The sequence below is a fragment of the Orcinus orca genome, chromosome 5 (genome assembly GCF_937001465.1).
Source record: "Orcinus orca chromosome 5, mOrcOrc1.1, whole genome shotgun sequence".
In the NCBI taxonomy this organism is placed as follows: Eukaryota; Metazoa; Chordata; class Mammalia; order Artiodactyla; family Delphinidae; genus Orcinus; species Orcinus orca.
Genome location: NC_064563.1, coordinates 94,092,307 through 94,380,664, shown reverse-complemented (window position 1 = coordinate 94,380,664; position 288,358 = coordinate 94,092,307). Strand labels below are relative to the sequence as shown.

Sequence of the window (288,358 nt, the reverse complement as noted above, 5' to 3'; positions counted from 1 at the left end):
GCATTCTAGGCAGTACTCTAAAATGTGAATAAGAATCGCCTGGAGATTTTGTTAAAATGTGGATTCTGATTCAGTAATAAGCTCCTGGGTGACGCTGATGCTGCTGGTCCATGGACCACACTCTGAGTAGCAAAGGAGAGGAGATTGCAGGTGTGAAGGTATGAAGTCTTGGAAGAGTTTTACCAGGAACTTGGTATAATCAGAGCACAAAATGCGAAGGGTTGTATGGTGGGAGATAATTTAAAGAAGGAGGCAGGGTCAGAACAGGGAGGACCATGGCCACTCTATTTTGACTTCCTTTTGTAGACAATAATGTGCCCTGAAAGGATTTTAAGCAGAAATGTGTAATGTTACATCTCTGCCACCATGTGGGACGGCCCTTCTGGATGTAGGAAGTCCAGTGAGAAGGCTTTTGCAATTAAGTCTCGTGAGAACATAGAAATAATAAGGACCTGACCTGAGGAAGCCACAGCAGAAGTGGAAGGAAGAACACAAGCTTGATGATTTGGAGTTAGATTTACTAGGACTTGATGATTGACTGAATGTGGGTGGTAAAGGACAGGAAGGATAAAGAATGACTTGCAAGCTTCTAGCATGAGCTCTAGTTGTATGATGATGCTATTATTGACCAGCACTGGGAGCAGAGGAGGGCATACAAGCTTGGGGGCAATGTTTAAGGAAATTGATTTTCAGATAAATGAATTCCCAGCGCCTATATCCTATCAAAAACTAGAAAGATGTCCGGTTGGGCTTTGATGTGAGGACTTTTATTGAGCATATTGTGGAGAAAAAGAACCCTGTACACGGTGGGAATGTAAATTTGGGCAACCACTGTGGAAATTAAGGTTTGGAGTTTCCCCAAAAAATTAAAAATAGGGCTTCCCTGGTGGCCCAGTGGTTGAGAGTCTGCCTGCTGATGCAGGGGACATGGGTTCGTGCCCCGGTCCGGGAAGATTCCACATGCCGCGGAGCGGCTGGGCCCGTGAGCCATGGCCACTGAGCCTGCGCGTCCGGAGCCTGTGCTCCGCAACGGGAGAGGCCAGGACAGTGAGAGGCCCGCGTACCGCAAATAAATAAATAAATAAATATATTAAAAATAAAATATTATATGATCCAGCAATCCCACTTCTGGGTATATTCTCAAAGGAATTAAGATCAGGGTCTCAGAGAGATCCTGCACTCCCACGTTCATTGCAGCATTATTCACAATAGCCAAGGGATGGGTACAACTTAAATGTCCATCAACAGATGAAAAGATAAAGAAAATGTGGTATATACACACAATGGAATATTTTTCAGCCTTTAAAAAGAAGAGAATCCTGCCATTTGTGACAATGTGGATGAACCAGGAGGACATTATGCTAAGTGAAATAAGCCAGACCCAGAAGGACAAATAATGCATGATTCCATTTATATGAGGAATCTAAAAAAGTCAAACTGGTAGAGCAGAGAGTAAAATGGTGGTTGCTGGTGCTGAGGGAAGACAGAAATGGGGAGGTGTCGTCTAAGGGTACAAAGTTTCAGTTATACAAGATAAACAAGTCCTAGAGATCCACTGTACAACAAAATGCTTACAGTTTACAATGCTGTATTATATACTTAAAAATTTGCTAACATGGTAGCTGTTACATGTTATTACAAAAAATTAAAAATAATAAGCGAGAGGGCAGGAGGAAACTTTTAGAGGTGATGAATATATCTATGGCATAGATTGTGGTGATGGTTTCATGGATATATACGTATCTCCAACTCATAAAGTGGTATACACAAACTACCTACAGCTTTTTGTATATCAATCAAACCTCAATCAAGGACTTCCCTGGTGGTGCAGTGGTTAAGAATCTGCCTGCTAATGCAGGGGACGGACACAGTTGGAACCCTGGTCCGGGAAGATCCCACATGCTGCGGAGCGACTAAGCCCGTATGCCACAACTACTGAGCCCGCGTGCCACAACTACTGAAGCCCGCACGCCTAGAGCCTGTGCTCTGCAACAAGAGAAGCCCCTGCTCGCCGCAACTAGAGAAAGCCAGTGCGCGGCAGAGAAGACCAGCGCAGCCAAAAATAAATAAATTATATAAAAAGATTATTATAATAATAATTAAAAAAAAACCCTCAATCAAGTGGCTTTTAAAGAAGTGTATTGTATTTCACTCTAATGGGCATCAAACATACGGGTGTTCTTTTGCCATACTCTAGTGGATTTCTGAAGGAGTGGGGGAGGAACATGTACAATTCCTACAAGCTCCATGGTTGTCCAGGACGGGTGTTAGGATGAGAAGAAAAGGGGCAGTACTAACACACTTATTTTATTATGAAAGTGGATGAAGTATAATCATCTGGTAGGTGTCAGAGAGCAGAAGACACAGGTGGAATGAATTCCTGCTTCCCAGGGTCGATCTCTGTCTCTGTCTTCGTCTCTCTCTCTCTCTCTCTCTCTCTCTCTGTCTCAACACACACACATGCACACACACACACACACACACACACACACACACACATATGCACACACCAAAGTTCTGTCTTTGTGCTGTCGCCAGTTTACAGACATTGGCATGGCAGGGAATTTGAGGTGGTCCTGTATGGTCATGGGCCTGGTATCCCCCTTCTTGTGTTTAATTGTATCAAACTCCACAAACGCCATGAGCAACTAGTCTTCTTTGAGTGCTCAGGACCAGTCCTTGCCTGTAATCTTAAATTGCCTTATCTCATTTGATTTTCACAATGACTCTAAGAATAAATTTTGTAAACGACAAAACAAGCTCATAGAGGTCAGGTAATTTGCCTAAGGTCACGCAGAGAGAAGAAATTACAAATCTAGCTTTGATCCCATTTCCTTTCTTACTCAAGCTGTGATTCATTTCCTCTAACCTCTCCCAGTTACACTGAAATAATCGCTGTTCCTCTAACACCCCATGTTGCTTTACACCTCTGCACACACTGCGTACTTCTGCTTGGAATCCTCCTCTCTGATATTCAGCTGTCAAAGTCCTACCTAGGGACCCTCATGTCTGCGGAGATTCTTCTGAGCCTCCTGCCTTGATGCCCTGTACACATTCCCCTCTTGCACGCATCACGCTTCACTGTAATGATGTGTTTACACATCCCTCCCTGTCTCCAGGCTGTGAGCTTCTGGAGGCAGGGCCAGTCTTAGTGTTCTTGCCTCACTGTGTCCGGCAGATATTACTGTCCAGTAAGGGCTTTTGAACTAAACTGGTGTGTACAGTCCCTAGTGGGTTCTCAGTAAATGTCACTGGACATAATAGTGCCTGGGAAGAACAAACCAGTTTCTAGAGAATGTAAACACTAGTAATGGGGAAAAAAAAGTGGCTTGGAAAATCATAATCTTTGAACGCATTATTTATGTATGAAACTTTTAACGATTGTCTTTCTCTCCTGTAATCCTTCACCATTAATATTAGGCTTACTTATTAAGTTTAGCTTATTGGGAGTCAATATTTAATTTAAAAATGTAATTCTTATTAGGGTTTTAATAAATAACATGTAATAACTGCCAATGATATTTTAGCATATAAAACACTTAATTTTTAACATAATTAATTTTTAAAGAAAATGTAATAGAAAAATTACTCTGCATGCAACTCTACACCTTGACCAAGTTTTGGGTCTAATCTTATCTTTGATTCTCTTTGTGTTTCTCATTCCACAGCTTTCTCTCCTTTTTTCTTCCTATTATTTCTTCAGTAAGGTTTACGTGAAAGAAGATGGACTTTCTTCAGGGCTACTGTAACGTGGGGAAAACAACACGGACTAAAGAAAGACAACAAAATATAGTTACTTTTAATATATAGGAAGATATAAAAATGTCTACAAATAAACATTTTTGGGTTTAAACTTTAAAATTCCATTTTTCTATAGGCTGTGGTTAATTTTATTATAAATTAACAAGTATTTAAAACATCTGCAGTGCTGCCTGTCCTGGCTTTTGTGATTCAGAAGAGGTTCTGGGGTTTTGGCTCACACACACACACACACACATTAATATATCTCTAAAAGCATTTGATTAACAGATACACACAACTATATATAAAATAGATAACCAACAAGGACCTACTTTATAGCACAGGGAACTATATTCAATATCTTCTAATAACCTATAATGGAAAACAATCTGAAAAAGAATATATATATGTGTGTGTGTGTGTGTGTGTGTGTGTCTGTATGTGTGTATATATATATACACACAAACACACACACACACATATATATATATATATATATATATAACTGAATCACTTTGCTGTACACCTGAAACCTTGTAAATCAACTATACTTCAATAAAATAAATAAGTAAATAAAACAAAAACCAAACCAAACCAAACCCAGATGCAAACTAATATCCTTAGCAAGACAGCTCAATTAGTAAATTGTAAACTTTCACTGTCAACTCTAAAAAAATAGAAAAATATTCCCTAAAAGCATCTGTTAGAATCTTCAGGGAACAGTCACTCAGATAACCTCAAGTAGTGTTAGTTTATCATACAACCATGTTTCTCAAACTGAGGTCACCACACCTCCGAGGATTACATGAGTTACTGGCCAGGAGTTTACGGAAAGCAACTGAAAAAAATTGTGGCACATCTCCTTAAGTTGTTAATTTAAATTAATGGATTAAACATTATTTTTATATAAAAACCAGTACAGATCTCTTGAGGAGAATGCAAATTTCTCATGAAATTTTAAAGATAAAAATAACGAGAGACTGCAAAGAAATGTTGAACTTGTGATAAGCTGCTTGGGCTGTGTCCCAGACTGCTAGTAGTACACAGGATTTTCTTTTCTTTAGTTAAGTGGAAAGGTCAGAGAAGTATTGTATAGGATTTACATAGAAACAAGGACAATAGCAAGAACTGCACAACAAAATGTTGGAAATTGGAATGTTGTTCAAAGAACAGAGCAAGCTAAAAAAAAAAAAAATTCCAGGATGGCTCTAGAAAATGAATTATCTTGACATCACCTCAGCAGGTGAATGCTTCATCCTCTGCCCTTAAGATAACTCCATCTAGGGTCTATACGACTGCTTTGACAGTTCTTACTGCCACCAGCCAACCATGCTCTCCATTCCTTTATATATCTTTTGCTTTCTTCTTTCTTATTGCATTTGCCTTCTAATAATTTTAGTATATCCAGTAGTCTTTCATATCCTTTCCAGCCGACTCTCTTTCTGGGTATCTTTTCTTCTGCTCCATCTTTCAAATGCTCAAACCAATTTGCGTATTAACGTGTAAAAGTCTCCAAAGAGGGAAAGTAATTCCTTCATTTAATCACCATTATCCCTATTTTGACATAGATTTTGTGCCAAGCTGCCTCATAAGAGCACCAGCCAGCCTACATGTTGTTTGCCCTTGAGTTCAGTTCCCACTTCTGGGGAGGTTGGCTGTTGTTGTGTCAGAGGAGTACCACAGCTTAAGGATTAAAATCACATCAGTTGAAGGATTCACCTGGGTCAGGTTTCCTCTGCAGGAGACTGTGGAAGTGTGTCATGGACACTCTCACTCTTGCCTTCTCCAAAACAGCCCCTCTAAAAGATGTCAGAAATGGATTCCTTTAGAATGAGGCACAGCTGATATAACAAGATAAAGATCTAAAGCCCTTTCATTGACACCAGAAATCTGGATAAAATTATATAGAAATTTAAAGAAGAAAAACTTTGTTTGAAAGGACCACATAGGTAATGCAGGTATTCTTTCTTATTTATTTTTCTTTTTGTTACTTTTTTTTTTTTTTTTGTATCTCAGTTACAGAACATTGAGTTGACCATACTCAGTTCCCAGCCCACCATCACTATTGGTCCGAGCAAGACCTCCCTTTGTTGATTGAGTGATTAATTGGAATCCTCTCCACAATGTCTCTGACAGACATTTTAACCTACTTCTGGAACTCACTATCTCTAAAGGGAACAGATAATACCATATACAGAGCCCTCCATCTCTTAGATAATTCTTTCTTACATTATACCAAAAATAACTTTCCTATAAGTTTGCCCCAATGTTCCCAGGTTTTTCCTGTAGAACCATACAAAAAAAATCACTTCTTTCCTCATCTGATAGCCTTTCAACCCTACAAAGTCAGCTATCATGAAGAAGTAAATTTTCCCTTTTCTATGTGAAACATATTCTATTTCTTAATTGAGTCTTCATATGATGTGGGTTTAAGACAGTTTACTACCTAGTCACCTTCCCTTGGACAAACTCTAGTTTGACAATGACTTTTTGAAAAATAGGTATTTAAATATTTTGAAATTGATGTGCAAATATGCCAGTGCAAAATATGATGGGTGCAACCCTCCCCCCTTCCTTAATTTCAGTTTCTATTAATGTATCCTAAAATTTGTATTCATTTTTTAAAAATAATACCATATTTTTGACTCTCATTGAACTTTAAATCTTTTTCAAGTGAACTGCTGTCAATCCAGAGCTTTTCTACCTTGTATTTAAGTAGTTGATTCTTTGAACTCAGATGCAGAACTTAACATTTAACCCTATTAAATTGTATATCGTTAATTGCATTCCACCTTTCTCCTTTGTCAAGGTCTTTTTCAAGTTTGATTCTTTAAAATGGTTTATCCGTTTTTCCTCCCACTTTCAGTCATCTATTAATTTGATAGACAAAATTTATGTTGGAATTCACCTAACTTACTGATTAATATGTTTAGGGTTTTAGGAAAGAGGGCAGAGAACTTTAGAGTGGCTCTCAAATGTTAATGTACAAAAGAATTATCTGGGACATTTGTTAAACATGCAGATGACCAAGTCTCATTTATGGAAATTTTGATTCAGTAAGTGTGGGATGGGACTTCACATGTGCATTTCTAACAAGCACTACATGTGATTCTGATGCTTTGGGTCCTAGGCTACACTTTAGAAACATATTTAGAAATTTCTTTAAGCCTGAGTTAACAGTAATGTGTTCATTCATTCTAATAGGGTGGTTGTCTACCACAGTGCTGAACACATGGTTAATACTGAATGAATGAGGGAAGGGATGAAGGAATGAAGAATGGGAAGGAAAGCTTAGCTGTTAACCCAGTTTATATTTTTCCATGTTAATCATGATACCAATATGATTGACTTTTTCAAATACTTTGTTGCAATTAAATTGTATCTTTGATATTCCCCACTGGGAAAGGTGTATTTTGCATGACTTATTCTTCATAACATATGTAGTCTCCTAATGGTCATGTCCTTTCTAAGTGCTCACACATCATGCATTTAATTCCTCTAAAATTTCATTGAGAATTAAAGGGTGTTTTATATTAAAACCCAGAGATCTCCCTCTACTAATTCCTGCTTGACTTATGAGAAATTAGGGTGTGTTTTTAGTGTTTGACTTATTCGTTCCCCTTCAGGCCATGTTGTTCATCTTTTGTTTTAACATCTTTGCAGATATTGGGTTGGCCAAAAAGTTAGGTGTTACAGAAAAACCCGAACGAACTTTTTGGCCAACTCAACAAATAAGAACCCAAGTGCCAGACACTTCAGCACGGAGCGATTTCTTACTTTTCCCCTGAATTTATAGTTTTGAAAACTATCAAAGTCCACAGAAAGACTCAAAGACTAATACAATGTTCTTTACCTAGATCAACAGTTGCTAGCATTTTGCCACATTGGTTTTTTTGTATCTAGTTATAGCTAGATTTCTTTCCCCTGAACCAAATGGTCACCATGTTTCTTTAGTCTCTTTTAGTCTAGAACAATTCCTCTACCCTGTTTTCTGCATTTTTGGGGTAGACATCTGAATTATCTAAGTATGCTTCTTGTTTGTGTTTGTTTGTTTAGTATTTTAAGTGTTGGCTTTCAAATCACATAGTTTTATGTATTCAAAAAATAAAATTAAAGAGTTTTTTTTTTTAAAGCTAACTTTAAAATTTGTTCCTAAAGGGGGATTGGAGTTGCATATCACAGAATTCAACACAAATTTTAAGGAATCAGATCCTGAGTACAGGAGAGAGGGACAGAAAGCTGGGTGGAAGCATCTTAGACCCTGTGAAATTTAAGAAAACTTCAGCAAAGCCATTGGGATTTCTCCAGACAAAATCAGCCATCAGATCAGGAAGAGACCTGCCTTAGCATCCTGATGGATTTCACATCCCAGCCCTGGGTCTGTGGGAGGAGACCTGAGAGGTGACACAAGGCTGCCACACCAGGGTCATGCCCTCTTCTTGGGGTGGTCCTCATTTGATTGATTGCAGGGATCTCAAGGCGAACTGCCCTCTCACCCCAACTCAGGACAGATCTGGAGGGTCCCCACCGAGGCTCTGTCAAGATTTCATCACAGTTCAATGTCTCACTCTGCTCAGTCCTGCTTCCTTCCTTTAGCTACACCAGCTGAGGATTTTAAGAGCATTCTCTAATAAACCCCATGCTCGCCCATCTCCAAGCACGGCTCCAAGCTCTTATTAGCTATGAATGTATGTAATCCTCAAACACTATGAGGTAGGTGCTATTAGCATCCCTATTTTATATGTGAGAACACTGAGGCACGGAGAGTGGCTAACTGATCACCCAAAGGTACAAAGGCATGACTCACACACAGGCACCTGACAGCCCTGCCACTCCCTGAGCTCTCCTCTGTGACAAGAGATGGCTGTTGGCACACACAGTATCCTAGTTCTATCATATTTTCGAGATGCTTCCTAAGCAAAGATGTAGAAAAACTTCCTGTAGATTTAGCAAGGGAGGGGATTTGTCCTGATCATGTAAGAAAGGCAGGTAAAGGCAGTCTAACCAGACTGCCTTCCAGAGGGCTTTAGCCCTAACTGTTGTTCTTCCAGAGGGCTTTAGCCCTAACTGGGAGTACACTTCACCCTCTGAGCTGACTCCCTGGAGCTCAGTTTTCCTCTGGTGACATGATACACCTGCCACTCCCACTCTTGCCAAAGGAAAGAATGTGCACAGCACAAAAAAAATGAAAAGAGAGATAAATAGGCTTCTCTTCCCAGAGACAAGAGGTAGTTAACCTGACCTATTTGGGTAAGCATTCAGAGCTTGTATAATGTAGCTTAACCAGCCTATTTAGCATTTATGCAATCTGCTCTGCTTTCAACAAGCTCTTTAAGATGTGACTTATTTAAAAATCTTCATAAATAATGCAAGGTCAAAATAGCCACTTCTATCTATAGGAAGACTCAAGGAATTATCAAGACTACTTTTGCAGTTCACAGTTGGGAAATCTTTCCACTCCAGTGATTTTTTTTAAGCCAAAAATAGGATGACCAACTGTCCTGCTTTTGCCTGGGCTGAGAGGGTTCCCAGGATGTGATATATTTTCTTTGCTGAAACATGTGAGTTGATCACACTACAATAGACACTTTATGACCCAACACCATTATGCTACAGGAAATGCCTGTTTCTCTATTGCAGATACTTTCTATTATCTCAAAAATATTATATTTTATTATTAAACTAGAAAATTTAGAAACCATGGAAGGAAATAAAAGAGAAACTAAAAACCACACAAGTCCATAATGCAGAGATCACTATTTAAACCTTTTGGCACGTTCCATGCATTTTTCTGTGTGTGTGTGTGTGTGTGTGTGTGTGTGTGTGTGTATATGTATATTTTACAAATCTAAATTGTGCAGTACAAATAATTCTGTGTCCTGATTTTCACTTAGCATGAGCATTCTACCATATCAGTAAATACTTTTTGAAAAGATCATTGCTAATTGTTGCATAATTTCCACTGAGGATGTGCTATACTTTATTTAACCATTCTCCTATTGTTCAGCATTTAGGCTAAATTTTTTTCTGTTAAAGGTAATGTTGCATTGAACATCTTTGGTTTTCTAATGATTTCTCTTGCAAAGGTTTCCAGGACCGAACTGGGTGAAAAGTTATGGGCTTAGTTAATGCTACTGAATCCTATCTCCAAAATGCTTCCAGAAAAGGTTGTACATCAGCAGTGTTTACACCTGCCCCACTCAACTCCTGCCAGCGCTGAGAATTTTTTCAACCTTCATCAATGTTACAGGTTAAAAAAAAGTTACTCTAAACAATCTACATTTCTTTGTTTGTTAATAAAGCTTAAACCTCTTTCATATCTTTCTCCTTTGAACTTTTCTGTAAATTGTTTGTTCATATAGTTTCTCAGATTTTGTATTTCATATCTTGCTTCTCAGTTTATATGAATTCCTTACAGTCTAACTATAATAACTCTTTTTATGTCATACTTGTTTCAAATACTTTTCCTGATTAAATGTTAGATAGACGTTTTTTAAATACCCTTAAAACTTCCCTGGTGGCACAGTGGTTAAGAATGCGCTTGCCAATGCAGGGGACAGGGGTTTGAGCCCTGGTCTGGGGAGATCCCACATGCCGCGGAGCAACTAAGCCTGTGGGTCACAGCTGCTGAAGCCCGCGCGCCTAGAGCCCGTGCTCCGCAACAAGAGAAGCCACCACAATGAGAAGCCCACGCACCGCAACGAAAAGTAGCCCCCCACCTCGTCGCAACTAGAGAAAGCCCAGGCGCAACAATGAAGACCCAGTGCAGCCAAAAATAAATAAATAAATTTATTTTTAAAAATACCCTTAAAACCTTAGATGTTAATGACAGTGTAGCAAATTCTGCACACATGCATGGGCACACATACAACACTTGGGAGAGGTCTACGCTTTCCTTTAAAAGTCTATTTTTTTTAACTCAGCTCATCAGACTTCAATTATTTTGTAATATTTGAAAAGAATATGTGTAATATATATGTAGTTTTGAAGAAAAATGGTAAAACAAAATCACATGAATTAACCACCCAACCTAAGAACTAAAACATACTAACTACTCAGTGTTCCTCCCTGTGATGGCTAATTTTGTGTGTCGACTTGACTGTGCCCTGGGGTGGCCCAGATTAAACATTATACCCGAGTATGTCTGTGAAGGTGTTTCTAGATGAGATAGCATTTGAATTGGTGGACTTAGTAGATTGCCCTCTTCTGTGTGGGTGGGAATTATCCAATCTGTTTAGGGCCTGAATGAAACAAAAAAGTGGAGGAAGGAAAAATGTGTCCCCTTTGCTTCCTGCCTGCCTGTGGAGCTGGGACATGGGTCTTCTCCTCCCCTTGGACCGGGATTTACCCCATCAGCTCCCCTGGTTCTCAGGCCTTTGGACTGGCACTACACCACTGACTTTCCTGGGTCTCCAGCTGGCAGATGGCAGATGGCAGATCACAGGACTTCCCAGCTTCCATCATATCATGAGCCAATTCCTTATAATAAATCTCTTCCTATACGTATCTGATTGGTTCTGTTTCTCTGGAGAACCCTGACTAATATGCTCCGCAATCTCAGATTCCTGTCTTTCCCAAGATGTAGCTACCACCTGCTTTTGCCTTTATCATCCCCTTGTTTTTTTTTGAAAAAACCGTTTGATCCTGTATATGTTTGTACCTCTAACCATATGTTTAGTTTTCATATTTTTGAGCTTTACAAAAATAGATTCATCTTTTAACTTATCTTCTCAGTCTCGTTTTTTCCCCCATTAAGTACTATATATAAGATTTATCCATCTTTTATGCGAGTATATGATTCATTCATCTTCACCCCTGGATAATATTTCATTTCATGAATTATATATATTATACATATACCTGTACATACAGGTATATATACACAGTAATCGAATGGCTGGGCTGAAGTGTATGTTCATATTCAATTTTATAAGCTATTGCTAAATTGTTTTCCTGTGTGGTTGTACTAATTACATTCCCAACTGCAGAGTATAAGATTCTTGTTTCTTGACTTTCTTGCCAATACTTTGATATTTTCAAGTATTGAAATCTGGTAGCCATTTTTTACTCAGGAGATTTGCACTCACTTTTTAGGCTTATTTGTCCAAGTTCTTAAAGTCTGAAAACTAGTTCTCAAAACAAATCCAACCTCTTTGGATTTGGGCTTCTAGTTTCTCCTTGAGGTCAGTCACCTTGGCATGGTGGCTTTACAGGAAAACCCTTAACAAGCGGTTCATAATGTGTCTCGCTGGATCTAATGTTCAACCCTTCGGAAAAGAGGCTCCATCAGTTCGGACAAGTGAACAGCAGATGGAGATAGGGATTGGGAAGACTGGCTCTCACTTTGTTCTGCCCCTGCAACTTTGCAGGGCGGGCATATAAGTCACGTCACCTCTCAGCATCCTATCTGCTCACTAGGCAAATTGGAGCTGACCTTCCTCCCTGCCCTGCAGTGAGGATGAAATCCTGTTGTGGAGCACTTTGAAATCTTTGGATGAAAAGCCCGACAGAAGCGCCAAGTGTGATTGTTACCCGTGCCAGCAACACTAGAAGACCGCATAAAAATAGGAAGCAAAGAAAATTTCATTTTACAAAAGCGTCAGGGAGAAAATTGGCTGGTCAGAATGTCAGTCCCTGTTTTTGGTTCACATAGACATTGGCTTTTATAAAATTAGAAAAAAAAAATAAATGTACACATGTTTGTCTTTGCCAGGCAGAAACCCTTTGATCGTCGCCATCCCTGTGACATCAGGTGAGTCACTGATGCAGAAGGGAGATTAATACATTAGGAGACTCGGTGAAATCACTTCTTCGTAGTTACCCCCCAAATCTCACCTTTCATTACAAGGCACTAAAGCCATAAAGTCTGAGGGGATGTTTTATATATATATATATATATATATATATACACATATATATATATACACATATATATATATCCTTCAGCTGAAATGGAGACCTGGCCTCTGCTCAGATGTTCTCAGACGCTCTCAGACCCCTATCCTGCCCTTCACATGAGAACATGAGAGATAACAGATTTAAATTCTCATAGGGGACCTTTGTAACAAACTTTGATATATTAGGAACCCCCAAATAAAGTGAATCATGCCAGTTAATGCGCAGGTTCATTCTAAAAATGACTTAGGCATAATTTTAGTAGCTTAGACCCATCTTTGGTATAATGCTGCAAGAGACTTGTGATGAGCTGTAATCACGTTACTTATGAATCGGATGGGCTGTGGAGACAGTTCCAAACCACAGAGGCAACAATTTCAGACCCTGATCTTGCCACCTATTATGACACTCAGAGAATTTAGAATAGGAGCTTTTGATTCTTCTGCCACTTCTTTATTACCCAAGGTTTTTATGTTGGAATTTTAAAAAGTCAACCCCCTAAAGGGTGGTTTGGTTGCTGCACCCCACTGAGAAGTTGAGAAGTAAAAGGTCAGAAGGTGTAGCCATGGGTGTAAAGGGGGATGTGAGTGACATGAGTCCACCCACAGCAACTGTTCCATGAAGTTATGAATCATTGTGTTCAGCTCCTAATTTCCACCCAGGAAGGCAAAACTACTGAGCCTATGGAAATGTTTTGTTCAGAATTTCTCAGAGAGAGGGTCCTCACAGTGTTTCGTGGAACAATTTCTATTCTAAATGGCATAATTAAATTATTTCCCTAGAATTGGCAAGGTGTGACTTTGGTAGAAACACTTTCCATTAGGAAATACCCCTTACAAAAAAAAATGTTCCCTGTAGCACCCAGTCACCTGGCAATCTCTATTTATTCTATTCAATAACACATTGAGAAGGGTCATTCGCACTGGATTTTCAATTGCTTATCTGAAGAAATTAGTTGAAAAGTGGAAATCCAACCTGCTCATAGTTTCTTTATCTGCCCACACCTAATAATTGGTTTGACTGATTTTTCTTTTTAAATTGACAGATTATTTTTGCCTCTGTGAATTACAATGTTACAAGGGTCTTCCTTTAAAATATTTTTTTTGGATGTTAGAACTGTTCATAGTCAGGGTAAAATTCCATTCCCATCTTCATCATTCTTGTTTGTATAATATGAATTTCTAACAATGGCGGACAGTGGATAATTCCACATCCTGGAAGTATCACGTTGATTAAGACAATGGAGCACCATAGGGAAATGATGGCATGTTAAGGGAAAAAGAATATGAAATTGTATCTGTACCATGATTTCAAATACACACGTTGTGTATATATGAGCATGGACTGAAAAAGGAATATGGACAGAGGAAAAAGGCAGTTGATTAAGATGGTGGGATTATGAAAGTTCCCCCCAGTTGTTTTTAGTTCTCCATTGGCACCCTTACAATATCGCATGTGTAGTAAGTACAGTTATAAAAGCATTCAGTTGGGTGCAGGAGAAGATACACCAGGAACCTAGTAAAGCGTAAGCTGCAGTTCCCCTCACTTACCTGGGCCCAGTGAGAACCTGAGTTGCTGGGCTCTGAAAAGTGTTCCAGGTGGAGAGAAGAGCCGCGTGACAATCAGAAGAATTTCTATGTCAGCATTTCTGGTAAACTGCCTGAAAAGATCTCAGAAGAAAGGGACTTGATTCTCCAGTGCTCCTGAAATTTGTCATTATCTATTTTCTCATTCAAAGTAAATTTTCACTTCCATGCCTAATTTTGTATTTGTAAATCTGCATCATTGTTTTTCCTTAAAGAGGGCTCTTGTAATTGTATAAGCTTCATGCTTCACAAACCCTTAAGGTGCCTTTGATTAGCTGGGTCCTCAGAACATTAACTGAGGACTGCCAAGTGTGAAGTCTGCCACCAGAGTCCATCCCTGACTTTTCCTAAGTACCGTTTAGAAAGTGCGGTTGTGTTTGGGCCACCACACTTCTGATTCCACTCTGTCTCCTCCTAAGCTGATTTCGATTCTTATTAATGGGAAAAGCAGCTTGGAAATACCAGCTCAGAATCTCAGGGTAGGAAGGGCCCTACCTGAGAGTCAACTGCAGCCACTGCTCTGCCGCTCCATTCTCCTCTTCAAGGCATATTCCAGCCTGAGCTTCAACCCCGTGCCAGAGGCAACGAACTACTAAGGCTTTTTTCTCGTCTTGTGTCAAACCTTGTGGCTGCTGGTATGGCTCTGTTCTCGTGGGTTCAGTAGAACAAGTCCAGCCTTTCAGATGACAATGGCAGAGAGCAGGGAAAAGGAAATAACTCAGTTCTTCCTCAACTTCCCTACTAGGCTCACTGGGAAGGGTTTTAATACAGTGTTGACTTAATCTTCACAGTAACTCTCTGAGTTAGGTATTATTATTATTACCTAGGGTTATTAGATTTAGTAAATAAGATAGAGAATGCCAGTTAAATACAAATTTCAGATAAAAGTAAGTAATTTTTAATGTAAGTTTGCCCTTTCCCCCAAAATGTGAAGTGAACTTGTCCTTGGAGAACAGCTACCAAAATGCCATACATTTTACTGGCAACCGAATTATTATGCCCCTTTTGTAGTGGAGGAAACTGAAGTTCAGAGTCTGGCAAGAAGCAGAGGTGGAATCCAAGCCCAGGTCTTTGGTTTTAAAGCTGCTTTTTTCCCCTTCATCATATGATACAATTATGCAAAATCTCCCTCTGACCCACTCCAAGCAGAACGTGGAATTAGTTCTAGAGAAGAACTACCAAAGCTATTAAAACAAATAAGCAAACGTGAAACAAAAAAAATAACAAACCAAAAATCAAACACATTTTCAGCTAAGAGAAGACAACCCCCAGGAATCTACTGCTCCATTTATTTAACATTGTGGGCAGAATTCCTGGTGAGAAACCAGCAAGAGCTGTAGCTTGAAGTGAACGCTGGCAGCGTGGAGTGAACAACACTGGGAGGTGTGAGGTGACCCTGAGAAACAGAAGAGAACTGTGGGCTGGAAGCTCCTTCCACACAAAGCTGTTTCCAAGGTCTCTGGAAAGCACCCTCCTTCTTTGTCATGGCAGCGATGGGAAAGGGGAGGTTGGGCCCCTGCTGCACGCCTTTCCACCTGGGTGTCACTGGAAACTGATGTCCTAATCATATTTCCCTGTCACCTCTCAGCACTGATTTACTTTCTCTTCCCATTCTCCATGCAGCAGAACTAATTGGCTGCCTAATTGCCAAAACTAATTGCTGTGACATTCATTGTTCATCTGCTCTCTTCTCTGGCTTGAGCTCAGGCAGGTGGCTTACGCAAAGGCAAGGATGGAATTATTTCTGGGTTGCTTTGGGGACAGGGTGCTTCAGAGCAATGTCCCAGCAATTGCTTCTGTCATGTAGGTGGACCAAGGAACCAGCTTCCTTGCTGCAGAGAGGACGATGTTTGTTGGCAGAGGTACACCTTCTTCTGGCTTGAGATGGTGTTACTCTGACAGGCTTTGAGTCCATTAAATCATACTTCTCAGGGAGTCCTTTTCTCCCATTTAGAGATTAGAATTAGATTTGTTGATTAATAAATTCAGAGAGATGAGCCTGCTTTTCTCTGGCCACACAGCTAGTTAGAGGCAGAGCTGAATCTGGTGCTGGGACTTCCCAATTCCCACAATGATCTCTACTGCACCTCAACTATTAAAGATGCACTCGGGGTTTCCCTGGTGGCGCAGTGGTTGAGAGTCCGCCTGCCGGTGCTGGGGACACGGGTTCGTGCCCCGGTCTGGGAGGGTCCCACATGCCGTGGAGCGGCTGGGCCAGTGGGCCAGGGCCGCTGGGCCTGCGTGTCCGGAGCCTGTGCTCCACAACAGGAGAGGCCACAACAGTGAGAGGCCCGCATAACACACACACACACACAAATAAATAAAAAAAATAAAATAAAGATGCACTCAATTTTTCTTTTACATTTGTTTATACATTTTTATTAAAACACTGTCAAATAGTTTCCTCATTGGTAGCTGTTAATATTTATAACTGTTTAATAATAATATTTATTTATAAATATTATTTATAAATAAATATAATATTTATTTATTATTTATAAATAATAATACTTATAACTGTTAATATTTATTGAGCTGTTATGAATATTAAGCCCTTTCCATGCATTATCTCATTTAATCCTCAAAAACAGCAACATGAGCAGGTGCTATCAGCATCCTTATCTAACAAATGGGGAAACTGAGGCAGAGGAAGGTTAATAACCTGCTTGGGTTTGATGCCAGAGCCCATCCTCTGGCCAACACAAGGTCATGTGCAGGATCCTGATGACAGCTTCTAGATTCCGATAGATGGAAGAACTTCTGAAGATGGATTGAAGGTTGGAGTTGGAGCAGTTTGAAATTAATCAACAAAATTATGCAAATTAGTATTAAAATTTATTGTTAAGCCAGGAGTCACGACATCCTCTTTCCTCCATATTGTTGAGATAAACACAAATGGACCACAATCCTGGTTTGGGATGAACTTGAGGAGATCAGGAGGAATTCCTGAGACTTATCGGACAGTGGAAAAGACAGCGTGTCGAGAATCAGAGGCCTGAGGTTGGGTTCAGTATCTGCCTCTAGCTAGCTGTGTGGTCCTGGGAAGACCTGGTTGCCTCAGTTTCTTCTTTTGTGAAATGAAGGGATTAGACTCCATGGTCTAGGAGACCAAGGCTGCTGCCATTCTACGCATCTCGGATAGCATGTCCAAGGTGGAAGCACACAATAGCAGAGGCCTGTAATAACTTTCAAGACAGCTCTCCAGTGGCTGGAAATAAAAGTCTTATTGTTTGGTTCTTGATCTTTTGCCCCCTCGGTGACAGGAAGAATAATAAAAGCAATAACACTATTGTGTGAAATAAGAGTTTTCTCATCCAGAAGTGAACTACAACACACACAATAGCAAACTATTTGGAAGCTGAGAAAATAATTATATAATTGATTGAACAGCGTAGGAAAAACGAATTAGGATAAGGGAAAAGGACTAAGAGTTTAAACAAGTTTTAGAATTTTGTTTGCTAAAAAGTGTGCATTGTCATGGCCGCTGAGCCTGCGCGTCCGGAGCTTGTGCTCCGCAACGGGAGAGGCCACAGCAGTGAGAGGCCCGCGTACAGCAAAAAAAAAAAAAAAAAGTGTGCATTGTAAGGTGACTAACATATAGAAAGAAAGAACTATTTCAGAGAATTTTTAAAAGGAAAGCCTAAGCACAATTAGAAAAACACGAGGAAGGAAAAAAGAGAAATTTAATTTTATCTGAGAAAACAAAAGTTGTGTTCATGAAAAACAAAGATTTTGAAACAAAGACTTCTGTCTTCAGTTGCCTTTTTTAGCATTCTTCTGGGTAATTTTATGAGGCTCTTGTGATCTTGCAACATCTAAATGCCTATTTGAGGGAAAGGTAGTAAGGCATGAATTTAAAAATTAATTTTCACGGTATAGATTTTATAGTAGAATGCTCCTTAGCAGGATGTACCATGGAAACCTGGTAGAAAGACCCCTGGAGAACAGGGCAGAATTCAAGTTCCCAATCTGCTTCTTCCTGCTGTGTGACCTTGGGCAAGTCCCATCCTCTCTCAGGGCTTCAGTGCCCTCCTGTCTGCATGAAGTCATTGGATTGAATGCCTCCAAGGCCCTATTCTGCATGTTTGCATTTCTCATCATAGAACATGGTTAAAGAACCATTTTGTAGTCCTTGGTCTATAGGCTACAGACATTAGGGTAAAACCCAGAAAGTCTATTTTTAAAATTCGGAGTGTTGGGTCTGGTGAAACATTCATATTTCGGACGAGGAAATTCTGCTGATAGAGTGATTCTAGAGCAGTCTGCCTTGTTTGCAGGCCAAAGAGGAAGTGAACACAGGCTCTTCTTTTTCCTTCTTTCCTCAGGGGAGTGCGCACACTTTTGTGGGGAGCCACAGCAGCAAACCATTCAAGAAAGCACTTGAGCAATTCAGTGTGGCCGTAACTACAGCTCCTCCCAGAGGACCTCGCTGAGCCGCTTGGGGTTAGGGACGCCGTGTGCCCTGCATGGCCATGGGGAGCCAAGTTAGAGCTTCAGCTGCAGCCTGGGAGTGACAGGCAAGGGGCTGCCTTGCGGTGGGGTGGGTGGTGGCACAGCCACCTATCAAATGGAAACACCTGCCACAGAGGGTTCTCTGAAGTCTCAGAAATAAATATCCAGGGCTCTGGCCTCCACCATTATTCTGGTTAGAATGCACCTATCGGATCACAGTGCCATGAAGGAAACCAAGAAAACCACTACTGTGAGCACTGGCCTGCAGAGATAATGAGCCATTGAAATAATTCTGAGATGGCAGCCAGAGGGGCTGGGATGGAGGAGAAGTCAGGGAGTGGGAATGGGGAGATAAGGGGGCCAGACACAGTAGCCTAGGGGCTGGTTTCACTTCAGTACGTGACCTAAGATCTGCGTGTGTGTGTGTGTGTGTGTGTGTGTGTCTTTGTGTGTGTGCATGCGTGGGGGGGGGGTGGGCTGTCACTGGAGGGGGAAGCATGGGGAAAGGGACTGAAAAGAGAGCTGTAAAACCATGACAGGATAATAAGCATCTGAAATATTTAATTACTACAAAGTGTTCTGCGGCTTTATCTACAGCCAAAGTTTCTGTACCGCAGGTTGTACCTTGCAGACGTTTGTGAGATCAATTTGGTCATGCAGGGTTTCTTAACCTGGGTCCACGGACACAGTCCCCTCTCCCCCCAGAGGCACAAGCATAAGACTGTATTTCAGTATAATTGATTTCCTTTGTAATCCTATGAGTTTTGTTTTATGCATTAAAAAACATTAGCCCAAGAAGGGATCCATGAGCCTCACCACACTGAGTAGAAATGGCACCAAAAAAAAAAGGTTAAAATCCCAAGATCAAGACCAGTATTTTAAAAAAGTTATTATGATAGACTAGATTAAAATGAAAAGGAACAATTTGAGCTCTGTATGTGATAAGGGTGAGTATCATTTTGTGAAACTTTTGTTTCAGATACATAAATAGGTGTGTGTACACATACACATATGTATATATATGTGTGCATGTGTGTGTTTATACGTATACATATTTATTTATAACAGTAGAGTATGGTCCAAAAAATTGGTAGCCACCAATCTATTGGCTTCTAGATATTAGGGTAAAAACTTAAAAATCCCATTTAAAAATTATGGCTGCAGAATGTGGTACAATATTCATATTTTGGATGCAGACATTTGACATTGGACATCCATCCGCTTGGTGGAGGGTCACCAGCTGGCCCTGACCACGGCTTGGAAGGCACGGCTACATCTCTTTCTGCCTTGTTGAGGCCTGAGTTAATCTGAAATGATGAAACCTCTCAGAGACACATGTTGATTCCTGTGGCTACCAGGCACCAAGAAGTGTTAGAAACAGAGGTATTATATTATTTCCTGAGAAGTGTGTCTTCCTGTTATTTCTGCCAGGAAGTTTGTTCTTTCCTGCCAAAACACCAAAGCCATCTGAAGACACAGAGAGAGCGGCTCCCACTGAGGGTGACAGCAAAAAAGGAAATGTGAAAGTGAAGACAGAGAAATAGGGGGCAGAGAGGTGAGCTGTGGCAAATGTTCAGGGAAAGGTGGGGTAGGGTCATCAAGGAGAGAAAGGCAAAGAGAAAAACAGCAAGTGTATAAGGCAAGGAGCGGGCCAGCTGACCCACAGCACAGTAAAAAGCTATCGCTCTAGTCTGTTAGCCCCCTGCAGGATTCACAGCATCAAGGATGGTGAAACTAAAAGAAGGAAAAGGCAGTTCAGCAGGAAAGATCAACAAAGACAAATCCTGGGACTAGACCAAACTGGGATTACACTTGAACCAAGCCAGAGATATAGCCTCCCCTGTTAGTGAGCTAATGCTAACTTACTAGTATTTTAAAAATGAAACTCATATTTACTTGGTTAGCGTAGAAAATGTAAGCTTCACCAGAGCAGGTGGACTTTGTCTACCTCATTTCCTAGATCAGCACTAGTGTCCTGGTAAAGGCACAATCAATATTTGTAAAGGAATGTTAATTGATCAGCCGGTAGTTGCTATTTAAGATTACTTGGAATAATAATAATAGTGATAACTAAAATGTATGCAGTGCTTAATAGTTTAGAAATCAATTTCATGGATATTATTTCATTCAATCCTCACACAGTCCCATCAGTTATCACCACTAGCAACCTCATTTTAAAGATAAGGACACTAGTTTAATGCCATTGAATGGTAAGTGTCTGGGATTTTAATCCATACTCTCCGATGTCAAAGCCAATACAGCACTTTGCCTCTTTTGGAATGTTGTACACTTGATGTAAAAGCCTTGTAACTGTAAGTAGCCATGCCCGTAGTAGGTATGTGTATAAGTTTGGGTCCTCCAGGAAGCTGACACTCTGATGGAGCGTGGCAGGAGGAAGAGGAAGTACCACGTGTGAAAGATAAAGAAGGAGGGAGCGGGATGGGGCAGGGATGCAGATCTTGCATCCCTCCTTGTGAGAGAAGAGGTGGAAGGAAGCAGACTCAAGCTGGGAGTGCCTCAGACCATGTTACAGATCTGATGAAGTCTTAACCAATATGAGAGGCATCCCTGAGCAAAGATTACCTGTAGTGGAGCCCCACGTTAGATAGAAATGGCCAGGCTCTGACCCCTCACCTTGCTCATCAATGTCTGGGTCTGCCCAGGAAGCATGTGTCCTTGGCTTGAAGGTTGAGGTGGATTCTGCAGGCACTGCAGCTGGATGTTATCAGCTAACTGCTCTTCTTATAGCTGAGTGACAAGTTCTTTCTCAAGGGGAGAGGCAAGCGGTGCACCCCCATGGTCAGTACAGCAAATATTGAATGTTAGTTAAGATATGACATTTTCTTTACAAATACAGTTTAGGTACGCTAGCTGGATATTGTTTTACGTAGAATACTTTGACTTTCTAGTTAGTAAACTATGGCCTGCGTAAGGACTAAACGTCTCAGTTTGAAAATACTAAATTCCTGCCTACAGGGTTAAGAGAAGAAAAGGGGTTACACTAGGTTGAGCAATTAAAATCTGATACACTGGGTCAGGTCAACTGTTACAAAAATAGGGTGCTGCCACTCCATTTTTCACATTCATGGGGCCTTGGCCTATTGATCACAACACTCCTCTTCGTGAGTTGTGTTGTCTGCCTCAAAATTATTCTCAGCATAGTGATCCAGACAGCCACTGACAATTTATCAATGTTGGCCTCTGAGATGAAACCAATTTATCAACCCAGCACTAGGTAATAGGGACAAATATGGGTCTTTGAGCAGGTGTGTGTGCACAAATGTGTGTGTGTGTGGGTGCTAGGGAGAGCAAAGAGTTGAGGGAGATGTAACGAAAATGAACACTTGAACCTGTTTATTAGTTAGGGACTTAAGTTTCAAATGCTTTTTAAAAAACATTTTTATTGAAGTATAATTAATTTACAATGTTGTGTTAGTTTAAAAACACGTTTAAAACTTTTTAAAAAGTCTGAACCCAGAATACTTTGTCCCCCCAGAAGTAATGTTATAAATAAGAATTATACACAAAAGTCAGCACCTAAATTCCTACTTTCCCATACATAAGTATTAATAGAGATGCTTTTGGATCCTAACAAAAAACTCAACAGTCATTGACCTTATCCAATAGGGGTTTTCTTTTTCTCCCATAGTAAGAAATGTGTACATAGGCAACAGCCAGCATGAGTTCAGGGTTTTCACAATGCATCCCTGTGTTTCTGTTGCTGCTTTCCTCATAGTTACAGAATGGTTGTTTTTGTTCCAGATGTTGGTTTCAATGCCAGAAGAATTTGGAAGTGGGGTTGCCCTGCAAAGAATGAGGAAAGAACGAGCTCTCTATGAAACCTCCCCTAGAAGACTTCCATTTACATCTCATGGGCCAGACAGGATCACTGACTGTCTCTAGCTTCAAGAAAAATGGGGAAAGCACATGTTTTGTTTTTCAGCCTCGATAGTGGGAGGTGGAAAGAGACAAGGGATTGGGAGCAGCTCATAAACAGCTAACCAGCTGTGAATGACACACCTAGAGGATAGTAACAATTGAATTCTACCGGTTAAAGTGACTCTCAGACATTCTTGAGCACAGGTGGAAAATACTGTGTACTATTCTACTCATTTCCACTTTCCAAATGAAGGCCATGTACAAGTACATTTGTTGGATGAGGGTGGATTCTACATATATGTGCGTTAGCAAAATAAATGCTTATTTTGCTCTTCAAAGAACCTATGGCTTAAAATCAAGTCATTAGGTAATTTTGAGCCCAAATATTATGGATACATCATTATTCACTGTAGGATTAACCCAACAACTCACTGCAAACTAAAACAAGAATTCTAAAATTAAAGTAACAATGAATTGTAATTAAAGGTAACAGTAACTTCAACAGAAGTTGAAGTCTCCCGCCCATCATGATAACAGCACTAAAAATGTAGAGCATATTTACTCAAAATTACAGAAGTTCCAAACTGTCTCCATGCCTTTAAGGAGGTCACATGCCAAAGATGACAATCCTTTGGTGCTATTCAATTTTCTTAGTAGAATGTAGAATTAAGTCCTTGGTAAACTCTAATAGTGTGTTATTTTAGATCACAATACCATATTTTAGTAATCCTTAGCAACATACTTTGTTGGTTATTAAAAAGAAACTCTCATTATATGTAAAAAAGAAAATCTAAGGCATTGTATGTCATGTATGTCATTTACTTCCAAGAACTGGAGGAAGGAAATTTTGGGGATTCGTTTTTGGTCCAGTTTTGGATAATACATTGAACGCTATTTTAAAGAATCATGATGCAGTAGAAGACAGAACTGGTTTGAAGTCAGCTCCAGGATTTGAATTTTCATTCCACCTCTGACTACTTGGGCAATTCTCTTAACCTCTCTAAAGCCCACTTTCCTCATCAGTAGACCAGCTACGAATACAGAAACTCTACCAACAATCAAGTTGCAAGTGAATCCATTTGTCGGAAAGTCCAAAGTGACTAAACTTGCAGTCCCAAGTGCATTTCCAGAAATAGGAGCATGAATCAGTTCTGTAAACTTTTAACTAAGGCTAGCAGTCTTATTCATACATGTGCTATGTTGTGAATGCCTAGATGAGACAATAGAGCTTGGCACACACAAAATATTGAATAAATATTTTTTGAATGATTGAATGATCTATTTTCGCCACATCATCCTTGTCTGTGTCTACTGGAAGTCTATGCAGGCAGATAACTGCTCTCCTTGGGAATCTACCAGGGTTCTGAGCTGTCCCTTAGCAGCTAGTCACCATCTTACCACCTCCCCACTGGGGTGGATGTAAGGCAGATTGGAAGAGAATTTCTCTTTGGCTAGAGACAACAGTTTCAGGAGTAGGGCCCCATCAGCTAATCCTTAAACTTCTCCAATGCCTAGAATTAACCCAAGGCTCCTACCCACCCCGTGTCTAGCCACGCACTCAAATAGTGTTCCACTGTGTCCCTCTTCCCTTCTCTTGACGATATTGTCCATTGCAACAAGCACAGCATCTTTATATGTTAAATGATTTGCTCTTTGTCCTTCAGAATCATTTCTACTCTTGAATAATACATTCTGTATTAACATGAAACATTCCTACTTTTCTCACCACTTTAAAAATTTAAAAATCTCTTCCGTTTCCATGGTGATTGTATATCTTGCAAAGACTTTTAACACTCAGTGCTCTTGGACTTACTGGACCTGATGTGGTTAATAATGTTCGGGAAAAGTGTCTTAAACACAAACACAGCAAGATGCACTGATGGTAAGTAATGCAGTTTTAGAGTCCAAAAGGCAGCAGCCCACATTCCAACATCAACTGCTGGTACCATGCAGTGTGTTCTCACAGGAGAGTTCTGTTTTTATCTGTGCACATCCATAGGTTGAAAGTCGGCAAGCAGAAGAGTGACTGTAACTAATCTACTTTCTTCACAGTTTTGTTGTTGGAATAAAGTGAAGTGAAACTGTGAAATGTTATTCAGAGCTTTGTTATCATTTCCATGAAACATGCCCCATTTCTGCACTTCCATGTTGGGACACCAGGGCCAGATCTTTGTCCCACAGCAAAAGTGGGAACTCCAAGCTCAATCCCTCTTTATTTCAAACATATGAGCATGTGTTCAGTCATCTTCAATTCTCTTTTTTATTTTCTTTTTCTTTCTCTTTCTTCTCTCTCTGTCTCTTTTACCTTCTTTTGTCTTTATGATATTTCAAGTTAAAGAACATTGTTGATGCTGTTACAGATCAATATATATGGACCAGTGGACCAATAAAGAAGTTAGTATATAAAGTGGCTAAAACCCAGTAAAAATATCTAGCTTCTACATGTCTATTTCAATCTGAGGGTGGTACGTTTTATTTACACACACACATACACACACATGCAGTCTCACTTAATTCTCCTAACAGCACAACTCTATAATAATGTTATGCCCAATTTTTGGATGAATAAACAAATTAGATAAGTTGCTTAATACACACACACACACACACACACACCCCACTATCAGGAGAGGTAAGGTTCCGGGTTTGCAGAGTTTTCATCCCCTACAGCAGGAAGGGGAATAGAGACAAAATTCCTATTTGCAGATAACTTGCAAACTCTCTTCATTTTCACAAGGAAAGAGTTCCTATTATTTACTTAATGGAAGAAGGCAAATCATTTGATAAATGTTTTGAATTGGACTAAAAAAGGACACAGATTGAGATTAGGGTGAAGGATTTTTATTACATCCCAGAGCACCAATATAAATTATGTTGCAGTTATGTTTAACTGAAAGTTTTTCTAAATAATAAAGAGGAGACTCACTGGCATTTCTGAAATGCTATAGGAATGAGGAAGTGGAGATGCCAGCTCATGTTCATGTAATGTAATCAAATAATGAACGACCAATTTTTATGTTAAGTTATAGAATCACACAGTTATAAACAATTTACATAGAAGGAGGGGTCATAGAGATAACCTATAGGAAAACAAGATGGATTTTTCCAGCCAAACTTGTCTTGGATCACAACTACCTTAGACATATTGTTAGATTTTATAAAGATATTTTTCCTCTCACACTTCACTTTCACTATCTAGAAGCCAAGCTGAGGCATTTTCCTTGATGAGGGGGATTTGTAAGGACTAGCTCAAGAGTGGAGTGGGCTTTAGGCAAAGCTAAATGCAGGGGAAATTATTGCTGTAGCTGCACCTATTTCAGTGTCTTGAGCCCAAGCCCTATCTCCTCCCAAGCACCTCGAATTCCTGCAGACACAAAATCCACCACAGAAGCGGCTCCCTGCTCTTTTTACCAGTGCCCTGGGCTTAATTTCTCTTCGCCACCGTCCAAAATTTAACAGTTCAAATATTTATTTCTTCAGGGCCTCAGTTTGTGAACATTAATTGGTACTAATACCCATAGTTCTTATGATGTCAAAGTAGTTTTCTTCCGAGTACATAGTTTGCATTTTAACAAAGGTAAAAACAAATGCCTTAGTTCAAAAGACTGGCATCATAGGGTTGTTAAAATTTAACTTCCTCCAGGAAGTATCCCCTGTCTCCCTCCATCTCCACAGGTTAAAATGTTATAGAAAGGCTCCTGAGCAAAGCGTACTTTTCCTGCCACGGCACTGAGCACCAATTACTGTGATCACTGTTTAACTGGCCCCCTTCTGGACCCACTGTGAGTTCTGTGTACGTTGCAGCCTCATATATATTCATATACATATACTGCTCTATGAGTTCCCACCACCTAGTTCTGTGATGAAATACTTGGAGGACCTCAATAAATACTTGTGGACTGAAAAATGAATGAAGTGCTGAGGATTTCAGAAGCTATAGAAGAGTAAGGGGAGAGGAGAGCAGCATTTTCGAGGCCAGATGGTTTTTGTTTATGCTTCCTACTTAGTTATTTTATGAGGCTAGAAGGCCCTGCTGACCAACCTCAGAAAACGGCACTTGAAGATAACAGACACAGATTTCAATATCACTTTATGTGCTTTTAGAAACCCACTCAGCATTGGATGTAAATGGTTAGTTAAGGGGTGCAGTCTTAATCTGTTACAGCCAGAGGTACCGTTCATATACAGAAATTATACAAAAAAGTCATGGCATCCACGTTTTACTCAATGAGGGAATTCATTGTTCAGGTTGAAACCAACATGAAAATTACTGCCTCCACCAACAGGAGCAGAGAATGAGAAGAAAAACGAAAGTAAAATCTCCCCAGTATGACCTAGAATACAGCAGACCCTCCTTATCTGCTGTTTTGCTTGCTGAAATTTCAATTATCCACAGTCAACCTTGGTCAGAAAAGATTAAATGGAAAATTACAGAAATAAACATTTCATAAGTTTTAAGTTGCACGCTGTTCTGAGTAGCATGATGAAATCTCGCTCTGTCCCTCCCGGGACGTAAATCATCCCTTTGTCCAGTGTATTCCGCCAGGTAGTCACCTAGGTTATCAGATAACTATTGCAGTATCACGTTGCTTATTGTCAAGTAACCCTTATTTTACTTAATAATGGCCCCAAAGTAGTGATGCTGGCAATTCAGATACGCCAAAGAGAAGCCGTAAAGTGCTATCCAAATTTAATGTAGAGGTGAAAGTTCTCAACTTAATAAGAAAAAAAAAAAAAATCATGTGCTGTGTTTGCTAAGACCTATGGTAAGAATGAATCTTCTCTTTGTAAAATTGGAAGAGGGAAAAAGAAATTCACATTCACCACATTAAGTGATAAGTGCTTAGTTAAGATGGAAAGGGTATTAAATCTGTAAAATAAGATATTTTGAGAGAGAGAGACCATATTCACCTAACTTTTAGTACAGTATATCATTATAATTATTCTATTTTATTATGAGTTGTTGTTAATCTCTTATTGTGCCTAATTTATAAATTAAACTTTATCATAGGTATGCATGTATAGGAAAAAAACGTAATATACATAGAGTTTGGTACTATCTGTGGTTTCAGGCATCCACTGGGAGGTCGTGAAACATATCCCCTGCGGAAAAGGGCAGGGGGCTCCTCTGGCCGGATAAAAAAGAGAAAAAAGCTTTGAGGGAAACAAAAATAAAAAGAGGAGTATTTCAATGATATCCCAAGTAAATAGTGGCTAGCATTCTGATTCAGTCTCTGGAGAGTATGAGACCTTCCTTAGCAATACAGTGATAAGAGCTCTTCTCAAAGTAAAGCAAACGTGGAGCAAGTGAATGAGAAAATATTGAGAACAGGGGCCAGCTAGACTGCAGCCTCTCAGAGCAGGCAGGGAAGGCTTGGCTGAAAAAGGAGGAAAGGAAAGTTTATCCTAGACCAGAGACTACTCTATTTGTCTTGCCCGTGGGAGTCTTCTTCAGTTCTCAGTGAGGAGGAATTGTGAGTTATATCAGAACTCCGCTGTATGGAACATACAGTTTTTTAGTACAGCTATGGCTAAGTCAACTGCATGTAGCTCTCAGTAATAAGGCATTTCAGTCATTTTCAATTCTTCTTTTTCTTTTTCCTTTCTCTCTCTCTCTCTGTCTCTTTCACTTCCCTTTGCAGTTACGATATTTCAAGCTAAAGAACCTCTCTGATGCTATGATAGATAAGTATATGTGGACCAGGTGGACCAATAAAGAAGTTAATATAAAAAGCAGCCAAAGCACAGTAAAAGCATCTAACTTCTACATGTTTAACATCTAACAAAACATGTGACATGTTCTGTTTATATACACACACACACAATCTCATTTAATTCCCCCAACAGCACTACTCTATAATAATTTTATGCCTATTTAAAAAAATTTTATTGAAGTATAGTTGATGTACAATATTATACGTTACAGGAGTACAGTATAGTGAGTCACAATTTTTAAAAGTTATATTGCATTTATAGTTGTAAGATACTGGCTGTATTCCTCATGTTGTACAATATATTCTTATAGCTTATTTTATACCTAATAGCTTGTACCTCTTAATCTCCTACTCCTATGTTGCCCCTCTCCTGTTCCCTCTCCCCACTGGTAACCACTAGTTTGTTCTCTGTATCTGTGAGTCGGCCTCTTTTTATTGTTATATTCACTAGTTGTATTTTTTAGAATCTATTCCATTTGGAATCTAAAAAATGCCTATGTTAAGATGAATAAACAAATCAGGTAAGTTAAGTAGCTAGGTCAATAACTAGAATGTGGAGCATGAATTCAAAGCCAGATTGTCTGGCTCCAAAGCCTTTATTCTTTTCCCTGCCTATCTTGGGAGATAACATGTACAAAGTAGGACCAAATGAGTGTTGCAATTACTGCTTAGCTTAGATAAAGATGTAATATCCTCCTTCATAGGGAATATATTTCCCTAGCCTTGAAGACGAAATTGCTTTAAAGCTACAAGATACAACTGAAGATTCAGAAGGTATCCATGCACAAGTTTTTAAACACAGAATCTTCATGGTTTCCTCCTTCCTTTAGCCTGGGTCAGTGGACAAAATGGCCATGTTCCTGGCGTAGAGATCTCATCCATTGTAGATGTTCCTGAATAGGTGCCTGAGCTCCAAGGCTAAGGGGAGTCCCTCCAGGGTCGTGCACACCTTCCACAGGGCACCCAGATGAGTGGCATGACCTGGCACCGGTTCAGGAGCTACCACTTCTACTTCTCCCTATTTGACTTACAGTATGACCTAGTACAGGATCAGAATGTTGATATATTTTAATTTGCTCATATGCCAAATTGCAGTGTTTATATTTGCAACTCTGAAAGTTGATGGGGAGAATAAATAGAATTGGAATTCATAAATATGAATGCCATGAAGTACTTTGAGCTTCACTAAAAGGGGAGATACACAAGACATTACACTGAGAAATTGTTTAGGAGCAGCAAATGGAGAGAAGCAACAATTTGTTTTTTAAAAAAACCCCACATCACAACCCTTTCATTATGTGCAGCACACAATTTAACAGGTGTGTGATTTATTCACAGACTCATGGACAAACCATTCCATCACAGCACTATTGTCTGTGAAGCAAAACACATTTACAACAAACTGTACCAGCTTCTTCAGAGACACTGAATTAGCTGATCTCCAGAAATCCTTTGCTGCCAGTTGAAAAGAGGGTTAATAATCATCAAAATGGTGAACATGAATAATTAAACTTGACCTCAATAAACTCTTTTCCATCCTGGGATTTCTGGGTCATCAATAACCAGTGCTTGATATGAAAGGAAAAAGTATTTTGGTGTATTATTTCCACTGGAGAAATAATGAAGAATAACAGTTTCTCTACATGCTTCCGGAATGGTCAATGACCCTGGTGGGAAATGTTCTATAGCCCTGCCCTTCCCACCTTCCTCAGTTCTTCTCTTGGAGGAAGATGGTCTTCTGATTGGTGAGACTAGGGAAAGTGCCCCACCTACTCGCCACATTTCCTTACTGGGCAAAGTTAAGTGTTGATAGGTCACTGTTCTTTTTCTCCTGGTTTCTTAGACCCAAGTGCTCCTAGGAGCTGCACGTGCCTATCTCAAGTCTCCAAGAGGTTAGCTTGTCACTGATGGGTCCAGCTAAGTGACTTGTTCTTGCTTCTCCACTTGCAGGTGGGTAATAAGTCATGGTCCAGTGGATCCCCAGGTATAGATACTGAGCAGAGAACTAGGAGGTCCGGGCTGAACTTCCGCGCAGGTTAACAAAGCGCCCTGTGTTTTCTGGCCCTATCAGAAAACTGATCCTCTGCTTGGACGTCACAGTGTTACCCTATCCGGCTTTACTGCTGGTAAAGCTGATGCTGTGCTCTGGTTCTCCAGTTGCTCCTTTTGCCAAGTTCTTAACTGCGTGGAATTGGAAGGTGAGGATTGGATGAGTGATTTTTACCCTGCCCCCCAAACTCCAATAGAACGGGAGCATCCCTGAAGAGAGGCAGGGCAGCAAGGAGATGGGAGGGGAGGATATCGTGGAGGAATGGGTGTGCCTGTGGGTGTGTGTGGAGAGATAGCTACTTTTCACTTTCTGCCTGCCTTTAATACATTACAGTGTCCTAATATAAAAAACTAAAAAGCTATGTTCAAAACTGATCCCGGGGACTAGAATGCTGCTGGCACAGTGAGGAACATGCAATCGATAAGTAAACAGACCATGTCAGCCTGAAGAACTTTCAGAACAACATTTCTACTCCGGAAAAAATAAATAAATAAATAAAAGTAGATTGAGTCTATTTAAATATTCCCCAAGATCTCTGTTAAATTTCAGGTAATAACGTTTCTTCCTTTGAACCTCATTGCATGTTTGCCTTTGACTGAAAATAGCCTGAGCTAGACACCATTTGATATTCACCCTGTGACTATTTTAGTATTGGGGCTGGACCAAAAGAAATTCATGCTCACTGAAATGATTTTCACTTACTGAAACGAATTCACTTTTTTCTTCCTTCAGCAATTCATCAATCTAATGGGAGAAACAGAAGCTATCATAATAATGAGAATAGACTTCTAGGAGCAGCAGCCAATATCAATACTTTAATAATGCAAATTCGATTGCTATATATTTGGCTTCAATTTTTAATTAAGTTTTTTGCCATTGCATGATCCTCTCTCTCTCCACACACACACACACACACACACACACACTTTATATATATATATATATATATATATATATATATATATATATATATATATATATATTATAGCACAGGTATCACATTTGACCAGATCCTATTGTCTCTGGACAACACTAATAATGACATGGATGATATCACTATTATCATCATCATTATCATCATCTTGATAAACATTTTTAGAACGTTTTGAACGTGGCTGTGAACTGCGTTTTGGATAAAGTAAATACCTCCTGTATGATATATCTAAAACAATAACAGTAATTGAAAATTATAGAGAATGTTTTTTAAAGTAACATATTAACATCATATATAAGTATCAGAATTTCATAATGTGTCATGGCTTAACTTATATAACACAGGACACTCTTAAACTAGAAGGGCTACCAAATTCTATTATTTCATTGTTTATGTATAGAACAATTTTAACTATTTTTAGGGGTAAGTGGTTCTGAGCAGCAGGCATCTATCTACCTAAGAATGGTATGAAATCCTGTGGCTTCTCCCATCTTGTCCCTCTATCTTCAGTAAGATGCTCTGGGCATCCCATAGTTAGCAGGCATTTCCCAGTCTCTCGCTCCTTCATTTCTGACCTGTTCCTGGGCTATTTCCAGCCTGTTCCTGACTCTGCTTTATTGTCCCCTACTCTCTATCTCCTTTTATTCCTTGAACCAGGCCTTTGATTTTGGGTTCCCTTCAAGGACTCTTGCCTCCCTTTCTATCTGCTTGAAAAGGGATAACCCACCCCAGCAGACTCCAGATACAGCTGCTGACCTAGTTTCTCTGGTGGGTGGATTTGGACAGCACAGATTCAGACTGTAATGCGGTTGTTCTTCATCCTTCTGTATCCAGTCATTAAACATTGGATTTCCACAAGGCTTAGCCCTGGGTGGAAGAAGGAAAGTCTACACTGGTTTATAAAATAGTTACTAGATTCTGAGAACCATGCTAAGAGTTTTAAATTCCTCATGCCATTTCATATTCCCAACAGTGTTATAAGGTAAGAAATATTATTGTCTCTGTTTTATAGATAGGAAAATTTGGTATTGTCTCTGTTTTATAGATAGGAAAATTTGGTTTAGAGTATTTGCGCCATTTCCTCATGGGTGCACAGTTAGGAGGAAACTGAGGTGGGCTGCAAATCCAGGCAGTTTTACTCCAGGACCCCTGCCCTCAATCACCACTCTGTATTGCATGGGTTACATAGAATCTCTAAGTGATCTCATCCACACTTACGAGTGCAATTACCATCAAAGCATGATGACTCCTGAACTTCAGGTCCCTCCTCCAGATCTCCATTCGGGTGTCTCAGGAACACTTCAAGCTAAGCATATCCAAAAGTTAACATAATTATTTTCCCCTCCAAACCCAGTCCTCTTAAGTGTTCCCTCCATCAGGGAAGGACAGAGTCCTCCATTTAGTGGTACGAGCTAGACACCTAGGCATAATTCCTGACTCATCCCTCTCCTCCCCTTTAATCCTGTATCAAATCCATTATTAAGTCCTGTCACTGATAACTCCGAAATGTGTCTCAAAGCAGTCTTCTTCTCCCCATCTCCACTGCCACCCGCTTTGCCCAAGCCACGGTTATCATTCATCTGACCTGGTTCCATAGACCCCTGAGTGGTGTTCTCACTTCCAACCTTGGCCCTCTTCATCTGTTCTTGACACTGCAGTATAAGAGGACTTTTTAAAATGCAAACTGACCATATCATCCCCTGCTTCACATGGTTCTCGTTGTTCTTAGATAAAGAACTGTCTGCTTAGCTGGACCAGCAAGGCCCTGCAAAGTCTGACCTCTGCCTGTAGCTCCAGCCTCATGCGAATCTCCTTCTCTCTGTTCTCTGTACTCAGGACCACTTGCTTGCTTTCATGTGGACATCTTCAACCCACTGCAGAGGAAAAATGCTGTTTCCTCTGTCTGAAATGCTCTTCTCACCAAGTCTGATTAACTTGCTCATTCTTCAGTTCTTAGACCACATGTCACTTCTGCAGGGACACCTTCTTGCCGCACCACCCCCGACCTTCCCAGACTAGGACAGGTACTCCTGTAATATATCTTTATAATACCCTGAACCTCACTGTCGTAACACTTAGCTCTGTTTGCAATAATGCTTTTTTTAATGTGATTATTTACTCAACCACTCTCTTCCCTGTGGGAATATAAACTCTCTAAGGGCAGAGACCAAGTCAGTTTTTGCTGAACATTGTATCCCCTGCAGGCATTGATAAATATTCATTGAACAAATCCAAGTTGACTTTTAAAACACAACAGAATTCATTTTAAATGCAACAGATTAAATGGCAAGAACTAAATCTCTGTTGAGTGATAGGGAATATATTAAATTTTAAGGTAGTTAAAATTTTTTGACTCAAAACTCTCTTCTGTTGTAAGCCTCTCACCACACTCTGAATTGTATAATCCTTTTAATTTTCTTACTGACATATGACAAAAGGGTATGATCTAATCTTTTCCATCCTTGGGTCTTGAAACTTGGCCTCACTGCAGTGTGTGGCAGCCACAGGGTGCTTTGGGATACTGGCTTGGCTGTCCCCTTTCCATCACACTCACTACACTTCCCTGCATCTTCAACAATTTGGGCTTCCCAGCTACCCTGCCTTCAACTCAGAGCCTGTTGCTGGCCCTTGGTTGGGGTGATTCTTAGGCTCTATTTTTTGCTCCACCCTTGGATTTTGTGTCCCTACAGCTTCAGCAGAAGTGGGGAGTGCAGGGCTGGGGATGGAAGGAAGAGAGGATGGCATTGGGAATACTGATGGTTGGGCTCATTCCAGAGGCATGGCAGGAGGGAAATTTGTGAAGGTCTGACCTAGAATCCAAACAGTCTAGAAGAAAGAACAGGGAGTGTTGAGAATTGCATGAAAAGATGAGATACTAATAGGATGCAATATTTTCAGTGTGCTTTGGGGAAATGATTAAGTGCCAGGTCTTCTAACTCTGAATCTCTGAGACTGGCCCAGAAATCTGCACTTTAATATGCAGCCCAGGTAATTTTGATGCATGTGGTCCCTGTACTGCACTTTGAAACAACAGTGGCATAGAGTCACCTTTTATTCAGAGCACTGTTAACACTTATTCTCAAAAAAAAAAAAAAAAAAAAAAAAGCCCATATTCTTAGCTCTACTGACTTGCTTGGAACAAGATACATATATTCCACAAATGGGCTGATCCTCTTGTCCCTTCTATTAAATATATTAATGGCTATTATTGTGTTTTTATGCTAAGAAGCATAGAGGAGAAGTTACCTGTTTTTCTTTGTGAATCCCAGGAACATCTGTTGCTTAACACCTGGCGTTCTCTGTGACAGGTGTATGCTCGAGATAGCAATGGTAAAAAATCAGATGATGTTGGCTCAGATCACGATTTGCAGCCTGTCGCTCCTGCCAAATGGGTCAGTTGAGACGGAAACCACAATTTGAGCAGATGTGTATTAATAAGTTAGGGAAGTGTGACAATTTAAAGGCAAGAGGACGAGAAGACGGGCTGTCTTGTGAAGTGGGAGAGGCAGTTTTCAACTGTCCAGGAAGATCATTTTCTTTCTTCCTCTTTGTAAGTTTTCATTCCCTCCTTACTCGTCCCCCAAAGCTTTAGGTACTTCCAAAGCCTATGAAGGAGATAGAAGTTGGAACGTTGTTTGAACAAAAGAAAGCAGTTGTGTCGAGTGGAGACCTCAGCTGGATACTGTTAGATTGTCTGGTTCAAACCTTCCACTACGTAGACAAGGAAATGGAGGCCTGGGGACATTATGCGATTGAGCCCAAGGATGGGCTACTTTATCTTTTATTCTGTCTGGAACCCAAAGCACAGCTAAAGTCCAGGTGTCAGATGTAGTTTATTATTCTTCCCACATTATCACAACATGGTAACTCAAAGAGTTCTAGGCAAGGGAAATGGTCAATGATGTTCTCTCCACTACAGTGGAGATTGTATGACTGCAAGCACCTTGCCTGTCTCGTTCTTCACTGTAACCTCAGCGTTTAAAACAGTGCCAAGCACATTGTGAGTAATTGGTACGTCTCAAGAAGCCCTGTTAGCTTCTACTTCTGTGTTTCTGGGAACCTTGAGCTGCCTAGAAGAAGTCTGGTTACTCTGATGGAGATACCAGATGGATAGACCATGTGCCAAACCAGAACCTGGGAGTGAGACTGTATTTGGAAATAGGGTCGCTGCAAATGGAATCAAGTTAAAATGAGGTCATATGGATTAGAGGGAACCTAAAGCCAGTGGCTGGTATGCTCATAAGAAGGCCATGTAAATACACAGATACACAAGGGGAAAAGGCCATGTGATGACAGAGGCAGAGATTTTAGTGATGCAGCTGCAAGTCAAGGAACCTCAAGGACTGACAGCAACTGCCAGAAGCTAGAAAGAGGTGAAGAGGGATTCTTCCCTAGAGCCTGCAGAAGGAGCGTGGTCCTGCTGACACCTTGATTTTGGACTTCTAGCCACCAGAACTGTGAGACAATACATATCTGGTTTTGTTTGTTTGTTTGTTTGTTTGTTTTGCATTACATGGGTCTCTCACTGCTGTGGCCTCTCCCGCCCACATATGTGGGAAGCCCACATATCTGTTGTTTTAAGCCACCAGTTTGTGGTACTTTTTTTTTTTTTTTTTTACAGCAGCCCTAGGAAACAAATATAAGAGAAGCAGCCTTGGAACTGCATGGAGAGGGAATGAAGACCAGCTATACAGCATTCTGGTTGGTTCTTCAGGTGACTCTAGGCCCAGCTGTCATCTGACCACAACCACACGAGAGACCCCAGGTGTGACAAGCAGAACTGTCAAGGGGCCTCGGACACATGAGGATCCACGGCATGGGGCGTCTTGGACATTCCAGCCCAGATGACTGCAGCCCCAGCTGTCATCACCTGCGATAGAAGAACCACGCACCAGAGACAGTCCACCCACTGAATTGTGAGAGAGAATAAAACAGTTGTTTTAACCACTACATTTTGGGATGGTTTTACTACACAGCGAGAGATAACCAAAATATTTGGATTCCTCAGAAGCAGCCTCTGAGATAAGGAAGTGATGTATTAGGAGGTACCCCCAGGAATACTAGAAGTGAATGGGGAAGTGGGAGAGCAAAGGGAAGACAACCAAGCCAGGATGTGGCATCAGACAAAGTCCCACGGAGGGTAAGTTTGACCTAATCTTGTCAGGAGCACTGGAGACAGTGAAAGTCCTAACTCAGCATTGACCCCATCAGGGTCAAAAACACTGGTGTAGCTAACCCCCTTCACCCTTCAGTCATTGGTTAAGAGCTGCCCCAGGGACAGATAAACTCTCAGTCACTTCTGGCTCTTTGGGAGGGGTGGGGAGGAGGTTAGGGGAGGTTAGCAGCCTGAGGGCAGCTCTTCAGCAAGGAGACACAGGTGCCAGGAGTGAAGATGCTCACAGAAGCAGGGGATGTAAATTAGAAAAGGGAGGGTAAGCCGTTCATCCCAGTTTGCCAGGGACTGGATTTAAAATGGAAAGCCCCACATCTTGGGAACCTGCTCAGTTCCAGGCAAGTCAAACAATTAGTTGGTCACCCTAGAAAGGGATCCCAGGGGACATGGGCAGAGCCTGAGAGCATCTGCTATAGCGGATGCATGAATATCTCTAAACTGGAGAGAGTGGGGCTCACAGGACTCGTCAGAGGCACCTCTGTAAGAGTCCAGGGATGTTGGACTTCAACCAGCAGTCAAGGACCCTCTTAATGATAAGAGCCTGTGACCTATGACAGGTATAAATGATTTCAAACTGTTTCAAACACTGCAGAAGGGCCGAGGATGGTCAGAGTGGGGAACTGTCTTTTAGTTTGGCAATTAGAGGCATGGGTGAAAGAAGAGGGGCAGACACACAATGGTACAACATGAAACTCAACAATGGGTAGACAGCGCAGCGTCCTCCATGGACGAGGGTGTAAAGGGAACAAGAAACCTGGGAGTTAGAGGAATGACGGGGGACAGGAAGAGATGAATTCAGTGCTAGGATGTTTTTAAAAATGTCTGTGTTGCATAATGATCATTTTTGGATGTTTTCTCAGGGAAAAGAGCTCATGGATGAAAATGAAGGTAAAAGGTAGTCAGGGGAGGGGTGAGACTGGTGGCTGATGGTTCCAGTAGGGGGAAGAAATGAAGTCCCAGTCACTTCAATTACAAGCCGAGAAGCTGATTTATGTAATGAACAGAATGGAAATAAGGATTTTATTAGCAGGAATGAGAACTCTTCAGTGAGAAAAAGCAAAGAGAATGGGGAGATTTCATTAAGGCTTATAGATTAATGAATGGTCTGAGGACAGTAAACATAAATATGTTCATTTAATCTCAGCATATTAGATGAAAGGTGTTTGTTTTTCAACCAAGAAAGAAATGCTTATAGGATAAACAAAAGGAATGCTATTTTATTTAATTCAACAAGGAAATGTATGGAAGAATCCCTGCTCACAGGGTGTAATATGTAGGCTAAATTGATAAAGAGGTTCAAGACAGGTTTGGATAAATTACTGAGCGCAAATCCATATCAGATTAATAAAGAAAGATGTTTAAGATTTTCTTGTTTATTTTTTCATATGTATTTGATTTGATTTGAATATTTAGTAAATGTAAAAGGCCATACAGTGAAAACTTGCTCTCTTAACCCCTGTTCTACATCTCCCCAGTCCCTGCCTCTCCCAACAAGTAATCACTATTATGGATTTTCTTTATCTTTTAAAATACTTTTTAAAGTGCATATACAGGCAGATAAGAATAAATTCCTTGAAGGCAAAGAGTTTAATCTGTTTTGTTTGCAGTCATATCCTCAGAGTCTAGAAGAGTTCCTGGGACATCAAAGATGTTCAATAAATATATATTAAATGATCAAATATATTTACCCCCATAATTGTTAAACGAATAGCAGCATCCTATACATACTTGCTTCTTTGCATATTGCTTTGTGTATTTGAAAATATGTCCTTGAGATCTTTCCTTATTTGTACATAAAGACCTTCATCCTTTATTTTTTTTATTTTATTTTTTTTTAGCGGTACACGGGCCTCTCACCGCTGTGGCCTCTCCCGTTGTGGAGCAAAGCCTCCGGACGCGCAGGCTCAGCGGCCATGGCTCACAGGCCCAGCTGCTTCGCGGCATGTGGGATCTTCCCGGACCGGGGCACGAACCCGCGTCCCCTGCATCGGCAGGCGGACTCTCAACCACTGCGCCAACCAGGGAAGCCCCCGTCCTTTTTTTTAGAGCTGAGTTATAGTCCATTGTATGGATGTGCCATAATTTATTCAACCAATCTCACTAATGACCACCTAGTTAGTTCCCAAGTTCTTGTTTTTACAAATGTCAGTGCAATGAATAATCTTGTGTGATTCTTGTATTTGTAGGATAAGTTTTCAGATGTGCAACACCAGTTTTTAAGAAGTCATGTCTTCCCTTAAATGTCTCAGATAATGGTGACAGAATTCTTGATCAAATGGACCACTGACCTGCCCTGCATGACATTTCTTATGTGTTTTTCAGTGGTCATTGCTAACGCCAGGTGTCTTTGGCCTGCTTAAAAAAAACCAGAGAGATTTGCAGGATGAGAAATAGTGGAGTATAGGAAGCAGTGAAATTGACACATGGATGTTTAAGATCAGGCTGAAACATCACTGCAGAATCGAATCTAAAATCCCAGCTCTTGTGTGGCCACTGCTTGGATGGCTAAGCTGGCTGTCTTCACTGTGAGAGATAGGTCTTAATTGCCGCTGTATCATAATACACATCTATGTTTTTACTTCTTTTCTAAGGACAATTGAGTACGCAGGGTTCTTTGCTGATCTCGCTTCACCATAGCCTCTTATTTTCATCATAGCCTTGGGGCTTTGATCTTATTATTTTGGTCAGACTGTGACACCAGGGACATCAGGCTGAAATGACAGCATCCCCCTTGGTTTATCTCAGTGTTGTTTCTTACAGGGGAGGGCAGAGCCGAATTGCACGTGGATGATGGTGCTAAAAGAGAACAGTCTCTGAATCCTTAACCCAGACACACGTGGCTATGCTTCTGTTCCCTGCCATGTTTCCGTCGGAAACATGAAAATAATAATACATGCCCTGCACCCATTGAAGGTGTGGTGGTGAATATTAATAAGCTTCAAAATGCAGTTTGAGCTCTTCAGCCCTGAGGTTCTTGATAAAAATTGGGGTATAGAGTTAGTGAGATAAAGAAGCACATTCCAACCATGACCATTTTTCATTGTAGAGTACCTTGACAACTGCTTTAAGCCTCGAACTCCAATACAATACCTAGGAACTTTCAGTACAGCGCATGCGTATTTTTAATATTCGGCTTTATCTTCTTATGTACTAACTGCCGGAGACTGTGGTCGTTTAGTCAATCAGCAGATATGTTTTAGATGTTCACTGGATTCTGTGGAGGCATCAGTCTCAGAAAGAGCCCTGGGCTCCTGCCCAGGAGATTGGCTTTTCTACGACTCCTCCCCAACCACCTGAAAGCCTGTGAGCAGCTGCTTCACCGGAGCCTCAGTTTCCTTTTCAGCAAATCAGGGTAATGACTCCTGCCCTGTGCGTCTCTGTGAGTGAATGGGAAAGCTCAGTGACAATGGATGGACAGGCTGTTTTGTAGGATACGGTCCATTAAAGATTACTATGACTATTAACGTCTATGCAGGGTACTTCCTCACATGGGAAAGAAAACTGAGATGTCAGGAAACAGGGGCCACACACCCCAGGCCAGGGCTTCCCAACCTCAACTGAACTACAGACCGGTAATATATCTAAGTTTTCTACTGTGATATATCAAAATCACATAGGCCTATATATGTATAAAATATGTACACAGGATATATGTAAAATATGCATATATGGATATAAAATATAGGGATACCAATACTTCAGTGATAGCAACAACAAAAAGATCTTCCTTTCAGTCAGATCACACTGAACTGGCCTATGACGCAAGTTGGTTTTCTGCCCCCTGAAGAGACAAGAAATGTCAAACGGGCCAATGCCAAACTCAGAGCCCTGCCAGCCCACGTTCCAGCCCCGAGAACAGGCTCGTGGCCTTTGGATGCCCTTAGGAGCCTGGTACAACTCCCTTCCAAGAGCTCTAGGGACTCAGTGAGAAGGGGGGGAAAAAAACCTGTTGATCCTTTTTTTTCCCTGAAAGTGGACAGCTAACTGAGGGCTTGGTGATGCTGGTGCCCATGGTGGCGATGAGAGTCTAGGAGAAAGTGAAAATTCACTCGTTTCCACTCAAATGCCTACTGGGCTCATCAGGTAATGTAGAAGAGTGAAGCAGCCGACATAAGAATCCTTATCATCCAGTGTCGTTATATTTCGTAATCAGAACTGCAACGGACTGAGGTTCAACAGAGGGTATCGATCCTCTTGATCTGAGGTCACAGATGGGATGCAGGCTTCATGTTGTGGCATCCTCCGATTTTTAGTTGAGGTCTAATGAATTCTATGTGACATTATTCTAAGTTTTGGATGTTGGCGTGTGTATACATGTACTTATACATACATGCACAGATCATTATGTGAGGCAAGCTGGGGTGGTCTCCTGGGGATCCCTGGACCCTCAGGGGTGGAGAGGAGATAGTGGTGCCAGGCACAAGGAGCAGACATGATTATAACTCAACAATATCGTGGTCTCTCCTTCTGGAACTCAGCCTAACCTCCAAGGTGCGGGAAGAGAGGCTGCTGGGCCATGACGGAAACGTTCATCAATTTCTTAGGGACTGGCAGCTGAGAAAGACTCCTTTACAACTGTTTTAGATTCCCTGAGTGATTTGTCAAGGATCAGGGGTTCCCCCGGCCGTAAGAGAGTTAACAGGCAGATAATGGAACTATGCTTTGACAGCTGTGTGGGTTTCTAAGCGAAAACACTGTGCATTGTATTACAGGAAATGAGGGTCTGGGAAGTGGTCTTGGTGACTCCTAGAATCATAAACGCTGGCTACTTCTAATAAGGGGAAAAGGTAAACAGGCCAATGATTAACTTCGTTGCACTTGTGAAATAGAAGAGCTGAAATGTAAGAGCTAAGCAACAGACCTCCTGTAAGGTAATTCCGGGGAACTGCTTTGCTCCGGAACTGGAAGGATAAGTACTTCCAAATGACTCATTGTCTTGTTTCTTTTGACTCCCTGGAATTTCCCAAATGCTAAGCGACAGGCAAGAAAGTGTCTGCTGGGGCACAGACTAGAACTATAAGTCTGGATAGGGTACTTCTATTCAGTTGATTATTTCAATTTTCTCACCCATTAAAGGGTATAGCAAAGAACACCTTTTCATACACCGTGAAAGCTGATTTGGAAACCAAAGGCTTGATTCTTTTCTTTCACTATTAAGCCTGTGTGTAGAAATCAACCACACCTAATATAATCACACCTGTTTCTATTTTGATGATGAGATCAAGGGATTTATAAGCTGAGGCGTATAACCCCAGGGAAGCGGGAGGGTAGGAAGTGGTGCAAATCAACACACGTTGAGCACCATGCAGTCAAGTCCACGGTCCCATTTAATACTCACAGCTTCCCCAGAGGGAGGTATCATTACCTTCATTTTCTAATGAAACGAGTTTTCCTTTTGAAAGTTTGTTCTAGTTGGAAATCAAAGTGAAAAATAAAAGTGATACACAGGAAACAAGGGAAGGAGGGAAAGAAGGGAAACATTAAAAGCTACATTCTCCTCACTTACCTTTAACTGATCTGATTAATCCTTCTTACTTTCCTTCCTCTGGACAGCCCTTAAGGGTAAGCACGTCCAATCCTTGGTCCTTTCCCAGTCTCTGTTTCTGAAAGATCTTACCTACTCCAGGCTTGAGGTACAGCCTCCTGAAAGACGACTCCCATCTCTAGCCCTGATTCTGTCCTAATTCCAGACCTGTGCAGCCTTGCTGGCTCCCAGCTACCTGAGGGCTCCCAACCCTACCTAAATGGGCAGGGCTGAACTGCTCACGGGCAATGGGCGTATGTGAGGCCAGAGTCACTCCAGCCCCTTCCAGAATCCCAGTGCGAGCAGGACCAAAGAGCATCTGCCTAAGCCAGGAGGTCAGAAATCTGACTGAAGGGGGCACCTTGGATCGGCAGTACCCTCTGGAAATAATGGGGCTACGGAGTGGTTTCCAAGGGCCTTGTGTTTTCTGGCGTCCTGGGCATTTTGGATCCCCTCCCAGGTGTGTTCACTGCATGGGGACACCCATCCAGTATCCCTACCAAATCCTATTTCCCTACCAGCCCCAGGGCCTGGGAAGACCAGCTCTTATACTCGTTCTCCACAATCTGGCTTTACCTACTTTAGTGTTTGGTATCATATCCACTCTGCTCTGACCCATGTCCCTGGATTGAAACCTCAGGATCGCCACTTCCTGATTCCAGACTGGACTAAATCGTGACATCCCTGAGCAGACTCAGTCTTTGCCATATGGGCCCCCTCCAAGGCACGGAAGCTTGGTCCATTTTCTCATTTTCCATTTTAGTTTCAATTCAGGTTCCTCCACCATCTCCCATACCAACTACTGACTGACAGTCCCAGCAGCTGCCTATTTGAGTGTATCCACATGCATGTTTTGAACATGCTTCAAACCCCATGAGACTCAGATAAAGTAGGGCCTCTCTCCTGACCCTGCCTCTGGTTCCTTCTCTCTGTTCAAATGGAAGAAGGGTCAGTGGCAGAAGGCCTAGAATGGTGTAGTTGTCATCCACAGCTACCAAGACTTCCTCACTTATTTTCCACTGATACCTCTCTGGAAAGTCATGACTGGTGTCTTGTCTCCCTCCCTCACTCAGCTCCCTCTGCCCTTTTTGTGTGGCTTTGCCACTAACTGGGTGACTTTGGTCAAAGCTTTTCTTCAAGCTGTTCTGAAAATTTAATACAGGCATACCTTGTTTTATTGCACTTCACGTTACTGTGCTTCACAGATATTGTGTTTTTTACACATTGAAGCTTTGTGGCAACCCTTTGTTGAACAAGTCTATCAGCACTAATCTTCTAACAGCATTTGCTCACTTCGTGTCTGTGTCATGTACTGGTAATTCTCACAACATTTTGAACTTTTTCATTATTATAATACTTGTTATGGTGATCTGGGGTCAGTGATCTTTAATGTGACAATTGTAATTGTTTCGGGGCACCACGAACCATGCCCATATAAGATGGCAGACGTAATGGATAGATGGTGCATGTGTCTGACTGCTCCACTGACTGGCTGTACCCCAGCACTCCCCTCCTCGGGCCTCTCTAATCCCTAAGACACAGTAATATTGAAATTAGGCCAATTAGTAGCCCCATAATGACCTCTAAGTGTTCAAATGAAAGGAAGAGTCGCACGTCTCTCACTTTAATTCAAAACCTAGAAATGATCAAGCTTAGTGAGGAAAACATGTCAAAAGCTGAGACAGGCTGAAAGCTTGGCCTCTTTTGCCAAACAGTTGGCCAAGTTGTGGATGCAAAGGAAAAGTTCTTGAAGGAAATTAAAGTGCTACTCCGGTGAACACACGAGTGATAAGAAAGAGAAACAGCCTTACTGCTGATATGGAGAAAGTTTTAGTGGTCTGGATAGAAGATCAAACCAGCCATAACATTCCCTTAAGGCAAAGCCTAATTCCAAGGAAGGCCCTGACTCTCTTCAATTCTGTGAAGGCTGAGAGAGGTGAGGAAGCTACAGAAGAAACGATTGAAGCCAGTGGAGGCTGGCTCATGAGTTTTAAGGAAAGAAGCTGCCTCCATAACATCAAAGTCCAAGGTGAAGCAGCAAGTGCTGGTGTAGAAGCTGCAGTAAGTTATCAGAAGATCCAGCTAAGATACTTCATGAAGGTAGCTGGCTACACTAAACAACAGATTTTTCAACATAGATGAAACAGTCTTATATTGGGAGAAGGTGCCAGCTAAAACTTTCATAGTGGCCCAGGAGTCAATGCCTGCCTTCAAAGTTTCAAATGACAGGCTGACTCTCCTGTTAGGGGCTAATGCAGCTGGTGACTTTAAGTTGAAGGCAATGCTCATTTACCTTTCCCAAAGCTCTAGGGCCCTTAAGAATTCTGCTAAATCTATTCTGCCTGTGCTCTCTAAATGGAACAACAAAGCCTAGATGACAACGCATCTTTTTACAACATAGCTTATGGAATACACACCCACAGTTGAGACTTACAGCTCAGAAGAAAAGTTTCCATTTAAAATATTACCACTTATTGACAATGCACCCAGTCACCCAAGATCTCTGATGGAGATGTCCAATTAGATACATGTTGTTTTCATGCCTGCTAACACAACAACCATTCTGCAGCCCACGGATCAAGGAGTCATTTTGACTTTTAAGTCTTAGTATTTAAGAAATACATTTCGTAAGACTATAGCTGCCTTAGATAGTGATTTCTCTTATGGAATCCGGGCAAAGAAAATGAAAACCTTGTGGAAAGCATTCAACATTCTAGATGTCATTAAGAACATTCGAGATTCATGGGAAGAGATCAAAACACTTACATTAACAGGAGTTTGGAAGAAGTTGATTCCAACCCTCATGGATGATTCTGAGGTGTTCAGGACTTCAGTGGAGGATGTAACTGCAGATGTGATGGAAATAGCAAGAGAACTAGAAATAGAAGTGGAGCCTGAAGATGTGGCTGAGTTGCTGCAATCTCAGGATGAAACTTGAACGGATGAGAAGTCGCTTCTTATAGATTAGCAGAGAAAGTGGTTTCTTGAGATGGAATCTACTCCTAGTGAAGATTGTTGAAATGACAACAAAGGATTTAGAATATGATATACACTTAGTTGATACAGCAGTGGCAGGGTTTGAGAGAATTGAGAAATCATGATTTCTCTACAGAGAAATCATTCGTGAAAGGAAGTGTCAATCGATGCAACAAACTTTACTGTCGTCTTATTTTAAGAAATTGGCCACAGCCACCCTATCGTTCAGCAACCACCATCCTCATCAGTCAGCAGCATCAATAGCGATGCAAGACCCTCCACCAGCAAAAAGATGACGACCCTTTGAGGGCTCAAATGATGGTTAGCATATTTCAGCAATAAAGTATTTTTAAATTAAGGTATTTACATTTTTTAGACATAATGTTATTACACACTTAATAGACTACAGTATAGTGTAAACATAACTTTTATATGCACTGGGAAATAAAAAATTTGTGTGACTTTATTGCGGTGGTCAGGAACTGAACAACAGTATCTCTACGGTATGCCTGTACGTATATTAAGTTCCTTTCAAAACAGTAGTTGCTCAATAAAGGATTATTATAATTTTAAAAATGTATTACACTATAACCAGCTTGACTTACCGTTGCCCTCCCACATCATATATCTTTACGTTTCTCAGATTGAAAGTATTATCGCATAAAGGGTTCAAGTCTACTACTGTGGGGCCTTGGGCATGTTACTTAGCTTCTCTGCAGCTCAGTTTCATATCTGTAAAATGGAAATAATACCTCCCTCACTCAGTTGCAAAATGAAATCTGGTAATATAGATAAGACGCTCAGCACAGTGCCTGGCATATAGAGTGACAATCACTATATTTGTGCCTTTGTTCACGTTAGTCTTCTTAGAATACTGCTTCTCCTCTTCTTCATTTTGCAAAATTCCAGAAGAAAGACCTGGTTGAAACTTCATTTCTTCCTCGTGGATTCATGTTTCCTCAATTGTGTTCCACTGCATTCAGGTCTATTATTACAGTTTATTGCATGATACATATTTGATTTACCACTTTCCCTGCTTGACTCCTTATCCTGGTATTGATTTTACCTTTCCTTTCTCCCAATGTTCCTCTAATACTTCCTCTCAACCACCTGATCCCTTACTGTAACACACCCCCATGACTTTGTGTCTTTCCTTCTGCCAGGAATGGCTTTTCCCCATTTTTCTTTGCTACTGGAATCTTACTCATCCATCAAGGACCAACTCTATGAATCCTTCTCTGTCTCCTCCAAGTTAGAATTACTTTTTTCAACTAGCTTCAGTAACGCTGTTTATTTCTCTGTTAGGAAACTTAGCATTATAACATTTTAATTATATGCACATATCTTTCCCATTAGACTGTGAGCTCTTGGAGGGAAGGATAATGTCTTATTCATATTTGTTTCCCTCAGTACCTAATATTGTGCTCAAAATATAGGAGTAATTCCATCAAATTTTTGTTGTATTTGTACTACTTAAATGTACTAAATAGCATCGCCTAAACCAATAGGTCAGACATATGACGGAAGGTGACACTTCTGGATCAGCAGTACCTTCTGTAAAGCTCATGGGCTGCTGAATGGTTTCCAAGAACCAGATGAATAAGTGGTTTAAAATGTATCACAATATCTATCTGAAATAAAATATCCAGTCATGAACATAAGTATAAGCTAACATTTAATGACTAACGAAGTCCAGGAAGCGTAAAAGAAACCAGGTCATATGCAAGGGCAATAGATCAGTGAAACTACGAAAAAAATCTAATAAACTCTGGCTGTGATTTTTAGTCCCTGTGTATTATGAAGAATTCTTACTGAAATTTATGCTTGTGGAAAATTGGCCAGTTTCAGTCTCAGCATGGTTGGGTCAGGGACATTTCCTGTTATCAATAGGAAGCTGCTATACAATTAAATGGATTAATGATGCAGTGAACTGAATTAGTTGTTTTCTTACAGCCAAGTAATTGAACTCGTTGTGCATTCTACATATTTTTAGTTGTACAAGCATGATCTTTGAATCTATCATGTAAGAAGATGCTTGGGCTGCTTTAGCCTACTGATTCGAGAAGCAGTAAAAGGAACTGGGTTTAGTTAGGAAGGCAGTAAAGTAACATCAATAAAATGGTGCAGGGGATGCACATTTGACACACTCAGGTTTATGGAGACAATGAGTTTTGAGAACAATTTGCAAATCTGGTCTAATTCAGTTAGTACTTTAATAATCTACCTTAAAATATGGTGGAACATTCTGTTGTCTATTCACTGCATTTGGTTCTAGTCTATGGAACATTTGAATACTTATTATCAGCGGTGTGCTGGTAAACCGGATCTCTGTTCTGTTTTCTTTTTGTTTTTTAAAGCCTTGCTTTTTAGTGTTTTCCTATTTCTATGGTGTAAGTACTCCCATTATGGGCTGGTTTTAAAGCTAACAAGTTTAACAAATGCTCTCAAAGTTTCTGAATCTCTGACAATCAGCTCTTAGGAGATGGTACACCATTGCAAGTTATTACAAACAGTGGAGGAGAGCCTGTTAAAGTTTTAAAATCATGCAGTCTTAGGACTAGAAGTATCCAAAATATTCTAGTCCTACTGCTAACTTTTCAGAAGAAGAAAATTGACACTAAGGAGAAGTAACATCCTAAAAGTCATGCAGGCCATTACCAGCAAACTTGGGATTGGAATCAAAGTGTCTGGACTCCCCATGCAGTATTCTATGCCAAAGCCTTTATAGAGGGAGTAGAGAAAAAAGTAGTCATTGGATATAAATGGAAATATTACTGTATAATCTTGCGTTGGGATGTGGATGGGACAGGATGGGTGACGGGGGCTGTGAACGAGAAGTTCCCTCAGAGCTGTTTCAAGCCGTGTTAAGAATCACTTAGGAAACCGTGAAGTTTTTAATCTTGGTTTGTTAAATGGGCAGGCCACTTAACCTTTGGGGGCTTAGGTTTTATGATTTTTTTAAGTGACAGTTTTTAATATTAGTATGTCTTAAACTCTAGTGTTTGTTACATAGTCTAGGGTACTTATTAAAAATCATTCCAGGCAGGGCACATTTTGAGATTGTTTACAGGCCATACTTTAAAAAACAATAATTTAGATCCTCTTTAAAGACCCTTTTAGATCTAAAATGGTTTACCTGTTTACTCGCAGCCAGGAAACATTTCTAGAGTGGTAGCTCCTTAAAGTAGTTCTTCCATTAGCTGCATCAAAGTCACATGAGGAGGGCTTCCCTGGTGGCGCAGTGGTTGAGAGTCTGCCTGCTTGATGCAGGGGATGCGGGTTCATGCCCCGGTCCGGGAAGATCCCACATACCGCAGAGCAGCTGGGCCCGTGAGCCATGGCCACTGAGCCTGCACGTCCGGAGCCTGTGCTCCACAACAGGAGAGGCCACAGCGGTGAGAGGCCCGCGTACCGCAAAAAAACAACAAAAAAAGTCACGTGAGGAGCTTTTTAAAATTTCTGACCACCCAAGGTCCCACCAGAGACCTGTGAAGTAAGAACTGAGGGAGAAGAGGGCTGAAAAATTGGGTATTTTTCTAGAAGTTGCCTGTTTGATTTTGATTCCCAATTAGAGTTAGGAACTTCAGTCGTTTCTAGCCTAGAGACTGCTGTGTAAGGTAAGAAAGCAGTAATTAGTTGTTAACTACTGACCCACACAGTAGGGGCTATGTACAAAGACTTTATCCAATAGCTTCTCAAGTAGGGGATGAGAAGAAGCAGGTGGGCTCTAGGGTACTGTCTGAGGGTCAACTGGAAAATGTCCTTGTAGTACTTAGCAATGCAAGGACAAAGTATGGAGGGGACCAAGGTGGGCCTAAAATAAAGCACTGATGGTAAGTCAGCAAATCACAGGTTTGAACTTTGCATGTCTGTATCAACAGCACCCAATTATGGAAATCCAATGCTTGAGACCTGCTATTTAGAACATATTAAGATGAGCATGGTTCTTGCCCTTCTCTTCCCTGTATTTTTAAAAAGACTTGTCAAACAACAGCAACAGCAACAACAACTAGTGAACCCCAAATTGTTTTTACCCTTTAGAAATGCCATTACACCTCTTCAAATATAAAGTTTTAGGAATTACGACCTGGCTGTTGGGCACACTCAGTTTTAAAAAGGTAATGCTTTGACAATGGTTGCTATTTGACCGCAAAGTAGAGGGGTGCTTTCTAACTACTATAATTGCATTGTTATAATGAAGACTAAAGAAAACACAAAAAGCCTTTTGGGCTGGCAGAGAAGAGTTTTAAGAAGAAAAGCACTTGGCCATTTAATCCCATGTTCTCTACAAAGTTTCCCAAATCCTCAGTCTACTGACATTCAGAGAGCATCCATCCCATGCTTGTTAACCATCCACGCAGCAGAGTTTTGAATCAGAATTACATGTTTTCTCATATTCCTACACAGGTCCACCAGTTCTAATAAAAGGTTGGAAAATAATCTCAGATTTGTATCCTGATTTTCACATACCCATTTAATTAAATCTGCATGCTTGAAGCATGTTCTGAGTGAAAAGTGTCTGTGATTACATATTTGCAAAAAGAAGGAATTACATTTGCTGCTTGCAGATTCACAATGTAGATGAGAAGTCCTGAAGAAAATGAAACTTGTTTAACGTTTCTCAAATTTACTGGTTACAGAGACTTTTGCTTTTGTTTAAACTCATGGGAAATGCTGACCTAGATAAATTAAGAGGGCAGTAGAGAAAAACTTCCTTAGAGGTGTCAAAAAATTGTTCCTACTTGGTCAATGAGTAAATGATTATATAAGCTTAAGACATGTTCACCAGGCCATATAATTTTATTGGAGAGATTATATGATTTACACAGTTGATTGTCTATTTGATTCAGAGGGGGACTAAATTCTGTATAAAGCATATCATTTCCAAGAAACATCATTTTTTTTAACCTTTGTATTTTGTAATAATTTCAGATTTATAGAAAAGTTGTAAAAAATGTACAATGGATTTCTATATATTCTTCTCTCAAATTTCCCAAAATGTTAACGGTTCACATTCTAAAAATCATTCTCCCTTTCTCTCTATATGTGTGTGAATATACAAACACACACATATGTATATGTACATTTTTTTCCCTGAACCATTTGAGAGCAAGTTGCTGACATGATGCTCCTTTACCTCCAAAGACTTGTGTGTATTGCTAAAAACAAGGATATCCCTTTATATAACCACAGTACAAATATCAAAAAATTAACATTGATTTAATACTATTATCCAGTCTACAGACCTTATTTGAATTTTACCTGTCTCAATAATGTCCTTTTCTGGGACTTTCCTGGTGGTGCAGTGGTTAAGAATCCGCTTGCCAATTCAGAGGACACATGTTTGAGCCCGGGTCCGGGAAGATTCCCACATGCCGTGGAGCAACTAAGCCTGTGTGCCACAACTACTGAGCCTGCGCTCTGGAGCCCGCGAGCCACAACTACTGAAGCCCGTGCGCCTACAGCCCATACTCCGCAACAAGAGAAGCCACCACAATGAGTAGCCCGCCCACTGCGATGAGAAGCCTGCGCACTACAACGAAGAGTAGCCTCTGCCCGCCGCAACTAGAGAAAGACAGCGCGTAGTAACAAAGACCCAATGCAGCCAAAAAAAAAAAAAAGTCCTTTTCTAACAAACAAAGTTTCGTTTTGTTTTTTCCTGGCCCAGGATCCAGTCTGGAATCACTTGTTGCATTTAATTATGTCTCTTTCACCTCCTTTAATTTAGAGCAGTTCCTCAGTCTTTGAACTCATGACACTATCATTTTTGAAGAACACAGGCCATTTTGAACAGTGTCCCTCCATTGGATTGTCTAATGTTTCCTCATGACTAGATTCAAGTCATACATTTTCAAGAACGTGGGCTTTTTTCAGGAGAGACACATGATGGCTATTTGTTCCACTACTAGTAAGGTTAACTTTTGATCACTTAAAGTGATATCTGCCAGGTTTCTCTACCATAAAGTTACAATTTTTCTTTTCATGTAATATCTTATAGGCTTCGAGATTATGTAAATATTCAGTTTTTCATTAAACTTTCGCTTACGAGTTTTAGCATCTGTCACCCTAAATAAAGAGGTAAATTGAGGCAAGCTCAAATTACCAGAAATATTGGTGCCATTTTTCCATTTGCTCATTTCATTCTCTGTGTCCCATTTTGGTAATTATTGCAATATTTCACTTTATTATTAATTATTATTATATTATTATATGATTGGTGATCTTTGTTGCTACTACTATGACTATGACTCACTAAACCTCAGATGATGGTTAGCATTTTTTAACAATAAAGTATTTTGTAATTAAAATATGTACATTGTTTTTTAAAGACAATGTTTTTGCACAGTTAATAGACTACAGTATATTGTAAACATAACTTTTACATGCATGGGAAACTGAAAAATTCATGTTACTTACTTAATTGTGATATTCACTTTATTGTGGTAGCCTGGAATTGAACCTGCAGTGTCTCTGAGATATTCCTGCATGGTAGTTGCCAGATGGTGATTTCTAAACGCAGTATTCCTTTTACTTTAACTGTCATTCTATTGTAAGGAAGACCCTTCTCTTCTGCTGTTGATTCATTTATCTCTATCTGTATGGACTTGTGGTTTCTTGTTTCATTCTGTGGGTTATAATTTATTACTATAATTATTTGTTTTGACACTCAATTATCTCAGATTGGCTGGTGGGATACCCCTCAATCTGTGTCCTTTAGTCATATCCCCATCATTCTCTGAGCACGTCCTTACTATCTGGCAGAGCAAGGTATTCCAGGCTTATCTTGTGCTTTCCCTGCCCCAGCCCAGGAATCAGTTGTTTTTCTAAGAAGTCTGGGTGTGTTTGTTGGGTTTTTTTCTTTAAGTAGAAAATTTAGAAACCAGGATGTGTTAGGTATTCTCATTGTTATTGGGTTGTCACTGCTTCTAGACCCTCTTAGAGGACAGAACTAGTAAATACATGTATATGTGTATATGCATATCTGTATCTATAAATATTTATATTTTCTATTCATCTATGTATGAAAAACCTATGAGTTCATACTGATGCTGCCAATTCCAGTCCTGGACCCATCATTTATAATTACTATCTTGAAACTGTGTCAAATCTCATAGACTTGAAGACATTAAATTCACCTGCTGTAGAATAGCAGCTACAAGATATTCTGGAACTGCATAATTCCAGTCATCTACCCATTCACTTACTAAGTCACACCCTATGTGCTAGGACTTGGCTAGGAATATGGAAATGAAAAAGACTTTCTCCTTGTCCTCAAGCAGCTCAATCTACTAGAGACAGTTGAGGAAAAAATAATTACAATATAGTACAATAAGTTCTGTATTAGAGTTATTCACAGTGCTCTATGGAAACAGAGAGGAGGGCCCCCCAACCCAACCCGAGTAAACTGGGTTATTTCAAAGGACGTAAAAATAGGTTGCTTACAGTAGTTATTGGAAGAGTTCTTAGATTACTGAATTTGCATGAAATGAAGAGTGCACTTTGCTTCCAAGCAAAAGTACATTTTGTGGAGAGCTCTGATTTATCTAGAAGGGTTCTCTGCATCGATTGAATTCATCACAAAACTACTCAGCCCTGACAATACCTATGCAAATAAGTTCCACGGGAATCACTGTTAGTTTGTGGGTCCAAAGGTTAGGTTTCACACTTTCTATTCTGCCCCTTCCTCTGACCATACAGGAAGGGAAAAATTTTGGACTTTTTCAAACTGCCTGTTATCCCAAATTAAATAAACTGACTTTGCCATTGTATCGATTGCCACCCTCTTGTGTAATAGTTTACACATACTGATTTTCTTTTATCTAAACTCAGTCTTGAACTAGAGAGAGTATGAAGGAAAGAAAAAGATTTGTGTGTGTGAGGGTATATATCTAGAAGGTAATGGCTAAAAAAAGAAATTGGGGTGGGGATAAAATATTAAGATAAAAATGAGAAAGGGATTTTATTATTTTTGTTGTATATATATGTATTCTTATCAAAATTTATCACAAGGTAAATTTATTTTCCCCTTCTTTTCAAAAAATAAATGTGGACTATCTTGTGGTTTGAGTGCATCTCACCAGTTTCCCCCAGTTCCAAGTTGGTCACTCTAATATTACTTATTTCACCAATTTAGAAATCCCAGACTAGAAAGTTGCTCAGTAATACGTGTAAGTAAAGATCACCAGCATCAGGAGGTTGATCTTGACATGACTTGCTGTCTCTCCTTCTGCTACAACATGATTCCTTAGTATAGCTGATACCATAGAAAAAAGTAGAACTGAGAAATGTATATACATTTTCATCACTATAGAAGCAAGGCCAAACACCCTGAAATGTTTATTTTTTATTAGGTGGCCTTAGATCATAGAAGATATAAAATCAGTTTAGTCATGAAATGCTTGTGATAAATAATAAACTTCAAATGTTAATAAAGATACTGAAGATTTTTCTGATGCTTTCTTTTTAAAAAATGTAATTTTAGGTAACCATAAAGCTGAGGCAAGGGTAGTTTGGGTTCTTGGAAAGAATCCCCAGCCATCACTGGGTGCTGCCTCTGGGTGCAGAAGTACTTGTGTGTGGATCCAGTGGAAGGGGCCAGGCTTATGTCAAAGGTCCATGTGGTGACAGCAGCGGCAGCACCTGCAGAAAGCACGGGTCCTACACATTTGGCATCATGTACCTCTTCCTCAAGTGCACGGAACCATAAGGACAGTGAGCCACCAGGTGGGGGCTTTAACATATGTAATGATTAGTGAAAGCTTCTTTGAAAGTGAGAATTTTTCATTACTTTATTAAATATTATATTCAATTCAAAGGCTTTGACCATCCATAATCATCATTGTATGTATACACACATACAATATGTGTGTATATATGTAAAAAATACCCGTTCAACATGCTTTTAAAGAAATAACTGTGTTTTGAAGTCTATGCAACATGAAATATGATTTGATATAAAAAAACTAATCAGAAGCCTGAAAAACGATATGTTTTAATAAGAGCCTATTGCAGATTCTGGAATGATTGTGGCATGCATGTCCCTGGTCATGTTGGACTTCTCCTTCAGTTTTGACTGGAGTAATGTGTGTTCCACAACACCGATTCTAATGTCCATCTGAATAGTTTCTTGCTTCAGCTTCGTTAAGCTCTGTTTAATCTTCACCAAAGGAGCTGCAGAATGAAAATAACATGGAATAAAAATGTTCATTTGGAGTATCAGTGTATTACAGAATGGTATGACATTTTCCTCACTTTGTCTTAAGCCAAAAGTGGGGTTAAAAACACAGCCAACAATTTACTGACATTCACACAGTTTTGCTGTGGCATTTTAAACACCTGAGATTTCTAGGCTGGGAAATGATGCAGCATTTGAGGTACTGAGGCTGAACTTCCTTTCTTTTCTAGAGGAAGAGTTGCTAAAGGTGTGTTTAAGAATGTCTTCTATATATATATATATATATATATATACACACACTTTTTTTTTTTTTTTTTTTTGCGGTACGCGGGCCTCTCACTGTTATGGCCTCTCCCGTTACGGAGCAACAGGCTCCGGACGCACAGGCTCAGCGTCCATGGCTCACGGCCCTAGCCGCTCTGTGGCATGAGGGATCTTCCCGGACCGGGGCACGAACCCATATCCCCTGCATCGGCAGGCGGACTCTCAACCACTGCGCTACCAGGGAAGCCCAAGAACGTCTTCAATATTTTTTAAGGGGCTAGTATATTTATCTAAAGGAAAAGGGGATACAATGGAAGAAAAAGAGAAGGAAGAACTACCTTTAAGACATAGCTAATGGCTCATTCAAACATTCTACAAACCCCCTATACATCACCTTCTGAAAGATCACTCAGTATATTCTGTTAGAACTCTAGAAAATCTTTCTAGAGCAACGAAGGGCCTTAGGCAATCACCACTGGGCCATGTCAAAGTAACTAGCTCACAACAGAGGATGATTACTGCAGGATTATTAATTCTTCTCTATTTGACCCTTGCCCAGTCTTTGACCTTTCCCCAGGGAAGAGGGGAAAAAAAGGTCATCACATCACCACCTTTGCGCTGTTTGGGCGTACACTTAGTGCTTTTTTTGTACATAAAATGGAATAATGAAGCTCATTTGATGAAAACAGAACAAAATATTATTTTTTTAAACTGGCATAACAAAGTGCATATTTAACTATCTCCTACTCTATTTCTGAATTAATACAGTTTGAATTTTTTTAAAAATCCTAAATGATAGTAAAAAAAATTATGACTCTTCTCAGTTCATTTATAAGGAAAACAGTATACTGATTATCAGACCTCATTTTTGCACCATGTACCTCCCCTTCAAACAAATTCATTTTAAAAAGCAGCCTTCCTATTTATTAATACCTCTTTAAAAAATAGATTTCTTAAAGATATATTCTTCTTTTGCTCATTTTCTTCTTAAAATGAGTGTGTACTTACCACCATCAGTCATACTGCTGCCTTTTTCTTCCATTTCTTGTTTTACCTTTTCTAGCTCTTCTGTAACCTTTCATTGAAAACAAAAGTTTTCATGAGCACTGTATTTTAATAAACTTTCAAAATTTTTGTATGATGTATTAAAAAATTAATTCAGATATAATACATACATAAAGGGATACAAAGATATTAGCAGTATTCTGGACATAATTTGAATAATAAAGTATGCAGACATGAAAAGCTTTTTATCTTCTGAGAGTGCTCCTATTGTTAAACTTCACCAAATTATTCTTTTATTGACTGTCTCAGGTTGTAACATGATAGAATAAAAACGATCAAGTTGTTTTTTTAGGCATCAAGCACTCAAGCTTTGCAGTTATCTCATAGCATCTACCATGCCAGTCTCTAATGACCAGTTATTAACTAAAACAGCACAAACATCCTAAAAAGATTTTAAATTTCTAGAAGTTTACTACGTATCTTTAATATTACAGTTTTATAAGAGAATATGCCACCTTTTCCTCTACAGGACACTAAAAATAACGTTTATACCATATGGGTATATATAAAAATATTCTAACTGCTTTACTTTATCTAATCCATGAACTCCAAGAGGCACACTGGGCTGTTATATTGGCTCTAATCTGTACTCTATATCATACTCAAAATTATACTCCTATAGCCTCTATAAATTCCAAACTAGCATAAATGTAGGTAGAAAATATCTTTTAAAAATTGAAAAATTTTGATATGATCTAGAATGAAACCATAATCGTAACTTAGTAGGCTTTATTTTTATCATGCTGGTGAGTAAAAACTTCCTTGGGAATAAAGTGCTCATCCAAGTAAAAGCAAATTAACTTCTTTCAGGCACCTGAAATGTTACAACTGGGGATAACTACATACTCCAAAAGAACTAAATGGTTCCCTGGACTCCCTTCAAGTGTTAATTTACCTAACATAAGTGAGCACTTTACTTCTGTATAATGTTTTATCTGCCTAGAAGCACCACGGGGTTAGAGTCTAAATATTTCTAAAGTTATATTTTTAGTATTTTAAAATAACTATTTACTCTTCAAATAATCTCCATAAAAGAAGCTTAATTCTATTATACAGAAAAGTTTGTGACAATTATACTTGATTGTATCCAAAGATAATCTTGGACTTTAGTCCCATATTGGCTACTGACCTTGTTGTAAGGTTTTTTTTCCTCTCAGCTCTTCAGTGAAAAATGGGAGTATATATTATTAATATACATATATAAATATACATGGGTAAGATCTAATATATAATATATATGTATTACTAATATAATTCATGTAGTATGTTATATGTTAGGTCTTACATCTCCTGCAAGATGATGAAAATAAATACACTATATGTAAATATTCCATAAGTTTTTAGAAGGGAAAGGGTTACAAGCCATTCCCAATTTGTGGACAGAGAAATACGCAGGATCACACACAAGTTACTAACAACAAGCACTAAAAACAAATCTTATATCTTAAAGACTAACATTAAAATTTATTATAAGACATTTAAGTCAATGCTTTACCTACTCTTCTATATATTAATTACAATTATGTTTTAAAAAAGATTAAGGAAGATTATAAATGTGCTAATATTATGAGCATGTGTTATGTTACATTTAGTAAAACAACTTCAGGCATTTTTGTGGAAACAAGTAGTATATAAATAGGTAATTGATTCACTGATAAGACAATTTAGGGATTTTCTCCTGAAGGAAAGGATTTAAGAGCCACAGGAGGCAATTACTAGAGGAAACAACCCACGGCAGTAGCAGATTAAACCATTCATGGCTCTGAACCATGGTACCCCGCTGACAGGTGAGAATCTGGCAGGAGCACACAGTATGTACCTCAGACAGGAGTCTGGTCCTTTCAGTTACTCCACCGTTTCCCTGCTGGTAACGCTCCCTTGCCTGAGGGAGAAAACATTTTGTTTAATGGCAAGTTCAAAACAGAAGCCCATGACTTAAATATGACCTCGTTGTGTTTATAATTTTTGCATATCATTTTATGACAACGCCCCTCCTTGTTTGTGAATACTATTGTGAAAAGTGACATTTTAACGGTAGCTATTTTATGTCCCTCATAGGCACCATGTATTTAACAAGAGCACTATACAACGATGAACTACCTTAACCTTCATATAATAATTGTGTAACTCACAGGGGCATGGTTCACAATAAAAACTGTCCTCAGCCACTCCTAAACAGTTTAGACAACGGCTCTTGGTCGATCTAATCTGCGTGCTATGCAGAGAAAACATGTTCTAAAAAATAAATCATAATACAGCATCAGAGTCAGTAAGTAATAAGGATTAACAAACAGTATGACAATATGGAATATGTCCTTGGGAACGAACTTAATCAATTATTTAATATCAATGTTTGAGAGATACAGGGTGGCTTTAATCAGAGACTTTTTATAGCATTTTAGAAGTAAAAACATTTGCAAATAGACGTGTATATGTGTGAATAACTAATTAAACAAATAATAAAACAGTGAAGGTTACTTTCTGCTTGGTCTTTGAGAACTTCTGAAAGTATGGAAGTATCTCAAGTTTATTTCCATTTTTTTCTCCTTCTAACCTTGTCTGCTGAAAGAAAAAAATATGCCTTCAACTGACATTCGCAGTTGTTGAGGAAGACATTAGTAGTCTTCCTCAACATCAGGGAAGAGGGGGCATAAATCCCAAAGGAAAGCCTTTAGATCCCTACTGTTGGAACAAAGCACTGCTGCTTTCAAAGGCTGAAGGTTTTATTTTATTTTGGTAGAATTTCTAAAACTTTGAAAAGATTAAAAAATTTGCTCATTTAATTAAACTGCTTGCCTTCGAACGTGTCTTGCTTTCATATTCCTTATTATGTGCTTGTAAGCCACAATGGCAAGGATGTCTTTTCTCCCTGACACATGTAAATGCATACTATTCCACTTCCTCCTACTCAGACAGTAAATTAACAGCAGACTTAGAAACAAAACCAGGTGTCCTGACACTCTGTTCCTGTTCTAAGCCATGTTTCTCAGTAATATGACTTCTTTTACTTAAATCAAATGAAGAAATACATTTAAAGACTTCTAGGAGATAATTTCTATCACATGTAAAATGGAGATGACAAGTTGTATTTGCTTCCTAAAGTGGGCAGAGAATCAATGTGCTGCTGTTTGTGAAAAGTATTTCATGATTCTCAAATGAAAGGTCCTGTGTCGGGACTTCCCTGGCGGTCCAGTGATTAAGATTCTGCCTTCCAGTGCAGGAGGCGCAGGTTCAATCCCTGGTCGGGGAAATCAGATCCCACATGCAGTGGGGTGAGGCCAAAAACTTAAAAAAAAAAAAAGTGCTGTGTCAAGTTTAGGGATTAGGGTCATTAATTGGAATGAACCCTGGATATCATTCCTCAGTTACCTCACTCAGCTGGGCTTGAGCTGCACGATATTCCTGAACCAAGTGCTCAAGCTGATTGTTGATGTACTTTTCCCGGCTGCCAATCTTCTCCAGAGTCCTGCTAATTTCACTATGAAGTTTGTCCAAAAGTCCCTAGAAATTTTAGTAGACAGAGAATTCACAAATATATTCTTCAAAAGTAGTTTTAAATGGGTTAAATCTCCCTCAATTCATCTCACAAATTCTCAACCACCAATGAAAAAGTAGTTTGAAATTTTCAGCAACAAAAAAGTCTGTAATGAAAATTATTTTAGTCACACTTTGCAGAATGTTAAAATAAAAAAGCACCTGGTAGTGTTAGTCAATTTATTTGTCCTTACGCAAATCTAAAATATATGTGAGTGGAATGTGCTTTATATAAAGTCCACAATCAAAGTAGGTAAGGGAATAACACAATTTTCTTATAGCACAATTCAAAGATGACTGGAATATTCCAGTTGGAAGTAGATCATTAAACTTATAGCTCTAGGCTGGGACCCATAACTTCTTACTCCAGCTTTGCTTCTTTGTGGTATTCTCCAAAAGTCCCTATTTCTGGCAGGGCAGCAAGCCTGGGAAGCTGTAGGTTCTAGGCGTTGCTGGGCTGATGCTGTTATCCCCTGAGATTCAGTGGGGAAAGAATGATGAAATGATTCTAATGTGCCTACCTATATATCTAGAGTATGTAATAATATACTAGGTATATATCATATTGCTTTTATACAGTTACCTTTCTTTAGTTGGTTTAAGTGTTAGGGCTGTTGAAACATAATATGGTACATTCAATCAGGAAACTCCTCAAGGGCAAGGATTGGGTCTTTTTTCCTTTCATGTTCTCTCTTAATAGGTATTACACAGATGAGTAAATGTACTCATGTACTCATCTGAAGTAATTCACATACCTTGGTCTCCTTTAGAGCAGATTCAATTCCACTTTTGTGCTGGTGCATTTGGTCAACATGGATTCTCCAATCCTATAGGCATAAGAGCATACAGGAACAAGTAGAACATACTACATTTCCACTACTTTTTTGAAGTTGTATCCTTTATTTTAATTACTTTGGTTGCTGCCCTATTTCAGGTAGGAGAGTCCTATATATAGCTTGCAATCAGATTGTAAAGAAATGTGTGTAGAGCACTTTACGATAAAAGGTTCTAAATAAATCTAAATTATTTTATGTATTCACAGAGTGATGTCTCACAATTTGAATGTAAATTATCCCTGCACTGCTGGTGGTTAATAGTTATGACTACCCATCAAAATGAAAAAAATTCTAATTGCTAGAAAAAAATACCTGTTTAAACAGTAACAATTATGTTTGCCAGAAGCAACTCTGGAATCAAGTAACATATATCAAATATTAGCTTGTCCCTTGAAATTAAAGTGGGACGCTTCTTTGGACTTTGGAATCTCTTTCTTAAGAAAGGAAGTCTGTAATGATAGTTAGAGTTCATATATTTGAGATGTATTGTACTACTGCTAGACCGATCTGAATTTGTGTGCATATATATATATATATATATATTTTTTTTTTTTTTTGCGGTACGCGGGCCTCTCACTGCTGTGGCCCCTCCCATTGCGGAGCACAGGCTTCGGACGCGCAGGCTCAGTGGCCATGGCTCACAGGCCCAGCCGCTCCGCAGCATGTGGGATCTTCCCTGACCAGGGCACGAACCCGTGTCCCCTGCAGCGGCAGGCGGACTCTCAACCACTGCGCCACCAGGGAAGCCCTGTGTGCATATTTGAACTCTCTAATCTAACATTTTAATTTCCTACAAAAGATCCTCAAAATGTTTTGGTTTACATTACTAAAGGTAACAATTTTAAGACTTGAGAAACACTCATCAGAAGAGAAAATATATTAAGGTGAGTTGGAGTAAGTGATGGAGCCAGGATATCCCTCAATCACACACATCTGCTTGCATGCCCTGACGCTCCACTTTGCTATCTACACTATTTAGTGAAGGAAAAACAATTTTGTGAATAATCCCATTCTACTGACTTCTTAACTTTGCAACGTGGGCCAGTGACCATAGGGTAAAAAAATCCTTGGGTACTTCACACATACCAATTATACAATTACATTACAGCTGCAAAGAACCTGAAAGAATATCTAGCCTGACCTTCATCATTGCAGAGATAGGCAAACAGAGGCCCAGCGACAGAAAGCGGCACACCCAAGGCCACAGAGGTGGTGGTACACCTGGATCAGAAGCCAAATGCACTAATTCCCATGCAGTACCTTTTGGCAGTTCAGAGTTAATAAAAGGAGGAATTGGCTGCTTGACACCAGTGAAAGTGCCAGAGCAGAGAACAAACAGCACTTTCTTTTGTCCTTAAGCATTTTTCTGTCTCATGAGCGGAAAGTATCTCAGAATACAGAGCGTGGAAAGGACCTTGAAGATCACCTACTCATCCGTCTAACAGTCATCTAGAGCAATGCCTTCATTTTGCAGTTGAGGGGACTGTTCACCACCTGTGACTACGGCTAGACAGATGCGGCCAGGAAACAGGCCCCTCCAGCTCAGCCAGTGAACACTGGAACAGGAAGGAGAAGCAACTGGCTGGCCTCCTGCGACGAGACCTAATATGGTTAAGCTTCAAAATGGAAACCTGCTTAAGCCCAAGCAAGCATCTTTATGAAAGATAATAAACCTAACAAGTATCATTATGTTAATCTTTTAAAGAAGTACTCATCCTGCCTGATTCCAAAAAGAATTTTAGAAGCTTAATAAACACCAAACTCAAGTATTCCTATCGGTCTCTGTCTCTGTCAATAGATATATATGTATATGTGTGTATATATACATATATAAATGTATAAACATACACACATATATATATATATCTCTATACATACATTATATAGTTTTAAAATTTATTGTAATTGATGTGTTTAAAATAGTTTGTGTTCTGCTTTTTCTACGCAGCATTATTTTCTATCCAGCAAATGTAAAAAATATTTTTTTCATGTTTTGATATTCAAAGTACTTTGAGAGAAGAAAACATGCCTGACTCATCTAAGAAGTATAACTATGATAATTTACGTTGATGGTAAGCTCCACGGAGGAGCTGGCATTTCAGTGGCACCTTGAAGCATGAGTAGCATTTCAACACACTGGAAAGGAGGAGGAGAGTAAGGGTATTTTAGGCTGAGGGAGTAACAAGAACAAAGAAAAACAGGAAAGTATATAGGGAACAGGCAGCCTAGGCTGGCTAGAATATAACACAAAAAGTTCTTGGGGTGGGGTGTGGAAGGTGAATCACAAGGAAACAAAGCTGGAGAGGTAGGTTGGATTAGATCAAGGGCTTTAATTAAGGAGTGTGGATTTTATCCTGTAGATAATGGAGAGCTATCAACGACTTTTGGTTTCAGTTTTAAAGACAAGTCTGTGTTTTGGGAAAGTACAGAGTGAAGGACTGATTAGAAAGGCAAGAGACTGAAGACAGATAGCAGACCAGTTAGGAGGTTGTGTCACGGTCCACCTGACAGATTAGCAGGGGTTAATTAGAACAGCGCTTGTAAGAATGGAAGGGAAAGGATGGATTCGAGGGACATTGCAGACACAGACTAGCAGCACTTGATTACTGACTAAGGGGAAGTGAGGGGTGGCTGAAGTGGAGGTGGGCCAGTAGAGAGAAGATGTTTGTAAGGTTTCTAGTCTGAGGAACTGAGAGGATAGTAATATCACAGTGTGACAAGAACAGAGTAGATTTCAGGGAGTCTGAATTATTGAGGAATTTGGTTTTGCACTTTTTAATTTGATAAGCCACTGGAACACTGTGTATTCTTATTGCCTTTCAAAGTGGAAAGCTAGTAATGATTTATAATTATCCATCAGGCAAATCTGAATGTTTGTTTCATTAAAATCTTCTAAGTGGACACACTTCCTGATGTACAGCTATTTTTATATAAGCTTTAAAAGTGTTCTTACCCTTTAACCCAGCAATTTCACCTCTAGAAATTATTTCCAAGGAAATAATTGGGGATACACACAAAGATCAATGTACAAGTTCTGTGTAAAACAGCAGAAGACTCTCTATCTAACAGTAGAGGACAATTTCAACTAATTTTGTAATGTTCATTTCATCCCTAAAAATAATGGGGTATGATACTGTTTTTATAAAGCTCAAAGTAAAACTCAAGGATACACACTATTTGGAGATACACACATATGTGAAAACACACACACACACACACACACACACACACGAAGAAGAAGAGGCAGCGGCAGCTAATGACAGTACACAAACCAGGGGACAGTTGTTACCTATAGGTGGGAAGGGGCAGCCGCAGAGCAGCACATAGGTAACTTCCAGGATGTTGTAATGGTCTAGTTTTCAAGTTGGGTAGTGGTTTCATAAGTGATCGCTTTATTACTGGATTTTATAATTCTATATGATTGCATATTAAATACATTAGTCTTGTATATTGAAATGTTAAATTCATGTTCCCAAAAATATTTCATAGTCAGAAAAAATGCATGTTAACAACATACAGTAATGTGGAAAAACACTGCCAAAGAGTATATTCATTAGCTGTCCAATTTAGTAAAAATTAATATTTGTGTATATCTGTATGTGTGTATTAACACAGGGATTTGAATACTGGTGTTTTTAATTTCTTCCTCATCCTAACAACATTTTCCAAATTTCCTATAAGAGAATTTTGTCACTTTTAATCATCCGGGGAAAAAATGTCAAAAACTTTCTGGGTGCCCAAGACGTTTCCTAAAGGGGTTTAATATAGTTATAACAGAGAATATAAATGACTGTACTTGTAACTGTTTAAAGACATGAATACACAGCTTTTAAAAAACTGCAACTGAGATGGTTAAAAACTTTACAAACGTTTGTGGTAAGAATGGAGAATATAGGTTTTAATGATATGTAAGGATTTAATCCTCCAAATAAGTAACAGTAAAAAGAACTGTTAATCAATAATAGCTATTCTTAAATAAGAGAGAATCCATTGGGTTACAATGCACTTTTAAACATCTTTCCTTACTTGAGACTCACAAAGGTTTGGAGCACTAAGTACATATTCTCATCCCTTCCTTTTCACCACTATCCTTCCCTGTAAGAGGGTTATGTGACTTGCTGGCTGGTTGTGGGAGGACTGCACTTCACTGCTCCAGTGATGCCGGCCTTGGCCATGTGCTTCTCTTTGGCGAGTAGAATGATGGTGGACATGGCCTATGCCAGGACTGTGCAGAAGCTGTAAGAGGCATCCACCAGCTCTCTTGCCCTTTCTTCCAGCCATGATAATAGGCATGCCCCACAGAGGGGTTTATGCTTTAGGTCTGAGAATATGAAACATGGAACATAGCTGGAATAGAGCCACAGCTGTGCCACGCTTTGGCAGATGTGTATCTTGAGTGAGAATAAATGTATGCTATTCTTATTGTAAACCACTGTGATTTGAGGGTGGTTTGTTATGCCAAAAAACTGACTATATACACATAATTTATAGGGACAAAAAAGAATCAGATAGGTTAAATGACCTTTCCAAAGTTTTATGTCTGGAAAGCGGAAAGCACTCCATACCAGTGCTTTTTCCACATATTATATGCTGCTTTTCTTTATGATAAAATGAACTACCAAAGAGTATCTAAGGTAAACCAAGAATTCTTTTTGTTATATATCAAGTGAGACCACATGGGCCACTGGAGGTTACTAGTCACCTATCCCAAAGTGCTCTACGTGTGTGTCTATTAAGCATCATTTCTGATCTCTGTTGAAGTTGAGTTTTTCACCTAATCTAGCACATTTCCTCTCTATGGAAATGAGAAGACTAATAACGATATAGAATATCATTTCTTTAGACTTTCTATTTTTAAAAATCCTTTCATACAAACTCTCATGTGTAATTCTCTCTGTCACCTGTGAGGTAGATGGCAAAGGTATTGTTGAACTATAACTCCCCTCCTGGCTCCAAATTCTTTAGCACCAAATTATATATCTCCCTTTTTCAGAAACTGGAGAATTGTGATGACATCTCTGCAGATGGTGATTCACAGTATACTGTAAAATCACAACGTATGAGATCTTTTCGCAGAAGTTAAGGTGACTGGAAGACTATATGGATCTCTGGGTTTTCCTTCAACAGAACAGCACCTGAACAGTTTCCTTTGCGGACACAGAGACATTTTGTTTCTTTGGCTGGATCTCCAGCTCAGTGCTTAAAGTACCTCTCTGAAACTGCAGGGGAAAGACAGACTGAAACATGAGCTAAGCATGGCAAATGGAACTTCTATCTGTGTATAAGTTACACTAATTTACAACTTGTGAAATGTCAAACTCTCAGGTTTTTTTTCACCCAAGTTTGAGCTTCTTTATGTGTGGAGAGGCAGAGTGCCAAAGGACTCTTGATACAGAAAAGCTGAGGAAGGCACCTTCATGTGTACTGGGATGGTTTTCTCCTGGGCTCACGAAAAGTGCATGCCAGAGCACAGCTGACTCTGGCAGCAGGGGCCCTGCCTCTCTCCCAAGGGCAGGCGCAGGGCCCCAAGGCTCTGACGTGCCTTGAATTGCTGTCCATCACAAAATGCAACTTCTGCCATATACCCCACTTTTCTCCTCTATTCTTACTGTTCCTCCCTCAATTCTGTTATGAATAATTAGTGATGAAATCTTAATTCATTGTTCTGCTTTTGCAGTTTTATTTTAATGAATATAAAAATATTTACAAGGGCTTTTATGGGCTCCCTCCATTAAAGGTGCCTAACCCATTTTTTTCTTAATCATCTTAGGCCTTTTTTCTTAATCATCTTAGGCCTTAATTTTCTTAGGCCTTTGTTTCAGCTCTGAATTCACTTTCTCTAGGGATTTTCAAGATCACCCTGGGGAGGAAATCCTATGTACTTCACATCCATTTTGATATCTTTTTAAGTCTAATAACAACAACTTCCATGTTAACATTCAAGGAAGGCTTCATAAGTGTCAGGCACTATGCTCAGCACTGTTCGTACATCATCACATACGATTCTCTTAAAAACTTTATGAGGGTATTGAGATGCAGCTACTTTAAAGTAGGCTTCCCAAGCCCACACAGTGGTAGAGCCTAAACCTGCAAAGACCACTATATCATATTATGTCATTCCCCTGATGAAATGCAGTAAAGCCATAACTAAAAATTTTAATGGGGCAATGGTTAAAGGAGACTTTAGTTTTATCTTTAATATTTGAATTTTTATAAGAATGTATTTACATATCAACTGTATAGTGAAAAAATATATTTAAAACATTTTAGGATAAACATATATATATAATTAAAAACTTTCTCACAAAGAAATAGCCACACCTACATGGCTTTATCAGTGAATTTTCTCAAACATTTAAGAAAGAAATAACAGCAACCTTGTATGAATTCTACCAGAGCACAGGAAAAAAAGGGAGAGCAATTGCCAACTTGTTTTACAAGAACTGCATAGTGTTACACTAAAACCTGACAAAGTCACCTAAAAAACAAGAAAATTAAAGATTAATATCTTTTGTAAACAGATATAAAAATCCTCAACAAAATACCAGGAAATAGAATCCAATAATATACAAAAAGGTAATATAACATGATTAAGTTGCATTTATTCCAAAATGCAAGGTTAGTTTAATACTCAAAAATCAACCATTATATACAGTATTGTAAGCCATATTCATACTGCTTTACATTAGATCTCCAGAATGTATTCATCTTGCATAATGGAAACTTTGTATCCTTTAATCATCTCTCTCCATTTCCCCTTATCCTCAACCCCTGGCAACCACCATTCTACTACATGCTTCTATGAATTTGACTATTTCAGATTCCTCTTATAACAGAGATCATACAATGTTTGTCTTTCTGCGTCTGGTTTATTTCACTTAGCATAATGTCTTCTAGCTTCATCCATGTTGTCACAAAAGTCAGGATTTCCTTTATTTTTAAAGCTGAATATTATTTCATGTCTGTATAATATTGCATTGTATGGATATACAATGTTTACTTTATTCATTCATCAATTGATGGACATTGGTGTTATTTCTGCCTTTTGGCTATTATGAGTAATACTGTTATAAACCCACGTATCCGTGGTCAACTGATTTTCAACGAGGGGGCCAAGACCATTCAATGGGAAAAGAACAGTCTTTCCAACAAATAGTCATGAGGCAACTGGATATCCATATTCAGAACAATGAATTTGGACCTGTACTTCACACAAAATGTAAAAATTAACGCAAAATGAATCAAAGACCTAAATATAAGAGCTGAAACTAGAAAACTCTTGGGAGGAAAAATGGGTGTAAGTCTTCATGAGTTTGGATTAGACAAGGCCTTTTAATTATGACATCAAAAGCACAAGCAACAAAAGAAAACACAGATAAGTTGAACTTCACTGGAATTAAAAACTTTGGCTCAAAGGGAACCATCAAAAAAGTGAAAAGGGAACCCACAGAAGGGGAAGCAATGTTTACAAATCATATAATTGATAATGGGATAGTACCCATTATATATAAACAATTCTTATAACGCAAGACGAAAGACAAATAACCCAATTTAAAAAATGAGTAAAAGTGAGTAAAATGAGTAAACAGACATTTTTTCCAAGGAAGATACACAAATAGTTAACAAGTACTTGAAAAGATACTCAGCATCATTAGTCATCAGGGAAGAGTTTTAAAACCACAATGAAATACCACTTTATATCCACTAGGAAGGTGATTTTTTTAAAAAAAGGAAAAGGAAATTAACAAGTTTTAACAAAGATGTGGAGAAATTGGAATCCTAAATTCTTTGCTGGTAGGAATGTAAAATGGTACAGCCCCTGTGGAAAACACTTGGTATTTCCTCAAAAAGTTGATAAAGTTACCATACAATCTAGCATTTCCACTTGTTGGAATTGCTGCCAAGTACACGAAGACAACTCAAGACATATGTTCATACAAAAACCAGCACCATAAACTTTCACAGCCAGTGACAAATTGTGTCTGCTTTAAGCCTACCTCCTTCTCCTTCCTCAGCTTTTTTCATGCTTCAATTTTCTTTCTCATTTGGGAGTAAAAGTTCTTTTTGTGGAAACACTTTGCTTTTTTATTGAATATATTTAATATATTTTGTTCTAACAAAAATTCATTTATTTGTGTTTTGGTTTTGCCTTGCTATATTGTAAATGATAACATTTATGGCCTGACATACAAACAATACATGTTATTGCATAAAAGTCAACTGCTTGTTAACAAATATATTGATTGTTTAGCAATAAAATGGAGAGAGTAAAAAAAAAAAAATCAACCATTATAATCCACCATAACAAGAGAGAAAAAAAGAGGAGATAAGTCAAATGGTCATCTCAATAGATGAAGGAAAAAAAAAAACAATCACTTGAAAAAATTTGACATCCATTCATAACAATAACTCAGCAAACTGGGAACCAAAGGAAAGTTCCTTAATCTACCTTATGATATTTGTGAAAGTCATAAAGCTAACATCATCCTGAATGGTAAAACTGAAATACTGAAAGCTTTCCCCCTGCTAATGTCACTTATAACCAACACAGACTAGGTATTTCAAGCAAGATAAAGGAAATAAAAGGGATAAGCTTGTAAAGAAAGAAATGAGATTGATGTTATTTGCAGATGATATAATTGTATACACAGAAAATGCAAAAGAATCTACAGGCTTACGGTTAGAATAAGTGAATTTAGCAAGTTTGCTGAAGATGTATACAAATATACACACACAGAGAAATGTATTTTTATATAACAGCAACAAATAAACAGAAAAGAAAATCTAAAAGATACCACTGAAACAAATAGCCCGATGTAATAGAACAGAATGTCCAGATACAGACGCTCACAAGCATGTTCTCTTTTTATGACAAAGCAGAGCACTGGTAAAAGGATAACCTTTTCAATAAACTGGGTCAACTGCATATACATATGAAAACCAAATAAATCTTGAGTTCTACCTCACACCCTCATACTGTACACAAGAATAAATGCTAGATGGACTGCAGATCTCACTGCAAAAGGTGAAACAATACAGCATCAAAAGGAAAACAGGAGAATATGTTCATAACACCGGGCGAAGCAAAGATTCTTAAACATAGACTTAAATAAAGAGTAAACGAAGATTCTTTAAACTAAGATTAAAACATAAATATTAGCCATACTCCACTCCCTGCAAAAGAGATCATTTTGAGTATATTAAAATTAAGCCGCCTTTATTATAATACACCAATAAGAGTGAAAAGGAAGCTAAAGAGTAGATATTTGCAATACATATATCTGACAAGGGACTCATATCCAGAGTATATAAAGAACTTCTATAAATCAAAAGAAAAAGCAGATAAGCCAATAGCAAAAGACAAAAGAGAATATCCAATTGCCAGATAAACATATGGAAAGGGGCACAATTTCATCAGTCATCAGGAAAATTCATATTAAAATGACAGTGAGACATCACAACAGACCCACCAGGATGACTAAAATAAAAACGACTGAACCAATACTAAATGTTGATGAAGACGGGGAGCAACTGGAACTTTCAGATACTGCTAGGAGTATAAATTTGTATAACCACTTTCAAATATGCAGACACTATGACCTAGCAATTTCACTCTCAGCAGAAACTGCAGGAGAAAGGTGTACTTACGTTTCCCAAAAGACACTTCAAGACTTTTCAAATCAGCATTATTTAAGTCACAAACTATAAACAACTCACATAAGCCAGATGTGGGCTCCCCTGGAAGGGCACAACCTTGAGTTAGGCAGCTCTGCACTGAAGGAGCAGACAGCTGGAGGTTGTCTGCTGACCGCACTCTCTGCGGCTGGGCGGCAAGTCCTTGTTTGGAAGGGGATCTGGACAATTCATCTCTGTTTTAACCACAGGGAGACAGACTTAGTTATTAAAATGATAACTGTAGCTGCAGTGGTAGAGAGGTAGGGCCAAGGGTGAGCTGCAGTCCCAAAGTGATCAGTCTCAAGATTTCACTGTGGAATACTGATGTTCCTGTGACACGTTTAATACTCCATCCACAGTGAATGATAAAATTCTCTGGAAATCTGATGGCAAGAAATCAGGCTAAATGAAAGAGGCAGAGAAGACAGCTTGATAGAAGGAGTTGCATATGTCTAAGTTCACTGTAGCAAATATTTTTGGGACAGGTCAATAATTTATCATTCTCTTTGCAAGGATATGAGCAGCATATTTCCCTCCTCTACCCAGAACACTCCTTTCTCTAATGACAGAACATTATTTGTATTCCCTCCTTTTGCCACTTTGCACAAGCAGTTTTGCCATCTCTTCTTCCTGTTCTAATTGTTAGATTAATTTGCAGCTTCATCACTGCTCACATTTATGTGTGTATTTGTGTGTGTGTATGTGTGAGAGAGAAAGTCCATTAAATTAAGTAACTTTTTCGTGAGATTACTTTCTTAATGAAAAATGCCCATCAGGTTGCAGGATAGTTGCAGAGTGTGGCTTTCCTAAATTTTTATATGTGACATTTTTCTTTAATTGTCAGCAGCTTAAAGTCTTCTGTGGTATACACCTTTGTGGTGAGAGCATGATTTTTCTTCATAAGTGTTCAAAGAACTAGACATACAACCTAGGAAGAGTTCAGTATGTACATGTGCTGTATGCTGTATGTGTGTGTTTGTTGCAGGGGGTGTGGCAATCAAGCTGGAAACATATGTTTCCTCGGGAAAGTTCTTGCTTTCTAGATATTGCTCTTGTAGAGAAAAATAATACGTGTGCATAGAGGGTAAGCAAAGGCTATTATAACAATCACTGGGATTCTCACACCTGCCTGTAATTGAACTGAAACTGGAGATCCATAATCTCTCCATAAAATACCTTGTTAGTAAAATGATTACATTTCTAATGTGTGCTCAGAAATTATCTTTACTACCATCTGCTACTAAGCATTTTCACATGTTGACTCAGACTTATTATTCATGCTTATTCTATCCACACCCCTTTTCTATGGGCCACACAAATCTTCCGAGCGAGGTTTTCCAGACTTTAGAAGGCATTGCAAGCCTTGAGAAGAGATTTGGCAAGGCAGAGATTGGGGGCCTTCTGAGAATGCAGGAACACCCTTAGGCTGACTCAGAATGTCACTGTTTCACAGGATGCTGAGGAACCATGGTGGAGAGCTGGAAGAGATGACCTCGCCGGTCCCTCTCAACTTTGAGAATCTACTAATCAAAACTTTGATCTCATACTGATACTCAAAAAACAAAAACTGAAAAAATGGAGTCATCTCCATATCTGAAGAACTAAGAAACATTAAGTCACTACCTTGGCCTAAAGAAACAATCACATATAATGGGAAAAAGACTATGGGGGTAACAATTTGTCCAAATATTAAGAAATTTGTAATAAAACACTCTGATAGTGAGAACCGCTCTAATACTGTTGATTGGAAAAATGAGTCAAGGCAATTAAAAAGTGCACTTTATAGGGAGGTCCATACAATACATGGTTTCTGCTTCAATTCATATTTTATATTAAGTAAAAGGAAACATGAAATTATACTTTGTAATAATGATGTATTTAGGCTAGAAATTTCAATTATAATCAATGTATATTAACTCAATGCTCTCAATCACAAATGTCTATTTGAGGTATATCTACTGTGAGGCATTAGTAACTTTCCTCCTTAGCATTTACATAACATGCAGTCTTTATTGGTTATTTCCTTAAAAATCTACCACTGTTGATGCTCTTTAGTTAGAGATGATGGTAATCTCTAAAGCAAAAACACTTGTTCTCCTATTTCAACTTGTGATAAATGAAACCTTTACGGATCCAGCTGAAACATTTATCATGCTCAGGGTAAATAGGAAGGAAGGCATCATCAACTAACTTTAAACACAGAATACCCTGAATGTTCAACAAGACTGGGACAGAAGCAGCTGAAAATCATTTCCAGTTGCTTAAGGATGGCTGGATTTTTCTACACCCCTATGCAGTATTTTCAAATGTATAATTTAAGCATAGTATTCTTTCCCACAACCCTGTCCATGACCTACATGCTACAAAGGAAAAAAAAAAATGTTGACTTTGAGAATACAACTTAAAGTCCACCAAATAACACCATATTTTAAAAATAACACAAAAATCCAAAACGGTATTCTGTTTTGTGTAAGTCTCCCTTAAAGAAAGCTTGCCTGTAAAAGTCCATCAGTGAATACTTCCCCTCATTCTCTGAGACGACGTGGCAGTTGAGTAATCACACCGGCTGCTCTAAAAATGTATGTGTCTAGTTAATTTAGGCAGTTTATTTTGATAGCATTCACCTCTTTCTGATTACAGCAGGTGTTTCAAGGATAAATTTGCTGAAAATTGTATTTTGTTTAAACAACAGCAGCATGTACATTTATGGCCTTACTATATTAAAAAGCATTTACTGTCTGGCAGCAATGGATACAATTACAAACATTTGTGACAGTAACTGGAGCTATTACTCCTGCATGGAGTCTCATGAAGACCAACTTATTGCCACCTGTATTTACATGTGTTACTGGTAATTGCAAAAGCTGATTTTTAAAAATTTGGTTCCTTATTTTTTAGAAATTGTGTGACTATGTTTCAACAAAAGGTCTGTCTACCAGAACATCTGTAAGAATTATAAACGTGGTTTCTCCGTTATTTAAATAACAGGCAGAATTCCATTTTATGAGGAACATATATGTAAAAGGTATTCCTGTATCCTAGCCCACAGAATATATTATACTTTTTTGCTCATGACTGCAAGAAACCTATCAATATAGCCTATCCGGCAACCAGAGTACAAGTCTTGAGAAATGCTCTTTACTCCAAAACTATAATAATTTATAAATCCCTACAGGTCAGAAATATTTAGAAAGCTAAATTTTATTACTCTGCATCCAAACACAGTGATGGCAGAAGGTCAAAGCAAGTTGACCTTCCACTGCTTCGGAATGAAAGAAAATACCCTCCATTGCTTCCAGATATAGATGTGTCTACAAGAGTGAAAAGAGGAAGCCTACCATTGTCCATTTCTGCATGATTTGGCTTCCAATTTCAAGAGACTTAGATCTAATATGGCAATTCTGTGGTCCTCCCAGGTTCATTTAAATGGAATTCCACCTGCTGATTAATGAAGGCCTCTCTATTCCCTCTTAGGTTTTAGCTCTCACAGTGACTAGAGAGCCCAAGGGCTCAAGACTATTGTCATGATTCCATCCTTAGCAAAAAGACTCCCAAAAGGTTGCCTGCTGTGAATTACCCAAGGCAACACCTGTACGGTTTATTTACATTAAAACGAAATCCAATTGCTTAGAGTTGAAATTTTAAGTTTAAGGTTCTTTTTACAACTGCAACCTTCAGAAAGTTGGACACTGAAGAACAGGTAAGGATGTAAAAAAGCAGTTCAGTGAAGCAAAGGCTTGAAATAATTAGACACACATGCTGTAGTACTTCCTAAGCCTTAAATAAAAAATAATCTCTTTATCTAAATTCCTTGTAATGAACCTGAAGATTTACATAATTACTAAAGACATTTTGGTGGAATGAAGGGGGTACCTAGCCAACTATCTTTTAAAACAACAAAGCAGGAAACATTTAATTATAATTTGGAAAAAAGTCTATTTAAGTCATTAATCAAAATTCTAATTACAATATCCACAGGGCATTAAAGCATGATAGAACATTTGTTCATTGCATTATATACCTAATATTAAATCATTACAATATACAATCTTTTAGGAATAAATACTGCGTAATTGAAAAAAAAGGGCCTATGTAAGGTTTCGTTGAAAACTGATTTCACGCTTGCTGCTCTTCTTTAATTCTGGGGAACAGAAATAAATATTATTAATGATTACTTAGTTTCTTTGTAAAAACCCCTGACTTGAAAAAAATCATTCTCCTGATAAAGATTAATAAGAGTGACCATTTTAAGAAGACACTTTCCCTCGGTTCAATGAATGAAGTTGAGAAACTGACAAATGGACAACAGATAAATGGACAACAGATAACAGCTAGATCATTACCCAAAATATTTAGAATCCTGACCCACAATCTGTGGCACCTAGTGCAGGAAGCCAAATATAACCTCTGTAGCAACTGACCTCTGTAGCAAGGACTTTGTAACTGTCAGCTTCCCCAATTTTTGCTCAAACCGCACTCTCCCGCCCCGCCCCACATTTCCAATGTAGGACCAATTAGACAAAGCCAAATATCCTCCCCTAACCAATCACATGAGAGGCCCTGCTTCTAGTGAGCCCACCTCCAAATTTCTAGTCACATATGAACATACTTGAAGCCTTCCCTTTTTTCCACTACACGTCTTTCAAATTCTCCTGCGTGCCTTAAGTTCTCTGCCGTCGCAAGTAGTGATGGCTGACTCCCTTGCTATGGCAAGCTCTGAATAGCCTCTGCCTGTTCTCATTTAGGCGGCTTCTGTTTATTTCCACAAAGCCAAATAAAAGCTTGCTGTTTTTAATAGTAAAACAGAAACTAAAAAAGATAGAATAATTTTCCTCAAGATACGGCATTAAGTATTTATTTAGCAATCAAAATTAATCAAAAATACAGAGAGTGAAATCTATATGAATATGCATTCACATTTTCTATTCCCCTAGAAATAGAGGACATGCAGAATTCTTTCGCAGCTCAGCTTCAACCATTTTATTATTCAACTCAGCAACTGTCAACTGACTCACTTAAAAGTTTAAAAAATTACTATTATGGAATTTAAAATATTTCAATCAAGTAGGAAATATTACCCTTCAATAATTATCATAAAGTACCCTGAGGAAGAGCCCCTCACATGGTTAAAAACAGGTTAAAGCAGCTACAACCTACAGGCTGGTCTGACTGTACATTCTTGCAGCAATGAGTAAGTATACAAGATTTCTAAATTTCATTTTCTATTTAATCTTCATTTCTGCTTCTTGCTCTCCATGTTTTCTCTTTCAGCTGGATTTCCAAATTCAACAACCACTTGTTCTCTAAAATGACCCACTGGCCGATCCATTTCTTGCTAGTGGTCTGTGCTCTCAGATCTTCTGGTCCTTAGGCTTGCCCATATCCTAAGCATCAGTTCCTGCAGGACAATGCCCTGTCATTTCTCCACCCAGATCCTAGAGCTCCTGGTTTGACCCCAACCTGCTGAGCTTGGCCAAGCCATCTCCCTACCAAGCACTCAGCTGGAGACTGACAGTAACCTTCTAGCACCACAGACAGCCATCTAAAGGTATGGTTTGTAATTTTTAAGGATATGTGGAAATGCTCATGATGAAATGATATGTTAAAAAAAGAGGTAAAATCTCAGCACCATACATAAAAGCACACAGAAATAGTGGTCAACATATATTAAGTGATTCTTCTGGCACCATTCTAAGTGCTTTAGATATGTTAATTCATTTAATACTTTTTTTTTTTTTTTTTTTTCAGTACGCGGGTCTCCCACTGTTGTGGCCTCTCCCATTGCGGAGCACAGGCTCCGGACACGCAGGCTCAGTGGCCATGGCTCACAGGTCTAGCCGCTCCACAGCATGTGGGATCTTCCCAGACTGGGGCACAAACCCGTGTCCCCTGCATCGGCAGGCGGACTCTCAACCACTGCGCCACCAGGGAAGACCCCTTTTTTTTTTTCATTTAATACTTTTAATAACTTTGTTGAGGTAAGCTTTATAATGAATTCCATTTTACAGATGAGGAAACTGAGGCACAGAGTGGTTGCATAACCTACCCACAGGTTCCAACCGCTAATAAGTGTTAGACTCAAGATGAGTACTCAAGTGTCCTGAGTTTAGAATTTGTGCTTTTCACCAGTATGCTATATTGTCACTAATTGAATAGGTAAGAGCCTGGGTTGGAGGTTCAAATATCATATCTGTCACTAACTAGGCAGAGGCAAATAACTTTTCTGTGTTTCAGTTTCCTCATCTGTAGTAAAAGGTACCTGCATATCATAGGGCAGTGGAAAGGATTAAATGAGTCAATGTACGTAGTGCTAAGAATAGCACTTGGCACAATGCAAACACTTAGTAAATATCATTTATTATTATTATTTTCATCATATCATATATACCTTTACTAAGGAAAAAATTAGAAAGATTTACCAAAGTGATACTTATATGAATCCAATTACACCCTAGGTAAAAATATAAGGCTGATTGTTATCAATATTCCCTTAAGTGATGGAAGCATTAGGGCAGGAATTTTGTAAATTCTTCCTGAATACCGATACAGATACAAACCTAAGAGAGCTATCATAGAATACAATAATATTACAAAACAATATTGTAACATAACAATAATTAACATTTATTAGGCAGTAACTATGTGTCAGACACTGTTCTTGTTTCTTTACAACTCCTCCATGAGGTAAGGAATATAATTAGTCCCATTTTACAGATGAGGAAAGGAGGAACAGAGAGCTATAGTAGCTTGCCCTAGATCACACAGCTAGTAAGTGGTAGAAATATGAATTTTGGGTGTCAAGGGAAGGTGTGTGAGATAGGCTCCATCCTCTCTGGGTCTTTATAGCTACCAAAGTTCTACTAAGTTTCTGAAACTCTGGGTCAATAAATCAGGATTTGATGGTGGGACTAAATGTGTAATCCCTAGCTTCTAATTCACAGTACACTACCTGCCTCCTCTCCCCTTGAAATATTACTTCTGTATTATTTTTATAATTAACAACAAAATTGTGTTTTAAAAAGACTCAGAGATTAGGATAATTCTTGACCAGTTACAGATTTAAGTCTAGTGAGTATAATCACAGATGTTTGCTCTTAGTTTTAAATTCCACCAGCGTAGTTATATAACACTTGTGGGCACTACTATGGGGTCTAATAAAGAACAATAAAAAAAAAGATTAAAAAAATCAGAAAAGGAAAGAGTTAGAGAAATAAAGAGTAAAAAAAAAAGAAAGGAAACAACAAAAAGTCCAGGATGTATTATACTCGTAGACGATTTTATTAGGTGGCACCGACGTCCACTCTAGTTTAGGTGTCCTCAGACTGCCCTTCTAAGGAATTGATGCCTGAGCCTTACTTGGTCAGAACTGAGGCCTTAACTAGGGTTGGCTAATGATCTGGTTAATGACCCAGGATTTGGCTGAATTTATCAACTCTCTTGGCAAAACTTCTGACTGTCTTCAGATACATTATTCCAAATTGAGGCAGATCTGAGATGGGTATATAGCTACTCTAGAAGTAATCACCAGGAGCATTCTCTATACCCAGCTCTAAAAAGGGAACTGCTAATACAGTCCATTCAAGCCAGCATATGACAAAAATCCTTTATCTTCAGTTGTGGAATGTATTATTTGTAGTTTTGGCAACATACTTATTTTCCCAGTTGTAATTTGTTTAAGCTAATATTAAAATTTATTTGCATTCTTTGAGAACTGGTAATAGTAACAAGTAGTGCCAGAAACAAGAATAAGCTAGCCTAGCAATAAAAACCTGATTACATTATGAAGAGTATACAAAAGAAAATACTGGTGTATGACAGGATGTCATCAAGCATACAGACTATAATATGCAAAAAGAACGGAAAAGAAGATTTACTTTTTTAATATAATACACTGCTGGGAAGCATACAAGGACTAAAATGAACCTGTGAGGAAAAAAAAGCAAAACATTTGATCTGGTGCCAAATAAATATGGGACTTTTTTTACTTCTAACACAAGGTAATTTTAAAGAAATTTATCATTGTTTTAAATAGTGCTGACCCTATATTACTTATCTCCTACATCTCTATGCTACTTAAAAATTAATGTAACAGTGATCAGTAAAACACATTGATCTGAAAGTAATTAATTCCTTTTCTTCCCCCTCAAACATGAAGTTGAAATCTTGAAAGGTCCTAAATGGCCTGCAGTGAGTAAGAGGTTATTGTTTTGTCAAAAAGTAAAGGAGAGGGTTTGGTTTTGGTAGAGTTAGGAGTTGAGGAAGAATGGGATCAACCATGATTCTGGTGTCAACACTTCCTGATTAAGGAGGATAATGAGTCCGTGAGAAACCACATGTATAACCAGATTACTTTATTTCTGAGACATGAAAAACATTTCTCTATTCATTAGCCCCTTATTTTCTCAAATCAATGTATAATTTTATTTTTCTTAAGTAAGCTGAATAAAGAATTGACCCTAAAGCTGTAATTCCCATTTGCTACAGCTGAAATACTTAGGAGAAAGAAGGGTTTACGAAACACTGGACACAAGGACCAAATTATCTAGAGAAGAATTCTGAAAAAGCAATCAAATAGGACTCTATGTCAGTATTTTTACCACAAAAATCTAAACTCAAAATGACATTCACATATTCGAAAAAATACCCCCCCCCAAAACTTTATCTGACATTTTCGAATGTTGCCTGTAACACGGACTGTATAATTAATGACACAGTATATCCTCATAAGGTCAAGGCTGGTAATGAATGGCATGAGACTAAGAGTCCAACTCCGAATTAGTTAATTCTTCCCCAAATCAGGAGAACATTGATTCTTTAAGAATCCAGGATTTTGACTACTGCAGTATTGGTTTATAAAACTGTATAGGTTAGCAGTTACATTTATATTCTCTCTTTCTTTATTCAGTTACTTCTACTATGTGGAGATCAATGACAGTTCTTAAAAAAAAACACACACTCGTGTGATCCTATTAGATTTTAAGTGAGATGTTTGATTTCAAGAGTTTACTTATCTTGAAAGTAAACAAATTAAACTTGCTTCCTCACGGGACTAAGATGTACTTGAGAGTTCCCAACTACACAATTATTTTAACATGTTGTTCTAACTACAGTCACAATAATAGTGATGTTTAATTGTATGAAGAAAATTTGTTCTGACAAAACTAAAGAATCAGAAGTTACATTTTCACAAAAAAATTCCATTTTTGAAAATTATGACTTCCAGCAGAGATCAAATCAGGAAAGAAATTCTTATTAATATGTATTTACATATGAGAGATACATAAACAGAGAATTTACCCCCAATGTATTCAAATAATAGCTGTCCTCCATAATGATTGGGTAAATATATTGTAAACAGGCTGTAGGATTTGCCCACTTACTCCAGATAAAGCTTGTTCCACAGCTGTTCACAGTCCAGGAAGACCTCTGTTGTCCTTATCTTATTTTAGGACTGCCCTAGGAGTCTAGGCTACTTCTTAGCTTCTCTAGGATACAGTTCTACATGCCCAAATCCAGGCAATTGAAGTATGAATTAGCTTCCAAGGCACTGAAAACAGCAATCTTTGTATAGCTGCTACTTTGGGGAGCAGACATACAACCACATTTGTAGAGTGACAAGTTTCCCTAGAACCTTGTTCCATAATTCTGGGGCTTGTCTCTAGCCTCCAAGGATAAAAATCCTTGAATTTTTTTTACCTAGATGTCTCTCTAGCCCCTTTTATAGAGATTATTATAATACTAATAAGAGTAGTATTGTCTAGTCACCTATTAGCTTGTTCTGAAGTTCTTACTCATAAATTGTAGGAAAAAAGTAAGCAGAAACTTGATTAAATGGGCCAGTTCATCTGGCCTAATCCCCAAATCTTTATTGCATATGATTTCTTGATTATGTTCTTAATATTAAACTTTTAATCAGTGTACTGAGTAGATTATGTAAGGTAGCTTCCAGGATGTCTTCTGTTTTGTCAACCAGCAGAGTTCTAAACCATTTTTTAACTCTACTCAGTTAGTATACAGTCACAGAATTCCAATTTCATTCACTATTCACCTAAACAAAATATGATTGCCAAGAAAATATATCAAAATGTATTGAGAAAATACGCCTTAATCCTAGGGAAATGTGATGTGTTCCAAATCATTTTAAAGATACACTCCTTGCTTTGTGGGCCATATTACATTATTTATTCATTCAACAACAATTTATTAAATCTCTATTAAAATAAAACATTGGAAACTGAATCCCTTCTTAAATCCCTTTTGTAACTGGGAGTACCCTTGACCCTGAAATGGCCTTATAAAAATCTATCTGAACAAAATGTGTTCTCTCTTCTATACCTTATTGTCAGTCCTGATCGTGACTTTCAGTTGTGGTAGTACACGTTCCACTTCTAGATTCCATTCCGCAGCATCTGTTGTGGATTCCAAAATATCTTCTTGTTTGGCAGACTCGTTCATATCCTAAGAAAGGAAAGATATCACAGGATTGAGAGTTTATAAAAAGAAATGGTAAAATTTTGAGGCATTTTAGCAGCACTGCACAATTTATATCAAGCATGGTAGTATTAAAATTACAGCGGCAGAAGAAATTTTTTTCTGTCCTCTTATCCATGTTGAAAGAAAATGATGCACCAACCTGGTAGAATAGAAAAGTTAGTATTTATAAAAGAAGCAAATATGTGATTTAACTATTTTTACAAAGAATAATTTTTTTGAGATATCAGAGTGAACTCAATGGGAATACTGTCAAATGAACAAGCCATTTAGGTATGTTAATTGGTAATGGTAGAAAAGATGCAAACACTCACATGTTTGGTAACAAAACATTGCCTTAGTTTGAATTCACTGTACTGAAATACAAACCCAAAATCTGAAAGACAAAAAAGATAAGATCCCAGAAGTAAAGGGCACATTGTTTACAAATTTTGTATTTATAAGATGATATTTTGGTTAGGTCAAACCATAATATAGCTTAAAAATGTGATTTAATGCAGACCTATTTGAACTCAAATAGGGTAGAGGTCGACTTTCTTGCATTTGTTTTCTGCTGTTGAGTAATAAGCTCAATTCAGTCCTGTTTTTGAATCAGAAAAGGAAAATTTTTTTTTTCCATTTTCTCAGCCCTCCACATATCGGCATTAAGTATGTATGGATCTGAAAACATAAAGAACGTAAAAATTAATGATTTAAAGATAAAGTTTAATGCATTAATTTTGGTAGTATTTTTCCTTTTATGCTCCCTTGAAAAATTATTTAAAAAGTAAGAAAAATATAAAATTATTAATATAGAAAAAAAGAAACCTGAGAGATACAAACAGCCAAATACAATGTATAAACCTTACATGGATTCTAACTTAAACAATCTGTAAAAAGATGTTTTTGAGACAATTAGGGAAATTTGAATACGAAGAGTATTAGATGATATTAAGGAATTATTATTAATTTTATAGATATGACAATGGCATGATGGATACGTTAAAAAAAGGCTTTATAAATCAGAGATAAATGTTGAAATATTGACAGGTGAATTTACATAATGTCTGAAATTTACTTTAAAATACTATGGGGTGAAGAGAAAAGGAGGGAGGGGCTTTAGAGGAAACACAATCAACCAAAGGTTAACTGTTAAACAAGGTACTGTTGCATAAGGGTTCATTATCTCATTCTAATTCTGTATATGTTTGCAATTTCCCATAATACAACATTTAAAAATAAAAGACTATATAAACAACCTCATGGTGAAATTACATTCTCATTGTGAATTTATGTCACTAAAAGATGTTTCTTGTCCAGTATAACACTAAGCACAAGAATAACCTTATATTGGGATTTAATTTTGGGGGGAGCTTGAGGTCTTCAGGGGCTTTGAACTGACTCCCGACTGAGTCTCTAGGTCACTGCTGATGTGAAAAAACCTCTCTCTCTCTCCTACCTCCCAGCTCATATTAGCAAGTTCTAAACAGACTCAGCCTTAAAAGGAGCACATATTGCTTTCTGTTCAGAAATTCAGGGGGCTATACAGTTCTAACCACGCAATTAGAGAATGGGTAACTAATATATGCTTTTACATTTCACAATATGTGGTCTGAATTTATTCAGTTAGTATAAAAAATACAAGCATTAATTTAAGAAAAGTAAAATGTGGAAACTCCAAATGAAAAATGTCCAAGATTCTATTTTAAGCATTAAAGTGCTCATTTAAATATAGAAACATTGTATTATTTTGAGCACCTAATATAATGCTATAGACCTATATAAACTGAATCCAAGGTAGCACAATAGCATCATAGCTGGGGACGGGTGGCAGTATTCACAAAGCAGACATGTGTGAAGTTATATAAGAATGTATGTGATGGCATGAGAAGAGATACTGGGTCTCCCAGTGGAAACCTAAAGCCACAGGGAAAATTCTCAGTCATGAAACTCCACACTGACATTCATTAATGTTCATATACTTGCACACTCACTGGCACATCCCACTATCCATCCCTGGCTCTAGGAGGCCCAATTCTGACTGGCTCATTTTCTATAAAAAACCGGGTAGACTTATGAGGATGACAGTGGGGGTGGGAGGATGTACACACTACCAGTGGGATGTGAGCACTGACATTTGGAGCGTGTGTGTGATATATACACAGGCTTGCTCCTTCCAGGGTTATGAGCCCCACATCCCAATCGCACAGAGCCAGACTGAGTCGAAAAGGGGCACGTCCTTTTAAGCAGCAGTTCTGTATGATTCCTAATAGAACGCAGGTGTTCTGGTCACTGATTTAAAAATAAGTTTGACTTACAGAACCACTGTTTGGGTGAATTGAAACTAGTGCTACTGATTAAATCCTTGAGCCACTCTTCCCCAACCCCATCATCCCCTCCATCCCATCCCCCCTTCTTCCCTTCCTTACAGGAGGGTGGAGTCCAAAATCACCAAACAAAGCCAGAGAGGGTACCCATCCACATTCCCACCTTCTTCAGGCCTGAACATCGGATTGTTCAAGCTGTGCATAACATACTTAAAATTTTGACTCAAGGAAGGGCACATTTTTCTAATTTTCACGAAGGCAAATGGTTAGTATTGGCTCTGTTTGAATCGGACAGTAGAGTACATGGAGATCAAACACCACATCAAGACAGCCCTGTGCATAAGCTATAATACTGTTTGGTTTTATATTGGGCACTTCAGTAAGTTACATTTACCCTTCTTAGCTTATTATTTGGTTCCTTCAGGCAATAATTTGCTAATTCCTGCTCCCAATGTCCTGAAATGATTTAATGTAGCAGCTCAAAAATTTTCACTCATTCCTAGGCTATAGTTAATATACTGGGGGAAATGGCCTAGTTACTAAATGAAGAAAGGGCAAAAAAAGAGAACATTAGGCTTGGTAGAACAGCATTAACTTATTCAAACTATACAGTCCCTTTCTACTTCCATCTTTGCACATCTATTTCATAACCTTGTTCCTCACTCAGAATTTCCTAATGCCTAATAAGTGGATACATTAACTGAGCAAGCCCTACATATGAAGTATAAATCATTTTAACCACACCTTGGTTATAATACTTTGAGAAAACCTTTCCTTTCTGATTGTTTCTCTAATAACAAATGGTATTTTATGTGGAGCTATTAGTTAAAGAGAAATAAACTGCTGTTTCCATTTAATCAAAATTTTACATCATCATGACAAAGTTCCTCTCTGAAACAACATTAACGAAGATAAAGCATGGCTCCTGGGAAACTGCATTTTCCAGTTAATGCTGCTGAAGAAACAATTAGAAGCTCAATAAGACACAGGTTATCCCGAAGTCTCATTTATAATTAATTAATTTACCAATAAGCCATTTGTTAAGCTCCTACAACATTCAAGGTAAGAATCCAGGCACTGTGCTTGGTATGGAGAGATAGAAGGATTTAATCCCTGCCTGCAAAGAGTTTACAGCCTATTAGGAAGAGTCTGTGGCTAGTTAGTGGGGGTAATAATTGGTCCTAAGAAAAAGAAACTGATGAGAACTGACCCTAAGACTGCCAAAGGGAGAGCTGAAGATAACAGTCCAAGGCATCCCCTAACGTAACCTTGAGGCATACTACCCAGGGTCAGTTCAAGGATCGAACATGGAAGGTTGGCGCTCCGTACTGCTCCCTCCCCGGGAGCCCCTGCCTCCCTACCTCCCTCCCGGAATGACTAAGGGCAGAGGGGCCCCACCCCCCAACCCCGCCGCCCAGAATGGAGCCCGCGTTTATGCGGAGCTCTAACTCCTGGCTCAGGATCTCTTCCCTCCACTGCTGCTGAGCCGCCCCAGAGCCCAATGGGAGGGTGGAGCGACTCCCAACCCCGCTCCCGCCCACGGCTGCAGCGCCGCCAGCTCTGGAGGGGCCCCTCCGGCCGAAGCCGTGACCTTCCTGGGGACCGCGGGCCAGGAAATCAAATTATCAGTGCCCGAAGGAGACTGACCAGAGGCCCAAGAACACAGGAAATACCAAAAGTCATCACACAAACATCAGCCCCACAGAACCCCTAAAGCCCAGATCCTGAAGAAGCAAAAGGGGAGACAAACTGCCTCAAAAGGGATGTTAGTCATGTATACTCCCTGTAAGAGTACATCAAAGGGCTTGTTTCCACTGAGGATGACAAGAGATGCTACAAAGGCACTTTCAGTTTTCAATATAATGGAAATAAAAACTATTATACTGGCATTGTAATTTATTTTCCCCATACCATCATTGAGGTTGGGTGCCTCTTCATATGTAAAATGATCATTTTTATTTCTTTTTCAGTGAAATTTAATTTCATAGGCTCCAAATATTTTTATTTGGTCACTTCTATTTCTTCTTTTGATTGAGAGGCAATTCAAATATACTTTATATTTGTGGTGTCTTCTCCCACAGCATCCTTCCAAGCTAATTACTGTCCACACGGTCACTAAAAAATTTGTCAAGGAACTTGCTTTCACAGGTCATCCACCACTCAAGACACTTGATGTGAGGGCCATCTGCCTTGCACAGCCTTATATCAAGAGCTCTGTATGGAGCTCTCTGCACTCTACTTTTGGACCAGATAAAGGACAGGATGACGATATCATTATTTCCTCACAACCAGGTCAATGCTCAAACATCATTGCCAAGCTGACAGACAACAGGCCTGGGATCTTCTCCTATGATTTTCCCCAGCTTGCCACCAAGACATTTGATCTGAACCATGTCACCATCACCTTAGTCCTGAGAAGTTTGTTTCTAAAATGAACCTGAGGGACTTCCCTGGTGGTGCAGTGGTTAAGAATCCGCCTGCCAATGCAGGGGACAGGGGTTGGAGCCCTGGTCCGGGAAGATCCCACATGCCCTAGAGCAACTAAGCCCGTGTGGCACAACTACTGAGCCTGCGCTCTATAGCCTGCGAGCCACAACTACTGAGCCCGCGTGCCACAACTACTGAAGCCCACACGCCTAGAGCCCGTGCTCCGCAACAAGAGAAGACACCGCAATGAGAAGCCCGCGTACCACAACGAAGAGCAGCCCCTCCTTGCTGCAACTAGAGAAAGCCCTCGCGCAGCAAAGAAGACCCAACGCAGCCAAAAATAAATAAAATTAATTTTTTTAAAAAATAAAATGAACCTGAAATACAACCCCTCCCCAAAATGCAATGTTACTTGCCTGCTCAGAATCCTGTTCCAGAAAGTAGTCTCCCCTTTTCCCAGGTAATATTAATGGGATAGTTAAGCATCTGAAGAAATACTGTGTTCTCTGTGTGTGTATTTATACACACACACACACACACACACACACACACACACACACACACATAAATATACGTAGTTGGTTGTGGTTGGTCTTATGAAGATAGGGGTGTAATAAGAGAAGGCCCTGCATTTCAGTAAGGGAGATCATGTGAGGATATATAAAGCCCTTCGCATTGGATAGCGTGCATAGTGCTGCAAAGCTGTTCTGGTCAACTAGGCTAAGTATGACTACAAAACCTGATACATTTTCAAAGTGCAAAACCTCTTACTTAACTCTGGGGGCTACAGGTAGGCCACGGCTACCAGTAGGGGGAGTAATGTATTAACAGAGAGAGACGGACCTATTAAGTATTAATACAGAAAACTGTTACAGGTGATATACAGTGGAAGCACTGGTCATGTTTTTGGTATACCTGTTGAGTTGCCATCTTAAAACAAAGAACTTAAAACTATCTCTTTGGGGAGAAACTATTCCTAATGGGTACTGCACACACATTACTGGAAAACCCGGTAAGAGAACAGGGACTAATCAGGTTACTGGCCAGAGAAATGTTGACTATGACTTCCTGATGTCAGCAAGAGTTAACTCCACTCATTTCAACTCTGCTAGGTCCATAACAACAAAAGCCTGGTACTACAGGATCTTTTTGATCCCAAGGGTCCAAGCCAGATTGGGCAGTTGGCTCTGGTTAAGACATCCCCCCATTGGGAATAAAGAAGAAAGCTGGGAATAGCGTAAGGCAGTATTTCTAAAACTTGACTAATTATGGCCACCCTACATCCCTTGATCACTGACTGAGACCTCGTCTGGTAAAGGGAACATATATGCCTGCATGGGCAGACCCAAGAGTGAAGCTCAAGGCTCAGGCAAGGAAATGAGAAGACATTTCCTTGGGAATGGAGTCCCCATGTCAGACATTACAGAGAGATCACAAGTTCAGATGGGAGCCTGCTGGGAGGACCTAGATCGTAAGGGCCTGGACAGAAGCTGGATTCACAGACTTCCAGGTGAAAACGGGAGATGAAGGGAGAGTTAGAAGATCCCAACACCGAACTAGTAATGAAACGAGAATAAGTGGAGGTGCTTACGTCTACAATTACCAAGCCAAAATCCCTACCTCTTAGGAAGATCAGACACCACTGTCAGACTGGATTCTGGATACTGGTAAATGCTGACATTTACTGGCTGTAATTTTTTTTTTTTTTTTTTTGTGGTACGCGGGCCTCTCACTGTTGCGGCCTCTCACATCGCGGAGCACAGGCCCCGGACGCACAGGCCCAGAAGCCATGGCTCACGGGCCCAGCTGCTCCGCGACATGTGGGATCCTCCCGGACCGGGGCATGAACCCGCGTCCCCTGCACTGGCAGGCGGACTCCCAACCACTGCGCCACCAGGGAAGCCCTACTGGCTGTAATTTTTAAAAAATATTTGTTTATTTGGCTGCAGCGGGTCTTAGTTGCGGCATGCAGGATCTTCGTTGCTGTGTGCGGGCTCTTAGTTGCGGCATGCGGGATCTAGTTCCCTGACCGGGGATCAAACCCAGGCCCCTTGCATTGGGAGTATGGAGTCTTAACCACTGGACCACCAGGGAAGTCCCTTACATCTTTCTGATGTCTCGTATTGTATGTACTATTCCATAATACAATGATGCCCTCAGGGCGGAGAAATCTGGATACGACTGATCCCACACTAAATGATCCCAGATAACTAAAGTTGCTCACATTCTGCCTGTATACTGTTCCTGTAGCTTCCTGTTATCAAGATGCCAGTGATCACCTGCGGCTGTCTCCCTGCTTGCCTGTAGTACCCCTTCCTCCTCCTAGGCTGCTGTGGGTTTAGAAACCTAATAACCAAGCTTGTTAGAACGTAGGCAAAGTCAGAATACAGGGGAAAAAAGTGGGCACTCAGGGACAGGGGGCAGTGAGGTTAGGTCTCTTCATAGAATATTTTTAAATGGAAGTGTTTATACTTATTTTGGTTCCTCAGAGGCCTTTTTTGCATTTTTCCTCATCTGCTGTTTTTTCAAGATATGATAGGTGGCCAAAAGGCTAACATAGTATATACGGTCTTACTATGAATTAAACAGGGTTTCTCCTAAGGATATCTAGTGTCCCTGTTTCCTTACAATCTATCAATAAAGCTAGATAGAGGGATAAGTTATTTCAATCAAGAGTGTTCATCAAAATCCAACGATTTTAACAAACTATACTTAAGGCAGAGTTAAAACCTTTCATGTCCCTATAAGCCAATTCTTCTTCATGATTAAAGAAGCACAAATTGTGATTTTGGTTCATTATTTTCTTTCCAAATTAGGTTTTACATAATTTAACACTATATTACTATGAAGAAAAAAAATGTTTAATACCATAAAAAAAGTATCTTCAGATTTGTTCTGAATAACCGAATTAAACCCCGGCTAATCTATCAAAAGAAATAGATAGATGGTAGCCTCTATCTTTAAATATATGAAGTTCATAAAAGGTTTTCTTAAGTTCAATTTTAAGACTATCAAAAGAAATTTTATTCTAAGTTATAATGTGAACCAAGACGAATAAATTATGCTCCAACAAATCAAAAAAGGTAAAAAGAAAGCTCCCCAAATTAACACAAAATAAATTTAATTTTCCAATAGGAAATATGAAATTATTTTTCAATGACAATTTAACCTCCTATATTATTTCTATTTAATACATCAAACTACCTTTGCTACTACTTTAACTACTTTAGCTACATTGGTACACTAAGTGCTAAGATAAAACCATCTCTGACTTTTTATTTTCTCAAAATAAAACCAAAAGAAAGTATCCCTGGAAGTGTGTCTGGAGGAACTAATGTAGACATTATACTTGGTGTTGCAGAGTATGCAAAATAAGTCTAACTTTTTATGGCATGAATTTCTAAAAGGCTTCTTTCCTTCGAGATGGCAACCACATAGATATACCAGTGCTCAAATACCATACTTGGTCAATATCAAGAGAAGGGGTCCCCAACCCCCGGGCCGCACACCTGTATTTGTGGCCTGTTAGGAACCAGGCAGCACAGCAGGAGGTGAGCAGCTGGTGAGTGAGTGAAGCTTCATCTGTATTTACAGCCACTCCTCATTGCTCGCATTACCACCTGAGCTCCGCCTCCTGTCAGATCATCGGCAGCACTAGATTCTCATAGGACCGTGAACCCTACCGTGAACTGCGCATGTGAGGGATCTAGGTTGCACACTCCTTATGAGAATCTAATGCCTGATGATCTGAGGTGGAGCTGAGGCTGTGATGCTAGCGCTGGGGAGCGGCTGCAAATACAGATTATCATTAGCAGAGAGGTTTGACTGCACAGGGACTATAATAAATCAATTGCTTGCAAACTCATATCAAAATCCTACCAGTGAGTGGCAATTGACTTTGTCCGTGCTAGAAGAGGATCAACTGCTTGAGATCGCAAATGACGGTGGCCTTAAAAGTTTGTTTGAGACAACTTCAAATCTCCATACATTCTGGATTAAAGTCAAGGCGGAGTATCCTGAGATTGCCACAAAAGCACTGAAAAGCCTGCTTCCGTTTCCAACACCCTATCTTTGTGAAGCAGGGTTTTCTGCAGTGACAGCAACCAAAACGAGATCACGGAGTAAACTGGACATAAGCAACACACCTCGGGTGTCACTGTCTCCCATCACCCCCAGATGGGACCATCCAGTTGCAGGAAAACAAGCTCAGGGCTCCCACTGATTCTGCATTATGGTGAGTTGTATAATTATTTCATTACATATTACAATGTGATAATAAGAGAAATAAAGTGCACAATAAATGTAACGCACTTGAATCATCCCGAAGCCATCCCACCCCCGCTCCCGGTCTGTGGAAAAATTGTCTTCCATGAAACCGGTCCCTAGTGCCAAAAAGGCTGGGGACTGCTGTTGTAGAGGGTGAAATAAGTCTAACTTTTTAATGGAACAAATTTCTATAAGGTTTCTTTTGAGATTGTAACCACATGGATATATCAGTGCTCAAATACATCTGAAGAACTCGATTCATATACTTACTGAGAGGAACATGAAAGTCCACTTAACTGTCAAGAGTAAATATTCCCAGGACTCAGGGAAAAGGGAACTAAGCTGTCTTGAGAATCACCACAGCATGATGTAAATGTTAAGTGGATGAAATCAGGAATGCCATCTCTGGTCAAACCCCCCCTTCATCACTTACTAGCTGTCATTAAACCTCAGGGTTCCCATCTGTAAAATAGGAATAATAATAGTAACCTCTCCTCATTGGAAGGGTTGATATGGTGATTAAATTAAATGATGTATTTGAAAGGCTTTCACAATACTTGGTACGTAGTAAGCCCTCAATATATGTTAGCAGCTATAATTATCATTATTACATGCCACGCTTGGTACTAGATACCTTTACATATGGGTTAAGTGCCCAGTAATAACACCATGAATCAAAGGAGACTTATTCCTATTTTTTTCGAATGAGAAAAATGAGGTAGAGAGCAGTTAGGTAATTTTCCCAATGTCACATCATTAGTAAGTGGCAGGGCCCAGGCAATGTTACCCTAGAGCACAAGCTCTGAAACACCTTACTGTACGCCTATCAATCCTTTGTCATATAGGTAACAACTATATCCGCCCAGTTTATTACTTGTTTTTTAACTTTATGGTGTTCCCCACCCCTCCATATATAAGGTTTTAATTTTTATGCGTTCAGATTTATTAGTATTTTTCCTTTATGGTTTTTAGTTTCCTTGCCATGCTTTATCATGCCTATTTCAGCCCATGAATATTACACTTGCCACTCATATTCTTGTGCCTCATCATTTTTTAATTTGTTGATCCATGTGAGGTTTATTTGGGTGTAAGATATGAGGGAGGAGTCCATCTTTTTTCTCCAAATGAATAGCCTGTTATCCTATCACCATTTAATTGAATAGTTTTCCTGATTGATTTGCATTGCTTCATATACTAATATAACTGTATATGTGGATTATTTTATGAACTCTGCACTACTTCATTAATCTATTTTTGTGTCAGTATAATTTTTTTCAGACTTACACAAAAAATTACACAAGTAGCACAAAGAATTCCCATATACCTTTCATCCAGATTCATTAAATGTTAGCATCTTACATGACCTCAGGGCAATTATGCATAAAGGGATATAATGTTTATATCCGGGAGCTGAGATTTGAAGAAATTTTTTCTTTGTACTCTTTTGTGCTTTCATTAAAAAAAAAAAACCAATGAATATACTTCCCTTTTAAAAACAATAAAGTTTTTTTCAATAAAAACAAGTAAAAATATATGTTTGATTAACTTCCAAAAACTAGCTGGTACAGGTGGTAAATGCTTCAGGAGTTGGAATAAGAGAGAGAAGTGCGTTTTAATGGCGATGGTGAGATTTAAGTTTAACTTTACAAGGAAGTTTGGGATGTGAAAAGGCAAGCCAAGGGTTTATATAGCCAGGAAGGCATCATAAGCCAAAATATGAAATATTGAATGAACACAGCTTGTGAAGATCACACGAGAAGAGAGACGAGGGGCTTAAAAAGGTGAATACTGGGGAGCAAAAAATATTGAATATATTGTGAAAGACCTTAGAGGACAGGCTGAGGAATGTGAATTTTGTCCTTTAAGCCAGAGGGGAGGCAAAGTAAAGTTACAAACAAGGTAAAATAACTTAGCCCACCAAACTTTATTTAGTACCTACTGTATACCAGGTACTGTGCTACTCCAGGGACAGTGAATAAAATGATAAAAAATCCTCATAAAAGAACATGCTAGTTGTGTTTTATGAAGATTTGTGGGTTGTACATTTGTGGATCATAGGATTAAATGGGGCTGGGTTAGAAGGGAAGGTATCACTAAGAAGGCAGAATTTGAGCTGAACCTTGAACATTGAAGAGTCAGGTAGAGAGATGATGGGAAGGCATTTTGGGTAAGAGACAAAGGAAGAGAGGATAGGATGAGAGCAGATATACTCCTGAGGTGTTTCAAAACCTACGAGAGGTCCTCTTTAACTTAACCTGGAAAAGTTATTCCAGTGAAAGAAAATAAAGTTGGCTATGTGGACAGTTGTCAAATTGCTAAGGGTTTTGAAAGCCAGACCAAAAATGTATTGCTTTATAATCTGTATAAACTGTCCTGAAGGCAACGAAAAGCCATCAAAAGTTACTGAATTCAGAATGATCTGACTAAAGTCACGTTTTGGTAAGTAAGACTGAGGAGCGAGATGAAAACTATTTTGGAAAAGGGAGGTGGGGAGATGAAGATGAGAGAGATTTCAAAGGCAGCATCCAGAGGTCTTAGTAACTAACTAGATGTCCTGGATGAAAATGAATCAGTCAGATATTCAAAGCACTAACACTGTTGGGGGGATGGGTGGGGGTGGGTGTATTTAAAGATTGTACGTTTGCAGAGGAGGACTGAAAAAAAGCACACATTCTGGGTATGCATCTAATATACTGAATTACATAATAAATATAGGCTGTTAGTGTTGATTTAGGAAATACAACCTACCCGTTTATAAAAGGACGGCTTTCAAATGATTCCTGGAAAAAAAATCATTGTATTACTTTTCATTAAATTCCCCTTAGTCATTTCCGCAGGGGAGACCCTACGTGACAGCAGATTGAGTCCAGTGGGACTTCAATAATAATTCACGTGACAGATTATGAAAATAAAGCCATGCTATCACCAGAGCTTCCTAATTTACAACAAAATGCAACCTTCTTGATAACTTATATGCTATGTAAGCTTTTTATTCAAAAATACTCATGGTGATCTAGAAATTTATTTGTATTGAGAGACTGGGGCTTTTTCTATTCTCCTACAGCACCTAAGAATGTTTGTAACTAATTCCAGTCTCTAGGAGAGGTAAAAAATTATACAAAATAAGAAATGCATCAAATGTATACTCTAGGCCAGCACCATGCTAGGTGTGGTGCACAAGTTCTATTAATCTTAAAATAACCCTTGGTTGAATTGTGTCCCCATCTTACAGATAAGAAAGCTGAGTTACAGAGAGGATAAATCAGTATGGCCACATGGCTAGTGACATGTGGTCAGGATTTTATCTAAGGCTGCTTTTCCACTGTAGCATTGACCTTGAAGGTATGGACTCAGAGCTAGAAGGGACCTTGAAAAGTCCTTGCTTCCTACTTCTTTCTAGGCTCACAATAACACCACGAATGAAAATAAGGATCTTTCCTATTTCAAGTGTGCGTTCAAAAGCTACACTAAAGATCAAGTAAAAGTCTCTTTTACACCCAGCAAGGACTGCTGTTTGAGCCTCCTCTGAGCAGTGAGGAGTACAGCATTTTTCTCTAACCTACATTTCCTATTCACCTCCAGATGTAAAACTGATGGGGTGGTACGGGCTAGCTACCAGAGAAATAAAAGCATTTACTCAGCAATGTGTTCCATCACACTCGAACATGTGGCATTTTAATTGTTTCTTCTGTGAAACACCAACGATAGACTTCCCACAGTCAGAGCCCAGATAGGAGAACTCACACCCAAATGTTTCAGGAAAAGAGAAGAAAAAACATTTTCCTCGAGCAGGAATCAGAACCAGGGGCCTCCTATGGGGCACGTTGTGTTGTAGAATGGTATTTTTTTCCTGTATTAAGAAAGGACATTTTGTTGAAGAGTAAAGTGTAAATCATATGTAAAATGAGGGAAATGTAAAGTATTTAAGATATTAATCGAAGTAGATCCATCTTCTCCCCCTTTTGATCACAATATTGCAGCCTTGCCACAATGACATCCTAAACTAAAACTGAAATGATGATTTTTATTCTACGCCCAGATTTTTACTTCCTTACAGCTTCTGCTTTTTAAGCTAAAAATTCTCTCATTCTTGGTACAATGAATTTTTTGCTAAGTAATTAGAAACCAATTGTGTTTAAACCTTTTGAGATAGTTGGTTTTATGCTGTATAACTCAGGATTTGGTTTCTGAAACCTCAAATTTAGCATCTCAAGTAAGAATGGTGTCTATGGCATGTTTGAAAAAAATGTTTTGAAATGAAGTGATGGGCATTTAAAAATAGAATTCAGAGAGCACACAGCTTCCCTCCCATCTTTTTTTTTTCCACTGGGGGAGAAGAATGACACATCTGCATCATGCTGCCAGAACACTACTGCTGTGATTCTACTGAGCTTCAGAATGGAGGGGAGCTACAGAGACCACTCATAATTACAGCACAGTTACCATGAACATACAGGTACTTTCCAATCAGCATACTCAAGTTTGAAACAGAAATGACCCAGAACACCTGCCGAACACCTTGCCACCAGAGCCTTCCTTCCCTGCTCCCACCCCTCACATCTCAGAACATTCTACCGCACCCCTAACCCTCACAGGCTCTGCCCAACTGTCAGAGCTTTAATTCCACACCAGTGTCCCTCCCACCACGGCCACTCTCAGGGACGCTTCCGCTCAATTTCAGATTTCAAGACCATTCAGAAATCAGAGGGACAGAAAGAGTGTAGAACTTTGTGGGCTAGCTTCAAAGACTAATATCCATCCATATTTTTTTCTTTCTAAGAAAAAATTCAAAATTTCAATAACTAACCTGCAAATCAAACTCTGGAAAATTAAGCAATCCTTCACTAATTGCAGAAGTTATTATCTTGCAAAGTACAGGCATACCTCAGAGATATTGCAGGTTTGGTTCCAGACCACCTCAATAAAGTAAATACCACAATAAAGAAGCAAGTCACGCAATTTTTTTGGTTTCCCAGTGCATATAAAAGATGTATTTACAATACACTGTAGTCTATTAAGTGTGCAATAGCATTATGTCTAAAAACATAAGGTATGTGCTAATTTAAAATATTTTATCATTAAAAATGTTAACCATCATCTGAGCCCTTAGCAAGCTGCAGCAGTAACATTAAAGATCACTGATCACAAATTGCTGTAACAAATATAACGACAATGACAAACATTTTGAAACATTTGAAAACAATTTGAAACATTTTGAGAATTATCAAAATGTGACACAGAGACACAGTGAGCAAATACTGTTGGAAAAATGGCACCAGTAGACTTGCTTGATGCAGGGTTGCCACAAACCTTCAATTTGTAAAAAATGCAGTATCTGCAAAGCACAATAAAGTGAAGCGCCACAAGATGAGGTATGCCTGTATTATTGGTCAAACCACAATGGGGTAACAGAATTGGAGGAAGAAATCACAGCAAAAATGGCTTTAAAATACTTTTAAACCTCAAAGTAAATAACTATTCTGAAAAACACCTGCTTCCCAACAAACCAGTGCCAAACAATCACTATAAGCGTTCGTGATTGATAGGAAGCGCCATTTTCTTAGAACACCGGTTTCAGTGCTCATGAAATACTGCTGCTGCGTTACAGTCTGATTAGGCAGACATCTTAAAGTTTAGTCAATGGGCACACAGCATCTCTTCACAAATTCTTCAAATTAGCGGTTACAGGCTTCAATTATGCAGTGGGAGTCAGGAAGCTAGACCTCTAGGGTCTCCCTTCAAGGAAGGACTTGCGCTCAGTTGCGGGCAAGGTGGCCAGCAGCCGGCTTCCAGCTGTCAGCTCCCTCAGGCTCTGTCCCACCTGCAGAGCCACCTTACCTGGGGCCGCGTCCTTCCCAGGGCAGACCGCCTCCAGCGACCGGCCCAGCAGGCAACACTTCTCACCCCGGCCTTTCACCATGAACATCTTGCATCCCAAACTCTGTCTCAGTGTCCACTTCCAGAGAACACAATCTGCAACATATGTCTCTTTCATTTACCTTTTCTTGTGCTCCATTTACCACAAATCTCAGGAAAATGCTCATGTACACCCAGCTTCTTGAGTCACCATGATACTTAAGGGCACACTTTTCAGGGCCTAGACTTTGCTTTATTTAATGAAAGAAAGGAATATAAGTAGATTTCTCCCTGTATTATCCTACACAGTACATAGAAGAGGACCCAATTATTGCTGAGTTCTTTTCTCTATGAAGATTAAACTATACTTTCTCATAAAGCTATAAATATAAAATAGCATTCATTCACGTGTGTATTCATTCAACATTATTCAGTACTGAGCACTTTCTACACACCAGGCACAGGTACAAAAGCAGTTAAAAAAGCTTCTGCTCTAGATGAGTTTGCATCCTACTGGTTGAGATAGACAATAAACAAATCAGATGAATACAATGCCAAAGTCTGTGAAGAACAATAAAATGGGGAGGATTAGAGAATGACTGGAGAAACATCTATTGTTTCAAAACCACAGGTAGAGGGGGACTGTTGTAAGCTGCACATTGCTAGGCTGGCAGTCACGTATACATTCAGTACATCAATTTCCTAGATAGTATCCATCATTCTTGCTCTAGTGCAGAATTCATCACATCAACTTTAGTAAAATAATATTTCTTCTGCATTGTGAGCCCACATGCTGCATGAAACACAAAATCTTAAATCTGTGTTACTAACCTATAGTGCAATTCTGTCTTGGGGAAAGAGCAGCCTGAGCCATCGCAAGCTGTAGTCAGATACAGCTGTCTCAGGCAGATGGCTTTAGTGGGCAACATCATAAACTTGCCAGATTTTTTTAAATATGAAAGGGTTTTCTGCCTCATTAGTACTTCATGGCTGACCATCCACAAACACCTGGTGTTCAGACTTCTTCCTCTTGTGAAAATGAAACTATACATAGTCTTAGTTCAAAAAGGTATATGTTATATAATCATTGTCCAAAGGATCTAATACCTAGATAATTATAAAGTCATACGTAGGGGGAAAACCCATCCTTACACAGCTTAATTGAAGTGAAAAATTGAAATCAGGACCAATAGGGACTTAGAGTAATGGTAAAGGCAAGTTAAATCACTTTGCTCCTTCCTAATACTCAAACTACTTAGCCCAGAGGGAATTACAGGTGGCCTTTACCGGCCTCTATTTATATCATCAACATAAGAATGAAGAGTACAAATATCAGCTTCTTTCTAAGAATAACGGTGTATGCATCTCTACTTATGCTTTTTTCTTCATACTTTAGAACTCTGTCATCACATCTTCAACACATACAGGAACACCAAGCACCACAGTGTCCTTGCTTAAGATAGGAATCTACCCTGTTGAACTCTTGTTTTAAGGTAAAGGAGAAAAAGAAATAGAATTGGGAGTCTGGAGAAACTGAGTTCAAATTAAGCCACTGTAATTTATTAGCTTTTTAAAAGATCAAACTGTCCCAAGGTGATAAATTTCAGTTTTTGTATCTGTAAAAGGAAAATAACATCTTCTCAAATGCCTTACAAGGTCACTAAAAAACGTGTTTTAAAGTACTTTGAAAACTACAAAGTGATGTGCAAATGTATTGTTACAACTGGAGTTTATCTGTTTGGATTTAAATGTTAACACATTATTCTGAAATAATTTTCAATTGAGCAACAAAAAATACATTCTTTCATTTAAGAAGCATTTATTCAGAATCTTCTGTGTTATACTATGGAGAATATAAAAAATGATAGTTATCCGTGTTAGCAAGAAGCTTGTACAAGTCAGATTTGAGAGAAGGAATGTGGGGGGAAGGTGTGGTTTTGGTTTTTGCCAACACCTTTTAAGTACTTTCTATGTGCCAGACATCATTATAAATGCTTTAGATGTAGTAACTCTTTTAATCTTTAAAAACTCTACATAAAAGCTAATATTTTTATCCTCATTTTACATTTGAGGAAGATAAGGCACAAGAAGGTTGGAAACCTGCCAAAGGTCAGACAGCTAGTTAAGTACTGGAAGTCTCAAAGTCAACTCACACACTCAGTCAAATTAGCCACAGCGTTATGTTATATTACATCTCAAGTTGGGCAGAAAACGCACACATATCATTAATAATACTGACTAATGCTGACTAACAATACTAAGGTAGTGAATGATAAGTGAAGAGATTAGCATGGGGTGAGGTGGCCAAGGAAGTCTTCATGACAGGAACCCAAAACTAGATCCAAACTTGTTGGTAGAATTGAGATAAGAATAATTAAATAAAGAACAAATAAGACTGTGTTTCATACGTACTTTTTTGAGCATGCAATAGGTATCACTTTATTGAAATATAACATACATATAGGAAAACAGAAAAATCCCAAATGTACTTTTGAAATATCTCATTGAGTGGGTTCTCTTTTATAGACTGGATTTATTTCCTAATTAAAACAGAGCAAAAACTGACTTGAAGCAACATATGACTACCTATCCATATACCAGTCTTAATATAAACCATTTTATTTCAAAGAATTACCATTTGAGTATTTCCTATAATCAAGACCATTCAATACTGCCCATTATAATGGAAAATAACTTGAATTATATATACATAACATATATATATATGTTTTTCCATAATAAAAAAATAACATATATATATGTTTTTCCATAATAAAAAAATAACATATATATATGTTTTTCCATAATAAAAAAATAACATAAGGCAAATCAATTATTTCCAGTTTACATGAGAAGCCCTGAGTTGATATTCCATGGTATGGACAGAAGGCTTTCCCACTTGCCCCTCTGATTTGTATATTTGCTATAATTATAATATTGTATATATAGAAAAACAGCTTTGAGAGCTACTTTTCAAATGACACACAAAGCAATGGCCAAGAATGATTTCTACTTGTTTCAATTTCTAGCAGAATATGTGTACTGACTGCTTGTTGGTCCTGTGTGTATCCCATGTAACTTACCAAGCGATAGGTCTGGGCCTTCAAAAGGCTGAGATCAATAAAGTTTTCTTCATTGTCTGTCTCCACTTCCTTAGAAAAATAAAAGAGTTTAAAAGTTAATAATTATAAAAGTTGTAATTAAAAAAGGTATTTTCAGATTTCACATACTTAATATGCTAAGCTCTATAGAAAGACTAATGCAGGAAAGGGTATTTAAAAGCCTAGTAGTGTGCATAAAGTAGGGCATAATGTTATCTGTTTTTTGATGATGCCATTTAAAAATAGGACCTCTTTTAGAGTCACTGAAGAAAAGAAAAAAAGAGAGAAAGATGCCACTGCTGTGAAACTGGGGATAAATAAACATAAAAACATAACAAGAAACAGTCCCAAGTGGCATATCTGAAATAAAGAGACACTGGAAGGAGTTAATGGAAATTTTGAGTAACATGACTAAAATGGACAAAAATAAGAGGCTGACAGATATAGAATACTCTCACCTACTCCAGGGACCAATCACATTAACGTATATTTTTGACATCTCATCTTTTATATGCTCAAGTTTAAAGATATTAAATATTAAATGTATATGAGGATGTAAAATATATACATGTAAGATACTAAACTTGTATCTTAGATATTAACTATCTAAAAGAAAAGTTCAGGTAGATTCCAAGCTGGTCCTGATTCCTAGCCCAACTGATATGGGGAATGGGGTCAGAAGAGACCCTTTGAGAATCAATTCCCTCTCCAATATACAGTAAATACAGAGTCTGAGCAGGCTCTCTAAGCATATACAACAAAACTTTAGTTCCCCTTTCTCTTCAAATGTCTTTGTGGTGACAAGTGACATAGTGGGTGAAACAAATTTAACAAGAATATCCAAAGCTTAAAGACATGGTAATAAAGCAAATGGAACTTGGCCCTGAAGTCTTGTACAGAAAAACAAAAAAAATAAGTGGGTGTTGTTTGGTGGACACTTACACATGTAGAGTTGTACGAAAGTTGCAGTGGCAGATTTCAAAGATAACCCTTATCTTTAAGCATTTAGAAGTATCAAGCTTCTTTTCTGACCACAACACTATGAGATTAGAAACCAATTACAGGAAAAAAACTGTATAAAACACAAACATATGGAGGCTAAAAAATATGTTACCAAATAATCAATGGATCACTGAAGAAATCAATGAGGAAATCAAAAAATACCTAGAGACAAATGACAATGAAAACACGACAATCCAAAACTTATGGGATGCAGCCAAAGCAATTCTAAGAGGAAAGTTTACAGCAATACAATTCTACCTTAAGAAATAAGAAAAATCTCAAATAACCTCTCATTACATCTAAAGCAACTAGAGAAAGAAGACAAAACAAAACCCAAAGTTAGTAGAAGGAAAGAAATCATAAAGATCAGAGCAGAAATAAATGAAATAGAGACAAAGAAAACAATAGCAAAGATCAATGAAACTAAAAGCTGGTTCTTTGAGAAGGTAAACAAAATTGGTAAACCTTTAGCCAGACTCATCAAGGAAAAGAGGGAGAGGATTCAAATCAACAAAATTAGAAATGAAAAAGGAGAAGTAACAACAGAGATACAAAGGATCATAAGAGACGACTACAAGCAACTATACGCCAATAAAATGGACAGCCCAGAAGAAACGGACAAATTCTTAGAAAGCTAAAACCTTCCAAGACTGAACCAGGAAAAAATATGAACAGACCAATCACAAGTACTGAAATTGAAACTGTGATTAAAAATCTTCCAACAAACAAAAGTCCAGAACCAGATGGCTTCACAGGCGAATTCTATCAAACATTTAGAGAAAAGTTAACACCTACCTTTCTGATACTCTTCCAAAAAATTACAGAGGGAAGAACACTCTAAAGCTCATTTGACCACCATCACCCTAATACCAAAACCAGACAAAGATACCACAAAAAGAGAAAACTACAGGCCAATATCACTGATGAACATAGACACAAAAATCCCCAACAAAACACTAGCAAACCAAATCCAATAACACATTAAAAGGATCATACACCCTGATCAAGTGGTGTTTATTCCAGGGATGCAAGGATTCTTCAATATATGCAAATCAATCAACATGATACATCACATTAAGAAACTGAAGAATAAAAACCATATGATCATCTCAATAGATGCAGAAAAAGCTTTTGACAAAGTTCAACCCCATTTATGATAAAAACTCTCCACAAAGTGTGCTTAAAGGGAACCTACCTCAACATAATAAAAGCCATATACAACAAACCCACAGCGAACATCATACTCAATGGTGAAAAAAGCTGAAAGCATTTCCTCTAAGATCAGGAACAAGGCAAGGATGCCCACTCTCGCCACTATTATTCAACGTAGTTTTGAAAGTCCTAGCCATGGCAATCAGAGAAGAAATAAAAGGAATCCAAATTGAAAAAGAAGAAGTAAAACTGTCACTGTTTGCAGATGACATGATACTATATATAGAAAATCCTAAAGATGCTACCATAAAACTATTAGAGCTCATCGATGAATTGGGTAAAGCTGCAGGATACAAAATTAATACACAGAAATCTCTTGCATTCCTATACACTAACGGTGAAAGATCAGAAAGAGAGATTAAGGAAACAATCCCATTTACCATTGCATCAAAAAGAATACAATACCTAGGAATAAACCTACCTAAGGAGGCAAAAGACCTGTACTCATAAAACTATAAAACACTGATGAAAGAAATCAAAGATGATACATATGGAGAGATATACCATGTTCTTGGATTGGAAGAATCAGTATTGTGAAAATGACTATACTACCCAAAGCAATCTACAGATTCAACGCAGTCCCTTTCAAATTATCAAGGGCATTTTTCACAGAACTAGAACAAAAAAATTTTTACACTTTGTATGGAAACACAAAAGACCCCGAAGAGCAAAAGCAATCTTAGAAAGAAAAATAGAGCTGGAGGAATCAGGCTCCGTGACTTCAGACAATACTACAAAGCTACAGTAATCAAGACAGTATGGTACTGGCACAAAAAACAGGAATATAGATCAACGGAACAGGATAGAAAGTCTAGAGATAAACCCACACACCTATGGCCACCTAATCTATGACAAAGGAGGCAAGAATATACAGTGGAGAAAAGACAGTCTCTTCAATAAATGGTGCTGGGAAAACTGGACAGCTACATGTAAAAAATGAAATTAGAACACTTCTTAACACCATACACAAAAATAAACTCAAAATGGATTAGAGACCTAAATGTAAGGCTGGATACTGTAAAACTCTAAGAGGAAAATATAGGCAGAACACTCTATGACATAAATCACAGCAAGATCTTTTTTGACCTACCTCCTAGAGTAAGAAAATAAAAACAAAAATAAACAAATGGGACCTAATGAAACGTCAAAGCTTTTGCACAGCAAAGGAAACCATAAACAAAACGAAAAGACAACCCTCAGAATAGGAGAAAATATTTGCAAATGAAGCAACTGACAAGGGATTAATCTCCAAAATATACAAACAGCTCATGTAGCTCAATATCAAAAAAACAAACAACCCAATCAAAAAATGGGCAGAAGACCTAAATAGACGTTTCTCCAAAGAAGACATACAGATGGCAAAAAACACATGAAAAGATGCTCAACATCACTAATTATTAGAGAAGTGCAAATCAAAACTACAGTGAGGTATTACCTCACACCAGTCAGAATGGACATCATCAAAAAATCTACAAACAATAAATTCTGGAGAGAGTGTGGAGAGAAGGGAACCCTCCTATACTGTTGGCTGGAATGTAAATTGGTACAGTTACTATGGAGAACAGTATGGTGGTTCCTTAAAAAGCTAAAACTAGAGCTTCCGTATGACCCAGAATCCCACTCCTAGGCATATATCTGGAGAAAACCTTAATTCGAAAGGGTGCACACACCCCAATGTTCCTTGCAGCATTATTTACAATAGCCAAGACATGGAAGCAACCTAAATGTCAGTCATCAGAGGAATGGATAAAGAAGATGTGGTACATATATACAATGGAACATTACTCAGCCATAAAAAGGAACAAAATTGGGTCATTTGTAGAGGCATGGATGGACCTAGAGAGTGGCAGACAGAGTGAAGTGAGTCAGAAAGAGAAAAACAAATATCATATAATATCGCTTATATGTGGAATCTAGAAAAATGGTAGAGATGAACTTATTTACAAGGCAGAAATAGAGTCACAGACGTAGAGAACAAACGTATGGTTACCAAGGGGGTTAGGAGGGGTGGGATGAATTGGGAGACTGGGACTGACATATATACACTGTTATATATAAAATGGATAACTAATGAGAACCTACTGTATAGCACAGGGAACTCTACTCAGTGCTCTGTGGTGACCTAAATGGGAAGGAAATCTAAAGAAGAGTGGATATATGTATATGTATGACTGATTCACTTTGCTGTACAGCAAGAAACTAACACAACATTGTAAGGCAATTATACTCCAGTAAAAATTAATAAAAGAAATTTAAAAAAAGAAGTATGTAAGACAGTGGTTCTCAAAATGTGGTTCTTAGACAGGCAGCATCAGCATCAGCATAACCTGGGAGCTTGTGAAAATGTAAGGCTCCATCCCAGAGCTACTCAGAAAGTAGAATCTCTGGGAGTAGGGCCACTAAAATAAGATAGGGGAACTCTGCTAATCTTTGGGGAACTGGAAAGATTTTAGTAAAACTTGAAACAATATAAATGCAGATTCCATACACTCAACTAACGTTCATATTTTTGGGGATGGGGCAGTGGGGCATAGAGGTGTAGACAAAACTGATCTGTTTACATGTTAAATCTTAAGCATACATGCAGAGCCACACCTTTGAGAAACAGCTCAGTCTATCCTGTGTTTGCACTAGTGATGGTCTACTTAACCAGAGCAAATGATTGAAATGCCAGTGACTTAGTGCCCATGGGAGAAGAGACAAGTTTATAATGTTTTTATAATAACCTAATCAGTACTATTAATATAGGTGATCAATAAATACTTGTTGAATTGTGGTGGACTGAACACTCATAGGCAAAAAGCTTTAAGAGTAGGTACTAGAAAAAGGATTTAAGTTACTAAATATTATTAAGAAAGCATTCGAAAGGAATTTGAATATAAACAGACTCAAAAATAGTTTTAAAATAAATTAAGAGGATTTTAATCTCAGTAATTTAGAAGGCACTCAACAATTTCCTGTCATTTCTTTGCCTAATATGTATCCTCTTAATTCTTTTATTGCCAATTACTAAGGATATGATTATATACTGTGAGAACATTCTGTGAGAATATTCTTTGAAAATATTCTGTGTCATGATCTCAATCCTCCCTCCCTTCCTCTCTGCCTCTCTCTCTCCCTCCTCCCCTCTCTCTCCTCACTTTCTTTCTTTCCAATGTGTCCTATCTTTATTTGGCCAGTCTAAAACTGAAGGTTTTGAGTTCGTTGTTGATTATAGACTAACTTTACTCTGTCAGAAATGATCTTTACCATCCTTGAGCTATCCCACAAACTGGCAACAAAATGAAGTACTATCCCACCAGCCAAAGGCTTTTTGGCACTGATCCAGCTCTCCTTAGCAAGAGGAATGGGAGAGGTAAGAGAGGGTTCCTTAGGATAATATAATGACAATAAGGAAGAAAGGAAAGAAAAAAATTCAACAGACATGACAGCCTCAGAGGCAACCCCCTGAGGAAGGCCTTCAGCTTGATCTTATGACAGCAGAAGGTCTCTACTTCACAGTTGGCAAGAAATGTGTGAAGAGGCTGCTTTCTAGTTTGTTTCTCTAATTTACACAAACAATAATGCTGCTTTGAACTTTAAATGGTTCTCAGAAAAAAAAAAAAAGCTATAATTTCTAAAAGTTACAAGCAATATGCTGACAGGTGATTTTTGGTCAAATATTTAATGAACACTTACTAAGGCACCAGGCACTGCATAATAAACTGGAGATACAAAAAATGTGCAAAATTGGTTTCTGCCCTCACAGAGTTTTCCTTCTGATTAGTAGGTTTTCTTCCTTTTTTCCCCCGATGAGCAGTTTTGAGTTATAGGTCTTTGAAGCTAAATTTTTTTTTTTTTTTTTTTTTCCCGGTATGCGGGCCTCTCACTGTTGTGGCCTCTCCCGTTGCGGAGCACAGGGTCCGGACGCGCAGGCTCAGCAGCCATGGCTCACGGGCCCAGCCGCTCCGCGGCATGTGGGATCTTCCCGGACCGGGGCACGAACCCGTGTACCCTGCATCAGCAGGTGGACTCTCAACCACTGCACCACCAGGGAAGCCCTGAAGCTAAATATTGATGCACTAGGACCAGGTATCTGTAGATAAGCTATTAACTAATAACTAATAAACAGTAACTGAGAAGACAAGATGAGGAAGATACCCGAGTAAAATAAGTGAGATGAACAACTGGGACTATGTGAGGACTTAAAATTTTCTGAGCCTGAATGGAAAGATCTATTACACAAAGTATAAAGTCTAAACTTAAAACGCCCAAAATGATCTGGACCTGGTCTATCTTCCCAGTTAATCTTAAGCCACCCTCCCGCTCACTTAGGAGATACGGCCACTGTGGTTTTCTCTCAGTTCCTTGGTCATGCTAAGCTCCTTCCTGCCTCAGAGTTTTTGTACATCCAGCACCATCAGGTTCTTGCCCAGTGCCTGCTACATAACAGATGCTCAATGAACACATGAATGACTACATTTTTACCTTAACTTTAAAAATGTATCACATTAAGAAAGATACCTTTTAAATTGATTTGTTTTATAGTGGTCTTTTTCCTTCTATAAATAGCAGTCATCTTTTTAATACATATGGTTTAAAATATTTCTACTGCTAATAAAATACATGTTAAAAACTTTGAAGATATAAAGATGTATAGAAGAGAAAATAATCATCCATAATCCCTCTACCCATATATAACTAATGTTAATATATTAATATTTTTTCTGCATATTTTATATAGTTGAGTTTATGCATATAGTATAAGTTGTCATCCTCATGTCACTAACATTTCTTTTTTTTTTTTTTTTTTTTGCGGTACGCGGGCCTCTCACTATTGTGGCCTCTTCCGTTGCGGAGCACAGGCTCTGGATGCGCAGGCTCAGTGGCCATGGCTCACGGGCCTAGCCGCTCCACGGCATGTGGGATCTTCCCGGACCAGGGCACGAACCCGTGTCCCCTGCATCGGCAGGTGGACTCTCAACCACTGCGCCACCAGGGAAGCCCTTCTTTGTAAACAATTTTTAATGGGTATATGATATTCTACTATCTGATATAGTCTAATTTATTTAATGGTTATTTTCATCATTCACTATAAAATAATGCAGTGATTAATATCTTTGCAGCATATAGTACCTTAATAAATTACTTTAAGCTGAAATATAGAATATACTTTCTGTGGATTCAAAAAAATCACCTGAAAAGTTTAATTGGTTTATGACAGTAAAATATACTACAAAGTTTTTTTCCCTGCCATTTTAATTTCAAATCATATGTACACTTCCTAAAACACCAGGGTCAATCCATATCTGGTTCTGAGGAAAAGTTCTTTTTCTCCACCATTTTCCTAGTCTAGTCTGTTGTAGAGACGTGAACATTTAATTTCACACTATGGATAGAATGTTAAGTATGCGGATAGGCCCAGATGCTGCCAAACAATTTAAATAATGTTGGTATGTATAAGTATTTTTTAAGTTCCTGCAGGGTGGTCTTCATCCTAATTTTAGAAGCATAAAGGAGTTCCTGAGAAATGAATGGTGTTCTTATGAAGCGGAATGTATTAATCCTAAATTCTATTGCTCTCTTCTAAATTCTTTATTATTTATGGCCTATTTAAGATCATGAATGGTTGTTAATAAAATGTTAACCCATATAACTAGTTGTCTACTACTTCCTGTCTACATTTGAAGAACCTCTGCTAAAATTCAGACCTCAATCATTACAGAACATGAGTATTAACTTAACTAAAGGTCTAAACAACTGATACTGATTAAGGGAAATGAATCCAATGGTGAAAATGAACAAAAAGTTCCGCAACACACATACCACAAATTCTTCATCCACTTTATTTAATGTTAATTCTGCATCATCTTCTGCAACAGTTTCTTCTTCTAATTCTTCCACTGGGTATGTTGGTCTAAAATAATAAAGCTTAACATGAGATGAGAGTAAAAAACAAAACATTTCAGCAGAGCAAAAAGGCATAATGTGAATATTAAGGATCCCCCCGCTACACCAGTTCTGGTCCTTTTTCACCTGCCCCCTTTTCCAGAATCACTGTTAAATGTTTCACGTATCCTTCCTGAAACCTTCTATGTAAAGAAGCAAAAATGTTTACCTCCAAATTTGAAGAATCAAGTACATAAATGGGATGATACCACGCATACTGTTAGCCAACCTACTTTCTTTACTTACTAATATACCACACTTAAGTATATATACAGGTGACTCCTGAACAACATGGGTTTGAATTGCATGGGTCTATTTACACAGAGATTTTTTTCAATAGTAAATACTACACTGCTACACGTTTTGTGGTAGATTGAATCTGCAGATGCAGAACTGCGGATTTGGAGGGATGACTTATAAGGAAGGCCTACTACAAGTTATATATGGATTTTCCACAGCCTTAAGCTCTGCATCGTTCAAAGGTCAAGTGTACAACTTCTCCTCACCGCCCCCAACATACCTGCACTGTATTCCACTGAACCATAAGTCATATGACTAGCAATCTCTGGCTGAAAATTGACGTTGTTTCTAGTTTCTTTACTAGACAATACTGAAAAGATCATCCTTATACATTTATCGTTTATGTATATCATTTAAAATAAATTTGTACAAGTATAAGGGCTGGGTCGACAACTTTGTACATTTTATTGTTTTGCTCGATATTGCTAAAACCAGCTTCCAAAACGTTACCCTAATTTACACTCGCACAACAGGGACTCTGTTTCCATACATTCGCCAATATGGTAAACATCTGCCAATATGGTAAACAAACTTTAATCCTTTCCAATCATCTAAGTGAAAAAACCTCACTCTTGTTTTAACTGCATTTCTTTCACATGAGAGCGGTTGAATACCTCTTCATATTTCAATTGGTTATGTGTGTTTTTCAGTGAAATGCATATTTATGCCCCCTGCCCTTGTGTGTATATTAAGAAAATTAATGCTTTGCTTAACTGTGTTAAGAATATTTTTCCTATTTATTTCTTATACTCTTAGCTATTCAGGACTGTTACAATTCTTATTACATAGACTTAGCAACATTTTCTTGCATGGGTCCTAGCTTTAACATCATATACATAAGGCTTTTCCATCACATGACACATCCCACATCCCTTTGGTCTTTCAGCACTCCTATAGTTTCATTTTTCACATTTACGTCTTTGATCAATCTGAAATTTATTTAAAAAAATTTTAATGTATCTATTTATTCATTTATTTTTGGCTGCATTGGGTCTTCGTTGTTGCGCGCAGGCTTTCTCTAGTTGTGGTGAGCAGGGGTACTCTTTGTTGCAGTGCTCAGACTTCTCATTGCAGTGGTTTCTCTTGTTGCAGAGCACAGGCTCTAGGCGTGTGGGCTTCAGTAGTTGTGGCTTGTGGGCTGTAGAGCGCAGGCTCAGTAGTTGTGGCACACGGGCTTAGTTGTTCCGTGGCATGAGGGATCTTCCTGGACCAGGGCTCAAACCTGTGTCCCCTGCACTGGCAGGTAGATTCTTAACCACTGCGCCACCAGGGAAGTCCTGAAATTTATTTTGATAGAGGTAATAAGAAGGACTCCAGCTTTGTTCTTATTTCCAAAATCTAAACAGTGGTCCTAACACTAAGTATTGAGCACTCTTTTCTCCATCAAGATTAATGACACACATTTCCCATACTGAAAATACTCAAAAGTATTTGGGGACTTCCCTGGTGGTCCAGCGCTAAAGAATCTGCCTTCCAATGCAGGGGATGGGGGTTCTATCCCTGGTCAGGGAACTAAGATCCCAAATGCCACAGGGCAACTAAGCCTGCGTGCCACAACTGCTGAGCTCGCGTGCCTTAACTAGAGCCCGTGGGCTGGAAACTACAGAGCTCACGCACTCTGGACCCTGTGTGCCACAACTACAGAGCCCACACGCCCTGGAACCTGTGCGCCACAACTAGTGAAGAGAAAAAACCCGCACACCACAACTAAAGAGAAGCCTGCATGCCACAAAGAAAGATCCTGCATGCCTCAATGAAGATCCCGTGTGCTGCAACTAAGACCCAATGAAGCAAAAATAAATAAAATTAAAAAAATAAATAAATCTTTAAAAAAAAAGTATTTGCATTTATTTCTGGAAAGTTATTTTAAAAATCCATACCTCAGGTTAACAAAATACAAAAATCGACATTTAATATTAAGGAAGTAAAGTACTACAAACCAAATCAATCTTCTTAAAGAATAATTTCCTTTTTTTTTTTACTAGTTTGTTTTAGCATATTTAGATATATAAAATAAGAATCTATAAACACGTAACTTCTACATCACTTACATATCACATAGTTGATATATTCTCTAATCCCTATTTTCAATGTTTCCCCCTACTTTCCCCCCATGTATATACGGTCCCTATAAATTATACAAATCACAATCCGTGGCCAAGAATAAGATAGGCTAAGAAACAAAGGAAGTACCAAATTATCTATTTAATTTGGTACTTTGTTTCTTAGCCTATCTTATTCTTGGTCACGCATAATTTATAGGAACCGTATATACATGGGGGGAAAGATACCAATTGGTTATCTTAGTGGTTAAGATACCAATAATTTCTGGTGAATTTAGAATTCATTAGGCAATAGATTTAATAATTTTTAAAAAATGCCAAATGCAGGATATCTCATAACATTTCATGGAATCTAATAAAGAAGTAATGTAGATTATGTACTCATTCTTCACACTGCACTAAGTGGTACTGTTTGGGTTGGAGCGTATGAAATTACCACTTTTTTTTAGTTCAAAAATAGATGAATATCGGTAATTTCATATGGTTCAACCTGATGATAACCTAAGCCAAGTACGTTTTTAAAAGTATTCATTAATAGAGAGTAGATAACTTTCCTGAGAGAATGTAACTGAATATACATTAAAATATACAAACAATATATACACCTTTCCAAGAAGGTAGTTCTAATCCAAATTCACTGCTTGCTCATGTTTTTAACCTGAATAATGCCTTCCACAGTCTCTAACCTATCAATAATCCCAATCTCCAAAGGACCAAATTTATATATTTTCTAATTATAACCTATACAAATTGATAGTTTCTTAATATTTTATTCCCTTATCCATGTGGTCAACATTTATTGAGCATCTATGATATATCAAATGCTATGTTAACTGCCATAGAGTACATACAAAGATTTCATAATTTCTAGCAAGAAAGCCAGACCTGTAAACAAATGACTTTAATACCATGGTATAGATACAACAATAGAAATATAAACAAATCACAGGTCAGAGAAAGAAGCAATGAACAATGTCTAACAGAGTGTCAGGTGGCTTCTTCAGTATTATTCTTGCCCAGTCACTATAAACAAAGGAGAAAATCCCACTTAAAATACTATATTAATTTCCATTTTTTTCCTTAAATCTGTAGCTATCATTTACCCCCATGTATATACTATCTTTGGTTGTATAAATAAATATATGCAAAGAAACTTTTAAAAAATGTCCTAAATTGACCAGGATATACAGTTACAGTTAAATCCTTAATAATTATATATCTGAACTGGGAAGGGGCACAATATCAAAACTGGTTTTGAAGATACCAGATATTCCAATTTTGTCTATACTAAGTTTTCTAATTAAGTGTGGCATTTTCAGTTTAGAACAGTCAAGAAGAAATACTTCCTATCAGTTCAACTAAACAGCTCTGAACCCTTAGAACAAAAAGCTCCGCACATAAAATTACTGTTGCCAGGTGGGGTAATTTTTACCTTTTCCAAGTGAAACCAATATATTTTAATGCTTCTTCGGCTAAACAGTCGAGAACATAGCATACATGTGCTCCATAACCCGATTTTAATTTTGAAGGAGCAAAATCTGCAGTTCTCCCCTGAAATACAAAAGATAAACAGGGTATAACTTGTTATTTATATTGCAAATGTCAAAATATTTTAAGCAAAGTACTGCTGAATAAATGTATCACTTCTCTATTCTTCAAATATGATTTAAAATAACTAATTACATTGCTTCTTAGAAATCCATCTCTTTAGTCTTTTTTTTTTAATCCATTGGTACAGAAATACTAAAGGAAAATGAATATGTTTTACTATCAAAAGTATCAAATTAAAAGGCAATAACCTCATGACAGCAGAAAAAATCATCGATCTTGTTAGGGTGAAAATTCAGTAAAACCACTAGGTTGGTATCATATCATTAAACAACCATGCGAAGGATGAAGTGATTCACTTGTCAAAAATCAATAACATGTGTGCCAAAAATTCTTACTGCTTGTCCCCAGGAAAAGTCAGAAAAGTACAACTGTTATCATGGTCTATTAAATCAAAGTTCCCTTTCAAAATACAGTGTTCCAGCTTCCTAGTTTTTAGTCATTTTTTAGAAGGAGAACTAAGTATCCATAAATTTATCTCAGAGACAATATCAAGATTAAGAAAAATATTATTACTTTGGGCTATAATGTGTGCACACTAAACATGTTTAGAAGTGGCATTAATGTTATAATATCAACCATTCTGAGACGATTTTACCTGAAAAATAAATCTAGATATAATTATATATATACATATATACACATATATATGCATGTGTATATAGTTATTCAAAGAGAATTCTTCTAAAAGGCTAGCATTTATGTGGCTGTATTACCAATATTAAAAATGTCCTAACTTGAGAACATGCAGAAAGAAGAGAGTTGTTTACACTTACGAATGATCGAAGTTCAGATAATATGTTAGAGATTGTTGCATTAGGGTCATCATATTCTTGAGGCTGCTCAAAGGGGTGTCCTGCTTTATTAATCAACCAAGCAGCAAGAGTGAAAAACATGTAGAACTGTTCCCCAGGATTGGTAGGCAGTGCAAAATAGTGTCTGTTTCAAAAGAAGGGGAGAGGGTAGAATATGAAATATTTCAAACAAGTCCATAGTAGCTAAAGGAGCTAAATCCAAAATTGCCAAAGGATTTTTTTTTCCAAATGGCTTTAACAACAAAACACATTGATAATTCACTCTTTGAAGTTTCTAGTAAACCACAACACTCACATTAAAGTTTTTAATCAACAGGATAAGGGCAATTACTACTGGTCACAAAATATTAGATCAAAGACTTTACATCCAGAAAGTGCAGGTCATGTTAAAAAACCGAGCATGTAGAACTTTGGCCAAAATCATTTATGTGTCAGGAATAATTAATAAGAGAGTACTTCCAGAAAATGGTCATTTGGAATTAAGAGATGCTCAGAGTTTAAAAAAAGACCTTAATGATTATTCACTATGCATTTTTACATTTTTTACAATGTCACTGTTATCTTTGCTTACTGATTCTAACCTATCCTCTGGGTTAAACAGTTGTTCTCATCTTGGCTGCATATTGAATCACTTGAGGATCTTGTCAAACTATTGCTACCTTACTAAACATTGCTTCTTCCCTCGCAGATTAAATCAGAACTTCTGGGAGTGAAGCTCCAGTATGGGCATGTTTCAAAAGCTTCCTAGGTGGTTCTAAGGTGCAGCCAGGAGTAAGAACCACTGTGTTTTATCACATCCCCAGTCTAACAAACATTTGTTAACTTTAGGTTAAATCCCCAGACTACTAAAAATAGCCCTATGAGGGTCAACATGATTTGTACCTAAACATATCAGGAATAAAACCTGCTAGCAACAGTATTCGTCAGTTTGATCAAAGATCTTATTTTGCTTTTATGTGTAGCCATCACTATTGTGTTTACATTTGGATTTATAGATATTATAACTATTTTTCATAAGAATCAGCAGTCTACTCCTTCCTGTTTCCAAAACTTTTTCCTGCAGGGTAAGTGTAAATGTTCTCAAAGATAACAGAAAGCTGGAAAGAAAAAAAGGCCATGAAGTCCTTCCAGGTAGGTATCAATATATGTTCACCCACTACTAACAACCCATCTTTTCCGTATCAGCTGCTAACAACTCCAAGACAGAGGAATGGATACTGTTAAATACTGTAGACCTAGGACAGTGGCTCTCAAACTTTAGCAGGCATCAGAATCACCTGGAAGGCTTGTTAAAACAGACTTCTGGGCCCCGGCCCCACCCCTAGGATTTCTGATACACTAGACCAGGGAAAGGGCCTGTGGGACTGCACTTCTAATAAGTTCCCAGGTGATACTGATTCTGCTGGTCTGTTGACTGCACTTTGAGAACCATTAAACTAGGATATTTCCATGCAAATCCATGACTCAAAGTACCCTGCTAACCTGCTGAGGAAATAGTATACAGATTATATCTATAGAACCTTAAGGCCTTTCTTTTAGTTTGAAAAATATACTTGGAGAAAAAAACCACATTTTTATTAACATAGAAGATGTTGGTTGTTTATATTATCCTATTCATTTAAGTAAAAACTTCCAATCCTACAATTTCTATCATGAATCAAGCAACAATGATTCTTCCTCTAACTTTTCTCCTATTATGGACTGGCTTAGCAATATGGGCAGTTTACATGAAGCCTACATATCTTCTAATGTGAGTTACTGGAAGAGAGCAAGAAATGAGATTCAAACTGTCAAGGGAAATTATTTGAGACTAGCTGTAGCCTTTAAGAGAAAGTACTACAAATTCTTGATCTAAAATAAACACAAAAAATTAAGTAACTACTAATGTGAAGGAAAGCTATAAAACTTATTTATGAGGCTATCACTAAGCTACACTGACTGGAAGAGAAAGTGCTGGCTGTCCACTACCCTCAGTAACTAATGCCAGTGGCTTCAGGATGATGGACTTATTCCCCACCAGAACAGGGCAGGCCTTTGGGTTCTATGAGAGAGAGACAATTCCAATAATTGTCATTTCATTTGTCTTTTTCACTTCTCAGTTTCCGAGAATACTGTTACTGCAAAGGCGGAAGTCTTTTAAACCACAGCAATTAGTGAACAAGTTTACTAACTGCATACAAAGTGCTCAGCAAGGTCCAGGTACCCACAGTTACAAGTTGTAGGGACAGGCTCTCAAAGAGAAAAACAAAAACTAGAGATAGATCTAAATTGATAATGGCATTCATCTTTCGGGATGAGATTATGAGTGAATGCAGTACTATTTTTACACATTTTCTTGTGTTTTCTGAGTTTTCTATGAGGTTGTTTTATTACGTTTATAATCCGAAAAAAAAAAATTGTGTTTTATGGAGCTGCGTGTGTGCTCTAGGCAAGCTGTCTTCCAATCCTATCTGTAGTTCCAAAACTTTACTCTTCCTACAAAAATACGAAGCCTAAGCTCCGTGAGTAGTCCGGCCCTCCGTCGCCAAGTTTGGGGTGAAGTGCCCTTTCCTGCGAAGGAAGACAGAGGCAAGTGTTCGCTAACCCGCGCTTGACGTTCCCCCGAAGGCCGGAGGAAGGCATCTCCCCAGAGCCCAGCCCGTATCCAGGCGCTCGGGGGACGAGGGCACCCACCTGGACGGGGGCTTCAGGTTGTTTTTCCGGAGGAGATCCTCCTCATAGCGGAGCAACTTCAGCTTCTCCACCAGGTCCTCCATCACCACGAACATGTGGTAGGCCGCGCCGGGGCCCCGTTCCACGACCGCCTCCCCTGCCCCTTCGCCACGGGACCGAGAAACCCCATCCTCCAAACCCGACGGCGTGACCACTGCCGCTGCCATCGCGGAACACACAGAAAGAGTCCAGCGTCAGCCCCGGCCCACAGACCTCCGCGGCCTGCGCTGGCTCAGCCAAGACCTCCGCGGCCGGTTACCAGGCGACCGCCGGGCAACCCATCACCAGGGAAACTAGACTCCGCCTCCTTCCCACCTTGTCTCTTCTAAATTCCCTCCAACCAGGGAGGGCTCCATGGATGACGTCACGTGTGGCCCCGCCCCTTCCCCGCCTCTAGGGAGACGGTGGCTGTGAGACAGCCCCGCCCCGTGGGGGCGTGGCGTTCTCCTACTCACGTTAGGCCACGCTTCCTCCCGCTGAAATTTAAACACAGAGGAGGGTCTGCGGGCGTTTCCGCTGTGCTCTCTTGGTGGTCCTTAGCAGTCTTTAGGGGGCTTGGGCCGTTGGTTGCCAAGGGCCCCTGAGTCGGAGTGTGAGTCAGCTGGTAGCAGTTAAAAAGAGTAAAGGAAGACGTGCTGCAGTATTGAAGGCTACGCTAACCTGCTGGTATCTTTTTTACTTTTCTTTTCAAAACTGAAAGTTTTTCACAGTTGTAAAGATAGTCGATATCATAGGTTTCCCCTTACCTCAGGAGCTTTCCAACGAGAGTTTTCATTAATCTTTCTCTCATTCGGGAATGCTGTGTTTAACAATATATTGTAAGATTTGAAGTATTATAATTCTCCGCTGTTACTCCAGGGCTGGGAAAAGTTGTTGGTTGGGAGGGGGTGGGGAAGAAGAAAGGCTGAGGATAAGCAGAAAGGAGGCATGAGGAACGATTTGTTCTACCTCAGAAATAAGAACTCTAAGCTCACATCCTGCTGCTTAATCTGTTGCAAGCCCATTACACGTAGTGTAAAGTTTGGGGGTTCCTTGTTCAAAATCAACAAAATAAAGGAGATAATCTTGAAAGGAATTTCCCTGCGCTATAACTCTTAAGTGTGGCTAAAGACAGAGTGTTAACTACTGTACTGCGCAGCTGTTGACCTGGAAAATACAAGAAAGGGCATAATTGACCACAGCTTTACAGTTGTCAAAAAGAGTTTGTGTATCAAGCAGATTTCCTACCAGCTACATAAAAAATGAGGTAAGTGGTGGATGCTGGAGGTTTCCTGGGAGAAGAAAATGTATGGCAAGAGGTTGAATGTATGTTTGTATTTATGTGATTTTTGATCTCTGATCTCCTGTATCTGCTACTAGAGAACATAGAAGAGGCCCATTTTTTGACAGAACTGAAGTTTAAAATTTATTTGTAGTATCTTTTTGTTAGAAAAATGGGCAGAAGAACACTTCTCATTTTAATATCAGTCTAGACCTAACTTGCTTTTGATACCAATAAAGGATCAAAGTGAAAAACCAGAAAGGCAAATACCTTTTTCTATTTACCAAAGAAAAGGAATATGTAAAATGACTGATTTATGTAGAAAATAACCCAAAGGGGAAGACCACTGAAAATTTTTTTAGATAAATGACATCATTTGCCTACTACAGGTCATTAACAGCTGCTTTTAATAAAAACGAGTGGAAAATTTGGATTTGATTCTGCACCACTGCCGAACTGTTGTTTTTCTTTGCCTCCGTAGAACAGTGTTTCTCCCCCATACATACCAACAACAACCACCATACCTGTGGGTAAAGGGTACTGTGGTATGTCTATATAACTTTCAGAGAACAAGATAGATGCATAGCTTTTTAGGACTGAAAAAAAAAAAAGTATAAGCTCAGTTATATGCTTTGAGGTCCTTGATTAATCCACAAGTAACCTGTGGCTTTTTAGATGACTCTCAGAACAGTGTCAGACTTTACAGGTAAATTGATTATAACCAAGGAGATGTTCACTTGAAATCAGGCTGCCTACATAAGATATTCTGACATTTTCAGAAAGTTATATATAACACTCAGAATGAAATAGTCAAACATTGTTTTTTGGCTGATGAGAAATCCTCCAACAACATATGTATTTTGATTGGGGGGAGAAAAAACCTTTCCCAGAATCTACCCATTTCCTTCCCAGGTACAATACTGATGCAGCCTGGCTTGAAACCAGTATGAATAATTATTTTCCCCTTAAACTGTGTGAAGAAGAAAAGATGAAATTAAAATATAAACTGTCCCCCAGTAACTGGCACAGAAGAAAATGAAAGAAACAAAGGAAAAACCAACTGTTCAACACTGCATATTTTCTCACAGAAAGAAAAGATGGGAAAGAACACTGAAATGTCATTTTATTTTTATAAGACCTAGGGATTATTTTTGCTGAAGTTTTGTTTACCCATAACAGTTTAACACTTCAAGAGGTCTTTTGCCTGATGGAGGTAGTTTCCTTCACATGTGTGAGAGTACACGCTCAAATCCTCTTCCAGCTTCCTCAGCCACCCAGGAGTTTTGGGGTACAGTTGTGTTAGTATTTTGGCAGGACTTGCTCACTGGTTGACTAAGGAGTTAAATAAGAGCTTGAAGAGAATGGAATGTTGAGGCATGTGTATGCTTTCAAGAATCTTAAAGATTTATCCCTGGCTCTATGTGTTGACCACAATTGATAGCTGGGCTTCTAACTCTTTTATCTCTTGCAAACTATCTGTGAAATGATAGGAGGTAGTTTTTAGGGCCCTTAAGATATTTCTGTGAATGGATTAATCTCTGAAAACTAAAGAGCATCCCAATCAAAAGTGATTTAAGCTAAATAGATTTTCCTGGGAGATGCTGAGCAAGGCTAGGGGTGAAAAGGAGGCAGGTTCAAAGATGGAGGAAGGCTTTCCAGCTGCATCTCCTAATATAAGAAGTCCTTCAGGAAGACTGGGCAGACTTAAAGAACAAAGCTGCTTTGTGTTATAAATGGTCTAGTACCACCCATTTGGGATGTTAAAAACTTAGAAAACCACTAACTGAATAAAATTTCCTTAACCTGATAGAAAGTATTGGCCACAAATCTAGAAAGAAAAAAATGTTTAAATGTGAAGCATTAGAGGCAAAGCCTTTTAAAGTCAAGAACAAAGTGAAGACATCCACTCTTCAAAACTGTGCTAGAGATCAGAGCCAGTACAATGAGACAAAAAATTAGTAAGTATTGCAGAAGAAAAAACTGTTGCAGGTAATATGATTAAGTAAAAAATCCAAGAGAATGTACAGACAAGCTATTAAGACAGTTCAGCAAGTTAGCCATATATAAGATCCAAACTAAAGAAAAAATATGTAAAAACCAAAAACCTCAAAAACAAACCATATATAGCACCCAGGAATAAGTCTATCATTATGATTACAGAGAAATTGTTAAAGTCATGGAAAATCCAAGTAGGGATACAATATTCATCAATGAGAAAAGTCAGTTATCTTTACCTAATCCATAAACAATTTCAAGTATAGTTCCAAGAGGGCCTACACTGAAATTCATGTAAGAGTAAATTTAAAGAAGCAAGAGAAAGGAATCATATCAGGTAGTAAGTTCCCTAATAAAAGTATAACTTAAAATAATAGCATCACAGGAATAAATAGAGAATAGCCTGGAAACAGCTGAGAGTTTACATGGAAACTCAGTATATGACAAAGTTGGTGTTACCAACTAGTGGAGAAAGATGAACTGTTCAATAAATGCTGTTGATGCTATGGGTTATCCATATGGAAACAAAATTACATCTCTGAATTCCAGCACATAAATTCCATATGGATTGAAGACATAAATGTGAAATACTTGTAGGATGGTTAGAAGGAAGCAAAATAGAGTATCTTTAATCTCAATGTAAGGAAGGATTTCTTGAAGGAAATAAAGAACAAATTGTAAAGAAAAGAGAAACTCATCAAAATTTAAGAAATTAAATACAAATGAGGACTCCATAAACCATGAAGAAAGGAGATACTTGTGACCTATTTAATGTAATGGATTAGTTTCCAGGATACACAAAGATGATAGATCACTGTAAGGCCTCTGTGCCGTGTTGGAGGGTTTTAGATGCATTCTTCTAGGTCAGGATTTCTTGGCCTTAGCACTATTGACATTTTAGGCTAGATAATTCTTTGTTGTTGGGGGCTATGCTGTGCACTGTAGGATTTTAACAGCATCCCTGGCCTCTACCCACTAGATGCCAGTAGCACCCACCCGTACTTGTAACAGCCAAAAATGTCTCTAGACTTTGCCAGCTGGCCCCTGGGTGACAATATGCCCTCTGGTTGAGAACCACTGCTCTAGAGACATGGGTTGAAGTAGCTAATGCCTATGTAAAAACCAGGAATGTAAAGGTAAATGAGTGACTGAGCGATGCGTGTATGTGTTATGGGGAGGGACTGTGGTGACCTAGAAAACTCATGAACCATCTCAAGGAGGGGACATTTTTGTCATGCAGGAATTCAGCTCAATTTTGTGATGTTTTATGATTTTGCAAGGATCTGAGCTTGGATTTACATGTCACTGTGAGATCCTAATGACTTTGAGGGTGACCTTTCTAACCCAGAAAATACTATTTCAGGGGCTACTTTAGTTGTTAAATGTATTTAATTTATTAATGCATTGAAGTTCAAAATGAGAAACCTTATTCTTTTATTTTGATATTCAAATCTTATTCAATTTGTAAATATAGTAAATTTGTTACAGTGGAGTTTAATGAGGGGATTTACAAAAATTCCTATAGAGGTTTTAAACTGTTCATAAGCTTATTATATTGTTTTAATATTATCTGACAAACTATTCTAGATACTATAAAATCTTCTGACTCTAAAAGTAAAAAGTGAGAGAGGAGGGAAATAAGTTCTATGAAATATTCCATTACTGGTTGTAAGGGTAGATTTTAATGTAAAACCAAAAGTCTAAATCAGTTACTCAACTGTGTATTATAAATGGGAATCACAAGTCAGTCTGTTTCTCTAACAGGCAAAACTTTCAAACATTAGATACTTAAGTATCTATAGGCACACATTATTCTTTAACATAATTATACTACTGTAGGTTTGACTTTCATCATTAGTTACCCACTTAAGAACTAATCATCATCCCAACCTTAACCTGTGAAATTTCACATCCAATGTTCAAGAGATTCCTGGGCCAGAGGTCCAGGAGGTTATTGCCCAAAACACCAGTAGGACACACTCAGTCCTAGCTTGCTGTAATAAACTCCCTAACTTAGAAAGGGAAGTGAGTGGTTTTGTAACCCATTCTCCTGGATTTACTTAGTCTTTTAGTTCTTCTCTACTAAATGGAAGTCTTCTGACGCCTCCAAGATTATAGTTAACTGTTTCAGCTAACTTTGGCTCTCAAGGTAGATAAATGCCATCAAGTTGCATTGTGTTATATGTATATCAAGGCTTTTCTTTGCTCCATGGTCTCATTTTCTTGGAGGAGAAACAAAGTGCATGGGTGAACTGAGTTCCATTTAATGCCTCTGTGTAGGTGATGGCGATGGTTATTGAAGGATTTCCAGTAGAGGCACCTGTGTCGTGGGAGGGGAAGTGGAAGGTGATTAAATTTGCATCTTAGAGTGTTCTGACAATATTGTAGAGAAGGGACTATGGAAAGATGAACATTGATTCAGAAGGCAATTCAAATAGTCAGGTGAGAGATGCTCCTGAACTGGGATGAGAAACAATTAGAATGGTGAGAAAATGATAGATATTCGGAAGGAGATTCAACAGAACATAGTAATGGGCACCATGATATGTTCTCTGGGACATGAATGGCACCATAAGGTGCCCCACTGTGGGGCAAAATGGCTGGTCTTTATACCCTTGTCTTCCTGGGTCATTGGCTGTGGGCTGTCCCAGACACCTCTGGGTGAGGTGGCCTCTATTATCAAGGGTAATTTTCTGGAAAAGGATGCAGCTGTGAACACTGAGTCCCCAATATTCATAGCAACTGGGGAATACATATATCAGCCTGGTGAAAAGGGATCTGGGCAGGCACTGGCAACTTTTACTACAACAGTTGACATTAAAATGCAACACTTCTGAATTTCTTATGTGGTTCTGAAGTAGTGAAGACGGTCTTAAGCTTTTGTTTTTAAAGAGTCTGCTAAAGATTGATCAGCTGTAGTATATACTGTCAGATGGCAAAATAGGTAACTCTGCAAATATTGAAACACTCATTCTAGTTTCTTGATAAAGTCCTATTCCATCATATACGTTAGTAACACTTAATTTGACACATATTGGGTACTAACAAGAAAGATTGATCTGATTTTTCAGAGTTTTAAAGGTTAAATAGAAATAGGTTTATTCTTTAAGGTCTAGATTGAGAAGATTCAGTTTATTTATGGGACAGCATTTTTTTCCCTCAAGGAAAAATTAAATTCAAGACGGAGGGTAAATAATAAATGTCCTAAAATCTTTCTTAATGGGGGTCCCTAGAACCTAATAAAAGCAAAATCTGCTAGATGCCACACTTTGCATTGCAATACACAGTACACCAGGCTCTCTGATGGCCTGTTTTTCAAATGGTTATTGGCACCTTGTCTTGAGGTTTTGGAACCCATTGCTCAAACCATTACGTGGTAATCAAACATTAAATCCAAACACCTTATTTTTATTCCTAGTTATTTAGTGGAGATGATTTCCTACACCATACCTACATATTTTGCTTCATGAATAGAACAGGTAATCCATTCTGCCTTTGCATCTAGTGAGATTTTGACGAGAGAATTTTTTTCTTTCTTTCTGGAGGTGTGAAGGAGAAAGCCCAGACTAATAGGTCCAGAGCTCAGTATTTTGCTTTTGACAGCCACAGAGTATTTTCTAAATTTTTTTTCGCAGCAAATATTTGAGTACATACAATGCGTTAGGCACTATGCTTGGGCATGGTGATACAAAGACTTATGAGCCTCCTCTCTGTGCTCAAATAACTCATACTCTAGCACGGCATACATGTGTAAATTGGCAAGTGCAACCTAGGATATAGAAGAGTAGAGTGTATTCTTTTCTCGTACCCCTCCACAAGACAGTTGGTTGTGCCTCCTCTGTACCCCCATGGCCTGTGATACTTTCTCTCTCTGGAGTCCCATTTTTCTCCTATGCTCTGAAGGGTTGCGAAGTTTTAGGGGAAATTGGTAGGAGAATTCATATGATTGAGGTAGATCTCTTGCTTGGAGAGCTAAACTTCAGAATAAAGGTGATGGGTCCTCTCCTTTGTGTCTAGTATGGGGGACAATGCCCTTTAGCCTTTTGCTTAAGGGTGCAGGGGTGTATGAGTTGACTCTCTACCTAGGAACTTTAGCAAGGGGTCTGCCATTTAGAGTCAGGTATTTCCAGAATCTGGAGAAGAACATGCACCTATGTCCCATTCACTAAGAATTCGAATTGGAAAGTGTTTAAGTGCATTCCAAAGAACTCACCCCAATGTAGTCCTGAATCAAGAGCATAATCTAAAAATGCTTTTGACTTTCTAACAACTTATTTTCAGTATGTCTTTGTGCTTGATCTGCACACCCAATATACATTTCGAAAACTTGTAGTTACCGAGTTCAGAGGAATACTCATAAACTCTGTATAAAACTTTTCTTCCTTCTCTGCAGTACCCCAAGGCAGAGTATGGATTTGTCACAGTAACCTTCTGGGAGAGTAGACAGTTGTTATGGTACATAGACTGTGTGATTGTCTAAGCCCTCAGGAGGAAGGAGAGACCTTCCCCACAGCTCCCACATAGAGCAGGAGTTGCTGGTTTCCCAGAGAGCTGTGAAGAAAATGGCTAGCCATCTACCAGCCCATTCTTACCCTATTAATGTGAAAGATTTATACTTGGTCCATTTTCAGACTTCAGACTTTGAACAGACTTCTCCTTGCTTATTCTCATGCCTGTGAAGAAAAACTGTTTTTGTTTTTGTGGCTTTAAAATAAGATTTTCCCTCAGGTAGAACAACCCACCTCTAATTCTCTCAGTCTTCTTGACTATGATATATTCTTCTTCTTCCAGATGAACTCTAAAATGTATTCAGTGTGAAAATATGTACTCTTAGGATATTTTTTGTAATATTAAGTTTATCATCCAGGGATATAGCATATACTCTATTTGAATCTCTTATTGGATTAAAAAGGTCTCTGAAAATCTGTTATATTTTCAATTTTTAAACTGACAGGTAATTTTAAAACAAACTGTTGCTGTTACGTTACTTACTTTTGCTAGTAGGTTAACACTGTTGAGTATGGAAACTCCATATTTTACTTTCTGAAGACAAGGAAAGATTGTTATACTGCAGAAGGTTTGAATCTCCTCAGCTTCTTGGAGGAAGAATAATACTTCTGAAATGGGAAGCCAGAGCTTTTATATGTAAAATTAGAAATGCCCCAGAGGATCTTGCTCTTTCAAAAGGAACATGAAGTCCTTTCACAAAATAAAAAGGAAAAAGGTCTTTATTCTTGCTTGAAATACAATGACAGCTTCCTTCTGTTTTCCCAGCAGACCTAGTCCTCTTTCACACTTTGTCTACATTGTTCCCAGAGTAATCTTTCTAAAATGCAAATATGGACACATCACTGTCCTGCCTGACATCCGTACATGACCCTGCATTTGGGACAATGTCCGCACTTTTTAGCCTGCTATAGAAGCCTCTAGGGGCACATCCTGGCTTTGTGGGGCTTGAAGCTTATGCAATTCGGGGGTGGGGATCCTTCCTAATATAAAATTTTGAATTCAAAATGAGCCTCAGGGTCTTAGAAGGGGTAATACAAGGGGCAATTCTCCTTGAAACATAAATTTTACTAATTTCCTAGGGTATCTGCCTCTACTAAGGGAATTGTTTTATTATCTCAAATGAGTTGCAGTTACCAGGTTAATAAATCATGACTAAGGTAAAGTGTCCAATAAGCTAAAGTTGAAAACTTTTTCCTCTGCCCTTCTAGATTCTTTGTCTGAGGCTCTGTGAATTAGACTGAAAAGACAGATTAACGAGAGAAAAATAAACAGTTTATTAACGTGCAGTGAGCTCACATGCAGGAGAGAAACTCAGTGATGAGTAACTCATACGGGTGGTTAGAACTTGGGCTTATGTAGCATTTTAACAAAGAACAGTAAATGTGTAGAGAAGAGACAAGACAAAGGAAAAGGGTTTTAAGCTTCCAAGGTAAATATATGGGGGAACCAATGGAAGATAAGGGTTGTTTTGGTAAAGCATGTTATGTAGATTCCTCTTAGCGCTGTCTCTGGGCTGGTAAGAGTCTCCAGTGATTTACGAATCTAAGTTTGTTTCAGGCAAATGGGGAGGGCAGAGCACATTTTTTTTCTTTTGGCGTCTGCTATTTCTCAACTGTCTTCAGCTCAAAATAATCCTTATGCTGAAGTGGCATATTTTTGTGTGTCATATTCTGATCCCCTACAGACTTGAGATCTGACTAGAACTCAAGACCCAGTGGCTGCATATGGCCAGGATGGTTCTTCCTAAAATGAGACATATTTTGAGCCTTTTTAGAGTCACCACAATAAGGAAAATATTAAGCCCATAGTTTTCATACTAGGTTTATTTCAAATAGGTTCCAGTTCAACGCTTAAATTACTAAATTAAAGTTAGTTAAATTACTTCCCTCTGATTTGAGATTGCAACTCTCTACACGGTAGTAACTAACTTCCTTCGCTAATCCTTAGCTACATGGTTGAAATATCTATTTTAACAGTCTTCTTGTCTGACTGAGCCACCAATCTTAATGATGTTTTAACAATGGCTGATTGGATCCTATATCTCTTCTGCCTTTGTCTGGCTTTGTAGTCAACACCACCAAAGTTGTGCTCTGATTAACTCTTCCTCACACCAGATGGTGGTTCTGGTTTCTTTTCAGTTGAGACTGAGATGGTGGAATGATGAGAACGGCTACACATACTTTCATTGTTTCCTACCCCATGTGACCATCCTCTCTTCACTCAGTAAATTTGGTTCCTCCCTTTTCTTTCCTCTAGAGCCTCTTTTTAAAGATGGCAGTGATTTCTTATTCTTTAGGTGACTTTTCTCTAAAGCACTTGTGTTAGTTTGAGTCTTCCAAGAATCAGAGGCCAAAATGTGATTAGACATGCAATCTCATTTATTAAGCTATATACCTGGGATGGAAAATGGGAAGGGAGCTGGCAAAGGCTGGGTCAACAGTCAGATCTTGGCGCAAGAGAGACCCAAGTGAAGAATAAAGGGAAGAAACTGTGTATGGAGGTGTTCGCTCCTCACTGCCATGCAGTCCAAGGACCTCAGTCAAAGCTGGCAGCCTTTTGTATCACCCTGTATATGGGCAGGGTGAATATTCCTAGGTTTCTGCCAGAAGCTGAAGAGAACTTCCACGTGTATTGCTTCCTTCTTTGTGCAGGGAATTCAAGATACAGTGATTTGTCTTCTACTTTGGAGCATGTCCCAGCATACCTATGATCACTGGATTCTTAAAACTTCACTGAAGGGACTGGCACCTGAAAATTCGAACTCTCACCCTCTAGAGTGCATGCATTTTACCATGGCCTCCAGCCTACCAACCACCTGTTGTTCCTGCTCCGTCAGTATTATATCATGGATATAATGGATAGGTGTGATGTTCTGTGGCATGTCCTGAAGGTCCAGATCTCTTTGGCCTATGACAAAGGACAGGAGAGTTAACATAGCCCTGAGGGAAAATTTTAAATGAATTTTGTCATCCATCCACGCAAATGCAAACTTCCTGGTTCTCTTTCCTGACTGGGATTGATTAGAATACATTCACTAGACTAATGGCTGGGTATGTGTACCTGATGCCATGTTAATTTGCTCTATCAAGCATACCATGCCTGGTACGATAGCTACAATCTAGGATACATCTTGGTTGACGTTGTGACAGTCTACAGTCATTCTCCAAGAGCTATCTGGCTTTTTGGAGGGGCCAGAGTATCAAATTAAATTGAGATATGATAGAACCCACCATTCCTGCATCCTTCCGATATTTATTTAATGCTGGTACTCATCTTTGCCACACCCCTCCATGTGATATGATAATGCTTTTTTTAAATTATTTTGGGAGGCAGTTTCAGAGGTTTCCATATGACTATCCCCACTATGACAGCTCTCACTCCAGAGGCCAGAGACAATGTGGAGATTACTCCACCCGCCAATTGTATCAACTTGAATCACACGTACAGGCACTCTATTGTCATGGTACATGCTTGCCATGGTGTAACAGAGTCCTTCCTCCTGGACCCCCAGCCCCTTCTTTAGTCAAAGGGTTACAGATGTGAACATCTGGTCTGGGAACTGAGTAAGTGATTGTGACTTTGTTGGTCAGTCACTTTCAGCATCCTGCTCCTCTGTTCTTTATTTGGTTGTAATATTAAGCAACACCCTTGTTAGCTGCCCATATGTTTTGCCTCTAGAGACACCATACTCTGTTAACCATTTTTACAACTCCCTGCAGGTCAAGCAGCCTTGGCTGCCCTCTGGCCTTGCCAGTCATTATGATAATTACAGCCTCCTGGCTCCTGACAGACAAGTGCTGCCATCTCTCCTCTATTACTTAAAGCCCCTTCATCTCCATGGATGGTAACCAGCCTAGCTATGCAACTGCCTCTAGTATCAACATCCCTGGCTTGTAGAGGAAAGCCATCACAGAATTTCATAGTGGTACTGGTGCCCCTCTAACCAGTGCATTCCTGATGGCGTTGGTAAATGGAGTGCTCTTTGTGCCCTCCTACAGAGCTCGATCTTCTGGTGGGTCTTTTGGCCTTACATATCCATACCACATGCCCTCTTTCCTCAGCTACTTAATTCCTCCACTTGCCTTCTGTTAGGGTAACCTCTTTGAGAATTAGCCGGGCTTTTAGGAACTACGCCAGCTGCTAGTTTACCTACTCTCTGGGGTCCTTGCTAGGGTGTTAAATCCTGGGTCTTGATAAAGTGTCTCTAAGTCCATGAATTCTGGCTTATTCAAATGTACATTCTGTCCCCATTGATCAAGCACTGCAAAATCCACTTCCAGCAATAGTTTCCTGGCTCCTACTAGTGTATCCCAGGTCATTCATATAATTCTTTAGGTGTATAGTCTCTTTCCTTCCTTATAAGGCCCAGCCCATCTTCAGCTGGGTTAAGCTGAGATTTAACCCTGTTTATTGTCCTGGCAGCCAAGACATATAGTAGGGGTAGCCCGTGTGTATATCACCTACTGCCTTGTCAGGGTGAAATTTTTGCCATGCTGGGCTTGTTCTTACTGGGGAGGATTATGCTACCTCTGCAGTCCCAGAGGGTCTGGAAGGTTGCAGAATCAACATCCTCAGGACAACCACTCAGATGTCCCTATCCAGTTTCAGGGTTCTGGGTTTTCCCCACCAGGGCCCTGACCTTCACACAACTGACCTGCCTTGGCTGAGAATTAAAATGTTTCTTGAGCTCTGGGACTTTAATAATCAAGTCTTCAGCCTGCTGTTTAGCTGTGTCTACCCTCCTAGCAAGAGACAGGCCTCTTAGTAAGCTACCACCAAGGCTTTCTGGCTCTTCTATTTAGTTTCTGAGTGATGTTTACAGCCCTCATCTCTCATTATCCTTCTGTAAAGTGTCAATGCAACTTAGCAGTAACCAGCCAACCCCTCTATCTTTGTAAGCATTGTTCCCCCCATTTTTTTTTCAAATGCCAGTATCATCCCTACCTGTCGCAGCATTCACCTCCACTGGAACATTTTCCAGAGAGCATTTACCAAGGCCATCACGAATGCACTGGTGAGAGGTCACTAAAATCTAGCAATTTAGCCACTATCTTTTGCCAGAAAGTGTGATCCACCTACCAAGGAGGATGGTGTCCTCTGTCTGCCTGGTGGTGGGTAAGCCAGTACCAAACCCCCATCTTACTGTGTGTTTTTTTGGACCATTTCTGGTACTACTGGTGTTTGTCTGGGTCCTCTGAAATCAGACACCAAGACTGGGTTAAGTGTAAAAGGATTTTATTAGAGAAAATGCCTATATGAGAAAAAATGATGAGGGAGATGGAAAAGGCTGGAAGAGCAGTCAGACCGTGGGCAAGTCTGAATGTGAATGAGGAAGAGATGGAAGGAAGGTTGAGTGGAAGCATGCCATTACAGTCTAAGGAAGGCTCAGCAAGGCCGTCAAGGAAGGCCAGTCAAAATCGCCCATCCAAGGAGGTGCATGTCTCCTACAGAACTCAGTCATTGCCTGCAAGCAGCCCTTGGGTGTGTTGCCTCTGTCCAAACATGTAGTGGTTTTTTAGAGCACAGCTGTTGAAGCCTGTGGTCAATTCTGCTCATTCTCATGACCCCTACAGCTTAATCAGTGTTCTAGTTACCATTTTTGCATCACAACATACACCAAAATTTTGCAGCTCAAGACACCATTCTATTATATTTATAGTGTTAAAGAAAAAACAAAATGGAGGCCATAGTTTGAATATACCCCTAAATCAAACACTCATATCACATAACCAAAATAAGCTGTGCTGATTTCCCTGAAATGCTGACTCTGACCTTAAACAAATCTTAAGCTTTCTTCATGTCTGTGTGACCTTACAGCTTCCTAGCCAATAAGCTACAAATTAGTAAACTTATACAGTGCTATTACCCTAAAATGAATGTAAGTTTCTAGTAACCAGTCACAATAGAAAACAATCTACAGTTGACCCTTGAATAACATGGGTTTGAACAGTTTGGGCCCACTTATATGTGTATTTTTTCAATAGTAAATCCTATAGTACTACATGATCTGCAGTTGGTTGAATCCAAGGATGCTGAACTGTGCTGGAGGTTGGTGTTCCTAACCCTAGGGTGGTTCAAGGGTCAACTGAACTCTTTCATTCATTCGTTGTAAATTGAGGTGTAACTGCTGAGACCTGAGCTTCGTGTTACTTTTGGTTTTGAAGTCTCCCTGTTGCAAAAGGTTTGTCTCTTGTTCAATAAAATATTTATATCAAGTAATGCTCTCTGAATTTTCTTTTGAGAGTAGATTGGTCCAGGAACTCAAACAGAGCATAACAAGCATGTCTTGTCTTTGCTCTGTGATGTTTGAGGCCTCAGCTAGGAAGACTGGAAGGCTAGGGCGACTACATGGCTGAGGACTGGGTTCCTCCGAAGGCAAATTCACTCATGACAGGCACCTCAGCTGGGATGGTGTGACAATTAGGATGTCCAATAAGAGTTCCTACACATGGCTTCTCCGTGTGGCTTGGCTTTCTTACAACGTGATGATCTCAGGGTAGTCAGAGTTAAGAGTTTTCTTTTCTCCCTCATCTGAATTAAATCCAGGTTGATGAAAACCAGGAATTATCCAAATAAACAAACTACAGGGAGCTATTTCAAGATTCTTCCTTTTTCTGAGGTGGTTGATAAACATTTCAACTGTAGTCTGATATTTAATTCCAAAATAATAAAATCCTAACTTGCTTCCTGAAATGGCCTTTCTAAACTGGGAATTAGGGAAGAGTTCTCATCCAAAGGTAATTAAATGGCCTTAATAGGTAACTAATGACTTCTTAAGGACCTTCTCAGTGTATTCAAGTGCAGTGTTTACCACAGTAAGAAAACTATAAGAGAACTGGGAAGAATGACAGACTTTGTCCTGAAGGACATATATCTTATATCTTCCTTTAAAAATATTACCAAAAAGTAAATGACAAATGTTAGATAATAAAATGGATTAAAGTATTTAATCTCTCTCTGCACAGTGGTTAAAATGCAAAGTAACAGAAGAAGCAAGAGGGAAATAAATGAGACCAACCAAAATACATCTTATGGCTGAGTGTCAAATTACCCCTGAGTTTGTTTAATCTCTATGTGATTTATACATGAAGAGCTAGCTAATTTGTGATATTGTTTGGAGAACTCAGAGGTATCAGAGTGAAGGCAGTTTTTCCAAACTAAAATGAGTTGGGAAGATAAGAAAATCCACCATTTAAAATAAATTGGCTTAGGGACTAGCAAAACTCAGTACAAAGCTCTATCACTAATGAAATCCTTATTGAAAACTTAGCTTTGACCTATCGCTAAATTTAAAATTCTTATTTTAGTCTTGTGTAGCAATAGATATCATTTATTTATAAATTTGATTTTGCCTGTGACAATTTGCATAGCCTGGTAACTTAAGAAATCTACACAATTTTAAAGAGAAAACAAACATCTCCTGAAATTAGAGAAACAGTTTTCCTGCCAGTCCATGCTTTTCATTATGTATTTGATAAAGCAATAGGTTTACCTTGAGTTGTACTGAATCTAATTTTTGGACTTGGGCCTGTCTTTCTCGAAGATTGGTAGGATTACACCTTTATCTTTCTTATATTCCCTTTGTTTTTGTAGTCAGACTAGCATAGAAAAAAGTGGGTTGCTTTCTCCATGGTCTCTCTGGCTCACTTCTGATCAAAGAGAGAATATTTATTTAGAAATGAGGGGTAGTTCTTTTCATTTGTTTTAGCATAAACTACTGGGTTTTGAAAGCTTAAAATAATAATGAAAAATACCATGAATCCAGAAAGATCTGTTTGGGTAGTTATATCCTGATTAGAGATCAATTCTAAGTGTCTTGGAGAGAGGGGAAGTAGGGCACCTATGTTTGACGTTAATTAAGGCTACAAAACTAGAGAGGAGATTCTTTTAGTCTGAGAAATTAATTGAACTTATCTGAGTCTTAAGATAATCTTTCAGTATACATCAATAAAACATGTATTTTATAATACCAATTTGTCATTGGCAGTTTCTGGCTATAAAGTCAAGGTAATTAAGGATTAACATTTTAGATTACAAAAGTAACATTTGTTGAGAGTCTTCTTAAATATTTAGGGTTGGCGACCCTAATCTGCTAAAAACTAGTTCACTGAGCAGCAGTTATGCTGCTGCTATGCAGATGCCTATCCCCAACCAATAAGGATGTTTTGATTTACTGCATTTGAAGGCGCCTGTACATGTACATGGTTAAAATCTCTACAGTTGAATCTGAAATGCAGCTAGTAGCTATATCATCCTCTTGGGAAAGTAACGTTACTGCTTCTATCTTGCATCATGTTGCTGTGGATTAAAATGCAGAACTCCCTCCCTTTTCATGAAATACCGCTTGTTGGATTAACTACACTACCCTGTGACATTTTGCGATGTGAAGTTTCCTCCCTCAGTTATCACTTTGCTGTATCCATCTTGGGCTTCAACTTTCTATCAATATTGTTCTACCATACAATAAAGATTTTTTCTCCTTTATAAAGAAGAAACACAATCAAAATTAAGCAGTTCTGCCTCTTTTCACTGGATGATTTTTTAATCCTATTCTTCAAGTAGTAGGGTCTATCCTGTCTTTATTGCTTTTTCTTTTGAAAACTTAATTTCAACTTCCTGTTGCAGTCCTTTCTTGTTGTATGATTATATGCCTGTTCCCTGAAACTATAATTTGGGTTGTTGAATTTATGTATGTTTCCCTTTTTTCTTTCCTCTGTCACTTCCTAAATGATTCCAGAGTTTAGTTTGAGCCTCCGTTGCAGGCCTGAACTGTCTTTCACAATAATAGACTGTCTGGCATTTGAATGCTCTAACTGCTTTGAAATAAACCTTCCCAATATCTGGTGTACTTTTCACAATGTACTTGACATTCTTTTCGTTGATTGTAATAGATTCTGAGGTGTTTTCACTTTCTTCCAAAGTTTCTATTACTTCTACTTTAAAAAGCATAATATACGTTGATCAGAGTGAAACTAATTCAAGTGGAACAAATACTTAACTTCCAAAAAAGCATCTTCTTAAGAATCCTGCTTCATTCCTCTCAGAAGGATTTGTCACGCAAATCAAGAATTTTATAGTACAAATTTCCCCCACTACCTGAAAGTAGAGCATTCCTATTAAACTTTTCGTAAGCCGAAATGGTGGAAAGCAAAGAAGCAATTATCTTAGGACACATTTTGCTAACGGATGCACAAAGTAAATCAAGATAAAGCACAGATGCTCACAGAAACAGTTCAAAGCTATGGCAGCTTGATGCTGAGATTCTGAGTGTAGTTCCTGGGGAAGGAGTTTAGCGGGGCCGCTCTCACTGCTTGAGGCACACACTGCCTTTATAACAGCCCCCTGCAAAACAAATGCTGAATGTAATTTTTGCTTTTCGCCTTTTTTTTGTAAAACCCAAAATCCTCTTTGGATTTCCTTCCATTAGCGAAAACAGGTACTAATGTGGGTAATTTATAAAAATGAAGTGGCGTAAAGCAAACTTTCAAAAAGGGGGGTGGTACCTGTATATTCTTTTTCTTAATATCCCCTCTATAGGAAGCATTCCTTTATCAATAGCCAACTTAGACAAAGTTTTATGTAACTAGAATTTTTCTGTTAGTTTTTACAGTAGAAAAAAATTGGAATCAACTAACATGTCCGTTGGTACATAGTTAATATTCCATTGTATATATAGGCGCTAATTTAGGCAACATTGAAAAAGATGTTTTAAGATATTGGATGACATGGAAAAATATGCATGCAATCAAAAAGTAGATTTGAAAATGGTATATAAGCAGCATAATATCAGTGTTCTAAAAATATATGCATATAAAAATAAGGTTAGTCATGTTATTCTGTAATGATGATTGCATTATCTGTGTTTCTTTTTTAATTTTTCCAGTCTCTGTAATCATACACTCTTTAAAAATAAGGAAAATTTATTAGACAATTTTTTAAAAAATCACATATACACTTCTGTTAACACATGTTTGCTTAGTTGGCATTCTATGTCTCTTTTATATGTTGTTTTATAATCTAATAATCCCTTGTCAAGTTTAATACAGGGACAGGGAAACAGTTGCTTGCTAAACAATTGTTCTGATTCTTTCTCCTTCATGATAGCTAACGTTTGAGTACTTACTGTGTGGTTAGACACCATGCCAAGGGTTTTAAGTATACAGTGTTTTATGTATCTAATTTAGACACTACCTTGCTTAAGCCTCAAAAGGAATCTAGTGTTTTATAGATTAGGACACTGAAGGTCAGACTGTCTAAGGTCACACAGCTGATATGTGGTAAGCTATATCTCATCCAAGGTCTCTAATGACAAAGCCCATAGTCTTTCCACTACAAAGTGAACATTACCATGCTTTGTCCAGAGTACGTGGGTAATATAGCAGCCTCTAACAGAATTATTTGGATATACAATAAAGCTTCTCCATTGCTCTGATTCTCAATTAGATTTTTTAAATTGAGTTAAACTTTTAAGATAATCATAGATTCACATGCAGTCATAAGAAATAATCCAGAGAGATCCTTTGTCCCCTTTACCTAGTATACTCCAATGGCATCGTCTTGCAAAATTATGTGCAATAGATAGTCAACGAATCATCCCAAATTAAGGAGCCCTGTGGATGAAAGGCTCTTGGTGCTGCAGCCAGGAGTCAGTGCTGTGCCTCTGAGGTGGGAGAGCCAACTTCAGGACACTGGTCCACAAGAGGCCTCCCAGCTGCACATAATATCAAACAGCAAAAATCTCCGAGAGATCTCCATCTCAACGCCAGCACCCAGCTTCACTCAACGACCAGCAAGCTACAGTGCTGGACATCCTATGCCAAACAACTAGCAAGACAGGAACACAACCCCACCCATTAGCAGAGAGGCTGCCCAAAATCATAATAAGTCTACAGACACCCCAAAACACACCACCAGACGTGGACCTGCCCACCACAAAGACAAGATCCAGCCTCATCCACCAGAACACAGGCACTAGTACCCTCCACCAGGAAGCCGACACAACCCACTGAACCAACCTTAGCCACTGGGGACAGACACAAAAAACAACAGGAACTACGAACCTTCAGCCTGCAAAAAAGGAGACCACAAACACAGTAAGATAAGCAAAATGAAAAGACAGAAAAACACACAGCAGATGAAGGAGCAAGATAAAAACCCACCAGACCTAACAAATGAAGAGGAAATAGGCAGTCTACCGGAAAAAGAATTCAGAATAATGATAGTAAGGTTGATCCGAAATCTTGGAGATAGAATGGACAATAGAATGGACAAAATGCAAGAATCAGTTAACAAGGACCTAGAAGAACTAAAGATGAAACAAACAACGATGAACAACACAATAAATGAAATTAAAAGTACTCTAGATGGGATCAATAGCAGAAAAACTGAGGCAGAAGAACGGAGAAGTGACCTGGAAGATAAAATAGTGGAAATAACTACTGCAGAGCAGAATAAAGAAAAAAGAATGAAAAGAACTGAGGACAGTCTCAGAGACCTCTGGGACAACATTAAACGCACCAACATTCGAATTATAGGGGTTCCAGAAGAAGAAGAGAAAAAGAAAGGGACTGAGAAAATATTTGAAGAGATTATAGTTGAAAACTTCCCTAATATGGGAAAGGAAATAGTTAATCAAGTCCAGGAAGCACAGAGAGTCCCATACAGGATAAATCCAAGGAGAAATACGCCAAGACACATATTAATCAAACTGTCAAAAATTAAATACAAAGAAAACATATTAAAAGCAGCAAGGGAAAAACAACAAATAACACACAAGGGAATCCCCATAAGGTTAACATCTGATCTTTCAGCAGAAACTCTGCAAGCCAGAAGGGAGTGGCAGGACATATTGAAAGTGTTGAAGGAGAAAAACCTGCAACCAAGAATACTCTACCCAGCAAGGATCTCATTCAGATTTGATGGAGAAATTAAAACCTTTACAGACAAGCAAAAGCTGAGAGAGTTCAGCACCACCAAACCAGCTCTACAACAACTGCTAAAGGAACTTCTCTAGGCAAGAAACACAAAAGAAGGAAAAGACCTACAATAACAAACCCCAAACAATTAAGAAAATGGGAATGGGAACACACATATCGATAATTACCTTAAATGTAAATGGACTAAATGCTCCCACCAAAAGACACAGATTGGCTGAATGGATACAAAAACAAGACCCATATATTTGCTGTCTACAAGAGACCCACTTCAGACCTAGAGACACATACAGACTGAAAGTAAGGGGATGGAAAAAGGTATTTCATGCAAATGGAAACCAAAAGAAAGCTGGAGTAGCAATTCTCATATAAGTTATATATATATATATATATATATATATATGTAGTTTGCTTGAGTGCAGTGTTTTTTGTTTTCTGTACTGAATTCATTAGCATGGGTCGGTATAAAATTTAGCATAGGTCAATATGTAATTTGTAAACTAATAAGGTCTTAAAAGTGAGGAATTAAGTCTTTTAAATTTAATTATTTATTGCAAAGAGCAGAATAGCATACATAAACAGGTGCCTAAGGAAAACTTGTATTCTAATATGGAACTCTCATGAACACCTTTTTTTTTTCTTCTAACGGTATGATAGTAGGCCATTTGATTATTTTTATGGCTTTAACTTTACAACAATGAAATATTCGTAAATTTTAAAAAGTATTTTTCTTTATTTGATGCGGGTGGGATACTGGAGAAATGAAAGGTCAAACATCTATTGAGGAATCCATACTTGTCTATATATTGTGTACTTTTATTTCAAGAACTGATTTAAAATTCCTAAAAGGATGCTATAATAAGTTATTATGCCATTTTACAGACTGAATTAAGTGAATTTCAGGGAGGTATGAAACTTGCCTAAGGCTATCCAGCTACCAAGCGGTAGAAGTGAGAATTAAATCCAGGTATACCTATAAAAAAAAATAAAAAAAAAAAAAAAAAAAAGAAGGCGAGGGCAGCACCAGGGTATGGGGTTGTTAGTTTTATAGGGGTGAGTAATTTCATACGCTGATGAGTGGGAGGAGTATTCCAGCTATTTTGGGGAAGGGGTGGGGATTTCTAGGAATTGAGCCACCGCCCACTTTTTGACCTTTATGGTCATCCTTGGAACTGTCGTGGCACCTGTGGGTGTGTCGCTTAGCTTGCTGATGTGTTACAATGAGTGTATACTGAGGCTCAAGGTCTAGTGGAAGTAGACTCGTCCGCCATCTTGGACCTATTTTGTTCTAATCAGTTTATGTTGTGTCCTCGGGCTATGTAATTCTTTTAAAGGTTGTGCCCTGCCCCCTTTCCTCCTGTTTCATATTGAATATATAATATGTTTTAATGTTTTAATATATGTTTTAATGTTTTAATAATTAATACATGATATATTGTATAATTAATTTATATATCATATATATAATGATATCTATAGGTATTTGTTCTAATAAGTCATTAAAAATAAATGAATATTCTTTTTCTTTCATAAAAAAAATATATAAACATTTTTCTATGTCAATAAATATCCCCCTCCATATAAAAAAAAAAAAATTATGTGCAATAGCATCAGGATATTGACATTGACATAGTCAAGATACATCACACAGGGATCTCTCATGTTGAACTTTTGTAGCCATATCCACCTCCCTTGCACCTCACTTAACCACTAGCATCTGCAAAACTGTTCTCTGTTTACATAATTTGTCATTTAAAGAATGTTACTTAAATAGAATCAAACAATATGTAGCCTTTTGGAACTGGTTATTTAAACTCAGCATAATTCTCTGGAGATTCATCCTCGTTGTTGTATGGTTCAACAACTATGTATAGTTGGTACTTTTTTTTTTTTTTCTGAGTAGTTTTCTATGGTATAGATGTACCACAGTTTGTTTAACCATTCGCCCATTGAAGGATAGCTGTGTTGTTTCCAATTTTTGACTATTACAAATGAAACTGCTCTGAATATTACAGGTTTCTGTGTGAACATAAGTTTCATTTCTCTGGGATAAATGCTCAGGGGTGCATTTGTTGAGTTGTATGGTAGTTGCATGTTTAGTTTTGAAAGAAATTGCCATGATGTTTTCTGGACTGACTGCGCCGTTTTGCATTCCCCTCAGCAATGTATGAGTGATGCAGTTTCTCCACATCCTCACTAGTGTTTGGGGTTGTCATTACTTTTAAAACATTTTAATTATCATTTAAAATTTTTTATCATTTTTATTTAATTTTTTAATTAAAATTTTTTGTGATAGTTGTGTAGTGATTATCTCACTGTAGTTTTAATTTGCATTTCCCTAATGTCTAGTGATGCTGAACATCTTTTCATGTGCTTATTTGCTATCTAAATATCTTCTTAGGTACAATGTCTCCTCATGCCTTTTGTCTATTTTCTTTTGGATTCTTTGTTTTTTTACTTTTGAGCTTTGGAAGTGCTTCATATACTTTAGATACTAGTTCTTTACCAGATATGTGGCTTACAAATATTTTCTCTCAATCTATAGTTTTCCTTTTCATTCTCCTAACAAGGTCTTTCACAAAGTAAAAGTTTAAATTTTTGATGATGTCAAGTTTATAAGTAAGATTGTGGATCATACTTTTAGTGTCAAATCTCAGAAATTTTGCCCAGCTCTGGTTACTAAAGATTTTCTCTTATTTTTTTTTTTCTAAAAGTTTCAGTCTTACCTTTTATTCTTAAGTTCAGGCTGATTTTCTGCGTCAGTCCTAGAATCAACTATTCTAGCCTACAAATCAAAGAAATATGTGTTATGCTAACTCATACACTAAAACTTGCATGTACATATCTAGAAATATTTTTATATGTAACCATCTATATCTATAGTTAAGCTAAACTTGAGTTTATATTGATGTCTCAAACTCTAATCTATTACCATATGGATCATTCTAGCTTCCTTCCCTTGCTTATCTGTAAATTCCCAACAGTGAGAAAACTGACTCCTATCATCTGCCATCTATTTACTTAATTGCTCAGCTCCAATGTACATATATAGTGGTGTCAGAATTGTTAACCTGTACCCCAGTGGGAACAACTTTATCAATGAGAGTACAGTGCTTACGTACAATTTCTTTTGCTTTAGTGTTAGAGACTCCACTCATTTCCAGAGTTACTTTGCTCAACACCTTTCCCCCACTTTCCACCTTTTCAGTAGAGTTGTTTCATACATTTGTAGTACAATTAGATTGTTTTGTCACAGTTTGCATTCCATCCTAGAATCCCCTGAGCTCCTGAATGATTTTTTTAAATTTGCATGTATTAAGGTTTACTCTTTGTGCTATGGAATTCTGTGGGTTTTGAAAAATGCATAATTTAATGTATCCACAATTATGTTATCATACAGAATGTATGCCTTAAAAATATCCCCCATGATTCACCTATTCAACCTCCCTCTTACCCCTCCTTCTTGGAAAACACTGATCTTTTTACAGTCTCTACAGTTATACTTTTCCAGAATGTCACATAATTGTACAGTATACTGCCTTTTCAGACTGGCTTCTCTCACTTTGTATTATGCATTTAAAATGGTACTGGCACAAAAACAGAAATAGAGATCAATGGAACAGGATAGAAAGCCCAGAGATAAACCCACGCACATATGGTCACCTTATCTTTGATAAAGGAGGCAAGAATATACAGTGGAGAAAAGACAGCCTCTTCAATAAGTGGTGCTGGGAAAACTGGACAGGTACATGTAAAAGTATGAGATTAGAACACTCCCTAACACCATACACAAAAATAAGCTCAAAATGGATTAAAGACCTAAATGTAAGGCCAGAAACTATCAAACTCTTAGAGGAAAGCATAGGCAGAACACTCTATTACATAAATCACAGCAAGATCCTTTTTGACCCACCTCCTAGAGAAATGGAAATAAAAACAAAAATAAACAGATGGGACCTAATGAAACTTCAAAGCTTTTGCACAGCAAAGGAACCATAAACAAGACCAAAAGACAACCCTCAGAATGGGAGAAAATATTTGCAAATGAAGCAACTGACAAAGGATTAATCTCCTAAACTTACAAGCAGCTCATGCAGCTCAATAACAAAAAAACAACCCAATCCAAAAATGGGCAGAAGACCTAAATAGACATTTCTCCAAAGAAGATATACAGATTGCCAACAAACACATGAAAGAATGCTCAACATCATTAATCATTAGAGAAATGCAAATCAAAACTACAATGAGATATCATCTCACACCGGTCAGAATGGCCATCATCAAAAAATCTAGAAACAGTAAATGCTGGAGAGGGTGTGGAGAAAAGGGAACACTCTTGCACTGCTGGTGGGAATGTAAATTGATACAGCCACAGTGGAAAACAGTATGGCGGTTCCTTAAAATACTACAAATAGAACTACCATACGACCCAGCAACCCCACTACTGGGCATATACGCTGAGAAAACCATAATTCAAAAAGTGTCATGTACCACAATGTTCATTGCAGCTCTATTTACAATAGCCAGGAGATGGAAACAACCTAAGTGTCCGTCATCGGATGAATGGATGAAGAAGATGTGGCACATATATACAATGGAATGTTACTCAGCCATAAAAAGAAACGAAATTGAGCTATTTGTAGTGAGGTGGATGGACCTAGAGTCTGTCATACAGAGTGAAGTAAGTCAGAAAGAGAAAGACAAATACCGTATGCTAACACATATACATGGAATCTAAGGAAAAAAAAAAAAAGGTCATGAAGAACCTAGGGGTAAGACGGGAATAAAGACACAGACCTACTAGAGAATGGACTTGAGGATATGGAGAGGGGGAAGGGTAAGCTGTGACAAAGTGAGAGAGTGGCATGGACATATATACACTACCAAATGTGAAATAGATAGCTAGTGGGAAGCAGCCGCATAGCACAGGGAGATCAGCTCGGTGCTTTGTGACCACCTAGAGGGGTGGGATAGGGAGGATGGGAGGGAGGGAGACGCAAGAGGGAAGAGATATGGGAACATATGCATATGTATAACTGATTCACTTTGTTAAAAAGCAGAAACTAACATACCATTGTAAAGCAATTATACTCCAATCAAGATGTTAAGAAAAATTAATCCATGTCCTTTCCTGATTTGATAGTTTGCTTCTTTTCTTATAGCTGACTAACATTCCATTTGTACCACAGCTTGTTTATCCATTCACTTATTTAGGAATGTCTAGGTTGTTTTTAGTTTTCTGTGATTGTGAATAAATTTGTAATAAACATTCATGTGCAGATTTTTGTGTGAACATACATTTTCATATTAGTTGAGTAAATATCTAGAAGTATACTTGCTGGATTGTATGGTAAGTCTATGTTTAGCTTTGTAATGAGCTTTTAAACTGTCTTCTAAAGTGATTGTACCTTTTTGCATTCCCATCAGCAATGAATGAGTGTTCTTGTTGCTCTGCATCCTCACCAGAAATTAGGATTCTCAGTTTTAAAAAAAAATTATCCATTATAATAGATGGGTAGTGTAAATTACATTTTTATTCTTAAATATATACTGGAAACAGATTATTTTGCAATGCAGAAGAATTTCTTTTCTGTGTCTTTTTTTTCTCTTTAAATTGGAGTATAGTTGATTAACAATGTTGTGTTAGTTTCAGGTGTGCAGCAGAGTGATTCAGTTATACGTATACATGTATCTATTCTTTTTCAAATTCTTTTCCCATTTAGGTTATTACAGAGTATTGAGCAGAGTTCCCTGTGCTATATATTAGGTCCTTGTTTGTTATCTGTTTTAAATATAGCAGTGTGTAGATGTCAATCCCAAACTCCCAATCTATCCCTCCCCCACACCCCTCCCCCCAGTAACCATAAATTCATTTCTAAATCTGGGATTCTGTTTCTGCTTTGTAAATAAGTTTGTTTGTATCATTTTTTTTAGGATTCTGCATATACGTGATATCATATGATATTTGTCTTTCTCTGTCTGATTTACCTTACTTAGTATGATAATCTCCAGGTCCATTCATGTTGCTGCAAATGGTATTATTTCATTCTTTTTAATGAATGCAGAAGAATTAATTAAAGGAAATGATACTCTTCAAAGACACTGATAACCATAGTCTTTGCCTCCTCCTCACAGAATAAGGATTGGCCTCACTGCTAAGGAATTTTCTTGAAGTCCCCGGAGAGCCCATGTTTGTAAACATTCCCTGGAATCCATGATTCTCAGCCCTATCAGACCCAGTGCACCCTTACAACAAATGTTTGTAATGCCTTCTTTTCTATGCCAAAATGAAATGAATCAGTAATATAACCTAACTGCATAGTTTTAAAAAATCAATATAATTGATTGTTAAATACAGGAGAAATTTTAAAAATTAAAAATTAGATATTCAAGCATGTAGATGTTCAGTCATAAATATATTAAAAGACAATGAAGTAGTCAGGTATTAGTACTTTCTTCCCAAATAAGTGAGAAGATCAGAAGTCACTCCATGCAAGACACAGAGTGAAATTGAAGCATTGGTATGAGTGGACACTAGAATAAAATCTAGTATTACTCTTGTGCATAATTGAAAGAGAACTTATTTATATGTAATGAGGAGGAACAACCCCAGTTGAAGTAGGACTAATATGCCAAGATAAATTACAGACTGTTTTTTTTTTTAATTTTTAAAAATTACAGACTGTTGAAGTGAAAGCAATGGTGAGATATTCTTGCAAATGAACTCAGTATTACAAGTATGGTGTTAAAATTTCATATATTGTGACATAAAGTGTTAGTGACAAAGTACATGTCTCCTGCCATTTTGAAATCCCATTACATGTTGGAACATACGTTCAGTCTCAGCTAAAACAGCCTGGGAGGCTATATTCTTTCATAAGCAATAGGGACTATAGAATAGATTGGAAAGAAGCTATAAATAAGAGGCTACATGTACCCCAATGTTCACTGCAGCACTATTTACAATAGCCAGGACATGGAAACAACATAAATGTCCAATGATAGATGAATGGATAAAGAAGATGTGGTACATATATACTATGGAATATTACTCAGCCATAAAAAGGAACAAAGTATACCAGAAAGAGAAAAACAAATATCGTATATTAACACATATATGTGGAATCTAGAAAAATGGTACAGATGAACCTATTTGCAGGGCAAGAATAGAGATGTAGACATAGAGAATGGACATGTGGACACAGGGAGGGAAGGAGAGGGTGGGACGAATTGAGAGATTAGGTTTGATATAAATACACTACCATGTGTAAAGTAGATAGCTATTGGGAACCTGCTGTATAGCACAGGGAGCTCAGCTCAGCGCTCTGTGACGACCTAGATGGGTGGGATGGGGGGGAGGTGGGAGGAAGGTCCAAGAGGGAGGGGATATAGGTATACACATAGCTGATTCACTTCACTGTACAGCAGAAACTAACACAACATTGTAAAGCAATTCTACTCCAATAAAAAATAAAGGCTGTAGAGAAATTACGTGATGAGCCATAAGGGACAATATTGAGTAAGAGCTGAAAACAGGCAACCCCAAAATAATGCCAATGCTAGTTTCCCAATATAAGTGTTTGTCCCTGTACTACAAAGAAATAATGGAAGATGATAAGAATGTGAAATTTAAAAAATATTTTTATAATGAAATGTAGTGTTCTAGTTTTATAATATTTGGCATGAAGTCGCAAAAGGAGTCCCAAAGCTATCATATATTTGCAATCTGCCTTGTCATTTTTGCAATAATTGCATTTCTACACTGAAACCCTTTTTAACTAATATGCATTTTAAAATGCTGTATAACATTGAGTAGATAGAAAGTAGAGAGATAGTAAACTATTCAATAGTTTTAAAAGTCTCTATCCCATTTAAGCTTTTCTCTCTATAACATCCTTCTCTTAAATTATGTTGACTTCTTGCATAAATATATGAAAAATCTTTTTAGTATCTCATCTACTGAAGTATCATTAGTTTGTACTTATAGTGGGTTTGGCACTCTGGGATATTAAAACTGTGTTCAGGAAGATACTCCATGTGTGGGATTGTCCTTTCTGTTTAGAATATCTAACATTCTTTGCCCCTAACCACTAAATGCCTGAGCCTCCGTGTCTCTGTCCCCAGTCGTCAGAAAAGCAGAAATGCTCCCACATTTCCAAGATGTACCCTAGCCTACAGTACCTCCCTTGTTGAGAACCTCAACTAAATCTACGGTTCCTAACATTTCATGAGGAATATTGTAAGTTTCAGCTGCTTGAGCCTAGTGAGTGAAATCTGGATAAGTAGATTCTGTAACAATTTCGTGGTGACTGCAGAGGCCATCATGTGTTTGATGAAATGGGAGTTTCAGAACAGAGTTCAAATGATAAATGTCAGATTTTGCAAAGGTACGTGCAAAAAATGTCCTTGAGGAGGAAACAGGGTATTAGAGAAGAAGAAAGCTAGGTCAGAAACTAATGTTGCTAATTTTTTGTTGTTTTTTTAGTCCACAAAACTGGGTGAGGACATGGGAAGAAAGACGAAAAGGAAACTGACATGCCAGTGTGTACCAGGTACCAAGAGCTGTACTGACACTTCCAAATCTAATCTCCATAAAACTCTGAGGAGGCTACACTGTTCTCAATTAATTCTCAGGTTATGGTAGAGGAGACTGGGATTCTAAGAAACTGTGTAACTTTTCCTACCTTGTTTGAAGAACAGAGTCTGCCAAACAAGAGGAACAAGAAGAAAACTGGATGTTGGAAATGGAACAGATTGGCATACTCATGCTGTTGAATGGGAAAGCAGGCTTGTTAGGTGACAGATCAATGTTTTGGGAGAAATAGAAAGCCTTTGTGAGATGGTAGGTCCAGACACTCTGTATTCCTAACCTGAGCTAAGGTCTTTTGTCCAAGTGGTAAGAACATACCACTGTTGTACTTCGTTCCCTGTAGGTAGGAACAAAATACACCACCCAAGCTTTAGGCTTTTTGATTCAGGTCTAGCTGTGGCTAGACCCCATTAAATATTGTGGCCTGTGATTTTACAATAATTAAACATTTCAAATTGAAAAATGGAAGAAGTTCCCATTAGCTCATGTTAAAGATTGAATGTGGGTGAAATGTGTTGCTTTCTACAAGTTTATGGACAGAAAACCTCTAAGTGTTTATGTGCCATTCTTGGTAAGATCTACGTTTAAATCAGTAGGTCTTGTGCTTTAATTCTGGAGTCTCAAAGGTAGTGCTTAAAACATGCTCCTACCAGCTTGTGAGGACCAATTGTTAAATTTTCAGGAGTTTTGCCATCTGTTTATTAAATCCTTCATAGTTTGAAATCAACTGTGATGGCAATATTTACATCTCAAAATCAGAAAACCCTACAAATCCAGCCCCTACTCCCTGCTTCTGAACTAACTGTTAAACATTGTATAGGTATACTAGTCTAAAGGTTATAAAATGATTCACCTGTGGTCATTGGCATTTACTTGTACTCAAGGGTATCTTTCTATGGCTTACAATCACTGGCCATATGACAACTACTGAAAAAATTATTTGCTCCTTTTACATAACACACTTTTGGTTGGCATGAGGTAAGTAACAAAGTTACTTATTTAGGGGGAGATCTCTAGTGCAGATAGTGGTGGTAATCAGGTTGTGCCTCACTATCATTAAAGCTTTTATTATTTCCCTTCATCCTCATTCTTTTTTCCCAAAGCCCTCTGCTGTCATTGGTAAACATTCTAATCGATTTACTGTCTATATTTTTGAGTGTGTTCTTATAAAATGTGTACTGTTCTGCATACATATATTAATTTATAGAAATGGTTCATCTCAATCTGTCTTACACTGTTCCATACCTTTTACACCCAGGACTAGTATTAATGATTTTTAATTTGACTATGTTGTAACCAATTGTCCTCTGGAAAGACTTCACTAGTCACTTTCCCATCATCCATTCTTGAGGATCCCCATATTCTCACATTCTTGCCAATACCTGACAATTTTCCAGCTTTCTATTTCCAGGCTAATAGGTGTAAATAATATCTTTTCTTAATTTACATTCCTTTGATTACTAATGAGTCTGAGCACCTTGTTATACAGTTGCTAGCATTTGAATTTTCTGTACATAGCTTGTGGGTATATACTTTGCACAACTTTTTTTCTTTGGTGTTCCTGTCTCTTTATTGTACATTCTAGATATTAATTTCTTGTCAATTTCACATCCTGCAAACTTCTTTGGAAAAACAAATTTAAGTTCCTTTACTTAAATTAGGAACCCACAATCTCATATTGTTTGGTGAAAGTGTACTGAGAAGAAAATTGTGGCGATTGGTTCTTTCACCAGTCAAGATAGATTAGATCATGTTTCAGTATCAAACATTTTCCATATCTTTATGGTTTAAACAGGCAGCATACCTGAGAGAGAAATAAATATGTCAACTGTGGATCAGCAGAGGGGCTCCGCTTTTTACAGTAACGCAGGGACTGTCAGATCAGCCACCACCTCAGCATTGCTGGTTGCTAAGACAAAGGGAAAGAGGGAATTCTGAAGCACTTAGCACCAGCAAATAAATGCTTGGCCAGGAGTTGGTCATGCGGCCTTACCCATTTCCAAGAGGTCCAGGAAGTACAGTCCTGCCATTTTATGAGAAATAAGCAAGATGCAAATAGTCAGCAAAAATCACTATTATCTGCCTTTCTGGCCATCAGATGTGCAGGTTACCACCTTCTTTCCTGCCACCAAAACCCATTACATCTTTCTTGAGAGATACAATCCAAAAGTCACTTAAAGTCAGTGCATCAGACTCAAAGCCCAGCATCTCTAAGTAATAAATAGCATTCTTTACATCAGGTCCAGGTGTGGTCCTTCATTATCTGGAAACCTGTGAATTAAAATGACAAGTTATTAGTTTCTCACACACCCAGTATACATTGGTGGAATAAAGGAATGGTAACTGAAACAAATAGTCCTGTTCAGATTGGGAAAGAGTGGGAAGTCAATTTTAAGATCACCCCGGCAATGTGTTGTCAGGATCCTTTATGCTATGGGTGGAAGATATATATATATATATATATATATATATATATATTTAAGATTTATTATTTATTTTGGCTGCGTCGGGTCTTAGTTGTGGCACGCGGGATCTTAGCTGAGACATGCAGGATCTTCCGTTGTGGCACATTGGCTTCTCCCTAGTTGTGGTGGGTTTTCTCTTCTCTAATTGTGGTGTGCGGGCTCCAGGGCACATGAGCTCCGTAGTTGTGGCACGTGGGCTCCAGAGCTCGTGGGCTCTGTAGTTTGCAGTATGCAGGTTCTCTAGTTGAGATGCATGAGCTCAGTAGTTGTGGCACCCGGGCTTAGCTGCCCCGCATGTGGGATCTTAGTTCCCTGAACAGGGATTGAACCCACGTCCCCGCTTTGGAAGGTGGATTCTTTACCACTGGACCACCAGGGAAGTCCCAGATATATCTAATGAGGACTCAATTCCAAGTTCAGTGTTTTCCAAGTTCGCTGTTTTCCAAGGTCCTTGGCTTAGGCCTTGGGAAGTTTCTCCTTTCTCCATTATCTTCTGTGGCTATAGTTCAGGAGAGGGTTGGAGAATATATCTGCCTTAGAGATTAAGAAACTTTCTCAGCTTGTGCTTTCAGGCCAAGAATCATTTTAAGTTTCAAATAATCATCAAATTTTGGTCTAGTCTTGTGGTTTCTTTGGACTAAAACAACATATTTAATTAGGTTCTCATCTGTTTGATTTCATTCATCAGCATGTGCCAGTAGACATCCACAATAGTTTTCAAGACTGGGCTAAGTTCAATTAAGTGCACAGCTTGAACCTATGAGGATTTGGTGGGAGAATCATAGCCTTTGTCTGTTTTCACTGAGTCATTTTGTCCTCTTTAAATGACATAGTGGATGCCATAACCTTAACTAGATCTATGCTTTCTGATAACAGAAACCATTCAGAAGTTTTCAGTTTTAGTCAGGCCTTTGATTTGGTTCTTGCTGTAAGGCTAAATTTTAATAAGCCTTTTTTTTTGTATGAAAAATCTTCTTATCTTTTACCAGTTGGGGTTGAGAAGTATTTCCCTTCCCAACCCTGCAAGTCCTAGACTTCCTGGATCCTCTCTGTTCCCTTTCATTCTTTCTTGTAAACCAGCCAACTCTTTCCCCAAGTTAAATGAGTTAATCTATTTCTTGTTTGTTGACAAATATAACCAATGGTAATTAAAATTCTCTCTTCCAAGCTTTTCCCTCAGAAATGCAAGTTTATCAAGAAAATACATTACATACTTTCCAAGTGTCACAGGTGACAACTTAACCAAATGTTTCACCACTGTATAACATGGATTGTTATTCTTTCAGCCTCCAAAGTTTATTTTCTTGCTACCTAGCCCCTAGGCCAATGCCAAAAAAATTGATATTTTTGTTAGGTGATACCTCCTTTTCTAAATACTTACTTGTATAATGATCCAGGCATTCTTCTAAGATGGGTGACTAATGTAGCAGGTAACTGTGAGGTTCTGCTGCTTACTGGACTATCTTCCTCTTGTTACTGAATTAGAAGGAGGGGACAATTAATTGGTTCATTGTCTCTTAAGTTCTAATATTTCTAAGTCAGTTACCAAATATAATGTTCAAGTAACACTAAATAAATATAAATATATAAATCATCAGTATCTAAAACTAATATATTGAATATCTCTTTTCCCCCTTGTTACAATTGTAGCAAGCCTGAGGATATGGCTCATATGATTTGCCTTCTTGACTGATTCTTTCACACAGGTACAAAGAATAAATGGGTAACTTGGTATTACCTGTCTTTGCATAATCAGAAATTTTTGAGGAATTGTGTTGAGGATACTCAGTCTCCAGCTTTGTGGGTTTGTCCTTTCAAGGGATTCTTGAGTAATTTTAGACACTACTGTATTGAAGTACTGATGTGGGGGAGATAGAGAAATGAACGATGCTCCTCTACTCTGGGGGGATGGGCAACAGACTCTTCCATAAGACTTGAGAGAGCTGACACCAGCTTCATGTTTAGAGTTTGTTGAGCAACAGATCTTAGACCCATCCAGAACTGCCAGGGCATAAGAGGTGGATGAAGAGGGTAAAGAAGTCTTGATAGGCTAGAGAGGGTCAAATATGACCCTGAATTAATCACACCACTGAGCTTGACATCAAGAAGACTCAAACTCCCAATGAACCCAGGTGGTTAACACCTGATTATTGGGTAGCAGAGTATCAACTCTGGAAGATGGGCAGATGGAAGAAAGTGACTGCGTCAAAGAGAAATGTAGGCCAACTCATGAAATCTGTATGTAGAGAAAGGGTTGAAAACTTCCTCTAAAGAGCCAGATAGTAAGTATTTTAGGCTTTGCAGGCCATATGTGATCTCTGTCACATATTCCTTTTCCCCTCCTCCTTTTCCACCACCACCTCCTTTTCCTTCTTTTACTTCTCCTCTTCCTCTTTCTTCTGCTATAACTCTTTAAAAATGGAAAAAACATTCTTAGTTCTTGGATCATACAAAATCATGCCTGCAGACTATATTTGGCCTAAGGGCTGTCGTTTGTCAGTCCCTGGTATAGAGAAATTTGTCCAGATATCTATAGGACCATGGATACTGGGATGCTACAAGGGAGGTTAGGGGACATCTGCAGGAAAAACTCATGTCATATAATGGAGTCATTATTGGTCAATGACTGTGCTAAAACACCAAATCCCTAGGCACCAGCAGTTATGCATAGAAAGATGTGGATATGCCCTTTCTCCCTACAGCTGCATTGACATAATTACTGAACCAGGATGAGGAAGAAGCCTGAAGAAGGATCTTTAAATAGGAATGCAATTAAATGATTTTGAACTTAGCTGGAAATAATTATTGAATTGGACCACCTTTTCTACTGCTAAGCATACGTAGGGCTACAGAGCTAAGATGAAATTGGTTATAGAGATGGATTTTCAATTATGTCCTTAACAATTTGACTTTCTAATCTATACCTGGTTTATGAAGATGTTTGAACAACCACCAGTGAATTTGTACAATGTGGTTAAAAATAATTGATATAATAACCTTATCTTTATAACTTTATCTCTTATCAGAGGTTTGGATAGGCATAGAGGGAAAGGAGTACAAAAGCTATATTCACAGACTAAAGGAGGTCTTGAATGTGCAAAAGATGTAAGATGTAATTTTTAAACAGTTTATTTGAGAAATTTTGTAGAATTTGAAAACTGGGTACTTTTCAAACCAGTTCTGACAACACCAAATTTACAGATACTATCAAAGTTTACTTGATTAGAAAAAAGTTTAGCACTATCTAGGCTATAAGAAAAAAATGGGAAAATTCTGAATATTGGAGACATTTAGGTTTTAAAAGCATACCAAAAGTTCAATTATAAAAAGAAATTTTAAAATGGCCCCTACGCTCATTCTTTGTGATTACTGATGGGAAGATCTGTAGGACAAACAAAAAAGTCCTCAAATCTTGAGCTGATATCTAGAAAGGGTTATTTAGTTCTTTTAATGCTCTGTATGTTTTGGCCTAAGGAATTGCAGGTATCATGCCCACCGTTGGAGCAGTTAAACTCTTTTAACCACAGCTCTTGCACAATAATCCTGGGAAAAGACCTCTTATGATCTTGAGAAAATCTAGTGCATGTGCCTTTGGTCTTTACATCTCTCCTTTTGAAGGTCTTACTGAGGTTTTGCATGGAGCATGGCAGGTGTTTTGCATGGTACCTGACAGGCGTGTGCCAGGGCAGAGTTGTATAGGGTCTGAGTCAGGCTGGTACATGGTAGTGTAAACCAGGTCAGGCATCATAGAATCCCCAGGGCCAAAACAAAAAGGAACCCCAAGGCTGGTGTATGGCTGTTGAGAACGTGTATGGCTGTTGAGAACATCAACTTCTTGATGGCTTTTGCTGTCTTTAACTCCAAGGCAGCCCAAGTCCCCTTGCCCAGTTCTATACTGCTTTTGTAGTACCTTAAATATTGGACATAAGGAGACTTCAAATTGTATTGCATTTTATCTCTTGGTCTAACGTCCAGCAAGACTATATTCCTGGAATGACCTGGGAGTCTTCAGAAAGTCTTGAGCCAACCATTTCTCAGAGGTGGGTTATTGTCTTGGCCTAGTCTCCATCCATGGGATAGGCAGGAACTCTGTTAAGAGGTCTATAGTAGGTACTAATGGGGACAGTTCTGTCCTGATAAGTCCCCAGTCTATCCAGTTGTCCTTTGTTTGCCCAGTCCTTGGGCAGTGGAGAGTATGGCAATTAATGGTTCTGGATATCTTGTTCGGATGATTTGGGGGCAGAAATAGCTACTTCATTCAGTTGTCTGCTTCCTCTGAGGATCTTGAATCAGTAGTTGACTTACAGTTGAATGTCATTTTAAGGTCTCTAATAGTTGTAACTTTCTAATTATGTTAAGAATATTTCTACTTTTACAGTGAATTGGGGATTTATAAGGACAGTAAAGTTTCTGAATTAAGGACAAAGCCTTTCATAAACCATGAAAAATTGCTCTCCACCAAAATGTCTTTCCCTGTCAATGGATAGGGATAAATGTTAGGTTGACCTAGGTAGAAATCATGAAGTCTTACAGTCTCTCTTTTTCAATTCTGCTCACTGCAATTGCTGTGTCTTCAACCATCCAGAAAATAAATGTTCTATTACTACTACATATTCACCTATGGAGTAAACAATTTGAGAAAAGTTATTTGGAGATGCTCAACCAATCCTGTCATTCATAGTTTCAGTCTGTATTAACTTTACAGTTTTTTTCAGCATTATGTAAATTACAGATTGAGGCATAAACTGAGCATATCCTCTCTTATCCTAGAAAAGTTTCCCATTAATATTTAATGTCAGAAGCAATTTGTCTCAATTATAATTAATTGTATCATGGAGGATTTTAGCAAGGTTCTTTGGAAGTTATCTGGTGACACCAGGCATCCTTCCTCGATTCCATAGATCTTACTTTCATGAATTTTAAAACTTGATGATTTCCATTTTTGCCCTGATTTGAGGGTCTAATATTATGCTTCTATTGTGGACTCCTTGAACTTCTGCATACTTTTTTTCCTTTCTATTCTGTAAGAGAGTGTATTTGTATTAGAACTTTAGTCAATGCAATCTATTAAGAATGGTGGTCTGCTATGGCTATCTCTTTTACTGTAGGCCTCTATCTTGATGATAACAACTTTCTTAGGTAGAGAATCTTTGTGTTTCTATAACATTTCAAATTCATGAACTACTGAACTACTAATGAGCTATTCCAAAATCAAATCAGTGATGTGTGTGTGTGTGTGTGTGTGTGTGTGTGTGTGTGTATGTGTATCATTTACTAGCAATTTAACATGTCCTTGGTATGACCACAAGTTCAAGCATTTGAGCTGATTTGTCTTCTGTTAAGGGATTGGGTTCTACAAGAGAGTCTAGAGTAGTAATTGCATATCCATTTTGGTATTATTACCTTTCACTTTTAAGATAAAACCTATCAATAACAAAAAAGTCTGAATCTGGTATGGGCATGTCCAGAAGATCTGTTCTAGGATAGACACTTTTCAAAATATAGAAAAAGAACCACGAGGTTGTCTTTCATTAGGTAAGGTTAATCATGTTGCTGGATTAAGAATGTTAATCAGTAGATAAGAATATGAAGGGAAGAAAATAACAATATTTCATAATTAGTTCAGCATCAGCAGAAAATGCTAGATGTTTTCAGTTAGCAATAGGGACTGTGCTGCATGTGATATCATCAGATTTATAGATGACTGTGTTAGTTCAGAACTTCTGGGAAAACAGATGTCAAAAAGAAGTTAGGGGCTTCCCTCGTGGTGCAGTAGTTAAGAATCTGCCTGCCCATGCAGGGGACATGGATTCGAACCCTGGTCTGGGAAGATCCCACATGCCGCGGAGCAACTAAGCCCGTGCGCCACAACTACTGAGCCTGCGTTCTAGAGCCCGCAAACCGCAACTACTGAGACCACGTGCCACAACTACTGAAGCCTGAGCACCTAGAGCCCATGCTCTGCAACAACAGAAGCCACCGCAATGAGAAGCCCGTGCACTGCAGTGAAGAGCAGCCCCCACTTGCCGCAACTAGAGAAAGCCCACGTGCAGCAACGAAGATGAAACACAGACAAAAATAAAAATTAAATAAATAAATAAATAAGAAGAAGTTAGAAGTGCAAGAGCTTCATTGGAAGAAATGAGCTTGTGAAGTATAAAAGTAAGAGGGACAGAGGAGTAATCAAGTACAGTCTTTAGACTGTGATGCAGGTCTGATACTTGTGAAGGAAGAGAAAGAAGGAGAATTAAGAACAAAGCACCTCAAACTAGATAAATCTCAGAGAAAGTCATTTGGTTAACCCAACAGGGACCTCTAGAGCAAAGATTGCCCTTTAAGGAAGTCCCGTGTTAGGAAAAATGGCCAGGACCTTATACCAGAGTGACTGAGTACAACCTGCCTGGGGAGATTGTGTTCTCAATTTGAATGCTGTGGCAGATCTCAAAAGCACAGCTGTTGGAAGTTGTCAGCTAACTGTACTCCTTGTGGCAGGTTTTCTCTTTATAGGAGGTCCTAATGGAACATTACATTGCTGCCCTAGTCCATACTTGCACTACACAGATCCAGTGAACACAAGTTCAGGAAGCAGCTTCTCCAGAGTTCCCATGGGCCTCTACTCCTGAGTGGGGACTTGGAGGGAGTAACCATAACTTTACCACTGCAGTTGATCTTGTGGCTGTAACTGATGAGATGAATCCTAGATGACAGTCCAGATCTCTTGGACTGTATTAAGACAGCCTTATTAAGTCAGGACATTGTTAACTGTCTTTTAGGCAAAATTGTAAAGGAATTTTGTCTGTTTCACATGAATGCAGGTGTTCTGATTCTCATTCCTGATTGGATCAGAAAAAAAAATTGTTAAATCTCTGGTTGCATACCATGTACCTGAGGCCTTACTAATCTGCTCTAGCAATGATACCACATTCAGCACAGTGGCTGTGACAGGGGCTACTAGTTGGTGAGCTTGCAGTGGACTATAGACACTCTCCAAGGTGCACTCGACTTCTCTAGAATCGGAGTGACAAATTAAACGGAAATATAATAGGGACCACCACTCTTGTATCCTTTTTGGAATGTGATGTTGTTTTTTCCTTACTCTTGTATCTGGTGTGAGAGTATTTCAGAGACTTCCACTTGACTCTCCTGATTCTGATAGCTCCTACCAATAAGGCAGGGACCCATTATGAGGGTTATGTCAACTGACAAATATGTCAATCCTAACTATATGTTTGAAGACTAAGAGACTGATGATGTGTAGCTCTACAAACCAAATAGATGCACTCTAAGGCAGTGGAATCCATTTATTACCTGGTCTCTGCATGCCCCCCTCTAACAGGGGAGCCTTAATTCTGTTCTGTGGGTATCAGTGTCAGTGAAGACCCTATGTCCCAAAGTCCTTGAATTGTCTGGGTATTCCCCTTTCCCCTATTTTCAAGTAAATGGCCATAATTCTCATTGGAAAAGAACTAGAGGAATCATTACAGTACATACCTACCATGTTTTTTCTTTTCTTTTGTTTTATATCTTTATTGGAGTATAATTGCGTTACAATGTTGTGTTAGTTTCTGCTGTACAACAAAGTGAATCAGCTATACATATATATATATATATATATATATATATATCCCCATATCCCCTCCCTCTTGCATCTCCCTCCCACCCTCCCTATCCCACCCCTTTATGTCATCACAAAGCATCAAGCTGATCTCCCTGTGCTATGGTTTTGAAAAGTCCTTCATCATGAGGACTCAGCCACCTCTTTAGTCAATGAGTTCCAGGTCTTAGAACAGATCAAGTCCAGGAACTACACAAAATAATGTGACTTTTAAATGAGATGACCACATTCAGCTTCCTGCTCTTCCAGTCTTACCTTCTTTTGTTCGTATGAACTAGCAGCATCCTCACTAACTGCGGGTCTATTTTGTCTCTGGAAATACTACAACTCCATGTGGGCTAAGCCCCTTGGCTGCCCTTCTAAACTTGCTGGTTGTTAAGGGAATTTGGGGCCCCTGCCTTATGGTATTTAAGCACCACCACCTCTCCCCTATTATTTCCCACTAACCCCATTGCTGTGAATAAGCCAACCCTAAGACCACCTTTCCTACTCTTAGCCCTGGCCTGAAGAAGAAAGCAAACACTGACCCTTTTAGAGATGCTGGCATCATACTCTCCAGCACATTCCTAGCAGCCTTGCTGAATGGCACATTTTCTAGTCCCTTGTGTGGAACATAATCCTGTGGTGGGTATTCTTTCTGGCCTCATATAATATATCCATTCCAGCAAGCCCACTCTCCTGAGCCCTTTCTCTACTGTCTGTCTCAGCAACTCAGGCATTTTTACTCTGCATGGTGTGGACCAGCACTGGGTTTCTAAGGCCACTCTAGCAGCATGTTCACTCCAACCCCAGGGTCCTTGCCATGTAATAACCATACGTGCCCCCAAGTCAATAAACTCTCATTTATCCAGTCTGGTGCCCTTCTTGTGCAAACACCCTCAAAATCCTTTACAGTGGATTTTGTTCCTGTAAGCACGGGCTGACTAATTTTTGCAATTCCTTTAGGATCTAAACCCCAGCTGTCTTATGCTGGGATTTAACCCTAGTTATCAGCCTTAAAGCTAGGAAACAAAATGGGGGCATTTCTTAGGGTGGACACGTGATGCCTTATGAGGAAGAGCCCTTCAAAGTGTCTTCCTGTATGAGGTCAATATTAGTCTTTAATAGGGAGTGTTGGGCCACCTTTCTAGGCTCTGGTTCAGGGTGTCCACAGAGCCACAGTCCTCAGGGACACTCATCCAGACACCCTCCTGCCGTGTTTCCCCAAACATGGCCTTGTCTTTGGCATAGTACCCTGTTTTGGATGAGCTTTCATTAGTCTTTGAATTTTCCCAACCTTACCTGTCAGATTTAGAGTTTGTTCTTCATTTGTACCTGCTCTCCTTCTGAAGAATATAAGAGCCTCTTTGTAAGTTACTAAACAGGCCCCTCTGGTTCCCATACTTAGTTCGATCTTTTTAGCTGCCCTACAGTGTCTTGTTTCCCCTCTGTCATTCATCAACAAAACTTAGCCCTCTCCCCTTTTTTTTTGATAAGTCTGGCTAAAGGTTTATCAATTTTGGTTATCTTTTCAAAGAACCAGCTTTTAGTTTCATTGATATTTCCTGTTGTTTTTTTGTTTGTTTAATCTCTATTTCATTTATTTCTGCTCTGATCTTTATGATTTCTTTTCTTCTACTATGGGTTTTGTTTGTTCTTCTTTCTCTAGTTGCTTTAGGCATAAGATTAGGTTGTTATTTGAGATTTTTCTTGTTTCCTGAGGTAAAGTTGTGTTACTATAAACTTCCCTCTTAGAACTGATTTTGCTGCATCCCATAGGTTTTGGATCATCGTGTTTTCACTTTCATTTGTCTCTAGATATTTTTGATTTCTTCAGTAGTCCATTAGCTGTTTAGTAGCATATAGTTTAGCCTCCACATGTTTGTGTTTTTTGCAGTTTTTTTCTTATAGTTGATTTCTAGCCTCATAGTGTTGTGATTGGAAAAGATGCTTGATATGAGTTCAGTTTTCTTAAATTTACCAAGGCTTTCTTTGTGGCCTAGCTTTTGCACAGCAAAGGAATCCATAAACAAACCGTATTTTTTTTTGTCTTGTTTTCTCCCACTCCGTAAACAAAAAGTTTAGGGACTGGGAGAAAATATTTGCAAATGATGCTACCAACAGGGATTAATTTCCAAAATATACAAATAGCTCATACAGATTAATATCAAAAAAACAAACAACCCAATAAAAACATGGGCAGAAGACTTAAATAGACATTTCTCCAAAGAAGATATATAGATGGCCAAAGGACACATGTAAAGATGCTCAACATCACTAATTATTAGAAATACAAATCAAAGCTACCATGAGGTATCACCTCACACCAGTCACAATGGCCATCATTAAAAAGCCTACAAATAACAAATGCTACAGAGGGTGTGGAGAAGAAGGAACCCTCCTACACTGTTGGTGAGAATGTAAATTGGTGCAGCCACTATGAAGAGCAGTATGGAGGCTCCTCAAAAAACTATAAACAGAACTACCCTATGACCCAGCAGTCCCACTCCTGAGCATATATCTGGAGAAAACTCTAAATCGAAAAGATACATGCATCCCAATGTTCATAGCAGCACTATTTACTTATTTATTAGTTTTAATATTTTTATTGAAGTATAATTGATTTATGTTATGTTAATTTCTGCTGTACAGCAAATTGATTCCATTATACATATATACATTCTTTTAAAATATTCTTTTCCATTATGGTTTATCATAGGATATCGAATATAGTTCTCTGTGCTATACAGTATGACCTTGTTGTTTATCCATTCTATACATAAAAGCTTACATCTGCTAACTCTAACCTCCCACTACATCCCTCCCCCAGCTCCCTCCCCCTTGGCAACCACCAGTCTGTTCTCTATGTCCATGATTCTGTTTTTGTTTCATAGATAGGTTCATTTCATAGATTGTTTGCACCTATGTTGCTGCAAATGGCAGTATTTTGTTCTACCTGAATGTCCATCGACGGATGAATGGATAAAGAAGATGTGGTATATATATATATATCTATGTGTGTGTGTGTGTGTGTGTGTATATATATATATATATATATATATATATATATATATATATATATACACACATACAATGGAATATTACTCAGCCATAAAAAGAATGAGATAATGTCATTTGCAGCAATATGGATAGACCTAGAGATTATCATATTAAGTGAAGTAAGTCAGAGAGAGAAAGACAAATATCATATGATATCACATGTGGAATCTAAAAATATGATACAAATGAATTTATTTACAAAACAGAAATAGACTCACAGATATCAAAAAGAAACTTATGGTTGCAGGGGTTGGGGGAGAGATAAATTAGGAGTTTGGGATTAACATATACACACTACTATATATAAAATAGGTTAACAAGGACCTACTGTATAGCACAGGGAACTATACTCAACATCTTGTAATAACATTTCATGGAAAAGAATCTGAAAAAGAATATATATATATGTGTATATATATATGTGTGTGTATATATATATGTATGTATATATGTATATCTGAAAAAACCCACAAAATTTAGCAATAATCAGCCAATTCTACTTTCCTTATATGTATTGTTACTCTTATTATATTTAAATGCCTGAATAGTCCCACTGGCAAGATTATCCCTCCATTGAGATGTTTTTGTTGTCCTAACCAGTGACATTTTTTGGCAATTGGGCCTCCACATTGTGCCAGGGAGTAGCCTTGCCTCACATGCTACTCAAGATGGAGTCCTTCTTGCCACCCAGCTAGTGACTGAATCAGCCCCCAGACCCCATTTACCACCTACTCTCTTGGACCACTCAAGGCACCAATTGTGTTAGGTTGTATCTTTTAGGAAGCAGTCACCAAGACAGAGAAATGCGTGAGTTTTTGTTTGTTTGTTGTTTTGCTGGTAATGCCTGGACACATAAAGAGGAAAGTAAGCAGGAATAGGGAAAGCTTTCTGACTATGATGAAAGTCTGACATTTATGAAATAAGGCAGTGAAGGAAGGACAGTTTGGATAGGAGGAGCATGAGACTGAGATGTAGCTTTGAGAGTCTTTTCTAAAAAATTTTTATTGGCGTATAGTTGCTTTACAATGTTGTGTTAGTTTCTATTGTACAGCAAAGTGAATCAGCTGTACGTATACGTATATCCCCTCTTCTTTGGGTTTCCTTCCCATTTAGGTCACCGCAGAGTACTGAGTAGAGTTCCCTGTGCTTTACAGTAAGTTCTCATTAGTTATCTATTTTATGCATAGTATCAATAGTGTATATATGTCAATCCCCATCTCCCAATTCATCCCACCCCCTGCTTCCCCCTTGGTATCCATACATTTGTTCTCTACGTCTGTGTCTGTATTTCTGTTTTGCAAATAAGATCATCTATACCATTTTTTTAGATTCCACATATATGCATCAAAATATGATATTTGTTTTTCTCTTTCTGACTTGATGGACCTGACAAAGAGCTCCAGAGTAAAGACAGCATATCACAAGATGGTTGCATTGGCCAGAAATTATTACATTCCAGTATCACTGTTTGTCTAAGTCACTGGCTGGGAGCTGTTTGGGGAGGATTGTCTTTGGCTCAAATACAACAATAGATTCTGAAGATGCTACAGCTGGAGGTTGTCAGTGGCTTGCACTCCTTGTTATAGTTTCTCCCTTAAAGGGAGATCTGAGCAATGTGCTTTTATACTTTTATGCTGCCGGATTAGATATGGGTTAGAGGTTAGACATTACTTTCTACATTTCAGACCGTTTATCTGAGATCATTTCCCTTCTCTTTGAATCGCATTCATTAGAATTTACTTAGTGAATTTATTGTGGTTGTAAAAACCAGAATAATTTAATGTCTTTTTCTTCAGAATGTCTTTAGGTATAGAATGATGTTATCTTATCTTACATATATCATTTCTCTGTCTTCTGCCTTCCATGATACTCTTTTAAGTGTTCAACCATCATTCTAATTGACTTTATTTTATAGGCTATCTTTTACTTCTCTCTGACTGCTTTTACAGTCTGTCTTTCTTTAATATTTATGATGTGTCAGTGTATGGTTTTATTTTTTAGTGCTTCAGACTTCTAGGAAATCTTCGCTTTTTAATAATTATAAAAAATTATCAGCCACTATCTCTTCCTCAGGCTCTCAAGTCCTTCTGGACCTCCAATTAGACATGTGTTAGACTTTTCATTTGATTCTCCGTGTTTCTTGCCATCTCTCTTATATTTATATATCAATCCTTCTAAGATGCATTTTGGATTTCTTTTTCAAATTATACCTCCAGTGTACACACAGCAAATATAAAATTAGCTTTTTCATTCATACTCTGAATTTTATATTTTATGTACTGTATTCTTCTGTTCTACATATTCTATTTGGTTGTGTTTTAAATCTCTTCGTTTTTGTTCTTTAAAATCTCTTGTTCCTAGCTCAGTCTCAAACATCTCATTTCTTTAAACATATATGCTTTTTATTCTTATTGGTAATTCAGATATTTGAAATGTTTATGGGTCTATTTCTGCCAGTTCTTACTCATAATATGTTGTCATTATTATTTTGTGATTTGTCTTTTGGTATGTGTATGGAGGCGCTCAGTTTTCTTGGAGTTTTATCTGTGGTAATTCTTAGAGTTCTGGGTTATTGTTAGGTTCCTAAAGAGGATTGATATTTTCTTTTCTTAGTATCCTGGAGGTTCAACTAATCCAGGACAACTGCAAATTAAATTCTGTGCTTGGGGTTTCCTTGGACCACACAGGTAACTTGAATGTAGGCAGTAAGCTTGAGGACTAGTTTATGTTTATGTGTTCTCTGGGAAACATTTATTTTCTTTTCCCTTCCCCTAGCACCAAGTTTGAAAAGGCATGTTTTCTTGATGTGATCTTTTGGGGGCAATGTTCTTTCTTTCCCTTATTTTCTGAAGGAGTCAAAATTTTATGTGGGGATTTTCTATAAGATTCCCTAACTAGATGGGCCATAGGATTTAGTTTTTCCTCATATTAGCTCACAAAGAAGATGCTTGAGAATCTCTAGGGTTCCGCAGAAACTGACAGGTCAAGAAACTGATTTGGTGCCTATTTGTCCAGCATTCCTGGCTTTAAATAATTTGAGGGATTTTTTTCATATTCCTTAATCTTGTCTATTGATATTTTATAGAAGATTTAAAAAAGTATTTATATTTATTCTCTTAGATTCAGTTGGGAAGTTTTGTTTATAATATTTAATCCACCATACTTCTCAAACTATAAATAATGATAGCTCTTTATCTATTATGTGTTTTATTTAATCCCAATTTTTCCCCAAATGTTCCTTATTCAAAAGAAAGGTTGCGTATTTTAGTAACTGGATAATTTAAATAAAACCAACTTTCAATAAAAATCTAACTTACCCAAAAATACTCCTGGGAGAAAACCTCCCTGTTGATGAGAAGGGAAAAAGTTTAACTGTAGTCCAGGAAGAAAAACCTATTTGTCTCCAAAACATTTTCTTTTTAAAAGCCAACTTGCTGCTTTCCTTTGCTATCTAGTACAATCTTTACGTTAACAAAACTTTTATCCCTTTCTGGTTTATCCATAATCTATGCTACTTCTAGGGCCTTCATGTTTCTTTCTACTGATCTTCTCTCTTCGTCTCCTTTCCATCCCCACAGGATAGTTTGAATGCTCTTATGGTAGGGCAGCATTCAATCCATTGGAACGTAGCAATATGCATTCCCAAGATTCCCATTTACATTATTTTTCCTGTGAAAGACACTGAAGGACTAAAAATTTTTCACTGACCCCTGAAAGACCTTAGCCTCAACTGTTCCTCTTCACCTCTTACTAAACCAAATTATCCCATCATTGGCTGCTAAACCATGGCCCCAATTTTGACGTCCCTGCATTTTGTCCTGTGATTAACACAACCTCAGTTTTCTCATGCCTTTCAATAACTTATACAATGAAATTTGACCTTCCTTAATATAGCCTATAAAATCTTTAAGTGTCTTTTCCCCCCTAGAACACTCAACTTGAGCACTCATCACACTGTAACTTTTAAAATAAATGCTTCAGTTAACTCCTTTTGTTTTTCTTCTCCTTTCACACCCCTTTGTTTAATAAATGCTTATTAGTTTCCAAGCAATGTGGACCTCAGTTGCTATGGTGACAAAGTGAATAAATATGATACCTGTCCTCAAGCCTTTTTAAAAATTATATAGATAAGTAAATAGGTTCCATGTGATTTGAAACTTCTTCACATCCACTGGTAACTGAAGAAATACAATCTAAGTCTGGGTAAACTTGGCCTCTACAGATGAATAAGAGAAAAACTATGAGGGAATATCTGATTCATATGGAGATGGTAAATCTATGTTTCTGGGGATGGGAGTTCCTTGTATAACATGCAGGGAGAAAATACATTTCCACAGAGGAAGACATCTGATCTTCATATAAAATAGGCTCCTCTTAAGGAATTTATCCTTCAACTCTCTTCCAGAGTGGGGTAGGAGATCCTGGCAAATTTACATCTTCCAGAAAAATTTTGAAAAATGGGTATGTAAAAGTCAGATGGATTCATTTACTTTCTTTTAAGGAAATGTAAATATTTTAAACGGACCACTGGGGTGGCAACCAAATTGATGTATCTGAGGTTTCTCAAAACACATTAGAGAATCTTCACCTTCAGATTACTTTGATTGTTAGAACCTGGAAGCTGAACCAATTAACCTCAGGGTTATTGTCTCCAGCTCTAAATAACTATTTAATAACTTAAAGAAATTCTCATTGTGTACTCCATTGTTTTAGAATTCTAAAATTATTTTAAAATTAATGTTCTTCACCCAATAAATTATATGCTTTTGGAATGTTATAGTTTACATTTGATTATGCATAGCTCTCATCCAAGAATTTAATATGGGAGAAATAAGACTCTATTTATTACACTAGCTATGTCCTTATATTGCTGTTCTATAATGAAGGAAAGCCTGGTTTGTGACTGCTAGAAGAGAGGCCTGAGTTTTCCCTTATGGTGGCTGTATGTAACTTCCTTACACGATAGTCCTTGACTCCGCTGGCAACTGTCTCCACTTCTGTTTTGCTGACCTCACTATAATCTTACTTCACCCTGCTGTGGAACAATGGGGCAACTGGGAATAAAGACAGGGCAAGACTGGTGATAATGGCAGGATTTTATTGCATTATTGCAGTAGTGTGCCTTTTTTTTGTAAAAGGTGAGGATATCATGCAGAAGAGAGGGTTGCCTTGTCTAACCACTCTGTTCCTATGAGGTAGATATCTGGTGTCATCCCCATTCTGTTACTGGGGAAATGGCCCTGTTGCGAGAGAACTGTCCCAAAGGCACTCTTAAAAATCACAATAATACAGGAGGAGCTTGCATTTGAGTAGTCGTTTGAGTGTCTACTATGAACAAGGGGCTTTGTTAAGGAAATCACATTCCTGTACAGAGCAAAATCGCCAACTCCTAGGGGGAAAGTCAGGAATAGTCTTATCGGTATTGAGAGGATATAAGGGTCTGGCAGATACGGAGTCTCTCTGGAACTAGAAGATTCAGAGGAAGTCTTGTAAAATGCACTTGAAAGATCAGCAGACTGGTAGCATAGTTTCATTTCAAAGAGGAGCAATTCAATATTTCAGTGTCTACAGTGAGTCAAGCACCTTGTTTAATCTTCTGCACCACCCTGTGAGGTGGGTGTTTCCCAGGTCTCACAGATGAGGTAACTGCAGTGTAAAGGTCAAATAGCCAAAGAGACAGTGAAGGACTTCTGCTTCTAGGAAGACCAAGTGGAGGTACTTGTCTCTTTTTCTCCCACTAACTATCAATACGGTGAAAACACTGAACACTGTATGTAGAACAAATATAAGGCTCTGAAAGGTAGAAAGAGGAAGGACAACAGGCTAGGAAACCCAGGACCCAAGGAGCTTTAGCAACAGAAAGTTGCTACAGTTTGGAGAATTCCCTGAGTTTTCTCTCAGCCTCTTGTATCCTAGACTTAGCACTGAAGAGACTGGCAACCAGAAATGCCAACAGGCACAGAGCAAAGGGCCCAAATAAAAGCCTGATCTCTCTACGAAACAGACCAGAAAGGGAAAACCTAGCAAGACAGAAAACTTTTAGACAGTAACCTCTCCAGTCATACCAAACATCACAGAAAAATGGTGGTGGAAAGCCAAGACTTGCTCCTTCTGGAGGCTGTAAGGAAGTGCCACGCCCTCCCTCAGGGGTGGTGGCAGAGAAGGCTGAATAGGAAGCTGGGACTTTCATCCTTTCCAGGCAGTAAGGAGAACTTTGCCCACCCCTGCCGTAATGAGGTGACGTCCCTGCCTTTCCCCATTGAAGCTGTAGCAGAAAAAGCCAATTAAAATGTAAAAGTAAGATCTAGAGTCTCATAAATTAAAAACATTTGCTCTGCACAAGTCTCTGTTAAGAGGATGAAAAGACAAGTTACAGATAGAGAGAAAATATTTGTAAACCATGTATCTGACAATGGACTAGTATCTAGAATATATAAAGTATGCTTAAAACTTAACAGTAAAAAGACAAATCATTAGAAAATGGGAAAAAACATGAACAAACGTTTCATTTGAGTATATAAATAAATAAGCACATGAAAAGATATTCAACATTGTTAGACGTCAGGGAAATGCAAATTAAAACCACAATGAGATGTCACTACCTACCTATCAGAATAGCTAAATAGTGATAGCACCAAATGCTGGTTAAAAAAATAGTGACACCAAATGCTGGTGAAGATTTAGAGAAATTGGATCATTCGTATTGCTAATGAATCACTCATACTGCTGGAGGGAATATAAATGGTACAGCTATTCTGGGAAACAGGCAGTTTCTTAAAAAACAAAATATCCCAGCAATTGCACTCCTGGGTATTTATCCCCCCAAAATGAACAACTATGTTCACTCAGAAACCTGTTCATAGATACTTATGGCAGATTTATTCATAACAGCCAAAAACTGAAGTGAGCCCTGATGTCCTTCAACTAGTGAATGGTTAAACTAGAGTACCCACACTGTAGAATATTACTTAGTAATGAAAAGGGATGAATTACTGTTACATGCAACAACCTGGATGAATCTCCAGAGAGTTATGCTGAGTTTATAAAGCCATTCCCAAAAGGTAATATACTCTCTGATACCATTTATAAGACATTCTCAAAATGACAAAATTAAAGAGATGGAGAACAGATTAATAAATGCCAGGGGTTAAGTAGGGTGAGAGGAGGGAGGTAAATGTGGCTTAAAAGGTCAATATGAGGTGGTGATGGACATGTTCTGTATATTGACTGTCTGAATATTAATACCCTAGTTGTTACAGACTGAATTTTATCTCCCTCAGCAAAGTTCATATATTGAAATCCTAATCACCAGTACCTCAGAATGCAATCATATTTGGAGATTGGGTCTTTAAAGAGGTACTTAAGTTAAAATGAGGTCATTAGGGTGGGCCCTAATCCAATATGACTGTTTTCCTTATAAGAAGCGGAAATTTGGACACAGACATATACAGAGGGGAAGACATAAGGACACAGGGAGGAGACGGCCATCTACATGCTGAGAAACCAACCCTGACATCACCTTGAGGTGTTCAGCTCACCTGAACTTTAGCTTCTGAGGCCAAGAGGCCTCAGAAGGAACCAATCCTGCTGACAACTTGTTCTCAGACTTCTAGACTCCAGAACTATGAAGAAATAAATTAATGTGGTTTAAGCCACCCAACCTGTGGTACTTTGTTATGGCAGCCCTAGCAAACTAATACATTAGTTATGATACTATACTACAGTTTCGCAAGATGCCACCTTTCAGGGAAACTGGGTAAAGGGTACATAGGATCTCTTTGTATTATTTCTTACAACTTTACATTAATCTATAATTATCTCAAAAAGGGAAAAATGAAAAACAAAAAAAAAGTGGTTCTGAAGTTCAAGTGCAGGTCTTTCTGTTGCTAAAGTTATGCTAAAAAACTGACACACAAAAAAAAAGTAGTTCTGAGGTTCAAGTGAAGGTCTTTCTGTTGCTAAAGTTATGCTAAAAAACTGACACAAACTTTTGATACAGTTCTGTGTCAAAGGGTCATCAATTCTGAGGCTGAGTCAAAAATCCAAACTATGAATTCAGACTTAGGTGATTGAAGTGGGTGCTGACCTAGAGTCTTAGTGGTGACAGGTCAAAGGTAGCATTTTGCACTGGGGTTTTCCGATTTTCTTTATTGTGGATCAATACTTACTGACTACTTTCTTCCATATAGAAAGGACTCTATTTCATAGTCCCATATCTGAGAGTGGGGAGTGACCTCAAGCTCTGTTGCTTTCATATATAAGTGAATCTACATCACCAGATCTTAAAGGTATTTGACACCACACAGTGTTCTGTGACTTTCCAAAAGTCATACTGCATAGTTCTAAATGCAACTATTTCATAATGATTAGGAATATATCGCTTGTTACAGACATTTTTGGTACCACATAGACCTGAAATGCATGTCAGCTACATTGGGTCTTCGACTGAAAATAGTAATCTGAACTAAAGAAATAGTAGTCTGTTTCCATGCTTAAAAAATAAAAATCTAAAAGACAAAATCTCTCTGTTGAACTCGGGATGCTTCTGTCTGTTTATTATGCAGTTAAGGGATTTTTGTAAGGATTTTCAGAGGTAATTTTGACTTTGTGAGTGTTTTGCTTTATCTGCTGACTTTAGAAATTAACCTCCTCATAAAATCCAATCCTACTTTGCTATTTTGACACTTCTTTTGTCTGAAAGTATTCATTAACATTTCACGTAATTGCCCCATTTCAAGAGCTAGTATATAATTTCCTACAGAGTGAAGACTTCATAATGCATACCCAATAAAGTCCATCCCGTCTGCCAGTAGTTGATGCCTTAGTCTTACTATGGGCTTCAAAGAGATTTTTCTGCCGTGGATCCTGTTGAATCTTGTTAAAAGGTTACCACCGTTAGTGGCTGTTTATAATATCTATTATTCCCCAGTCATTGTTCTCCTATGAACTTCTGGCTCTTTTCTATATACTGCTAGTGATTGTTGCCAAGTCAACATATAAGATTTTAAGCAAAATTGATCAGAGTACTTTCAAAGCTTTGTTTTTACCAAGATAGCCATGTAAATATGAATCTAATTTTGATAATAAAATTGAAGAATAGGGAAAGCCGTGATAATGTACCTATGAGAACCTATTTTTTAGTGGAATATGAAGTCAAGGATGGGCTCATTGAAACAAAGATATTTTACTTTCTGACTAAGGAGTAAATTATATAGCACTTCAAGAAGAATTTTTTTTAAGCAGGTATACATTTTTTTTCTCAGAAATTAAAAGCAATCATGGAAACAGATTTCACTTTATTATTTTTTCCACTGACATGACCTATTATTATTTTTATCAAACAAACTACACTTTAAATGCTTTTTAAAAGTTGTAGTATTATTAATCATATGGATAATTCTGGTGTTCATAGGCTAGTAACTGATACGTTTTTATAGGTTTCTCTATTTCAGACTTTGAGAGAAATAGATTCCTTGGCCCCTCTATATAGACTCTATGTGTTCTTTAGGAAAACCCTGGAAAAAATTCAGTCAGTTTTTCCACATTGATGAATGTTTCAGCCAGTATATCTAAGATCCAGAAGCTGGGTCTTCATTTCTTTTTTTCATGTTTATAATGTAACACACTGGATCTCAATCTTTAGTGACAAACAGTCACAGTAATGTTTACATACAGGCTGCTTGATTTCTGGTACCTGTCAAATACTATAAAATGAGCTTTGTTGGCTCTTAAATCAGAAGCACTGTGGCTAACTGATCTGATAGTCTGCATAAGCTGCATCGAATTGTTCCTTTTGTATTACTATTTATACTTAGATTTGTCCTTTCCAAATCAAAAATAGTTTCACATTCGGCAGTTGTTTTTTCTTAATCCTGTGCTGGTATGTGAAGCTGATAGCAATACGGTACTTTGTCCAAGAGCTTTCATTAATTTTTTGTACCAGAAACAAATAAATATGAATGACCATGTTCCATCTTTATAAAATTAATGAAAGCAAATCCCCATTAATACATATATGTATATATAATTACAATGGGTAAATGTTGCTATTATTGCTATTATAAACCTCAAAGCTATAAGGACATCATTGTATTTTCTCCATTCTGTGAGACTGTTTAAATAAGCCATCAATGTATATAAAATCAGAAGCCATAAGAATAAAAATTTTACTTTTTAAAATTTATTTATTTATTTTTGGATGCGTTGGGTCTTCACTGCCGTGTGAGGACTTTCTCTATCTACAGCAAGTGAGGACTACCGTTCGTTATGGTGCATGGGCTTCTCATTGCAGTGGCTTCTCTTGTTGTGGCTCACAAGCTCTAGGTGCACGGGCTTCAGTAGTTGCGGCACACAGGCTCTAGATGGCATGTGGGATCTTCCCAGACCAGGGCTCGAACCCAAGTCCCCTGCATTGGCAGGTGGATTCTTAACCACTGCACCACCAGAAGTCCTAAAAATTTTACTTTTTATTAGAAAACATAGGATGAAAAGAAAACAGCCAGGAAGGTTTATAGACATGGAACTCTATAACTGTTCTAGGAACTGATCCTATAAATGTCCTTGGGTACAGATAGCTACTTCCAGCTCTTTTAAATCATCTGCAGAAGGGCAATTTATGTATTTCTCTTCATATTTACATATACATCATTCTTCTTAAATAATCACTACCTTAAAAGTAACCACAATTTTCCATTATTAAGCACCTAATGTGTTCAAGGCTCTATAGAGCTTATAGAAGTTATACTTGATATTCATATATTAAATCTTATAGCTGTTTGTGATTGAAGTGGAAAAAAAAATGAGTATTGAGTTTTAGGTCTGGTGATTAATAGGGTGATAAGAAGAATGAACCAGAAATTGAAAGAATGTGTTTATAGCCTCTTGTAACTTGGGGTCCTCCAAGAAGCAGAGCCTGAGATAAGTCTTTCATGCAAGTAGTTGATTTGGGAAAGGGACCCAAATAACAGAGGGGCACTGAGAAGAGTGAAAGAAGGAAGGAGGGAGCGCTAACCCAAGGGTGTGTTCTTGAGTTAGCTATTCCTGTGGGCAACTGGGGCTTAGTCTTGGTGGGGATGTTTTAAGGAACCATGTAGATGACCCTTCAGAATTGTCAACCAGAGACACTGAAGAAAGGAGCAACTTGGCCCCTACAGGCTAAAATTAACACTGGAGGGTGTTAATTTTTTTCTCCTTTGGGATTCTCTCTAGGAAGCAGAGAATCCCTGGGACAAGCAAGACAGACACACAGACTAGCTGAGATGAGGCACCGTCAAGAACACCTATGCACAGCTAGTGGTTGATTCAACAGTGGCCAGAGCCAAAAGGTGGGCTGATGGGATGCGAGAGGGAAATGTGATGCCCATCTCTGACATTTATTCACTAAGTGCATTACTTGTTCACTCTTAGCACCTGTTTCCTCATCCTTAAAGAGTCAGGGGGTAACCTACCCTGCCCCTTTCCCAGGGTTAAGGATTTGTGAAAGCACATGGAAGCAATTTAAATGATAATGCACTATAAAACTGAAAATAGTTGAGGCTGTTCTAGACATGAGACATGTAAAAATACAGGGAAAACAGAGAACAAAGTGGAGGTCACAGAAAGAATCTAGAAGGACACGAGAAGCCCCTGCATATGATGTGACAGTTGTGTAGCAACCATGGACCAGGACAGGGAGACACGCACAAATGATGACAGACGTCACATTTAGTATCTAGGAAAATAAGTGTGTGAATTTAACAGATCAAATTTTCTACTAGCTAGTATTAGGAGATTGTTTCTTGCTAGAAATAAATATCGATTGAATTGATTTAGCAAATGCCTAATACATAATGCTTAGTCTGCCTCTCAGACCAATTTAAGATCATATACATTTTATTCATGTCTGTCTACCCCTCAGCTTTAGAGCTCAAATTCACTTTATTCTGCAGTGCTTTGACAATTAAAAGACTCTAGCTGGATTATTAATTTCAGTCCTGTTTGATGTCTGAGGATTCAGCCAGTAGCTACTCTCCCATCCTCAAGTTACATGACAGTTACACTTTATTTCTTCAGAACTTTTGCAAATGTAATAAGTGTTAAATGCCAGTGTTACTTTAAATTCTCTTCTGAGCCTTAGTGTAGGTGCACGATAGATATAATCAGTGTTAACCATGTCCCATGTGCCGTTTCTCCTCCCATCAACTGGAAGGCACTATGGAGGAACTAGGCAGAGGAGAGCCTAAACTGGTGCATACTTGAATGGCTAACAGATCTCAGAGCCTAACAGCTGAATCTCTTCAAGCAGAGTCCCTATGGGCTTCCCTAATCTAGGTTCCTAATGTCTCGTCCTACTTCCTTTCAGGTACCCTGTCCTGGAGAGGTGGTGACAAATACATCCCAAGGGAAAGGTACATAACCTAAAGCTGTTAATCTAGTCTTCAGTCGTGGTGTAAATGTTGAGGTAACTTCATCTGTGACGTCGACCTCAGAGCAAACCTCATCTCTCATCTACTGATATTCTTAAAAACCTTAATTCTATTTTTACTTCAGCTTGAACAGTCTCTGCATAATAAATATCTATATGGTATTTCATCTTAAAACTTCAAAAATGTTCAAAGAATATCTAGTTCTTCTATTTTGAGATTCTGTGAAAGTCTGTTCCCCCCATGTGTGGGCTTTAGGACCTTAGCTAATTCCTTAAACTAATATTAGAGTGGCTGTGATGTACTGGGAACTATGTGGCCCTGGGGATTCAGAGGTGAAAGCTGGGATTGGCTGCATCTTTAAAGGCAGTCCCAGTTTGATCTTATTTCATAAAGGATCTTATTAAATAGTGATAAAAGGTGGCACGGGTGACTTTGGGGATCCTGGGAGGGGAGCAATGACCAATTCAGCTTCCAGGGAGTAGTAAAAGGCTCACTACTGATGAGTACTGAGTAGAAGAAGGAGGAAAAGAAAGAGAGGAAGGAGTTTTCCTCAATGTACCTGGCTTCTCCTCCAAGTGTCTCCACTGGCAGGAGGCTAAAGTGGATATGGGCAGTAATGCACGAAGGCTGGAAAGCTAGGCAGGGCCATAGGATCAAGGGCCTTTTTTTTTTTTTCCTGGAGCATAATTGCTTTACAATGTTGTGTTAGTTTCTGCTGTACAACAGAGTGAATCAGTTATATGTTTGTATTCCTTTTGATCCAGACAAAAGAGTCCTGTTGAAGTCCTGTGGAAGAGTCCAACGTTCTCGTGAAGTAACAAGCAAATACTGACCACCTACTATGCACTAGTGTGTAGTAGGCACAATGCTAGTTGTTGGGATACAGGGGTGAGTAAAGCATGGTCCCTAGTATCTACCACACATGTGAGTGTGTGTGTGTGAAAGAGACGGAGAAGGAAACACCCAATAATTATAATAACGATATGTGATGTGATGTGATAGAATAAAGCAGAGGCACTGCTAAGCTCTCCCCGATGGAGTCCAGGGAAGTCTTTACAAAGAAGCTATCCTCTGAAGCTGAGTTTGTTAATCTTGGGTATTCTAGCAACCAGAAGTGCAATGAGAATTGTAGGTGCGGATAAGCTATGACTCTGTGTACGGTTATGGCTCTTTTTCATGGAACCGTCAGCATCCACTGCAATCAGCAGCAGAATTATGTTTATGACTGTGTAGCAAATTAGAGAGGCGTGCTCTGGACCTGGAGGTCAGAGAGCAGTCCGACCCAGGGGAGCTGCCTGAATCATACTGATGTTCAAGGCTGGCGTGCAGAGCATGGAAACCGGAGTGCACTAGCTACTCCATTATATTATCTGTAACTAGGCATTCTGATTTATGGACCTTAAACATCTGTACTGACCCTGACCTGGGTGGGGTCAGGAGTCCTGTGTAACATCATTAGTTTCCTTGATGTATTAGAGGTGAGTAACAAATATGCCTTCGACTTTACTTTCTGACTCAGATTGCATTCATCATCACAACCTCTCACACCTGAATTCAACCTGTATTCTTATGGACTGCTTAGCGTTTGGCTGGAAGGCATAAATTTCTAAGTAAGGTAAGAAATTTTTTCTAAGCTGCTTATATCTAAAACTTAAAATAGGGCATGAATGAATAAAAAAGTGTATGGTTTTACTTAATGCCTTATTTTTCTGTTAGAAAAAAACTGTGACTGGTTATGTAAATTGATTTAGTGCAAATATCTACAGTCCATACATGCAAAATACATGCTTACTAAAAGGTTGTCTTGAGGGATCATGCTGAAATATTTCAAATAAGTTACCAAAAATGATAAAATGCAAAGGATGGAAGTCATAGTGTTCTGATAAAATTGTGAAGGAGGGATGAGAAATGTTTGTTTTGAAAAGTATTCTGGGAAATTTATGTCTGAGGGTGTATTCTTACTTCTAATTGTTCATCTAGTTACACTACAGAGGCTTGTTAGCTGACCCAGGAATACATTTTTCCCCATATGGGGGGGGGAAAAAGGACTGTGGTTTTCCAGCAGAATCAAGTGACCTTTGAATTCTACTATAAGAAGCTGAAGTCGGGTAGAAATTTACACTGTCTCAAGCGACAGTCATTAAGTAAATCTCATTTTTAATGCCTAAGAAAGGATTCAAAAAATTAAGATTTAATTCTCATTAGGTTTATGTTATTTGGGACTTGGGACAATAGAAAAAATACTAAAAGGTAATTTAAGTTTTCTGTGTTATTTGTAACCTGACAAAGAAATCTAGAGTTTCCACATTTCCCCAAAACTTAGAGGAAATCATTTCTGTTAAAACAGTAAGCTGGTGTCATCTCCCACATTTATAAGCATATAAGCATGTTTTAATTAAAAGATGTAATAAGTTGTGGTGGTCAGGATCATAGTCTCGGGGTCAAATAATCCTTGGTGTGAATACCAGCTCCACCATTAAGCAATTGTGTATTTTTCTCTGAGCCTTAGTTTCCTAATTGGTAAAATGAGGTAGACAGGACCTGCGAGGTTTGCTGTGAAGAAATGAAATGTATTAAAGCATTTAGCAACATGCCTGGTATGTAGAACATGTTCAATAAATATTGATTATTATTATTTCAGAATATAGATATAAATGACAAGTAATTTCCTAATCATAGCGTTAGTGGGATATTATGATATACTATCATAATACTGAGTCTCCTAAAAGTTTGGTGGTTCTTAAATAAGAGTCCTTGGGGGAAGGCTCCGCTCAGTTTCAGTGTGCGGCCCCCCAGCATGCTCTAGCAGTGGTCTGTGCTGGGGAAGCTACCGATTCCTGGATTTAGTTTTCCTCCAGACACTTAGACAAGACCAAAGCTGTATGAATATTTTGATCAATAACTGGGGATCCTGGGCGGCCCCTCCCAGCTGTGGTCAGTAACCAGGTGTACATTGTATAGTAAGGAAATTATAGATATCTTACCTCCTGAAACTGGCCGATCAACTAGAAATTCCCAGACACTTGCCTAGGAGGGGAAACTGTTCTAAACTGTTACATTACAGCAACCTCTTTGAGGCTTTGAATGAATCTCTGTGACTGACTTCCAACTCCAGACATGCAAAGATTTCCCCAGCAGCAGCTCAGGGGCTACCAAAGTGCCCAGTTACTTCTTGACTTATTTTAAGCCCTGGGAAGACCAAATTGCCTACTCAGGGAAACTCCAGTCTTTCTCAGACTTCTCCCAGGTGAGACTGGCCCTTGGGTATACACTCCCTAGGGCTCTAACCTGATTTGCCTAGAAAAGAAAACTAGGGTCCAAGTTCATTCCACTTACTTGGAGCTATAAACATATGTCATCCTAAAAATCCTGCTATTCTTGTTTTCTTTAACTTTAGGTCCTCCTAACACCATACTCTTTCTCACATGTGTACACCTTTCATTGGTATTCAGTTGTTGTGTTAATGCATTCAAAATCCCTCAAATTTAGCCCAAAGTGAAGTTCCCAGTAAACATTTTATGGTCTCTTTTATGATTTTAAAAAGTATATGTATTTCTTTCTTTTGTGATAGACTTTACCCTTGGAGGCTTGCTTTTCTCTGGATTTCATTTCTAGCAGGTCTCTGTGATAATGCCCTTTATTGCACCCCTTTCTGTTGAGGAATAAGATGTGGCTAGCAAGGGCAGCTTTTTATCATCTCTTCAATTTCAGAATTTTTCTCTGTAAAGACTGCTAAATGTCCCTTCAGAGGTTTACTTTTAAATTCTGAGTAATGGGGTGGGTTGGGGGTTGCTCTTCCTTTGCTCTTGATCTTGGAACTTTGTAGTTTATAAATAGTACATCACTCCTTATAAGCCGTTTAGAGTTCAGACTACTAATCCCCAACCTACCAGATATTAAGATGCAAACCAGAGGTATGTAAAAGTACATTTCCAGCTTTATTAATGTAATACTTTCTGTTTCACATGTGTCTTTGCCATGGCCACCCAGATTCTGTCCTACGTACCATCTTTGAATAATGGGGTCCTTTTTATCTAATTTAATGTAGATTAGAGGCAATGTGGAGACCACTTTCTAAAGAGAAAAGCCTCTTTCTGACGCATCTTCTATCTGCCTTAGCTGAAATCACTGGAATGTCCTGTCAATTATACAAGTTCAGTGTTACTAAGACTGACTTCGGTAATATTTGTATCTATTGGATGATAAAGTTTGACATCATTTCAAATTAGGGAAATAAGTATTTCTTCTCTTGGAAAATATCCCTGTCTTATACAAGTACTTCATTAAACATTCCATTCCCAGTAATATGTTTAAAATTTTATTCATTATTTTGGGACTACCTTAGCCATATTTTTTCTTTTAAACCTATTATGGTTTAACTGGGCCTTCCTCATCATGATGTCCCAATTCACCCAATCCCTACCTCGGTCTGCACTGAGTATTTTATTTTAATTAATTAATTAATTAATTATTTTTTGTTGTGTTGGGTCTTTGTTGCTGAGCATGGCTTTCTCTAGTTGCGGCGAGCGGGGCTACTCTTCGTTGCGGAGTACGGACTTCTTATTGCGGTGGCTTGGCTTGTTGTGGCACATGGGCTCTAGGCGTGCCGGCTTCGGTAGTTGTGGCTCACGGGCTCTAGAGCATAGGCTCAGTAGTTGTGGCCCACGGGCTTAGTTGCTCCACGACATGTAGGATCTTCCCGGACCAGGGTTCGAGCCTGTGTCCCCTGCATTGGTAGGCGGATTCTTAACCACTGCACCACCAGGGAAGTCCCCGCATTGAGTATTTTTTATGTTTATTTTTTATTAATTAATTTATTTATTTTTGGCTGTGTTGGGTCTTTTCTGTGCGAGGGCTTTCTCTAGGTGTGGCAAGCGGGGGCCACTCTTCATTGCGGTGCGCGGGCCTCACTATCGCGGCCTCTCTTGTTGCGGAGGACAGGCTCCAGACGCGCAGGCTCAGTAGTTGTGGCTCACGGGCCTCGTTGCTCCGCGGCATGTGGGATCTTCCCAGACCAGGGCTTGAACCCGTGTCCCCTGAATTAGCAGGCAGATTCTCAACCACTGCGCCACCAGGGAAGCCCTGCACTGAGTATTTTTAAGAAGATTTTTCCATATTTAAAATGACTTTCTTAATTTATTTATTCTTTGAATCGTTTCATCTAATCATCTGATCTCTAGAGAATTTATTATACCTCTTTTAAAGCTGTGCTATGTTTTTTAAAACCCTAAACATTTAATGATCATTTACCTGTAATTATGTAAGCAATTTTTTTTTTTTTTTTTTTTTTGTGATACGTGGGCCTCTCACTGCTGTGGCCTCTCCCGTTGCGGAGCACAGACTGGACGTGCAGGCTCAGCAGCCATGGCTCACGGGCCCAGGCGCTCCGCGGCATGTGGGATCTTCCCAGACCGGGGCACGAACCCACGTCCCCTGCATTGGCAGGCGGACTCTCAACCACTGCACCACCAGGGAAGCCGCCCTGTAAGCAATTTTTACAATAACTTTTGATATAGTTGCCCAAATCCCCTCAAGCTATGTTTCTAAGAGACACAGGCATCAAGCTAAAATATTTAGCAAAGATGTCTCATTTGTTTAAAGCATTATAAATACAAATCAACACAAAACCAAGATGCCGCTTTTTATTAGCAAAGTATTTAAAATACCTAATGCTGGTGGTCTTGGGGTATGACAAACACAAACATAGCTAGGGTATATTACAAAAGCCTGTTTGAAAGCAATATCTTAATAAATATAGAGCATGCCGAATCCTAGAGTCAATTTCAAATTCGTAAAATGCTAACACATTGTAAAAACCACCCTATACCTAGTCAGTTACTGGGAAGATCATCTCCTGGTGGGTATATTGGAATAGAGTCCTAAGAGCTAAGATGCTACTGGTTATTAACTTTTTTCCTCTGAGATACGTTTATTTGCCTGTGGGACCTGTAGAGAATAAAAATATGTGTATTTTTCATTCCCAGTACTTTTATCCTTTTTGATTATAAGGCAAAAAGCCTTTGGCATCTTCTAAACTCCATTTGGTAATTGTGGGTAAGGGGGTCTCATTTCTGAGTTCCAAGACTTTTATAATAGTTAAAACTTTTTGTTTATGTACTATATGCTAAGCATTGTTCTAAGTACTTTTATACACATTCATGTTTAATCTTCCAAACCACCTAAGAGGTTTTCCCCATTTCTATCCAATGCCACAGAGCCAAGTATAAGATCCAGGATCTGTGTCACAGGTCTTATTCCTTATTGGTCTTTCTCAGTAAGATCAATTACGTTATGCTTATATCCCTTCTGCTCAGCTATTATCAGACACAGATACCTAGTCATAATGTGACAAACTGTGGTCTATCCTATAATCAGTTGCCATAATTATGTCTAGAGGGTTAAGTGCTAGGTTCCGTTTTCATCTATACAGTATGTATTTAATATTTACCCATGAGCAAGGGTATATTCAAAAAATTTATTAACCCTTAAGGCAGGGGCACTAGGCAGTCAGTGGGGACACCACCCAGTCAGAATACACACAGCATTAAACAACCAGTAGGGTCATATAAATGTAAAGTGAATAGGTATCAATCTACTCCATAACCAATTCATCCAGGGATGTCTGTGTACCTCAAGAAAATGAGCAGCTAAGTTTACACTGACAATGTACATTATGTTTAAAGATACCATGTGGGATCAACCTTTGGAATTTGATAAGGACTCCATAATTACAACTGCAAGGCAAGCTCTTTCTACATCTTGTGTTGTTTCATCTGGGCCTAGGAATTGGAGATCCTCATTCTACTTGGGCCTTCCGTTCACCTTTAGACATTCTTTCTTTTATTACTTTTAGTTTAAAGAACCATCTTTAAGAGGAATATACCAGCAAAATAAGAATTCTACTATCTCTTAATTGTTAAACACATGCTAAACAGTAGAGCCCATCCTTCCTCCAGTATAAGCTCCAAATGTGGCTGTACAAAGTTTTGTTCTTTCTCATACTTAACTCTTCTCATTAGCTTCACCTCAAACTGGAATTTGTCTCTTCTGATATTTTATTTTATTTTGAATTTTATTTTATTTATTTTTTTATACAGCAGGTTCTTGTTAGTTATCCATTTTATACACATGAGTGTATACATGTCAATCCCAATCGCCCAATTCAGCACACCACCATCCCCACCCTGCCCTGCGGTTTTCCCCCCTTGGTGTCCATATGTTTGTTCTCTACATCTGTGTCTCAATTTCTGCCCTGCAAACCAGTTCATCTGTACCACTTTTCTAGGTTCCACATATATGCGTTAATATATGATATTTGTTTTTCTCTTTCTGACTTGCTTCACTCTGTATGACAGTCTCCAGATCGATCCACATCTCTACAAATGATCCAATTTTTTCCTTTTTATGGCTGAATAATATTCCATTGTATGTATATACCACATCTTCTTTATCCATTCATCTGTCGATGGGCATTTAGGTTACTTCCATGTCCTGGATATTGTAAATAGTGCTGCAGTGAACATTGGGGTGCATGTGTCTTTTTGAATTATGGTTTTCTCTGGGTATATGCCAGTAGTGAGATTGTTGGGTCATATGGTAATTCTATTTTTAGTTTTTTAAGGAACCTCCATACTGTTCTCCATAGTGGCTGTATCAATTTACATTCCCACCAACAGTGCAAGAGGGTTCCCTTTTCTCCACACCCTCTCCAGCATTTGTTGTTTGTAGATTTTCTGATGATGCCCATTCTAACTGGTGTGAGGTGATATCTCATTGTAGTTTTGATTTGAATTTCTCTAATAATTAGGGATGTTGAGCAGCTTTTCATCAGCTTCTTGGCAATCTGTATATCTTCTTTGGAGAAATGTCTACTTAGGTCTTCTGCCCATTTTTGGATTGGGTTGTTTGTTTTCTTAATATTGAGCTGCATGACCTGCTTATATATTTTGGAGATTAATCCTTTGTCCGTTGATTTGTTTGCAAATATTTTCTCCCATTCTGAGGGTTGTCTTTTCATCTTGTTTGTAGTTTCCTTTGCTGTGCAAAAACTTTTTAAGTTTCATTAGGTCCCATTTGTTTATTTTTGTTTTTATTTCCATTACTCTAGGAGGTGGATCAAAAAAGATCTTGCTGTGATTTATGTCAGAGAGTGTTCTTCCTATGTTTTCCTCTAAGAGTTTTATAGTGTCCGGTCTTACATTCAGGTCTCGAATCCATTTTGAGTTTATTTTTGTGTATGGTGTTAGGGAGTGTTCTAATTTCATTCTTTTACATGTAGCTGTCCAGTTCTCCCAGCACCACTTATTGAAGAGGCTGTCTTTTCTCCATTGTATATCCTTGCCTACTTTGTCATAGATTAGTTGAGCGTAGGTGCGTGGGTTTATCTCTGGGCTTTCTATTTTGTTCCACTGATCAATATTTCTGTTTTTGTGCCAGTACCATATTGTCTTGATTACTGTAGCTTTGTAGTATAGTCTAAAGTCAGCAGTCTGGTTCCTCCAGCTCCGTTTTTTCCCCTCAAAATTGCTTTGGCTATTTGGAATCTTTCCTGTCTCCATACAGAATTTAAGATTTTTTTGTTCCAGTTCTGTAAAAAATGCCCTTGGTAATTTGATAGGGATTGCACTGAATCTGTAGATTGCTTTGGGTAGTAGAGTCATTTTCACAGTACTGATTCTTCCAATCTAAGAACATGGTATATCTCTCCATCTGTTTTTATCATCTTTCGTTTCTTTCATCACTGTCTTATAGTTTTCTGCATACAGGTCTTTTGTTTCCTTAGGTAGGTTTATTCCTTGGTATTTGATTCTTTTTGTTGCAGTGGTAAATGGGAGTATTTCCTTAATTTCTCTTTCAGATTTTTCATCATTAGTGTATGGGAATGCAAGAGATTTCTGTGCATTAATTTTGTATCCTACAACTTTACCAAATTCATTGATTAGCTCTAGTAGTTTTCTGGTGGCATCTTTAGGATTCTCTATGCATAGTATCATGTCATCTGCAAACAGTGACAGTTTTACTTCTTCTTTTCCAATTTGTATTCCTTTTATTTCTTTCTCTTCTCTGATTGCCGTGGCTAGGACTTCCAAAAGTATGTTGAATAATAGTGGTGAGAGTGGACATCCTTCTTTTGTTCCTGATCTTAGAGGAAATGCTTTCAGTTTTTCAACATTGAGTATGATGTTAGCTGTGGGTGTGTCATATATGGCCTTTATTATGTTGAGGTAGGTTCCCCCTATGCCCACTTTGTGGAGAGTTGTTTTTTTTTTTTTTTAACATCTTTATTGGGGTATAATTGCTTTACAATGGTGTGTTCGTTTCTGATTTATAACAAAGTGAATCAGTCATACATAAACATATGTTCCCATATGTCTTCCCTCTTGCGTCTCCCTCCCTCCCACCCTCCCTATCCCACCCCTCCAGGCTGTCACAAAGCACCGAGCCAATATCCCTGTGCCATGCGGCTGCTTCCCACTAGCTATCTACCTTACTACGTTTGGTAGTGTGTATATGTCCATGACTCTCTCTCGCCCTGTCACAACTCACCCTTCCCCCTCCCCATAACCTCAAGTCCGTTCTCTAGGAGGTCTGCGTCTTTATTCCTGCCTTACCCCTAGGTTCTTCATGACATTTTTTTTCTTAAATTCCATATATATGTGTTAGCATACGGTATTTGTCTTTTTCTTTCTGACTTACTTCACTCTGTATGACAGACTCTAGGTCTATGCACCTCATTACAAATAGCTCAATTTCGTTTCTTTTTATGGCTGAGTAATATTCCATTGTATATATGTGCCACATCTTCTTTATCCATTCATCTGTCGATGGACACTTAGGTTGCTTCCATGTCCTGGCTATTGTAAATAGAGCTGCAATGAACATTTTGGTACATGACTTTTTGAATTTTGGTTTTCTCAGGGTATATGCCCAGTAGTGGGATTGCTGGGTCACATGGTAGTTCTATTTGTGGAGAGTTTTTATCATAAATGGGTGCTGAATTTTGTCAAGAGCTTTTTCTGCATCTATTGAGATGACAATATGGTTTTTATTCCTCAGTTGGTTAATATGGTATATCACATTGATTGATTTGCCTATACTGAAGAATCCTTGCATCCCTGGGATAATTCCCACTTGATCATGTGTATGATCCTTTTAATGTGTTGTTGGATTCTGTTTGCTAGTATTTTGTTAAGGGTTTTTGCATCTATATTCATCAGTGATATTGGTCTGTAAGTTTCTTTTTTTGTGGTATCTTTATCTGGTTTTGGTATCAGGGTGATGGTGGCCTCATAGAATGAGTTTGGGAGTGTTCCTTCCTTCCTCTGCAAATTTTTGTAAGAGTTTGAGAAGGTTGGGTGTTAGCTCTTCTCTAAATGTTTGATAGAATTCACCTGTGAAGCCATCTGGTCTTGGACTTTTTTTTGTTGGAAGATTTTTAATCACAGTTTCAATTTCATTACTTGTGATTCATCTGTTCATATTTTCTATTTCTTCCTGGTTCAGTCTTGGAAGCTTATACCTTTCTAAGAGTTTGTCCATTTCTTCCAGCTTCTCCATTTTATTGGCATTGAGTTGCTTGTAGTAGTCTCTTAAGATGCTTTGTATTTCTGTGGTGTCTGTTGTAACTTCTCCTTTTTCATTTCTAATTTTAATGATTTGAGTCCTCTCCCATTTTCTTGATCAGTCTGGCTAATGGTTTATCAATTTTGTTTATCTTCTCAAAGAACCAGCTTTTAGTTTTATTGATTTTTGCTATTGCTTTCTTTGTTTCTATTTCATTTATTTCTGCTCTGATCTTTATGATTTCTTTCCTTCTTCTAACTTTGGGTTTTGTTTATTCTTCTTTCTCTAGTTCTTTTATGTGTAAGGTTAGATTGTTTATTTGATCTTTGTTCATTCTTGAGGTAGGATTGTATTGCTATAAACTTCCCTCTTAGAACTGCTTTTGTTGCATCCCAAAGGTTTTGGATCGTCATGTTTTCATTGTCATTTGCTTCTAGGTATTTTTTGATTTTCTCTTTGATTTCTTCAGTGATCTCTTGGTTATTTTGTAATGTATTGTTTAGCCTCCATGTGTTTGTGTTTTTTACGTTTTTTTCCCTGTAATTTATTTCTAATCTCATAGCATTGTGGTCAGAAAAGATGCTTGATATGATTTCAATTTTCTTAAATTTACTGAGGCTTGATTTGTGACCCAAGATATAATCAGTCCTGGAGAATGTTCTGTGCGCACTTGAGAAGAAAGTGTAATCTGCTGTTTTTGGATGGAATGTCCTATAAATATAAATTGAATCTATCCGGTCTATTGTGTCATTTAAAGCTTGTGTTTCCTTATTAATTTTCTGTATGGATGATCTGTCCATTGCTGTAAGTGAGGTGTTAAAGTCCCCCACTATTATTGTTTTACTTTCGATTTCCTCTTTTATAGCTGTTATCAGTTGTCTTATGTATTGAGGTGCTCCTATGTTGGGTGCATATATATGTATAATTGTTTTATCTCCTTCTTGGATTGATCCCTTGATCATTATGTAGTGTCCTTCCTTGTCTCTTGTAACATTCTTTATTATAAAGTCTATTTTATCTAATATGAGTATTGCTACTCCAGCTTTCTTTTGATTTCCATTTGCATGGAATATCTTTTTCCATCCCCTCACTTTTAGTCTGTGTGTGTCCCTAGGTCTGAAGTGGGTCTCTTGTAGACAGCATATATATGGGTCTTGTTTTTGTATCCATTCAGTGAGCTTGTGTCTTTTGGTTTGAATATTTAATCCAATCACGTTTAAGGTAATTATCGATATGTATGTTCCTATTACCATTTTCTTAATTGTTTTGGGTTTGTTTTTGTAGGTCCTTTTCTTCTCTTGTGTTTCCCACTTAGAGAAGCTCCTTTAGCATTTGTTTTAGAGCTGGTTTGGTGGTTCTGAATTCTCTTAACTTTTGCTTGTCTGTAAAGCTTTTGATTTCTCCATCGAATCTGAATGAGATCCTTGCTGGGTAGAGTAATCTTGGTTGTAGGTTCTTCCCTTTCATCACTTTAAATATATCATGCCACTCCCTTCTGGCTTGTAGAGTTTCTGCTGAGAAATCAGTTGTTAACCTTATGGGAGTTCCCTTGTATGTTATTTGTCATTTTTCCCTTGCTGCTTTCAATAATTTTTCTTTCTCTTTAATTTTTACCAATTTGATTACTATGTGTCTTGGCATGTTTCTCCTTGGGTTTATCCTGTATGGGACTCTCTGCACTTCCTGGACTTGGGTGGCTATTTCCTTTCCCATATTAGGGAAGTTTTTGACTCTAATCTCTTCAAATATTTTCTTGTGTCCTGTCTCTCTCTCTTCTCCTTCTGGGACCCTTATAATGTGAATGTTGTTTCATTTAATGTTTTCCCAGAGGTCTCTTAGACTCTGTTCATTTCTTTTCATTCTTTTATCTTTATTCTGTTCCACAGCAGTGAATTCCACCAATCTTTCTTCCAGGTCACTTATCCGTTCTTCTGCCTCAGTTATTCTGCTATTGATTCCTTCTAGTGTATTTTTCATTTTGGTTATTGTATTGTTCATCTCTGTTTGTTTGTTCTTTAATTCTTCTAGGTCTTTGTTAAAGATTTCTTGGATCTTCTCAATCTTTGCCTCCATTCTTTTTCTGAGGCCCTGGATCATCTTCACTATCATTATTCTGAATTCTTTTTCTGGAAGGTTGCCTATCTCCATTTCATTTACCTGTTTTGCTGGGGTTTCATCTGGTACATAGCCCTCTCCCTTTTCATCTTGTCTATCTTTCTGTGAATGTGGTTTTTGTTCCACAGGTGGCAGGATTGTAGTTCTTCTTGCTTCTGCTGTCTTCCCTCTGGGGGATTAGGCTATCTAAGAGGGTTGTGCAAGTTTCCTGATGGGAGGGACTCGTGGTGGGTAGAGCTGGCTGTTGCTCCAGTTGGCAGAGCTCAGTAAAACTTTAATCCGCTTGTCTGCTGATGGGTGGTACTGCGTTCCCTCCTTGTTGGTGGTTTGGCCTAAGGCGACCCAACACTGGAGGCTACCTGGGCTCTTTGGTGGGGCTAATGGCAGACTCTGGGAGGGCTCACGCCAAGGAGTGCTTCCCAGAACTTCTGCTGCCAGTGTCCTTGTCCTCACGGTGGGACACACCCACCCCCTGCCTCTGCAGGAGACCCTCCAACACTAGCAGGTAGGTCTGGTTCAGTCTCCTATGGGGTCACTGCTCATTCCCCTGTGTCATCATGAGCACACTACTTTGTGTGTACCCTCCAAGAGTGGGGTCTCTGTTTCCCCCAGTCCTGTTGAGGTCCTGTAATCAAATCTGCTAGCCTTCAAAGTCTGATTCTCTAGGAATTCCTCCTCTCATTGCCAGACTCCCAGGTCTGGAAGCCTGACGTGGGGATCAGAACCTTCACTCCAGTGGATGGACTTCTGTGGTATAATTGTTCTCCAATTTGTGAGTCACCCACCCAGCAGTTACAGGATTTGATTTTATTCTGATTGCGCCCCTCGTACCATCTCATTGTGGCTTCTCCTTTGTCTTTGGATGTGGGGTATCTTTTTTGGCGAGTTCCAGTGTCTTCCTGTTGATGATTGTTCAGCAGTTAGTTGTGATTCTGGTACTCTCACAAGAGGGAGTGAGAGCACATCCTTCTACTCTGCCATCTTGAACAGATCTCCTTTTTCTGAAATTTTAATTCTAGCCTGTGACTATCCTAATTTTGAATTTATCCTTGATAATACCTTTCTAACTTTGGTTATTCTCTTTTTAAAATCTGAGTTTAGAGAAATCTTTTCAGTCCCAAAGTTTTCTTTGGCTTTTCTGTGTCTTTTTGTGGGCGGGGGTGGGGGGTGGGCAGGGGGAGGAAAGATGATTTGTGATACTATTATTTGTACTGAATTTGAGAGACTCATCCATTGTGTCATTTTTCATTTTAGGGACTTTTACCACGGAATCATAGCTAAATCCTTAGAAATGTTTAGAAGTTAGTCTTTTCTAAAGTCTATAGCAAATGTCTATCTGTACTGGATGCATATTTTGTGTGTGTGTAAATAGCACGATTACCTTATTATGAGTCTCTCCAATAAACAACCCATTTTGTTCTTCCTCTTTTCAGGAGAGTGGAGTTATGTTGTGCTTGATTTAAAGATAGGTGACATGTGTGCTGTGTGAGGTAGTAGTTTGAATGTTAGCCTCAGATCTTGTCAAATAAGGATTCTAGTATCTGAGCCTATAGAGCTTTTGCAGAGCAGAGGCTTTCAATGTTTGCAACCACATCTTCTGCCCCATTTTTCATGAATAGTGTTTGATAGTGGAAGTTCAGAAATGAATTTTCTAGAACTCCCCTCTGTTTATACCTTCCCAGCAAAAAAGATAGCTCCATCATTTTGAACTATAAACCAATATTTTCATAACTTTTTCATTATAGCTTTGACATGAGTAAAGTTCTGTACTTCTTTGAGTATAAAAATCTTTTTCATTACAGCTGTGTATCCTATAATATAATTCAGAGACACTGCGTACTTACCGTATTAGTTATCTATTGCTGTGCAGCAAATTAACCCAAAATGTAGTACCTTAAAACAACAAGCACTTAGCTCACAGTTTCTATATGTCAGGAATCTGAGTGCCTCAGGCCCAAGGCCTCTCAAGAGGTTGCAGTCAGTGTATCAACAAGGGCTGCCGTTTCATCTGAAGGCTTGGTAAGAGCAGGATCTACTTTGAAGCTCATTCTCATGGTTGTTAGAAAGATTCAGTTCCTTGTGGGTTGTTGGACTTGAGGGTCTTAGTTCCATGCTGGCTATGGGTATGAGGCCTCTCACAATTCCATGCCATGTGGACTTCTCCACAGGACAGCTTACAGCATGGAGTGGCTCACTCAGAACAAGAGAGCAAGAAAGGGCCCAAGAGCAAGAAAGGGCCCAAGAGAGCAAGTAAGGGCCCAGTCTTTTTGTAACCTAATCATGGAAGTGATATCTCATCACTTCTGCTGTATTCTATTGGTCAGAAGTGAGTCCCAAATCCAGCTAAGATTCAAGGGGGAGGGAATTACATAAGGGTGTGAATTCTAGGAGGCAGATCACTGAGGCTCTCTTAGAGGTTCCCTATCATACTTACCAGGGGTGTCATGTGTGTGCACATATGAGTGTGTGTGTGTGTGTGTGTAAAGAAAAAATGAGTCTCAGTAAGCCATGGGTTTACTCTAATAACTTATAAGAGGCCAAGCATGATAAATGCTACAATGGAAGTGATGACATTGCTATGAAGTGTAAAGGAGAGTAATTTGGATGAGGATCCCAGGAAGCTTCATGGAAGACATGGGGTTTATACATGACTTTGAAAGATGGAAGGGGCTTTGACAAGCGGGTGTTGTCATAAAGGGAATCCCAGTTTGGGACAGCTTGGGTTGAGCACAGGGCACAGTCAAGAGACTGGTAAGTGACTATGACCAGAATCCTGGGGTGTATGAAGACTAGGGATAAAGGGGGAAATTTCAGAAAGATAGCCAGGGACTAGATTATGGTATCTTAAATTTTAGTTTGAGGAGTTTGTGTTGTAGGCAACATGATTCTTTTGGCTATTTGAGGAGAAGAGACTAGTCAAATCATATATCTGGGCCATCTTTTCTGTCCTCCATGACATGTGGTATGAGGTTAATAGCAAGTGTTTTATATTTAGGCCTTGATGTTTGTTATGAATTTGTAATAAATTATTCAATTCCTTGCCCCACAATGTACTCATCTATAAAATGGTCATATTAGTATGTATTTTATAGAGTTATTGCTAGGATCAAGTAAAGGAATGTTTATAACATATTTAGCAAATTTCCTGTCACATCACCAACACTTACTGAGTGACTTCTATTAATTACAAAGCGAACCACAGAAGATCTTCTCTTGTAACTGGGGGAAAGAGGTCTTTCTTATTGCTTGATCCATCTTCCTGGCCAGCAAAAAAATAAGAGAGCTCTGTAAGATCAATTTTTTTCTAGTTGACTTTATTTACTTTATATATCTGAGTCTGAGTGCCCACCTGGAAGGCAAGAGCATCTTGAAACCACATCTCCCCAAAGATGTGTAGCTGAAATGGTCACATCTGGACACGCCACAAAGCTAATCAGCTTCTCAGCCTCTTGATGATGCACACAGCACAGAGCAGAAGGAGGATGGCTTTGGAATAGGACTCGGGTCCACTGCTTGAACATCTTTGTGACTCTGAGCAGTTTACTTACTCTCTGAACCTCCACATTCTCATTTTAAATGGAGAGCAAATAGGGACTTAAATGGGGACTACTATAGCTCATAACTAATTATCCACCCCTTTAACATCTTTTCAAAGATTTATCTCCATCGAGAAGGCTCCCTTAACTCCTCATCTTTTTAAGGCTATATATAGATGTTCTAATTGAAATTTTTTTCTTTTCTATAGTTTATCCTCCATTACCCTGCCATCTAGAGAAGAGAAAGGGGTTTCTAAGAAGGGGAAGTCTCCCTTACTCGACTGTAGATTTTCTTGAAAAGAGAAAATGATTTGTAATTGATGAGTTTATTATAATCATATTTTCCAATTCTGCCTACTTAGAATCTTATTTCTCCTTTTACTCTTTTACTCTTTGGTCAATATCATAAAATATCTCAACCTCCATCTTCCTCCCCAATCCGAGCTGACAATATTGTTTTAGATTCAGAATTACTTGTTCCTTTGAACTTGCTTTAATCTAACTTTTTTTAAACCTAATCTCTTCAGATTAGAGGACAGCTATCAAAAACATACTTCTACTCCCTAGCCAACTTAAAATCAGTCTCTGTGGAGGACAGCTATGACCTGGCATGTGGTACATGTAGAGCATGTAAAATATTACCTACTTTACTAGACTGGGGGGCCTGGTGAAAAAGAGAAATGGAAGTTCAGCTGGAGGCGTAGATAAGAATTATGACTCTGAAACCTGTGCCTCTGAAGATGCCCAGTGTATAGTACACAGGGACATCATCTCTTCACCATGTGCCTTCTGACCAGGGCTTGTGGTGCTGTTGAAGGGAGGAGACACATCAGCGGCTCCTACAGAATCGCTTAAAAGGAGTTGTCAAGAGCTTCCTCTCTTTCAGGGAGTTCTGACAATTCTTATTTTTTTTTTATGAACACAGGAATCTTTCTGAGGAATTGCTTCAGGATTAACCAGAAGGAACCCTGGTCTCACTCAATAGTTTCCTTCAGCCTTCCTCAGGTTCCCTAGAAATGGTGGGTCCACCCTCAGTATGCAGATCTTTGGGGCCCTAGAAAATCAGCATGACTTCTTACTAGTTTTCCAGCCTCAGAGGAGTACTTCCACTTTAACAACTAAATGATAGTGGCTCCTCAAACTGTTTTTTAAGCCAGGGACATGTTGTGTGTTTGGAGAATGCTAATTCTGGAAATGAGACCAACCTTCTCTCTTTGGCCTCAGGATTGTGTAGCCCATTAAAACAAAAACATCCTAGCATTTCTAGGAGGAAGAACTGTCCAGATGGTATCCACAGGAACCAAAGTGCTTCAGTGGCTCAAGTGTTGTTCAGATGCCAGTGGTAACTGGATTAGTCTCTAATTCTAAATGTACATGGGAGAGAGTAGGTAAAGATATGGAAGGGGTGTGGAGAGCTTCCCTTCTTCCACTTCTTTAAGAGGCTATGCACTTAATGTTCTCAACTGAAAAGAATTTCTTTTTAATCTTCTCATAGAATTTAAAATAATAAACACTAAAGTTAATTGTAGGATAAATTCTTTAGGGATGTTGGTTTACCACTCCTTTCATCTTTGGTTATATTAAGTGATAATTACCAATAGGGGGCCTTTCTACCACATTTTTATCTTTAAGGGGGAAGAGAAAACCCAAAGCCTTTCTGAAATCTAGGAGTGTTGTACCTAGTGTTTTTCCTGTTCACATGACTAGTCTCATTGTTAGAATCTAAGTGTCTTCTAAAGTAACCACATCAATTGTTAAATATCACTCTGCTACAGATGAACCAGTTTGCAGGGCAGAAATAGACACACAGATGTAGAGAGCAAACATATGGACACCAAGGGGGGAAAGTGGCAGGGGGCAGGTGGTGTTGTGATGAATTGGGAGATTGGGATTGACAAATATACACTAGTATGTATAAAGTGAATAACTAATAAGAACCTGCTGTATAAAAAAAATAAAATTCTAAAATTAAAAAAAAATTAAAATAAAGTGAAGTGGTTTTTTGTGTGTTTTGTTTTTCAACAATCTGGATGGAAGGACCTCCCTCCCCAGATTGAGAATCATTGCCATAGTGAGCCATTGTTATTGATTGGTGTGTGTTGTATCTTTTAGATTGCCTAAAACAGAAGAGTGGTAAAAAAAAAAAAAATTGACAAACTGACAAATTATATTTGTAATCTAATTACGTGTAAACTAAACTATCAGCTTTATAGTTATCAAGATCAACTTGGCAACAAGGAAAAGAAACCTGTTTACTCTTTTCGAAAAAGCTCAAAATGTTAAATCGTTTTTGTAAAAAGATCCAGGACGTATAGAATAGCCTAAGTGAAAATGGGAGCAACTGATGGAGTCAGGGCTTGGAAATCTTAAGATTGTTGGTAGTGGAGGGGAGAAAAGAAGTATCAGCATGATAGGGCTTTGTGTCAGGGTAGGATGCTCTGAGTTTGAGATTTCATGGGTGGAACAGTTCTGGGTGATGAGGGCAGGAATCCATCTATGGAAATGACAGGGTGAGTGGAGAAGTGATTAGTTTTGGAGCTCCTGACATTTTCCTCATGGAGTTTCGGATTTGTTATTACATGGGCATCAAAATTACCCACAATGGAGTCTAAAAAAAGGGCTACAAATGAACTTATCTACAAAACCGAAATAGAGTTACAGATGTAGAAAATAAACTTATGGTTACCAGGGGGTAAGAGGGAGGAGGGATAAATTGGAAGATTGGGATTGACACATACACACTACTATATATAAAACAGATAACTAATAAGGACCTACTGTATAGCACAGGGAACTCTACTCAATGGCCTATATGGGAAAAGAATCTAAAAAAGAGTGGATATATGTATTTTTGTGTAACAGATTCACTTTGCTGTACACTTGAAACTAACACAGCATTGTAAATCAATTATACTCTAATAAAATTTTTTTAAAAATTACCCACAATGGATAATTTTGGAGAGGGGGACTGAGTTTTGGTGCTAGTTTTCAAAATCTATGGGAACTGATCAGGATTTAGTAGATAACACATGAGGGACGGGCATAGGCAAGCCAAGATGGATAACCCAAGTCACAAGGTATTTGTTAAAAAACACTTTATACCTATGAAAGATACAAAGAATACTATACCCAACCATATATGCCCCATCCAGCTTAATACAGTTAACGCTCCCTAGGGGCCCTTCTGTGTAGGAACAAGGGTCACTTCAGAGGAAATTTTGATTCTCCCAGTGAAATCCAGAGGCACTGAAGGTACAGAAATGATGGTTTGGAAAGACCTCTTTGTACAAGGAGGATGCCAGCTTCATCTGCAGATTCCAGCGTGAGAGAAGGTAGAAAAATGATACATCCTTTCTTAAGGCAAAAGAAAAGAAAGAGAAATGGCACCTTTGGGAATGAATCAGGTTTCAACTGAGGCTGGAAAACAGCAGAAATCTAAACAGGTTATAGGTTAAGGGCAGTTTACTGTGAAATGATGTTTTCAGAGGGCACAAGGGAGAGATTTGAGAGGGGCGGGAGAAGTAGGAGGCTGGGTCAGAGGAGGAGCAGCACAGAACCTGGGAAAGGGAGAATGTGAGAAGATGAGTGTCTTGTTCACAGAGTGAAATGCCAGCTTTTGCAGAGACGTGTAGATGAAAAAGAACAACTCAGGGTTTTCAAGGATAACCTGCCAGGGGTTTCAGTGCATTCATTTGTGTCTTAGGGAAGATTCTACTACAAGCAGCACCTTAGCTAAAGATTTAGGTGCAAATGATTTATTAAAATAGTGCCCCCAGGAGAAACCAGTTAGGGTGGCCAGCCTGATAGGTGGGATGAGAATGTAACCCAGGTGAGCCAATGACATGCAAAAAGTTGTTGGCTCAGGCTTCTCGGAAACTTCTCAACAAGAAGTGCTGGCTGAAAATCCTTTTATTTTCATTGGGAATTGGAGATGTGTGGATGTCAGGCCCGGGACATGATACTCCTGCATGATACTCCTGCATGATACTCCTGCATGATACTCCTGTATTATTACCATGAGGAAAGCCAGATTTGCATGTGGAGAAACCCAGAGAAAGCAAAGGAGAGACACAGGACCTGGTAACATGATTCCTGGATCAAACTGGTCTGAGGCTCCCAAAATTTTCAGTTCTGTTTTTCAGAAAATTTCTTTTGTTTTCTAAGCCAGTTTGTTCCAGCATTTTGTTGTTGTTTTTGATATTGCTTGCAACAGAATTATAAGTTCTCAAACACTTCAAGAAACCTATCATTTTTATCTAAATGTACTTTAATCATGGGACTGAGAGCAATCAAAAATGACTAATGATATCAAATATTTAGGCTTCTAACAGCACTGAAATATTTCATAGCATTAAATGAAAAACATTTTCTTGCCCATTGAAAAGGAAAGAGGAGGTTATACATCCACGGATATCTCTTCTAATTTATGCCTTCTGGTCTTGGAATTTGCCTTTTTACCATTTGAGAGCGAAGAGACCGAGGTCCTCCAAACCAATTTTCCCCATTGAATTTAGCTTTTTATTTTACGTTCAAAACAACTTTATATCCTAAGTCTGCTCCATAAATTACATTTCTAATTTTTGTACATTCCTATGTTTTTAGTGTTGCATCTACTTACATAGTTCTGCAAGTTATCTTTGAAGGGTTTTTTACCATTCGTTTGTCTGGCCTGTGGATCCCAAAGATGTGACAGCAGAAATAAATGACTGAATTCCAAGGATACCCTTGCTCTATTTTCCCACTTTTATTTTATTTTCAAACACATCTGTTGTTTTCGGGGGCATTTTGCTTTCTTCTACAGCTATCTTCTTCCAGTCCTTTCTCTTGATGTACCTCCTATTCAACTCAAAATTCTCTCCCCGTATTTTTTCTCCCACCATCTGAAGTTGCTGTATTTCTTTCCCCTGCCCCCAATTATTTCAGTATCCTTGTCTCTTACATTCTTATTTTCTTCCTTAGGCTAATTTGAGAGACTGTGTTGCTCCTCTTTCCCTTTGGGTATTTTAAGAGTGGCCCACAGTAGTTTTCATCTGTTTGACAAATTCTTGTAATCTCTCCTTGTAAGAATTTTACCTCTGTCTTCAGCCTTAAGGTCGTCTTGCCTCCTGTCTTCTTGGAACCAAGCAGCATATTTTACTTCCCACTTCTGTCTGCCTGCTACCTTAACCTTGCTCTCATCATTTCTCTTGTGCTTCCAAGTTGGTTTAATCTGAGTGACATATTTGCTGAGCACTGCGCAGGAGCTCAGCAGTCTGGGTGTTGCTTGCACATTATAAAAGGGAAAGCAAAATGAATCCACTTAACTGAGCCAAGGTGTTTGGATGGTATTCTCATTTTAGAAGAAAATTGAGATATGTTATGGGTTTAGGAAATAAGGTTAGTAAGGTTCTGAGATTTGATTTCTGTGTTAACACTTTATATTCACCATCTAATTCATACAAGAACGTATACTTACTAGTTACATAGATCTGCTTTTTCCAGTTGGGAAATGGATTTTAATATGAAGATTTAACAATCTGACCTGCTTATGGTGTAGAAATTGGGTTCAAAGAGAGAATACCTCATTTTATTTTCTATTTCACTATATAATAGGTCTGAAATAGTAAGCACTGGATTAAACAAAACCTGTGAGTATTTTACTGGGCAGGTGTCCACCTGTCTCCCTTTATTTTGCTAACAGTTTGTTGACACAGACATTATTTTATTGACAACATCTCCCCCAACTTTTCTGCCCTGCTAATTTACCTTGATTTGTTCAGGTTACAGCTGAGGACTTCTTGGCTCAGACAGTTTAAGACATTCAGTTCTGTTCAAGGCAAGTAATAGAGTTTTTTGAATTCGCTTTTCAGTTCTTTACTTTTCCCCAATTCAGTTGTGGCCACTTCCTTAGTGTTTCCTTTCTGCAAGGGATTTTCTCAGGCAGAAAATGGCTGCTCCTTGAGGAAAGTGCCTTTACCTATTTCTGCTCCTGGGGGCCTAACTCAGAAGAGATTATGCAGTAGTGCCTTCCTGCAGTTGAAGGGAGAGGAGGTAGGAAGAGGAGAGAAGGTGTTCCTTTCCTCTGCTTTTCCTTCTGATGCTCCATTTCCTTCCAGACGGGCAGGAAAACAGCACCAACTAATAGGAAATAAAACATCATGGGGCTTCCCTGGTGGCGCAATGGTTGAGAGTCCGCCTGCCAATGCAGGGGACACGGGTTGGTGCCCCAGTCCGGGAAGATCCCACATGCCGCGGACCGGCTGGGCCCGTGAGCCATGGCCGCTGAGCCTGCGCGTCCAGAGCCTATGATCCGCAATGGGGGAGGCCACAGCAGTGAGAGGCCCGCGTACCACAAAAAATAACAAACAAAAAAAAACCCATCATGGAATCCATATTTTCTGTTGTCTTCTGTAGAGAACTCAGAGTCCTCCTTTTTTCCTTTTCTCTACCCCTACCTCTTTGTTGCTTGATTGGTTTAGGCAAAAAAGTAAGCATTTCTCTCCCCTCCACTTTTATTTGACATGCAGCAACTTAATTAGGATGTCTTGGTCCTGAGTGTTCTGTATCAACTTTTCCTGGAACACTGGATTATCTTTTAATCAACAATTCAATTTTGTCTTCATTTCAGAGAAATTTTTCTTGTTTTTTCATCTGATTTATCAGGATATATCAAATCTTTCTGTACTATGGTGTGAAATAATAGGAAAAATATATATATATATATATTGGACTCTGACCCCAGTTCCTGGCACAGAGCTCCTAAAATCCTTGTAATTTCCTTGTAAGTAATAGGAATACCTGGAGTATCTCTTATTCTTTCTTTTCTTTTTTTTTTTTTTTGGAGTATAATTGCTTTACAATGTTGTGTTACTTCTCCATAGCAGCAGTATCAATTTACATTCCCACCAACAATGCAAGAGAGTTTCGTTTTCTCCACACCCTCTCCAGCATTTATTGTTTGTAGATTTTTTGATGATGGCCATTCTGACTGGTGTGAGGTGATATCTCATTGTAGTTTTGGTTTTCATTTCTCTAATGATTAGTGATGTTGAATATCTTTTCATGTGTTTGTTGGCCATCTGTATGTCTTCTTTGGAGAAATGTCTATTTAGGTCTTCTGCCCATTTTTTGACTGGGTTGTTTGTTTTTTTGATATTGAGCTGCATGAGCTCTTTGTATATTTTGGAGATTAATCCCTTGTCAGCTGCTTTGTTTGCAAATATTTTCTCCCATTCTGAGGGTTGTCTTTTTGTCTTGTTTATGGTTTCCTTTGCTGTGCAGAAGCTTTTAAGTTTTATTAGGTCCCATTTGTTTATTTGATTGATTTATTTATTTAAAAAATTTAGCTTCCACTTATTTTTTAAATTTTATTTATTTATTTTTATTTTTGGCTGTGTTGGGTCTTCATTGCTATGCGTGGGCTTTCTCTAGTTGTGGCGAGCGGGGGCTACTCTTCGATGCAGTGCGTGGGCTTCTCATTGCGGTGGCTTCTATTGTTGCACAGCATGGGCTCTAGGTGTGCGGTCTTCAGTAGTTGTGGCATGTGGGCTCAGTAGTTGTGGCTCACGGGCTCTAGAACGCAGGCTTAGTAATTGTGGCACACGGCCTTAGTTGCTCCATGGCATGTGGGATCTTCCCACACCAGGGCTTGAACCCATGTCCCCTGAATTGGCAGGTGGATTCTTAACCACTGCGCCACCAGGGAAGTCCCCCATTTGTTTATTTTTGTTTTCATTACTGTAGAAGGTGGGTCAAAAAAGATATTGCTGTGATTTATGTCAAAGAGTGTTCTTCCTATGTTTTCCTCTAATAGCTTTATAGTGTATGGCCTTACATTTAGGTCTTTAATCCATTTTGAGTATTTTTTTGTGTATGGTGTTAGGGAGTGTTCTAATTTCATTCTCTTACATGCAGCCATCCAGTTTTCCTAGCACCATTTATTGAAGAGATTGTCTTTTCTCCACTGTATATTCTTGCTTCCTTTGTCAAAGATTAGGTGACCATAGGTGTGTGGTTTTACATCTGGGCTTTCTATCCTGTTCCTTTGATCTATAGTTCTGTTTTTGTGCCAGTACCATACTGTCTTGATTACTATAGCTTTGTAGTATAGTCTGAAGTCAAGGAGCCTGATTCCTCCAACTCTGTTTTTCTTTCTCAACATTCTTTGGCTATTCGGGGTCTTTTGTGTTTCCATACAAATTGTACAATTTTTTGTTCTAATTCTGTGAAAAATGCCCTTGGTAATTTGATAGGGTTTGCATTGAATCTGTAGATTGCTTTGGGTAGTATAGTCATTTTCACAATATTGATTCTTCCAATCCAAAAACATGGTATATTTCTCCATCTGTTTGTGTCATCTTTGATTTCTTTCATTAGAGTTTTATAGTTTTCTGAGTGCAGGTCTTTTGCCTCTTTAGGTAGGTTTATCCCTAGGTATTTTATTCTTTTTGTTGCAGTGGTAAATGGGATTATTTCCTTAATCTCTCTTTCTGATCTGTTGTTGTTCGTGTATAGGAATGCAAGAAATTTCTGTGTACTAATTTTGTATCCTGCAACTTTACCCAATTCATTGATGAGGTCTAGTAGTGTTCTGGTGACATCTTTAGAATTTTCTATGTATAGTATCATGCCATGCACAAACAGTGACAGTTTTACTTCTTTTCCAATTTGGATTTCTTTTTCTTCTCTGATTGCCATGGCTAGGACTTCCAAAACTATGTTGAATAATAGTGGTGAGAGTGGGCATCCTTGTCTTGTTCCTGATCTAAGAGGAAATGCTTTCAGTTTTTCACCATTGAGAATGATGTTTGATATGGGTTTATTGTATATGGCCTTTATTATGTTGAGGTAAGTTCCCTTTGTGTCCATGTTTTGGAGAATTTTTATCATAAATTGGTATTGAAGTTTGTCAAAAGCTTTTTCTGCATCTCTTGAGATGATCATATGGTTTTTCTTCTTCAATTTGTTAATGTGGTGTATCACATTGATTGATTTGCATATATTGAAGAATCCTTGTGTCCCTGGGATAAATCCCACTTTATCATGGTGTATGATCCTTTTAATGTGTTTTTGGATTCTGTTTGATAGTGTTTTGTTGAGGATTTTTGCATCTATGTTCATCAATGATATTGGTCTGTAATTTTCTTTTTTTGTCATACCTTTATCTGGTTTTGGTATCATGGTGATAGTGGCCTCGTAGAATGAGCTTGGGAATATTCCTCCCTCTGTTATTTTTTGGAAGAGTTTGTGAAGGATAGGTGTTAGGTCTTCTCTAAATGTTTGTTAGAATTCACCTGTGAAGCCATCTGTCCTGGACTTTTGTTTGTTGGAAGATTCTTAGTCACAGTTTCAATTTCATTACTTGTGATTCATCTGTTCATATTTTCTACTTCTTCCTGGTTCAGTCTTGGAATGTTATACCTTTCTAAGAATTTGTGCATTTCTTCCAGGTTGTCCATTTTATTGGCCTATAGTTGCTTGTAGTAGTCTCCTATGCTCCTTTGTATTTCTGCAGTGTCTGTTGTTACTTCTCCTTTTGCATTTCTGATTTTATTGTTTTGAGTCCTCTCCCTTTTTTTCTTGATGAGTCTAGGTAAATGTTTATCAGTTTCATTTATCTTCTCATAGAACCAGCTTTCAGTTTCATTGATCTTTGATATTGTTTTCTTCATTTTTATTTCACTTCTGCTCTGATCTTTATGATTTCTATGTTTCTACTAACTTTGGGCTTTGTTTGACCTTCTTTCTCTAGTTGCTTTATGTGTAAGATTAGGTTGTTTATTTGAGATTTTTCTTGTTTCTTGAGGTAGCATTGTATTGCTATACACTTCCCTCTTAGAACTCCTTTTAGTTTCTCTTGTTCTAATAGTTGTTTTGACCTCTTTTCTGACACAGAGCTTCTGAAACCCCTGCAAATTCCTAATTGATAAGAGTACTAGGAACATCTTTTGTTCTAATAAGGTGACTCTGTGTGGACTCTTAGACGGCTTCTGGGTGGGGACTGGTCACCAGAAAGATGGTCATGACTAGAAGCTTGGAATTTTCAGCCCTGACCCCAATTCACTAAAAGAGGAGACAAAGGCTGAAAATGGAGTTAATCATTGATCATGATTAACTACTTTAGGCTACGTGATGAAGGCTTCATAAAAATCCCAATAATATGGGGTTCAGAGAGCTTCCATATGGGTGACCACATCCACATACCAGTAGGGTGATGCATCCAAACTCTATGGGGACAGAGCTCCTGCACTTGGGGCCCTCCCAGACCTCTCCCTGTGTATCTCTTCATCTGGCTATTCATCTGTATTCTTGATTATATCCTTTAATGAACTGTTAAACATAAGTTTTTCCATGAGTTCTGTTTGCTACTCCAGCAAATAATCGAATCCAAGGGGGAGGGGTTATGGGAACCTCCAGTTTATAGGCAAATCAGACAGAAGTTGTGGACTTAGGGACCTACTATTGTAGATTGGCCTCTGAAGTAGGGGCAGTCTCATGGGACTGAGTGAATCCTTAACCTGTGGGATCTGACACTATCACCAGATGCATAGTGTCAGAATTTAGATTACAGGATACCCAGCTTGTGTCACAGAATTGCTTTGGTGAGGGGAAAAAAAACCCACACATTTGGTAACCAGAAGTGTCAGAAGTGAACTTTCCTGTGTGAATCATAAAGGAGGCACACAGGAGGAAAGCTGTAGGTTTTTTTTAAAAAAAATGATAATTGGCTTTCCGTAGTATCTCTTTTCTGTTTAGCTAGTTCTATATTGTTATTCTCTCTAGGAATTTTCATGCATATTTTGCTTCCTTATACCTGCAATCTCATATTCATCTTATTCTTTCATTTATCTTATTTTTGTGTACTTAATTCTTTGTGTACATGTTTTGGGTATTACTTTCTATAGATATGGACCTAAGATAAGTGAAGGCTTTCTTTTCTTTGAACGGTTTTATTCTAGGTTGGACTTTAGTTTCTTAGTCATTTGTATGCTATTCCTGAACCCCCACTCCTTCTTGGACTATGGTATGTATATTTACTGTGTCAATTCTTTATTTTTCTCAGTGATTAAATAGTCAAATTGACATAGTATGTGTGTGATGGATTCTCAATTTTTGTCTATTGAATCTGAGACCTATGACCATTATCACAACCACCAATGCCACCACCTTGCATCAAGGAACTCTTTGAGGACTGGGTATTTTGTATTCGATCCTCATTTTCTTAGTGTGAGTTATTGGCCGGGGTAGACATTAAGCATTGTGCAATTCTTATTAGATAACTGGGTCAAAGTCTTTAACTATCCCAGTGTTTACGTCAGTTAGTGAGGTGTGTGTATGTGTGTGTGTGTGTCTAGTTTTCTAAGGGAAAATGTGACAAGGGGCTTGGATGATTTCACCCAGTTAAAGATACAGTTGTATAAGCTATAATTTCACTGTAGAGTCAACTCCATTGTTTATGTTCGCATTTCTTTCCTACTACTCCCCAGTCAATAAAAAAGGGGGAAAAATGGTTTCTCTCTAAATTTGGTATATGTTGGTTTCCTAGGGCTCCTGTAACAAATTACCACAAACATCGTAACTTACAACAACAAAAACTTATTCTCTCACAGTTCTGAAGGCTAGATGTCTGAAGTTAAGGTGTCTGTAAGACCATACTCCTTCAAAATCTCTAGGGGAGAATCCTTCCTTGCCTCTTCCAGCTTCTGGTGACTGCTGGCATTCCTTGGCTTGTGAGTATAACTCCAGTCTCTGCCTCTATCTTCTCATGGACTTCTTCCCTGTGTCTGTGTGTCCTGTCCTGTATCTGAATTTATGGCATAACTTAATCCAGTATGATCTTGTTGTGATCCTTACTTTAATTACATCTGCAGAGACCCTATTTCCAAATAAAGACAAATTCTGAGGTTCTAGGTAGACATGAACTTTGGGGTGACACTGGTCAACCCACTATCGGTATACTAGAAAGAACTTCAAAGATTTTGCCAACACACCCACAAATCTACTGGGTCACTGAGGATTGGCTGTATCCCCTCTATTAAAGGCCATTGCTCATGACTTACAGACCACAATCTCTAGATCTGGTAAATTGCTCCTTCAGCCCTAGGTAATAAGTATGTTCTTCTCTGTTGCTAGCCTTGGGGGTGCAGCAGCATCCTTGTTAGTTTCCCTTAACCCTCACCACAGCTTTGTAAATAACCACATTAGTAAACTATTACCGACTACCCCAATATATTGTCACATTTGCTGCTCAGTCCCTGCCTGATTCTGCCTCCATGCCTTATAACAGATTTTAAAGGTAGTGTTTCTAGTTCCTCAATGAGAACTATATTTATTGTAGGTTTTTCAGATGTATACTTTATCATGTTAAAAAAAAACTTTTACTCATTTAATGAGGTTTTTAGATTATTTTGTACACTATCAGTGTTTTCTTCATGTGCTCAGATGATTGGATTTTCAAGTTTAATCTGTTTAACGTGTTGTACTGACCTGGGTTCTCTAGGAAACAGAACCTGAGGCAAGGATTAAAATGTTAATACTTTATTTGGGAGGTGCCTTGCGAACCCAGGGTAGTGAGAGAGAAGGAAACTGGAAATGAAGCAAGGAAAGATGGGAAGCTCATGAAGGGATGGAGTACCATGCCGACCACTTCATGATTAGCCAGAAAAGAAACCCAGCTGTTCTCTTGGTAGTTGCATTCATTCAGCATCAGGAACTTCCGGAATGGGCTAAATAGAGAACTGTGTCTCCAAGCAGTAAACGGGAGGACGAAGCACATATCCAAGTTCCATCATCTGGTCCCTTTGATGGCAGTTCAGGATGCCAGGTTCCATGACCTGCAGTATGGCGTTTCATTCACACCTAGAATCACATGTCAAGAATCCAGGTATATGGCTGGTTGGCTCAGTTCTGCAGTGATAGCCAAAAGGGAGGGCCTGGTACTAATTAGGGAAAATGTCTAATCAGGTCCTAATGGTGATGGAAAGGTCTGTGCAGCATTTGAGCCGAGGCACAGATCTGAAGAGGCACGCAAGATTTGGGTCTAACACGAGGTGGGGGCCACCTTTATAGATCTTTCTAATACTAAACATTTGGATTCCTGGAGAAAACCCAACATGGTCACTGTGGCAGCCATGAACATGTAGGGCTCAGATCTATTGTGCAGAGTATAATTGATTGACAGCCCCAGTTGCTGCCCTCTGGATGAAGCACCACCTTTGTGTTATGGCCATGTTAACCACAGGCCATGGTTGATCTTATTGGATGCTCAGCCATTATTTGCTCAGCTGATGATTGAGCCCAGTGGCAATACCAATACAGGCTCATTCCTGAGGGACATGGGAGTCCTCTGATGGGTGACTGACTTATGGACTCCTCAATGGCCTTGTCAGTACTTCCTGAGAACAGCACTGCAGTCTGAGGTTCTTTTTACTCCATTTCCTTTCTGCCCTCCTTTCACACCAGTCTGAAAGTTCTGCTGACTTGTGTTTCCTAAGCTTCACCCTTCACAGGAATTTCCCTCAATAAATCTCGCATTCATATTATCCCATGTCTGCTTCTTGGCGCACATGTATTAGCACAGTCATGGTCTATTACCTGTTTAAACATTGTTAGATTTGGTGTACTAACATTTTGTCTAAATTTCCCTATGTATTTTCATGAGGGAAATAGGTTGATTATTTTTTCTCCTCATGCTGTCTTTGCCTGGTTTTAATACCAAGGTGATACTGTCCTTGAAGTTTGGTAGAATTCATCTGGAAAACCATCTGGGCCTGCTGAGTGAGTGTGCGTGCGTGCGTGCCTGTATGCATGAGTGTGTGTGTGTGTGTGTGTGTGTGTATGTAGGAAGGGTTTAAACTATTGTCTCCTTTCTTTAATGACTGTTGGATTCTTAAAGCTTTCTATTTGTGTGTGTGTGTGTGTGTGTGTGTGTGTGTGTGTTTGTGTGTGTGTGGCAGTTGTGTAAAGATTCCTAGAAAACTCTTTTCAAATCCATTTGCAGAAAACGTTGCTATTACTATCTTTTCAAATCTTGGCTGTATTTGTATTTAGCCTACCTTTTTCATAGTTATACGTTTTCTCACCTAATGTGAGAAGTTTGTCTGTTATTCATATTTAGTCTTGTCAATCAATTTTTGACTTTATCCTTTTCAATTGTATATATTCTATTTTATTTATTTCCACTATTTTCCTGCTATTTTCTTTTGCTGTTTTTCCAACTTCTCAGATTTTATGGTTATTTCATAAATTTTCAACATATATCCATTTTTAATGTGTTTATGACTATAAATTTCCCTTCAAGGACTGCTTTTACTGCATTCCACATATTTGTATATGTTGTATTTTTTGTTTGCTTGTTTGTAATTAAAATTTTAGTTTGGAGTAATTTTAGAGTTACAGAAAAATTGCAAGAATATTAGAATTCCTGTTTCCTTTGATAAGAAAAAATGTTATTTATCCAACCATTTTTTATCAGTACGGACACATGGAATTTTAAAAAAATTTTGGGGGTTATAATCCAATATTATAATTTAATTTGCTGCTTAAAATTTCCAGCTTTGGCCATTAGGGGCTCTTTGAGGTCCTTTGATATGCCCCCATTTTTTAAAATTAGCACTTTCTTTCCCCTCTCTATCACCCCCAAATTTGTATTCCTAGACCCCTCGTATTTACCTAGAATAGAGCAAATATATTTTTCTAGAGAAAAATTCTAGACTAAATTAATAAAGCATATTATGGTATCTCCAGTTTTGATATTTATTTATAAGAAAAATCAATTCTTACATGGATAAAAAGTAGTTATATATCTTTTAACTTGCTTTCAGGCAAAAAAATTAAGACTGCAAAATTTGTCAAAAGTGTCAGTTAATAACGTGTTATTTTCATTAATCATATTCTGTTGGAGTTAATAGCATATTCTTCCCCTCTTGTTTGAAAAAATCAGCTGGCTTAATTGTTAATTTTTTTGAAATTTCTTGTCAAGTCAAAGTAGTTCATTTGGATTATCAAGAGAAATTTTATAGTATAATGGTCTGAATTCTGATTCTCAAAAGTTGTTAATCACTAGAAATTAATTGCATCCCACATCCATATTGGCAGTGAGGATGAATTTGCTTGTGTGTTATGATTATAGATTTGATTTCTCATCTGAGCAGATATAGAACTGGATGCCCCTCTGGTGCATCTCAAGATTGATTTGAAACTTTGAGAGTCCACTTAAAATATGGATTTGAGGAAGATGTGAGTACTTGCTGTATTATATTATATATATTTGGCTCTATGTCATTTGCCCCAGTATATACGTATTATATACTTTTTTAATGCAACATTTAACAGACATATTCAGTCTTTTTTTTTTTTAACAAATGGAGTTTTGGCAACTGTGTACTAATATGCCCACATACAAATACTATTTCTTGTGTAAGATTTTACCATTCACCAAAATGCACTGTGGATTTAGTAGAGGGTTATAGCTTACAGATCTTCCAGGTTGTTTTAAAGAAATAGAGAGTTGAGAACACTTAGGAAATTCAATTATTCATTTTCCTCAGTTTACTACATGGAAACAGGTGTGTATTATTGGAAAATTGTTCCACTCCTGGCAAACCTGTGTTTTTTTTCTCCAGGTATTTGATTTGCAAGTGGTTGAGAACAACACCTGGGAGGCTTGTCTTTCTGTGTTTTCTAATAAGCCTATAATCACTGTTAAGCCCCTAGGGGCAGCCTTTGCCTAAACTGTCTCTTGAGTGGTCCCAAGTACTGACACAAATTGACAAATAATTAGACACATGTAAATATGCCCACTAAATTTGGACCTTGGGTTAATGTTTAATTATGTTATTTAGCGCATGGTAAAACACTTCAGATGATGACTAACATTTTGAAAATATCAAGTAATATCCAATATTAAGTATGATTTATCCAGGTGTGTAAAGGGGAAAATGGAAATTCAATCAAAGGGAAGGTCCTGCCAAGTCAACCTATGCCAAAATTATTAATAAAACAGAACTCAATTCTTTTTTTTTTTTTTTTTTTTTGCGGTACACGGGCCTCTCACTGTTGTGGCCTCTCCCGTTGCGGAGCACAGGCTCCGGACGCACAGGCTCAGCGGCCATGGCTCACGGGCCCAGCTGCTCCGCGGCATGTGGGATCTTCCCAGACAGGGGCACGAACCCGTGTCCCCTGCATCGGCAGGCGGACTCCCAACCACTGCCCCACCAGGGAAGCCCCTGGAACTCAATTCTTAATGTTACCTTCAAAATCCTCCAACTTTTCCCTATCCCTTTGCCTAGATTTTATTTGGGGCTGGGAATGGACATTGGGGGGCCATCAAATTTGGTCTCTTCCAAAAAGGAACTGAGCTAGAAGAAACAACACATGGTGTACATCTGATTTCATCAACTAAGACCTGACATGAATTTTATTACTTCTAGATTAATCCAAAGAGATGTCTGTGTCGCCAAACTGGTTTATTCTATAAAATAGCAGAGAAAACGGATGACACACAGTTGTTTTGGTAACCTTATAGCTCACTTGGTAGAAACAGAAGTATGCAGGTGTACTGTAGTGGCTGTGTCAGTTACCTGCCTGTTGGCTCCTGTTCTCTTTCTGTCCTTCCCGTACTCTGCTGTGCATCACAAGGAGCTACATTTCTCTGGCCCTCTTTCTCTCTGGCTTCTGGTAGGTTTGCTACTAGGAAGTACAGGAAAAAAACTTGATTGCTGGAGGGGGAAGCCGGACTGATGCCCCCATCCTTACTTCCTGGGGTGCCTCCTCTGCATCCTTCAGGGATTCTACCCCTACACCCCTGACTGTTAACGCCACCTTCCATTGTCCCTCCAGCCCTAGGGGTTGTAACACCTTTTTGTTACTGCTAATCACTGGACTGCCTCACTCATCTCTGTTGCTTGCTACCTCTCCCATCACTCATACGGCCAATTTCCTGTAATTAATTTCTTCTTTGTGAAAGACCTATGGTTCTTGCTGTTTCCTGCGTGGACCTTGTAGACTGCTAGCTATGTCAGTGGACAGGTGTCAGTATGAGCGGTAGCCCCTGTTGATGTCCTGCTTGGATCCTGTTTGCCAGACAGGTGCACCCCACCTCCAGCTGTTATGAGTGTTGGCTACTATTAGCTCATAGACGTACTCTTCTCCAGAGAATTGCCCTTGCCCACAGATGCCTGGGAGGCTATGCCATCCCACCTGTGATGGCCCGTGACCAACGACTGACTGATTGCGGATACAAAATGTTGATACCTTGACTCAAGGATGAGCAAGACCATGGTGCCATTCATGCTCCAGTGCTTCCCATGCCATTCGTCAGAGACCAGACTTAGCCAAACCCATCTTCACTTGGCTTCTTTCCCTTCTCTATCCTGCTTCCCTTACTTCCTTACAGCTTTTCCTTTTTCTTTTTTCATTTCACACTGTATTCTTTTTTTTTTTTAACAACCTTATTGGAGTATAATTGCTTTACAACAGTGTGTTAGTTTCTGTATTATAACGAAGTGAATCAGCTATACATATACATATATCCCCATGTCTCCATCCTCTTTGGTCTCCCTCCCATCCTCCCTATCCCACCCCTCTAGGTGGTCACAAAGCACCCAGCTGATCTCCCTGTGCTATGTGCCTGCTTCCCACTAGCTATCTCTTTTACATTTAGTAGTGTATATATGTCTATGCCACTCTCTCACTTCATCCCAGCTTAACCTTCCCCCTCCCCGTGTCCTCAAATCCATCCTCGACGTCTGCATCTTTATTCCTGTCCTGCCCCTCAGTTCTTCAGAACCATTTCTTTTGTTTTTTTAGATTCCATATATATAAGTTATCATACAGTATTTGTTTTTCTATTTCTGACTTACTTCACTCTGTATGACAGACTCTAGGTCCATCCACCTCACTACAAATAACTCAATTTCGTTTATTTTTATGACTGAGTAATATTCCATTGTATATATGTGCCACATCTTCTTTATCCATTTATCTGTTGAGGGAGACTTAGGTGGCTTCCATGTCCTAGCTACTGTAAATAGAGCTGCAATGAACATTGTGGTACATGACTCTTTTTGAATTATGATTTTCTCAGGGAATATGCCCAGTACTGGGATTGCTGGGTCGTATGGTAGTTCTATTTTTAGTTTTTTAAAGGAACCTCCATACTGTTCTCCATAGTGGCTGTATCAATTAACATTCCCACCGACAGTGCGAGAGGGTTCCCTTTCCTGCACACCCTCTCCAGCATTTATTGTTTGTAGATTTTTAGATAATGGCCATTCTGGCTGGTGTGATGTGATACCTAATTGTAGTTTTGATTTGCATTTTTCTAATGATTAATGATGTTGAGTATTCTTTCATGTGTTTGTTGGCAATCTGTATATCTTCTTTGGAGAAATGTCTATTTAGATCTTCTGCCCATTTTTAGATTGCATTGTTTGTTTTTTTGATATTGAGCTGCATAAGCTGCTTGTAAATTTTGGTGATTAATCCTTTGTCAGTTGCTTCATTGGCAAATATTTTCTCCCATTCTGAGGGTTGTCTTTTTGTCTTGTTTATGGTTTCCTTTGCTGTGCAAAAGGTGTTGAGTTTCATTAGGTCCCTCCCATTTGTTTATTTTTGTTTATATTTCCATTTCTCTATGAGGTGGGTCAAAAAGGATCTTGCTGTGATTTATGTCATAGAGTGTTCTGCCTATGTTTTCCTCTAAGAGCTTTCTAGTATCTGGCCTTACACTTAGGTCTTTAATCCATTTTGAGTTTATTTTTGTGTATGGTGTGAGGGAGTGTTCTAATTCTTTTACATGTAGCTGTCCAGTTTTCCAAGCACTGCTTACTGAAGAGGCTGTCTTTTCTCCATTGTATATTCTTGCCTCATTTATCAAAGATAAGGTGACCATATGTGCATGGGTTTATCTCTGGGCTTTCTATCCTGTTCCAATGATGTATATTTCTGTTTTTGTGCCAGTACCATACTGTCTTGATTACTGTAGCTTTGTAGTATAGTCTGAAGTCCAGAAGCCCAATTCCTCCAGCTCCATTTTCCTTTCTCAAGATTGATTTAGCTTTTTGGGCTCTTTTGTGTTCCCATACAAATAGTGAAATTTTTTGTTCTAGTTCTGTGAAAAATGCTAGTGGTAGTTTGATAGGGATTGCATTGAATCTGTAGATTGCTTTGGGTAGTAGACTCATTTTCACAATGTTGATTCTTCCAGTCCAGGAACCTGGTATATCTCTCCATCTGTTAATTTCTTTCATCACTGTCTTATAGTTTTCTACATACAGGTCTTTTGTCTCCTTAGGTAGGTTTAGTCCTAGGTATTTTATTCTTTTTTTGCAGTGGTAAATGGGAGTGTTTCCTTAATTTCTCTTTCAGATTTTTCATCATTAATGTATGGGAATGCAAGAGATTTCTGTGCATTAATTTTGTATCCTGCTACTTTACCAAATTCATTGATTAGCTCTAGTAGTTTTCTGGTAGCATCTTTAGGATTCTCCATGTATAGTATCAAGTCATCTGCAAACAGTGACAGCTTTACTTCTTCTTTTCTGATTTGGATTCCTTTTATTTCTTTTTCTTCTCTGATTGCTGTGGCTAAAACTTCCAAAACTATATTGAATAAAAGTGGTGAGAGTGGACAACCTTGTCTTATTCCTGATCTTAGAGGAAGTGGTTTCAGTTTTTCACCATTGAGAACGATGTTGTCTGTGGGTTGGTCATATATGGCCTTTATTATGTTGAGGTAAGTTCCCTCTATGCCTACTTTCTGCAGGGTTTTTATCATAAATCAGTGTTGAATTTTCTCAAAAGCTTTTCCTGCATCTATTGAGATGATCATATGGTTTTTCTCCTTCAGTTTGTTAATATGGTGTATCACATTGATTGATTTGCGTATATTGAAGAATCCTTGCATTCCTGGAATAAACCCCACTTGATCATGGTGTATGATCCTTTTAATGTGCTGTTGGATTCTGTTTGCTAGTATTTTGTTGAGGATTTTTGCATCCATGTTCATCAGTGATATTGGCCTGTAGTTTTCTTTCTTTGTGACATCTTTGTCTGGTTTTCATATCAGGGTGATGGTGGCCTTGTACAATGAGTTTGGGAGTGTTCCTCCCTCTGCTATATTTTGGAAGAGTTTGAGAAGGATAGGTGTTAGCTCTTCACTAAATGTTTGATGGAATTCACCTGTGAAGCCATCTGGTCCTGAGCTTTTGTTTGTTGGAAGATTTTTAATCACAGTCTCAATTTCAGTGCTTGTGATTGGTCTGTTTATATTTTCTATTTCTTCCTAATTCAGTCTCGGAAGATTGTGCTTTCCTAAGAATTTGTCCATTTCTTCCAGGTTATCCATTTTGTTGGCATAGAGTTGCTTGTAGTAATGTTTCATGATCCTTTGTATTTCTGCAGTGTCAGTTGTTATTTCTCCTTTTTCATTTCTAATTCTATTGATTTGAGTCTTCTCCCTTTTTTCTTGATGAGTCTGGCTGATGGTTTATCAATTTTGTTTATCGCCTCAAAGAACCAGCTTTTAGTTTTATTGATCTTTGCTATTGTTTTTACAGCTTTTTCTTGAAAGTACACTCTTAGAAAATCAATTGCATAAGAATCCCTATCTCTGTTTGTGCTTCTAGGGAACCTGACCTAAGAAAATATATTTCACAGAGGAAATGGAGAAAATCAGTTAATCTTCTGAAATGGTTAAATGGAAGTTGTGAACAGAGTTTCAACTACAGTGCCTAATAGGGTAGTGATGATGAGAATGAAAAACCCATAGCTGGAGGATCCTTGGAGGAATCTGCAGTTGTTGGAGAACTCAGAGTTTAAATATATAGGAAAATAGTGCCTTATAGAATTAAGAAGATGTAGAAAGGCTATGGCAAAAAGATGATACTGTGTTTTTGACTAAGTGTAGAGTGTAGAGCCCCAAGAGTATTCAAGGGTTAAATACTGGGGGGTGATTAGAAAAGCAAGTATGATCTAAGACTAGGTATACAAACTCTCTGAGACAATTATATAAAGGCCACTTTTCTCAGATTTGAATAACACGTAATTCTCCTTTGGAGGAAAAATTCTCTTGTATCCCCCATTATGACTTAAATTATTTTTAGTACAAAATTATTGCTTTTTTGAGGTACTGGTGACCCTTCCATGTGGCATGTTATTTGGTCTTCAGTTGATGAAAACATGGCTGCCCTGTCCTTATTAACATGGGAGAAAATGGTCCAGCTTGATGCCAAGCAAAGGCAACATTAACACTGAAATTGTGTAGCAGCATTTTAAAGTGGTCACCTAGGAGACTGAGAATAGGGGTCAGTTTATCACATAAATAAAAATAAAGTTCCTCAGTGACATTTAGATCAGGAAGAATACATCATTGGACCATTTGAGGGGAAGGTGGAGGGATGAAATCTCAAGAGTGACTGTCTCAGACTCTACTTTGAGGGCAACACAAGCTACAACAAAGACTGTCATACCCCCTTCAGGGTTACAATGACTTCATGAGAGCCCTCCTTTTCTCCTCAGGCCCCAACTAAATTCTCCCTAATTTACAAGGCACAGTTCAGATATATATTTGAGGGACTATGGATGGCTTCACAGCAGAGGTGTCACTTTCTCTTCTGAGCATACATTATTCCCAGTAGACGTCTAACGCGTCCCATGTTTAGTGTAGTTGTATATCCCTTTCCGCCGGACTGGACTGTGTGGAACACATTTATTTTTGTCTTTGTGCCCAGAACACCAGCAAGTTGGCAGTCAAACTGTTGTACTAACAAGTACTATTAGTATAAACTGTTGTACTAACAGAGAAAAGGATATTGAGAGGGAAAGTAGAGGAGGTTAGGGAGCAGCCATTGAACCACACTCCATATCTTTGTGAGCACCTACTCTTTTGTCACCATGAGCAAAGCAAATCCTGTAGTGTCTCTTGGAAAAAAGCTGTCTCCACTCCCACATCCTTAGACTTGCCTTTAGCCGTTTTGTGGATTCCTTCTTCTGTTGAATCTGTTCTTGAAAGTCATTGCTTCTCAATTTTAAAATATGACAGGAATACTGTTGGGGGTGAGGGAAGTTGGCAGGAGAAGGTGAGGAGCTTGCCTTGGCCCCAGATTTCTTAAGCCCTGGCCTGGCTATTCCCACAGCTCTTTTCTCCATGTCTTTTTTTTTTTTTTTTTTTTTTTTCCCCGGTATGAGGGCCTCTCGCGCTGTGGCCTCTCCCGTTGCGGAGCACAGGCTCCGGACTTGCAGGCTCAGCGGCCATGGCTCGCGGGCCCAGCCGCTCCGCGGCATGTGGGATCTTCCCGGACCGGGGCACGAACCCGTGTCCCCTGCATCGGCAGGCGGACCCTCAACCACTGCGCCACCAGGGAAGCCCTTCTCCATGTATTTTGCAACTTCCTCCTGTCATAAGACAAGCTGAAAAGACAACAGAAAGTAAGGAGAGGATGATAGAATGTGAAAAAATATTTGTGTACCTACCCTGTAGAGCTAGACATTTTATTTCATCAAGTTGTTGTGGGGATTAAAAACCCTATTTGTATCCACTGCTACACCCAACCCCCATTTTACAGGTGAAGGAAGAGCTTAAAGACTATTGTATGATCAAAGTCCTATAATTAGTAAGTTTTGAAGCTGGAAGTAAAAAACCAGGCCTAACTCCAGAACTCATGCTCTCACCTGCCTCCTGCTAAGACACCTCCTGGTATTGACAACAAGGCTCAGGTTCCCCACTATGGAAGGATCCCACCACTCTGAGTTGGGACTTGACCCCCTACTCATCTGAATACAAATGTTGCTGTGCCTACCGAGAAAGATGCCAGGCTCTGTACCCAAACTTCTTTTCAGCTCTTCAGAAGAACAAATGCCCTTATTTTCCCAGATGGGTTGAAAATGGTGCTTTTTGTACTCATGTTAAGTCTTTCTTCAGAGTCTCTCACCCTGTGAAATTAACTTTAAGGTGGCTCAGCGAGCATGTGCCAGGGTACATTCTTCTGTCTCCCCCCCGCCCCCTCGGAAGAGCTTTGAGATCAGAACTGAGCCCTGGGTATTTCATACAAGTGCCATGCACACTGACTGAGTGTATTCTGTGGCTCTGGAGACAAGGACGTTGGCAGCTGGAGAATCCTCAGATATGACAGTGAGAACGTGGCCTCTCACTATGTGGAATGGGAGTAACAGTCTCCTGGAGCTTAAGCGTGTGCTCAGGGTACATGTCTGTGTGCTGCCTCAGAGCTGTGAACCTCTCCTTTGCCACTTGACTCTTCAGTTCATCCTGCCGGCCAGTCAGTATCTCCCGCAGCGGCTGCAGGTGCAGAGGAAGCACTTGGTCCTCACCGCTGCTCACCCTCTGAGTAGTCTTAGGCAAGTCTGTTAACTTCTGCTTACATCTGTCATGTAAGAGGACAAGACTGGCTAGCATTCCAAGAAGCTTTTGACTTTGAGGATTCTAATCTGTTTGAGTAGGCAAGCTATTAGATAAACTGAGATGACTTATCTTATTGTGGGAACTTTCTCTTCTGGAAACTCAGGGGGCTTTTCTCTGAGATAATAAAGCTCTGTCAGACACTACAGGTGATGGATGCCTTAGCTGAGTAATGAAGCCAGTCGGGGATTATTAGCCTACGTATATTTTGGGTTAAATCCTTTTTATTAGAAAACAATGCAGAATTAGAAGATTAATTGAGATTTGGCCCAGTTTTAAGTACTATTTACCAAACTAGAGATGGCTAGTCTGATCATTTTGAATGTTAAAAGCAGACCTACAGAAGCCTTGTTTTCATGGGAGAAAAGAGTCTTGATGCTTCTTCAAGTTCTTTGGAAACTACGTCAGCTGGCAGCTGGCTTTTCTTGATGTTTTAAAAGGCACATAATAATCATAAATAGAAATATATGTGGTGATTTTCTTAAGGTTGATTGTTTGTTTTTAAACTGGAATGCCATACCTTGCATATTCTTTTCTCTTGATTTTCAAATACCAATTGCTCCCTTAAAACTACCTCCATTCACAAGCCTGATCTATTTGTGTGGTTTGTACATGGCTGATGTTTATTTGGGTAATCTGAGGTAGCAGAAGAGGAATATATTTAATCATCTAACCTTTACAGTAAGGAACATTTGAAATGTCAGCATTTTATTTCAGGAACAGGTGAGCTATTGCACTAGAAGGCCTTTATTTATTTATTTACACCCTGTGTCTTTCTGAAAAGGAATCTGAAGCAGCTTAAAGCAGCTTATAATAAAGGGTAAAATAATATGAAAAAAATAGGAAAGAGGAAACAGAGTAAATATTCCAACCACAGGAGTCAACATAGTTGCTGTGATGAGATATGAACCTGTGTCTAAGATTCTTGGAAACTAGGCAGGGTGAGAAACAAATTATATAATCTTTAATATTCAAAAGAAGGGAACAAGTTCTTCTGGTTCAAAACTCAGATCTCTAAGAGAGCACATTATATAAGGGATGTTGGTTTAATCCATTCAACAAATACTTAAGCACCTATTATGTATTCAGATATGTGTCAGGTGCTGGAGGCAAAGCTATGTAGATTTGAGTGCTCTTTTCATGAAGCTCACAGTCTACAGGTGTGATAAATATTAAACGTACTGATCTATAACCAATTATACTTTTCTTTTGTATCAATTAGTGAAATAATAATAATTCTTATGTTCGCTTAAATGTCTTGCCTTAGTATTCTTCCCTGATTTTCCAATCTGAGACCTGAAAGATGAGTAGACATCACCCAGGTTAAGAGAACGGAAAGAGAAGGCTGGGTGGGCTGCAGAACCTGAAGAGAGTGGTACAAAGGAGCCTGCAAAGGCAGGTGGTGGCGAGCATGTCAGCAGTTCCCCAACACACTGATTCAGCCTTACTTTATCAAAGTAAAAATGTGGGTCTAAGTAGATAGCTTTTATTTCTTGAGAAATATTGGCCTTTTATTTTAAAATTACTATGCTGAGTAAATTACACACTTTAAGTCTTATTTCTTTCAAATAAGACTTGGCAACCCTATGTCAGTTCCCAAAATAACTTTAAAGAAAATTGGTCCCTGAAATCCGAAAAGCTGGGAAACATTGGTCTGCATAGGATCCTCAACAAATATGGCTAGAGAGATGTCTATCAGGATAATAGAGGTTTAGAGCTGAAGCATGATTAAGTAACAGGATTTCCTCAGGGAACTAAGGTAATGTCTTCTAAGCACATAAGCCATGGCTGCCCTGGACATGTATTCAAATTACACAGTGTACTAGGGCGTCCGGCTCTGGGATGAGTGGAGATTGAAATTTTGTCCTCATTCCTGTCCCCAGATCATGTACCCTGGTTTAGGGCAGGGTCTGCCTGGAAGAAAGGGAGCCGCCTTTTTTTTTTTTTTTTGCGGTACGTGGGCCTCTCACTGTTGTGGCCTCTCCCGTTGCAGAGCACAGGCTCCGGACACGCAGGCTCAGCGGCCATGGCTCACGGGCCCAGCTGCTCTGCGGCATGTGAGATCTTCCCAGACCAGGGAACAAACCCGCGGCCCCTGCATCGGCAGGCGGACTCTCAACCACTGCGCCACCAGGGAAACCCGCCTTCTTCCTTCCTTCCTTCCTTCCTTCCTCCCTCCCTCCTTCCTTCCTTCCTTCCTTCCTTCCTTCCCTTTCTTCCTTTCCTTTCCTTTCTTTCTTTCCTTTCTCTTTCTTTCTTTCTCTCTTTCTTTCTCTCTTTTTCTTTCTTTCTTTTTCTTTCTTTCTTTCTTTCTTGACACTGTGGCCAGTGGCAACACACATCATCTTCCAGCAACCTAGTCTGATTCAAGGATAGAACTTAACAAGCCTATAGGAGTGTATATGGAATGCAGTTAGGATCTCTGAGACAATTCTTTCAGCCAGGTATATTTTTTAACATACACAACTATTCTTCAATACCCATCAGCTAGCTGCTGATGATTAAAAATGGATCTAGATATGTTAGAAATTAAGCTGACAAGTGGAATTGTAAGTAACAGTAAGGAAAGAAGGGGATAGCTTCATGTCCCAGTCATTGATATAGGTACCCTATTAACGTAAATAGTACATAAGTTTACCAAAAGAATCCTGATGAGTCATATCCTAGAGAGGGTAAGGTAGCCTGTAATACAGGGAGTTTGCTTCTTGAGAAAAGTATTAGCTTTAACTACAGTCAATTTGGAATTTAGTCCTTATTGGAGAAGTATTTTTCTTAAGCCCTTGTTAAAAAGTAGAGATGGTTCTCTTTCAAAGCTTTTTAGAGAGGGTATAGCTAGTTATCATCAATAGCCATGGGAAAATAGATCTTAACTAAAAGGTCTACTTTCACAAATATGGTCTGCTAAATATGCCTCACAGGATGAATTAGCTGCAAAACGCATCCATAGGTTACAGGGTTAATTGACCTGTTCTATGGAGTTCCTTTATAATTGACCAATTATGTTGATGACTGTGCTGAAAACAATGACTTGACTTTGGTAATGTTCAGTCTAATTGCTGGAAATAAGTAATTACTCAAATTATTTTTTCCCAGCATCTTTTTCTTCATATTATACCAATTCATGTTCATTGTAGAAAAATTAGAAAATACAGATAAGAAAAAAAATCATTCATAACCCTATCCCATAAAGAAATAATACTAGCATTTTATTCATGCTGTCAAATATTTTCTACTTACATATATTTTGTGTCCATGTATATTTTTAACTAAGATGTCAATTGTGCTGACCCTGCCTCTTTCGATCTACCTCAGATCAGCTTGTAAGACCACTGCACCCCCCAAGTCATATGGGAAGTTCAGTGAATGTCCTAAGATTCCTAGAATTACTCAGGGACTTTGTTAGCCTTGGTTATCATTTCTTTCTTCATCTTGTAGATGTTTCCCTATCTCCACTTAGCATACAGCTCCTTTTCCTCATTCTCCAAAACACATACAGTGTCACTCACAAGGCAGCATAAAGTCCTTTGGCCTCTGAATGCCTTATTATTTTGCTCTTTCTCTGTTTCTTTGCTCTTTTCTTCTTCACATCTCCCACACCACAAATTCACAGTGTGTCTATTTCTTATTCACAGTGCCTTAGGAAAAGGCCTTGATAAGATCACTGCATGTGGCATTTAGGACCTAGTGACCTGGATGGGAAGATGTCAATGTCCCTAAAGGAATTCTAGTGATAGTGAGTAAAATGCTTTAAAAAATCCCATCATATAATGTTATTGACTTTAAAATAAAGAATGGGCCCATGCTATGTTTACATTGAAACCACACACATACATCTAACTATGTTGTTAACAGATTTCAGCGAATTTGGCCTTTTTACAACCGTCAGATTGCACTCACAATCTCTCTTCTCTAGATGGTTTGTCTCCATCTGAATTCTGCCGCACATACTATGGCAGCCATGAAAATACTCAGGTCTCCTGCTGGGGGGAGTATAATTGACTGGCAGTGCCAGCTGCTGCAACTCTGGATCCACCACCTCATTTGTACTGATGTCATGCTTCCCATGGCCAATCCCAATCACTGAGCACAGTTGGAGGTATTAATGCAGGCCCTTTGCTGCAACACGAGTGACTTCTCAGATGGATGACTGACATAAAAATTCCCCATCAGACTGGTTAAGGCTTTCTTGGAACCCCACCATAATCTAAAACTTTTCCCACTCAATCTTCCTCCCCTGTCTTCTTTACAAGTGTCAGAACTTCTTCATCATCTGAAGGCCTTCTCTGCCTTCTCCAGCTCCCTTCTGTTTTCCTTCATGGGTGTGCCCCCCAATAAATCTCCTGTAATAATCCTCTCGACATCTGCTTCTCAGAAGTACCCAAACTAATACAGACATTTAGCAAGTGACCATAAGCGTCATAAAACCTGTTTCTGCAAGTTTGGTGAAGTACTGAAACTCTTGTCCTATAGGTACTCAAAGTTCCTTGCCTGACAGGTTTATAAGAGGCAGACACTGCTCTTATAAACTAATTCTAGTGCTAACAGCTCTTGTAGTCATAGGCTTCTATTACACTCCTGTTTATGCAAGAGCAGATATGCTTGTACCTTTCATCAATGAATAAATATTTTTAGCATCTCTCATGTTAGTTGGCAGGTCCTTCAGTGCTGATGGAGTTAGTTATCACTGAAGCACTGACAGTAGCTGCTTCTGAAGCACGTGCTCCCGAGTGTACACACTGAACAGTGTTCCTCAAATATTAACTAACTACCCCTGGGGAGTAAATTAAAACCAGTGCATACACCTATTATATGGTCTATGCTTAATTATTTTAAACTAATCACAGTGGAATGTGAACTTTACCCATGTCAGTGTGTCAGTAAATGCGTCATATCTAATGACTGCATAGAGGTCAATTGCATGAATATCCCACTTATTTTAATCAATTCTGCAAGAGTTGGGGTTTGGGATTCCTAATTTTTAACTGTCAGTTTCTGATTTAGCAAAGCCTTTGTGTATACTTTGGAACATTGTCCAAATTTTTATAGAATATATTTTAGAAGTAGAATTATTTGGTCAAAAAGCATACACAGCTTTAAGGTTGTTTTTTTTTTTTTTTTTTTTGCGGTAGGCGGGCCTCTCACTGTTGTGGCCTCTCCCGTTGCGGAGCACAGGCTCTGGACGTGCAGGCTCAGCGGCCATGGCTCACAGGCCCAGCCGCTCCGCGGCATGTGGGATCCTCCTGGACTGCGGCACGAACCCGTGTCCCCTGCATCGGCAGGCGGACTCTCAACCACTGTGCCACCCGGGAAGCCCAGCTTTAAGGTTTTTGATATTCATTGCCAAAGAGTCATCCAGGAAGTTTGTTCCAATTTACAGTCCAACTATTACTGTATGAGTAGGCTTATTTCTTTATCCTTTATTTTCTGCATGTGAAATTACATGTAAAATGTAAATGTTTAATCGAAACAACAACAAAAACCTTTGAATCCTCCACCCAGGTTACAAATTAGAATTTAAAATCCTTCCGTGTTTGTTGCTTCGAAACATGCCTTACCAGGCCTCCCCTCCTACAGCGGGGCAAATACAAAGCTAGCTGTGCGAGGGAAAAAAGGCAAGACAAACTCAATAATCTCTGGCTCTTGGGCTTCTGCTTCCAGGGAGTTTACAAGAGCACCTTCTGGGATATTCAGTGGGAGAAGGCCATTCATGAGTTCTGGGAAATCTGAGGCTCACCACAGTCTATGAATTTGGAAGGGTTGTAGTGTAAAACAGGTACTAAACATCTGATATGCCAGAGTGAAGTGAACTGCCCTAGGTTTCTTGCTTCCAAACTCACCATGGCCTTCTTTCAGCTCTCAGAACTAAATAGAGGCAGGAAAGTTCAGTGGGATGAGATAAATGCCCACAGGCAATATAGGCATCAAGACCTGAAGGAAAGAGCAACACACTTATCAGCAAATTGTCAAGAAGACCACATTTTTACCTGGGTCAGACTCTCCAGGGCATTTATCCAGGTGTTTATTTTAAAAAAGACTACACCAAGGCAGTAGGGATCATGGCCATACATCCTGCAGCATGTCTGTGTGGACTCTTGATGCCCCAATCTGGTCTAGTTTCCATCTAGCATCTTGGGATGTCTGTTCCCTGTCCTCCTAGGAATTCCTTCATCCCTCTTCTATCTGGAACCCTTTTTGTTTCTCCTGTACCATGTCTTCCTTTTTCTTTGTTTATACTTTCATTTTGGTGGAACACATTTTCAGTAGCTTCTTGAGAAAGCTTATGGGTAGTAAATTCATTTTTTTGAGGCCATCATTCAACCCTCACAAAGTTTGAGAGTTTGACTATAACTTTATGTTACAAGTTATTTTCCTTCAGGAGTCTGGACATAACACCATTTTCTTTCTGCTTGCAATGATCCTATTGCAAAGTCTAAACTCATTATGATTCCTCATCCTTTCTGATCTGCTTTTTCTTCCTGGAAGTTGGTAGAATCTTCTTTTCCTCTAGTGTTTTTAAGTTTGAGACGTCTTTGTGTAGATATTTTCATCTACTACTTCCATTCAGTAAGATTTTTTCAGTAATAACAGTTTACTTTCTATTCTGAGAAATTTTCTTTTTTATTGAAGTATAGTTGATTTACAATATGTTATCACTTATATGTGGAATCTAAAAAATAAAATAAATGAATGAATATAACAAAACAGACTCACAGACGCAGAGAACAAACTAGTGGTTACCAATGAGGAGAGAGAAGGTGAGCAGGGAAAGATAGGGGTAGGGGATTAAGAGGTACAAACTACTGGGAAATTTTTTTGAATAATTTTTTTTGTTTTCTGTTCTGTTTCCTCTTTTCTTTCTTTTTTTTCTCATCACTTTTCTGGGGTTGTCATCCAATTTTCTTTTTTTTTCCTCCCATTTTCTGCTTCTTTGTCTTTTTTGCTATACTTTCTAGGAGACTTCCCCTACTTGTTCTTCTAACCTTCTAGTGACTTCATTTCTGTTATGTTTTCATTTCTAAGCTCTTGTCTGTTCTCCTAAATTTTTATGGCATCCTGTTCCTCTTTTATAGATGTAGCATTTTCTTATTTCTCTGAGGATGATGATAATTTTATTTCATTTGGTTTTGTTGATTCCTCCCCCTCCTGCATTATTTATTTACTTCAAGATGCCTTTTTATGAGGGAGATCAGTTTTTTTGGTTTCTTGGTTTTTGTTTTTTGTTTTTTGTTTTTGCGGTACGTGGGCCTCTCACTGTAGTGGCCTCTCCCGTTGCGGAGCACAGGCTCCGGACGTGCAGGCTCAGCGGCCATGGCTCACGGGCCCAGCTGCTCCGTGGCATGTGGGATCTTCCTGGACCGGGGCACGAACCCACGTCCCCTGCATCGGCAGGCGGACTCTCAACCACTGTGCCACCAGGGAAGCCCGGGTTTTTGTTTTTAATTACTGTCTTCCATGATAGGAGCTTTCCTCAGATATCTGGTAATATCTAAATGTCTGCTTAATATAAAGAATGAGGGGATCTAAAAAGCTCCTCTGTGGCTCTGAGAGCTTGAACTATGGGCCAAGCTTATCAACTGAGTTCACTGTAGAGTGATCTACAGTGAGGGTGGGGGAGGATCTCTGTATTCAGCATTAGGTGTAGGTTGGACGCTTTATCCTAACCTTTACTCTAACTCTAATCTGTGCCAGGATCATCACTCCAGACATCTTGCTTTTAGTTTCTCCAGAGAACAAGCTTCCAGATTTCTCTTGGGAAGGGCTATTACTCAGCAAAGTAGAATAGAGGAGGGAATCTGGAAAGTTTAACTTCTTTTTTTTTTTACATCTTTATTGGAATATAATTGCTTTACAATGATGTGTTAGTTTCTGCTTTATAACAAAGTGAATCAGTTATACATATACATATGTTCCCATCTCTCTTCCCTCTTGCGTCTCCGTCCCTCCCACCCTCCCTATCCCACCCCTCCAAGCAGTCACAAAGCACCGAGCTGATCTCCCTGTGCTATGCGGCTGCTTCCCACTAGCTATCTGCCTTACTTTTGGTAGTGTATATATGTCCATGCCTCCCTCTCGCTTTGTCACAGCTTACCCTTCCCGCTCCCCATATCCTCAAGTCCATTCTCTAGTAGGTCTGTGTCTTTATTCCTGTCTTATCCCTAGGTTCTTCATGACATTTTTTTTCTTAAATTCCATATATATGTGTTAGCATACAGTATTTGTCATTCTCTTTCTGACTTACTTCACTCTGTATGACAGACTCTAGGTCTATCCACCTCATTACAAATAGCTCAATTTCGTTTCTTTTTATGGCTGAGTAATATTCCATTGTGTATATGTGCCACATCTTCTTTATCCATTCATCTGATGATGGACACTTAGGTTGTTTCCATCTCCGGGCTATTGTAAATAGAGCTGCAATGAACATTTTGGTACATGACTCTTTTTGAATTATGGTTTTCTCAGGGTATATGCCCAGTAGTGGGATTGCTGGGTCATATGGTAGTTCTATTTGTAGATTTTTTTTTTTTTTTTTGCAGTATGCGGGCCTCTCGCCGTTGTGGCCTCTCCCGTTGCGGAGCACAGGCTCCAGACGCGCAGGCTCAGCGGCCATGGCCCACGGGCCCCGCCGCTCCGCGGCACGTGGGATCCCCCCGGACCGGGGCACGAACCCGCGTCCCCCGCATCGGCAGGCGGACTCCCAACCACTGCGCCACCAGGGAAGCCCTATTTGTAGTTTTTTAAGGAACCTCCATACTGTTCTCCATAGTGGCTGTACCAATTCACATTCCCACCAGCAGTGCAAGAGTGTTCTCTTTTCTCAACACTCTCTCCAGCATTTATTGTTTCTAGATTTTTTGATGATGGCCATTCTAACTTATTAAATAGTATAATAGGGTCTGACTGCATATTTTGTAAATCTCTGATTGCTAAGAGATTTCAAGCTCTAGTTTATTCCTGCCTCTTCTGCCCCCTATTTGGGCAAGCTGATAAAAAAAGCCAGGGCACTCCTTCCTTTGGCACCAGAGGGAAGTTCAAACCACTCCAGGAGTGAATTCTTCCATAGTCCCACCCCTTAACCATGATAAACACCAGGGCCACTCGCTCTCACTCTCAAGACACTCAAGCCAATTCCAGACCAGCTTGAGTGCTGTCCTGCTCTGCCCAGAAAGTTTCATGATGTGAGTAATACAGTTTGTTCTTACCTCTTAATGTATGCATGGTGTCATCAATCTAGACGTCCCACCTGTTAATAGGGAGGGCATCTTAGTGTGCTTGGGCTGCTATAATAAATTACTATAGACTAGGTGGTTTAAACAGCAAACATTTATTTCTCATAGTTCTGGAAGCTGGAAAGTCCAAGATCAAGGTGCTTGCAGATCCAGTGTCTGGTGAGGGCCCAGACATCTGGTTTGTAGATGACTGTCTTCTCACTATATCCTCACATGGTGGAGAGCAGAGAGAGAAGAAAGTTCTCTTCTTATAAGGACACTAATCCCATCTGAAGGGCCCCATCTCCCAATACCATTTCATTGGGTTATTATAGGTTTCAACATATGAATTTTGGGGGGATACAAGCATGAAGTACATAACAGAGAGGGTCCATGTCACCTGCATTGGATGGCTACAAGAAATAGCTTTCATGGAAGATTTTCTCAGTTTTTCTTTTCCTGCCAGTCCTATGCCTTTAAGAACATTGTGGTATAAATCGACTGGCTCCCACACCTTCCCAGTAGTAGTAACTAGAGATTAGATTTATTGGGTCTACTAAGTCAATTACTACTTGCCCACCTATCTCTAGCTTCCAAAATTTTGCTTACTTTTTTCCCTTTTCTGTTTTTCTGGTTTGTGTCTCTCTCTCTCTCTCTCTTTTTAATTTATTTTTTATTTAAAAAAATTTTTGGCCAAGCCACACCGTTTTCGAGATCTTAGTTCCCAGACCAGGGATCAAACCTGGGCCTACTGCAGTGAAAGTGCTGAGTCCTAACCACTGGACCACCAGGGAATTCCCTGTATCTTTCTCTTTAAAAAAAAAAAAAATTCCTTCCCTAAATTTTTATTGACTTAAGAAGGTAAAAAATAAAATTAGAAACATGCATTCAACTGCTGTTTTAACCTGGAAATCCTGGGCAGCTCATTTCTTCAGAACTTGTAGACAATAGGTGCTATCTTTTCATTTATTGCTAAATTCCTGAAATGTATACTGCATTTAGTTCTAATTGCTCTGACAATTCAGATTATTGATATTATTGGATTCTGATCTGGTCCTCTGTTCATATGACTAAAAACCTAAAGTACGATTTCATGAGTCATGGCAGATTCTTAAATTCAGCCATTCAGTTTTCCCTAACTTTGCTTCCTAATTTTAGTGGCACTCCATTGTAACGCAGATGGAAGCCTTCGATCAACGTTCTAGAAACAAGTTGAAATGAAAATGAATTATCTATATCTATCTCTATTCCATTTGTGTGAGAGATGGAAAGATAATCAATTCATGGGTGTCTGTTTAAAATGAAAGCCACTCTTCTTCCCTTCCTGGTTATGAAAATTTGACCCATCTTTTGAACAAATTTAGCAATGATTTAAAATTCTTGGTTATACGTTCCAGATTTAAATTATGATCAAAATGCAGTTGTTAAGTTGAAAATAATGATCTTATCAAATGGTAAGCCTGTTTTGGCTTCACATTTGATTTATAGGTTGGTAAAAAAATTTTATTATTAATTCAGAAGTTATGTTTACAGTAAAAGCATATAGATGAAAATTAGTCCCTTTCTTCCATAAACTTTATCAGAGTCCTAGTTTTCTTTCTTACAAGCAGCAGGCCATATTAAATTTATGTCTTGAAAAATGATCTGTGTGAAGATAAGCAGGTATATAAGTATGTGGGCTTTTTTATGCTGACAAGATCATACGATGTATGCTGTTCTATACCTTATTTTATTTAACTGTATATTTCTGAAGATTATACCATATCATCACAGTTAGATCTCCCTTATATTTTTATTATGGAAATAGAATTTTTTGTGGAAATAAAACAAATACAGGAAAGTATACAAAATACATATGTTAAATGAATCAGCACAAAGCAAAAGCCCATCAGTTAAACACCACCTGGCCAGCCAAGCAATAGGATGTTCCTAACCCTTTATGTCCCCTCCAAGTTTTTACCATCTCTCCCTCAAAGGAAACCTCTTCCAAACTTTTATGATATCATTTTCTTTCCTTTAGTTTTACTACCTACATATAAATCCTTAAATCTTATAGCTTAGTTTTGCCTGTTTAGAATTTTTTGCCTGGGTTAGGATTTCTGGCAATTTAAATCCTGCAAATTTAGCAATGATTTAAAATTCTTGATTATACATGAATTGTTTCATATCTGGCTTACTTAGTGCTTTCTATTTGTCCCATTTATTTTATGTTTTTTTTTCCTTCAAGAGTTTCTTCTTTCTGGCCCTTACCAAAAATTTATTACTCTACTTTTCTCTTTACTACCTTGAAAGTTACACATTATTTTGCAGTTCTTTTACTGGCTAACCACGAAATTATGACATACATTTTTGGTTTTGAAATCCTTATATTAATTGGTATTTACCCTCTTCATGGGCAATGCAAGAACCTGAGACTCCTTTTAGATATCTTAACTCTTTTATCCCTTTTATCCCCTCCGTTTAACCCCTCTAAACTTTTAAGCCAGTATTGTTATGTCCTTTAGTTCTGTCTATGTTTGGAACACTATCATCATTGTCATCTCATCATCATCATCATTGTCCGTTTACTTATTTAAATTCACCTTTTCATTTCTCTTCATTCCTTCCTAAATCTGGGACTTCTGGTATCATTTTCCTTCTTCCTGAAAAAACATGCCTTTAATATCCCTTTTAGTGCTGATCTACTGGTTACAAATTTTGATTTGTGTGTCTTAAAATTATTTCACTCTATTATTGAAATATATATTTTGCTAAACTTATAATTCTAGGTTGGTAGTTATTTTCTTTTAGTATTTTGAAGATATTATTTTGTATCTTCTGGTTTCCATTAACTCTACTAAAAGTCAGCTATCTGCCTAATTGTTGCTCTTTTGAAGGGCAGTCTGTCTTTGTTTACTTCCAGCTGCTTTAAGATTTTCTTTTTCTTTGGTTTTTAACATTTCACTATTAGGTGCCTGGTTGTTTGCTCATTATGTATTCTGTTTAGAGTTGTTTTGCCTTCTTAAATCTGTAAATTAATGTCTTTCATTTTTGGAAAATTCTTACCCATTATTCCTTCAAATAATTCTTCTTGCCTATTCTCTCTTTTTCCCCCTCCCTAGAATTCTACTTATATTGCACTTTCTCACTGTATCTTCAGTTTCTTACCTTCCTTTTTAATCTTTCCATTCTTTTGTTTCTCTTTGCTTCATTCTGGATAGTTCTTTCTGACTGATCAATATCCAGACTACTAATTTCCTTTGACTCTCTAAACAGCTGTTAAATCAGTCTATTAAATTGTTGTTAATTTTAGTTATTATTTTCCAGTTCTTGTAATTTCTGTTTATGGTTTTCAGTCTTCCGCCAAAATTCTCTATCTTGTCCTGATTCCTTGAACAAAGTAAGTATGGTTATTTAAAAGTCTATGTCTAAAAACTCTTCCTCTGAAGTACTTGTGAGTTTTATTTTCAGTTATTTCTGTCTGTTTATTATCTTGTCTCTGAGTGCCCGGTTACTTTTTATTGTGTGCCAGATGCTATATTTACAAAAATGTTTTAGAAATAATTTTCAGCTTGGAATAATATCTTCTTGTAAAGAGGATTTGCGTTCTGCTTTTTTTAAGTCATATGGAGTACCAGTATTCTGAAATAACCTTAATCTAATTTCATCCACACAGCATGTAGAAGAGTACAAATGCTACACAAGATGTGATGGTGATGCCTCTTTTGAATGATGCTAAAGTATCTTCTATGGTAAATTGGGAGATACACAATCAGATTTCAGTATAATCTGTACTGGCTACTTGTCTAACCATCAACTGTGTACCAGGTAGTAGTTTAAGTGCTTTCAAATATCATTAATATAGTTCTTATAACAATGATTCCAAGATGGATATTACTATTATCCCTATGTTACGGATGTAAAATTGGACAGAGAGGAGTTGGGTTACTTAGCCAATGGTACATGGCTTTAAATGGAAAAGCTGAGCTTTGAATCCAAGTAACCTGAGTCCAGAGTCTCTGATCCTAACCAATGAAATAGAGTGAGAATTTTCTTTAGGGGAAAAAAATTGTGGGTTATTGTTTATGCCAATTTCTCTGAGCTTCCTTAGCTCAGTTCCTGGATGCTGAATGTACTGAACCAAAGGGCAAACACCATTAATAGAATCATTTCACTTAAGTTCTTTCTAGGGGCAAGTTTTGTGAATGGTCACTAGGCTAACTTAAAGAAATTGGTTTGCTAAGAAATAATACTGTTGAGGTGAATTTAGACTCTGAGTACTATATTATTCTGGGAAATGGCAAAATTTGGAATTATGTGGGGAAGGGCAGCTAGGAGTGGGGCTCTTGACTTTGTTTAATGATTACAAATTTAAATTAAAAATGCATTATCTGTTATTTTGGCAGTGGTGTTGAGTGTTTAGGAGAAAATCACAAAAGGATTATTATGTGGGTGTGGGGACTCACTGAGAGAAATCCCATTTTGTGTAAACTCACTGCTGTGGTTCAGAATTGGGAGCAAGCAGAATGAATAGTGGGTTAAGTGTGTGGCCTCTATAAACTCCTTTGCACTGAGAGTAGATGGAGAAACTGCATCTTAAAACTCAGAATCTTTGCTTGATTCATGTGTGGGATTTGTTTATTGTGTTTCTTTTCACAGTGACTGCTCAGGCTGTTTCAGAACAGTTGGCTGAATACCCAGAGAGTGTTTGATTAGCTAAGTTAGGAAGCAAGATGCCATCCAACATAGAGGAAATTTATCCTGGATAAATGTAGATCATTTAGTCAAATTGCTAGACTCTCAGCATGCTATGGCTTCCCTGGGAGAAAATACCATAGGCACTTTCTTAGAAACACAAGTAAACAGAACTTATTTTTGAGGAACCTGAAGAGCATGACTTAACATATGATTCAGGGCCAGCCAATATGACCTTAGAGGGAAATATTCAATAAGAAAAGAAAATGATCAGAGTAAGGCATGAAACTAATCCTACAGAGGGCTTTTTGAGTCAGAACTCCTCTTAGTTGCAAGTGACAGAAACCAGATTTCAGCTTAATCACAGCCATCAAGAGATGGGGAAGAGGACCAAATTATGGTCTTTGGGCTTACTACACTGCATATCAGTATAAATTTATGCTCATTTTGTTGGATGGACAGAGGACCAAAATAGTTTCAACAGGACTAAATGTACTTTGGAAGGCTCTGAACTTAAAGGGGGCGGGGGAGAGAGAGAATGCATTGGCTCATAATACTGGGAATAACAGGCATGGCACTAAATTACACTTGACTGGATCCAGAGGCTGAAAAGATACCACTGTTGACCTTGCACCATCCAACTTACCCTTGCTCTCTGTTCCTCTCTTTGTGGGCTTATTAACTCCTACTGCATATGTGCTTCTCCTATGTTATTAGAGAAGAGGGACACAGGTATATTTCACTCTTTCTAGATTAGTCAGGCCTGAGGCAAGTGTTGTATTGGTTACCTACTGATGCATAACAAATAATCCCCAAACTCAGCAGTTTAAAACAACAAACGTTGATCATCTCACACAGTTTCTGAGAGTCAGAAATCTGGAAGCAGCTTAGGTGGATGGTTCTGGGTCTCCCATAGGATTGCACGTAAGATGTTGGCCAGGGCTGCAGTCATCTAAAGAAGCTGGAGAAACTGCTTCCAAGCTTATTCCTGTAGTTGTTGGTTGGGAGATTCAATTACTTGCCACATGGATCTCTCCACTAGGGCTACTCATACGGCATGACAGCTGGCTTCCCCCAGAGTGAGCAATCAGAGAGCAAGAGAAACCAAAATGGAGGCCACAGTTCTTTTATAACCTAATCGCAGAAGTAACATATCATTTCTGCAGTAGTCTATTGGTTACACTGTACCAGAGTTGGTCTGTCTAGGATACAAGGGTCTGAATGCCAGGAAATGGAGTGATCATTGAGGGCCATTTAGAGGTCGGCTCCCACAGGGGCTGTAATAGGCAGAACTCTCAGATGGCCCCAGGATTCTTGCTTCCTGGTGTACACACTCTGTATGATTCCCTTTGAGTGTGGGCTGGGCCTGTGAATATGACTGGGTGGTCACAGCCTTGATTAGAATACACTCTGTGACAGAGGTGAAGGGATTTTGCAGATGTCATTAAGGTCCCATAACAAATGATTTTGAGGTAACCAAAAGAGACATGATTCTGAGTGGGTCTGACCTAAGCAGTGAGTCCTTTAACAGAGGGTCCGAAACTTGAAGCAGTGAAGACACTCTCCTGTTGGCCTTGAAGCAGCAAACAGCCAGGTTGTGGAGAGGGCCTTGTGCCAGGGAATGGTGGGTGGCCTCTGGTTGCTGAGGGTTTCAGCACTACAGCTGCAAGGAACCAGATGCCACTGATAGTTAGCAATCTTGGAAGACAACTCCAGGCCGCAGGTGAGATAGCAGCCCCGGCTGACACCTTGATTGCCGCCTGGTGAAACTCTGAGCACGAGATGTAGTCAAGCTGTGCCTGACACCTGACCTACACAGATTGTGAGATAATAAATGTGTGTTTTTCTCAGCTATTAAATGTGTGGTATTTGTTTTGCAGCATAGGAACTAACATAGGTGTCTACCTGTGAAAAGAGATAGGTGGATGTCACCTCTGTTGATTTCTCCTCATATTGTGAATTGGGAGGAAAATCCCCAAGGAAGGAAAGATGCTGTTAGAGAAATGAGGGAATGGCAAGGCTGCTGGCAAAACAAACTTAGCTCTCAGAGTTTATTTTAACATTTCAAACCTGGAGACCCTAGCTATTTCAAGGATGTGAATCATCAAGCAAACAACATCCTCCACTAATGTCTAAAACATTGTTCTCAAAATGTGATCTCTGTACGACCTGTAATGGAACTCTCTGGAGTGTTTGTTAAAATATAGGCCTCACTCCAGATATAGTGACTCAATCTCTGTGGGGGATATAGCTTAGAGCCATGCATTATTTTTATTTATCATTTCACAGAGTTTTTTTCATTTGGAAGATTTTTGAAATCAGAAAATAGTTGAAGTACAGCGAACACTTGTTTGCCTCTAACCAAGATTCAGTTGACGAATATTTTACCCAATTTTCTTTATTTCTTGTATACATGTATGTGTACACTATTCTATTGCTGAACCATCTGCAAGTAAGTTACAAGCATTATGACACTTTACCCCTAAACACTTTAATATAGATCTCCTACAAATGAAGTAATCTCATATAATCACAGACCCTTACCACACTGAAGAAATGAAACATTGATGTATTATCTAATATATAGTAAATTTTTTCCAGTAGTCCTCAAAACTGCCCTTTAGATTATTGCTTCTTAAAGTTTGATTCATAAACCAGCAGCTTAGGCATCACAGTATTTTAACAAGAATCCAGTGGTTTCACATGCGCATCAGTTAGAGAAGCCCCGTAGCAATTTTTTGATTGAGGACCTAATCAAGGATCACGTTGCATTTTGATTATCAAAGTTTTCTTTACCCTCTAACATCTTTAAACTAGAATAGTCCAAGGTTTTCCTATTTTCTTTCTGTTCTCTCCTTCTGCTCCCTTTTTGTTTACCTCTCTTCCCTTCATGTACACTGGCAAAAACAATGTGAAATTTAAAAACTCCTCTATGCTTTTGAAACTAACCACAGAAAATTGTGTAAGGGTTTTTTTTTTTTTGTAATAAAGTATTTTTACATTAAAGTATGTACATTGTTTTTCTAGACTTAGTGCTATTGCACATCTAACAGGCTACAGTATAGTGTAAACATAACTTTAAAAAAATTTTATTGGAGTATAGTTGATTTACAATGTTGTGTTAGTTTCAGGTGTACAGCAAAGTGATTCAGTTATACATATACATATATTCATTCTTTTTCAGATTCTTTTCCCATATAGGTTATTGCATAATATTGAACAGAGTTCCTTGTGCTATACTGTAGGTCCTTGTTGGTTATCTATTTTTTCAAAGTATTTTTTAAATTTTTCTTTTATTTGTTTATTTATTTATTTATTTCTGGCTGTGTTGGGTCTTCGTTGCTATGCATGGGCTCTCTCTAGTTGTGGTGAGTGGGGGCTACTCTTTGGTTGCAGTGCACGGGCTTCTCATTGTGGTGGCTTCTCTTGTTGAGGAACATGGGATCTAGGCACATAGGCTTAAGTAGTTGCAGCATGTGGGCTCAGTAGTTGTAGCTCATGGGCTCTAGAGCTCAGGCTCATTAGTTGTGGTGCCCGGGCTTAGTTGCTCCATGGCACGTGGGATCTTCCCAGACCAGGGCTCAAACCTGTGTCCCCTGCATTGGCAGATGGATTCTTAACCACTGCTCCACCAGGGAAGTCCTGGTTATCTATTTTATATATAGTAGTGTGTGTATGTTAATCCCAAGCTCCTGATTTATACCTCCCACCATGTTTTCCCTTTGGTAACTGTAAGTTGGTTTTCAATATCTGTGAGTCTGTTTCTGTTTTGTAAATAAGTTCATCTGTATCATTTTTTAGTTAGATTCCACATATGAGTGACATCATATGATATTTGTCATTCTCTGTCTGACTTCACTTAGTATGATAATCTCTAGGTCCATTAGACCTAGAGATTATTCAAATGGCATTATTTCATTCTTTTTTATGGCTGAGTAATATTCCATTGTATATAAGTACCACATCTTCTTATCCATTCCTCTGTCAATGGACATTTAGGCTGCTTCCATGTCTTGGCTATTGTAAATAGTGCTGCTATGAACATTGGAGTGCATGTATATTTTCAAATTATGGTTTTCTCCAGATATATGCCCAGGAGTGGGATTGCTGGATCATATGGTAGTTCTATTTTTAGTTTTTTAAAGAACCTCCATACCATTCTCCATAGTGGCTGTACCAATTTATGTTCCTACGAACCGTGTAGGAGGGTTCCCTTTTCTCCACATGCTCTCCAGCATTTATTTTTTGTAGACCTTTTTTTTTTTTTGCAGTACGCGGGCCTCTCACTGTTGTGGCCTCTCCCGTTGCAGAGCACAGGCTCCGGACGCGCAGGCTCAGCGGCCATGGCTCACGGGCCCAGCCGCTCTGCGGCATGTGGGACCTTCCCGGACCGGGGCACGGACCCGTGTCCCCTGCATCGGCAGGCGGACTCTCAACCCCTGCGCCACCAGGGAAGCCCAACTTTTTGATGATAGCCATTCTGACCGGTGTGAGGTGATACCTCACTGTACTTTTGATTTGCACTTTTCTAATAATTAGTGATGTTGAGCATCTTTTCATGTGCTTCTTGGCCATCTGTATGTCTTCTTTGGAGAAATGTCTATTTAGATCTCTGCCCATTTTTTTACTGGGTCATTTGTTTTTTTGATATAGAGTTGCATGAGCTGTTTGTATATTTTGGAGATTAATCCCTTGTTGGTCACTTTGTTTGAAAATATTTTCTCTCATTCTGTAGGTTGTCTTTTCATTTTATTTACGGTTTCTTTTTCAGATTATTTTCCCATATAGGTTATTACAAAATACTAAGTATAGTTCCCTGTGCTATATAGTATGGAAACTATTGACTGTGAATAGTAAAATGGTGTCTGGGTGGTGAGACTAGTGAGTTTTAATTTTTTAGTGTATTTCCTGCCAGTTTTTTGCAGAAAGGAATAATTGTAAAATCCTGACTTGCATTGTAAATTTCATAGGAGAACTTCCCATAACATTAAATATCAATCTAACATTTAAAATCACCTCATAAATAATGTACGTTTATATACCATATTATTATTTTAATCTTCCTTTTATTGGACATTTAAATTGCTTCCAATTCTTCACTGTAACAGAAAGCTTTGTCCATACATCTATTACATCTCTGATTATCATTATAGAATCCTAATAGGGTTGCTGGTGCAAAGCTTACAGTAGACTCTAACTGGGGTGTGTGCCCAGCTCATGTTGACTCCTTCAGAGGCTCTGGCTGTGTCATCATTCTCAGTCCTTGTACCTCATCATTCTGATCCAGGAACAGAGCACTTGAATTCAACCTAGTCCCCCTAAAAGATTTGGAAACCTGACAGAGGTAGAAAAGATGGGGTCATCTCAAGTAGGGACGCGGTGCAATGACCTCAGGCTTCTGCAGCTGGGTTTTGACGCTGCAGTACTCCTACTCCTGTCCTTCCTAAAGCTAGTTTGTGCGGCCCTTGTTTGAATCATTTGAGCACTTTAACTCCTTCCTTTCAAATCCATGTCTTACTTGTTATTCTGGGTTCCTTTCTGTTGCTACCACAAACGAAACCTCTAACTGATCCTGATGGTGGTTTGCATACAGCAGGCACATAGAGAAAGGTAGTACTGATATTTGGAATTAGCCATTGGACCTTGCTGAGGTAAAAGGCAGTGAGGCTCCCTTCTATGATCTGGGCTAGAAATGTGAAAGCTTGTGGTAAGGGGTTGCCAAATATCTCACCAATCTCTCACTCTCAGGCAACTGGGCATCTCCTTGGGGGTATAGCTGAGTGTCTGGATAGCTGTTTCCAAAATTAAGAGAATGGAGGCTGATGAGTCACCCTGGCCCTGCATATTATACTGCTGGTTCTGGTCCAAGATCACAAAGTCTTTAAGTGTATGTGATAGGATTCAAATTTAGGCAATCTCACTGTTTAGCCTTAGTTCTTAACCACTTCTTCATAGGCTCTGCTAAATGCAGCTAAGTCATCTTTTATGAAAAGATGCTAATGCCAACTGCCCCCACTGCAGAGTTGCCAGAGTTAACAAACCAAAAAACAAGACTATCCATTAAATCTGAATTCCAGATAACCAATAAGTGATTTGTTTTCGTGTGCATATGTCCCAAATATTGCCTAGGACATACTTGTACTAAAATATTATTAACTGTTTATCTGAATTCAAATTTCACTGGAGGTCTTATGTTTTATCTGGCAATTCTACATGGCCCAACTCTTTATGTCTCTTTTCATTATTGTTCTCTAAGTAACACAAAGTAATATAAATTCAGCACACACATGCCTTAGAGGAGACAGTGAAGAAAACATTTTCAGAGGAAATTTCAGAAATTCAGATTTGCTAAAATCATGGCAGTAGTGCTCACCAGGTAGCCTGTATTCAGTGAGCTAGCCTAGGCCGCCAGCTTTAATTTCAAGTGTGATGGCCTGATAAGTGCAAACCTATTGCTTACTACTGTCCTACACTAGGTGACATTGAATTTCTTCTCCTCTATCATTCTGGGGTTTTCCTTGCTCTCAAAGTCTGCAAAAACTAAAAAAAAAAAAAACCCATTAGTTTGGATATATCTGTATGTGTCTGGCCCATCTACCTCTCATTTTGTTCTGCTATTGGAGGTCAGAAAAATCTTCTTTCCTACAAGAGACAGATTGCTGAGCCAGGCTGAAGAGTCCTGTAAAAATGCACATTGCCAACTCTTTTCGTAGGCCAGGACTACAGAGAAGATGCAGTGAAAATGGGATCCCTAAACTCAGCAGAGTTAAGAATCACAGTGAAGGCAAGTGATTGCAGCCCAGGTGGATGTGGTCAGAGATCCAAAGCCAGTGTAGTAATCAGGGCTCAGGAAATAGACAACCAGAAATCTTTGGCTCACATCAAACATGGAATTTTTAGGACTTAAATTGATGATCCAGCCTTTATAGTCTAGTTTTTGTTTGCTTGTCTGTTTTTACTTTTTTGATATATTAAAAAAAAATCTTCAATTGCCATCAATGTTTTCAATAGCTAAACCAGGGCACTGGATGTGAATAAGGTATGACTATCCATATGTACATCTTTCAAGACTTTGAAAATATCCTAGGATGTGGTATTGCTTTTGATCAACTGTTTTGAAGGTACGGGGCATGCGAATAGTTACCATTTGTCTTTCCTACTCTAGGTAGCCTTCATAAAAGAGGTCAAAGAGCTGATGTAGGGATTCCAGAAGTTGTCAAGGATAGACATTTCTAGTATATACTCAGAGAAAAATGTGTTAATTATAGTCCCTCGGGGACTAGTGTGAGTAAACCTAGCTGACCCACAGATAGTCCTTCTGGGAAAATAGCATCCACTTCAAGTATTTACAACAGAGAGAATTTGATGCAGGAAACCAGGTGATAGAGAAGTAGGGAAATCAAACAGAAGAGAGTGAGGAACTCAGGAAACAGTAGGAAGTTACTTCTATGATGGAAGGAATTGATGCTATGGGATGCCAAGAATGAGGTCACCTTGTGGAATCTGGAACCCTGGCAGGTCTGCCTGACAGAAGTGTGAACCATGGAAAAGATGGGGCTCGTGCCAGAAATGCTGCCCAGCACATTATTCTTTACTCAGGTGGTGATTCTCATTGTAACTGCTGTCCATATGTTGTTTCCTGGTAGGTCAGCCTCTGCTCAGTTCTGTTTGTTTCTATAGCTAGAAATTCTCCTACAGGGGTTCCTGGGTTCAATAAAGACACTGGAAAATTCAGGCAGAGAGAGGGAGATACCAACCAATGCTACTAGGAAGATTTTTTAAAGTGAGGTGTCTTTGCCCATGTCCCCATCTGTTCAGGCAGTGAGATCCAGGCCCAGCATGATTCACTGTGGAATGATGATTCTGCTTCTCCTTGCATTGGATTCTGGTCCTTACTCTCCAAAGATTAGCTATCACCTTTGAGAAATATAAATTCTCTCATCTACTCACCTCTTTATCAAACCTATCTTCTGGTAATTCCTCCTTGTCTCACTTCTATCCCCTCTAATCTTTCTCTAGACCCTAGCCCTTCTATGGATCTACCACCACCCTTGCCCTCCCTCTCTCCCCATGCCTACGGACACACTGAGTAACATTCCTTGGCCGCATTGCTCTCTCTAATTATGATCCTAATTCCCAACTACCTTACCTTAACCTTCTGAGTTGTATCGGGGACCATATCTATTGCCGTTCCTTCTCACTACATACTAACTAAAGTTCTGTGAACCAGACTTTTTTCCCTACACAGCTGCTGCATCCAGGAGTAATAATAGACTTGACAAAGCCAATGCTCATTAAAATCAGTGCTTCTCAGTTATCTGTAGTTAAATGAACAGGAAAGTTTTGTTTCTAATCTGTCATGGACAAATTCATCGGGAAGAGGTAATAAAAATGGATTGCCAGAAAAATGAAATTCAAAAGAACATAAAATGCAAGCCTTGATTTTTTTAATTATTACATACAGTAAGCATAGAGACTTTGACACCAATTTGACAGAGTAATTTTAAATGCTTACTCTCTATTCCTATACTTACATTATGAGCCAGTAATAAACAGTTCGCTGACTGGCACCACCCTGCAGATCCCCCACTTTAAGTAGCTCTGCTTTAGATAATATTCCCCCTCAAATTCTGCTTCTGTCTGTGGTCCAAAAGAAATACTTCACCACCACCAAAACACTCTCATACAATATAGATATAAAAGAAGGCGCTTTATTCTAAGACATGGCACAGACTATAGTCATTCTTGCTGCCACTTACCCCTAAGCCAGAGCTGACATTTATGCCTTCCTTTTCCTATTACCCATTCTGTGATCTTACCTTGGGCCCGTCCCTCAGCTATTTCCCCAGCAGGGTAACCTGAACCTTGATTCTTGAGCTGTTTTAGTTCTTGGTGCTCTTGCCTATAAAACAGAAATGGTCTCCCATTAACTTCTTCCACAGAACATCAAAACCAAAAAACAAAATGGAAGGGATCCACTAAGTTCCTATCATATTCCTCCTAGCTGTACAGCAGTAATTGCAAGTTCCCTTATTAGTCGTGGTCAATCGCCCCAGGCAAGACAGTTTCCCACTTTTCTGCCATTTTCCCCTGGCATGAAGAACCCAAATGACCAGTTTTAGCTTCCAGTTCAGAAGAACCATGCTGTGTCCCATGATAAAAGCATTCTTCCCTTAAGTACTAAAAGAAAGGATGAATGGACACTAAAGGGACAGTGAATAACAGTCATGAGAGCGGGTTAATCAGTTATACTTGTTAGACACACCAGTCCCTCTTCACTCCGTGGTTCTTAGATCCACATCTTGTAACCAAGGGGAGGCAGTGCCTTATTTAGCACACGGTTCGGAACCTAACCAGTAGTCTGCCAAGTAGTTACGTCATGTAGCTTCTAAGGTGGAATAAGATGCCCTGTAAGATAGCAGAGCTAAGTTCTTATAGGCATTCCACTATGTTAGAAGGCTAACAGCTTCATTGATAGGGAACATAAAATAGTGAATTACATTTGAATTAGTCCCTGGCCTTCTTTCTTTGTTTTTGACCAAGGAACTCCCTTCACAGCCAATTTGAGTGGGATAATATGATGGTATATGGAGTGTTCAGTAAGTCTGCAGTTGGTAGTTCTGACTGAGGCATGGTCAGGGGGAAGTGGAAAAGGGAAATGCTGTCCCCTTCTCTAATGAAAGTGATTAAATATTATCCAACAAGAAGCTGACTTGTCTTTGTTAGGTATGATGCCACATCAGAGATGTGAGCTGATCCCTAAGGCTGACAAGTTGAGCACTCAGCTGTGGCATAGCCTAGTCCACTTTGATACAGAAAAGGATTAGAGGGAAAGAATCTCTCTCCCTGCTGCCATGGCTGCCTTATTCAGGTTCCATGTGAATGCTTGCCAGAAAGGTTTCACCACCGAAGAGGCTCTCAATCACATGAATAGGTAATGATGGAGTCAGGTCAGCTGGGCCTCCTTTTCCTGCTTGCTCAATGGACTCCTGAACAATCTCATGCTCTGGATTCATTCGGAATGTTCTATACTAACACCCCTTTTCTCAATCTTCTAATCAGCCTTCTTCTGTAGCGTTGCCCAAAAATGTCCAAAAAAGTGGTACAGAGCCTGGCCTAAGGCCTCTTCTTCATTTAGCCAAAACTACATTACCCTCTACTCAACGTCCTACTGGACTGGAAGTTTCCCCTACTCCCTTGTCCTTCAGGGTTACCCACCAAGGGCTCTAGTCCTGCAGAGCCTATTTACAGGTGGTGGCAGCTATTACTCTGCAGAACCGTCCTTGGTGCTCAACAGCTTGTTAGAGGAACCCCCTTTGAGGCCATAAGTTCTGGTTGAAGATGAAGCAGCAGCATGGTAGGCTCCATGGGCATGTAAGCAATCTGCGTGTGGAATTTATTTGTTCTTTCAGAGCTTGATGGAATGCTGGAAGGTGCGCTCAACTTTGTTTTTACTTTTGTTGTAGATATTGGATCTCTGATCTGTAGAATCTAAAACTCAAGTATCTTCTTCATAAACTCTGTGTTATCTGATCCTCCTAGACACAATTTCTGGAAGAAATATCCCTTGCTAAAGGGAGTAAAGCCTTTCTTCAAAACCAGGAGATATTATTGCAATTCTCTTATTAGGAATTGTCACAGGCATCGTTCAATATCTGGACCTGCCTCAGTCATTGTATTATCTGGTCAGCTTGGTCTGTGAGGAGACCAATATATTCATGTGCACAGATGTGTCAAACACATATACCCTGTGTTTGAAAGGTCAGAAGACCAACTTAAAGCTTTTGTATTGTCCCTTCTTTAGTCTTAACTCTACAGACTCAACACTAAACTTACAGTGTTGAAGTACATATGATTACGTCATGACATGTCCAATTTATTCTTTCTACAAATGTCCATGTCCTAATTGTATACTAAGTTACTTTACTGCTATATAACCTTATTTTTAAAGGCTCCTTGAAACAATTATTTACTCTTTTTTTCTTCGAAAGAAAGAAGGAGAAGCAGGAACCCTAGAGAGTAAAATAGCTAGGCAAACTCTTTTCTAGTTGTATAATAGAAAACTTCCATTATTTGCAAGGTAAAACTTCAACTGAGAATCAGTATTTTCCTTTTAATGCTTACACTAGAAAGAAATAGGAATTTAAGGTTAGTGTGGTTTTGTTGTTAGAAATCTCTTCCTATAAAAAACATAAGGCACATTACAAACTTCCGTTGACTCGTAACTAATGTTTATTTTAGCTTCAAGATTAAAAGCGGTTTTTCACCATTAGCAAGAAAATGCATGTCTCTAACTTTACTCTGAATGCATGTCTCTAACTTTACTCTGGTACAACGTGATACAACTTCCTTCAGTATTTTGTTGTAGTGGGAAAAGAGATTATTTTTTTCTTTTATTTATGTAGACAAAAATGGAGCCTACTTCCTGTGTCAGCAGCTCTTCCTCAGGTAAAAGACTTATTTTTATTTTGTGTCACTTTGGAATGTTTGGAGACATTTGAAGACCCAACTAACAGCAATTTAAACTTAACAGGAAGTCTAAAGATATAAAATCCATGACAGGCAGATATAGGGACTCAAAATATTATTAAAAACCCAGATTCTTTCCATCTTTCTGCTCTGTTATTCTTATTTTGTTGACTTTGTAATCCTCATACTTGTTTCCTCACATCTGTAGGATGGCTGCTACAGCTCCAGGCATCAAAACAGTGCTCAGAAAGTAGAGGGAAGGGGTTTGCCATTAAGTTCTGCTCTTGCATCTATCCCTGTTACAAGGATTCCATAGAAATCCTCCCAACAGACCTCTGTTTATTTTTCATTGTCCAAAATAATATCAAAATGTTTGTTTTTTCTGTTTGATTTTAGTAGTTAATTTTGGATACAAAGCAGTACAAGAGGCTGGCCACACTTTCCTACTTCTTTAGTCTCAGAGTTAGGAGGAGGAAAAGGTGGACATACAGACATATAATTGGTTCAGTACTCAAGAGTGGGATAAATATGGTTAGCTACCAGACTCTCAGTTTGCAAGAAAGTTGGGAAGTTCTGACTGGTTTGCACCCCTGATGCAGGCCCAGCTCTTCACAGTGTTCAGCACCCTAGTTTCTCCTTTCCCAAATGAAGAGGACTTCTATCCCACATGAGTCATGGTCATCTCATTTACATTTTCTGAACCCCATCTCAGTTCTCCTTTAGCTAGAGGTGGTCATACCCTGCACAAGGCTGGGTGGAGGGCGAAGGAGTTTGGTTAGCAAGAAAGGAAGGAAATGGTACCAGTGGCTATCACAGTGTCCTTTTCACTTTATCTATTTCACACTGTTAAGTTTGCTTTTAAATGGTTTTCTGTCACATCTATGTATTGATGCTTACAAGCTGGCTCCTTTTATTCATTTTCTGAAAAACAAATCTGACTTCATCATTAGCTTTCCATTTCCTTAGTATCGATTACAAAAATGGTCATGATTGAACCCTTGCACACCTTTCCAGCATTTTCTCTTCCAAGTTGCCTGCTTGTTTTTTTATGTTCTCTCTTTTAGCTGCATCTTTGTTCTATTGTCTGCCTAGACTATCTTCCCTCATCCACTTCCCTCTTCTCTTCCTTACAGGTCAGTTTCTCCTTATCTTTCGAAACCGATGCTTCAGGAAGCTTTCTTTAACACCCCGTCCCCTCTTAAGCTCCAGTATTTTTCCTCTGTGCTTCCATAGCACCTGGTGGGAGTCCTTAGTGCTGCCTGTATCTCTGCATTCTGATTTATTTGTTTATATAATCCATCTATCTTTTGGTACCAGACTGAGCTTTTTGAGATTAGGGACTCTCTGACTTACAGTCCCGTGATCTGTAGGAGATGTTCAAATTGTGTGGGGTTTTTTGTTGTTGTTTGCTTGTTTGTTTGTTTTTAAAATAAATTTATTTTATTTATATTTTTTTGGCTGAGTTGGGTCTTCGTTGCTGCGTGCAGTCTTTCTCTAGTTGTGGTGAACCGGGGATACTCTTCGTTGTGGTGCACAGGCTTCTCATTGTGGTGGCTTCTCTTGTTGCGGAGCGTGGGCTCTAGGCGCACGGGCTCAATAATTGTGGCTTGTGGGCTCAAGAGCACAGGCTCAGTAGTTGTGGCGCACGGGCTTAGTTGCTCCGCGGCATGTGGGATCTTCCTGAACCAGGGATCAAACCCGTGTCCCCTGCATTGGCAGGTGGATTCTCAACCACTGCACCACCAAGGAAGCCCCAAGTTGCTGTTTTTAATGACAGAAAAGATGGTAGGCTTGATGGATGACTGGGGTTCCATACAAAAAAAGATCTAGTCCTGTATCCTAGAAGGTCAGGATAAATTTGAGGTATTTCACTTTCTCTTGTTTCTCAGAACTTTAATGTTTTCTGACTTTAATTTAGAAATGGGTTGTGAGTAAAAGATAGGGCTGAAGCAATAGAGCTTTACAAACAAAAGTTGTTTGGCAGGATTGACTCTGAGCTGTACAGAAAGCTCGTTGGTACAAAGCCAACCTGATAACCACTGTACTTTGGCAATGACCCACTGAGCTGTGCACACAGAGCTAGGCCAGCAGTCTTTCTTTTCTTCTGGTTTATTCTTTGGGTTAGCTACAGCTTTAAATTCTAAGACCTGAAAGCCCCTAATTCAGGTCTACATAGGCACATGGACCCGCCAGAAAGCAGTCCATTGTAAATCATCACTTAATGAACACTCTAAGTGTTGCCGAATGAGGTGGTATAGACCCCTGCTTGGGCCCTAGGCTGGCCGAGGGCCCCTGCCTCAGTGGGGAAGGTTCTTTTTCTGCTCAGGTTCATGCAGCCAAAAAAACAAAACTGAATCAGAGATTGAAGCAGCACAAGCTTTATTCAATGGCCAGAGAACGGAGAAGCAGGAACTTAGTTCACAAATAACTGCTCACCTGGGGGACAATTAAGGCAAGATTTTAAGGGCAAGGCTAATGAAGGGAAGGCATATGCACTGGTTTTCTGGGAATAGGCTGGATTCTTCCTGGAACTGGGGTGCCATCTCTTTTCTGCCCTTGTTTGGTCCTCTAGCATCTGGGTAGGAAGCAGGTCGAACCATCTTGATGCAGACAGGCAGAGATCTTACTATAACAGTGAGATGGTAATGAGCTGCAGGGGGACCTTCGTCCCACTTTTGAAGCTCAACCAGCTTGCACCAGTTTTCTTGTAGTTAGACTCTCTTATTCCTGTGCTGTGAACACAGCTAGAGAGTATGGTTAGTTGTGGTCTTCTGTAGGTTTACCTGGCGGGAGGAGCAGGGGTAGGTTCTGGGGCAACAGCATTGGTAACATAGCAGCTAAGATAAAGTCTTGTCAAGATTGCGTTTTGCCGGTTCTTCACACTAAATCCTTGATTCTGATATTTCGCTATAGGTCACTCAACCCTGAAACACCCTGATGTGTAGATACAAAGAGGAGTTATTTACTTCTGTATTTGAAAGGATGATGCGGGGATTGAGTTAGGATGGTTAATCTCATTCTGAGGAATACTGAATATATCACTTACCCTACAATAAGGTATTTAAATGCAACAACTGTGACCATCACAGGATGGGATTCTGATACCAGAATTAGGTGATAAACCTAAATCAACGTTAGGAAGGAAGCCTTCTATTGCAGTCTAGCCCAGATTCTTTGACCTCCAGGTACTGTTGCTGGCCCTCCGTAGTACAGAAACATTGTCTCACACTATCTGTGGTGAGAATGCAGAGTACCGTTTTAGAGCTTTCATTATTTAGCTGAAATCCTTCCGTGGGACACAATCAACCCTAGTAGTTGGTCCGGTTAAAAAGAAGTGAGGTATCCAAATGATGTATTTTAAACATTTTTAAACTTAAAATACACAGCTGTCTATTCATTTTCTAATTTTTTGAGTGGAGAGCACCAAGGCCTTGTTCTGAGTATAGGGCCACTGTATGATTTTCTATATTATCTTTCTTACACAGACTAAATCAATAACTCACCATCCAGTATTTCCAGTTTTTGTTTCTTAAAAGTGTCCAGGGAGCTTGGCATTTAGATTGTTAAAAAGAATTCAATTCCTTCCAGAGCTTTACAATTTGCTTTCAGTCTTTTACTATTGTTTCTCCCACACCTAATATAAATAGCTGAATTTTCTTCCCTCCTTTTTTGTGCTTTTATTTAGCTTCTCCAAAGCATTCATCTTATTTAACTTAGTTGTTGGAGAAACACCAAGTTTGTCTTGTCCTCCCGTTTAATCAATTAACATAATATATAGTTGAATTATTTAATGATGATAACACACGTTCTGAACAGAAGGGAGTAGAAGTAGACAGGCACAGCCAACAGGCTTCCTGGAGGCATTTGATGTGCCATGGGCATTTTTCAGTGTCTGTTAAAGAGGGAGAGGTGACTGTTTCCAGGAAGTCCTTGGACTTACATCTGCACATGTTCCAAACTCACCTCACTTAATGCAGTCTTGTTCAATTACTTGCTACCTTTATGTGATTGGCAGAACACCTGCTGTCTGCCTTGTTAACCCTGGCATTTTTTTTTGTCTGTCACATTGGCTTTGCAGCCTTCTTGCTAAAACAAAACAAAAAACAAAACAGAAAAAACCCCTCCACTCTGTCCAGCTATATTCTTTCTCATATAGAGCACTGTTGAGGAGGATTATGTAATCTATGCTTTTGGCAAGAAGAAATATTTCATGATAGAAGTCTGAACTGGAAAATGGTCCTTGAAGGCTAGTAAGTGCCCTGGTCCCTTCTATGTAATGTAGTTTCCTTTACGTGTGCTTTGTCTAGGGCTCCACTTCTAGGAGACCAGCCCCTTTGGAGATGGGGGTTTATGGACAAGAATGAAGCTTGTCCCATAAGGAAGAAAACCGTAAGGAAGTGTGGGAAGCAGGATGGGGCAGAGATAGAAACTAAGCAAGGATGGGGCTTTAGGTGAAGTGTCAACCTCATTTCCATGGTGGGGCTCTGGACCACAGAATGTCTCTTGACTTGAAGCCACCACTGGGGCGCAGAGTAGGGAAGGAGTGTAACTGCCAGAACCATAGCTTCCATCACCTCAGGACAAGCCTCTGAAAAAGGCTACAGTGATGTGAGCAGGTAGCACTAACTGAGCAATGTGTGCTTGAAAATGAATGGATAAAAGTGATCGCAGGGGATCTGAACAGGTGATTAATGGTCTGCTAACATACAAAATATCAAATATTAAATATGTGGCATTTTTGAAATAGCTACTATTATTCGGCCCAATTTATGACCTCCCTAGATTTTCTTGGCCTCACCTGTTTCCTGGGCTTTTAACTGGTTGGACAAAGACAGCTCCTTCCCCAATGCCACTGCCACATTTCCAAACCTCAGCAGCTGACCCTGCCTCCCCTGGGGAGGCCAACTTCAGCATGTCCTCCATTGTACCCTGCACAGTGGAAGCTGCAACAGCTACAGGATCCAGACATGACCCAAGGAGACTCCCAGAGGCTGCAGTTTCCCTTGCCCCATATTTCGGGGTTCAAAGTGTCATCCTGGGAGACATGACGTCTGGCTTCCTTAGCGGCTGTCCTGAGGGGCCAGGTGCACAACCAGAAAGCGCATGAGAGTTAAAGCCCCATGGGGTAAACTTTGACCGGTGGAGAAAACCTATAGATAAGTTCCTTTTGTTCTCCTCCTCCGATGGATTGTTCTGAGGTGCTGTGTTTCTGCAGAGGATGCCTGGAGAGCGTCCCCTGTGACTGAGCAAGAGGCTCTGTGTTCTGAAGCTATGGCCAGCAGGGCAACCACTACCTAATATCTGCTCTTCCTCCTTTCTTGTTTCATTCCCCTTTTCCTTCACTCTTGCTGCTCTGTAGCTGCACCTTTTCACCTCCCCCAAAATGTGTTAGCACATACTTTTAACCTGGGTTCCAAACAAACCAAGAGCTACTCCCTACACCCACACCCCACCCCCAAAATGAACTTGAAGCGAAGACAGTACCTCTAGAGATTCAAAATTTCAACCCAATATATGAATCCTCAAGTGGAGGATTTTCATCGTAAAACAACAGGGGAGACTTTTTTGGGTAAGGAGAAGGTAATCCTAAAATTGTTCTTTTGTTCTTTTTTCTGTCTAAACAAAGTCAATCCTATTAAAATCTAAGTGGATGCTGAGGAGAAATCCCTAGGATGCTACAGAGTTTTCCTTTGTTATGACTTCTTTCACGGATTGCCTCAGTGCCCTGAGCACTGTGGAGAGGCACTGAATTTAAAAACAATGCAGAGGAGAAAGGAGCACCCCGGAAGCCACTTTTCCTGGAGGAATTCATAACGTGAACCGGCATGATTCAAGTGATGTGAAACATTCTTGTTTATTGAACAAGAAAATTGACCTTCTCTGTGCAGCTGGTCATATCTAGGCCAGCAGTTATGAGGCCAGGACTAGTCTTGACTGTTACTAATGTGCAGACTAGAGAATCTGACCTGAACACAAGTGAAGTTTGTCATTGTCCCAATTAGTGCTGATGGCCTCAGTCAGTGTGGTCTGTAGCTATTAAGATGAGTATAGGAGTAGCTGTTCTGTTCTCTTTATTTTATGTTGTAGAATGGCCTCAATTTTTTCTTCTGTCTGGTTAGTCTCAGCATCTGGATTTCTTTTTGCCATGTTTCATTACAGAGGCTGCTTCTCTTTGCCTTTCTCCCCCACATCTGGAATCCAGCCAAAATGTACCAGAACAAGATGCTTTCTAACATTTGAGCCCTTTTGTGAAGGGTGCTGATTGCAACTTGGGTAGTTTCAGTTTAATCCAAGGTGGAAGATTTCTGCTGCTTTTAGGGAAGAAAATAAGTGTCTAAAAATAAAACTTAGGCATGAAAATAGGGCCAAATACTCATTAACTGCCTCACTTAGCTGAATGCTGAAATTATTTCAAAAGCGTTAAATCAAGCATTTGTGTAGAAGAGGTTGAGTGTGTTTTTTTATTCACAGTACTTTATCTTAGATGATAAACGGGTTACTGTAATTTCTCATTTTATCCAAAAGACATGAATTAACTAGTTTTCAGGGGCCTAATTTTCAGCTCATGCTGACCCTTGAATTGGAGGCCTTGTGTTCACAAGCCTTTTGGAATGTATGCTGTGGGCGAGTCAGGGTATCCATCCAAAGCTTGATAGGCTAGGGTTAAGAATTCGATCCGAGTGTGGCTGGAAGTCTCTGAAGGGATTTAAATAGGAGGCTGTTGTAGACTCATTTATATTTTTAAGGTGTGACCTCGTATGCTGTGTTGACAGTGGATTATAAGGAGGCAAAGGTAGAACAGTGGTATCCATCCAGATAACTATTTTCGATATCCAGGTAAGAGATGTTAGTGGCTTTGGAGTAGAATGGTAATGGTAGAGTTGGAGAGAAGTGCACAAATGATGGAGTTTTGTTGATCCATCAACAAGAGACTGGTTAATGGATTAGATATGGGACATGAGGGAAAGGAAGAATCAAGGTTGATTTCTAAGTTTCTGGACTAAACAGCATGGAGGATATTGAGATAAAGACTGGAGGAGAAATAGGGTAATTTTTATGGTCTTGCTCAGGGTGGAGAACAATGGTAAAGGGAATGAGGTATAAATCCAGGGATCATGTTTGTTGTGTGATGCCTTTAAGGCATCTAAATGAACAGGTCAAATGGGCAATTGAATATATGACGTTGACTCAGCAGATAAATTTAAGAATCCTTGGTGTACAGATGTGACTCAGAGCCATGGAATACAGGGATTTGTAAGCAGCTCTTTGCAGGAAACCACACTTAGCAGGAAACACCTTTGTCTTGTCACTTTAGCAGAGCTATATTGTAACTAATCTTAAACCAGACACCCCCATGCTCTACTCATCTCCAGCCCAAGCACACCTATCAAGTCTTTGGATCACACAATACCTTGCCTAACCTGTTGGTTCTTTCCGTAGATCAAAGAAGTAGAAATGAAGGATAAGTAATTAACAGATGACCAGATCTCTTCCCTAGCTTCCCCTTCAGTAATCTTGTGAACAAACTCTGTTAACAAGACAGCATCTAAAGAAAGATTACAAGAAGTCGAAAAGCCTGCACACAAGCCTGTACACAGTCGGGGATGGTGACGACTCTGACCCCCTATCTCAATGATTCACTGAAATTACTTCCCTTTAAAAATTTTCACAGCCAAGCAGAATCTTCGGAGTTGGTTTTGTGGGGACATGAGACTGCCTTCTTACCAGATTTCTGGCTTTCTGATTAAAAGCAGCTTTCCTTTCTATCAACACTTGTGTTTCTCTCAGGTATTGATTTTCAAGCAGCAATCAGCCGGACCTGAGTTCAGTAACAGGCTTATCTAGGGAGAGAGTACCATGAAAGTATAAGTCCTGAGAACTTTCTATACTTTCACATAAATAGGGCAAGCAAAGGAGGAGGTCCAGTAAAGGACTAAGGAGGAGCAGCAATGAGGAAGGAATAACTAGGAGAATGTGGTGGCCCAGAAATAAAGAGAAGAATCCTCCATAAAAAGGACAAGAGCCAATTGTGTTGAATGCTGCTGTGAGATTGAATAAGATAGGGACGAATTGTATCCACCATTTTTGGCAACATAGAACTTCTTGGTGTTACTGACAAAGGGTAGTTTATGACATGTCATGTAAGCAGGGGCCTGGAGTGGATTGGGGGGAAATTGTAAGGGGGAAATGGGGGTGGCTATTTAGACAATTATTTCACGAAGTTAATAGAGCTGAGAAATAGGTATATGGTTAATCCAGAGTCAGAGGAGAACGCTGTTTTTTCTCATGTTCTTTTTTTTAAATATTTATTTATTTATTTGGCTGTATTGGGTCTTAGTTGCAGCACGTGGGATCTTTGTTGCGACATGTGGGATCTTTCGTTGCGGCTCGTGGGCTCCTCTCTAGTTGTGGCACACAGGTGCCAGAGCGCTCAGGCTTAGCAGTTGTGACGCGTGGGCTTAGTTGCCCCATAGCATGTGGAATCTTAGTTCCCTGATCAGGGATCGAACCTGTGTCCCCTGCATTGGAAGGCAGATTCTTAACCACTGGACCACCAGAGAAGTTCCTCTCATGTTCTTAAGATGGGACAGGGCTTCCCTGGTGTCACAGTAGTTGAGAGTCCGCCTGCCGATGCAGGGGACACGGGTTCGTGCCCTGGTCTGGGAATATCCCACATGCCGCAGAGCGGCTGGGCCCGTGAGCCATGGCCGCTGAGCCTGCGTGTCCGGAGTCTGTGCTCCTCAACAGGAGAGGCCACAACAGTGAGAGGCCCGTGTACAGGAAAAAAAAAAAAAAAAAAAAAGAAGATGGGACAAATTGAAATATTTTGCTCATGGGATGGATCTAGTAGAGAGAAAGAACCTAATCATAGAGTAGAGAAGGGATGTAATTACAGGGACAGATTTCTTGAATATAAAAAATGATGTGCGATGCAGAGCAAAAGTGAAGGATTTGGATTTGGGTAAGAGGAGAAGGGGAGGCAGAAAGAGTGGACAGGTGTTAATGGGTTGGTTAAATTGGTGGTAGGGGGATGAGGGAGCATCCCTAGTTAATTTTAATGAATTAATGAATCAAGAACATTAGCTAAAAGGAGGATGGGAAAAGGGGATATTGGAAATTTCAAGAAAAGGTAGAAAATATTGTAGTCATCATGGAGAATGGGAAGTTGAACCTGTAGTACAAAAGTGGAAATGGAATGCTCCAGAGTTACATTAAACAAGGTGGAGTTAGTTTTTGCTTGAAAGAGATTGATTAAATCTTAAATTGTTTTTTAATAGCCTATAAAGGTAAAATGTATTATTACATATTTACATATATTCATAGTAGAAAATGAATTTAATGATTACTTTTAATCTTACTATTCAAGAGATAAGCCTTGTGATATATATCTTTTCATATATTATACAAGCAAATACAACTATAAGAAAAAATATAAAGGTCTTATTTTCATAACTACTACTCTTTTACAAGTTTTTACTTTGCCAAGCACTTTATTTTATTTTTGTTTTATGTTACATTATTTTAATACTATGTTGGTTCCTATTACACGAGAGTGATTTAATATTTCTATATATTTCAAAATAACCACCATGGGAAGTCTAGTTATGATCTGCCACATTACAAAGATATTACATAATTATGTACTCTATTTCCCCCACACTGTACATTTCATACCATGACTCAATTATTTTGCAATAGGAAGTGTGTGCCTTTTAATCTCCCTCATGCATGTCTTTTCTTCCCCCTACTCCCTTCACCTGTGGCAACAACCTGTTTGTTCTCTGTGTCTATAACTCATGCTATTTTGTTATGTTCATTTGTTTTGATTTTTAGATTCCACATATGAGGGAAATCATACAGTATCTATATTTCTCTGTCAGACTTATTTCCATTAGCAAAATACCCTCTAGTTCCATCCATGTTGCCACAAATGGCAAGATTTCATCCTTTTTATGGCTGAATAATATTCCACTGTGTATGTGTATCAAAACTTCTTTATCCATTCATCTATTGATGGGCACTTATGTTGTTTGCCTATTGGCTATTATAAATAATGTTGCAATAAACATAGGGGTCCATATATCTTTTCTAAGTGGTGTTTTCATTTTCTTTTTATTTAGTTATTTAGTTAGTTGCACCAGGTTGTAGTTGCAGAAGGCGGGCTCCTTAGTTGCAGCTCGTGGGCTCCTTAGTTGTGGCATGCGAACTCTTAGTTGCAGCATGCATGTGGGATCTAGTTCCCTGACCAGGGATTGAACCTGGACCCCCTGCATTGGGAGCACAGAGTCTCATCCACTGCACCACCAGGGAAGTCTCTGGTGTTTTCATTTTCTTCAGATAAATACCTAGGAGTGGAATTTCTGGATCATATGATAGTTGTACTCTTAATTTTTTGAGGAATCTTCATACTGTTTTTCACAGTGGCTACATCAGTTTCCATTCCCACCAACAGTGCACAAGGGTTCCCTTTTCTCCACATCTTTGCCAACACTTGTTGTTTGTTGTCTTTTTAAATTCTTTTTTAAATTGAGGTATAGTTGATGTACAATATTATATAACTTTCAGGTGATTCACAATTTTTAAAGGTTCTGCTCCATTTATAGTTGTTATAAAATACTAGCTCTATTCACTCTGTTGTACAATATATCCTTGTAACTTATTTATTTTATACATAGTAGTTTGTTCCTCTTAATCCCAAGCTCTATCTTGCCCCTCACCCCTTCCCTCTCTCCACTGGTAACCACTAGTTTGTTCTCTATATCTGTGAGTATGTTTCTTTTTTGTTATATTCAGTAGTTTGCTTTATTTTTAAGATTCCACCTAAAGTGAAATCATACAGTATTTATCTCTCTTTGTCTGACTTATTTCACTTAGCATTATACCCTCCAGGTCGAACCATGTTGTTAAAAATGGCAAAATTTCATTCTTTTTTATGGCTGAGTGGTATTTCATTGCATATATATACCACATCTTCTTTATCCATTCATCTGTTGATGGACACTTAGGTTGCTCCCATATCTTGGCAACTGTAAATAATACTGCTATGAACACTGGGGTACATGCATCTTTTCAAATTAATATTTTTGGTTTTTTCGGATATATACCCAGGAGTGGAATCGACGGGTCATATGGTAGTTTTATTTTTAGTTTTTTGAGAAATCTCCACACTGTTTTCACAGAGGCTGTACCAATCTACATTCCTACCAACAGTGTAGGAGGGTTCCCTTTTCTCCACATCCCCACCTACATTTGTTATTTGTGTTCTTTTTGATGATAGCCATTCTGACAGATGTGAGGTGATAGCTCATTGTGGCTTTGATTTGCATGTCCCTGATGATTAGCAATGATGAGCATCTTTTCATATGCCTTTTGGCCATCTGCATTTCCTCTTTGGAAAAGTGTCTATTCAGTTCTTCTTCCCATTTGTTAATTGGGTTGTTTGTTTTTTTGATGTTGAGTTTTATGTGCTGTTTATATATTTTGGATATTATCCACTTATCTGTCATATCACTTGCAAATACTTTATCCCATTTGGTAGGTTGTCTTTTCATTTTGTTGATGGTTTCCTTTGCTGTGCAAAAATTTTTAAGTTTAATTAGGTCCCATATGTTTATTTTTGCATTTATTTCCTTTGCTTTAGGAGACAGATCCAAAAACATATTGCTATGATTTATGTCAGAGTGTTCTACCTATTTTTTCTTCTATAAGTTTTATGATTTCTGGCCTTATATTTAAGTCTTTAATCCATTTTGAGTTTATTTTTATTTATGGCATTAGAGAATATTCTAATTTCATTCCTTTACATGTAGCTGTCTAGTTTTCCCAATTTTATTAAAGATTCTGTCTTTTCTCCATTGTTTATTCTTTCCTCCTTTGTCATAGATTAATTGACCATAAGTGTGTAGGTTTGTTTCTGTGCTTTCTATCTGTTCCATTGATCTATGTGTCTGATTTTGTGCCAGTACCATACTGTTTTTGATAACTGAAGCTTTGTAGTATGGTCTGAAGTCAGGGAGCATGATGTCTCCAGCTCTGTTCTTCCTCAAGATTGTCTTGGCTAGTCAGAGTCTTTTGTGTTTACATACAAATTTTAAAATTATGTGTTCTAGTTCTGTGAAAAATGTCCTCGGTATTTTGACAGGGATTGCATTGAATCTGTGGATTGCCTTGGGTGGTATGGTCATTTTAACAATATTCTTCCAATCCATGAACACAGTATATCCTTCTATCTGTTTATGTCATCTTCAATTTCTTTCATCAGTGTCTTATAGTTTTCCAAGTACAGGTCTTTTACCTCCCTGCGTAGGTTTGTTCCTGAGTATTTTATTCTTTAATGCAATGGTAAATGGGATTGTTTCCTTAATTTATCTTTCTGATAGTTCATTGTTAGTGTATACAAATTCAACAGATTTCTGAATATTAATTTTGTATCCAGCAACTTTGCCAAATTCATTGATGAGCTTTAGTAGTTTTCTGGTTGCATCTTTAGGATTTCTATGTATAGTATCAGGTCATCAGCAAACAGTGACAGTTTTACTTCTTCCTTTACAATTTGGATTTGTTTGTCTTGGCTGATTGATGTGGCTATAATTTCCAATACTATGTTGAATAAAAGTGGTGAGAGTGGGCATTCTGATCTTAAAGGAAATGCTTTCAGCTTTTCACTGTTGAGTATGATATTAACTGTGGGCTTGTCATATATGACCTTTATTATGTTGAGGTATGTTCCCTTTATGCTCACTTTCTGGAGAGTTTTTATCATAAATGGATTTTGAATTTTGTCAAAAGCTTTTTCTGCATCTATTGAGATGATCATATAGTTTTTATTCTTCAAATTATTAATATGGTATACCACATTGATTTGTGGATATTGAAAAATCCTTGCATCCCTGGGATAAATCCCATTTGATCATGATGCATGATCCTTTTAGTGTATTGTTAGATTTGGTTTGCTAATATTTTGTTGAGGATTTTTGCAAGTATGTTCACCAGTGATATTGGCCTGTAATCTCCTTTATTGTGATATCTGTGACTGGTTTTGGTATCAGGGTGATGCTGGCCTCATAGAATAAGTTTGGAAGCATTTGTTCCTCTGCAGTTTTTTGGAATAATTTGAGAAGGATAGGTGTTAACTCTCCTCTAAATGTTTGGTTGAATTCACCTGTGAAGCCATCTGATCCTGGACTTTTATTTTTGGGGAGTTTTAAAATTACTGATTAAATTTTATTACTGGCAATAGGTATGTTCATATTTTCTTTCTTCTTGGTTCAGTCTTGGAAGATTGTACATTTCTAGGCATTTGTTCATTTATTCTAGGTTGTCCATTTTATTGACATTTAGTTGTCCACAGTAGTCTTTTATGATCCTTTGTGTCTCTGTGGTATTGGTTATATCTTCTCCTCTTTCATATCTGTTTTTAATGATTTGGGCCCTCTCTTTTTTTTTCTTGATAAGTCTGGCTAAAGGTTTATCAATTTTGTTTATCTTTTCAAAGAACCAACTCTTGGTTTCACTGATCTTTTCCATAGTTTTTTTAGTCTATTTCATTTATTTTTATTCCAATCTTTATGATTTCTTTCCTTCTACTAAATTTGAATTTTATTCTTTCTCTAGTTGCTTTAGGAGTAAGGTTAGATTGATTATTTGAGATTTTTCTTGTTTCCTGATGTAGGCTCGTATCACTATAAACTTACTCTTTTAACTGCTTTTGCTGTGTCCAATAGATTTTGGATCTCTGGTTTTTCATTTTCATTTGTCTCCAGGTATTTTTTTAATTTCCTCCTTGATTTCTTCAGTGATCCATTGGTTGTTTAGCAGCATATTGTTTAGCCTCCACATGTTTGCTTTTTCAGTTTTTTTTTTTTTTTCTTGTAGTTGATTTCTAGTCTCATAGCATTGTGGTAAGAAAAGATGCTTGATATGATTTCAATTTTTCAAAATTTACTGAATCTTGTTTTATGTCCTAGCATGTGATCTATCCTGGATAATGTTCCATTTGAACTTGAAAAATCTGTATAATCTGCTGCTTTTGGACAGAATGTTCTATATATATCTCTTAAGTTCATTTGGTCTAATATGTTTTCTTATTGATTTTCTGTCTGGATGATCTATGCATTGAAGTAAGTGGGGTGTTAAAATCTCCTACAGTTATATTACTGTCAGTATTTCTCTTTATGTCTGTTAATATTTCCTTTATCTGTTTAGATGTTCCTGTGTTGGTACGTATATATTTACAGTTGTTATATCTTCTTGGATTGATCTCTTGATCACTATGTAATATCCTTCTTTGTCTCTTGTAACAATCTTTATTTTAAAGTCTATTTTGCCTGATAGAAGTATTGCTACCCTGCTTTATTTGATTTTCATTTGCATGGAATACTTTTTCCACCCCCTCACTTTTGGTCTGTGTGTGTCTTTAGATCTGAAGTGATTCTCTTGCAGGCAGCAAATATACAGGTCTTATTTTTGTATCCATTCAGCTACTCTGTGTCTTTTGACTGGAGCATTTAGTCCATTTACATTTAAAGTAATTGTTGATATGTATGTTCTTATTGCCATTTTGTAATTGTTTTGGTGTTGTTTTTGGTTCCTTTCTTCTTTTGCTGTTGTCCTTTGTTATTTGATGAGTATCTTTAGTATTATGTTTGGATTCATTTCCCTTTTGTGTGTGTTTATACATTATAGATTTTTGGTTTGTGGTTAACATGAGGTTTATATATAACAGCTTATATATGTATCCATGATTATTTAAAGTTGCTGATCTCTTAAGTTTGAACACTTTTTTAAAATATAAATTTATTTATTTGTTTTTGGCTGCATTGGGTCTCCATACAAATTAAAAAATTTTTTTTCTTTTTTTAAATTAATTAATTTCTTGGCTGCATTGGGTCTTTGTTGCTGCACGTGGGCTTTCTCTAGTCACAGCGAGCAGGGGCTACTCTTTGTGGTGGTGCGCAGGCTTCTCATTGCAGTGGCTTCTCTTGTTGTGGAACACAGCCTCTAGGCACGCAGGCTTCAGTAGTTGCGGCACGCAGGCTTCAGTAGTTGCAGCACGCAGGCTCAGTAGTTGTGGCGCATGGGCTTAGTTGCTCCACGGCATGTGGGATCTTCCCGGACCAGAGCTCGAGCCCATGTCCCCTGCATTGGCAGGTGGATTCTTAACCACTGCACCACCAGGGAAGCCCTGAACACATTTTAACAACTGTAACAACCTTGCATTTTTATGCCCTCCTCCATGTTTACTGTTTTAGCATAATATTTTACATATTTTGTGTATCCCTTAACTATTCATTGTGGATATAATTTTACTACTTTTGTCTTTTAGTCTTCCTCCTAGCTTTATATGTGGTTGATTTACTACCTTTACTGTTTACTTGCCTTTTTGAGGTTTTTCCTTTTGTAATCTTCATACATGACCTTTTCTTTGTGCTTGGTGAAGTCCCTTTAACATTTCTTATAAAGTTGGTTTTGTGCAGCTGAGCAATTTTGCTTTTGCTTGTCTGTAAAACTTTTGCTCTCTGCTTCAGATCTGAATGATAGCCTTCCCTGGTTGAGTATTCTTAGTTGTAGATTTTTCCCTTTCATCACTTTAAATATATCACGCCACTCCCTTCTGGCCTGCAGAGTTTCTGCTGAAAAGTCAACTGATAGCCTTATGGGAGCTCCTTTGTACATCACTTGTTGCTTTTCACTCACTGCTTTTAATATTCTTTATCTTTAAATTTTACCACTTTTTTTTTTTTTTTTGTGGTACGTGGGCCTCTCACCGCTGTGGCCTCTCCCATTGTGGAGCACAGGCTCCAGACGTGCAGGCTCAGCGGCCATGGCTCACAGGTCTAGCCACTCCATGGCATGTGGGATCTTCCTGGACTGGGGCACGAACCCGTGTCCCCTGCATCGGCAGGCGGACTCTCAACCATTGCGCCACCAGTGAAGCCCTAAATTTTACCACTTTAATTGCAGTGTGTCTAGGTGTGTTCTTCTTTGCGTTGATCCTGTTTGGGACTCTGTGCTTCCTGGACCTGGATGTCTGTTTGCTTTCCCAGGTTAGGGAAGTTTTCAGCTATTATGTCTTCAGATATGTTCTCTGTCCCTTTCTCTCTCTCTTCACTTTTTGGTACCCCTATAATGTGAATATTAGTGCATGTGATATCCTGGATGTCTCTTAAACTGTCCTCATTTCTTTTTATTCTGTTTTTTCTATTCCGCTTCAGTGATTTCCACTACCGTTTTCCAGTTCACTGACCTGTTTCTCTGTATCATCTAATCTATTGATTCCTTCTAGTGTACTTTTCATTTCCATTATTGTATTCTTCGTCTCTATTTGGTTTCTCTTTATATCTTCTAACTCTTTGTCAAAAACTTCTGACTTTTCACTCTCTTCATCCATTCTTCTCCCAAGTTCTTTGAGCATCTTTATAATCATTCCCTTGAATTCTTTATTGGGTGGATTGCTTACCTCCACTTCACTTAGTTTTCTTCTGGGGTTTTATCTTGTTCCTTTGTTCAGAACATACTCATTTGCTGCCTTAATTTGCCATTTTTATTTCTATGTACTTGGTAGGTTATATTTCCTGACTTTGGAGATGTGGCCTCTTATGGGAGGCATCCTGTGTGTCCCATCAGTGCTGTCCCCTCTGGTCACCAGAGCTGTATGCTCTAGTGGTTCTCCCTTGTGGGCTGCATGTGCCCTTCTATTGTGGTGGGCTGACTACTGTGGGTGGTCTGGTAGGTGTGGCTGGCCCCTGGTCCTGCTGGTTGCCAGGCCTTGTGTTGTGTAGGGGCTGCCAGCCACTGGTGGGTGGGCCCACATCATGTGGTGGCTGGCTGCAGAGCCCCAGGGGGCCCTGGGGCTAGTTGTAGCCCATTGGTGAGCAGAGCTGGGTTCTGGGTGGGTGGTTGCTCAGCCAGGGGTCCCAGATATAGTGTCAGCCTACTGGTGGGCAGGACCAGTTTTCTGACACTGCTGGATATGGGCTCTAAGTTGTCCCAAAGCTGGTATTGGCCTACTGCTGAGTGCAGCTGGATCCTGGGGAGGCTGACTGAGGGGTCCAAGGTGTCTTGTAGCTGGTGTTGGCCAGCTGGTCGGCATGGCTAGGGTTCAGGGGTGTCCAGAGCAGGTGTCTTCCTGCTGGTGGGTGGGGCCTGGGGCCAGGGTGTCCTGGGAATAGAGCCTGTCAACTGGTGGGTAGAGTCATTTCCTGGGGTTTCTGGCTACATGGCCCAAAGTGTCCCAGAGCTGGTAGGTGGGGCAGGAGCCCCAGGGGTTCCAGAGATGATGCCATCCTGCTGGTTTGTGGGCTGAATCCTGATACAGAAGGCTGTGGGACTGCAGTGGTCTTGGGGCTGGTGTCCGCCTGCTGGTGGGTTGGCCCATGACCTAGGGGATCCAGGGCTAATGCTGGCTCAGTGCTGGGCCAAATTGTGTCTTGCAGTCTCTGGCTGCCAGGCTAGGGATCCTGGAGATGATGCTCGTTCTCTGGTGGGCTGTGCAGGGTTTAATCCTGGATCATTGGTGGACCAAGCCAAGTCCCAGGTTCTCTGGCTACAGGGCCTGGGTGTCCTAGAGCTGTTATTGATCATCTGGTGGGCAGGGTGGGAGCCCAGGGGTCCCAGGGCTAATACTGGTCCACGGAGAGTACAGCTGTGTCCTGGGGCCCCTGGTTACAGGGACCTGAAGGTCTCAGAGTTGGTGTTTGGCCTGCTGGTGGGTGGGGCGGGGTCCCAATGGCTAGCTTTGGAGCCCCAGGACTCCCAGGCCTACTGCTGGTGTATATTGGGTGGGGTTGTGTCCTGGGTCCTCTGCTGGACAGGGCTGGGTCCTGGGGCTGTTGAGGCCTCAGGAGGTCTTGAGGTAGCAGGCTTGCTGGTGGGCAGGGCTGAGTTGTCCCCACACTGGTGCTGACAGGCTGGTGGGCGAGGGCAGGTCCCGTCACTAATAAACTAGAGGGAGGATTCCAGAATGGCACTTGCCAGCACCAGTGTCCTCACCATAGAACGACCTCCCCAGAATGGCTGCCACCAGTGTCTGTGTCCCAAGGGTGTGTTCCAATTGCCTCCTGCCTCTCTGGGAAGCTCCTAAAGACCAGCAGGTGAATCTGACCTAGGCTCCTTTCAAATTACTGCTTCTGCCCTGGGTCCCAGAGTATGTGAGATTTTGTGTGAGCCCTTTAACAGTGGAGTCTCTATTTCCCACAGCCATCTGGCTCTCCCAAATGTAAGCCCTACTGGCCTTCAAAGTCAAGCATTTTGGGAGTTCATCTTCCCAGTGCAGGAAACTTGGCTGGTGAGGTTGATGTGGGGCTCAGACGCTTCACTCCTTGGAGAGAAGCTCTGCAATTGTAATTATGCTCCTGTTTGTGGATCACCCACCCAAGGGTGTGGGTCATGACCATACCACATCTCTGTCCCTCCTACCCCCCTCTTTGTGGTTTCTTCCTTATATCTTTAGTTGCAGAAGATCTTTTCTGGTAGCCTTCAGGTCTTTATCATCAACAGTTGCTCCGTAAATGTAATTTTGATGGGCCTATGGGAGGAGATGAGCCTAGGGTCTTCCTACACTGCATTTGGCCACTTGCCAAACATTTTAGCTATTGCTCTGAGAAAGATGGAAACTATTAGAGTGATAATTTTGACATATGGCAAATGTTTTCCCTATTTATTTGTATTTTAATATGGTTTTCTTGCTTTTCCAGTTTTTTAAAGTTTTTTTTTTGTTTTGTTTTTGGCTGCTCCACTCGGCTTGCAGGATCCTAGTTCCCCAACCAGGGATCAAACCTGTGCCTTGGCAGTGAAAGCACGGAGTCCCAACCACTAGACTGCCAGGGAATTCCCTGCTTTTCCCATTTTTATGTAGACATATCTGATATAGAAAAGTATAGCCATGTTAAAAAGGCCCTTTTCCAAGGCTGTATATTCATTTATTTTATTTTAGTATTTAAAATATAAAAATGAAACTATAAATTATTAATTTACCAGGTTTCATTTTGATAGGATATTATGAAGGAATCTAACTTTATTTTTTAGAATAGTTTTAATCATTCTTGCATCTCATATCCTACAACAGATTGAGTACAACTTTGTAATAGTAGAGCTCCCAAATGATTTCTTCAAAATTTTCTTTTAGAGGTTTTAAAAATTATCTATAATCCCATCACTAGAGAAAATCAGTTCTATTTACTTACTTGAATTTATACCATGTGTGTATGCATTTTGCCATCTATATTTTCTCACTTTTTTTAGTTTTCAAAGTACTGTTTGTAAACCATGATTTTAATGGCTGCTTCATAATTTGCACAATTATTGGACTTAAGAATATGTTTTCAGGTTTTGTTTTTTTAATGTGTGATTATAAATAACACCATAGTTAACACCATTGGCATTTAATTTTTTTTTACATCTTTAATGGAGTATAATTGCTTTACAGTGGTGTGTTAGTTTCTGCTTCATAACAAAGTGAATCAGTTATACACATACATATGTTCCCATATCTCTTCCCTCTTGTGTCTCCCTCCCTCCCACACTCCCTATCCCACCCCTCCAGGCAGTGACAAAGCACCGAGCTGATCTCCCTGTGCTATGCGGCTGCTTCCCACTAGCTATCTACCTTACGTTTGGTAGTCTATACATGTCCACGCCTCTCTCGCTTTGTCACAGCTTACCCTTCCCCCTCCCCATATCCTCAAGTCCATTCTCTAGTAGGTCTGTGTCTTTATTCCTGTCTTACCCCTAGGTTTTTCATGACTTTTTTTTTTTCTTAAATTCCATATATATGTGTTAGCATACGGTATTTGTCTTTCTCTTTCTGACTTACTTCACTCTGTATGACAGACTCTGGGTCTATCCACCTCATTACAAATAGCTCAATTTCATTTCTTTTTATGGCTGAGTAATATTCCATTGTATATTGTGCCACATCTTCTTTGTCCATTCATCCGATAATGGGCACTTAGATTGTTTCCATCTCCGGGCCACTGTAAATAGAGCTGCAATGAACATTTTGGTACATGACTGTTTTTGAATTATGGTTGTCTCAGGATATATGCCCAGTAGTGGGATTGCTGGGTCGTATGGTAGTTCTATTTGTAGTTTTTTAAGGAACCTCCATACTGTTCTCCACAGTGGCTGTATCAATTTACATTCCCACCAACAGTGCAACAGGGTTCCCTTTTCTCCACACCCTCTCCAGCATTTACTGTTTCTAGATTTTTTGATGATGGCCATTCTGACCGGTGTGAGATGATATATCATTGTAGTTTTGATTTGCATTTCTCTAATGATTAATGAAATTGAGCATTCTTTCATGTGTTTGTTGGCCATCTGTATATCTTCTTTGGAGAAATGTCTATTTAGGTCTTCGGCCCATTTTTGGATTGGGTTGTTTGTTTTTTTCTTATTGAGTTGCATGAGCTGCTTATAAATTTTGGAGATTAATCCTTTGTCAGTTGCTTCATTTGCAAATATTTTCTCCCATTCTGATGGTTGTCTTTTGGTCTTGTTTATGGTTTCCTTGGCTGGGCAAAAGCTTTGAAGTTTCATTAGGTCCCATTTGTTTGTTTTTGATTGTATTTCCATTTCATTAGCAGGTGGGTCAAAAAGGATCTTGCTGTGATTTATGTCATAGAGTGTCCTGCCTATGTTTTCCTCTAAGAGTTTGATAGTTTCTGGCCTTACATTTAGGTCTTTAATCCACTTTGAGCTTATTTTTGTGTATGGTGTTAGGGAGTGACCTAATATAATTTTACATGTAGCTGTCCAGTTTTCCCAGCACCGCTTATTGAAGAGGCTGTCCTTTCTCCACTGTACATTCCTGCCTCCTTTATCAAAGATAAAGTGCCCATATGTGTGTGGGTTTATCTCTGGACTTTCTATCCTGTTCCATTGATCTATCTTTCTGTTTTTGTGCCTGTACCATACTGTCTTGCTTACTGTACCTTTGTAGTATAGTCTGAAGTCAGGGAGCCTGATTCCTCCAGCTCCGTTTTTCGTGCTCAAGATTGCTTTGGCTATTCGGGGTCTTTTGTGTTTACATTCAAATTGTGGAATTTTTTGTTATCGTTCTGTGAAAAATACCCGTGGTAGTTTGATGGGGATTGCATTGAATCTGTAGATTGCTTTGGGTAGTAATCATTTTCACAATGTTGATTCTTCCAATCCAAGAACATGGTATATCTCTCCATCTATTTCTGTCATCTTTAATTCCTTTCATCACTGTCTTATAATTTTCTGTATACAGGTCTTATGTCTCCTTAGGTAGGTTTATTCCTAGATATTTTATTCTTTATGTTGCAGTGGTAAATGGGAGTGTTTTCTTGATTTCACTTTCAGATTTTTCATCATTAGTGTATAGGAATGCCAGAGATTTCTGTGCATTAATTTTGTATCCTGCTACTTTACCAAATTCATTGATTAGCTCTAGTAGTTTTCTGGTAGCATCTTTGGGATTCTCTATGTATAGGATCATGTCATCTGAAAACAGTGACAGCTTTACTTCTTCTTTTCTGATTTGGATTCCTTTTATTTCCTTTCTTCTCTGATTGCTGTGGCTAAAACTTCCAAAACTATGTTGAATAAGAGTGGTGATAGTGGGCAACTTTTTCTTGTTCCCAATCTTAGTGGGAAGGCTTTCAGTTTTTCACCACTGAGGACAATGTTGCCTGTGGGTTGGTCATATATGGCCTTCATTATGTTGAGGAAAGTTTCCTTTATACCTACTTTATGCAGGGTTTTTATCATAAATGGGTGTTGAATTTTTTCAAAAGCTTTCTCTGCATCTATTGAGATGATCATATGGTTTTTCTCCTTCAATTTGTTAATATGGTTTATCACATTGATTGTTTTGTGTATATTGAAGAATCTTTGCATTCCTGGAATAAACCCCACTTGATCATGGTGTATGATACCTTTAATGTGCTGTTGGATTCTGTTTGCTAGTATTTTGTTGAGGATTTTTGCATCCATGTTCATCAGTGATATTGGCTTGTAGTTCTCTTTCTTTGTGACATCCTTGTCTGGTTTTGGTATCAAGGTGATGGTGGCCTCGTAGAATGAGTTTGGGAGTGTTCCTCCCTCTGCTATATTTTGGAAGAGTTTGAGAACGATAGGTGTTAGCTCTTCTCTAAATGTTTGATAGACTTCTCCTGTAAAGCCATCTGGTCCTGGGCTTTCATTTGTTGGAAGATTTTTAATCACAGTTTCAATTTCAGTGCTTGTGATTAGTCTGTTCATATTTTCTATTTCTTCCTGATTCAGTCCTGGCAGGTTGTGCCTTTCTAACAATTTGTCCATTTCTTCCAGGTTGTCCATTTTATTGGCATATAGATGCTTGTAGTAATCTCTCATGATCTTTTGTATTTCTGCAGTGTCAGTTGTTACTTCTCCTTTTTCATTTCTAATTCTGTTGATTTGAGCCTTCTTCCTTTTTTTCTTGATGAGTCTGGCTAATGGTTTATCAATTTTGTTTATCTTCTCAAAGAACCAGCTGTTAGTTTTATTGATCTTTGCTATCGTTTCCTTCATTTCTTTTTCATTTATTTCTGATATGATATTTATGATTTCTTTCCTTCTGCTAACTTTCGTTTTTTTTTTTTTTTGTTCTTCTTTCTCTAATTGCTTTAGGTGCAAGGTTAGGTTGTTTATTCGAGATGTTTCCTTATTTCCTCTTTGATTTCTTCAGTGATCACTTCGTTATTAAGTAGTGTATTGTTTAGCCTCCATGTGTTTGTATTTTTTACAGATCTTTTCCTGTAATTGATATCTAGTCTCATGGCACTGTGGTCGGAAAAGATACTTGAAACAATTTCAGTTTTCTTAAATTTACCAAGGCTTGACTTGTGACCCAAGATATGGTCCATCCTGGAGAATGTTCCATGAGCACTTGAGAAAAATCTGTATTCTGTTGTTTTTGGATGGAATGTCCTATAAATATCAATTAAGTCCATCTTGTTTAACGTATCATTTAAAGCTTGTGTTTCCTTATTTATTTTCATTTTGGATGATCTGTCCATTAGTGAAAGTGGGGTGTTAAAGTCCCCTACTATGAATGTGTTACTGTCGATTTCCCCTTTAACAGCTGTTAGTATTTGCCTTATGTATTGAGGTGCTCCTATGTTGGGTGCATAAATATTTACAATTGTTATATCTTCTTCTTGGATCGATCCCTTGATCATTATGTAGTGTCCTTCTTTGTCTCTTCTAATAGTCTTTATTTTAAAGTCTATTTTGTCTGATATGAGAATTGCTACTCCAGCTTTCTTTTGGTTTCCATTTGCATGAAATATCTTTTTCCATCCCCTTACTTTCAGTCTGTATGTGTCTCTAGGTCTGAAGTGGGTCTCTTGTAGACAGCAAATATATGGGTCTTGTTTTTGTATCCATTGAGCCAATCTGTGTCTTTTGGTGGGAGCATTTAGTCCATTTACATTTAAGGTAATTATCGATAGGTATGTTCCTATTCCCATTTTCTTAATTGTTTGGGGTTTGTTATTGTAGGTCTTTTCCTTCTCTTGTGTTTCTTGCCTAGAGAAGTTCCTTTAGCATTTGTTGTAAAGCTGGTTTGGTGGTGCTGAACTCTCTCAGCTTTTGCTGGTCTGTAAACGTTTTAATTTCTCCATTAAATCTGAATGAGAGAGGGCAGACAGCAGAAGCAAGAACTACAATCCTGCAGCCTGTGGAACAAAAACCACATTCACAGAAAGACAGATAAGATGAAAAGGCAGAGGGCTACGTACCAGATGAAGGAACAAGATAAAACCCCAGAAAAACAACTAAATGAAGTGGAGATAGGCAACCTACCAGAAAAAGAATTCAGAATAATGATAGTGAAGATGATCCAGGACCTTGGAAAAAGAATGGAGGCAAAGATCGAGAAGATGCAAGGAATGTTTAACAAAGACCTAGAAGAATTAAAGAACAAACAAACAGAGACGAACAGTACAATAACTGAGATGAAAAATACACTAGAAGGAACCAATAGCAGAATAACTGAGGCAGATGAACAGATAAGTGACCTGGAAGACAGAATGGTGGAATTCACTGCAGCAGAACAGAATAAAGAAAAAAGAATGAAAAGAAATGAAGACAGCCTAAAAGACCTCTGGGACAACATTAAATGCAAAAACATTTGCATTACAGGGGTCCCAGAAGGAGAAGAGAGAGAGAGAGGACGTGAGAAAATATTTGAAGAGATTATAGTCAAAAACTTCCCTAACATGGGAAAGGAAATAGACACCGAAGTCCAAGAAGCGCAGAGAGTCCCATACAGGACAAACCCAAGGAGAAACACACCGAGACACATAGTAATCAAATTGGCAAAAATTAAAGACAAAGAAAAATTATTGAAAGCAGCAAGAGAAAAATGACAAACAACATACAAGGGAGCTTCCATAAGGTTAACAGCTGATTTCTCAGCAGAAACTCTACAAGCCAGAAGGAAGTGGCATGACATATTCAAAGTGATGAAAGTGAAGAACCTACAACCAAGATTATTCTACCCTGCAAGGATCTCATTCAGATTCGATGGAGAAATCAAAAGCTTTACAGACAAGAAAAGCTAAGAGAATTCAGCACCACCAAACCAGCTCTACAACAGATGCTAAAGGAACTTCTCTAAGTGGGAAACACAAGAGAAGAAAAGGACCTACAAAAACAAACCCAAAACAATTAAGATAATGGTAATAGGAACATACATATCGATAATTACCTTAAACATGAATGGATTAAATGCTCCAACCAAAAGACACAGGCTCGCGGAATGGATACAAAAACAAGACCCATCTATATGCTGTCTACAAGAGATCCACTTCAGACCTAGGGACACATACAGACTGAAAGTGAGGAGATGGAAAAAGATATTCCATGTAAATGAAAATCAAAAGAAAGCTGCAGTAGCATTACTCATATCAGATAAAATAGACTTTAAAATAAAGAATGTTACAAGAGACAAGGAAGGACACGACACAATGATCAAGGGATGAATCCAAGAAGAAGATATAAAAATTATAAATATATATGCACCCAACATAGGAGCACCTCAATATGTAAGGCAGCTGCTAACAGCTATAAAAGAGAAAATTGACAGTAACACAATAACAGTGGGGGACTTTAACACCTCACTTCCACCAATGGACAGATCACCCAAACAGAAAATTAATAAGGAAACACAAGCTGTAAATGACAAAACAGACCAGATAGATTTAATTGATATTTATAGGACATTCCATCCTAAAAGAGCAGATCACACTTTCTTCTCAAGTGCACGCGGAACATTCTCCAGGATAGATCACATCTTGGGTCACAAATCAAGCCTCAGTAAATATAGGAAAACTGAAATCATATCAAGTATCTTTTCTGATCACAACGCTATGAGATTAGAAATCAATTACAGGGGAAAAAAACGTAAAAAACGCACACTCACAGAGGCTAAAAAATACATTACTAAATAACCAAGAGATCATTGAGGAAATCAAAAAATACCTAGAGACAAATGACAATGAAAACACAACAATCCAAAACCTATGGGACGCAGCAAAAGCAGTTCTAAAAGGGAAGTTGATAGCAATACAAGCCTACCTCAAGAAACAAAAAAAAAAAAAAAAAAAAAAATCTGAATGAGATCCTTGCTGGGTAATCTTGGTTGCAGGTTTTTCTCCTTCATCACTTTAAATATGTCCTGCCAGTCCCTTCTGGCTTGCAGAGTTTCTGCTGAAAGATCAGATGTTAACCTTATGGGAATTCCCTTGTGTGTTATTTGTTGTTTTTCCCTTGCTGCTTTTAATATGTTTTCTTTGTATTTAATTCTTGACAGTTTGCTTAATATGTGTCTTGGCATGTTTCTCCTTGGATTTATCCTGTATGGGACTCTCTGTGCTTCCTGGACTTGATTAACTATTTCCTTTCCCATATTAGGGAAGTTTTCAACTATAATCTCTTCAAATATTTTCTCAGTCCCTTTCTTTTTCTCTTCTTCTTCTGGAACCCCTATAATTTGTATGTTGTTGTGTTTAATGTTGTCCCAGAGGTCTCTGAGACTGTCCTCAGTTCTTTTCATTCTTTTTTCTTTATTCTGCTCTGCAGTAGTTATTTCCACTATTTTATCTTCCAGGTCACTTCTCCGTTCTTCTGCCTCAGTTTTTCTGCTATTGATCCCATCTAGAGTATTTTTAATTTCATTTATTGTGTTGTTCATCGTTGTTTGTTTCATCTTTAGTTCTTCTAGGTCCTTGTTAAATGTTTCTTGCATTTTGTCCATTGTATTTCCAAGATTTTGGATCCTCTTTACTATCATTATTCTGAATTATTTTTCAGGTAGACTGCCTATTTCCTCTTCATTTGTTAGGTCTGGTGGGTTTTTATCTTGCTCCTTCATCTGTGGTGTATTTTTCTGTCTTCTAATTTTGCTTATCTTACTGTGTTTGGGGTCTCCTTTTTGCAGGCTGCAGGTTCGTAGTTCCCATTGTTTTTGGTGTCTGTCCCCAGTGGCTAAAGTTGGTTCAGTGGGTTGTGTAGGTTTCCTGTTGGAGGCAACTAGTGCCTGTGTTCTGGTGGATGAGGCTGGATCTTGTCTTTCTGGTGGGCAGGTCCACGTCTGGTGGTGTGTTTTGGGGTGTCTGTGGCCTTACTATGATTTTAGGCAGCCTCTCTGCTAATGGGTGGGGTTGTGTTCCTGTTTTGCTAGTTGTTTGGCATAGGATGTTCAGCACTGTAGCTTGCTGGTCATTGAGTGAAGCTGGGTGCTGGTGTTGAGATGGAGATCTCTGGGAGATTTTCGCCGTTTGATATTATGTGCAGCTGGGAGGTCTCTTGTGGACCAGTGTCCTGAAGTTGGCTCTCCCACCTCAGAGGCACAGCACTGACTCCTGGCTGCAGCACCAAGAGCCTTTCATCCACATGGCTCAGAATAAAAGGGAGAAATAGTAGAAAGAAAGAATTAGTAGAAGAAGGAAGGAAGGAAGGAAGGAAGGAAGGAAGGAAGGAAGGAAGAAAGAAAGAAAGAAAGAAAGAAAGAAAAGAGGGAGGGAGGGTGGGAGGGAGGGAGGAAGGAAGGAGGGAAGGAGGGAAGGACGGAAAAAAGAAAGAAGGAAAGAAGATAAAGTAAAATAAAGTACGATAAAATATAATAAAGTTATTAAAATAAAATAATATTAAGAAAAAACATTTTTAAAGATAAAAGAAAAAACAAAGGACGGATAGAACCCTAGGGCAAATGGTGAAAGCAATGCTATACAGACAAAATCTCACACAGAAGCATACACATACACACTCACAAAGAGGAAAAGGGGAAAAAATCATAAATCTTGCTCTCAAAGTCCACCTCCTCAATTTGGGATGATTCGTTGTCTATTCATGTATTCCACAGATGCAGGGTACATCAAGTTGATTGTGGAGCTTTAATCCGCTGCTTCTGAGGCTGCTGGGAGAGATTTCCCTTTCTCTTCTTTGTTCTCACAGCTCCCAGGGGCTCAGCTTTGGATTTGGCCCCGCCTCTGCGTGTAGGCCGCAGGAGGGCGTCTGTTCTTCGCTCAGACAGGACGGGGTTAAAGGAGCAGCTGATTCGGGGGCTCTGGCTCACTCAGGCCCGGGGAGGGAGGGGCACGGAGTGTGGGGCGAGCCTGCGGCGGCAGAGGCCAGCGTGACGTTGCACCAGCCTGAGGTGCGCCGTGCGTTCTCCCGGGGAAGTTGTCCCTGGGTCCCGGGACCCTGGCAGTGGCGGGCTGCACAGGTTCCCCGGAAGGGAGGTGTGGATAGTGACCTGTGCTCACACGCAGTCTTCCTGGTGGCAGCAGCAGCAGCCTTAGCATCTCATTCCCGTCTCTGGGGTCTGCGCTTTTAGCTCCGGCTCGCTCCCATCTCTGGAGCTCCTTTAAGCAGCGCTCTTAATCCCCTCTCCTCGCGCACCAGGAAACAAAGAGGGAAGAAAAAGTCTCTTGCCTCTTCGGCAGGTCCAGACTTTTCCCCGGACTCCCTCCCGGCTAGCCGTGGCGCACTAACCCCTGCAGGCTGTGTTCATGCTGCCAACCCCAGTCCTCTCCCTGGGATCCGACCGAAGCCCAAGCCTCAGCTCCCAGCCCCGCCCACCCCGGCGGGTGAGCAGACAAGCCTCTCGGGCTGGTGAGTCCTGGTCGGCCCTGATCCTCTGTGCGGGAATCCCCCCGCTTTGCCCTCCGCACCCCTGTTGCTGTGCACTCCTCCGCGGCGCCAAAGCTTTCCCCCTCCGCCACCTGCAGTCTCCGCCCACGAAGGGGCTTCCTAGTGTGTGGAAACCTTTCCTTCTTCACAGCTCTCTCCCACTGGTGCAGGTCCTGTCCCTATCCTTTTGTCTCTGTTTATTCTTTTTTCTTTTGCCCTACCCAGGTACGTGGGGGTTTTCTTGCCTTTTGGGAGGTCTGAGGTCTTCTGCCTGCGTTCAGTAGGTGTTCTGTAGGAGTTGTTTCACGTGTAGATGTATTTCTGGTGTATCTGTGGGGAGGAAGGTGATCTCCGCGTCTTACTCTTCCGCCATCTTCCCGGAAGCCTCGGCATTTAATATTTAATGAATTTATTTTTAGTATATTTCCTAGAAAAGCAATACATGTCCACTGTAGAAAGCTTTAAAAATAACCGACAAAAACTATTATCCAGAGAACCACTATTTAACGTATACCAAATCTTTATTCATTCAACAGCCATTTTTCAAAACCTATTATGTAATAGGTACTGCTTTAGATGTGAAACCTGTTCTTCAGAGTTAACATCCTTCTGTAAATTTAGTGATATGTCATGTCAGCCTCCTATGTGCAGAAATGTGTGTGCTTTTAAAAAGGGACTATGCTTCTTAAAAGTAGCATTGTAATCTGATTTTTCTCCTGTAACATTAAGAGCTTCTTTTGATGCCATTGACCCATATTTTACAGTATTATCTTTAATGGTTGCAGAAGAATTATTTGTGTGAATGTACCATAGTTAATTTAATGAATCTCCTATAGGCAGACACTTTAATTCTTTCTTTTCCAATTCCTGTTTGTACTTAAAATCTGTAACTTGTATATTTTGCTTCTCTTTGATAGTATAACTAATACGACCTCCACATGACATGAAGGCACAGGCAGCTCTGTCTTTCTTCTTCATTCTTATACCATCTCTATGTGGATCTCAAGGTAAGCATCTTTATAATACACCCAAGTGTCAGTTGTTTGTATCATTAGATAGGAACATGAGCCACAAGGCAAGGGAGCTGTTTCCTCTGTAGCCATAGCTTATCAACTTTTCTAACTTTTCTTCTATCTACTGTAAGGTTCTTTCTAATCTGTTATCTGCTACCAAATATAGAATCACTAGAAAGGCAAGTTTGATTGATTGGTTGATTTGGTTTTTTTTTTTTAAGTGTAAGCTTGGTACTTACTTGACACTTGACAAAAGGCGTTATCAGCTTTGCTAGGCCCTGTGGCAGGCATTTTAAATTATCCAATGAAATATTAGAGGTTTTTAGTAGAGCAATTAGGGAGGTCGACAAAAACACTCCTTTTCTTTCCCACCTTTCCATGTCTTTCTTCTCAGCTTGATGCCACATTCCTCTAGCACTTGGTACAGAGATAGACTAAATCTCTCTAAGGCAAAGTGGGACATAGAGTGGAAAGAGCCTCAGAGGAGGGGGCAGAGGAAAAAGACTTTGTGACAAGGCCATATGAACACCCGATTATCCCATCTAGGGTAGCTTTGAGCAAGGTCAAAGGAGTTTAGTCCATTGTCCGTAAGATAAGGTCCTTTCCAGTGCAAATATCACAGAATTCATAGATAGGGCATATGATCTACTAAAATGTTTTGTGAATTGGTTAAAAAATCTGGATACTGCCTTCAGTGATTATGAAATGGGTAAGTAGATTTGCTTTGCAAAAACCTGATTGTGATGAGTCCATTTGCTTTTTAAAATCACCTTCTGAAGTTGACAGTAAAAATATATATATATATATATACACACACACACACACACACACACACATATACAAACATATATATTAGGAGGATTGGACCTCTACATTTATATCCAGAATAATATTCCTTAACTATATTTTGATGGACTCATAGTATATCCTGAGAGTTGTCTTAAAGCCAAAATAAATGAATCACTTCATTTCCCCTTTTGGACTCCTCCTCTTATGTGCACCCTTTCTTGAAACTAATGTCTACATATTCCCAACAGACCCCTTAATGCAGCATTGTCTTCTACATGCTCCAAATATTTCCTAACCCAGCCAAGTTAAGTTTATTCTATTCTTTTAGGGCCTGCTAGCTCAGCTAGCTGGATAAACTAATTTGTTATTGTTATAGTAGGTGTTAAAAATAAATGTGTTCAGGAAATAAAAATCAACAGGAATCTTTAATTTATATAACATACATAATTTCCAGCAACTGTAGCAGGCCAGGATCAGAGGAGAGATGAGACTATTGATCAAGCATGGAACAAAGTTTCTATGCTTTATGCTGTTGTCAATTCTCATGGTTACATTGAATACAACAGATACTCGATTGAAATTTCAGACACTCAAACATAGAGCTTCATGGCTTGTTTCTAGTAATTAGACTAGCAAGTGTTCTTGATAGATGATGTGGTCTGTTAATGATCAGGCTGCTGACCTAGCATAGTTCTTCTAGGTAGTCCTGGTATAACACTTGATAAGCACCCATCACTAATTCTCTTCATAACTGCTCTTGTTTTTAGATACGTTCTTTTTAGCTTCCATAAGTCATGTTCCTATGAGTGAGCAAATAGTCATTGGAAGACTTGATGAAGATGTAATTCTCCCTTGCTCATTTGAGAGTGGGCCCGATGTTGTAGTTCACTGGAAGAATCAAGATAACTATGTTTACTCATACTACAAAAACAGTGACCAGTTGGAAAAGCAAGATCCCAGATATGTAAATAGGACATCCCTCTTCCTTGATGAAATTCACAATGGGAATGCCTCCCTATCTTTCAAAAGATTAAAGCTTCAGGATGAAGGAACTTACATATGCTACGTGGGAACATCACTTGGAAAAATCATAAACAAAGTGGTACTAAAAGTGGGAGGTAAGTGTACATATACCATTTTACAAAACATGACAATGATACCATTCCATGTTTTCTGTAATGCCTTCTTCTTAATTTAATATGCTATGGGCTTCCTTCCAAGATAATACATACAAACTACCTCATTATTTTTAATGCATAGTGTCTCATAGTTTAGACATGCTATAATTGATGCACCCGTTCCTCCATTAGTAAGTATTTAGGTATTTCTAGTGTTTTACGTTACAAAAAATGTTTTGATGAACATCCTTATATTTAATACTGGGAAATGGTCTGAAACAAAAGTATCAGAAGTAAAATTTTAATATGGCATTTATACCAGCAGCATAAGAGTATACATTTTCCCCTTAAGTCTTATCAACACCTAATATTACCCATCTTAAGACATTCTGCCAATATGATAGGTTAAAAATATTGAATTGATTTAAATTACATTTTTCTGTTTTCTAAATGAAGTTAATTGTAATACTATATGCTTTCCTCCTGTTTGTATTAACTTCATTTATCTAATCATTTATTTATTGGGAGGGGCATTTTCTAATGGGTTGTTTTATCTAGCTCATGTTCTTTCTCCCTCTGTTCCATTTATCTGCTTCAGACCTTGACTCAGAAATCTAAGAATTATGGGTAAACAAAGAATCAAAAAGGCTCTGAGTCAGTACCTGAAGAGTACAAACTGCTGCGTGAGCTCTAGTTTATCAGCTTTGACACCCACATTTTGACTGCTCAGTGAGGCCATTAGATTTTTTTCTAGAATTCTTTCTGGAGAATTGAGCTTTCTAGTTGCTATGTATCCATACATGCTCTTTTTTCCTTGTAGATCACCAGACTATATCTTAAGGTTCTACAGAGTTTTTGCTGTTTTTCCTTTCAGAAACTGCCAAGTTTTGCTCGCAAAGCTTAGCTTTTCATTTCATGGGTATTAAAATAATGTGTTCTGCGCAGATGGGCTAAAAAGAAGCTAATGACAGTTCCTCACGTGCCCTTCTTTCTCCTACATAGCTTTTGTCACACCTGTGATGAAGTATGAAAAGAACACCACAAACAGCTTCTTAATATGCAATGTGTTAAGTGTTTATCCTTATCCAATTATCACATGGGAAGTGGATAATACACCAATCTCTGAAAACAATAAGGAAGAAATCGGATCTTTGGGTCCTTTTTATATTAACAGTAGAGTAAATATTACAGGATCAAGTTCATCTTATCAATGTGCTATTGAAAACACATTGCTGAAGCAAACATGGACAGGGAGATGGACAATGAAAGGTAGGCTCCACAAGGCTTTCTGTCTACCTGTGCTGTCAGAGATTGGGAGGGAATGGGGTTTGATTTACAGGTTAAGAGAAGAACACAAAGGAAGGAAATGCATTTGCAGCAGTTAGAAGACCAGGACTGGAGTCCCAGATCTAATATTACTGGCTCTGTTACCTCACACAGTCATTTTTACTTCTGAGCGCTGGTTCCTGGTTGGTAAAATGGAAGTAATTCTTACCTTGCAAGGTGTTTATGAGTTGAAGGAAAACAATTGTGAAATGGAAAGCAGAAAATACATCCATGAACATTGCTGTATTTCTCTATGGTTCTTCTACATAGAATTTTCTACTTGCATTGGACTTTAGAAGATCAGAGGAGAAGGAAAGGATACTTGTTTCCGAGCAGGTCACAACCTCTGATTCTTGCCAGTTTTTCAACCAACAGAAATTAGTATTGCTTCTGTTTAGTCTCTTTCTGTTTAGTCTTCTTAAGTGGTATTAGCCCATTAATCTTTATCAGCACCTCTACTCCTTCCTCTCATTTATTTGAACAAACCCAAACTCTCACCAGTCTCTATATCTATAGGCTACTGTTTAAGAAGAGTTTAAGGAGAAGAAAAATTAATTTGGCACCATTTATCTAATTCTGAGGAAAATTATCAATATTCTTTTATACTTCACTAGAAGCAAAGCAAATTTTTTCTGTAAATCTCTATTATGTGGTGAAAGTGAGGTTAGCTTTCCTTTTTGGCCTTCTCTTCCCCTGAGTTTCTATTTTTAATATTTAAATTTATTGAAGTATAGTTGACTTACAATAATATTAGTTTGGGGTATAAAACATAGTGATATTTTTATAGATTACACACCATACAAAGTTATTATAAAATATTGACTATATTCCTTGTGCTGGACATTACATCTTTGTGACTTATTTATTTTGTAACTGAAAATTTGTATCTCTGAATCATCTTTAACTATTTCGCTTCTCTTCCCATCCCTCTCCCTTCTGGTAACCACTAGTTTGTTCTCTGTATCTGTGAGTCTGTTTCTGTTTTATTATGTTTGTTTTTTAGATTCCACATATAAGTGAAAACATACAGCATTCGTCTTTATTTCTCTACTTATTTTACTAATTATAATACCCTCCAGGTCCATCCATGTTATCACAATAGCAAGATTTTATTCTTTATTTATGGCTTGGTAATATTCTACTTTGTGTGTCTGTGTAACTCAAATCTTCTTTATCCATTCAGCTGTCAATGGGCACTTGGTTGCCTACATATCTTGGCTATTGTAAATAATTGTTCTATGAGCTATGAACATTGGGGTGCATATATCTTTTTGAATTAGTGTGTTTTTTTTCTTCAGATAAATACGCAGGAGTCAAATTCCTGGATCATATGGTAGTTCTATTTTTAATTTTTGAGGAACCTCCATCATGTTTTCCATAGTGACTGCACCAATTTAAATTCCCACCAACAGTGCACAAGGATTCCCTTTTCTCCACATCCTCACCGACACTTGTTATTTGTTGTCTTTTTGATAACAGTGATTCTGACAGGTGTGAGGTGATATCTCACTGCAGTTGCATTGATTTGCATTTCCCTGATGATTAGTGATGTTGAACATCTTTTCATGTGCCTATTGGTCATCTGTATGTCTTATTTGGGAAAATGTCTACTCAGGCCTCTGCCCATTTTTAAAAATCAGATCTTTTTTTGTTTGTTTGTTTCATATTGAGTTGTATGAGTTCTTTATATGTTTTGGATATTAAACCCTTACCAGGTATTATATCATTTACAAATATCTTCTACCTTTCAGTAGGTCACCTTTCAGTTTTACTGATGGGTTCCTTCCCTGTGTAAAAGTTTTAAAATTTGATTAGGTCTCATTTGTTTATTTTTGCTTTTGTTGCCCTTGCCTGAGGAGACAGATCAAAAAAGTATTGTTAAGACTTATATCAAAGAGCATACTACCTATATTTTCTTCCAGGAATTTTATGATTTCAGTTCGTACATTTAAGTCTTTAACTTGTTGTGAGTTTATTTTTGTATATGGTATGATAAAATATTCTAGTTTTATTCTTTTACATATAGCTGTCTAGTTTTCACAACACCACTTATTAAGGAGACTGTCTTTTTTCCACTGTATATTTTTGCCTCCTTTGTCGTAGATTAATTGACCATAAGTGCATGGGTTTATTTCTGGGTGCTCTATTCGGTTCCAGTGATCTATGTGTCTGAGCTTTGTGCCAGTACCATACTATTTTGATTACTATAGCTTTGTAGTGTAGTTTGAAGTCAGGGAGCATGATAACTCTAGCTTTCTTCTTTCTGAAGATTTTTTTGGCTATTTGGCCAAAAAAAATCACTAATCATCAATAATTTGTGTTTCCACACAAACTTTAGAATTATTTGTTCTAGTTCTGTGAAAAATGTCATGGGTATTTTGATAGAGGTTGCATTGGATCTGTAGATTGCTTTGGGTAGTATGGACGTTTTAACAATGTTAACTTTTTCCAATCCATGTACACAGAATAGCTTTCCATTTATTTGTATTGTTTTCAATTTCTTTTATCAGTGTCTTACAGTTTTCAAAGTACAGGTCTTTCATGTCCTTGGTTAGATTTATTCCTACATATTTCATTCTTTTTTATTTAATTATAAATAAGACGTTTCTTAATTTCTCTTTCTGATATTTTTTATTAATGTACAGAAACCCAACTGATTTTTTGTACATTGACTCTGTATCCTGCAAATTTATTGAATTTGTTTATTCTAATAGCTTTTTGGTGGAGATTTTGTGGGTTTTTTATGTATGGTATCATGTCATCTGCAAATAGCAACAATTTGGATTCTTTTCTTCTAATTTGGGTTGCCTTTTTTTTTTTTTTTTCTTGTCTGATTGCTGTAGCTAAGATTTCCAATACTATGTTAAATAGAAGTCGCAAGAGTGGCATCCTTGTCTTGTTCCTGATCTTACAGGAAAAGCTTTCAGCTTTTCACCCTTGAGTATGACGTTACCTGTAGGTTTGTAATATATGGCCTTTTTTTTTTTTTTTTAAACATCTTTATTGGAGCATAATTGCTTTACAATGGTATGTTAGTTTCAGCTTCACAACAAAATGAATCAGTTATATATATACATATGTTCCCATATCTCTTCCTGCTTGCATCACCCTCCCTCCCACCCTCCCTATCCCACCCCTCCAGGCGGTCACAAAGCACCGAGCTGATCTCCCTGTGCTATGCGGCTGCTTCCCACTAGCTATCTACCTTACGTTTGGTAGTGTATACATGTCCATGCCTCTTTATTGCTTTGTCACCGTTTACCCTTCCCCCTCCCCATAGCCTCAAGTCCATTCTCTAGTAAGTCTGTGTCTTTATTCCTGTTTCACCCCTAGGTTTTTCATGACATGTTTTTTTTCTTAAATTCCATATATATGTGTTAGCATACGGTATTTGTCTCTCTCTTTCTGACTTACTTCACTCTGTATGACAGACTCTAGGTCTATCCACCTCATTACAAATAGCTCAATTTCGTCTCTTTTTATGGCTGAGTAATATTCCATTGTATATATGTGCCACATCTTCTTTATCCATTCATCCGATGATGGACACTTAGGTTGTTTCCATCTCTGGGCTATTGTAAATAGAGCTGCAATGAACATTTTGGTACATGACTCTTTTTGAATTATGGTTTTCTCAGGGTATATGCCCAGTAGTGGGATTGCTGGGTCATATGGTAGTTCTATTTGTAGCTTTTTAAGGAACCTCCATACTGTTCTCCACAGTGGCTGTATCAATTTACATTCCCACCAACAGTGTAAGAGGGTTCCCTTTTCTCCACACCCTCTCCAGCATTTATTGTTTCTAGATTTTTTGATGATGGCCATTCTGACTGGTGTGAGATGATATCTCATTGTAGTTTTGATTTGCATTTCTCTAATGATTAGTGATGTTGAGCATTCTTTCATGTGTTTGTTGGCACTCTGTATATCTTCTTTGGAGAAATGTCTATTTAGGTCTTCTGCCCATTTTTGGATTGGGTTGTTTGTTCTTTTGTTATTAAGCTGCATGAGCTGCTTATAAATTTTGGAGATTAATCCTTTGTCAGTTGCTTCATTTGCAAATATTTTCTCCCATTCTGAGGGTTGTCTTTTGGTCTTCTTTATGGTTTCCTTTGCTGCGCAAAAGCTTTTAAGTTTCATTAGGTCCCATTTGTTTACTTTTGTTTTTATTTCCATTTCTCTAGGAGGTGGGTCAAAAAGGATCTTGCTGTGATTTATGTCATAGAGTGTTCTGCCTATGTTTTCCTCTAAGAGTTTGATAGTTTCTGGCCTTACATTTAGGTCTTTAATCCATTTTGAGCTTATTTTTGTGTATGGTGTTAGGGAGTGATCTAATCTCATACTTTTACATGTAGCTGTCCAGTTTTCCCAGCACCACTTATTGAATAGGCTGTCCTTTCTCCACTGTATATTTCTGCCTCCTTTGTCAAAGATAAGGTGACCATATGTGCGTGGGTTTATCTCTGGGCTTTCTATCCTGTTCCATTGATCTATATTTCTGTTTTTGTGCCAGTACCATACTGTCTTGATTACTGTAGCTTTGTAGTATAGTCTGAAGTCAGGAAGCCTGATTCCTCCAGCTCCATTTTTCGTTCTCAAGATTGCTTTGGCTATTCGGGGTCTTTTGTGTTTCCATACAAATTGTGAGATTTTTTGTTCTAGTTCTGTGAAAAATGCCAGTGGTAGTTTCATAGGGATTGCATTGAATCTGTAGATTGCTTTGGGTAGTAGAGTCATTTTCACAATGTTGATTCTTCCAATCCAAGAACATGGTATATCTCTCCATCTATTTGTATCATTTTTAATTTCTTTCATCAGTGTCTTATAATTTTCTGCATACAGGTCTTTTGTCTCCTTAGGTAGGTTGATTCCTAGGTATTTTATTCTTTTTGTTGCAATGGTAAATGGGAGTGTTTTCTTGATTTCACTTTCAGATTTTTCATCCTTAGTGTATAGGAATGCCAGAGATTTCTGTGCATTAATTTTCTATCGTGCTACTTTACCAAATTCATTGATTAGCTCTAGTAGTTTTCTGGTAGCATCTTTAGGATTCTGTATGTATAGTATCATGTCATCTGCAAACAGTGACAGCTTTACTTCTTCTTTTCCGATTTGGATTCCTTTTATTTCCTTTTCTTCTCTGATTGCTGTGGCTAAAACTTCCAAAACTATGTTGAATAAGAGTGGTGAGAGTGGGCAACCTTGTCTTGTTCCTGATCTTAGTGGAAATGCTTTCAGTTTTTCACCATTGAGGACGATGTTGGCTGTGGGTTTGTCATATATGGCCTTTATTATGTTGAGGAAAGTTCCCTCTATGCCTACTTTCTGCAGGGTTTTTATCATAAATGGGTGTTGAATTTTTTCAAAAGCTTTCTCTGCATCTATTGAGATGATCATATGGTTTTTCTCCTTCAATTTGTTAATATGGTGTATCACGTTGATTGATTTGCGTATATTGAAGAATCCTTGCATTCCTGGAATAAACCCCACTTGATCATGGTGTATGATCCGTTTAATGTGCTGTTGGATTCTGTTTGCTAGTATTTTGTTGAGGATCTTTGCATCTATGTTCATCAGTGATATTGGCCTGTAGTTTTCTTTCTTTGTGACATCCTTGTCTGGTTTTGGTATCAGGGTGATGGTGGCCTCGTAGAATGAGTTGGGGAGTGTTCCTCCCTCTGCTATATTTTGGAAGAGTCTGAGAAGGATAGGTGATAGCTCTTCTCTAAATGTTTGATAGAATTCGCCTGTGAAGCCATCTGGTCCTGGGCTTTTGCTTGTTGGAAGATTTTGAATCACAGTTTCAGTTTCAGTGCTTGTGATTGGTCTGTTCATATTTTCTATTTCTTCCTGATTCAGTCTTGGCAGGTTGTGCCTTTCTAAGAATTTGTCCATTTCTTCCAGGTTGTCCATTTTATTGGCATAGAGTTGCTTGTAGTAATCTCTCATGATCTTTTGTATTTCTGCAGTGTCAGTTGTTACTTCTCCTTTTTCATTTCTAATTCTATTGATTTGAGTCTTCTCCCTTTTTTTCTTGATGAGTCTGGCTAATGGTTTATCAATTTTGTTTATCCTTTCTAAGAACCAGCTTTTAGTTTTATTGATCTTTGCTATCGTTTCCTTCATTTCTTTTTCATTTATTTCTGATCTGATTTTTATGATTTCTTTCCTCCTGCTAACTTTGGGGTTTTTTTGTTCTTCTTTCTCTAATTGCTTTAGGTGCAAGGTTAGGTTGTTTATTCGAGATGTTTCCTGTTTCTTAAGGTAAGATTGTATTGCTATAAACTTCCCTCTTAGAACTGCTTTTGCTGCATCCCATAGATTTTGAGTCGTCGTATCTCCATTGTCATTTGTTTCTAGGTATTTTTTGATTTCCCCTTTGATTTCTTCAGTGATCTCTTCGTTATTAAGTAGTGTATTGTTTAGCCTCCTTGTGTTTGTATTTTTTACAGATCTTCTCCTGTGATTGATATCGAGTCTCATAGCGTTGTGGTCGGAAAAGATACTTGATACAATTTCAATTTTCTTAAATTTACCAAGGCTTGATTTGTGACCCAAGATATGATCTATCCTGGAGAATGTTCCATGAGCACTTGAGAAAAATGTGTATTCTGTTGTTTTTGGATGGAATGTCCTATAAATATCAATTAACTCCATCTCATTTAATGTATCATTTAAAGCTTGTGTTTCCTTATTTATTTTCATTTTGGATGATCTGTCCATTGGTGAAAGTGGGGTGTTAAAGTCCCCTACTATGAATGTGTTACTGTCGATTTCCCCTTTTATGGTTGTCAGTATTTGCCTTATGTATTGAGGTGCACCTATGTTGGGTGCATAAATATTTACAATTGTTATATCTTCCTCTTGGATCGATCCCTTGATCATTATGTAGTGTCCTTCTTTGTCTCTTCTAATAGTCTTTGTTTTAAAGTCTATTTTGTCTGATATGAGAATTGCTACTCCAGCTTTCTTTTGGTTTCCATTTGCATGAAATACCTTTTTCCATCCCCTTACTTTCAGTCTGTATGTGTCTCTAGGTCTGAAGTGGGTCTCTTGTAGACAGCAAATATATGGGTCTTGTTTTTGTATCCATTCAGCCAATCTGTGTCTTTTGGTGGGAGCATTTAGTCCATTTACATTTAAGGTAATTATCGATATGTGTGTTCCCATTCCCATTTTCTTAATTGTTTTGGGTTTGTTATTGTAGGTCTTTTCCTTCTTTTGTGTTTCTTGCCTAGAGAAGTTCCTTTAGCAGTTGTTGTAGAGCTGGTTTGGTGGTGCTGAACTCTCTCAGCTTTTGCTTGTCTGTAAAGGTTTTAATTTCTCCATCAAATCTGAATGAGATCCTTGCTGGGTAGAGTAATCTTGGTTGCAGGTTTTTCTCCTTCAACACTTTCAGTATGTCCTGCCACTCCCTTCTGGCTTGCAGAGTTTCTGCTGAAAGATCAGATGTTAACCTTATGGGGATTCCTTTGTGTGTTATTTGTTGTTTTTCCCTTGCTGCTTTTAATATGTTTTCTTTGTATTTAATTTTTGACAGTTTGATTAATATGTGTCTTGGCGTATTTCTCCTTGGATTTATCCTGTATGGGACTCTCTGTGCTTCCTGGACTTGATTAACTATTTCCTTTCCCATATTAGGGAAGTTTTCAACTATAATCTCTTCAAATATTTTCTCAGTCCCTTTCTTTTTCTCTTCTTCTTCTGGAACCCCTATAATTCGAATGTTGGTACGTTTAATGTTGTCCCAGAGGTCTCTGAGACTGTCCTCAGTTCTTTTCATTCTTTTTTCTTTATTCTGCTCTGCAGTAGTTATTTCCACTATTTTATCTTCCAGGTCACTTATCCGTTCTTCTGCCTCAGTTATTCTGCTATTGATCCCATCTAGAATACTTTTAATTTCATTTATTGTGTTGTTCATCGTTGCTTGTTTCATCTTTAGTTCTTCTAGGTCCTTGTTAACTGATTCTTGCATTTTGTCCATTCTATTGTCCATTCTATCTCCAAGATTTCGGATCAACCTTACTATCATTATTCTGAATTCTTTTTCAGGTAGACTGCCTATTTCCTCTTCATTTGTTAGGTCTGATGGGTTTTTATCTTGCTCCTTCATCTGCGGTGTGTTTTTCTGTCTTTTCATTTTGCTTATCTTACTGTGTTTGGGGTCTCCTTTTTTGCAGGCTGAAGGTTCGTAGTTCCTGTTGTTTTTTGTGTCTGTCCCCAGTGGCTAAGGTTGGTTCAGTGGGTTGTGTAGGCTTCCTGGTGGAGGGTACTAGTGCCTGTGTTCTGGTGGATGAGGCTAGATCTTGTCTTTCTGGTGGGCAGGTCCACGTCTGGTGGTGTGTTTTGGGGTGTCTGTAGACTTATTATGATTTTAGGCAGCCTCTCTGCTAATGGGTGGGGTTGTGTTCCTGTCTTGCTAGTTGTTTGGCATAGGATGTCCAGCACTGTAGCTTGCTGGTCGTTGAGTGAAGCTGGGTGCTGGCGTTGAGATGGAGATCTCTCGGAGATTTTTGCTGTTTGATATTATGTGCAGCTGGGAGGTCTCTTGTGGACCAGTGTCCTGAAGTTGGCTCTCCCACCTCAGAGGCACAGCACTGACTCCTGGCTGCAGCACCAAGGGCCTTTCATCCACAGGGCTCCTTAATTTGGGATGATTCGTTGTCTATTCAGGTATTCCACAGATGCAGGGTATATCAAGTTGATTGTGGAGCTTTAATCCGCTGCTTCTGAGGCTGCTGGGAGAGATTTCCCTTTCTCTTCTTTGTTCTCACAGTTCCCAGGGGCTCAGCTTTGGATTTAGCCCCGCCTGTGCGTGTAGGTCGCCGGAGGGCGTCTGTTCTTTGCTCAGACAGGACGGGGTTAAAGGAGCCGCTGATTCGGAGGCTCTGGCTCACTCAGGCCCGGGGGTAGGGAGGGGCACAGAGTGTGGGGCGGGCCTGCGGCGGCAGAGGCCGGCTAGACGTTGCAGCCTGAGGCGTGCCTGTGCGTTCTCCCGGGGGAGTTGTCCCTGGATCCCGGGACCCCGGCAGTGGCGGGCTGCACAGGCTCCCCGGAAGGGCGTGTGGCTAGTGACCTGTGTTCGCACACAGGCCTCCCGGTGGCGGCAGCAGCGGCCCTAGCGTCTCATGTCCGTCTCTGGGCTCCGCACTCTTAGCCGCGGCTCGCGCCCGTCCCTGGAGCTCTCTCAAGCAGCGTTCTTAATCCCCTCTCCTCGTGCACCAGGAAACAAAGAGGGACGTAAACTCTCTTGCCTCTTCGGCAGTTCCAGACTTCTCCCCGGACTCTCTCCCGGCCAGCCGCGGTGCACTAACGCCCTGCAGGCTGTGTTCATGCCGCCAACCTCAGTCCTCTCCTGGCGCTCCGACAAAAGCCGGAGCCTCAGCTCCCAGCCCCGCCCACCCCGGCGGGCGAGCAGACAAGCCTCTCGGCTGGCGAGTTCCGGTCGGCCCGATCCTCTGCGCTGGAATCTGTCCGCTTTGCCCTCCGCACCCCTGTTGCTGTGCTCTCCTCCGCGGCTCCCAAGCTCCCCCACTCCGCCTCCCGAAGTCTCCACCCGCGAAGGGGCTTCCTAGTGTGTGGACACTTTTCCTCCTTCACAGCTCTCTCCCGCTGGTGCAGGACCCGTCCCTGTCCTTTTGTCTCTGTTTAGTTTTTTCTTTTGCCCTACCCAGGTACGTGGGGGGTTTCTTGCCTTTTGGGAGGTCTGAGGTCTTCTGCCAGCGTTCAGTAGATGCTCTGTAGGAGTTGTTCCACGCGTAGATGTATTTCTGGTGTATCTGTGGGGAGGAACGTGATCTCCGCGTCTTACTCTTCTGCCATCTTCCCGGAAGTCTCCTATATGGCCTTTTTATGTGAATGTATGTTCTCTCCAAACCAACTTTGTTGAGAGTTTTTATCATAAGTGGTTGTTGAATTTTGTCAAATGCTTTTTCTGCATCTTTTGAGATGATCATGTGATTTTTATCCTTTGCTTTATTAATGTGGTATATCAGATTGATTGATTGATGGATATTAAACCATCCTTGCATCCCTGGGAAAAATTATACTTGATCATAACATATGATCCTTTTAATGTGTTGTTGAATTAATTTGGCTTACAATATTTTGTTGATGATTTTTGAATCTAATTTTTTGGGGGATATTGGCCAGTAATTTTCATTTCTTGTAGTGTCTTTGATTGGTTTGGTATCAGGGTAATGTGGCATTGTAGAATGTGTTTGGAAGTGTTCTCTCCTCTTCAATTTTTTGGAATAGTTTGAGAAGGATAGATATTAACTCTTCTTTAAATATTTGGTAGAATTCTCCTGTGAAGCCATTTCATCCTGGACTTTTGTTTGTTGGAATTTTTTTAGTACTGATTCAGTTTCATTACTAGAAATCAGTCTGTTCAGCTTTTCTATTTCCTCCTAAATTAGTCCTGGAAGAGTATAAGTTTCTAGGAGCTTATCCATTTCTTCCAGGTTGTCCTATTTGTTGATGTATAACTGTTTATAGTATTCTCTGATGATTGTATTTCTGTGATATTGGTTGTAACTTCTCCTCTTTCTAATTTTATTTATTTAGCACATCTTTTTTTCTTGATGAGTCTGGCTAAAGGTTTTTCCAATTTTGTTTATCTTTTCAAAGAAACAGCTCTTAGTTTCATTGATCTTTTCTATTGTTTTTTGGTCTCTACTTCGTTTATGTTCACTCTGACTTTTGGTATTTCATTTCTATACTAGCTTTGGTCTTTATTCATTTTTCTTTTTCTATATCCTTTAGAAAAGATACGTCATTTGAGATTTTTCTTGTTTCTTGAGGTGGGCCAGTATCGTGATATACTTCCCTCTTAGAATTGCTTGTGATGCGTCCCATAGATTTTGGAACATTGTGTTTCTATTTTCATTTGTCTCAAGGTGTTTTTTGATTTCCTCTTTTATTTCTTCATCAACACTTTGTTTTTTAGTAGCATATTGTTTAGTCTCCACGTTTGTGCTATTTCCAGTTTTCCATAATTGATTTCTAGCTTTATACTATTGTAGTCAGAAAAGATGCTTGATATGATTTCAGTCTTCTTAAATTTATTGAGACTTGTTTTATAACCTAGCATTGTGACCTATCCTGGAGAATGTTCCATGTGAAGTTGAAAAGAATGTATATTCTGATGTTTTTTTGTATGAAACGGTTTCTAGTTATCTATTAAGTCCATTTAGTCTAATGTGTCATTTAAGATCATTTGCTTATCTGGGAAACTATTTTTTCTTCAATTCTGAATGATAACCTTCCTTGGTAGAGTAACCTAGGTTGTAGGGTTTTTCCCCTTTCAGAATTTTAAATCTATCATATCACTCCCTTCTAGACTGCAAAGTTTCTGCTGAAAAATTAGCTGATGGTCTTATAAGAGTTCCCTTTTATGTGACTCTTTGTTTTTCTCTTGCTGCCTTGAAAATTTTTTTGTCTTTAACTTTTGCCATTTCGATTATGATATGTTGGTGTAGATCTCTTTGGGTTCATCTTGTTTGGGACTCTTTGAGATTCCTGGACCTGAATATCTTTTTCCTTCTTCAGATTAGGGGAATTTTTAGCCATTATTTCATCAAATATGTTTTCTACCCCTTTCTCTCTTCTCCTTCTGGAACACCTATAATATGAATGTTAGTATGCTTGATGTTGTCTCAGAGGTCCCCTTAAACTATCCTCATTTTAAAAATGTATTTTTTCTTTTTTGTTGTTCTGATTGGGTGGTTTCCACTATTCTATCTTCCAGGTCACTTATGCATTCTTCTGTATTACCTAATCTGCTCTTGATTCCAATTTTCATTTCAGTTATTGTATTCTTCAGCTCTTTTTTATATTTTCTAATTCTTTGTTGAAGTTCTTACTGTGTTCCTCTGTTCTTTTATTGAGTTTGGTGAGCATTTTTTGTTGTGTTTTTTTTTTTGCCGTACTCGGGCCTCTCACTGTTGCTGCCTCTTCCTTTGCGGAGCACAGGCTCCGGACGCACAGGCCCAGCGGCCATGGCTCACGAGCCCAGCCGCTCCGCGGCATGTGGGATCCTCCCGAACCGGGGCACAAACCCGCATCCCCTGCATCGGCAGGTGGACTCTCAACCACTGCGCCACCAGGGAAGCCCCTGGTGAGCATTTTAATGACCATTGCTTTGAACTCTTTATCAGGTAAACTACTTATCTCCATTTCATTAGGGTAGTTCTTTCATTTGGGACATATTTCTCTGTCTTTTCAATTTGTTCAACTCTCTGTTTGTGTTTATAAAACTAGGCAAGACAATTACCTATCTCAATCTTGAAGGTATGTCCTTTTGTGAGAGTCTCCCTATGCAGTCTCCGTGTGCCCAGTGGCTTTGGTGGGAGAGCTGGATATGAAGCAAGCATGGAGAGGGGCCTTTTCTGGGGCATACCAGGGCTATCACTGGCACGGGCTGGAGCTGGGGGGTGGGGTGGGCTAGAGTTGGAGCCTGGTATGGACTGGGGCTTCTCCTGAGGTGTGTTGGGGGCTGCTGCCTTGGTGAGGGGTGGGGACTAGAGCTGAGCCAATCACAGGCCAGGGCTTCTTCTGGGGCATGCTGGGGGTGCAGCCTTGGTAGGTGCAGGCTGGAGCCAGGGGGGCTAGAGCTGGAGTCTGGCACAGGCCAGGGCTTTTCCTGGGGCATATGAGGACTACTGCCTTGACAGGGGTGGAGCTGGAGCAGTGCAGGGTCTCCCTCATGGGTGTGGGTCCTGACTAGATCACTTCTCTTCCCCTCCTATTCACCTTGGTGTATTTTTTTCTTTATATCCTTAGTTATAGATGAGCCATTCTGCTGGTCTTCAGGTCATTCTCAGAGAGAGTTGTTCTATATGTAGTTGTAGTTTTAGTGTGTCTGTGGGAGGAGGTGAGCTTAGGGTCCTCCTACTCTGCCATCTTGGCCCTGCCTCTACCTCTGAGTTTCAAATTCTCAAAATATTCACCAAGAAGACACTAAAAATATGAACTATTCACTACCTTTATATGATGTCAATAGTGTGAGCAGCCAGTGTTCTCTGTTCATCAGCCAGGCAGCAATGGAATCATGGGAAAGGGTTGAAAATATTAAATTGCAAATATTTTCTAAGGAAAATCATAATTTCTCATGTTTATTCAGAAATGAGTATCCTGGAGTTCCAACAGTTCCTTAGGCTCAGCGTTATTTTGTCTTGTTGAGGATCTATTATGTACCAAGCTTTGTCACTCTCAGACTGTGAACTTAAGAACCGAATGTGTACTAGATGCTGTGGACTCTTACTTCTGGATCCACAGCATCTAGTACAAACATGTAAAAATAAAACTAAACCAGGAATGCAGCATACAAAGAGAGTGAGTAATTCTGTTCACCATGGTTGGGTGTGGGTCAGGTTTTTACAGAACATATGCTTAAGGAAGTTGCATAAGGGCAGAATTTTAAAAGAGCAGTAGGAAATTCCAGGAGAACATAGGCATTCCAGGCAAAAAACATACTAGACACAAAAGCACAGAGGAGTAAATATTGCTTGAATTTGTGGAAATATAAATGGTTGAGGGTTAAACTGAAGTATCAAAAGACAAGCCTAGAGGAGAAGGCAAAAACCAGATCAAATGGCTTCATCTTGCTGAAGAGCTTGAGCCAGCCCTGGAGGTAGTATGGAGCCAAAGAAGGATATGAAATATTGGAGCGACTGGAAGTGGCATTTTAGATGGCTTGCTTTGGCATCACTCTCGCACAGGTGGACTGCAAAGTAGGTATGTCTAGAACCAGGGAGAACAATTCATGGTAGTCCATAGAGGCCAGCTGACAGAACTAGAGAATAGGAAGGACAAGATGGAGTTAGCTCTGGAGGGACAAGCTAAGAATACCCAGCAGAGTCCCTGTTCTAAGAGCTCGGTCCAGTGAGGAATTACCTGCACAGTTAGAAATATACTTCTTACGTGCAAGAAAAGAGACTCTGTCTTGAAAGAGAGATTAAGAAGTGGTTGAGACCATGAAATTAGCAGAGACTGCCACGGTGTAGATAGTGACAAGGACGTAACTCCAGCACTCAGGGTCAGCAGAGGAAGATCACTGAGTTTAAAAGGCTGATAACCATAGCAACATTCTTGAGTGATCACCGCCAGGCTGTAGGAGTTAAAAACCAGGTGTGTCACCTCCCTAGCTGGCCCAGGCTTAGGTCTCCTGAAGCCTAAGCTTAACCTTGGTGGGAGACTTTGAAATAGTGGTAGTAAAGCTTTTAATAAACTCCACAGTACAAATATCTCATTGCTTTCCAAAAGGTATTTTCAAAGATATTTCTAGGTGTAACTTAGAAAATTCATTTGAAAATTTTGTTTTCATTAATCTTTACTTTTCTGTTTTTAGATGGCCTTCGTAAAAATGAAAGGGAAAACGTTTCACTCTCGTGTAAACCTGAAAACAGTTTTTTCCTACCAAATGAAGATTTCAGGGTCACTTGGTCCAGGGTGGACAGTGGGAATTCTTTGGTCCTGGCTCACTTTCTGAACTCCTCACAAGAAACAATTATCAATGAACCCCTACTTTCACGGAACAAAATTCTGATAAGCCTGCATGACTTCTCTTTGACTTTGAAGGATCTTCGTCTTTCAGACAGTGGAGAATACCTGTGCAACATTTCTTCAAGCAAATATACTTTACTCACCATCCAAACACTGTATGTAGGTAAGTTACAAGTAGGGTTGCATAATGGGTTTCGGGTACAGCATTAGAGATTGTGAACATCAAACAGGAAAATTAGGTTGCCATTTCAAGAATACCTTTGAATAGAATTTCTGAAAATACTGTTTACAGGGATACTTCCAGTCAAGACAATCTCCTTCCTTCAACCACAGGCAAGTCTTGCATTGAAAAAAAAGAAATTACTCCCAGAAGATTTCCTTTTTAGGGTTTCAGGGCTTCAGAAATGAAGAGGGAACCTATATGTTTTGTTACTCTGTGGGCTGAGCATCTTCAGTTCCTGTTACCACTGTGCCTCAGGGTCTGGGTTTGGGGAGTTGAAGCTGTGTAGGTACAGGAGGAAGTTAGAATTTGGACTCTGCTGGATGCTGGGGAAGCATGGTCTGTGAATCTGGTGAAAACAGTTACCAAAGGGCATTTGAAACATTACATGTATGCCTGATTCGGCTCATTTTTTTCTTACCTCTATTGGTAGCTAACTGGTAAAACTCATTAATTAAAATATTTCTAGTCCAGTATCCATAGAGTCATAGACTGTGTACTCATGAAGTTGACTTTCAAGGTGGGCTGATCACCCTTACCCTTAAGTGATCAACTTGACATCATGGGAGACCACGGCACTCCTCTTTCTATTCTTTATTAAAATATAAGTCAGTGGAACATATGTTTTAGAAATATTTTTATCATTATAGTTATGAAAATTAGGAGAAATAACAGATTTGAAGGTTTGGAGATTCTATGTAGTGCGTTTTGGAGATAAGAATACAGAGTTGTCCTTGGGTCAAGGACAACTTCAAATAGATAGAAACTTCAAGACACTGAGTGATAACACTCCCTTTGTAGAGTTGCTACTTTGAGGGTACTGAAAACTGAGATGCAGATGAAGCTCCTATTTTTCCCCAAAATAGGACTGTCACTTTTACATAAAATACAGTTAAGCTTTAATTCTATTTTCTTAAATGTTGGATTCATTTTGGAGTTTAGAAAAATAATCAGGAAGAAACAGTCTGAAGACCACATCTGGCCCATCTTTCTAATTAGAGGTCTAATTTTCAGTTTACACAAAGTGAAGCATCATGACCATTCCACCTCTGTCAAAGAAAAGCTTTTCAGAACCTCTCATTCTGAAGTAAAATACTGGTCAGTTGAGACTGCAAGAGGGTTTGCCCATACTTCCCCCCAGAAAGAGGTCTATAGCAGGAACTACCCCATCAGGGCAGGGAACAGGAGAAACACTCTTTCAAGGAAACTTGCTGTTCTGTACTGAACTGCAATTTTCTGCTTGCTGCCTTGCCCAGGAAATACTGCAGTATTTGAAAAGGAGGCCCAGATAGTGGGGCTTATGATTCCTAGAGTCTGGATCTTCTCTAGAAAGGTTGCACTGAATTGAATGAAATTAAATAATTCTTGCTAAATTTTGCTGCTGAATCAATATGTGATCTTGGACAAATCCCTTTACAGATGGGGGAACTGAGGGTCATGGATAAAGTAAGAAGCTATACATTGCAGAATTTTCTTCAGGAGGAAAAATATGCCTATGAAAACACTTTAGGAAGTCAACATTTCTACTTAATTACTCCTTCTCTACGTGGGTATAGAATTTCAGGATGACAAATGTGTGGAGAGATTAATGTTTTATTGGTTGTAAAACATTAAGTAAAAGTATATTCATAAAAACTGACATCCATTATATAGAGCTGTTCATTTTAAAGAAAAGCCATAATTATCTTCCCCCCTGAATTTGACCTCTGTTCTCTAATGCTTGCTCCTTACTCTTTGGTAGAACATGGATTATAAGATTAGCTGATTCTGACTTTGGTTACTCAAGGTCTCCAAGTTTCTGGCTTCTGAGTTCCCCACTTCCTTTAATACTAATTATAACAATGCTAGTTCCAACCAAGATGCTGAAAAGAGTTCTGGCTCCTCCAGTTATTCCTGAGGAGCTCCAAGCACTATCGGTTATCCTGGTGGTCACCTGTCACCTTTTACTCAAGATCATGGCTCCTACTCAATTCTTCTCATCCCCTCTACACTGCTCATCTCTATTCCTCTAGGATCCTGCCTTGTCCAAGCCAAGGGTACACTGCAACCTCCCTTCATCCCCCAAGGAATACACTAGGCTGAGGCTAGTTTGTAGTCATAATTATTCCTTTGTAAAAGTGTGTTGATTATCTTATTACAGTAAAAAACAATAGAGACTTAAAATACATAGAAGACTCATTGTCTCTCAAGTTTTCAGACTTTTTCTCTCCTGACTCTCATCTCCACTAGGCCCCAAATTGGTTAATATCACAGCTTTGGCAGGTTTCCCACAATAGACACATTGAGGTTGGGAGTTATTATTTATGCTCATGAACAACTCTGGTCCAGACAGGGCTGTTGTTCATATCTTTAATGGGTCTTTTCACTAGCAAGAGTTTTTTCACTAATATGAAATCTGTCTCCCATCCAGAATGCAGAAATAGCTAGTTATAAAATTAGTAAATATACTCTACTCACCATCTATACATTTTCTTTTATTTTCTGGTAACTTTTCTTCCAGCTTATAGACTTTTTGTTGAAGCAAGTCAAGGAACAGTTGTCGGAATAATTTCAACATTGGTGGCAGTCATGGTGGCAATTTTGTTAACTCTAGCTGTTAAATCAAGAAGATGCATGTCTTCCTACACAGGTAATATCTCATGGAGGATTTGGTCTTGTGCCTGGGTGTTCAGGTAGAGGTGTATCAAACATACACCTGCAGCTGCACACCTACACTGCTGCTAGGCATGTAAATAGATCTGAATTTTCTGCAGAGCTGTTTTTAAACTTTTTCAAAAATTCTTTAAAAGGTGCCCACATTTCCACCTAACTATTTACTTCTAGGAAATTATCCTGAGTTAAATGGTCAGAGACACAGCAAGCTATATACAAGCACATCCATTGAATCACACTGCCAGTTTTTCATTGAATTTTTTTTTTTTTTTTTTTTTTTTTTTTTTGGCGGCATGCGGGCCTCTCACTGTTGTGGCCCTCCTGCCGCGGAGCACAGGCTCCGGACGTGCAGGCTCAGCGGCCAAGGCCCACGGGCCCAGCCGCTCCGCGGCATGTGGGATCCTCCCGGACCGGGGCACGAACCCGCGTCCCCTGCATTGGCAGGCGGACCCCCAACCGCTGCGCCACCAGGGAAGCCCCATTGAATATTTTAATAATAACAGGAAATTGATTAAATGAATTGAAAGTCACGTGTTATTTAAGTTGTTTTATTTCTCTTTTTTCTACTAAAGAGAAAATTTAGATATGGCAGTAAAATAATACACAGGATGATCTGAATTATCTTGCATTGAAAAATAGCTGAAAAGAAGCCAAAACGTTCTTTGCCTTTGTAGAGAGGTACTACACATCTCTCCACCACACATCTGCCCAGGTACTTCTATTATGTCTGGACTTCCTTAAGTCCCTGGGCTCTGTTTTTGCTTTCTTTGAGTTTCGCCTACAGTTGCTACTGCTCAAAACAGCATTGTCCTTGATTGGCTATTTTATTTTAATCCTTGTTAAGTTTTTAAAAAAACTTTTTTCTAAGTTTTCTGCTAGAAAACTGTGTTACTTATAGCAGTTTAATTACTTGTAGTAATTTAACATGATACATTAAGATTCCATGGTCACAGGACTTCTAAAAAGACTTTGCTTTTATCAACAGAATTAGATCTATGAAAAGCTTGAATTTACTTATTTCCACATTTTACAGATCAGAAAACTAGAATCCAGAAAGTTAACACAAATTCTAAGTAGGTATGTGAAACAGACTCTTATAAGCACCACCTAAGATGACCCAGCTAACCAGTGGCAGAGGTAGATCTAGGGCCCAAGAAGCTCTCCCTCCTTTCATAATCTCTCCGAGAAAGCTCTGAGTGTCCTGGGAGGTTTAAATAGATCCCATGTCCCTTATTTTGATTGATATTTGCCTATTGCCCCCGCTGAAGTTAGGGTTATTTGATATAGCAGACACCATTATTGAAGGTAGGATTTTAAGGGTGATAGTGAGTGAGAATTTCACCAGTTGTAGCCCTGTGATTGTTTATACTAATAGGTCAGTCCCCTTACTTGTTGCTCCTCTTAGCTGCCAGAAGTAGAAAAAGATGGGAGGTTGCAGGTAGTCTAGTTTGTCCCCCACATGTAAACCCTAATATAATGATACTTGTGATTAGATAGGTTCCAATTATAGGAGAGGGGGCACTACATACTGCTCAAGAAGGATGGTTTAGTTTCTATATTGGAAGTGTGCACAAGTCCAACACAAAGTACCTGGCACACTCAAAACTGGACAAAGGGGAGCACAGAAGATAGTGCATTCCCCCAGAACTTTGCTAGAAAACCTGAACTTGAAGGGACAAGAAGAAAGAGCAGTGCCCAAAACCTGCAAGGAGAGTCATGGAAATAGCTGTGTTGTAAGGAGGGCGACCTTCACTCAGAGGACACAGATAGACTATAGGGAAGGAGCTAGAATAAGTACCTGATTTTGCCCTTTCCTCCCTTTGATCTCCACCCCAACTGGAAACCAGAGGGCAGAGAAGCCCTGCAGGTAGAACCCATCCAGGTCAGCTTCCCGTGGCAGAGAGCAGGATGGATCCTGATTCTGGAGGAGCAGGCAGGAGATATCAGAAAAAACCATGTTAGGGTATTGACCACTTAAAATAAAAAGAAGTTCCACAGTTCTGTAGTTAGGTGGGCTGAAAATATATTTCAAGCTGTTAAACTAAAAGTCACAAAACCTCCAGTTCCCAGGCTGTTGTTTCATATGTATGTTTTCTTTTTAAAGTCCCTTTTCTATTACTCTGTTTTAAAATGCCCTTAGTATAAATTATCCTAGATTTTAGCAAGACCCAGAAGGAAGGCCTTCCTTGAGAAATGACATTATGTCTCTTTTTCCTATCCATCACCACCTTGGCTATTTTCCATTGTTTATATCTGGTAGGAATCAGGCCAACAATCTTAAAGAGCCAGGAATTGCTGGCCTGGTTGAATTGCCTTTATCCCTGCTTTGGAGGACCCTGAAACAGCCATAAGAATTTACTGCTGTCTGTTTCTGATGAGGTATTTGTATATTAAATGCATTTTTAATGCTGTTTGTTGGAAAAAAGATTTGAAGAGGGGAGTAACTAACGTGCTTCTAATAATATAATTATACTGAGGAGGGAATAAGGGAGAATTTGGGTGTTTGCAAAGCCATGTTTTTTTAAGTTCTGTTTTTTCTTGTAGAGGGGCATCCATCTACTGATCAGAGATCTAGCCATGACGGTACTACAGAAGAAAACGTGGTAAGGCATTTCCTTTATCAAACTATTTATAGTATAAGGATGCTACTGTAAAAGGTAATTGAAGTTTTGACTGATTCACACATCATCATGCAGGACTTTTACACAGAAAAAAAGGCAGGAGGGATTGCAGGATAATAGAATGGGGAAAAAAATACACTTAGGCTTTTCCCACTGTAATTAAACATGCTCTACTTGCTTCAATAAGTGTGTGCTCTTATCATCTCCAACTGTTATTTGTAAAGATGATTTCAAATGGCACTATGTACCAATATACTTATTATTCTGATGGAAACATGGGATTGCATAGGAGTGGAAGGCAATACAGACAGATAAAGAAGAGAAAAGCAGACTATAATTTCTGCCCGGACTCAGACTGCTGACCTTCTACACTTTTCCAGCCACTTCTAGGTTCCTTCAGAACTTATAATTCACTTACGAATTATAGCGTGATTGCATACTTCCTTTTTGCTGCACACCTTTTATTATTTATGAGTTCCATTAATCAGAATAAATAACAGTAAAGAGTGGGGTAAACTTGTTTTTCTACTTGTTAAAATCTCAGGAACATCTAGCAGGAAAATTAAAATTAACTGATAAGACCCAGACTTCATAACTACTTATTTTATAACTGTCTCATGGATCTTGGATTACAGATGCAAACAGTAGCTTAAAGCTCCCTCCTTCCAAAAAACAAAACAAAACACTACCAGCATTTAAATACTTAAGATAAAAATGGTTATTCTGACATGAACAACGGTGATTTTGAGTCCATTTTTCTTGGTTCTAGGCTCTTTCAGAACATTCATTCAGTAAAGGAAGTGAAGACAGGAATTGACAACACAGCACAAACATCCTTAATATCCAGTGATCTCACCTCCCCTTTCTTCACTGCGATTCCAGCAATGGCTTGTCATGACCCAACAATTCTGCCATTGCAAAGACTTGTGATAGTGGAAAGAGAATAATTACCTTCTTTCTCACGCCCTAAGAATCATTCATTGACCCCCCTACATGCATCAAGATTATAAATGCCTGGATGCCAAGGGTTCCAGTTCAGCTTGGAAAAGAACTATCCCATTCATTTACATTCCTGCAGCAATCAGCCCAGGAGGCTACAGTGAGGTTTCCTCCAAGAACTCAGAAGAAATGAATCACTAAGAGATGATTCAAAATCTGATTAACTAATGATGGGTGAGTGGTAGAAGCAGAAGTCACTTTAGTGAAAAGGTGAAAAACCAGAGCCTAGAAAACAGGCAATGGATTTGCTAAAGTATTGTACTCTAGTTTTATATGAATGGTTAATATCAGTTTAATCAACTAGATTTAGTATGGTGAGTCTTAGGAGCCCCAAAGAGTAAGAATGTCAGTATCTCTAAGACTACCCAGGGTGCAAAGGGCCCTATCAACTCAAGAATTGACATCTCTGGGGTTGGGTTGTACCCTTCAACACCAGGGTTTGCATAGCCGAGTGACCCTAGTTATGAAGATAATTTGATTTACTCTTTTGGCTCAGTTGTCATATTGTTAATCAGATTTCTAATAAATTTAGATTTTCATAAATTTTATGCAAGGAGAGAATGGATAATTCAGCTGACTAGATGATCTGTTCTCAATTTCATCATCAATATAAAAGAAAGAAAGCCAAACCAAGACTTCTGTTAACTTATTCAAGTTTTTAACCGTATAGCTTACAGGAGAAAACCAATCCTCAATTGTGTATTAATACTATTTGATCGAGAGAGAGGCATGGACATATATACACTACCAAATATAAAATAGATAGCTAGTGGGAAGCAGCCGCACAGCACAGGGAGATCAGCTCGGGGCTTTGTGACCGCCTGGAGGGGTGGGATAGGGAGGGTGGGAGGGAGGGAGACGCAAGAGGGAAGAGATATGGGAACATATGTATAACTGATTCACTTTGTTATAAAGCAGAAACTAACACACGATTGTAAAGCAATCATACCCCAATAAAGATGTTAACAACAAAAAATACTACCTGATCCAATTTTCTTTATCAGCTGGACTTCTTTCACAATCTCCTACTTTGCACATAGCTCTGTTGACTTCAGGTATTTGCTACAATGTTGTGACCAGTGTTCATCACAAACGGTAAAGTATTAAGGACACTTAAAGAAAAACTTTAGAAAAGCACATAAGACACTTGGTGAGGAGAAAGTGCTCAGAATTGCTCTAGTCTACTTACGGTGATGAGGGTGATAAATATAAAGACCAAAGCCAACACATTGAGGATGGTGGACAAGAAGGACTCTGTGTCCTTCAACGCCGCTGAGTCCCTGAATTAATCTTAGAGCCACCTGTGTGAAGCAGGTTGGATCAGAGAGGCAGACTGCTGAGAACGACAGAATAAGGATTTATTATAGAGATTCAACATTATAGAACTGTGGGCACTGGTGAAGAAGTCTGCACCAGGCTGTCCCCTCTGCATCTGGTGCTGGGCCTGAGGTCGCTGTCGGTCAGTTGTGCCAGCGGTCAGGAAGGACAGCTGGACACGGACTGAGGATGGACTGGAATTTATAAGAACAAACTGGACCCCATGCAGTCTCTCAGGGCCTCCAAAGTCAACACTGTGAGTGACCTGTAAGATGATAAGCTGGCGCCCATTGCCATGGAGCTGCATACCTGCCGGGCGAGGATTCTGACAGGAGCTGAGAGAGCTGTGGGTCCACAGAGCTGTGGCCCATCCCAGCTAACTCACCTTTTTAGCCTGGAGTAATAGTTGCCAGCTATCACTGTGCCTGGGGCCATACAATGACCTTATGAGCACAGAAAGAACCCAGCTGTTCCTTCACTTCTTCCTCTCAAATCTGGTGCATATTTCTCTTGTGACCAACTTTAATCCAGAACCACACAGGAAACGTACCTCCAGCTTAGCCAAATTGGTACAATACAAAGACAGCATACCAGCTATCACTGATCTGAACATCTTGAGTGGGTGTTGTTTCAGTATTGCACAAGTATGTAGCCTACATGGTTGTCCAGCAGGAGGGTTTTACCTACAAGTGCAAAATGACCAACTATGACTATATGTAAATCACTATAGAATGCTAAGAAAAGCCTGTTGTCTCCCACCATTAGTGGCTAAAAATATAGACTCACGGATGTAGAAATAAGGCCAGCAGAGTTCACTAGCTTCAGTAATAACCATTTACCAATATGCCTTAGTCCCCGTGGACCATAACATAGCTCATGTCTTCTATGAATATTACTCATTAAGAAGCAATATGGACAAAGTATTTTTTTAACATCAGAATTTAAAAGATTCTTGCATCTATTTAATTTTTCATGTGAAATGTTTACTTGCCTCTGAGGAAAGTTAAAAAAAAATCAAAAAAATCCCCACTACACTTGGAAGCAACAATATTCCCTTTTATTATTTCATTTTCTGATCACCTTGTTTAAACTACTTTTGACACAGCATAAACATGTTTTTTAAAATGTCTGTTTCACAAATGAGTGGATATATCAAAACAGAGACTTATAGATACAGAGAACAAACTAGTGGTCACCAGTAGCGGGAGGAGTAGAGGGAGGGGAAGGGGATTAAGAGGTACAAACTACTAGGTATAAAATAAATGAGACACAAGGATGCAATGTACAGCACAAGGAATATAACCAACATTTTATAATAACTTTAAATGGAGTATAATTTAC

The 288,358-nt window shown here is 38.9% G+C and overlaps 2 protein-coding genes and 1 long non-coding RNA gene across 6 annotated transcripts; 1 reads left to right on the top strand and 2 right to left on the bottom strand.

The window, feature by feature from the left end:
- Positions 1-25,151: 25,151 nt before the first annotated feature.
- Positions 25,152-42,120, bottom strand: LOC117202251 (uncharacterized). 4 transcript variants are annotated; one of them, XR_007477702.1, is made up of 4 exons: positions 41,931-42,120; positions 32,470-34,856; positions 31,020-31,061; positions 25,152-30,448 (listed from the first exon to the last, which is right to left on the bottom strand). It is a non-coding gene; the product is annotated as an uncharacterized LOC117202251 (long non-coding RNA). The 4 variants fall into 4 exon arrangements; XR_004484482.2 differs by lacking the exons at positions 25,152-30,448; positions 31,020-31,061 and adding an exon at positions 41,763-41,832 and having other exon boundaries at positions 32,284-34,856; XR_004484483.2 differs by lacking the exons at positions 25,152-30,448; positions 31,020-31,061 and adding an exon at positions 41,790-41,832 and having other exon boundaries at positions 32,284-34,856.
- An 11,564-nt stretch (positions 42,121-53,684) lies between these two features.
- On the bottom strand, positions 53,685-113,862 carry IFT57 (intraflagellar transport 57). Its single transcript, XM_004272079.4, has 11 exons — positions 113,522-113,862; positions 110,810-110,972; positions 109,858-109,976; positions 105,940-106,030; positions 97,903-97,971; positions 79,809-79,931; positions 59,718-59,789; positions 58,798-58,929; positions 57,248-57,310; positions 55,372-55,438; positions 53,685-54,095 (listed from the first exon to the last, which is right to left on the bottom strand). Exons 1-11 carry the CDS (start codon positions 113,725-113,727, stop codon positions 53,917-53,919), a joined length of 1,284 nt encoding a protein of 427 aa, XP_004272127.1. The 5' UTR covers positions 113,728-113,862; the 3' UTR covers positions 53,685-53,916.
- A 420-nt stretch (positions 113,863-114,282) lies between these two features.
- On the top strand, positions 114,283-286,658 carry HHLA2 (HERV-H LTR-associating 2). The gene is made up of 11 exons (XM_033432212.2): positions 114,283-114,806; positions 141,744-141,810; positions 168,136-168,259; positions 168,891-168,986; positions 261,375-261,464; positions 263,027-263,377; positions 264,380-264,646; positions 279,054-279,371; positions 281,929-282,057; positions 284,625-284,683; positions 285,471-286,658. Exons 5-11 carry the CDS (start codon positions 261,401-261,403, stop codon positions 285,516-285,518), a joined length of 1,236 nt encoding a protein of 411 aa, XP_033288103.1. The 5' UTR covers positions 114,283-114,806; positions 141,744-141,810; positions 168,136-168,259; positions 168,891-168,986; positions 261,375-261,400; the 3' UTR covers positions 285,519-286,658.
- Positions 286,659-288,358: the final 1,700 nt, after the last annotated feature.

Excerpts from the sequence above, each read along its gene's own strand:
- IFT57 (XM_004272079.4), bottom strand. The coding sequence starts at position 113,727 with ATGGCAGCGGCAGTGGTCACGCCGTCGGGTTTGGAGGATGGGGTTTCT. Across the intron at positions 79,932-97,902 it reads AGGCCCAGACCTATCGCTTG|GATATGAACGAGTCTGCCAA; the intron begins GTAAGTTACATG and ends TTCCTTTCTTAG. Across the intron at positions 55,439-57,247 it reads GGACCAGACTCCTGTCTGAG|GTTACAGAAGAGCTAGAAAA; the intron begins GTACATACTGTG and ends TTTCAATGAAAG.
- HHLA2 (XM_033432212.2), top strand. The coding sequence starts at position 261,401 with ATGAAGGCACAGGCAGCTCTGTCTTTCTTCTTCATTCTTATACCATCT. Across the intron at positions 279,372-281,928 it reads CATCCAAACACTGTATGTAG|CTTATAGACTTTTTGTTGAA; the intron begins GTAAGTTACAAG and ends CTTTTCTTCCAG. Across the intron at positions 284,684-285,470 it reads GTACTACAGAAGAAAACGTG|GCTCTTTCAGAACATTCATT; the intron begins GTAAGGCATTTC and ends TCTTGGTTCTAG.